The sequence below is a fragment of the Enhydra lutris genome, unplaced genomic scaffold, assembly GCF_002288905.1.
Source record: "Enhydra lutris kenyoni isolate GAN:26980312 unplaced genomic scaffold, ASM228890v2 scaffoldscaffold42, whole genome shotgun sequence".
Classification (NCBI taxonomy): Eukaryota; Metazoa; Chordata; class Mammalia; order Carnivora; family Mustelidae; genus Enhydra; species Enhydra lutris.
Window position 1 is genome coordinate 17,479,802 of NW_019154126.1, and position 283,853 is coordinate 17,763,654.

The following is a 283,853-nucleotide window of genomic DNA, read 5'->3' on the forward strand; positions in this document are numbered from 1 at the left end:
CTCATTTGTTGCTGGTGAGAACTGTAAAATACTGTAGCCATATTGGAAAACAGTGTTGCCATTCCTTGAAATGTTAAACACTGGAGATAATATATGACCCACCAGTTCCATCGCTAGGTATCTACCCCAGGAGAAATAAGAACATATGTCCATACTTGTGTGGACATATAATTCTCACAGCAGAATTATTCATATTAATCAAAAAGTGAAAACAACACAAATGTCTATCAATTAATGAATGGATAAACAAGGGTATGTCCACTCAGTGGAATATTATGTGGTGACCACAAGGAATGAAGTATTGATAAATAATACAACATTGATGAACCTCAATACATTATGCTAAATGAAAAAGTCAGTTGCAACAGACCACATATTCCATGATGATTTATATGGCATGTCTAGAATAGACAAATCCATAGTCACATAGATTAGTGGTTGCTTAGGCCTGGAAGGCGTTGGGGGATAGCAGGAATGGTGAATGATTGCTAATGCATGCAAGGGTTCCTTTGGGGATGTGTAAAGGTTCTAAAATTAGATTATGGTGATGGTTGCACAAGTCTGTAAATATATTAAAAACCATTGGATTGTACACTTTATTTATTTATTTTTTTAAAGATTTTATTTATTTATTTGGCAGAGATCTCAAATAGGCAGAGAGGCAGGCAGAGAGAGAGAGGAGGAAGCAGGCTCCCTGCGATCAGAGAGCCCGATGCGGGGCTCGATCCCAGGACCCTGGGATCATGACCTGAGCCGAGGGCAGAGGCTTTAACCCCCTGAGCCACCCAGGCACCCCCAGATTGTACACTTTAAATAGCTGAACTTTATGGTTTGAAAATGATATGTCAATAAGGTGGCTAAAAGGGGCGCCTGGGTGGCTCAGTGGGTTGAGCCTCTGCCTTCGGCTCAGGTCGTGATCCCAGGGTCCTGGGGTCGAGCCCTGCATCGGGCTCTCTGCTCAGTGGGGAGCCTGCTTCCTCCTCTCTCTGCCTGCCTCTCTGCCTACTTATGATCTCTGTCTGTTAAATAAATAAAATCTTAAAAAAAAAATAAGGTGGCTAAAAAAAGTGAACCAAGCTTCAGGGTCCTGTGGGATAGTATCAAGTGGTTTCATATATGTGAAATTCAGAAAGGGTGATAGAAGAAATAATGGCTAAAAAAAAAAAAGTCTCAAATTTAATGAACACAATAAACCACAGACCAGGAATCCCAAAGAATCCCAAGCAGAATAAGCACACATATTCACATCCCAAATGGAGGTATATCATAGTCAAATTGCTGAAAACAAGTGATTAAGAGATACATCTTAAAAGTTGTTAGAGGGGGAAAAAAAGGTTGCCAAAGCGGGAAACACATTATACACAGAGGAATGTAGATAGAAATTATAGCAAATTTCTCATCAGAAATATGCAAGAAAAAAATGAAATGACTATAAAATGCTGAAAGAGTAAAAAGTCAATTTAAAATTCTATATTAAATAAAACTGTTCTTCAAAACAAAAGCAAACTTTTAGGTAACCAAAAATGGAGAGACTTGGTCACTTGCAGATTTGTACTAAAAGAAATGTTAAAGGAAGTTCTGCAGGCAAAAGGAAAATGCTATCTGATGGAAAACTTGGACTTACACAAAGGAACGAAGAGCACTAGAAATGGTCAATATGTGGATAAGTATGAAATATTTTTTGTATTAATTTATTAATTTCTTTAAATGGTAACTGAGCAAAGAAAAAAAACAAAATAAAAAAAAACACAGTGTGTTGTGATGTTCACTAACATGTGTAGAAATAAAATGTATGATTGGGGCGCCTGGGTGGTTCAGTGGGTTAAGCCTCTGCCTTCGGCTCAGGTCATGATCTCAGGGTCCTGGGATCGAGCCCCGCATCGGGTTCTCTGCTTGGCAGGGAGCCTGCTTCCCTCCTCTCTCTGCCTGCCTCTCTGCCTCCTTGTGATCTCTCTCTCTCTGTCAGATAAATAAAATCTTAAAAAAAAAGAAATAAAATGTATGACAAGGGCTCAAAGGACAAGAGGGGAAAAAAGCAAGCATAATGTTGCAAGAGTCTTACATATCTTATATAAGATATGGTATAATATTACTTCGATGTAGACTGAATAAGTTAAACAACGATACTATAAATCTTAGAGGAACCATTAATAATTAGGATGAAGAGAAATAGCTTATAAACTAACAGTGGAAATAAAGTGGACTTCTAAACCACAACCCAAAAGAAGGTAGGAAAAGAAACGGGAACAACACAGATTTGGAAATTCATCAAACCTAACAATCTTAAAATTGAATGCACCCAAAACAGAGCTTCAAAATATATGAAGGAAAAACTGATAGAAGTGTAAATGGAAACAGACAAAGGCATACCTGGAGACTTCCTTTGCCCTGTCTTAGTATTTGATAGAAAAAAGAAAATCAATAACTATATAGATGATCTGAACCATCCTATTGAACAACGGATCTAATTTGTATTTACAGTATGCTTCACTCAGTAACAGTAAAACACAAGTGTACATGAAACATTTACTAAGATCCAAATGCTGAGTCAAACAACATGCTTCACCATATTTAAAAGGATTGAAATAATTATAGATTGCATTTTCTTTTAAATAGTTTTTTTTTGTTTTTTGTCTTTTTAAATATTTTATTTATTCATTTGACAGACAGAGATCACAAGCAGGCAGAGAGGCAGGCAGAGAGAGAGGAGGAAGCAGGCTCCCTGCTGAGCAGAGAGCCCGATGCAGGGCTCGATCCCAGGACCCTGAGATCATGACCTGAGCCGAAGGCAGAGGCTTTAACCCACAGAGCCACCCAGGCGCCCCCAGATTGCATTTTCTGAAAAAAATGGAATTATCTGAAATTATTTAGAAAACCTAAAATATTTTTAAAACTAAACAAATAAAACATTTAAATTAAATAGCCCAAGTGTAGAAGAAGTCACAAATTAGACAATATTTTCACCTGAATGAAAATGTAAAAATATGTCAAAATTTGTAGGATATGAAAAATACTTAGAAGAAAATGTATAGTTTTAAATGCTCAATTATAAAAGAAGAAAGTGCTAAAATCAATCTAAGCATTCATATCAAGAAGCCAGAAACAGAAGGGCAAAGTAAATCAAAGTAAAAGGAAGAAAATAATAAATAAATATAAGAGTTAAAAGTGATAATATAGGAAACAAAATAATAGTGACATAGAATAGGAAACGATATATTAGAAAATCATTGGGGCGTCTGGGTGGCTCAGTCAGTTAAGCATCTGCTTTGGCTCAGGTCATGATCCCAGGGTCCTGGGATGGAGCCGGCATCCATCTCCCTGCTCAGCAGGAATCCTGCTTGTGCCTCTCCCTCTGCTGTTCCCCCTGTGTGCTCAGGGGGAACAGTGTGCAATCTATCTCTCTCTGTTGTGCTCTGTCAAGTAAATAAATAAACAAAATCTTAAAAAAAAAATCACTAAAACCTAAATAAGATTTCTTTGGAAAATGGCAAAATTGATAAACCGGGGGGGGGGGGGGGAGAAAAGGAAAAATTACCATCAGCAGAATAAAAAAAAAGGACATTACCACAGATCTTGCAACCATTAAAAAAATAAAAATAGGGGTGCCTGGGTGGCTCAGTGGGTTAAAGCCTCTGCCTTCGGCTCAGGTCATGATCCCAGGGTCCTGGGATCGAGCCCCTCATCAGGCTCTCTGCTCAACGGGGAGCCTGCTTTCCTCTCTCTTTCTGCCTATCTCTCTGCCTACTTGTGATCTCTGTCAAATAAATAAATAAAATCTTAAAAAAAATAAAAAAATAAAAAAATTACATTAAAAATAAAAAATAAAAATAAAAAAGGAATATTAAAACCACGGAAATAAATATAACAACACAGAAGAGGAGGACAAATTCTTTGGAAGTCATAGATTAGCAATAGTGACTCAAGAAAAAAAACAGAAAATCTGAGTAGCCATCTATCTATATATACATATATATATATACACACCAAATATATACAGAGTATATATATATATATATATATTTGGTATATATATATATATATATATATTTATTATATATATATATATATATATATATATATATACACCAAAGAGATTTAATTATTAATTAAAAGCTTCCCACAAAGAAAACTCCAGGCCCAGATGGATTCGCTAGTAAATTCTACCAAACATTTAAGGAGAAATAATACCAATTGTATACAAACTCATTCCAAAAATAGAACATTTCTCCATTTCTTTTTTTGAGCCCAAACAATGATAGTACAAGAAAAGAAAACTAGTAACTGATACAGCTCATTGAAAGATACAGAAATTCTTAGTGAATTTTAGCAAATTGAATCTAGGAATATATAAAAAGGATAATGCATTATGATCAAGTGAGATATTTTTCCCCCAATAACGCAAGGTTGCTTTAATATTTTTCTTTTCCTTTTTTTTTTTTTTTTTAAGATTTTATTTATTTGACAGACAGAGGTCACAAGTAGAGAGGCAGGCAGAGAATGAGAGGGAAACGGACTCCCTGCTGAGCAGAGAGCCCGATGCAGGGCTCGATATCAGGACCCTGAGATCATGACCTGTGCCAAAGGCAGAGGCTTAACCCACTGAGCCACCCAGGAGCCCTTGCTTTAATATTTTTCTTAAAAGATTTATTTATTTATTTGAGAGAGCAAGAGCATGAGCAGGGCAAGGGCTGAGGGAGAGGAATAGAATCTTTTTTTTTTTTTAAATTTTTAATTTCTTTTCAGCATAACAGTATTCATTGTTTTTGCACCACACCCAGTGCTCCATGCAATCCGTGCCCTCTCTAATACCCACCACCTGGTTCCCCGAACCTCCCCCTCCTTCAAAACCCTCAGATTGTTTTTCAGAGTCCATAGTCTCTCATGATTCACCTCCCCTTCCAATTTCCCTCAACTCCCTTCTCCTCTCCATATCCCCTTGTCCTCCATGCTATTTGTTATGCTCCACAAATAAGTGAAACCATATGATAATTGACTCTCTCTGCTTGACTTATTTCACTCAGCATAATCTCCTCCAGCCCCGTCCATGTTGCCACAAAAGTTGGGTATTCATCCTTTCTGATGGAGGCATAATACTCCATAGTGTATATGGACCACATCTTCCTTATCCATTCATCCGTTGAAGGGCATCTTGGTTCTTTCCACAGTTTGGTGACCGTGGCCATTGCTGCTATAAACATTGGGGTACACTACATCTGTATCTTTGGGGTAAATACCCAGTAGTGCAATGGCAGGGTCATAGGGAAGCTCTATTTTTAATTTCTTGAGGAATCTCCACACTGTTTTCCAAAGTGTCTGCACCAACTTGCAGAGAGGAATAGAATCTTAAGCAGACTCCACGCCCAGTGTAGAGCCTGATGCAGAGCTCCATCTCATGACCCTGAGACCATGACCTGAAACAAAATCAAGCACCTGACACTTAACTGACTGAGCCACCCAGGTGCCCCAAGGTTGCTTTATTTTTTTATTTTTATTTTTTAAAAAAAGATTTTATTTATTTATTTGACAGATCACAAGTAGCCAGAGAGGCAGGCAGAGGGAGAGGAGGAAGCAGGCTCCCTGGTGAGCAAAGAGCCTGATGCAGGGCTCGATCCCAGGACCCCGAGATCATGACCTGAGCCAAAGGTAGAGGCTTAACCCACTGAGCCACTCAGGCACCCCGAGGTTGCCTTAATATTGAAAAAAAAAATTCAATGTAACTGCCACATTAACAGAATTAAGGAGAAAACCAGATGATCTTACTATGTGATACACAAAAATGTTTAATAAAATTCAATACCCATTCATAATACAAAAACCTCTTAAAAAGCAAACTAGAAATGGAAAGGACCTTCTTCAATTTGGCAAAGGGTATCTGAAAAACCTTTAGCTAACATCATCTGTTAGGGTAATGCTTTCACCAGGCCTGAAAATAAAGTAAGGATAATGCTGTCAAGGTCTCGATTCAGCATTGTACTGAAGGTCCTAGCTAGTACAATAGGTAAGAAAAAAATAAAAGGAATACAGACTGAAAGAAGTAAAACTGCCTTTTTTGCAGATGACATGATTGTATATGCAGAAAAATTTAAGTAATCTATAAAAAGTCAAATAGAAGAATTGAATTTAGCATATATAAGGTTATATATACAAAAATCTAGTCTTTCTAATATACCACCAAATAGCATTTGGAAGTTGAAATAAAATGCCACTTACTATAGTATCAAAAGATGAACTACTTAGGGATAAATTTAACACAGTATGTGCAAGGTCTTTACGACTAAAACAACAACAAACTACAAAAATTGCCAAACAAAAGTAAAGAAGAACTAAATAAATGGAGATGTACCAAGTTTCTAAACTGAAGACTAAATATTGTGATGTCAGTCCCCTCCCTCCATTGTTCCATAGCTCAGTGAAATCCCAATCAAAATCCCAGCAGGCAATTTTATAACTTATTCTAAAATTTTTATATAAAAACAAAAAAGATCTAGAATAGCCAAAATGATTCTGAACAGGAACACTTCAACTATCAGATTTCAAGATGGATCACAAAGCTACCTTACTATACTACAGGATAAACATATGGGTCAGGTAGATCCTGGAACGTACCTACCCATATATGGCTCAAATACCATATATGGTCAAATAATTTTTGACAAAGGGCCACAGTAATTCAAAGGGGAAAACATAGTCTTTCCAACAAATGGTATAGGAACAACTGGATAATCACATGGAAAAAAATGAACCTTGATCCTTAGCATATACCATATACAAAATTAATCTCTAATTGGATCCTATACCTAAGCTTAATGGGTAAAACTTACAATTTCTAAAATAAAACATAGAAGAAAATCTGTATGAACTGGAGGTAGTAGAAGATTTCTTAGGGCATAAACAATGAGAGATAAGCTACTGATATCAAGCTATCAATAAATCAGACTTCTACAGAGTTAGAACTTATGCCCTTCAAAGGACAATACTAAAAACAAAAAACAAAAAAAACCACACAAGCCACCCAGTGGAAGAAAATATTACCAAAACACATACCTGACAAAAGAACTGTATCAGAATATATAAAGAACTACTACAATTCAGTAAGATAAACAACCCAATTAAATTGGGAAAAAACTTGAAAAGACACTTTATAAGCTATATGGACATACAAAAATGTGTCAGCATCATTAACCAGGGAAATTCAAAGTAAAACCACAGCGAGGGGTGCTTGGGTGGCTCAGTCAGTTAACTGTCCAACTGTTGATCTCAGCTCAGGTCTTGACATCAGGGTCATGAGTTCAAGACCCATGTTGCGTTCCGTGCCCATACTTAACGGGAAAAAAAAAAAAGTAAAACCACAGTGGTTATATTAAGAATCTGGAGCAATTACAAATCTCATACATTGTTGACGGGAATGTAAAACAGTACCAGTACTTCAGAAAAGTGGTTCTTTCTTTTTTTTTTTTTTAAGAAAAGTGGTTATTTCTTATAAAGTTAAACATATACTTACTGTAAAACCCAGCAGTCTTATTTCTATATATTTACCCAAGAGAAAAGAAAAGAAATTTCCACACGACTTGTACATGAATGTCCATAATGACTTTATTTATAATAGATAAAAACTAGAAACAACCTAAATGTCCATCATTATTTGTGGTATATAAACAAATGTGGAATGTCCACACATGGCAGCACTAATTAGCAATAAACAGAACTAGTCATAAATTCGACTAGTCATACATGCAACAACACATTTGAATCTTAAAAAAAGCCTTACACCGGGGGTATTATATATCCTGTATGATTACAGTTTTATGAAACTTTAAAAAAGACAAATCTGATTCACAATGACAGAAAACTGATGAGGGGTGGTGAGTACTCACCTAGATTTTGGGAATTTGGCAGGTAACAAAAATGTTCTAGATCTTGTGGTGGTGGTTATCCTGGTATGCTAAAATTCTTAAAACTCATTGAAATGTTTTGGCAATTGAAATGGGAGTATTTGGTTTTATGTAAACTATACCTCATTAAACTTGATTTTTAAAAAATGGAAGGGAAATAGAAGGCATTATTAATATAATCAGGTTTGAATTTTCTTAGCTCAAATCGAATTCTATTTCTGCTTCTCTGAGACCGTTCTGATCATCTTGACTGAACTAGGATAGCAAAAAATGTCAACGCTGTATTTTGAGATACAACGTATGTAGATAATTTGTTATTTATATAGCTCGCTAATTCTTCATATTTTTATACTATGTTGACATTTAGATGTAAATCTCTCTTAGGGCTTCTGTGAGTGGAGCTGGCTGATTGCAGACATTTTCATGTAGCTTTAAGAATGTTGATTATATTCAAGTATGTCCAAGTAACTGTTATTCAGAGAATTAGAATTATAACAAGATATTCTTTATAAAGTCCGTTGTTAAATGTAGCCTAATATTCCATTAAAAAAATAATTCCTTACTGGACTTTTGGATTTTTGGTTCTGAATAAATATGTCTTCCATTGAGACCCTAAAGGCCACCAAAGCCTGAAGTGATGGTTCCCTCTTCCAGCTCTTAGGGCAATTACTCGGTGTATTGCTTATATGGCAGTTCAATTCTTCCATGTTTGCACTCTTTCCAACTGGTTCTTCAAGTACCTGTTGGTGTCATTTTGCTGTACTGATTAATTGAATTGGGATTTATTCAACTACTTTGTTGTATAGGGCTTTTGTTACAAATCAAAATAAAAATAAGCTCAATTCTTAGTAATTCCACAGAATTGTTCCAGATTAATGTTGGTTGATTAATCTGTTTAATTTACAGAGCCCAGCTGCTGTAATTTTCTTGAGGGAGGATGATGTAGAGAAGAAAGCATTAACAAAGGAGCAGGAGACCTGGATTTTGGAGTGGGCAGTCACAAGGCTGGGTCTGGTTTTACAAAGCAGGTACTGTGAGCCTCTCATCACCTCATTTAGGACACTTTCTAGGGTTCTCTTTCTAAATGGAGACTTCCTAAAGGGATTGAGCCTCATTTGCTGGGTTCGAGGGTTAGTATGTTTTCACTCTCCTTTGACATATCAAATATCTTAAATTTCTGTTATATTTGAAGTTTCGACCTTTGTCAAATACTTTTTAGTGGAGAAGACAGTGGTCTGCATTTTGGAGATTTGTCTTTTAAAATGTCTTTTTTTTTTTTTTTTAATTAAAGATTTTATTTCTTTGACAGAGAGAGAGAGAGAGGGAGGGCGGGCGAGAGAAAACAAGTAGGGGGAGTGGCAGGCAGAGGGAGAGGGAGAAGCAGGCTCCCCACCAAGCAGGGAGCCCGATATGGGGCTCGATCCCAGGACCCTGGGATCATGACCTGAGTCAAAGGTAGCTGCTTAACCGACTGAGCCATCCAGGTGCCCCTGACTTTTAAAACATCTTAATAATTAAAAGGTACTGATAGATTCAACGTACACAGTTCCCTCTACTCTGCCACTGAGTACATTCCTGGGGGGAGGGATGGGGTGGGGTAGCGATGGGGCATAGCCCTCAAAAGACAGAAACTAAGTGGACAGAAGATAGCTTAAGTAGCAGCATAGCTAATATCATTTGACAGTAAGTTAAATAAAATGGAGGATAACATATTCAGTGCCCAAAGGCAAGAAATCGTAACAACTGATGCCTGTTAGTTGAAGAGCTAGAATTCTATACAGAATGCCAAATATCCACGTTGCACTTTCCTGCATCAGAACCTCTACTTCCCTTGTCTCCTGATCTTATGGCCATGGATGAGATGTCCTCCAATGTGGACGCCACTCTATTCATTTGCATGGATTCTACTTCACAATCCTTGCTTGTCTTAGCAGCCAGTAGTTTTAGATGAAGGCTAGCAGGGGAAGAAAAGCATTTGAGGTAAAGGATTCAGCAAGGAAATGCATTATGGCTTTTGGAAAAGATACAGATTTAAAGTAAAAAAAAAAGAACAGAGGAAAACAAAATCAACTAGGTTTTGATTTTAATGGTTATCATCGTTAACACAGTCTATTTGTGAATATCTCTAAACACATCCCTTTGCATGTATATTTATAGGGAAATATCATTTTTCATGAATAGGATCACATGATACACTCACATTTTTCCCCTCAACAATATTTCATGGTTTTCTAGAATAATAAGTATAGATGTATATACATCTTTATTTTTATGACTTCATAGGTTCCATTGTATACAGTAGAATTTACTTAACTAGTCTTTGCTTCAAGGGCATTTAGGCTGCATTGAGTTTTTCAGTATTATAAATTAAATGGAAATAATTGGCATATTTTACCCAAATAATTTAATATCTATGAATGTTAATACTCCTCTCAAATATTTTTTTAATCAGTTCTACAGATTTGTGAGTGGAGAAAATTGTTAACAAGGTGGAAGTGTTTTTTATTTCCTGAGAAGGAAAGCCTTTTTCTACTCCATTCATAATATTACCATGTGCATCTTAAGAGTATGGGAGATGGGGAACCTAAATCTTGTTCCCATCTTCTGTTTAGCACTTATATACAGAAGTGTCCCAAAGCAAAGTTGTGACCTATACATTCTGGGAGCAGGTTAAGGCCATGGGGGTCCTATATTCCGAGTCTTCTCTGCACTGATTTTATTTTCACCTGATCCACTATCACCTGTGTATTCCCTCACCCCCATGTTTTCCTCTGAGTACTCCCAGACTCTCTCCACAGTGGCTCCTGGCTGAGCACCCCCTAAGAGTGGGTTTTGTTCTCTCTTGCCTTTTCTCTAGCCCCTCAGTTTTATGAATGAAGATACAGCCCTGTATTACCACTGCTTTTGTGCCTCGAGGAGCGATCCTTCTGGCTAATCAGATATACTAACTGGTTACAACTGGGCTATTAGAGAACAGTAACATTTTAATGTGTGAATACTCCGGATATCACTTACCAAAGGCAAAATGTGATTTTAAGGCCTTATTCCCAAAGGAGGCCAGTTGGGAATTTCAAGCATCCTGTTAGGCAGCGAGGGCATCATCACCAAACAAGGGGGGCCTGTGCATCTTCAGGCCACACTACTAAGGGAGTTGCCTGCTTTGAACAGCTTCTCTCCAGCCCAGTATGATAGCAAGAAGTCTTTGGAAGTTATGGAACTCAGCTCATTTTCAAACAGAAGACCCCAATTCTTGGGGCTGATGATAAAAGGTGCAGATGTGGAGCTGGGATAAAGGCAGAAAGTGCATATTTTCACTGCTTTCTTTGTATCACTCATTGTTTTTCTTGGCATTTACCCAAACAGTGACTGTTTGACATTCATTAAAACTCAGCATCATGCACTGTGCCAAGGTAAAGTCCCCAGGAAATGCAGAAGGATTATAACTAAGCAACAGGAAGAAGTTTCTATGAGGTTTCTAATAGTCATGTAGTCATTCTGTAGGCTCTTGAAGGTTTTGGGGTAAGGTGGACGGAAGGAAAAGTCTCATCTTGGAAAAACAACACGCTGAAGAATTGTCAGGGCTGGATTTAGAATACAGCTAATTGTATGCAGCTTCCTTCTATTAAGATATGCAAAACCATTGTGGTCCATCACTGGGAAACTAAGATTAAGACAATTACTGCTTCTTGGGATTTACCTGACAGTGCCTTGATGCCTGCCAGGTGTTGCTGTTCTTAGGAATGGAGTGTCTGTTAGACGTTACTGTTCACAGTACCGGGGCTCCAAAAAATAAGGCAAGTTTTGCTTTCCACTTCAGAATTTACTTGGAGAAATGTAGGTAAAAAATAACACATATTAATAAATCCTGTGATATAGGTGTGTATAAAATGTTAGAGGCAATGAAACTCATCCAATTACAGATCACAGAAAGGCCAGAAGTTCTCAAAGGCTGTTTTCGTTTTAAGCTCTTAAATTTTTTTCTCATTTAAGAAAAAAAAAATCTGTTACAGCCCTGCTTATCTGCAACTGGGCGGACTTCCAGGCTCACATATATATCTTCCTAGAGTGATGTGGGAAAACTGGAACCAGAATGACTGTTTAAAAGCCCTCCTATAAACATTAATCTTAAGAAGCATTTTGAAATTAACAATCTATCTTTGTCTTTTGAAAACAAGTGTCACTTCTCCCTTTTATTTTTTTAAAGATTTTATTTATTCGTCAGAGAGAGAGAGAGTACACACAAGCAGGCACAGAGGCAGGCAGAGGCAGCGAGAGAAGCAGGCTCCCCCCTGAGCAAGGAGCCCAATGCGGGACTCGATCCCAGGACCCTGGGATCATGACCTGAGCCAAAGGCAGCGGCCCAACCAACTGACCCACCCAGGCGTCCCTCACTTCTCCCTTCTAAACCGTTTTCGGTGGGAAGCTAAACTAGATAATGAACTGTTGCTTTCTTTCAGGTGCTATGAAAAAATGTAAGGATGTGTACCTCCTCATGGAAAGAATCAGTAACATTTGTGCAGTAAATAACTGGCCAATTTATTTATTTATTTATTAAAAAGATTTTACTTATTTATTTGTCAGAGAGAGAGAGAGAGCACGTGCAGGCACAAGCAGGTAGAGGCGGAGAGAAGCAGGCTTCCTGCTGAGCAGGGAGCGGGATGTGGGACTCAATCCCAGGACCCTGGGACCATGACCTGAGCCGAAGGCGGCGGCTTAACCGACTGAGCCACCCAGGTGACTTTTCAACCTCGGCACAGCTGCCATTTTGGGCTGTACATCTCTTGCTGTGGGAGCCATCCTGGTATAAGATGTTCAGCAGCATCTCTTGCTCCTACCCACTAGATAGAGGGGCCTTCCCTTCCCAGTGGTGGCATTAAAAAATGTCTCCTGATATGGGCAATCTGCCCCTCCACTGACTTGGACAAACTGGCAAAGTATGTCAGCCGGATGGATGTGGCTTTTGAGTGTGTACCCGCTGCTTGCAAGCACATGCACACATATACTGCATATTACCTTTTTTTTCTTCTGGAATTGGGTGCTTTCAGGTGTAAAAAAAACCATGAAGCGTGGCAACCTAAGCTCTGGGATTCCAACTTCTCCTTCTGAAGTAAACAAGTTAATGACGATATGTTTCTTTCTAATACAGTCAGAACTAGGCTCTGAAAGCACAACTCCATTTCACAAGGGCTGTTTTCCTGGTTAATTCATTCACGAGAAGGCAAAAAGGGTAATAAACACTTTATTGCCTATGTATCTCTGTCAGTCTCAAGAGCCTCACAATGCAAGACGTATTTCCTCGAATATTTCACCATATAATAAAAGGGAATTATCAGTGAAGACTTTGTACATTCATCACTAACAAACCCCTTCCCGGTTCGGTCTGCTCTTCTCCTGTTGAGAAGAAAGAACAGAGAGATACGGGGATTAAAAAGGGAGGGAGCGTGTTTAGGTACTTGCCGAGCCTGGTACTCAGGTAACAAACAGTCCTTAAGCACATCCTACATGCCAAGCACTGTGCAAAGGGTCACAAAGATCAAGCAGTGAAGTACAGAGGGTGCCCTTTCAGAGCGTAGAGTTTAGTAGGCAAGATAAAACAAATTAATGCATAAAAACAAGCAAAAAGAGATGAGTGGTTTTAGATAAAACCTATGAGTTTACGATTTCCAGCAGAGGGACTAAGAACAAAGTGTTTGTGCTGGGCCTTGAAGGCTGAGGATTAAAAACATGGAGGTGGGCAGCAGAGTAGGAAGGGTGTTTAGGTGATGGGAGTCACACAAGTAAAGCAAGACAGGAATGGCAGGCCTGATAGTGAGTTCTGAGCAGTTCTGATCAGCTGGAGAAAAGGTGGTGGCTTGAATGCCAGGCAGAGTGCAGTTTCTATTCTATAGGTAGTGAGAAGCTATTGACAAATCTTAAGAGAAGTGACAGGATTGCCCACTTCAGTAGGATTGACCTAGCTGCCCCTAGGGACCCCAGGGCTGTTTGAATGTTGAGTTATAACTGTAGAGTATTTAGAGTTCCTTGGAGATTAAAAATGTGAGGAAGAGGCAGTAACACGACTCATCAAATATCCTTATTTTACTTTTAAAATGCTGCTGGGTTTTGTCATGTCGGGAACAGGGTCTGAACTGAGGTCAGTTAACTAACATAAAGATATGTTTGTGAAAGCGTCTGGCTCATGGTAGACATTCAGTAAATCCCTACCAATGCCCCCAATACCAGCCATCTTAGACTAGAAAGACATCTTGCCTGTGTTTGGAAGAATACAAGGCAGCGGAAACCAACTTTCTACCCTTTTCCCAAGTAGTCAATGGAGGAGTCATGAAGAAAGGTCCTTTTTGACAGGAAAGAGTCAATTTCCTGGGTCAGGTGGATGGTTCAGCATATACACCACAGTGTGTTCCTAGAGTTTCCTGCTCACAGGAACCTTTGAATCCAGTTCTGGGAATGCTGAAGGAACGCTATATTAAAGTAATACATCAGACATTTATTTCTTTTAATTTCCATGGGGACTAATCTGTCTTTGGAGAAACAACTTCTTTTTGCCACAAAATCTAATCTTGACTCCAGAACCTGCCTACTGCATTTTCCCATTCCAACCTCAATTCTGCGATGGAGAGCCAAGGACATAAGATGACTGCACCGTTCTAGTCAGAGTCCCCATCATCTCAGGGCCAATCAGTGAAAACTGCTGACACAGACACACAGGACTGTATCAAAGGATAATACAAAATCCTTGCCAAATCAGGATCAGATTTGGCTGCATATTTCTTGGGAATTCAAAATAACCATGGCTTATACAACATAATTTATTTCTTTCATGTAAAACAAGCATACGGGGACATATCTTAGTTCATGTCTTTCATCTGCAAGGTCAGCTGGTATTCCAAAGTATGCACTAGAATTCCAGCCATCATGTCCACATTCCAAGAAGCAGAGAAGAGGAAACACCTTCGCAGAGTTTTCTTCTAAGATTCCACTCACAAATCATTGGCCACACTTAGTCACATGGCCAGCTATCATCTCCGAGGTCCTCACAAAATGGAGGGCTCCATAAAAAGGAAGATGGGGGACTGACACGGGTTGGAGAAGAGCCTCTCCCAGTCTGACGCTGTGAGATGCTGGGATTTGCCTTATCAAAAGTACAACCTAGTTCTTAGAGACTGCATATACCTTTACCATATCTCTTGTTGGTCAGCATGGAGGTATGATAAAGCAGGTAAGAGTTTGACAAGGGCAAGAGAGAGATTAGACTTCTTAAGGCTGGTTAGTCTGGGGACAGGAGGTGGATTCTCAGTTGCATGATAGATAAATCAGCTTCCAAGTGGGCCTCTGCCCAGAAACTCAGAGACCATGGCTGTCCCTAGCTTCAGTATTGGTTTCAAAAACTAAAGTTTTACTCATGGCACCAGTGCTATCTTCTCCTCATCCTCCTTTCCTTATGGCAGCATTCTTTCCTTTGGGCTGGAGTATGACCTTAAGAATCTTACTTAACACATTGTTCCTGGCAGTTACTCTATTCCAAGGGACTTAGCATCAGTGTTTAAATCTATTAGCCATCTTTAACTGATGGTGGGAATTTTCATTCTGACAACCTCTGGAACCTATTTCTTTACTTCAGGGGCGCCTGGGTGGGTCAGTGGGTTAAAGCCTCTGCCTTCGGCTCAGGTCATGATTCCAGGGTCCTGGGAATGAGTCCTGCATCAGGCTCTCTGCTCAGCGGGGAGGCTGCTCCCCACTCCCCCACTCCCCCGCCCCCCTGCCTCTCTCCCTACTTGTGATCTCCGTCAAACAAATAAATATCTTAAAAAAATTCTTTACTTCACAGGAGTAAATCTCCCATAGTGGAATTTTAGATCTAACTACAGGCAAGAGAGCTTTTTAATATAGGTAGCAGTCTTGGTAATCTTCAGACTTTACCACTAATTGACTACAATTATTCACATTGCTGGACATATTCTACACCTGATCTTTAACTGTTTACTTTACCAGATGATGAGTTTCTCAAGGGTAAGAACTAAATCTTATCCATTTTTGTATCCCTAAGGTGCCTGACTCAGTATACTTTTAAGAAATGTTTTTTCAATAAATAAATCACTTACATTGGTCAAGGTCAAGTGGCTATCAAAGGAAAGACTTCCCCAATAGCTGTTTATATTTTTTCATTGCCTAGCTTCAAGTACTAGATGGAGGCCTTATCTGGAGGGGAGGTCCCTGGAAAATAAGATGGTGACAGGAAGAACACTGGTGGTACAACAAAGGGTCTTGGTTTTTCCTTTACTGCCTTACAAATGTTGAGTAACTAACACAGGAAACTGGTTACCAGGTGATAAGGGCAGATATACTCTGGGAAGGTTTTTTTTTTTTCCTAAGACTCTATCCATTTTTCTTCCTTTTGACCAAAACTCCAGGCTCTGGGTTAACCTGGCTCAGTGTTTTCTGTATTCTAGGGGGTGATTCATATTTCATGGATATAAGTGTGACTGAGTAAGACCATAATTATGGTCTACCTGATTCAATTAAGGTAGCTTTTTCTTAATAGCCTGCCTTTTATAATTTTATAGGTTAATATTAATATCAATCATATGTTTGTGGTTCCACTGAAAATTTTGTTTAAAAAAAAAAAAAAACTCCTACTGCTAAAAAGAAAATTTGAAGAGCAATGACTTAGGTTGTTCACCTGAGTTTCCATACTCATCTCTTCACAATGACCAAAACTCTTTTTTAAGATTATTTATTTACATGCCAGAGATAGAGAGAGAGAGAGAGAGAGAGACAGACAGCGTACAAACAGGGGGAGCGGCAGGCAGAGGGAGAAGCAGGTTCTGTGCTGAGCAAGAGCCCAATGAGGGACTCAATCCCAGGACCTTGGGATCATGACCTGAGCAGACGTGTAACTAACTGAGCCACCCAGGTGTCCCACAACGACCAAAATCTTAAATAGTAATTACAGAGAAAGGTGAAGGGAAAAAATACCCAAATGATTCTTTCTACTTAAAGAGCAGGGTTGGTTATGAGTATATCCAGGTTGATGTTCTCTCGAGGATGAGGGCCTTGGGTTGCAGTGCTCACCTTCCCTCTCTCCCTCTGGTCCCAATCCTGGGCTAGATTTACTCTATTGACGAAGTGTCCTTGCATTTAGATTCCCAAGTGATGCAATGTCAAAGGCACTGGCTAAATGCACATTTCTGCATATGCTTCTCTTCAACCTTCTTGCCTATCTACTTACTCTTGTCAGAAGGGCGGGGCCCACAGAAATAAGATCCCCTCTCTTCAAGTCTAAAACTAGTCCTAAACAGTCAATGCAAGCTTCCTTCAAGAAGAGAATAAAGGAGAGAAGCAACACAAGAATCTCTTTTCCACTCAAAACTTTTGCAGATTTCTTCTCTCATTATTCTAATCTCCCTTTGTTCCCTTCCTGTTCAATGATACCTGAAGGGGGCAGGAGGTGTTTGGGTGATACAGCTGAGGGGGGGAGCTTATGGACTTAGCAGTCAGAACCAAGGTTAATATCTCCACTTAGGCCTTTTTTCAGTAGTCTGATTATCAGTATTAAAGTGTCTTTATGCATAAAATGTGGGAAACAGCATAGGCTTAGATGTAAAAACATACTTAGTACATAGCATGGCTTCTAGCAGGTATTTAATAAATAACACATTTCATTTTCATCTTGGCATCACTGCTTCTGCAAGCTCTCCTAAAGTGTCACTGTGTTTCAAAGAGGCGGTGTCTTTGCTCGGAGGAGTTTGAAGCGTGTGTGTGTGTGTGTGTGTGTGTGTGTGTGTGTGTGTTGGGGGTGTGTGTGGCACTCAGGAAAGTCACTGATGAGGCTTTAGCACTAGTCCTGGGCCTGGTGACCAAAAGTCCCACTTCCGTGTAAGTCCAACAGATGCATTCCTAAAGGCAACATGGCACGAGTGTCAAAGGGACAGAAAAGCCCCTGCAGACCGACAGCTGTCGATCTTTTGGCAAAAGTCTGTGTCTACCCTGACCCCCAGTCCTGTCTTTCCTCACCTCCAGATGCTCTTTTTAGTTAACACTGCCCGACGACCCGCCAGCACAGGAAGCTTGCAGACAGCTATTCTTCTGCCTCTCCTCTTAAACCCTTCAAAGCCCATCACTGATACAATATTATAAACTCTACAATCAAATGAGGATTATTTAATATGCCTAAGTGGATATGCCATACACCTATGATTCAGTATTTGGATGTTTATAGTGGCCCAATTACAAAACAGCAATCAGAACAGACAATATGATAACCCCTGTCCCAATTTTTATCCATCTTAACCATACACTATAGCCCTGAAAATGTGAATATACGCATTCACTGACTTGCAGTTATGTCCCATTCAAACTTTCCTGAGAAGCAATAAGGTCAAAACTGCCTTAACATAGAGTATTATTTTGTCTCGTTGATATTTACCCACCTTTTCAGGGCTGCAATTCTTTGAAATGGTCTTTTACATGTCCTTTCTCATCTTGTCAACATCAGCACTTTGCTGCCATTTATTTTCCAAGGACATCTGCCACTTATTGCAACAAATGGCATTAATCTAGCTCAGAGCATGAAGTTTTTTTGATTATTGACTAATAAATGTATAAACATGAGTGCAAGACAGAGACAGCACAGGTTGTAAAAAAAAAAAAAAGCCTAGATATCGAGAATTAAATGAAATTTAAGTATAACCCCTCAGGCAAGTTGTCCACACGTTGCTAATGCTATGTGAGTATTAAGTTTCCTTACTCCTTTTCTCCCTTTTCAGTATTTCCATCTGTCACTAACTTGTACTGGGACCTTGGGCCAACCAAGGCACTTTCAACTTTCTCGACTTCGGTTTCCTCAGATACAAAATTAAGAGCGTTGCACCATATCTTTTGTGTTCAAAGTCATTTTTCCCCCTGAATCTTCTCATGACTCCTTCATTGACTATTTGGAAAAAGAGTGGAAAGGTTATTTCTGCCACTTTAGGCAAGAAGGTCATTCTGGGATGCTGGGAGGGAATGGAGCCCCACGATTTACTGAACATCTCACGTAAGCCAGGCACTTTCACATACCTTTATCTTAGCTAACATGCTTCGGGTCAGGCTGGTCTCAGCAAGACAAAACCGCACAGCACTGAAAAGCAAAAGAGAGCTGTTAAGTTATCTATCTCTATTTCACATTAATTTCCTAGAAACTCAAAACACTGCAGCTAATTCGACATTAATGTAGCTCAGGGGTCCCCCAGCTTTATCTCACGGCTTAAAACAAGGTCACCATCAAGTCCTGGCAAAACTCAAAATAGAAGCGAGAAGTGCCAAATCAAGGTCCAGTCTCCTTTTAAATACTTTCAAAATAAAAGAACCCCTTCTCCACCCCCCGCCCCCCCCCACCCCGGTGTGAGAGAAACACAGCCCCCGCGCAAACCAGGGAGGCGGCCGCATCCCCACCCTCCGCGTGCTCCCAGCCCTCCCTCAGGCTTCTCGGCTGCGCCCCCGCCGCTCCCGCCCTTCTCCACGCCCCGGGGGACCCCGCCGGCCCCCGAGCGGCGCAGGCCGGCCGCACACATCTGTCGTCCCAGCGTTAGGCCGGGGAGAGGTGGAGGACGCGGAGAGCGGGAGAGGAAGGGCATCGAGACGCTGAGCTTCCAACCGCGCGGTCTGTGGCTCTCACGCCTGCCTGCGTGAAGCGCGACCCCCGGCCCCGACGCCCGGCCCCGACCCCACACTCTGCGCGGGGCCGCGCTGGCACGGGACCTCCCTTCTCGGCCGCCGATCTGCTTCCAGGGCAGAGGGAAGAGGCGGCGACGGGGCGGGGCGGGGGCTGCGGCGGGGGCGGGCGCCGGCGGCGGGGGAGGGCGCCCGAGCATCCTCGCGGGCAGCACCGGGCTTTGCCGCGCCGGGCGGAGAGCTGTGCCCACGCCCGCCCGCCGTTCCGCCCCGCACGGACACGCGGCTCCCCCGCTTGAACCGGAACCTCTTGCGGAGGCCGCCGCCGCCGCCGGGGACTCGGGCGCCGACCGGGAAGCGCTGCGGGGGGGCGGGAAGGCGGCCTGCGCGGCGCCGCCCGCCATGGCCGCGGCGGGGTGAGCTAGGCTCGGCGGCCGCAGTCGCGCGGACCCGAGCGCTCCTCCGCCGCGGACAGGCCCGCCGGATCAGGGCGGGCGAGTGCGGAGTCCGAAGGGGAACCGGGGGAGCCGGGGCCGCCGCCCGCTCGTCGCCGCCGCCGCCGCCCATGGCGAGGCCCCGCCGCCGCCGCCGCTGCTGACCCGGGGGCCGGCCGAGGCTTCCGCCCCCTCCCGCGGCGGCGGGCGGGCGGGTCTCCCCTCCACGCCCCCGCCGCCCGCGCCCCGCGCCCGCCCGCGCCCCGCTCCCGGGGACCGGGAGGAAGGCGAGAGCAGCAGGAGTCTGGGGGCCACCGAAGATGGGGAACACTACCTCGTGCTGCGTGTCGTCCAGCCCCAAGCTCCGGAGGAATACCCACTCCCGGCTGGAGTCCTACCGGCCCGACACGGACCTGAGCCGCGAGGACACAGGCTGCAACCTGCAGCACATCAGCGACCGGGAGAACATCGACGGTGAGCGCGGGCGAGTCCGGGTCGCGGGGCGGCGGCCTCGCGAGCCTCCTCCTGACGTCCCCACAACCCTCCCGCATCCGCCGTGCTCTGTCTGCACCCCGCGTTTGTGTGGCCGAGGCTGCTGTGGCTTTCTTACCCTGCTTCTGTAATCAGGGCAGGACCGGTTCTTGGTCCCCGTAACCCCGGGAGCTCCGGGGTCCCGGAGACCCCCAGCGGCGTCCTGGCTTGTACCCCCGAGCGAGCGGCGGGGAAACTTTGCCAGCGGGAGGCTCGGGAGTACCGCGGGGGCGGAGGGGTGCAGGTCGAGAGGCGACAAGAGCTGGCCCTTGTCCAGACTTGAGTGGCCAGTGCTGAGGTGCCCCCGCCCCGAGAGCCTGCGTCCCAGGCACTGTGTGAACGTAGCCATAAGCCAAGTTATTCCCGGGAATGGTGAGCTCGTTTGTCCTTTAGAAGGCGAAGAGAATGGATGATCCCTGGCGTAAAGGAAGAGTGAATCCCATTTTGGAATTAGTCTCTGCCTGGAGTTGGGAGAACAGGGTTGTTGTGTATCAGCTTCCCCACGGAAACTTACATATTGATCCCAATTGGCAGTTCCTTATTTCCGTTAAAAACTTAAAAAAGGATTTTTGTGTGTGTGCGGGATTGGAGTCAAATAGCTTCACCTGAAAACTGAAAAAAACAAAACGAAACTACAAACTCAATTATTATCAAAATGGTTTGGAGACATCTTTGGGTTGTCACCCAGTTTTTGCTTGGGGCAGAATTACAGTCCTGTGGATTTCTGACTGAACTGAGTGATGTTTGGTCTGGTGTTTATAAAGTTAAAGGACTGATCACTGCACCTAGTAATGTGTGTTTATTTATGTCCCACAGTAGATCCATTAGTACTAATTTGTCCTTAAGGTATGTGGCTTAATATGGATAGGTAGTTTCTGCATCATGCTTGAAACACAGTTTGCATAATTTCAACTTAAAAAAATGTGAAATTGGAAATGTATTCTTGTGATAACGTGGTTTTTCTTTTTTTAAACCCCAAGTCTTCTCCCAGTTGATATAGTTGAACTAAGATGAAAAAATTTCTTGTGTGAATGAATTGACACAACTTTGTGATAAGTCCCATTCTTGACAACTTTAGGATGGAGAATTCCCTCTAGTGTGGAAATTTAAACTCTGTTAAGGGAAAGAATTTTCTCATTGTTTGGTCTCTTAATTTCTTCTAAATAGTAATGTCATCTCTGCAGGACAGCAAGTTTATTAAATGAGTACCATATATTAAAGGGACTAATAGAACATTTGGTTTACAGTAGGCACTTAGTAAATTAGGGTTCTACATTATATTTCAAGTTTAGAAAATATCTTAATCTCTTTAGATGTCTTTGAACTACAGTTACACTTTAAATTCATGCATTTAAAGGCATCTGGAAGGATATTAAGGTCTGGTCTTTTTTTTTTTTTAAGATTTTATTTATTTATTTGTCAGAGAGAGAGGTCTGTCTTTTTTTTTTTAAGATTTTATTTATTTATTTATTTGTCAGAGAGAGAAGTCTGTCTTTTTTTTTTTTTAAGATTTTATTTATTTATTTGTCAGAGAGAGAGAGAGAGAGAGAGAGAGCGTGAGCGTGCGCGCACACACAAGCAGGAACAGCAGCAGGCTGAGGCTGAGAGAGAAGCAGGCTCCCTGCGGAGCAAGGACCTGGGATTGTGGCCTGAGCCAAAGGCAGTAGCTTAACTGACTGAGCCACCCAGGCATCCCAAGTTCTGGTGTCTTGATCACTGATATGGTCCAAGCATCTGGAGGATATGTCTAGCATACAGTAAATATTTAATAAGTGTTTTTTTTTTTAAAAGGAATAAATAAATGAATGAATGAGTTTATTATAGAAAGCCATTACCCCAGAGAATATTGTTTAAATAGTGAATTAACATTTCTGGGTTTAAACTAGCACCATCTTATGAATTGAGTTCTGGGGTAAAGAGACACTATGAACTTAGGTTAGAAATCTTTTTAACCTGCCCTAGAGTCTCTTACACTATCCTGACCTAACAAAGCAAGAGTTGGTGGTCTTCCAAATGTTTTCTGAAAGCTGACTTGATGACCAAAACTGAGATTTCTTTCAAATGAAGTAACACACAATACTAGTCTATTTTTCTCTGGCAAAATCCTTCTAAGACTTACTGCCAAATACCTGGTTATAATTACTCTTCCCCTCCCCAGCCCCACCCCGTTTCCTCTTTATAGTCAATAATAGTATGCAGCATGGCTCTAAGAAACATTAATCTTCCTTTTGTCTGTATTTTCCTAATTCATGATGTAAAAATAAAGCCTCTTCCCAATATTAGTGCATAACATGGAGAAATTATTTCCAAATGTTTTTGCCTATCAACGTTGTGTAAGACTGGCTGATTCACTATTTAAACAATATTCTTTCTGTCTCGCCAAATTCAATAGGTAATACTTCTAGGGTTTACCTATCTGTGGTTCTCAGCATTGGTTTCAGTTACACCAGAAATCTAGGACTGGGCCTTGGCATTAATATGTTTAAAGTTCTCCAGGTAATTCGGAGATGCAGGTAGGGTTGAGAATCCCTGGCTGGGTAAGTCTGTTCAGGGACATTTTCTGTAGAAATTGATTCAGTGTCAGAAGCTGGGAGAAGAGAACAGACTTGTTTAAGTTAAATAGCATATAGAAATAGGTATAGATTGTAACTTCTGAATTATATTGATAGATGATTAGTAAACATTTAAAAACTATAGCTGAAGCATTCTTGAATATATCACAAAAGCCAAAGTGCTCAAGTACCATCTTTATCCTTAGAGACATCTTAGACAACTAGAATTGAAAGGTTCAGAGAAGTTCATGGGGCTTCTGTGATAGGTCAGTTTCTTAAAATCACAGAGATATGAGGTTTGAATCCATGTTTTCCCTGCCCAAAACATACAGTGGGTACTATTTGTCCTGTAATATTTCAGGACTGAGTTAAGGCAGTTAGGCTTCCATGACACCTACCAGCAACTTGCCCTGTCTTTGAACTCAAGTGTACCTTAGTATTAGATTATTCATGTTTTTGGAAATGTGTATTAGACTCATCACCTCCCTAGCTATTATTTCTCGTAAAAATCTTCTGAGATTGAGAATTAACAAAAGGACTTAATGACAATGATAGTAATATTTGCAGCCATTATATAGTGTTTATTCTGTGCCAAATGCTGCTCTAACTGCTTGATATCTCTTTAGTCATTTAGTATTCACAATAACCCTATGGATAATATTATCCTTACTTTAACACAAAAAATGAGGCAGAGAGAGGAAAAACGAGTTGCCTACAGTCATACAGCCAGTAATGGACACATGGGTACTTTCCATTGTTGCTTGACTAGCAAGCCACCGCACATTTACTAGTCCTGGGGTTGCTTTCTGGGAGAGGGTATCTGTCTTTATAGTCATAGCCACAGTTTCTCTGAGAAGAAACATCACGTATCTTTAATAAACTGGCCTTTCCTGATTAGATTATTGCTGTGGGAGGAGAGAAAGAGGGGTGGACTTAAAGAGAATTTAAAATTTGATGAGACTAAGTAAATCAGGATAGAATGCCTGTAACATCTGTGCCAAAGTGTCACTTACGGTTTTGCCTCAAAATAATTGCTAGCAATTTCATCCTTTGTAGCTCAGCTGTCTTCTTTGACAATCCAATTTTTCCAACATCCTGTATTCAGTCTGCTAGAAAATGGCTCTCAACCTTCAAAATATATCCAGAATCCAAACACTCCTCAAAACCCCTCCTGCTGCTTGTCTCAGCTAAGATACCCAACTGATAGCCCTGCTTCTACCCTTGCCCACTACAGTCTGTTCTCAAACAAGCATGGCAACCATGGTGAGAGCCTTTTATGAACTTTAATGTGTGGGTCCTCTGCTCAAAAACTGCAGTGACTCCTTATTTCATATCCAGTAAAAGTTTTACAATGGACTTTTACCATGGATGGAGTTCAAGGCCATGTGTGATCTGCCTGCCTTCCTCACTCAACTTGCCAGCTCACTCTAGCCACACTGGCATCCTTCAGTGCTGTTCCTTGAATACACCTGACATGCTCTCACACCAGGGCCTTTGCTCTGTCCCTTTGCCTGGAATGTTTTTCCGTGTTTCCTCTTGGCTCTCTCAACTGCCTTCAGTCTTGGTTCATGCCTCATCTTTTCAGTGAGGCCTTCCTGATGGCCCCCTTTAACATCTCTCCTATTAGCCCATCAGCAATCCTAGTATACATTCTTTGAATTATTACTTCTTACATATTGCCTATAATATGTAAATATATACATAGATAATAATAACGCACCTACTGGTACGTAAATTTCAGTAGAACATTTTCGTTTTGTTTGCTGATTCATTTTGTTTCCCTAAGGGTCTTTTATCCTGAAGACACTTTATATTTGTTTGAATGAATGAGTGAAGTCAGCAACTTACGGACATTGGAGTTAGAGTACATCATGTATATTTATTGCATAAGAAGAACAGGAGGGAAGTAGAGAAAGACTGAGACTTGTAATAATGAAAGTAGAGTGGATATGAAACGTTTCGGTTTGTTTGTGTTTTAACCTGAGAGGTAGCAGGTAGAGTGAAACCCTGAAAATGAAACTTAAGGGTTTAAAGCATCACAAAAGGAAAAAAAAAAAAAACCTATACCAAAACAAATCATGGCTAATTGTAGTCTCTTTAACAGTGTGATATGTTTAGTCTTTTTCCTTATCTCTTAAGATGAATGGCTTTAGCTGTGGCCTTAAATCCTTAAAGATCAAAATGAGGCCAAAATAGTTAATAAACCAAAAAGTACAACATGAACATAGGTAATTATGAACTTAGCTACTCCTGGTGATTTTCTTTATTAATTGTGAAGTGTTCTAAGATATACAGCAAATGATGTTTTAACTTCTGTAGTCAGAGAAACTGGAAGCCGAAGGGGCTCATCCTAGGTCAGGGAAGGATAATGGGGAAAAAGTACACTCACTGTTACAAGGGGGGGAGACAAAGGAGCAATTTATGAGCTAAGCACCTGTTACAGAATTAGCTTAAATTACTGCCCTTGGTTTCTTTGGCTCTCTACAACCTCATCTCTTTGGGTTTCTTCTTGTGTGTCAGACCCACTTACCATTTCCAGCCTGCTGGACAAAACCCATACCTGTGGACTTTAATTCCAGACTAAGATTTATCAGCTGCACCGCCTGCAAGATTTGTGAAGACACCCTGACCAAGCATGGACTGGCGCACATTAGGCAGTATGGAGAGGTGCACTTAAAAGGTTTGTGGAGAGCGCCATTCTCCAAAGCACCAATGAAGATTTCATGACCTTTACTTATTTTCCTCTCTAGTTTAGAATCGTGGAGTTGTTTGCTCCCCATCTTCATTTTACAGATAAGGAAACTGTATCTTGAGAGGGGCAGTCTCTTGCCCAGGTCATGTAGGTCATGGACAAGGGTAGTAGGATTTACTGTGTGTTAACTTTGGGCCAAGTGCTATGCTAATTACTTGACTTGTATTGTCTTTTTAAAATCTATATCGTTCCTATTTTACAGTAAAGAAATTGAGACTGGAAAGTTAAGAAATTTGCTCAAGGTTTCATAGCTGGTTAGTGTCAGAGTTGGAATTCAATCTGTTATCACTTGCTAGAGCCCCATATCTCAACTACTCTGTGACAGCTACTTAGGGAGTGACCTGGGTCTAGAAACTGACCCCCTATCCTCATGCCTGGCCCATGCCCACTTTGTTTTAAGACATTCATTCATTGCCTATATGCTTTGAGCTAGCAATACTTTGTGATTAGGATTTTTACTTTACTGCTTACTTTTTGAGAGGAGTGAAGATTAAATAATCTTATAGAATGGTAGATATTTTCACTCTTTTCTACAAAGCTCATTGTCTTTATCATCTTGAGATGAATTACTCTCACATTTCTGGCTGGATGAAACTAACACAAAGATTAAATTCATTCCTATCTAGGAAAGGGTAGAACCAAAAGGAAAAAAAGAAACAAGATGCAAGACATGTAAGTGGCTTTGAAATTCTGTTTTAGTCACATAGGGTCAGAAATTTGGCTCCAGTTGTGTCCTATTGGGCTTTCTTGAAGGAAGCAGCATTTGCTATTTTCACAAGAGTGTTATTGACGGTATCATGCCTGTCATACTTCAAAGTACGAATCCTCTCGTGAGTCAACAAGAAGGCAGCCGGGGTGAGTCCACAGCGGTTGATCTCATGCATTCAGTATCATTTTCAGCTTGTTACCTGCAAGGAGGCAGAGAGTTCACTTTCCCTGCCACATTTCGTGTCAGCTTGAAACGTTGAGTAGTATGTTGCTGGGAATCTTGGTCAGGACACCGTTTGTTCTCTGTGCTCTGAGACTCAACATTATTCTATCTTTGCTGAAGAATGAGGTGGGACTCAAGAAGGATAAGTCCAGGATGAGCTCTTCCTGGGGGTTTACAGGATGTGCCTCTAGCTCTCTGAAGTGTGTTGGAGGGCAAAGAGCAGGAGCTCAGTAATCAGGAGACTCATGTTCCAGACATGGCTCTGCCTTTACTGTGGGCCCTCCATCTTGGTGAGCCTCACTTTTCTCTCTGCTTAAAAAGAATGTGCTTAAAAATGCTGCCTAGCCTTATTAAGCCCTGAGGTACCTAAAACGAGAATCGAAATTGGCCTAAAATGCTTCCAGAAAATACTTGATGAATATATGTTATTATGAACATGGTCCTTGTGTTGATTTTCTTGCATTAAATATTAAGTGTGTTCCAAGATCTACAACAAATTGTGTTTGAACTTTCCATAATCAGAGAAGCTGGGAGCCTAAGGGGCTTATCCTAACAAAGATATCACTGCAGTCAGTGTTCTTAAGGTGGTGCCAGAAGGATAGCTGGAATTTTGGAACTGGATAAGATGCGGTTATACAGAGCTGTATGACCTTTGAATGTGAAGCTTGCTGGTAGTTGAACTTGGAATAGGAATACTGCTCTAATACTAGTTTTCCGGGTTGCATCTCTCCCGAGTCACACGGTGATGTCCTGCAGTGAACAGAGGTACTCCTGAGATAATAGATCCCACCCAGACAGTCCCCTGACTGTGTCATGGAAAGTAAATTGCTAGGAATGTTAATATGGACCCTTAGATGGAGGCTGAAGCCACCAGGGTTTTGTCTTTTTTTTGTTTTTTGTTTTTTGTTTTGAATCAGAGCAGGTCTTAAGGCTTATTATGTATGCATACATTTATTATGTTAAAATACTTCTTTAAGTAAAGGGGAATTGATGGGCTGAGAAATGAGCTCAGGCAACCCGAAACAAGTTATTGGGGGCTGTTTGCGGCCATTTCTTTCCAGAGAGTCTACCTAGATCCACAACTGCAGAGAGCTCAGAAGATATCTAACGCACTTTTCCTTTCCCTTCCTCTGCCGTTCATGTTGTTTGTAGCTGTTTCCTCTGGCTCTCTTACTTTCCTTCTTCTAGGGGCTCCTCTTGCTGTCTGACTCTTGGAGGAAAGGGGTGTTTCAAAGCTCCAACTGAGTGTTGTCATCTGACAACACACAAATTGACAGATACCTCAAGTCAGCAAGATTTTGCCTGGAAATTCTTGGTGAAGCTGAGAAAAGAGGTCATCTCTGGGGCTGGTTAGCTATAAACTACAACACTCTGGGCATCTCTGTTGCCTGGCCAGGAAGATGGTTGCTTTTAAATACTGGATTGGGAAACCTTGAAATCTTTTTTTTTTTTTTTTCCTCACCTTTGTTAGAATATTGACATTTTATACATTAGTTTTGACTTTGTAAAGAAACTTTTATTTTTGATTTGTTTTTTAGTATGGCTGAAAAATTCCGTTCTAAAAAAGGAGTTCTAAAATGTTTGGGTGATTATAACATTTCTGGGCTAAGTGTTCCCTTATATGGTTATATGATTTTGATAAAAAATTATCATAACCTGGTTTTATTACTCTGTAGCCACATTCACTAGTACATGTTATTTTAATTCCTGGGTCATTATTTTCTGATCTTTGCTTCTTACTTGGGATGTATAGTGGGGCTTCATTGGGTATGATAGTATATATTAATATATTATTAATAATATATTAATTATATATTATATATTATATAATACTATATAATATATAATTATATTGCCTATAATATATAAATATATACATAGATAATAATAACACACCTACTGGTACGTAAATTTCAGTAGAACATAGAGCCTTGTACATATCTTAGTTGGACAGTGAAATGCAAGTCACTTCTATTTTGGACACATCCGGTTATAGACCTTCTGGCTTTAAGGAGGCAGAATCGGAAATACCCTCCATGGGAGTGCATATGTGATATAACTGAGTGTTGCAAAACCAGGAATGTAGTGTTTAAAGCATTTTCTAAACAGATTCCTTCCTGTATATGGTTACGTCTGCTCTTGGTGGGCAAAAAGGGAAAAGAGAAGTTATTAAACGTATTTTGATATATTTGGTAAACTCTTTGTCTTATTTTACCAAACTTTTTTCAAATTTACCATTAGTCAGAGAAATTAGTGCATGGATGGATGGGTTAAGACATCTGTTCTTTGCCTTTCAAGAAAAGGATTCACTCTAAATTTAGTATTCTGTCCATTAATGAATCTATATTCTTTTAGGGTATTAATTGATTACAGATATTCCATTAAGTGTAATCATAATTATCCTTTAAATTATCTCTGTTTTTTAGGTATGGATCCAGACTTTGTGTAGTTGCTTAAAAGTCTAGGTTTTAGGGCTTCTGTGTACCCTATTAGAGTCCGGGTTGAGAAATGAAGTCATGATGCTGTGTTTAATTCAGTTTCAAAAATTTCAGACTCACAAATTCATCAAGGATTACTTCATTTACAGTGAGCATTACTTTTGAAAATTTATATGGATAATTTTATTTTCCCACAGCCTCCAGCTGTGTGTAAGTGATGGGCTGTTATTTTAATGTGTAGTTTTATTTGAAAAGCATGGGTAAACAGGGTTTATATAGCATTAGAGATTGCCTTCTGTCTCTTGAAAGCTGAAGTTGGTGTTACTGAAGAGATACAAATTGTTTATTCACTTTAATTTTAGCATATCTTTTCTATAAAATAAATCTAATATCTGATTTTTCCATTTCTTATATTTTGTAGGAAGTGCAGAGAAAGCCTGGTAAAGCCAGTATTCAAAAGTGTGACTTTAATTATGAACCACTCAGGGATAAATTTAAGGGGTGGGGAGCATATTCTTGCTTTGCAAACCATTTGCTTCTGCGGAAGATGGCTTTTTCTGCCAGGCCATGTATCTGAAGCGCCGTGCAAGCTCTGTGAGCACACTTGGCTGTGTGTAGAGCTCTCTTCTGCAGTAGGAGGGTTACTTGGTAACTCATGTTATGAAGCTGTTGGCAGCCCCTGGGCGTTAGGAAGTGAAGTACATGAAGAGAGGAGGTGAGGAGGAGCTGTGACAGCATTGTTAAGGTGGGACAAGTCAGGGGGGACCCAGATACAAGACAACATGACATGCACTGCAACAGCCCAGCAAGGCCCTGAGTGGTAAAGAATAGGCCTCCGTAGTGGATTGGTTGCTTTTATATTGGGTGATGTCTGGGCACCTCTGCATCCCTGAGAACGATTTGGGGTGGATAGCAAGCATGGCAGTGACTTTCCGAGTTGATGGAGATGTTCTGCTGGGAGAGGCCCTGTGGAATTCTGACATGAAACCAGGAGACTGGCTATCCAGACAATATTTTCTTCTCTCATTTAAGTAGTGAATATTCTGGGACACCTGGGTGGCTCAGTCAGTTAAGCTGCTGCCTTCGGCTTTGGTCATGGTCCCAGGATCCTGGAATTGAGTCCTGCATTGGGCTCCTTGCTCCGCAGGGAGCCTGCTTCTCTCTCCACCTCTGCCTGCCACTCTGCCTGCTAGTGCCTGCGCTCGCTCGCTTGCTCTCTCTCTCTCTCTCTCTGTCTGACAAATAAATAAATAAAATCTTTAAGTAGTAAATATTCTGAGGACCATTTGTGGGTTTTTTTGACAATGAAATTTATTCTTGTGCCTGGATATTTCTAAGACAACACCGTGACAGGACTAGAAGGAAAGAATGAAGGGGATTGTGGGAAGGAGTGTTGGGCCGAAGTGAAAGTTTGAGAGCAGAGGGCTCATGTGGGTAGGTGAGTGTGGACATTAGTCTGCTAAATGGCAGCCGGCTACCTCCTCTTAGGCATGGCTTAATGCAGCCTCATCCTTAGTCCCCTAGTCTCCTGTGTCCTCAGACTAGATCTGTGCATTCACTTTGGGAATGAAAGGTTGATAGTTCAAGGCATCAAATGAGTGTTTTCCTCTTACTCTCTGTGTCTGACTTTGATTAACATGGTTTGAAAAATGTGATGTCAAACTACAATACTGATGTCCAGTCAAGAAGGACAGTCTGTAAATTGCCTGTATAGTTTTTGGTTTTTTATTCCTCAAAGTAGCATTCATAAATGGGTTTTTGTCTTGTTTAGCCACATTCACATGTCAAAGTATATTCACTTGAGCCTAGCTTCTTAGCATAAAATTCTGGAACCCTTTCAGTAAAGTAGAAGTTCTGAAGCTGTGCCAGGGTTTCGCAACCTTGGCATTATTGATACTTTGGGTGGGATAATTCTTTGTTGATGGTGGGGGCTGCCCTGTCCATTGTAGGATGTTTAGCAGTATCCCTGACTCTGCCCAGTAGATGCTGGTAGCGTCTTCCCATCCCCAGTCATGACACTACAAATGTAATTGCCAAGTATAATTTCCCCAAGGGGGCAACTCTCCTCCTACTTCTCTTGAGAACCACTGAGTGCAGGTTCCAGGATTCAGGGTGAAAAAGAAACAATAGAGCAACTTCCTAATGGTTCTACTATCTCTGTCACTTTGACACATTCAAGGCCTGGGTGTGGAACTTCATAGACTCTAGGCTGCACAGCTCCAGGGGCTGCCATTAACTTCAGACTTAATGTGAATGCCCTGTCCCTCCTCCACCAGTTTCGCAAAGGAATGCATTGTTCGTTTGGACTCCTTAGAACTAGCATCATGTTCTAAGATGGTGCTCCTAATGGTATTTTTGACAGAAAAGACATTGCTTGCAATTCTGACCATGGGTGGTAGGATAGCTTTCTGTGTGTACCGGGAGGGTGTGTAGTTTCTTTACTTAAATTCAAAAATCACTTAATTTTCTTCCTTTATAGCTTCCCCCTCCCTCCCTCCCTCCCTCCCTTCCTTCCTTTTTGGTGTAACGTACTGAAAGGTGTGGTAAGTTTTCTTTTAGCCAAGAGTTTTAATTTTATTTTTTACTCAATTTTAAAAATCAGCTAGTTCTGTGTGTGGGTTTTTCATATTTTATAGTACTGACAGTGGACCCTCCTTTTGAGAGTCTATTATGATGAGGAATATAAAAATGGAAGGCCTATTTGAATCTGTAATTCTCTGAACTGACTGTGTTTTCTGCAGTAGCTTTGGCTTGGTTTGACAAGTGTTCAGTGCAATTTAGTATTTTTGTGGACCTTTTGAAATCTCATCAGCCAGAGCTTGATGACCTGGCCCCCTGAGGCAGGCAGTGAACAGAATGAGTGTTTGATTCAGCCATCTGATACTCAAGAACATCTTAGTAGAAACCTTTGGGGGAAAAAAAAATCCCTCGGTTGCATCTGTCTTGCATTGTTATATTCTTAAGGAAAAAATATTTAGGGAAGTACCTATTTAAATTATTTGATTTCAAGAGTCAGTTTCTTTACTTGAGAACACTTCTGCTGGAATAAGGAAATGGTGGTGTTGGTTTCTTGAAATAGAGGTTAAAAATTCAAGTCTTGAATTGTAGCTTGTCTAGGTGAAGAATGCTCCAAAAAATGTGGTGATGTTGTATTCTTGACAAACATTTCCTCTAAAAATATTTGAACCAGAAATGTCAGTCCCTTAGTGTAAGTTAAAGATACAAGTGGAAGTGATTCTTTTTAAAAAATTTTTAAGAAAGATTTTATTTATTCATTTGAGAGAGAGACTACAGAAGCTTGAGGAGGGGGTAGGGGGGAGGAAGAAGCAGACTCCCCAGCATGGGGCTTCATCCCAGGACCCTGGGATCAGGACCTGAGCTGAAGGCAAACGTTTAACCGACAGAGCCACCCAAGCACCCTGGAAGTGATTCTTGAAGTTGAAGATATTTTCCCAAAGCCTGAGGTTTGAAAATGTATAGTCAACCCTTTCTATGCCATGACACATATTATTTGTCAGGAAACGTTATTATTATAAAAGTACAGCTATTCATTAGAGAGGTGGTTTTCAGCACTCTTGTTATAGGACACAGAGAAAAACTGGGTTGTTGGAGCCATTACTCAGAGATTGAGAAGGCTCCTGGTAGAGAGATGGGAAGACCAAGTCAGCGGGGCTGTGACTATTCCTGGGGCTGTCAGTGTCTGCAGAACCATGTAGTAGCATTATTTGGAGTCATAAGGAGGAGCCACTCCTTGTTCATGTGGCCCATCTGGAAGAGACATGAAAGTTAAACTCATCAGAGCAAGTTAAGTCATACAGAAACAGCTGGACCTCAGATATTTTCTCCCTCTTTTTGTATTCTCCAAAGTGAAATTAAATATTGTTTTAAGAGAGAATCTCAAGTTTAACCAACCCCAGTATATGCCTTTTTCCATGAAATAAGCTCTCTCAGGGAAGATCCAGCCTTACTAGACTCAAGTGTATTGAGTTCTTTGAGTTGGTTTTCAAATGCGAATGATACACAAAGCCTGTTTGCACAAAATGAAAATGTGACAAAACATATTTTGTACTACTTACATAAGGGTTCTTAGCAGTTTGTGGAGACCAGGGACATAATTCTGAAATAGAAAATTATGATAATAGAATATTTAAGATATTTTCATTTTTTTTTTTTAAGATTTTATTTATTCATTTGACAGAGAGATCACAAGTAGGCAGAGAGGCAGGCAGAGAGAGAGGAGGAAGCAGGCTCTCAGGGAGCCTGATGCGGGGCTCGATCCCAGGACCCCGAGATCATGACCTGAGCCGAAAGCAGAGGCTTTAACCCACTGAGCCACCCAGGCGCCCCAAGATATTTTCATTTTAAGCATAGAAAAACATTGGAACAAGATGAACGAAAGTGCTTCTTATGAGGTGCTCATAATTCTGAAACAGAAAATTATGATCATAGAATTTTGAGATATTTTCATTTTAAGCATACAAAAGCATTGGAACAAGATGAACGAAAGTGCTTCTTATGAGGTGCCCTTACGGGACCTCTTTTGGTGAGCAGGTAACTAGCTCATTATTAGGGTATTGTATACAAAGGGCTATTTATAACGAATGGAAATCATATGCTCTTAATAAAGACCAATGTTCCTTCTGAGTGTCTTTAGCCTAACAGGCTGTGGAGCCATTTCTCATTGAACAGCTTGGTGGTTCAGTTCAGCCAGCCTATGATGGGAGTGATCACCGAGATCGAATTTAGCTGTGTTGTTTGTTTCTGACGGTGTAGATAATTCATCTGATTTTCAGGCATTATTATAAGATGCTTGGTGTACGATGTTTTGGCCTTCATTTCACTTTTTTTTAGTCCCCTGAGGTTTATCTAATACATGTATGTCTCTCTTGTTTTTTATTTGAAAATAACTGTTAATGCTAATGGTGGGAATCAGTGTGGGAGGTGGCTGAAAGCTGATCACAAAATTATTATTTTTTTTTCCAGAGTTCAAACATGGTGACAGGTTTCCAGTTTGGAATTCTCGCTATAGATGAAGAGACAGTATTAAGCAGAATGCTTAATACTGTAAGGAATTAGGCAAGCAGAGAAGTTAGGGAGTTCCTTTCTTTTCTAAACTAGTATTTTAGCAAGTGGTAAATCCCCTATGTGGAAGTGATTCCAGAATGTGTTGTCTTCAACCACAGAGAAGTTGGAGAGGAAGTGGAATTCAGGAAGCAAGTGTTGCTGAGAGATGCTTATTCTCTCAGGGGCCTGCTCCTGATTGGTGCCTGCAATGTGGAGGCTCAAGTCATGACAACTGTCATCAGTCCATAGATATACTGGCCCTGAGGAGGGGGCATTTTTCTTTTTTTTTAAGATTAGATTTATTTATTTAATAGAGACAGAGGGAGAAGCAGACTCCCCACTGAGAAAGCAGGGCTTGATCCCAGGATCCTTAGATCATGTCCTGAGCTGAAGGCAGACACTTAAACGACTGAGCCACCCAGGGACTCCAGGAGGGACATTTTTAAGAAGTGTGAGAATTTGAGCCCCCCCCCCCCGCCCCCAACCAGGAGTTTAAGGTTCACTTTTTCAGTAGGTCAACAAACATTAATTCCTTCAAGTACCGAGTTCCGTGTTCCCAGCTAGATACCTGGAATGCAAGATCAATGTAACTTGAACCTTGCTCTTAAGGTCCTAATGATCTATTAAGGGAGACAGATATGCAAATGGATGATTGCAATATACAGAGGTAGAAGGGAGGCCAAAGGGATTAATTCTGCTCTGGTTGATGAGGGGATGTGGTCAGGGAGGGCTTTGCCAAGACAATCGTATGGCAAGGGCAAGAGGGATGGGAGTAGGGAAGAGGCTAGAAGTGTGCTACAGGCAGAAGGAAACTCTGTTTCTGAAAGATCCAGGGTGGACTGACACATAGGTTCATTCTGAAGTCAGTAAGTAATGTGGAACTTGTTGGTGGCTTAATCCCCAAACATCTTATGTAATGAATTATGCTCATTAGGAGGACATTTGTTCTAAAAGATTTCATAATGGATGGATGTGCATTGGAGACCAGTTTTGTGTATTTTGCATATATTCTGGATTTTGTAAAATGATTACTCAAAGTTGTAACGTGGGAGACAGAATAGATGTCTTCAGATCTGTGGAGGCAATATGCTGTTTTTGTTGAGTATGAGAAAATAGCCTTCATAGATAGAATCCTAGAACATTCATACTATCAAGTGCCATAGAGATCCTCACTTTACAGATATGGCAGCTGTGCTAAGAGGGATTAGTTTATAGTGGTTTGTGGTCTGAGAGCCAAATCTCCTGATAGGGGTAGGGGGGAAGGTCAGAGCATTTTCACTCAACACGATTCTCACAACAAGGTTAAGTATTCCCAAGAAGAAATTAATCTTGACCCATCTTAGTTTTTTTTTTTTTTAAGATTTTATTTATTTATTTGACAGACAGAGATCAGAAGTAGGCAGAGAGGCAGGCAGAGAGAGAGAGAGAGAGGGAAGCAGGCTCCCTGCTGACCAGAGAGCCCGATGTGGGGCTCAATCCCAGGACCCTGAGATCATGACTTGAGCCAAAGGCAGAGGCTTTAACCCACTGAGCCACCCAGGCGCCCCATCTTATTTATTTATTTTTTTTAAATCTGAGTTAGAATTATGTTAATCTGAGTGAGAATTATGTCTTAGAGAATTATGTTAGTTATTGAGCTGTGTAACAAATTATCCCCAAATGTAGTCGCTTAGAACAGCAGTATTATCTCTCAGTTTCTGTGTCAGCAGTTCAGGCAAGGCTTAGCTGGGAGTCCTTGGCTCAGGGTCTCTTACAAGATTGCGGTTGAGATGTCTGCTAGGACTGTAGTTCTCTCAAGGAGCGACTTGGAAACATTCTGCTTCCAAACTCACTCAAATGGCTTTTCATGGCATCAAGTGCTCATTGGTTGTCAGCTGTAGACATCAGTTCTTTGCTATATTGACCTTTCCTTAAGCTGACAACATGGTAGCTGCCTCCGCCCAGAGCACGTGATCTCAGAGACCCTGAGAGATCTGCAAGATGGAAGCCATTGCCTTGATATATGTCAGTTTGAAAGTAACATTCTGTCACTGCTGTTTGTTAGAATCAAGTCCCTAAAATCCACCCTGCATTCCAGGGGATGGTATTGTATGAGGGTGGGATACCTTGAGATACTTCAGGGGCTGTGTTGGAGGTTGCTCACCACAAGCATTAATTCAGACCCTTTAGTTTAATAGAAGTCCACTGAAACTGATTAGGGAGTGGGGGAGGGAAGAATTACTGGAAGTCTTGAGATTTTATGAAAGGCAATATAAGAGTCTTCCAAGGACTTGGAATAGGCAGTTGGATAGCTTGTAGGAACTGAGGCAGCTATTTAAGTATTTTACTTTTAAATTCTCTTGTCAGTTTTAGTTGATCTGATCTTTCTTTATGTCTCATTTATTTTTCTGTAGATCTTTATTATAAAATAGCTTTTTTTCTTTTTCTGTGGTAGCAAGTGGCTACCCCGATGTCTTCAATTCTAGGTCCACAAAAGACTGACCAGGATCTGTGCTCCTAATTCCCCAGGTGAAAGTATTGAGTTCATTTAGATAAGTTAATAGGATAGCTTCCCCTGGGAAAGGTATTCAGTTATCTCTGGCATGGTGAAGGTCAAGGCTGAGGGTATGGATGGAAGCGTTTCCTCTGTTTGTTGTGGGGAATGAACATAAGAGTGAAGATGGAGGGGATATTGAGTGATTGGGGAAGGCCAGAGAAGGGAAGTTAGAAATAATTTTCTCATATGTTTGTTTTTAAAATCCATGTTTTGGTTTTCCTATGGCATTTCCACTATACTCTCCAAATAGTAGACCTAAAATGAACTAATTTAGTAAAACTCAGGTTAGGGATAAATTAGCACCCATTTTGCAAAGACAAACCTTAGCAGAAAAGCATGATTATTTATATTAAGAAATTAACAAAAATGTCTTTGAGACTTTTGTTAACTTAAAAGCTAGAAAATCAGTAAGTTTTGGATAAAATTACCGATAAAATTACCAATAAAATTTAAATAAAATTACGATTTCTCTTTCTGAACTTGCCCCTCATAAATTCCAGTTTCATCCACTTTTTACAAAACATTCTAATGCTGTGAACATCTCTGTTTTCTCATCTTAGTTTTTTTTTTTTTAGCAGTTTATGTAACCTAAAATGAAATTAGCATTTCTTTTCTAAAACTGCCCCTTTAGTGTCTTCACATACACTATGCTTTTGGCTATAATTGATTTAAATAAATTATAAGGAGTCAAAGAAGGTTTTTTTTGACATTTTTGCATGTTTACTTCCATAGCATTTTAAAATAATGCACACTTTGACATAGCTGTAAAAATTTTTGTATTAAGAAGATAGGAATACAAAGCCTTTCCCGTAGTATTTTTCTTTTTGCTTTGTAGATTACTCAGGTGATTAGTTTTGAGTTTTGTCTTTAGAGTGTGATTTGAGCAGTCCAGTAGTAGCTTTAATTAAAGCAGATTAAGTATGTGGTAAATGGTTAACTTTATACATGGTAAGACATTGTTTTGATGGTTAAAAGTTGAGACTGGCAGAGGAGTCTCTGGGAACTGCTGTGTGGTAGATAGCTCTCTTAACAGCCCTTGGAAGTTTGTGGGGAAGCTGGTGGTGTGTACAGATGGGGGAAGCAAGGCAAGTGGCTATGGGGCAGGGAGGATGTGGAGACCGAAGAGTGATTCTAATATGGCAGGGTCCACTTGGTTTCAGTAAGGTTTGCTGGGTGGTGCTGCTTTGGAAAAAACTACTCCCATTATTTAACCTAATGTATTACTCACATAATACTCCGTTATTGCAGATTTAGATTTGGTAACAGTGCTGCTATTTCCTGTTAGAATCTGGTAGAGAAAAAAGGTTCTGTATTGTAGTTGCAGAGATCTCTGGGAAGATGGAGCAAATTTCTCTGGCTTCTTCTTGTTAAGTGCTTCTTACAATTTACTCTTTTCAGGCTGTTCTTTCTTATAATCCTGTCTCTCGCCCCTTAACAAATGTGGAGTTGACTATGTCACTGCCCTGCCTAAAATCCTGCTTGACTCCTGTTGTGATTTGAGTAAACACAGACTCTTCCCCGCAGCTCACAGTTGGCAGTGTTTGTCCCTGCCTGCTGCACAAACCTCCCTTCTCCTGCAGCGACATCAGGGGCTTCCTGGATGTTTGTCCTTGTCTAGGTCTGTGCATTTGCTGTTGCTTCTGCTTTGCCAGATCTTCCCGAAAATGTTTACCTGGTTGGCTCATGGGCCTGTGTCACCTTCACAGGGGGTCTATTCCTAGAAACACAATCCAGAGAAAGGAATCCTCCCACCATCGTGGCAGCTCCATCATTTTCTCACTTCACTTTGTTGGTCTATTTGTTGAATGTCTCCCCTTCCCCACCAGAATATAAACTCTGTGAGGATAGGGACTATGTCTGTCTTGCCCATCATGATATTCCCATTACCTGGGAATTTGGGTTTGTCTGATGCTTTCTCTTGGTTCGATTCAGGCTGTGTATACATTTGGCAGCAATATTGCAGAAGTGATGCGTCCTGTCAAGAGGCACGTGCTATCCAGTCTTCTCAGCATCGGCGATGTTAACTTTGTTGCTTGGTTCAGGGGTGGTACCATTCAGGTTTCTTCAGTGTAACGTAGCTTTAATGAATAACAATAAGTTATTTGTGGGGAGAATGAGACATGTAAGTATTCTGTTTCTTACCAAACTTTCATTCATTAGTTGTAATGTCCATTAATAATTTTTCAGCTGCTTCTCCATTTTTTGGTAGGCACTATAAGGAAGAGCTCTTCCTTCTCCCCATTTGTATAATTATCAGTAGGGAGTCATGGATTCTTTTTTTATTTGGTGAGTTGTAATCTCTTATTTTTTGTAGCTAAAATTGCCCCAGGTTTGGTTGGTGGGAGCCTCTTCAAACTGTTTCCTTTCCAAACTCTGTTCTTTAGATATATTCTTATCATTCCTGAGCACTTCCTTAGTTTCTGGCAGGATATTTGCTTTGTAGAAATAAGGTTTCTCTTGGTTTGCTAAAAAGGTTTCTTCCCCCTTAAAAAAGTATGGATGTAATGTTTTCCTTTATAGAACATTACAGTAACGTCAGTAGCAAATCATGATGCCTGAAAACATGGCCTTAAATAAGTCTCTCTCTCTTTTCTTCAACTGTTGTGATTTTGCTTGTTGTTTCTATTAAGTCTAAGAGCAGCACCTTATCTACTTGTGGCTCAGGGGCAAAATAACAGTGTGTAGATGGTCAGCAATACTTCTAGTACTGCCAGTGCATAAAACTATCTACCCGGAGCTGATCAAATTATATAGGTAAGTAGAAGAAAACATGTCTCTGCTATTAAGGATGGGTTTATTGGAGGAAGACAAGACTGTACTGCACATAAGAACAAGTGAAATTGAAAAGGTGACTTAGGCCACTGCTTTGTCCTGTGCACATGTAGAGTACCATTTGGTTTGTAGCAGTTGTCTCAAGAACTTGGTGTCCTTTGTGACTGCTCGTTGTGCTCACACACACGAGACAAGGCAAGGTGAAGGCCTGACCGATTTGATCAGTAAAGATATAACAAATCACTTTTAGATTTAGGTAGTTGATTACCTACACACAGAGAAAAGAAGAATACGCTCAAAGGTGTTAGCTTCCTGTAGTCTTTTCCCAGCACACCAAACAGGGTGCCGCTGAAGTACGAGAGGCCAGCGATTGCCTGTGTCATGCGATACGCTGCCACCAGGAAGCCAAGTCTAGATTGCAGTTAAGTGGGTTTATATTTTGGAACTCTATTTGGTTGCGGGGTGGACGAGTGTGTTGAGCGCCCTATACTTCACCAGAACCCAGGACGCAGTGAGAACCGGTCTCATGACAGCCACCAGAGGGGGAGGCTCATGGGAGATGGTCTCTGTTCTGGTCTGAATGTGGGCCCCCCACCGCATTCATGTGTTGCAATCCTAATGCACAATGTGATAGAATTGGAAGGTAGGACCTTTGGAAGGAGCTTAAGTTATGAGGGTGGTGCCCTCAGGAATGTGATTAGTACCTGATGAAAGAGACTTCAAAGAGATCCCTAGCCCCTGCTACCATGAGAGGACACAGTGAGAAGTCTGCAGCACAGAAGAGGATCCTCACCCAATCATGCTGGTACCCTGATCTTGGACCTCTAGCCTCCAGGACTGTGAGACATAAATTTCTGTTGTTTATAAGCTACCCAGCCTATGATATTGTGTTATAGCAGCCCAGTTGGCCTAAGACAGTCTCTTAGCGGCTCCGTAGACCAGCCCCCCTTCTTGTGGTATAGGAAGATCATAAGATATTCCTCCAAGTCATATTAGCTGTGGTTCAGACCTTGCCTACATGGGCTGTTTGGATAAATGCAGGGTGTCTGGGGCACCACGGCAGACCCATTCTTCTGCACCTCTTTCACTTCGTGGTGTAATTGATACCTCCATACGGAATAGTTATATCGCTTCTGATTGTCATTCACCAAGCTGTTTTCTTCATTGTCCTGTCCCACCTGTGTACTGGTCTGTTCTGTAAGAAGCTATTGTGTGAATGTGAATGAGGTTGCTCTCAGGGCCTTTTTTCTGTCTACTATAATCTTTATATCCAGTCTAAATTCGAGGATGCCGTTTGTTGGAGAATCCTAGGTGAAGCTCTCCTTGATATATCCAGAGCCACTGGACTTCGGCAGACATCATCCCATTGTAAATAACTATGTGTGTGTGTTTTTAATTGTGGCAAAATTAGAGGTGATATAAAACTTACATTTTTAAGGGTACAGTTCAGAACAACTTAGATACATTCCCACTGTGGTACAGCCATCAGCAGCATCCTTCCCCAGAACTTTCTCATTTTCCTAAACTGAAACTGTACTTACAGAATAATAACTCCCCATCTCCCCCTTCTCAGCCCCTGACAACTCCCTTTCTGCTTTCTGTCTCTCTGACTGGCTACCCCAGGTACCTCAGGTATGTATCCCATATGCCGAATTTGTCTTTGTGACTGGATTATTGGCCTTAGCAGCATGTCTTCAAGGTTCATCCATGGTGTAGCATCTGTCCGAATTTCATTCCTTTTTAAGGCCAAATAACATTCCACCATAATACATATATTACATTTTGTTTATCCATTCATCTACTGATGGATGTTTGGGCTCCTTCTGTCTTTGGACTATTGTGAATAATGCTTCTGCATTATTAATTCTTTTCTGTATATATCCAGAAATGGAGTTGCTGGAAGGACCTGTGTTTTGAAACTTAATTTTTGGTGAATTTGTATTGTCACTTAGTCTTAAATGTGATATGAATCAGATTGATCCAGAAGTTGGATTGCCATGTCATATTTACCTTTATGAGACCAAAATGAATGATTTTGTTTTAAAAGACAATATTTGTTATTTCCTCGATTATAGAAGCAGTATATTCACTGTAGAAAATTTAGAGAAGTCTATAGAAAAATATTACCTATAATCCCACTATGCAGAGCACTGCTTGTTTTAAGTATTTTATACTATTATTTTACAGTAATATGAAAAAAAATACCGATGATATGTTTAGATACATGTATCTTTTAAAAAATAAAAAAATATAGGTGTGTGGAATCAAAGGCAAGTTTATGTAGCGGGAGATTACCAGAACGCAGGTGTTTATTCATCTACTTGTTCAGTGGTTTGTATTCTCTCAAATACACATATCTTGGGGTGCCTGGATGGCTCAGTGGGTTAAAGCCTCTGCCTTTGGCCCGGGTCATGATCCCAAGGTCCTGGGATCGAGCCCAGCATCAGGCTCTCTGCTCGGTGGGGAGCCTGCTTCCTCCTCTCTCTCTCTCTCTCTCTCTCTCTGCCTGCCTCTTTGCCTACTTGTGATCTCTATCTGTCAAATAAATAAATAAAATCTTTTAAAAAAAAATACACATATCTTGTGTACATAGATGTAGATGTATATTTCTTTCAAATTGGGGTCGTGCTGTTACCATGACTCCCAATTTTCTTTTTCTCTTACTATAAAATTAATTCTAATAATAATTCTAATACTTGTAAGTAATCTTCTAACATGATATTACTGTAGGTTGTACTTTTACTTTTTTTAAAGATTTTTTTTTTATTTGAGAGAGAGGGAAAAGGAGGGAGAGAGAGAGTATGAGCAGGGGAGGGGCAGAGGAGAGGGAGAAGCAGACTGACTCCCTGTTGAATGGGGAGCCCCACACGGGTCTGGATTGCAGGACTCTGAGCTGAAGGCTGTCACTTAACTGACTGAGCCACCCAGGTACCCCAGGTGTATCAGTTTTGTATTTAATCATGACAGTACTAATTATGGTAGCATTGAATTTTTAGATTTAGATTTTGTCCTTTAGGTTTTTCTTTCTTTAAAAAAACTCTTATAAATAATAATATATTTTATTCTAATGTCTTTGGAGGCATTTCCTTAGGAGACATTTCTGAAAGTTCTTTGCCTCTTTTTAAAAAAGATTTAATTAATAAATTTATTTGAGAGAGAGCAAGAGTGAGAGAGCACAAAGTAGGGGTAGTGGCAGAGGGATCAGTAGAGGGAGAAGAGGGAGAAGGAGAAGCAGGCTCCTTGCTGAGCAAAGAGCCTGATGTTCGGGACTTCATCCCAGGACTCTGGTATCATGACTCGAGCTGAAGGCAGGTAATTAACTGACTGAGCCACCCAGGCGTCCCATCCTTTGCCTTTTTGAGGCAAAGGAACAAAACTTGACACATAGTAGGCAGGAATTAAAAAAACTACATGATATTTTTCAGGCATATGTGGGTAATTTGTATTATCGGTTTGAGAATTGTCAGTTTGCTCACTAAAATCTTCATTAATTCATTAAAAAATAATATTGAACATCTATTGAGGAACACAATATTATATTAAGTATGTAAGTATTGTAAAGATACACGAGGCATGATCTTTGATTTCTAGGTTACTAAATTCAGATAGGTCATGGAATTCCAATAGTGAAAGATGAGAAGTATACACATTATCACTTAAGGCACTGTGTCATAAGTACTGTGTTAGTTGTTACAAGAGTAGATGCTAAAATCAGATGAAAAAGCAATATGCTGTAAGATGTCAAAGGTGGAAGAGAGAACTTTTGCCTCCAGTAATTTGAGATGGCTTCATGGAATAATGGATTGGACTGGGTCTTTTGGGTGAGTGGTTCTTGTGAATAGAAGAACATAAGACATTTCAGGTAGAAGGGGAATGACAATAGGAAAGGCCTAGAGGTGGGAAACTACAGGGTTTATTTGGGTCATGGCAAATGGAGTCAGTTTATTCTTAGAAGAAGGTAGAATAGTCTGCACAAGTCTTGGTCTGTTGTAGCCTGATGAGCTCATGTGATGTAGGGCCCTGAATGCCGTGTTAAGGAGTGTCAGGTTTTTTGGGTAGTAGGCTCACTTGCTCAAAGTAGCCCTAGGAAGATTAATATGTTGGAGATATGAGAACTTGACGGGCATGAGAAAAGATCAGAACCAGTGAGATCGGTTGTGCTGGTTCACTGAGAAAGTCTGATTGTGGGATAGTTGGAATGAAAAGGAAGTTAGACAGAGAAGCTCTCTTGCTGCTGCTGTACTTCCCTCCCCCCACTCTGACGCTGCAAATGTGCTGAGAGTCAGAGCAAAGGCTTTTACAAAAGTCTTTGTATTCCCCACCCACCTGCCACTGAGTAGTTATGCAATCATTGTTGAAAGAAATGACTGAGGCAGCAATATAATTTTGTGCCTAAAGGTGTAAGAGAGAGGGAGGATTCAGAGTTGACCCTGAATCTTTGGAGATTGGATGAGTGCTATGTTAGGGAAGGGAGGTGAAGTAAGGAGGAAGACTTGGCTTTGAGAAGGGAGAGGGTAAAATTTTTGAGTTTAGGGAGGTTTATACACTCTTTTTCAATCGTAAGTGATAGTTTTTCCAAAATTCATTTTGTAGATTCCTGTTAAGAATATAATTTTCAAATGCAAGTAATGTGGAAAGATCTGAATGTTCCCATCCCCAGATTGGTGTCAAAGAAATGATGGAAGTTTACTTGACAGATGTGTGTTACAGCACTCTTGGTGGTTTGGGAACCCTGGATATCTCATATCTCATATGATATCTGGTCTTTTAACCCTTTCACCCATAATTCTCATCCTTTGGAACAAGAGAATGGACATGCAGGAGTGAAATTGAAGTATTCAGATTTAATAGAATTTTTTTTTTTTGTTCTTTAGGTTATTCAATCTAGTGTTGTTCTACATCAACACCAATAACAGAAAGTTGACTAAATTTTACACCCTATTTGTCCCTTGTGTAATTAGATATACCAAAAGGTTGCTTTTTGACCACCAGACAGGTTTTTAATTGGTTAAAAATAATGTTAAACATTTAACTAATTTAAATGTATGTTGTGGTGGGAGAGGCAGATCATTAGGATAATCTTTGCATTCATGTTCACAGTCGTGTAAAATATTAAAGAATACATTTCTAAAAAGTTTTGAATTCTTATGTGAAAGTCAGCTTTAGTATGAACATTACCTTCATTAGTATGTTTATTAGGCAATTCACCTCTGTGAATTTTGATTTTGTACTTCATTTTTTCTAGCTACTGGTTTTGTGTTTTTCCAAAAATATGGTTTCTATATACATTAGCCAATTAACTCTGTCTTGTAATTATTACCGTTTAAAAAAACTTCTTTGGGGCACCTGGGTGGCTCAGTTGGTTAAGCCTCTGCCTTCAGTTCAGGGATCCTGGGATGGAGCCCCATGTCTGGTTCCCTGTTCAGCAGGGAGTCTGCTTCTCTCTTTCTCTGCTCCTCCCCTCTGCTTCTGTGTGTGTGTGCTCTCTCTCAAATAAATAAAATCTTAAAAAAATTAACAAAAAAAAAATCTTCTTTTACAAATTGAGGTCTTTACCAAAGCAAAGGCTGCATTAATCTGGGGAATGGTTCTAAGAGACCTTAGAACCTTAGAGTTGAGCCCTTGTTGAAATGTGGATTTTTTTATTTATTTAATTTTTTTAATTTTAGAGAAAGAGCCCGCACACAGGGCCTGTGAGGGGAAGAGGGAGAGAGAAAATCTCAAGCAGGCTCCATGTCTAGTGTGGAGCCCTACACAGAGTTCAGTCTCATGACCCTGAGATCATAATCTGAGCTGAAATCAAGATGCTTAACTGGCTGAGCCATCCAGGAACTCCCAACGTGTGGAAATTTTTTGTGAGTTCTCCTAGTGCTGGTATAAATCCCAAGTATACCATGTATATGCTTGTGAGACTAGCCAGTTAGGACATGTTTAATAGTCACCTTAAATATATTTTGCATCATGTTGAAATTCAGGCATTAATGCTTTGGAAGGTGGAAAATTCCAAATATAGGTGAAAGATTTTTATCACTGGGCTTCATACTTGAGAGTCATTTCTGTCTCAAACTTACCTGGTAATGTTTATTGAGCTGGTGAGGTTTATGGAGTATAAATAAGATATGTTATCTTTCCTAGAGGACATGAATTACTTTTCTGGAGGGCATTTGAAATTGAAAGCAAAAGTAACATTAATTTGATACTCAACTAGAAAAGAAAAAATATATATATTTACACATATATGTTTAACTGTCTTCATGATGTAAAGCCTTGGGTAGGATCAATGGTTGACTCTTTTACCGCAGTGTTAGTATCTTAAGGTCAAAAGAAACCCTAGATTAATTTCTTCTGTGCTTAACAGATAAGGAGACATTTCTGTGCTTCCTACTACCAATTGAATAAATTATAAACTCCGCAGAGTAAAAGCCACAGAAAAATAAATAACCAGAGCTAAAATGGTCTCTGATTTGTATGCGTTTACTGTCAGGATTACCTGCCACCGGGTTACTGGTTGTAAATTGAGATCTTTTTCAACTTCCTTGGCTTCTGAGTTGTCAGTTCTCTTTTGCCCCCATTAATTTTTGTATGTTAGAAATTTCCAGGGGCACCTGGGTGGCTCAGTCATCAAGCTTCTGCCTTTGGCTCAGGTCACAATCCCAGGGTTTTAGAATCGAGTCCCACATCAGGCTCCTGGCTCAGCGGACCTCTCCCATTTCCCCTGCTTGTATTCCCTCTCTTGCTGTCTCTCTCTCTCTCTCTGTGTTAAATAAATAAATGAAATCTTTTTTTTTTTTTTAAGATTTTATTTGTTTGACACAGAGAGAGAGAGAGAGTACAAGTAGGCAGAGCGGCAGGCAGAAGGAGAGGGAGAAGCAGGCTCCCCGCTGAGCAGAGAGCCCAATGTGGGGCTCAAACCCAGGACCCTGGGATCATGACCTGAGCTGAAGGCAGATGCTTAACCGACTGAGTCACCCAGGTGCCCCAATAAATAAAATCTTAAAAAGAAAAGAAATTTCCAGTTAAGTATAATATTAGATAAAAAGAAAATAATTATTAATCTAAATAAAATATTTAGTAGTATTAATATTAGTTAGAAAATTATATTCTGCCTGTATAAGGTATTAACCTTTGGAGAAGCTGAGTGAAAAGTATAATATGGGAACTCTGAAATTTTATAGTTCTTCTGTAATCTGAAAATTCTCTCAAAATAAGTTAAAAGTGATATAGTTATATAATAAATTTATATAATAAACTTATTAAATAATAAGTTAAAAATGACTAGATTGATTTATCAGCTACAGAATTATTAGTGTATCACAAAACTGGATAGAAGACATTTGTTTGTCTGTTATAGGGAATGGGAAGAGATTGAGTTCCTTGTTCATGTTCATTGACCTGAAAAATTTAAGAGTTGATGTATCTCAGGAGGATGAAGATGCTGTGTTAGATAGAGTGTTTAGTAAATGCATACCTTATTCTTTCTCATTTTCTGTGTCTGTATGTGCAGATACATGCAAAGATACTAATTTGTGTACATATGTGTACAGAGTGCATCTCAGTGAGGTCACTGGCTTTCTAAAAATAGTAATTTCCTTTTAGCTTGTTACACACGTTTTCTTGATGGGATGGCAGCAATGGTATGGTTTTTTGAAAATAAATTAGATTCTTTTATTTTGCAAAAAGCAGGATGTGATTCATATACAAGTTGAGTGATCAAATACTTTAATACTGATTTGGATCTAAATTTAAGAAATGAGGGGTTTTTGTTTGTTTTTGAAATGAGCGGAATTCATTCCCAAGAACAGTGAGGAAGTCTTTTGTGCAGTAGATATACCATTGGACTAAGGTGAACATTTGTAGGTTTCAGTGTCAGAGGATTTCAGTCAGATGCATACTTTATGTTATTAGTTTATGTTTAAGTTATTGCTCACGTCTCTGTTAACAGATGAGAGTTTGTGGTTTTCCAGCAGTTGCTCTAGAGGCCGGGTGACAGCTTCGTGTGGACACCAGCCTTGAAGATTGGGCTGCATGCATTTCCATTCTCTATTAGTTAAGCCCTGTTTTATCTTCTTTGAGCCTACGCTTTCCTTCCGTTCTAGGGCAGTCCCCTCCAGGAGAGTTTCTGATGATGGAAGTGTTCCATATCTGCGCTGTCTAATATGGTAGCCACTGGCCACATGTGGCTATTGAGTACTTGAAATGTGGGTAGTTTAACCGAGGAATTGAATTTTGGTTTGGTTTTGTTTTGTTTTGTTTTAATTTTAAAGAATCTAAATGTAGATAGCCATACATGGCTCATGACTATTGTTGGATAGCACAGGTCTCGGGCTGTCATTGCTAGTTGCTTGCGAGATGTGCTTTGAATGCCAGTGTAAATGTGGTGGAAGGGAATGGACAGAGACATTCAGAGGGTAACTGAATTGTCCATTGCTCAATATAAAATCTCCACTAAAAGGGTTTCAGCTGACTTGCTCTGGAAACAGTGTTACTTGTTTCCTTGCCCTTGTTTCCTTACCTTGCCTGAGAGGTACCTTTTGGGGACCATTATAAAACTTAAGTTTTTTCCCTTTAATTTTTCCATGTAAATAAACATACTTCTGTCTCATCATTTTCAGTCAGTGTATGGTATTCTGTTTTATGATTCTGCCATCATTTATTTATCTAATTATCCTTTATATTATGGACAATTTTTATTTTTCATAAAATTCTTAGAAGACATTAGAAGACTTATGTTTTGGGTTTACATCTTTGTTCCTTAGGAAATTCTTAGGATTAGCATTTCTAAGTCAGAGGGTAGTAGGTATATATTTAGATTTTTGTTTTGTTTAATGTTCATTGCTAAAGTGCTGTCTGTTGCCACCTGCTCTCACCTTCCCCACAAGGTTGTGCAGTTTGCCCTCTAAACTGGCATTTGTGAAAGGTGGTTCATCCGGATGAGAAACATTTTAGGGATTTTATGTTTACACAAAGGTACCTTTAAGGTAGCATCCACATATTCATAAATCTTTTGTCTATTTTTTCTGCTTCATTCAGGGCAAAAATAAAGTGACCCTGAATTCTTGGGTTGACGTTGGGGTGATATCTTTAAAGGGGCCCCCGTGGAGTGAGGCTGAAGCTCATTTGGCTGGTCTCTTGGGAGCTGTTGCCAACATTCTCTCTGCCTGGGGTTCTGTACATGCCGTCTGTTGCGTCACTTAATAGAGAAACCTGGTTCTTGGGACAGCAAGTCTGGAGCCCTGCAACCCTCTCTTCATGGGCTGAGGTACACGGCTCTGTATTGTTGCCCTGGGCGCCAGTGCTGTTGCCTTCTTCCATACCAGGGGCCCACCTCAGCACAATGATGTGGTGTTTGTGAGGCTGGCACATCTTCTGCTGGAGTTAGCCAAATGGCTGGTCATTGCTTCCAGTCTGGCTTTGAAAACTGATGCTTATTTTACATTTGGGACAAAAGGGGGCCTTTTTTCTTTCACACTTTTGGTTAGGATGTGCTCTTACCTTTGTTTTGAGAAAGGTCTCAAGTTCAGAGCTTCTTGAAAGAAAGTGGCCTGTGTTATTTTTTTAATCTTTATTTTTAAAAACAGTTTTTTTCATGTGTCTGTTTTTTCACGTGTCTGTTTTAAGGTTTTTAAAACCTTGCAGTATCGATGCTGGTTTAAAATACTTGGTTAATACTCAGACAGAAGGGCATTAGTTACTTATTTTTGTATCAATATGAGGACATGGGTAAAATCATCCGAAGAGTGATTTAGGTGTACATGCTAAAGGAACTCATGCTAAAGGAAAGTACAAATGGATAGAACCTGCAATTGAACACAGATGAGGCTGCTGAATGAGTCCTTTTGCTAGAGGTCATTATGACAAAGATGCGCACTGCTTATTTGGGAATGCACCTCTGTAGTGGAAAAATACCTAACCAGAAACCAGGAGACCTGGTACAGTATTCATTCAGTCTTTAGATGCATGACCTTGGGTGAGTCTTGTCAGTGTTCTGGGGTTCAAACTTTCATCCTCATCTCTAGCCCTGATTTGTAGAAACTACTCTGCTGCAAAAATGGGATAATCATAGTCTTTTCCTATTTACAGAAAAGGGCTTTTAAAACTGAATGGCTATGCTATTATTCTGAGTTTTATATGAAATTTTCCAGAGGTTTTTTTTTTTTTCTTTTTTGCTTCCCTCCATCTCTATTAGGTGTTCATCTATATGTACTTGTTATTTTCATGGATGTGGTAGATTAGGGTCATCATTTTATACTCTGTTCAACTGTCATAGTTCTGCCATTCCCAGGTTTGTGGTAGAACGGTCTCAGGATATATCATCACTTTACGGTGTTTTCAGAGTGCTCCCCAGGGGTGGAGCTCAGTGATTCCTTGGAGCACTGACTGCTGCACAGACTGGCCCTGTGGGTGGGTGCAGGCTTGCTGCAGGCACCGGGAGTGCCCTTCTTGGTTGGCATTAAAGAAGATTTTTGATGGAGAGTCATAAGATTATAGATTTTAGATTCTCTGAGGGATCTCAGAGATCATCGTACTGGACTCTCCTTAATCAAGGCTCAGAATTATCTGAGGTCATAAGGCTGGCCTCAATGAGCAGATCTCTAGACTGCAAGCTGGTGTGCTTCCCATTACTGAATTCCGAGATCTTATCACTGTTTGTATTCAGAAATCATTCAGTGTTCTACTTTCTGAGTGTACAGGACAGAATGGTGGTAGCTTGACTGTTATCTTGAGGAATTTCCTGCTGATCTGACATCATGGAAATCTGTCCAGTTTGCTTTGTGGAAGTTGTCCAGTGCTAAACTTATAAAAAGCAATCTGGACTAAGAAATTATCAGGCAGGAATGGCCTTGCAGTGTATTGTGGACAAGATTAGTAAAGAGTATATTAGGTACTGGTGACTGTGTTGATGACTTCCATGTGGGTATCAGTGGGATAGAGGGACAAAGCAGGACTAATGAGCCTTGACTTGAAGAGAACCTTCCTGTGACCTTGGGCTCATCAGCTCTGAATTTCATCTCTCCAGAAGCACTGGCCAAATTATTAAGTGTATGAACATTGTTTGGTGTCAGGGGTAGGTTTGTTGTTAATTGTATTTGCAAAGCCAAGGGTAAAAGGCTCAACAGAGTTTAGGAAGGCTGTGGTCTCTGGCAAGACTAAACAGAACTGTATTAGTAGTCACTGGAAACTTGGGATTCTTGCTTTCAGAAAACACAAAAGAGATCAATTGTTTATGGGAAAGAATTATGAAAATATATATTAAGAGGATAACTTCTTGGCTTAACATATGCTTTTGAGAAAACTGTTCCATTGGGTTTTCCCTTGTTGAGTTCATTTTGCCTGAGATTTTCATCGGATTTTTATTATTGTGCTGAACTAACACTTAGGTAAGCTGAAGGTATATAAACATTTGCAACTGAAATGTGTTTCTGGGATTAAGTCTACTAATGTACAATCACATGTGTGAGTATTTCATAAATTGGACCTCAGAGAAATCAGTATTTTTTTGGGAAAGATTTTATTTATTTATTTGAGAGAATGAGAGAGAGAGAGAGCATGAGTTGGGAGAGGAGTAGAGGGAGATGGAGAAGCAGACTCCTCACTGAACAAGGAGCCGGATGTGGGGCTAGATCCTGGGACTCCGGTATCATGACCTGAGCTGAAGACAGATGCTTAACCGACTGAGCCACCCAGAGGCTCCCAAAATAAATATTTTGTTAGGTTAGAGGTGACCAAATACCATAGAGACTGCATTTGAATTCCTACCTGTGTAACTTTAAATTTTGCAGACCACCTTTAAGAATGTTTTTAAATGTGACTTATACACTTATATACATTAGACTTACCTAAAAATACAGATTTCTAAATCAGAATTTATAGGCATGGTGAATATGTTTTCAGTAAATTGCCCAGATGATTTATCCTTTACCTTATACTCATTCAGGCCTCACAAATCAATCCCAGGATTTCACAGGTGAGGGTATTAGAGGGGAAGTGAGTTTTGTTGCCCCATATATTCTTTGGAGATTTATATTTGCTGCGTACCTGGCAGTGGGCTAGGTATGAAGACTAAATTGAACCCTGTAATTATAAACTTAGCTAATTATAGACCTTGGATGATAATGATTCAGAGTTTTCTGGTCTGTTATTATTGCTGTGCAGTTATTCCAGAAACTTGGTCAGGTAATGGGAAGTACTTCATACTTTCCCCATTACTACTTTCCCATCTAATCTTGGATAGAAGCCTGTTCATTGTTGTCTCTTCATAGCTTATTTCACTTACTGTTTTATGTGGTTTTAAAAAATAGGCTGGATTTCTTTTCCTATCTTGCCAGCTTGGCCTGTGTGTTCCTTCAAAACAGGGGCTTGTATGTGGGTGGTGGTGGTAGTCCCATTGCACAGCCCTGTGCAAGGACATGGGAGGAAGGTGATACCTGTTAGGGACTGGCTGATTGATGAGAGGGGACCTGGACAGCTGATATCTCTTTGTTCATTCAGCTCAGACTCTCACAGTCCTCCCCTTCCTATTTCCACTATTGTCGCACTAGTTCCTATTTTTATTTCTCAAGGCTTAACTGGGTGGTCTTCCTTGCCTCTGCTTCTGCTTCTAAATCCATCCTTCACAGTCTTGCCTGGCTAACTTTCTGCAGACATTTCTTTGAACAAGTCACTTCCCTCCTCAGCAGCCTTCACTGACCCTCACTGGCACGTGATGCCTTCCACAGTCTTTCTTTCTAAAGTCTTTTCCTGCCCTATTCAAACTAAGTCTGTACCAGACTTGATAGGTGTTTTCATCCTCCTCACAGTATGAAGTTTGGGACTTGAGCTTAGGAGGATCAGGACAGGGCAGATATGTAATTATTCCTATGGCACTGGCCATAGGCCTTGGGAATTCAATACCCATGTTTGGAAGGCAGGTGGAAGAATGAGAAACAGGAAAGGATGACCAGTTAGGACAGGAACCATGAGAGGCAGCCACAAAAGTCAAAGGAAGAAAACTTCAAGATGAAGAGGGTGATAAACGGAATTGAACGTTCAGGCAAGTTGGTGAAGGCTGAGTAAATTCCATTGCATTCAGTGGGCTATTAATGGTACTCTGGTGTGTTTCTTAAAGATTTAAGTGGGAGCAGAAGCTTCTACATTAAAGGCAACAAAGGATGCAGCAGTGAGGACAGATCACTTATTGGTGCTATTTGAAAGTGAAAAGATATGTGTTGTTATTTTTTTTTTCCCAGATGGCAGATGCTTATTTTTTTTGAAGGCTCAGAGGAAGGAGCCAGCATAGAAGAAAAGATTCAGAGTAATTTCAAGAGCCAAGCCAGAGGAGGAGGCAAGGGATGGGATCCTCCCAGGGAGTCCCTTAACTCTGACAATGAGGAAGGAGGAGAGGATGGGAGGCAGAAGGGAGCGCTGCATTCAGATTGCTTCATTTTTATCTGTCATGTAGAAGAGGAATTTCACATGTTAACAGTGTGCATGGGGTAGTTTGAATTGATTCTATGAAGGTGAATTTTTGCAAAAGTCTGTCTTGTGTATCTTCTCTTCACAAGCCTTAGACAACTCACCGTGAGTCTCTGGGATATGCCTTCCAGGGCATGTGAGAGCCTTGAAGTGTGTCTCCAATCCATCTCTTAGGCCATTTCTCTCACTGTGTGCCTTCACAGACTCTGTTCCATTTGTCGTTCCCTGAACTATCCCTGGCTTGTTTGCCAATGTGCCTTTGCTCACATTGGCTCTTGCTTTTGCCAGGAATTGCCCTTTCCTGCTCTGCCTTCCTCCTTTGTGTTTCATTATATGTTAATTAGCTGTGTATCTCAGCTCATAGAGAATTGAAATACACTGCTTAAAATTAAGGTTGTTTTTATTTGTGCTTTTATTTTTTTTGCTGGGTTATATACTGGAAGGATTTTCAAACCCAGGAGTAATCTTAAATATACTAAAATGTAATAAGAAAATATAAGTCTCAGTGGACATGCCTGATTTGGGCCAACTTGAGTTTGAATTCTGGCTCTGTTTCTTACTGGATATGGACTGGAGTGGTTACATCCTATCACTTTGTGACTTTACAAAGTAAAGATAAGGAAACCGACTTTTTAGGGAGGTGGAGCCTAGGCACGGTATGTAATAAGTGCTCAGTAGACCTCATTATAGTTGTTAATAATGGATTCCTTGCTTCACAACATTGTTTGGTTGACTATCTGATAGATGATAAAGGGTAGAGCAGTGTGAATTAGTGTCCTCCCCCCATTATGTTGAATGAAAGTCTGGTGTATTCTACTTTGTACTTCCACTCCAGTGCTGATGTGTCTACTGAAATGTGTATAGTAAAGAGGAAGTGCATGCCTCTTTATGACTATATTGATCTGCTTTCTGAAGTGTCCCACGCAAATGACAGTTTCATTTTTTTTTTTCATGGTGACTGAGTAGAAGGAAATATTTATTCTAAGAAACTAGTACATATGATTGATAGTGTCATTTTGTACAGTTTTTTTGATTGACAACTAGTTTGGAATGGCATATGATTAGATGTTCATAATATTTATAACAAGCATAGCAGTATACAGCTTATACATTTAAAGTTTACCAATTACAGTCCTTCTGCTTACAGAACTCAACGAATGATTTATTTTTTGGCCCTTTCCTTTTCAGAACAAATGCTGAGGCTTTGAGGTTTTAGTAGGGCAGCTGTGTGAAGTGTATATGTCATAAAGCTTATGAAACCAGAGATGGAATATTACCATGGGGTTAATTTTTCTTCTTATTAATTTTTAAGGCACTTGGCATTGTTCCTGGATAGCTGATCCTTCAGTTTCTCAGTAGGAATACAGATGTTCCTAACAGAGAAACAGGAAAAGAAGCTTGCTCTGTGAGAACTTGACACAGCAATATAAACGTTTTAACAGAGCATTCACTCTGTTGATCTCCATAGCCAGTCACAGGGAGTTTTCTCTGTCATCTTTCTTTGTGATAAGTGTGTGCACATTAATTTTTAGTGCTATAAATATGTCTTGTGACATAGAGCCCAGTGATGAATGATGCTTTCAAACCCAGAGATGGGTGTTGAGAAGTTTTGTAGTTACAGGTGCTCTTTCATTATTGAGCCAATTGAAAGTGTACTGTGGATTGGTGATGCAGCTTTGATCTTGGCAAACTGTTCCGTGGTTTGTCATATATGCATTCTGACACAATTTATATTCATCTCATGGTAGAGGCCCTAATATATGTGTCTGGAAAATGGGTAAAATGCCAAAGATAATGCTGACAAAAAGGAGGGAAAAGTGGTCATTGCCAACACTTTGAAATTTCATTGCAGTTTCTTTGGAAGAAATTTGGATTGTTAAAAACAGGATGCAAAACAGACAAAAGCACATGTCACTTGTTAGGAAGTGGTACTAAGTAGGTACTCTGATGCTTGTCAGTTGACAGAAACAAGGGCTTAAGAATGAGCATTCAAACTGTAAGAAAGGAAGTTGAAAAACTCAAAGGGAAGGGTGTGGACAGATGAGTGCTTCTTATGGAATGGGGTGGGGAGTGGGGGATTGGAGTTGGGGAGGGTGGGGATCTTTATTTAATTACTGGGAAAAGGGATTTAAACTGCATTAGTTTTCTGTTACTGCCATAACAAATTACCACAAATTTAGTGACCTATACCAACACAAATTTGTTACTTCACAGTGCTGTAGCTTGGGAGGTTCCTCTGGGTCTCAGGGTACAAAAGTCATCCTGCAGGAGGGCTGTGTTTCTTTTTTAGAAGCTCTGGGGGAGAATCCGTATCCTTGCCTTTTCCTCCTTCTGGAAGTTGCTCACTTTCATTGGCTGTAATGCCCCTTTCCCCATCTCTAAATCCAGCCACAGTGGGTTGAATCCTTCTCACATCTCATCACTCTGATTTCCCCTTCTGCCTCCCTTTTCTCTTTCAGGGATCATGGCCATTACATTGGACCCATCTGTAATGTGTAGAATAATACTCTCCCTATTTTAAATTTTGCTGATTAGTGACTTTATTCCCTACGGCCATGAAAGGTAATATATTCCTAAATTCTGGGAATTAGGACGTGGACATCTTTGGGGGTCATTATGATGCAATTTTGTTTTGTACTTCTTTTCCAGTTAAAATTTATAAAAGGAAAATTTGCTTTGAGGTTGTGTTACTATAAAGTGCATTCATAATTCTGTGATTGTGCTCCTAAGGTCACTATTTTTCAGTAATCTAAATATTGAGACATACTACTTAAATTTTGGTGGGGTACTGAAATTCAGGGGAATCTAATGTCTCCAAAAATCATCTAAGGCTTGGTTTAAGTATAGTTAGCTCTTAGTTTTTGCTGCTTCACAAATGTAACAAATACTGTAGAACTTCAGTTAAGGAGAATATATCCTAGGAATTCTGGAGTACCCCTGAAAGTTATAAGCAGTTGAGAGAAATTTGTAGGTGAAGAAACAAGTTCTCAGACTATTACAGATGCATGGAAAAGAGTTTAATAAGGGCAGAAAGTTAAGTGCCCTGTTTGCCTGCTGTTATATATATAGAAGTGAGTCTTTTATGGAAAGCTAAGGAGCACAGCAGAAACACTAGGAGAAAAAGAAACACTAAAGACCAAAGTAAAAGAGATAGGAGAGAATAGAGAGAATTGAGTAGTGGGGCAGTTAATGGTGTTAGAACCACAGTCCACAATGGCAGAGAACTGCCCCATTTTTGGGTTTGGGCTGAGCGGCAGAAAAACTGTTACCTATACTATATCTCAGAAGCTCTAAGAGGTGATTTTTGGATCTGTCTGTCTGAGGCTGAGCTGTGGTACATAATGGCCTCATTGAGGAATGGAACTGTCTATTATCTCAGTATTCCCTCAGCCCAGTAGTCCTCAAACATTTATGTCTCAGGACCCCATTTACGATGTTAAGAATTATTGAAATCCTCATACGTTGTGGCAGGAATATAAAATGGTACAGTCACTTTGGAAAACAATTTGGTGGTTTCTCAAAAAGCTAAACATAGAGTTATCCAATGACCCAGCCATTCAATTCCTACGTATATGCTGAAGAGAACTGAAAACATGCGTTAAACATACGGTTTTCCATGGTGGTAGTGCCAGTTTCCAGCCCCACCAACAGTACACAGAGGTTCCTTTTCTTCCACATCCTTGCCTGCATTTGTTATCTCTCATCTTTTTGATGCTGGCCATTCTGACAGGCATGAGATGTTATCTCATGGTGGTTTTGACTTGCATTTTCCAGTGATTAGTGACACTGAGCATATTTTCATATGTTGGCCATTTGTATATCTTCTTTGGAAAAATGTCTATTTATGTCCTTTGCACATTTTTCAGTTGGATTGTTATTATTATTATTATTATTTTTAAAGATTTTATTTATTTATTTGACAGAGATCGCAAGTAGGCAGAGAGGCAGGTGGAGGGTGGGGTGGGGGGAGGAAGCAGGCTCCCTGCTGAGCAGAGATCCCGATGTGGGGCTCCATTCCAGGACCCTGGGATCATGACCGGAGCTGAAGGCAGAGGCTTAACCCACTGAGCCACCCAGGCACCCTGGATTGTTGTTATTATTGCTCTTGAGTTCTTTATATATTTTGGAAATTAGGCCTTTATCAGATATATGATATGCAAATATTTTATCCCATTCTGTAAGTTGTCTTTTCATTTTGTTGATTTTTTTTATTTGTTTTTGCTGTGCAGAAACTTTTTAGTTAAAAATAAATAGTCCCATTTATTTATTTTTGTTTGTCCTTTAGTATTATATAAAAAAAAATCATTGCCAAGACACATGTTGAAGAGCATTTTTCCGGTGTTTTCTGCTAGGAGTTTTATAGTTTCCGGTCTTATGTTTAAGTCTTTAATCCATTTAGAGTTAATTTTTATGAGTGGTGTAAGGTAGGGGTCTGGTTTTATTCTTTTACATGTAAATTTCAAGTTATTTGGGCCCCACATATTGAAGAGATTGTCTTTTCTCCATTGAGTATTCCTAGCTCCATTGTCAGGTATTTGTTGACTGTGTATACATGGGTTTATTTTCATGCTCTTGATTCTGTTCCACTGCCCTGTGTATGTTTTTGTCAGCTTATAGCTTTATAATACAGCTTGAAATCAGGATGTGTGATAACCTCCTGTTTTGTTCTTATTTCTGAGAATTGCTTTGACTTTTTGGGATCTTTTGTGCTTCCAAATTTTAGGATTGTTCTTTCAGTAAAATATGCCATTATACTCTTGATAGGCGTTGTGCTGAATCTATAGATGGCTTTGAATAGTGGAGATATTTCAACAATATTAATTCTTCCAATTCATGAACATGGGATATCTTTCCAATTATATGTGCTTCCTTTGATTTATTTCATCAGTGTTTTGTAATTTTCAGTGTAGAGATCTTTCACCTCCTTGGTTAAATTAATTCCTAAGTATTTTATTGTTTTTGATACCATTTAGATGGGATTGTCTTCTTTATTTCTTTTTCAGATAATTTATTGTTAGTGTTTAGAAACTGCTGATTTTTAAGTTTTTATCCTGTAACTTTACTGAATTCATTGATTATATCTAGCTTTTTTTTTTTTTTTTGTAGAGTCTTTAGGATTTTTTTGTATATAAAATCATGTCATTGGCATATAGAGCCAGTTTTACTTCTCCCTTTCTAATTCTTCTGCCTTTTATTTCTTGTTCTTGCCCAATTACTCTGGCTAGGACTTCCAGTATTATGTTGAATAGGAGTGGTGAGAATGGGTACCATTGTCTTTTTTCTGATCTTGGAGGAAACTCTTTCAACCTTTCACTATTGAATATGTTAGCTATGGAATTGGAGTATTTTTCTTTCTTTTTTTCTTTTTTTAAATTTTCCCTTCATGTTCCTTTTTTTTTTTTAATATAAATTTTAGGTAGTTAACATAGAGTATAATATTGGTTTCTGGAGTAGAATTCGGTGATTCATCACTTATGTATAGTACCCAGTGCTCATCATAAGTGCCCTACTTAATACCATCATCCCTCTAGCCCTTTCCCCACACATCCCTCCATCATCCCTCAGTTTGTTCTCTGTTGTTAAAAGTCTCTTATGGCTTGTTTCCCCTCCCCGCCCCCCACATCTGTTTTCTTTCTTAAATTCCACATATGACTGAGCTCATATGGTATTTATCTTTCTCTGACTGACTTAATTTAACTTAGCATAGTACCCTCTAGATCCATCCACATCATTGCAGAAGGCATGTTTTCATTTTTTTGATGGTTGAATACATTGTGTGTGTAATGTATATGTGTGTGTATATATATATACACACATCACATTTTCTTTACCTATTCATCAGTCAGTGGACATTTGGGCTCTCTCTACATCCTCACTAAGACCTGTTGTTTCTTGTTGATTTTAGCCATTCTGAGAGGTGTGAGGTGGTATCTCATCATGGTTTTGATTTGTATTTCCCTGATGATGAGTGATGTTTCACTCATCATGTTTCTATTAGCCATCTGGATGTCTTCTTTGGAAAAATGTCTCTTCATGTCTTCTACCCATTTCTTAACTGGGTTATTTATTTATTTATTTTTGGGTGGTGAGTTTGGTAAGTTTGTTGTAGATTTTGAATATTAACCCTTTATCGGATATGTCATTTGCAAATACCTTTTCCCATTCTGTTGGCTGCCTTTTAGTTTTGGTAATTGTTTCTTTTGCAATGCAGAAGCTTTTTGTGTTGATGAATTCCCAATAGTTTTTTTTGCTTTTGTTTTCTTTACCTGTGGTGATGTGTCTAGCAGGAAGTTGCTGCAGTGGGGGTCAAAGAGGTTGCTACCTGTGTTCTCTTTTAGGATTTTGATGGTTTCCTATCTCACATTAATGTCTTCCACCCATTTTGAATTTATTTTTGTGTGTGGTGTAAGAATGTGGTCTAATTTCATTCTTCTGCATGTTGCTGTCTAGATTTCCTAATACCATTTGTTGAAGAGCTTGTCTTTTTTCCATTGAACATTCTTTCCCACTTTGTCAAAGATTAGTTGACCATAGAGTTGTGGGTCCATTTCTGGGCTCTCTGTTCTGTTCTATTGATCTCTGTGTCTGTTTTTGTGTGAGTACCATACTGTCTTAATGACCACAGCTTTGTAATAGAGCTTGAGATCTGGAATTGTGATGCCTCCAGTTTTGTTTTTCTTTTTCAGAATTGCTTTGGATATTTGGTATCTTTTGTGGTTGTATATAAATTTTAGATTTGCTTGTTGTAGATCTGTGAAAAATGCTGGTGGTATTTTGATAGGGATTTCATTGAATGTGTAGATTGCTTTGGGTAGTATAGATATTTAAAAAAAATTTATTTGAGAGAGGGAGGGAGCGTGTGTACATGTGTGTGCCTATGTGGGGAGGGGCAACGGGAGAGAATCTCAAGCAGACTCCTTGCTGATTGTGGAGCCGGACATGGGGCTCGATCCCATGACCCCATGAGATAATGACCTGGGTAGAAACCAACAGCCAGACACTTAAACTGAGCCAACCCAGGTGCCCCAGTAGTATAGACATTTTAACAATGTTTGTTCTTCTGATCCATGAGCCTGGAATGCTTTTCCATTTCTTTGTGCCCTCTTTAATTCTCTCATAAGTGTTCTGTAGTTTTTGGAGTATAGATCTTTTACTTCTTTACCATTGTCTTTTCTCTGATCTTGGAGGAAACCCTTTCAACCTTTCACCATTGAATATAATGTTAGCTGTGGGATTGGGAGCATTTTTCTTTTCTTTCTTTCTTTCTTTTTTTTTTAAAGATTTTATTTGTTTATTTGACAGAGATTACAAGTAGGCAGAGAGGCAGGCAGTGGTGGGGTGGGAAGCAGGCTCTCCACTGAGCAGAGAGCTCATTGCGGGGCTTGATTCCAGGACCCTGAGATCATGACCTGAGTGAAGGCAGAGGCTCAACCCACTGAGCCACCCAGGAGTCCTGGGAGCATTTTTCTTATAGTCTTTTTTATATAATGTGGATATTCTTTGATACTATACCAAAACTTGACAGGTGGTAGTTTATTGAAGATTAGTTGTGGTGTGGAATCTGAAACCATTTGTTCTCTTACATTAAAATTTATTAATCAAGCTTGTACCTGAGGTGGATGTTTTACCCAAGCAAGATTTTGTAACACCATGCTTGTATCATTTGGAAAATATTGGTTTACTAAGTTATGCAGATCTTCCTAATGTTGACATATTTTATCTATTTATCTAAAATTACATTTGATTCAACACTGATCTAATCAGAAAAGTGTTTTAATTATTGGGAAGTTTTAAGATTGTTTGTGATGGCAGGAGTTTTCCAGAGTTCTGACTGGGGGAAAGCGTAGATTTTATTACTGGCCTTAAGTATTTGAAGTAATTCAAGGCTTCTTTTATGAAATATTTTCTCAGAAATGATATGCAAGCCTCAATAGCCATAGTTTATCATTTGTTCTTTGAGGTTAGAATGATATTCTGTGAAAAAAGTGACTAGGTTAGCTTACAACCCAAACAGTTACTTAGGTGCTTTTCCTCAAGATGACCATTGAAATACTTTCCATTTCATCACATAGAATATTAAAAAGATACTTACTCAAGGCTAGAACTTTAATAAACTTAATAATCTTTACTGCTTCATTTAAGGACATTCTTAAGTGAAACTGAGCTTGCTTTTTTTCCCCCCCCCTTCTCCTGTGAGTGGGAGATTTGAAGAATAGAGTATAGCGGCACAGTTTAGTGTCACTACCTGGCTCTGTGAAAGGTGCCAGCAAATTTGCTCCCCAATGTAATAGATGTTAAGTATATATATCCGACTATTGTCTTGTATTATTTTACATCTGTTGTCTTTGGTCCAGGCTCTTATCTTTCATCCTAAGTACTGGACAAAGTATCCCAGCTAGAACATGAGGAAGTTGAGTAGTACTTTGGCCCCAAACAACTCGTGCCAAAGCTGGGACCAGGTTTTACCTGGGACCATTTTAATATTAAGACCTGGCTTTTCAGCACTTTAAATAGTGTTTTTTGTTTGTTTCATTTGGTGACAAAATGTTCATGAGTATTGAAGCAATTACCTTAAAGAGTTGGAAGAGCTTTTTGCACACTTTATCCCAACCCTGCTATTTGGATAACTAACCTGGAGGTGACTCTTGTCATATTTAGATTTTTCAAAATGGATATCTGCTTGGCTTTTGAGTTTTTCCTTATTGCAGATCTTGTTTTAAGTGGGAGAAGTTGCTTTCCTCCTTTTGTAAGTGGATTCTCTGTGGTGTGACCAAAATAACTGTCTTCCTCCAAAGGGCTCAGGAGTTGGGAGGGGACTTCAGATGTTGGCCTCAGTGTGTGTGATAAGACATGTGATCTTCAGTGTTTTACTACATTAAAGAAGAGATTTTTGCCTGGTGTTAATCCATATCCTAACCTAGGAACCTAACTTCCTGGAAGGGCTTGCCTTGAGTCCTCTCTGGTTGCTTCTTATGCTAAGTACGGTGTGTCATGAGAAGAGTTATTAGGACGGTTTTTTGTTTTGTTTTTGTTTTAGTGGACTAGTAGCTCCCAAAAAGAGCCTTTAGAGGAGAGACAGAAGGGGACTTGAAGGAGACTGGAAGTGGGGTGTTGGAGGGGGGAGCTGCAATGCAGGATGTTTTGAGGGAGATAGGCTCCCACCTCAGGGATCTATGGTAAGTGTAGGAGTTACAATTGTCAGTGTGATGTCCTATATCCTGTCCCTTTCGATCCCCACCAGTTAGACAGGGAGTTTTATAGGTGTGGAAAATGAGACTCATAAATGTCAGTCTAAAGGCATATGGTTAGTCAGTTGTAGAATGGGCACCAGTCCTCAGGCCTCCCTCTTCCTAATGGATGCTTGCTTATTTTAATTAGAGGCTTCTCATGGCCAGAGTCAAGAGGACATTAAAAGAGTCAGTATGCTAAGTGGCTACCTTAGAGCAGATTTGAAGTCAGGAGTATTCAGGGTGATTTACTAGGGAATATGCTGTTGCCACTCTATAGAGGTGGGATGGACCCTACCCCAAATTTGGTTCATGTGTCAAAGATGAGGCCACATGCACCCCAGGAGAGTATGAGAAGGCTCCTACTCACATGATCAATCTTTGTCCGGGACATGAGGCAGGCTTGAAGTAGGTTGAGAGTGTTGTCAGAGGGTAGGGAAAAGACTGGAGTGGCTTAATTTTTTTTTTTTTTTAAGATTTTATTTATTTATTTGTCAGAGAGAGAGAGAGGGAGAGAGAGCAAGCACAGGCAGACAGAATGTCAGGCAGAGGCAGAGGGAGGAGAAGCAGGCTCCCTGATGAGCAAGGAGCCCGATGTGGGACTCGATCCCAGGACGCTGGGATCATGACCTGAGCCGAAGGCAGCTGCCCAACCAACTGAGCCACCCAGGCGTCCCTGAAGTGCCTTAATTTTGCAGAGAAAATGAACTTGGCTGAGGTCTTCCGTGCTTGGGTGTTTTGAAATTCCTGCTTGTGCCAAAGGAGGGGCCCCTGGGCTTTCTTACCAGCTTGCCCACATGTGGGGCAGAAAGGGAACCAGGGAGAGCTAGGGCTTGAAAGCTGTTAGCAGTCAAACATCAGAAATGGAGCCAGACTGTATTAGAGGCAAAGGCATCTTTCTCCAGGGACCTAGCAACTAGCAGTTTGATTCTAGGGGAGTGACTGAGTGAGCAGCTGGAAGGACTTTTGGCTTTAGCGATGATTATAACTCTGCATGATCTCAGCTTTGCGTATGCTATACCTGCACATTTCCTTTCCCATAATAAGTTAGGCATTTTAACTGATTTCGAGTGTTACGCTATTAGGAACAAAGTGTAGTGTGTGGGAAAGAAAAGAAAGTGGTATAGAAAGGCCACGAATGCATGAATATTGCTTTCTCCCCTCCCCATTTTCTTATTTTGTTTTTCTTTTTTTTTTAAATTAACATATATTATTTGTTCCAGGGGTATGGGTCTGAGATTTATCGGTCTTAAACAGTTCCCAGCACTCACCATAGAACATACCCTGCCCCGTGTCCATCACCTAGCCACCCCCATCCCTCCCACCCCCCTTCACTCCAGCAACCCTCAGTTTCTTTCCAGAGATTAAGAGTCTCTTATGGTTTGTCTCCTTCTCTAGTTTTGTCCCATTTCATTTCTGCTTTCTTTTACTGAGCGCTCTCTCTTGCTTATCTCTGTCCTCCATCCCAGCCCTATTTTACCCTGGGACTTGTTAGGAAAGTGAGTTAATCTGGGCCAACCGTTGGTGGAGCCATCTGTTGGAGGATTTGAAACCTCCTTTCATCACACGGGAGGGGGAATTATAGCTGTCTTCCAGAAATTTTAGCAGTCATCAGGCTGAAACTGTCTTAACAAAGCAGGTCGCACAGCTGAATGAAGAAATGCACAGGAATTAATAAATGGGTTGAGAAGGACTACTTTGTGATAGGACTTTTTGAACTTGGAAAACTGTCATTGGTAGGTTACACATGGGAAGGTGTGTTTTGGAAGCGAATAGGACATGCACTCTAACACAGTAGTTACATGTTTGTAATATTAGATGATTCAAAGTCAAAACATCTGTTCTAGCTCTTAAAACTTGCTTTTACTTTTGCATTGCTCTAGTGGCAAGGAAGATGATGCTTTGAGGGTCACTTGGAGCTTGGGAAGAGAGGTGTGGTTTGTCTTTTTTCAGAAGGTGATTTCATTGGGGTCATTATTGTCTTTCAGTAACATATCATGACTCTTATGATGTTTGCTCAAGTGAAATTATGTCATTTTTCAAGGTACTGGTATCCTCTCACCTCTGTTTTTGATCTGTCTGAACTACTTCTACAGTCTTTAAAATTTTATGTAACTGTGTATGTTGTGTACATTCAGACAGCCATTTCATTTCAGCTTGGTGGAAAGTGTATTTGTCTGGTCATAGGTGTTTTTCCTGGTTTATAATAGATCCTCTAAGTTTTGCTGATATTTTACTCAACTATTGGTACAGTCAGCAAATAGAATTAATTATGAATGCCTATTTTTCTGTCTTTTGAATGTAAATTTCCCTCAGAAAGCCTTGAAGTCATTTGTGGTATGAATTCATTCAATTTATGCAGCATTTTTTGGTTATGTCCTTCCCTCGGGATCAGTTCTCATCATTGTGACTTTTACTGTCCTCTCTCCACAAAGAATAGAAAGATTCAGGTTATTTCCTGGGACAGACAGCAGTTTCAGATCATTGAGGGCTTGGATCTGGACGTGCTGGTCCCACTTTGGTTTGTGCTTGGAATTATGCCTGAATGCCTGGAATTAGTCTGACATCCAGTCATTGAACATTTATGTATAAAGCATTGATTGTGCAGTGATTACTTTTAGAGATGACTGGTGGTCTGAGTTTACTTCTGGAATGTCTTGCCTCATTCCTGATATGCACCTAGGAATTGAGCCCTCTTTCTAGTCTAAGATATGTAATAGGGTTTTAAAGTCCAAAGAGACCTTAGAAATCCCTATTTCTCCTGTCTTTTATATGTAGGCATACCTGTTTTACTGCTTTTGTTATATAGCTCTTCACGGATAACGGTGTGTGTGTGTGTGTGTGTGTGTGTGTGTGTTTTCTGGTCTTACATGTGGAAGGCTTGTGGCAGCTGTGCGTTGAGCAAGTCATTTGGTGCCATTTTTCCAACAGCATTTGTTCACATTGTGTCTGTGTCCCATTTTGGTACTGCTTGCAGTCTTTGAGACATTTTCATTATTGTTACATTTGAATTGCTGTAATCTCATCATAAAATTTTAATGGATAAAGAGTTACTTCTTATGGATGAATAAAGAAAGTGGTTTCTTGGGATGGATCTACTCCTGGAGAAGATGCTGTGAAGATTGTTCAAATGACAGCAAAAGGATTTAGATATGACATAAACTTAGTTGACAAAGTAGCAGCAGGGTTTAAGAGGATTGACTCCCAATTTTTAAAGAATTTCTGCTCTGGGTAAAATGCTGTCAAACAGCTTTGCGTGTTTCAGAGAAATGATTTGTGAAAGGAAGAGTCAGTCAAGTGTGGCAAATTTCATTGTTGTCTTTTTTTTTTTTTAAGATTTTATTTTATTTATTAGAGAGAGAGAGATAGAAAGGAAACACAAGCAGGGGGAGTGGAAGAGGTAGAAGCAGGCTCCCCAGTGAGCAGGGAGCCCGATACGGGGCTCAGTCCTAGGACTCTGGGATCATGACCTTGAGCTAAAGGCAGACACAACCGACTGAGCCTCCCAGGTGCCCTCACTGTTGTCTTATTTTAAGAAATGATCACAGCCACCCCTGCCTTCAACAGTCACACCATCCTGATCAGTCAGCAGCCATCAATACTGAGGCAAGAGCCTCCACCAGCAAAGTGATTACAATTTGCTGAAACCTCTGATTGTGGTTAACACCTTTTAGTAATAAAGTATTTTAAAATTAAGGTATGTATATTGTTTTTAGACATAATGCTGTTGTACACTTAACACACTACAGTTTATCGTAAATATAACTTTGTTTTTTTAATTTTATATTTTAAAAATTTAAAAAAGATTTTATTTATTTAAAAAAAATTTTTTTTAATTTATTTATTTGAGAGAGAGAGAGAGAGAGATCACAAGTAGGCAGGGAGGCAGGCAGAGAGAGAAGGAAGCAGGCTCCCTGCTGAGCAGAGAGCCCGATGCGGGGCTCGATCCCAGGACCCTGAGATCATGACCGGGGCCGAAGGCAGAGGCTTAAGCCACTGAGCCACCCAGGTGCCCCTATTTATTTATTTTAGAGAGAAAGAGTATGTACATAAGAGAGCACCAACAGGGGAGGGGCAAAGGAAGAGACAATCTGAAGCAGACTCACCACGGAGCCCAACATGGGGTTCAGTCCAAAAACTGCGAGATCATGACCTGAGCCTAAACCAAGAGTTGGACACTTAACTGACTGAGCCACCTAGATGCCCTTTTTTTGTTTTGTTTTTTAATTTTAAATGTAACTTTTATGTATACTAGGAAACCAAAAAATTAATTTGATTTGCTTTATTGCAATGCTCTGGAATTGAACCCACGATATCTTCAAGGTTTGCTTCTGTAAAGAATGTTAGGATAACAACTAAGTTTAAACATTTATTTTGCAGTCAAATCCTCTACCACTGAGCTATACCCCCTAAACATTTATTTTGAAAAATTAAAAAAAAATACAAAATTAAGGAGACCAGTATAATGATCTCTGTATATTCATCACCCAGATATAGTAATTTCAATATTGCCCAGGTGCAGCTAGCTGTTTTATATAGAGCACTTAACTCTGCTCTCCTTTTATTACCTTCAGCAACCCCGTGCGGGCAGATAGTATTATATCTCCATCTTGAAGATGAGAAAATTGAAAGGTCCAGAGAGATTAAGTAATTTATCCAAGGGTTACACAGCAGCCAACATTCTAAGTCTGTCTCCTAACCCTGAATTGCCTGAAGAAGTTTCATGGCTTGTCTGACGTACATAGTAAGCTGGAATTGGACTTGAGATGGGACCAGGAGACCTGACCATTTCACCATTTCCTTTATGATGATTTTCTTATGACTTTTTTCTTTCCACTAGCCTTTTGTAGCCAACTGGTTTTGGACTTGAAACTTTTGAGTACCGTTTTAACCATGTTAGGCAGACTGTGTTATCCCAAGGCTTGGGTGGTGGGAGTAGTCTGCTCTGGTGCAGATGATAAGGGGTGCATTGTTTGCAGGGAATTTAATAACAATAATAAAAGCATCCAAAAAGTTTGTCTGCAAAATCTGAAATTCTAGAATTGTGTCTGCAGTTCTAAACAGTGTCAGTGATAACATATTCCTTTTTCAAAAATCTTTTGTTGGTGTGTGTTCTAAGTAATTGCTATGGTAACTTGAGTTTTAATAATATATATGTAAGTTTCAAATGAGCACTTTTTGATTATCCTCTGATAGATACTGTATTCTACTCGGAACTTGAATCAGAGACTCTTAATTATACAGTTGGCCCCCAACACTGGGTACTCAGTGACATGCATTCACTTCCAGAGATTTTTAAGAGTTTAAAATTGTTCAAGCTTGCCTCAAACATTTTTTGTGCATTTAATCCCTGTGGTACTACATATTTCTGCATTTAAATGGTATATTTGAAGTTAACAGTGATATTATTATTGAGGTTTATAATTCTGTCATTGTGTGTGATTCTTGAAGTTTTTGTTTCTGCTTAAAAATTAAAACATGAAACAGTGCAAACCTTGAGGTGTAATATTTTTGTTGGTAATTGCCAATTTTGGTTTATACAATAAATATTTTGCTGAGTTTGCATAATATGTGTTGAAATTTGTTATTATTATTATTTTTTAAAATTTTATTTGAGAGAGAGAACGAGAGAGCATAAGCAGGGGGAGCATCAGTACTGTAAGTGGATAATAATGCTTAGATTAGAATAGTGACCTTGAATCAAGGGATTGACTTAGAAACATTTTTAACAAAAAGTGTTTCTGACCAAGTGCTAGTTGTCAGTGTTTTATAGACTGCTCTGATTTAAGTTAACTGGGATATTTATTTTAAATGACACGACCCCTCCCTTGAAGATTTTTTTTTAAATAATTAAAAAATTTTTTTAAATAAACATATAAAGTATTATAAGTATTATTAGTCCCAGGGGTACAGGTCTGTGAATTGCCAGGTTTACACACTTCACAGTAGTCACCATAGCACATACCCTCCCCAGTGTCCATAGCCTTACCACCCTCTCCCTACCCCCTCCCCCCAGCCACCCTAAGTTTGTTTTGTGACATTAAGAGTCTCTTATGGTTTGTATCCCCCCCAATCCCATCTTGTTTCATTTATTCTTTTCCGACCCCCCCAAACCCCCCATGTTTCATCTCTACTTCCTCATATCAGAGAGATCATATGATAGTTGTCTTTCTCTGATTGACTTATTTCGCTAAGCATAATACCCTATAATTCCATCCACGTCGTCACAGATGGCAAGATTTCATTTCTTTTGATGGCTGCATAGTATTCCAGTGTGTGTGTATATATATATATACACACACACACACACACACACCACATCTTCTTTATCCATTCATCTGTTGATGGACATCTAGGTTCTTTCCATAGTATGGCTATTGTGGACATTGCTGCTAAAAACATTCGGGTGCACATGCCCCTTCAGATAACTACTTTGTATCTTTAGGGTAAATACCCAGTAGTGCAATTGCTGGGTCGTAAGGTAGGTTGTAAGCTAGTCGTAAGGTCATAAGGTATTTTCAACTTTTTGAGGAACCTCCATGCTGTTTTCCAAAGTGGTTGCACGAGCTTGCATTCCCACCAACAGTGTAGGAGGGTTCCCCTTTCTCCACATCCTTGCCAGCATCTGTCATTTCCTGACTTGTTAATTTTAGCCATTCTGACTGGTGTGAGGTGGTATATCATTGTGGTTTTGATTTGTATTTCCCTGATGCGGAGTGATGTGGAGCACTTTTTCATGTGTTTGTTGGCTATCTGGATGTCTTCTTTGCAGAAATGTCTGTTCATGTCCTCTGCCCATTTCTTGATTGGATTATTTGTTCTTTGGGTGTTGAGTTTGCTAAGCTCCTTATAGATTTTGGATACTAGCCCTTTATCTGATATGTCATTTGCAAATACCTTCTCCCATTCTGTCAGTTGTCTTTCGGTTTTGTTAACTGTTTCCTTTGCTGTGCAAAAGCTTCTGATCTTGATGAAGTCCCAGTAGTTCATTTTTGTCCCTTGAAGATTTTGATGAAGAGGTTTGAGTAGAGCCAGGGAATCTTCAATATTCACAGTAACTGTAGGAATTTTCTAGGATCAAGTATGGGAAAGAGCCTTTTTAGGTTGGAAAAAAGGCTCCTTTGTCAAATATGTTTGGGAAACCCTGGCTTAGAGTAAAGCAGATTTCTTTCATATAGCACTTTGCTGAGTGTTTAATGTGATAAATGGCATGCATTATGGGGAGTGGGAGTAAGAATGTATATAAGGCAACATTTCCCAGACTTATTTACCTTTACCTCTTTGTTTTAAGCACACGGCAGTATGATGTTCCACAGACAACACTTTCCAAAACAATGAATTACAACGACTTACTCTTAACAAATTCTAGTCAAAGGGGTTTTCCTATTAGTGTCTTAGCAGGATAGCTACGTGGCTATCCTAGAAAGTAAGCAGATGAAACTAGTGACCCTGCAGTGGGAGGAGTGATGATACAGATCACGACTCACTGAAGCAGACTTGAACACACATTGATTCCATCTGGGTCTGCACACTTAGCACTGACATGGCTCCGGGCCAGTCCCGTACATACGGTTGGCATAGGGCACTTTTAGGTTGGGTTGGTGGAGGAGCTTTCCTTAGAAAACACTTTTGTGGACTTAGGATGGCAGTCTGCCCTCCGAGAATTCTGTTGTTGCCTTTGGGAGGACTATCTAATTTCTCCCCTAGATGTACACCCATGTTTAACTCAGAAGTTTCTGCCAGTGCTTGGATGACTGATGAATTGCCTTTGGGCCACCACTTCAGCTAAGGGCAGTCATCTCTAGGAACTCACATTAATGCACAAAATCTGATCTGAAGACCTTTGTTCTCAGCATATGGATTGAGCTCCTCTCATGTTTTACAGTGCTTGTGGTGCCAAGATAGAGCAGAGACCCAGGACTATAACAGCTGTGGGCCTGCTGAGAATTAATGGTGGCTAATAATCTGGTTGTTTACATCTTTCATTATTGTAATTTGAAAGTATTAAATCTGTGTTATACAAATACATGAAATTAAGAATTAGAATATTATAGGTAAAACCTAGAGCTCTAGTTTATTCCTTTTAATTGCTATACAGTATTCAGTTATATCCTTATATCCTATTTGATTTACCTATTCTGTTTTTTTCTAACTCATTAATATAGTGTATTATCTCATAGTAAATGCAAATACTGATGGCCATGAACATTTTGCACAAGTCTCTTTGGGCACATGTTTGCATGTTTTCACAGGATAGATACCTAGAACTGGAGGTATTAGGTTTAAGAAATTGCACATATTTATAAAATGCATGTAAGTTTCAGATTAACATACTTTTTATTACTTGTCCTTTTTAACCCTAATTGGCACACAGTGATTAACCAAGAGTAGGGAGATGGGAGTGATTGGCTTCCCCCTCCATCTGCAGGCAACACAGGGGTCCATTGTAGAGGATTTAAAACCAAGGATAGAGCTGACTAAAAGACTGTTTATTTATTTATTTTTTCTTTTTAACTGCCATGTGCCTGCCTTTATAAACAATGTCCATGATAAGTCTTCCCGCACTACATCTTTTGTTGGCCAAGATTCCTGGTAATTGCTACAGTAACTATTGAGGCTCTTGTTTTGCTTTAATAAACATTCTGTTTCACATGGAAGTTAAATCTTGTATATTTAGCTCCATATATGTTGATGTAGCTCTACACATTAGTTGTGAAAGGAAGTTCATAAAGGTTTGTAATCTTGAACTCACTTTGTACGTAATGTGTGTCTCCAGTCCCTGTGAGCTAACCAGTGAATTGAAATAAACAGTGCTAGCACAGTGACTGTGATTGCCTCCTTCTGTGGGACCACTAGAGATTCTGTTTGTATTTAAAATCTAAAACAGTCGGGCACCTGGGTGGCTCAGTGGGTTAGGCTGCTGCCTTCGGCTCGGGTCATGATCTCAGGGTCCTGGGATCGAGTCCCGCATCGGGCTCTCTGCTCGGCGGGGAGCCTGCTTCCCTCTCTCTCTCTCTCTCTGCCTGCCTCTCTGTCTACTTGTGATCTCTCTCTGTCAAATAAATAAATAAAATCTTTAAAATCTAAAACAGTGAAACAACTTGAGGTGTAATATTGTTATTTACTACTTGCAAACTTTAATCCATGCATGAAATACTCTGTCACCAGTGTTCCAAAGTGGAATATATACTCCCAGCAGCAGAGTTTAAAATTTGCATTTGTTCCACACCCTCACGAATACCTGATAACTACTTTTTTAAAAAAAGATTTTATTTTTATTTTTAAATTTTTTTTAGATTTTTATTTATTCAACAGAGATCACAAGTAGGCAGAGAGGCAGGCAGAGAAAGAGGGGGAAGCAGGCTCCCCGCTGTGCAGAGAGCCTGACATGGGGCTCAATTCCAGGACCCTGAGATCATGACCTGAGCCAAAGGCGGAGGCTTAACCCACTGAGCCACCCAGGTGCCCCAAGATTTTATTTTTTATTTGGCAGAGAGAGAGCACAAGCAGGGAAGCAGCAGGTGGAGGGAGAATCAGGCTCCCTGCTGAGCAGAGGACCAGCTGTGGGACTTGATCCCAGGATCCTGGGATCATGACCCAAGCTGAGGGCGGATGCGTAACTGACAGCCACCCAGGTGTCCCCAGATACTACCTTTTAAACAAGTGAAATTTAGTTTCACTGTGTTCCTTCTAATAGTAGACAAAAAGGTTTTTAAAAAGATATATCTATTTTAGAGCAAGGGAGACAGTGTGAGACTGGGGGGAGGGTAGAGGGTGTGGGAGAGAGAGAATTCCAAGCAGACTCCCTGCTGAGCAGGGAGCCCCACGCAGGGCTCGATCTCATGACCCTGAGGTCCTGACCTGTAGAGCTGAAAGCAAGAGTTGGTTTCTTAAAGGACTGAGCCACCCAGGTGCCCTAGTTGACAAAGTTTTTAAAACTGAGTTGTATTTGTATTAGAATGATCCAGTGTAAGATACTGATGTGTGCTCCATCACACATCAATATCTCTCTTTCTAAGAATGAGGTGTTTAGGTATTTTAATTGAAAGTGACAATGGCTCTTTGTTGAGCCACTTGAAAGAAAAGAGGTTAGCACACTATACTGTCAATTTAAGTGAACATTAAGACAACTTATAAGTATGTGTGAGTTCTAAACATCAACTACACATTTCTACTAGTGTTTCTCTTGATTTAGGTATTTTGGTCCTTTATTTATATATTTGTTCCAACAATCTGATTAAAATGAGAAATAGAGGAATAGGAAATGGTTGTACTTTTGGACCTCCAGATAATTTCATTAGATTGAACTCAGAATTTGTGTCATGTGACCTGGGGCTGCTTAACTTGGTATTGGCTGGTTGAGAAATCATTTATCACATTCCCATTAACCACATAATTCTGTGATTTCTTTTGTTATCTTTGTATTATAGCAGAGTCTGTGGGGCCTTATGATCGTTAGTTTCTCTTAATGTTGGTGTTAGAGAAAAGGTAGGTCTCGGTTGGAAAGGGATCCTACTAAAGCACGTTAACTGTTAACATTCTTGCAGGCCTTTCCTAGGAGAGCTGTGTGCATCACGGTTATATATTTATTTTCCCCTTTAGTGTGTCTGGAGGTTGGAGGAGCTCCCATACCAAAGCAGAAGATTAGAATGACTAAGATTGTTCTGAGTGCCAGGGGAGGGTAGAAATGAAGAGGAGGCTGCACTACACTAAGTTAATAGTGTAACCCTAAGCTGCAACAAGACCGTTTGCTCAGTGTTCTCTTGGTGCCTATGTGGGACGAGGATGGTGGGAAGGGGGAATGGCTTAAATTTGATCTATCAATTAAATTAGTTAATCAGATATACAAAGTAGCTGTCAGGTGGTAATCCTGAGAGGAGATGAGCAGATAAAAGAAAGAAATCAAGGAAGGGAGGAGGGAAGTAAACACAAACACACATTCCTAAAAGTGATTGTATACATTCAGTTCATTACTTAAAAATTTATTGTGGGCAACTTTCTAAGTTCAGAAAAGGAGACAGAATTTTGGATTTAGTGTTGGAATAAATTTAGTAGTTAACGTATAGCATGTAGAATTAAGCATTTTCCTCCTGCGTGAACTCACTGTTGCACAATATGATATTTAAATTTATCGTTGATAAATTGGGAACACAGCTGTGGAATTCCATGCATAAGCAGGGCTTTCCTGAAAATAACCAAATTAGGTGTGGCCCTTCCCATCCGGCCTTAGTCCTGCTGAGATCGTGCTCCCGGGAGTCATCTCAAGTGAGCAGACAAATACTGGGCTGCTATCCAGAGGAAGCCTCCCTCTTGGCTTTTTCATGCTTCTTTAATGTTTCACAATGCGGCCTGGCAGGTAAGTGGGGCTATTTTTGACTCCTCTGGAGAGCAATTCCAGAGGAATAGACTCTCTCTGGCTCCAGGTCAGAGTTTAGAAAATGATTCTGCAGCTTTTCCTGGAGTCACATTTAAGTGTTGTGCTCCATAGTAGGCTCTATGTATAGTGTCCGTTGACTAAGGTAGAAGCAAACTAGACAGTCTGACAGCAGATGTTGGGAAGGTCTACAGGACTGTTTGCGCGGCTCCAAAGTGTTTACAGTGGTGGTGCTGGCACGATAGTTGTGGCCTTGTATTTGGTGAGTAGTTTGTCTCCCAGATCACCACTCTTTTGGCCGGTGGGTATATAACAGATGTTTTAGGGACAGCCACTGGAGATTTCTTATCACACAATGAATGTGTACCACCTGGCATTTGCATTTCTGGATTGAGCTTTAGGGTCTAGCGGCGTTGCTCTTCTTGGTGAGTGTGGCTGATGAGGTGTTGGTAAGAAGGAGTGTTCTCTTTCCACATATAAATGACTCTCTTTTCCAACCAAAGGGCTCTTTATTAATTTTCTATTGCTGCAGTAACAAATGAGTACACACTAGTGCTTTCAAACAGTACAGTTCTCTACCTCAGAAGTCTGACCTAGGTATCAGTAGGCTAAAGTCAAGGGGTTGGCACTTCTTCATGGAAGCTTTATGGGGAGTCCTGTTTCCTGGCTTCGTCTGGCTACATTCTTTGGCTCCCGGTCCTCTCCTGCATCTTCAGCACAAGCAGCTAGCATCTTTGAACTCTGCTTCTGCCATCACCTCTCTCTCTCTCCTCTTCTGCTGCCTCTTTCCACTTTTAAGTGGACTATATTGGGTCCACCAGATAACACAGGATGATTTCCTTGTTTTAAAGTCAGTGGATTAGTAACAATTCCATCTGCACTTTTAGTTCATTTTTGTCACGTGAGGTAACATCTTTGCAAGTTCTGGGGATTAGGATGTGGACATTTTGGGGCTATTATTCTGCCCACCACAGGTTTTTTTTTTCTGTGTTTATGTAGTACCCTGATCTATACCAAGTTACATAGAAGTTATCTGTTTACATATATTTCACTCCTACCACCTTTCACAAACTTCTAAAGGGCAGGCACTGTGTCTTTTTCATCTTTGAATTCCCCGCATCATCATAACACCTGGTACACATGTAGCGTGCTTACGAGGTGTATGTTCAGACAGAACTGTTTCAGCTCCCTGATTTTGTTTATGAACCAGCTTTTTTTTTTTTTTAAAGATTTTATTTAATTATTTGAGAGAGAGAGAGAGCATGAGAGGAGAGAGGTCAGTGGGAGAAGCAGACTCCCTGCTGAGCAGGGAGCCCGATGTGGGACTCAATCCTGGGACTCCAGAATCATGACCTGAGCTGAAGGCAGTTGCCTAACCAACTGAGCCACCCAGGCACCCCATATGAACCAACTTTTAAGAGCTAGAGAATTGTGACTTTTACAGCTAAGCAATGAGAATCATTTAAAAACCCTTTCATCTGTTGACCTCCATAAAGCCATTAAATGCCAGGCTCAGAGGGGCGCCTGGGTGGCTCAGTGGGTTAAGCCGCTGCCTTTGGCTCAGGTCATGATCTCAGGGTCCTGGGATTGAGTCCCGCATCAGGCTCTCTGCTCAGCAGGGAGCCTGCTTCCCTCTCTCTCTCTCTCTCTGCCTGCCTCTCTGTCTACTTGTGATCTCTCTCTCTGTCAAATAAATAAATAAAATCTTAAAAAAAAAAAAAAAAAAGCCAGGCTCAGAAACCTATGTGTGGAGTGAGAATGCATTAGTGTTACCATCTGATATTCGTCATGAGTGTGAAGCCAAATGAACAAAATGAATTAACGCTTGTGTATCCGAAGGCTGCTCTCCTCTAAACAGGGAATATCACTTAGTAATAAATCAGCTCAGCATTTAGTAAATGGAAAGTGAAGAAAATCTCATACCAAGCATTTGTTGACTTAGCCATAAGGATTATGCTTCCAAACTGTGAGAACTATCAGATTATGTTTGGATAAAATACAGTATATAAATTAAATCAGCATAAGAGCATAGTTTGATCCTACTTTATTTTGTGACCGAATATAGATAAACTCTTGTCAGCTAATTTTGAATTCCTCTAAATGCCTTTGTGCTGTCTTTCAATGAGTAATTAGTAGGAGGCAAGCCTGGGATGGAGAAACACTACAAAAACCTTGCCCAGGATGCCTCGTGAGCCAGCAGACAGTATCCCAGAGGCAGGAATGCTGAGAAAACATACATTATTTTGGAAGATTTGCACATATTCAAGTGGTTTTAAAATAGAGTCGCACATCTGTTGCATTTGTTTTGGTATTTGAAAATATTTATATCAAAGCTAGTCCTAATGAAAACAACAGGTTTTTTGAAAATTTTGTTTAAATGCTGGCTGCTTAGAGGTTGTGCCTGCACCTTTGGTTGTGGCATGAGCCAGAGGATCACAGGTGTCAACTAATAAAAGGGCTTCCTTCCCTTTGCCTTACTTCAGGGTCTTAGGAACTTTCTAGGCCCTAATGTTTCAGTCTTATTTCTCTCTGCTCCCTAACACACATCCAGATCAGGCTTCTTTCTCCTTTGGTGTTCCCCAGCCCAGCATATATCTCAGCCATCTCAGGGCCTTTGTAGTGGGGTGGTATGGTGTAGGGCAGTGGTTTTCAGACTATGGTTTATTTTTTGAAATGTTGGAACTCCTATTTTTTTTTTTAAATGATGTATTGATACTTGAAATGCATAATAAAATGGATTACAGTGGAACTGGTCAGGTTGATGCTGAATGGGAACCCGTGTTGAGGGCTGGGGCCTGAGGCTAAGTGTCTGCAGATCCTTCTGGTAAACACAGAACCCAGCTGAAAAATTCCTAGCAGAGTGGAAAGAGCATAGACTCCATCACTTACTAGTTGTGTGGCTTTGGGCTAGTCGTTCCCTAGTTTTCAGTTTTGTCATCTTTAAAATGGGAATAGTAATACCTACCTCACTGAGTGATTGCAAGGGTTAGATGAGATAGATCATGCTTATGGGATCTAGTAGGTTCTCAATAAACGATAGCCTCAGATAGATCATGCTTATGGGATCTAGTAGGTTCTCAATAACCGATAGCCTCAGAAGTTGATTTTCTCCCTGCCCCCTTTCTTCTTCTTCCTTTTGTCTTCCTCCTCCTCCCTTCATCTCTTCTCTCTCTCCTCCCTGTCCTCTTTTTATCTGCCAGCCCTTCATTGCCTATACTTTCTTCATGACCATATCATGGCCTGTTCCTACTCACATGAATCTCAGCCTTCTCTAAATTCCTATAATATTTATTGTACGTTCCTTTAAAGTGTTTTTAAGGTGCCATTATTTGTATTAATAAAAGTAATATATGTTTATTGCAGAAAATTTAGAAAATGTATATAAGCCTGGAAGAGAATAATAGTAAAATCTTTTAAGATAGGAGCTCTCTTATTAGCAGCTCAGGAAACAACAGGTTTTGGCAAGGTTGCAGAGAAAGGTGGACCTTCTTACACTGTTGGTGGGAATGCAAACTGTTGCAGTCTCTCTGGAAAATAGTATGGAGGTTCCTCAAAAAGTTAAAAATAGATTAAAAAAAAATACCCTACAACCCAGCAATTCTACCACTAGGGATTTATCAAAGGATACAAACATAGTGATTTGAAGGGGCACACACACCCCAGTGTTTACAGTAGCAATGTCCACAATCACCAAACTATGGAAAGAGCCCAGATGTTCATCGGCAGATGAGTGGATAAAGAAGATATAGATATACACAATGGACTGTTACTCACCCATCAAAAAGAACGAAATCTTGCCATTTGCAACGACATGGATGGAACTAGAGGCTAAATGAAATAAGGCCATCAGAGAAAGACAAATACCATGGTTTCACTCCTGGAATTTAAGAAACAAGACAGATGAATATGGAGGAAGGGAAGGAAAAATAAGAGGAAAACACAGAGGGGGCAAACCATAACTTTTAACTATAGGAGACTTTTAACTATAGGAAACAAATTGAGGGCTGCTGGAGGAGAGGTGGGTGGGGGGATGCGGTAACTGGGTGATGGGCATTAAGGAGGGCACTTGATGTAATGAGTACTGAGTGTTGTATGCAGCTGATGAGTTGCTGAATTCTACCTCTGAAACTAACGTATGTTAATTAAATTGAATTTAAATAAAAAATTAAAAGACAGGAGCTCTCTTTTCTCTTTTTCTCTTCCTGATTTGTAAATGTTAATCTTAATCTTAATCATACTTTCCGATGATGATTATTATTAGTTTTAAGTCTCTAGTGTTTTATTTGGCTAATTTGATTTTTATGGTAGAGGAGGAAGGAAAAGATCTTTCCCATGGACATAACAAGGGAAGGCACTCTCCTAGATGTGAAGGATGATGCAAAGTGGTCCAAGGCAGGATCCCTGCCTTCAAGGAACTTAGAACTCAGATGGGGCTAAATGCATTAAAAAATAATCTGTGGGCTCATCAAGGATGAGGAGGTCAGGGCCTGCTGGGAGGGTCTGGGAAGGCTTCAAAGGCGTTGGCATTAGAACCAAATCTTGAAATGAATTAGGATCTCATTAGCTGTCCAAGGGGCACATTCTGGTGGTGGGGAAACAGGGAGAGGCAAGGGGGCAGGAGAGTCCAAGGTGTGTTTAGATGGCCACTTTGGTGGAAGGGTGTGTTCTCGTAGAAGAGCAGAGGAGAAGGTGAAGGAGGAGCAGCCTCGAATCCCAGGCTAGTCCTGCAGAACCGTGGAGGCACTGTAGAGTTGTGAGGAGAAGTGAGATGCGCAGGTGACATGCATGATGTTGGGAGAGAATGGGACAGAGAGACCAGGAAGATTCATGTTGTGGGCACTATAGAACCTAACCCAGGTATTTCAAGTTGAGTGCCATCTTTCTCCCTTGTTGCAATAGTCTTGACATCTATCACAGTAGTCCTGAATAAAGTCTTCCTTGTTTTTAAGAAGTGTCAGAATTTTTTTTTTTTTTTTTTTTTTTAAATTTAGCACAGGCCCAGTAGGAAGCTCCTTTAATAGAAGACAAATTGAATTGACTTATGGTGGGAAGAGGGAATGATCAAACAGCAGTGTTTTCTCCCTTGCTGTCCTGGGATTTTTCTTGGCTTTGCCACGAGTGGTGTCCTGTGCCTCTTACCCATTCAGAGAGAAATCATGGCCTTGTTTTTTGGGGATAACATGTCTGTGAGTTGGTGTGAATTTACATTATTTGCTACCTTGGCCCCCTGCTTTTTCTTTTTCCTTAGTTCATGTACCTTCTACTTCACTGTACCTGTTTCATAGGGATACTTCCCTTGCTCACAGCTTGTTTTGGGGAGAATTTATGTAAAGGGTCGTATTGGCCTGAAGGCCTCATACAGCTAGTTTTTGCTTTCCTGATGCTTTTCTTAATACCTTTTCTCTTAAATGTTCTCAAGCCATTATTATTATTTTTTTAAATTAATTTATTTATTTGAGAGAGAGAGTGAGAGAGAGAGATCATGAGCAAGGGTTAGGGGTTGAGGGAGAAGCAGATTCCCCACTGAGCAGAGAGCCTGCTATGGGACTCCATCCCAGGACCCTGGGATTATGACCTTAGCCACCCAGGTGCCCATCAAGCCATAGTTTATGAAGAGGCAGCTGACTAGGTGAGCTTAGGCTTTAGAGCTTATTTGCATTTATTAAACTTCCAGGCCATTTTCTCCAGTCTCTGAGTGTGGTAAAGGCTTCATTAGGTAGGTAAAATCAGCAGAAAAAGGGTGTATGTTGACATACAAGAAAGCAGTCTTTACTGATGTATGACTGGGTAGGCAGAATGAATGTGTTCGATGAGCCTTTTTTTTTTGGACAAAACTTTGGATTAGTAAACCTGTTACTTGGCTCTCCAGCGCTCAGCACAACTTGAATATTAGGTCCTTTCACTGGGAAATAGGTCACTTATTGTATGTGTATGTATTAGGTCCTTTTGCTGGGAAATAGGTCACTTATTATATGTGTATCTCCTACCTTCTCCAAGAGGTGTGAAGTGTGACTAGAAATGCCCTTCAAGGCTGTGCTGGTCTTGGACTCTTCCTCTTAGAGACATGTCTGGGAGTTTTTTGGTTTCTGTTACAGATTTAAACATTTAGTTTATTTCTTGCACTCTGGGAAGCCTGGATGGGAGTGATTTAGGAGGATAGGTTAATGCTGAGAATGCTGAAAAATAAGGAGTTGCCCAAACTGCCTTGCTTAAGTTATCATTAGCATTTTTATGTGTCTTTGTAAAAGAATTTCACACTGAAAACCCTAGTAACTGTGATTTTAATTGTTTAACAAAAGCATTCATTTGATTGCAGATTTGAATAGTTCACATTTGCTAAAAAGAAAAAAATCATTGTGGGGGGCACCTTGAAAGGTTGATTGGTTGAAGAATCAGATCTTAAGATGAAGTATCTGGATCACTTTGCCACATGCTGCAATCATTGCAGGTGGTTTGTAGTGGGGCTCATGGTTTAGGGGTGCTCTTGAAATGTCAGGACTTCTTGTGCCTATTAGTCCACACTTTTTATTTTTGTTTTTAGGACAAGTTTCTCATTTCTGATTGTCCTCAATTTTGAAGGGCCTTCTGATCACAGTACTCCAATTTTTTGGTGTACAGTTGTTCATAGTACTCTTAAAAATTTTTTTTATGCCTGTAGAATTGGTAGTAAAGTCTCTACTTTTGTTTCTGATTTTAGTGATTTGAGTCTTCCCTCTTTTTTTTCCTTTGTCCATCTAGCTAAAGATTTACTTTTGTTGATCTTTCTAAAGAACAAACTTTTGGTTTCGTTGATTTTTCTCTCTTGTTTTTTCTATTCTCTATTTTGTTCATCTTTGCTCTAATCTTGATTGCTCAAATCTTTACCATTTCTTTCCTTCTGCTAGCTTTGGGTTAGTGTTTTTTTTTTTTTTTTCCTCTTTTCTCTTCTTTTTTCTTTTTAAGTAGGCTCCACACACAGCATGGAGCTCAATGCTGGGGTTGAACTCATGACCCTGAGATCAAGACCTGAGATGAGATCAAGAATTGGATGCTTAACTGACTGAGCTCCCCAGGTGCCCCAGTTAGTTTGTTTTTCTTTTCTAGTGCTTTAATTTGTAAGGTTAGGTTGTTGATTTGAGATCTTTTTTGTTCTTTAATGTAAGCATTTATAGTTATAAATTTCCTCTTTGGCACTTCTTTTGCTGTGTTTGCATAATTTTTGGTTTTGTATTTTTGTTTTATTCATCTTTAAGTATTTTCTAATTTCCCTTGTAATTTCTTCTATGATCCATTGGTTGTTTAAAAGTGTGTTGTTTATTTCCACTTTTTTTTTGTATTTTCCAGTTTTACATTTATTATTGATTACCAACTTCATCTTGTGATCAGAAAGAATTCTTTATATATCTACTTTTTAAAATCTATTGGGTCTTAATATGTGGCCTAACATATTTCCTATCCTGCAAAATATCTCATGTGCACGTGAGAAGAATGTGCATGATGTTGTATGCTGCTGTTGTTGGGCAGACTGTTCTGTGTATGTCTGTTAGACCTAGTTGTCTTGTGTTAGGTCCTCTCTTTCCTTACCTTCTGTATATTGTTTGTGTCCATTATTATGAGTCAAGTATTAAAGCTTCCAGCTATTATTGTGGAACCGTCTCTTTCTCCCTTTAATTCATCAGTTTTTGTTTTATGCATTTTGATGTTTGTTATTAGGTATGCAAATGTTAATTTTTTTTTGCTGTTTTGAGCCCTTAATTAATACATAATGTTCTTTTTTGTCTCATAGTCTTTTTTGATTTAAAATCTTTTTGTCTGATATTAATATCGCCACCTCTGCTCTCTTTTCGTTACTGTTTGCATGAAGTATCTTTTTTTGTCCTTTCATTTTCAGTCTCTTTGTGTCTTTGGATCTTGAGTGAGTCTCTTGTAGGTAGCATCTAGTTGGATCACATTTTTTTTATCTATTCTGCCAGTCTCTGTTTTTTTGATTGGAAAGTTTAATACATTTACATTTAAAGTAGTTGCTATTAAGAAGGGACTTATGTTGTGCTATCCTATAGTTTTTTGTGCCTCATTTCCTATATTACTTTCTTTGTGTTTAGTCAGTTTTTTGTAGTGAAATATTTAAATTTCTTCCTCATTTCCTTTTGTGTATATTCCATAGCTGTTTAAGATTACCATGGGGATAATGTTTAACATCCTAAAGTTACAACATTAATTTGAATTTATACCAGTTTAACTTCAGTAACATACAAAAACTATGCTTATTTACAGCTCTGTCCCCACCCCTTTCAGTTATTGATGTCAGAGAATTACATCTTTATCATTTTCTTGACTGTTTCCTTTAGTTCTTTGAGTATCTTTAAGACAGTTGTTTTAAAGTCTTTGTCTAATATATCTGTCATCAGCTCTTTTCAGGAATAATTTCTGTTGATTTTTTTTCCCCTCTGTGATCAGATCATATTTTCTTGTTTCTTTGTATGTCTTGTGATTTTTTTTTTTTTTGTTAAATACTGGACATTTGAATCTCATAAGGTAGTAACTTTAGAAATCAAATTCTTCTCCTTCCCCAGGGTTGCTTTTTGTTGTTGCTGTTGTTATTGTTTTTTACTTTTTTGTGTGTCTTGATTGTTGTAGGCTTTTTCTGTGCTGAGGATGAGCTTTAGGTCCTTTCTTTGGGCATATGCAATCACTTTCTAGTTTTCCCTGTGTATGTCATGGTTTTTTGAATGTTCTAGTCTTTTAGCATCTGGCTCTCCGAAGGGCAAAAAGTGAAAAATGAAGGGGTCAAAAGGCTGCCAGCTCTTTAGGTCCCTGGGGAAGTCAGTTCACCCAGAATGGGAAGGGTTTGCAACAACTGCCAGCCTCTTTGCCTCTGTGACCAGAAGCTACAGTCTGCAGCCAGAGCACAGATTGCCGATGTTTGGAGGACAGGATACTTTCTGCCCACTGTGGCTCCTGAAAGCAGTACACAAGCTGTTGCAGGAACATGTTCATGCTCTACTCTTGTGCTAAGAGGTGATAATTGGCCCAACTGCAGTTTACTGTCTGGGTCTTCTCTGGAAGTTGTAAGTCTTCAGCAGACTCCAGAGTTCTAAAATAGTTACGGCAGAACAACTCTGCCGCTGCAGGGAGGGGAGCCGGACTGCTGGTGTCTCCTACTCTGCTGTCCTCCTCAGTGACTTCTCTTCTGAAACTTATGCTCATCCCAGCTTGTTTCTTTTTCTCTCTGTCCCCTGCTTGTACTTGCTCTCTAAAATAGGAATTAAGAATTTGGGGGTGAAAAAAAAAAAAAAAAAAGAATAGTCTCACCAGAAAGTGATAGGTGTAGTGCTGGCCTTCTGAGCTCTGTGTTGTATGCCTGTGTGTCTGGCTATGTGACACTTTTAATCCCTATGGGTTCTTTTTTCTTTTCTTTTCTTTTTTTTTTTTTTAAATTAATTGAAAGGAAGAAAACCACTTACCTTCATATCCTATTGTTTCTGAAAGAAGGCTCCATTTAGGGCTTGGGGCTCTTTGGAGAGGCAGAGCTTGCATCCTTTGTGGAGTTTTCAAAGCTGCTCTCAGGTAGCCCAGTGTGTGGGTGTCATGGGGTTGGCACCTAAGAAAGGATTGTGGTCTTTTCCAGCACGTACACTGCTATATGACAGTACAGCTGGCTCTTTCTGCATCTGCCTTCTCTTGGAAGCCGTGGTATCCTGGAAGGGCTAGCATCTCTGTAAGCTTTGTCATATCCCTGTCCCCAGCACTGTGTTTTACATCCTGTTTATTTAGCAAGTGCTCAGTAACTAGTGCATGTGGCAATGAATGTTGCATTTTTATGAAACTTAGACCCATCTCTTTCTTATTTATGGTAACGGGACCAGGGGAATCATGGAATATGGAAACCAATTGAAAGAGCCTGGAATATAGAAAGCTGTAATTAGTCTGAAAGCTTCCTTTTGATTAGTAGTTTTATTCTCCTTCCCAAACCACTTATCAGACAAGCAGACTGGTGTTTCACCTCTCTTATTCACCTCACTCCTCCCTAGCTGAAGCATGAGGAAGGGCAGGCCGCCAAGAGGAGGAGTGGAGGGGGAAGTGAGGCCTGGATAATCCCTGAATTGGATAATTAGCCCTTCTTCTTGGTCCTGAGTAATTGAATGTTACATAGTCTCCTGTGGTACCGATAATGAGCCGTGGTGCCCTAATGTTTCCACGGACTCTATAAGGAACAGTTTCCACCTTTTGGGTTCTCTGTTCTTGGGTGGGTCGGGGCAGCACTCCAGCTTTGCTCTTTCCGGTTGATGGGGGAGCTCAAGATAGTTTGACATTGACCGCGGGGGGATACTTCCATGAGAAAAGAAGATTCCTGCTGGGCAAGGGTCACCCCCTACCTGTGCAACTATAAGGGTGGTTGCTGGGGTTTTCCAGCATCACTGGGTGGGGTGTTGAGTCACCTCTGGAGTCCTCTGCTGGCTCTTTCCCCACGAAGCTCACCGGGCAGGAATCTGTGCATCAGCTCTAGCCTCCTCATTGCAGCATTGCTTTTCTTGGGGGCAAATGGCCATTTGCAAGATTCTTTCAAAGCTCTGTGCTTCTAGGACTCTCAGCTTTAAAGGGTTGTAATCCTAGCTTCTATTTGGTACGGGAAATTTGGAAGCATTAGAGTCAGATCAGTTTTTCTGCCCATTACAGTTCCAGTGTTGGGCTTAATGGGCAGTTATTCAAAGTAATGCTTATTACAAAGGCACCCAAGGGAACTGTTTGACCCCCAAACTTCATAACACAGCCCTGTTCCTGCCCAGAGCTAGAACCCTCTGTCATTGCTGTGTGAACTCTTAAGGAAAATAAACAGGGCAGAACAAACTTGAAGCTAGTGGGAAACTTGTGTTCTGAAGAAAAGAAGCTGTGTCCAGGGGAGTTTTCCTGGTACCTGGCCTATGTGCGGGCAGCAGTGAAGTCTCAGACAGCTTCCTCCCTTCAGATCTCTTTACCTTATTGCCTGAAATTCTGCCTGTTGAGTTCAATAAGTTTCATTATTATTTAGATACAAATGCAGCTTTGGCATGCTAGGGGAGCTGTCACTTTTTTTCTCCCACCTTAGTTCAGGAGGTAGTTTTTGACTGGTCACACTTGCTGAGATCGCCACACGACAGAAGATTTTGATTGGTGGTGTTAGGTTGGGGGGCACTCAGATAATTAGGGCTAGGGATACTTTGGAGGCGAGGACAGGCATTTGATATGGGGCACTGTTTGACTTGATGGCGCTGGATTGAGGAGGCTGAGTTCTAGGAGGTGAGGGCGAGACACAGAACCGATGGTAGGAGGGACTCAGAATACACTTCTGGGGTCAGCCTTGGATGCAGGGCACCAAAAGAACCCTTTCCCCAGACTGAAGACTGAGAACTCTAGGTAGGTGTAGTAATGCTGGCAGTGCCCGAGTTAGGACTGAACAGTCCCAGGAGAGTCCTCATTTCGGAAGACATACCTAAAGCTACCTCAGTATGGTGTTGGCTGCCTCCTTTCCTGCCCACCTACTCTTGTGTTTCCTTCCCTTCTGCTTTCCTTTTAGTTTCTCATGTTGATCCACATGTGAGGCAGAGGGCACTCTGGACAGTGATGCTATTGTCAGATTTCAGGGATAAGGAAGGGGCTGGCTGGCTTTCTATGGAAATGCATTTTGAGTTCCAAACACTTGTTGTAGGCTGACTAGGTTTCTCCATTAAAAAAAAAAAAAAGATATTATTTTTTTTAGGTTTCTCCATTTTTCTCCATAGGTTTTGTAGGTTTCTCCATTAAAAAAAAAAGATATTATTGATTTGACAGAGAGAGATCACAAGTAGGCAGAGAGGCAGGCAGAGAGACATGGTGGGGGTGGGGGCGGGGGGGCGGGGAAGCAGGCTCCCTGCTGAGCAGAGAACCCGATGTGGGACTCCATCCCAGAACCCTGAGACCATGACCTGAACCAAAGTCATAGGCTTAACCCACTGATCCACCCAGGCACCCCTCCATTTTTTTTAATTTCACATCTTATTTGGGTGTATTGCTTCCTGTGCTTGATCATAAGGCAACTAAATGCATCTTGAAAGTGGGGATCATTTTGAACATCTCTCCCTAATGCAGTGTTCAGATCATAACTCCCTACCACGCTGTGGACCCAGTGTCTGGCTGCTGACGCTCTGCTTGACTGCAGGCCAGGGACTTCTTTTCCATGCTCAGGCAGGCTTCTCCGTGCTCAGGCATGCTTGTCCATGCTCAGGCGTGGTTGTCCATGCTCAGGCGTGCTTGTCCTTGCTCAAGTGTGCTTGTCCATGCTCAGGCGTGGTTGTCCTTCCTCAGCCATGGTTGTCCATGCTCAGGCATGCCTGCCCAATGTCAGGCTTGCTTGTGCATGCTCAGGCATGGCTGTCCGTGCTCAGGCGTGCTTGTCCATGCTCAGGCATACTTGTCCATGCTCAGGGGTGCTTGCCCATGCTCAGGCATGGTTGTCCATGCTCGGGCGTGCTTGCCCATGCTCAGGCGTGGTTGTCCGTGATCAGGCATGCTTGTCCATGCTCAGGTGTGGTTGTCCATGCTCAGGCGTGATTGTCCATGCTCAGGTGTGCTTGTCCATTCTTAGGGGTGCTTGCCCATGCTCAAACATGGTTGTCCATGCTCAGGCGTGATTGTCCATGCACAGGCGTGCTTGTCCATGCTCAGGCATGGTTGTCCATGCTCAGGGATGCTTGCCCATGCTCATGCATGCTTACTCATGCATGCTTGCCCATGCTCAGGTGTGATTGTCTATGCTCAGGCATGGTTGGCCATGCTCAGGGATGCTTGCCCATGCTCAGGCATGCTTGTCCATGCTCAGGCATGGTTGTCCGTGCTCAGGCGTGCTTGTCCGTGCTTAGGCGTGCTTGTCCATGCTCAGGCGTGGTTGTCTGTGCTCAGGCATGGTTGTCCGTGCTCAGGTGTGGTTGGTCATGCTCAGGCATGGTTGGCCATGTTCAGGCGTGCTTGCCCATCCTCAGGCACAGTTGTCCATGTTCAGAGTTGCTTCCTATGCTCAGGACTTTATTCCATGTTCTGGGATGCTTGGCCAGGGTTGGGGTTCCCTCAGGGGCTGGTGCCTTGTGCTTCTCTGCTCTCATCTCCTGGAAACTTCTAGCCGTACCACTGAATTTGGGTGCTAGAATTTGGAAGTGGTGAGAGATGGTGACATGACCTCGGGTCCCAGCCTCCTGCCATATGGATCAACACAGGAAGCGTGCTTTCTAGATTAAATTCAGTGGTGAACATCTTCTTGCAAAGGAAACACAGGCTATTTTTTGGTTTGCTTTCCTCAAATAAAAAGGGGTTGTGTCTTTTCTGCAATAGATTTTTATTTTTATATGCAGAGTTTCGATAGGGAAATATATAGTTGGATTTCCCCTTAGCAGATCCCAAGAATATGCTCCCTTTGATGCCACATTGGGGGAGAAAATTATATTGAGAACCCTTCTACAGAATGGGGACATTTGGGCTGTATACAGGATCAGCCTCTAAAGTGGTGTTTGAGGCCACATGCCCATAAAATTGAAGGCTGGGCTTATTGTTCTCCTATTTATAGAGGCACTCGGAAAACATGTGGAGCCGGAGTCTTACCGAAACCTTTTGGACATGCTAGTCTCTCTTTCCTGGTTTAAACCACGTGGCTAGCTTTTCTTTATATTTGGATTCCCTTCCAGCAACATATATTTGATGTGGGCAGTTTTATAGAGAAAGCCTGGTGAACTCTGTGAAATACTAAAAACTTCTCCTTGTAGTTTGGTGAATAGGCTTTTCATTCAGAATCTCGTGGTACAGGGCTGGGGGTCTTGTTCCCTTTCGAGGAGGGGAAGCTGCACGATTAAACTCCTTCTCATCCTCTCCCCCAACTTTGGAAATGAATGTTCAAGGCATTTCAGTTGGTCCCGTTGAATTAGCCAGTTCACAGAAGACACTTTGCATCATGGTTTAGTAGGAGTTTTTCCTGAACATCTCTCTTATCCCCCCCCAACCAAAAAAACTATCAGTAGATGTTTCCAGAATTATCTTATTAGATAATTGGGGTTAGGAATATTAATGGTGCAATATGTACTTGAACAGTATTTTCAGTGGGGAGAATTCAAGTACAAGGGAGTCTCTCTTCCCTCCCCCCAGTACTGTAACTTGGTCATCCCCCCACCTACTCCTTTCTCTTCTGGAGTCCTTTGAAACACTTTAGAATGGAATGGTTAATGTTGCAAGTTGGGCTGTGGAACAGTTGCTGTGGAAACCTTAGTGTGAATTTCCAGACTATTGTGTTTTTCTTTTTAATAGTAGGCATACGGTGGCATTGATCTATTATTTTAATGTGCACTTTATTTCTTTGGAGAAAAGATGGTAGAAAAGAAAAGAGACTTCTGAATGTGTGCTTTACGGAACACTGACTGCAATAAACCATGCCCTGAAGGACATGCAGAATTGTGCACAACAGAGGTGCGGCAGCTGACAGGCCCCAGCCCAAGTGTCGGCGGCATTGGGCTGTGTCCAGCACCAGAAGTTCCGATCTTGGTGGAGTTTTATACTGCATGGCCAGTGCAAAGAATCTTTGTACTGTTCTGTGATGATTCCTTCTCAGGTTTACTAAGAGTAAAACCTAAGGAGGGGCAGAGATGAGTGCAAAGTTCTGTGTCAAGAAATACTGGCTCACCAGAGCAGAGGAAGCTCTTTTGTGATCATGCTGTTCATCTGTCTAATTTAAAGTCCTCATTGCTGGGGAGGTAATACTGAAAGCCTAGTATCTATGACAGGACCACAACACACTTTTTCCTTTTAGCTCTGTTATTTCCAAATTACATGATTATCTACCAGTTTTTTCCTTCAACAGCTGTCCTCGAACAGAATCAATTCTAAGTTTTCCAAAGTATTTTGAGGGTGGGTAGGGAGCAGCTACTTTCAAGCAAAGGCGTCTTCCTTTCTCATTCAGAAGCCTTTTTTTTTTTTGCTTAAAATTAGTGATATAATGGATTGAGGGAAATTTACTTTCAGAGGAAAGAAAGGAACAAAAATCTCCAGCTCTACTGCAGGATGTTAGAGGTAGAATGAACAAAAACTTAGAGAAACTGACATGAGAAATTGATTAAAACCAACTAACAAACCATACTGTTTCATTATTAATGGCTCAATTTTCTTTTCTTCCATCATCCTGCTTTGTTATCGTTCTTGTCTTCTAGTTATGAAGAAAGACAAAAATAAAGAATTAGTCTTTTACTTTGATCCAGGCACAGACATAAAGGAGAAATCAGATTTACTGTATGTAATATCTTGTTATTAGGCCAACAACTACATTAAGAAGGCCGTGTTCCCCCCAACAAAGACTGTTAGACTGTGTAGTGCAACCAGGGGTTAACAGGCCTCTGACCCCTCTCCAAGTCCGGAGCTGTGATGCTGTGTAGCCAGCTGCCTTCACAGGGTAAGTGTGGCATCTGGCATCTGCCTCAACAATCCCACTTGAATACCAATGATCCTGCCTCGGAGCGCCCAGGTTGTAACAATGATAGCTTCAGTGCCTTTGCTGCCTCTTTTTCAGATGGTCTGCCGGAGAGCCCGCCGAATTCAGACGGGCGTGGGCGCTTGGCTGTGGTGCCTGCGCGCTTCATGGCAGCTGCTGTCTGAGTGTCTGTGCTGGGGCGGCTGTGCGCAGGGCGCCCGGGCCACACACTCTGAGAAGTTTGAGTCACTGTGCAGTGACTGCAGGCAGCTGGGAACCAACAGCTGTGAACAGAAAAGAGGCCGGTGTCCTGCTCTCTGGAGACTGGGCCAGAGTGGCAAGATGATGAGGGAGCAGAAAAATGTAATTCTAAAATTAAAGAAGAAATTGTCTTCAGTTAAACTGATGTACAGGTGGTTCCTAGGGAAGAAAGACATCGCACGGAATGCTTCAAAGAACTCCTGTTAAAATAAAATTTAAATATATACATAGAAATCTTCTGTCCCTATGTGAAAAAGTTGTCTGTGATTCTTACATCCAACTTAGATGGTACCGAAGAGCAAAGTAAGAAGAAAACAGTCAACCTTCTTCTGTCCCCCTAGACAGAGGAAACTATAGATTCACGGAAAGCTCTGACTTCTCCAAACAATGTCAAAGCCCACACTGAACTGAGGCTTTCACCACTGTTGAAGACGAAACAAAACAGTGGAACAGAATCTTCTCTCTTGAGTGGGACCAACAAAGAGACACACTCATGAGTGATATAGGTGGACATATAACAATCAACTCGGTTCTTTCCAACTTCCATCCCTGCTGTAGTTATATACCAACCTCACAGTTTGAAACCCCATCCAGGAGGACAATTATTAAGAGAGATTTTTTAAAAAGTTCTGTCTCAGAGGCTAAGGGAACTATCACATGTAATCACAGAAGCATTATGGGTAATTTTTGGAAAGTCATCAAGAGTGGGAAAGAAATGTTACAAAATAAGGCAAATAATGTCCTCATCTTCCTAAATGGGAGAAAAGACAGCTTCTGAGCACTCTGGACTCGGACCCTGGCTTTGCCTTGCTATTTATTTATTTATTTTTATAGTTTTGCTAGAAAGGCTGATTAAATAGTGGCTATTCAGAAATAAGAGCTAACTAAGAGCAGGCCACAGTTCAAAGAGGAGAAATCTTCACAAGGATATCATACATTTTTGGGAGAGCTGCTGGACAGGCCAGTCAAGGAAATGTGCTAGAGCTCTGATTCAACTTGAGCCGCCGCCGGCTCACCAGTGGGTGTGTTTCAGATACCTTAGGTCTGGGGTTGGGGCCAAAGACTGCGTTTCTAAAAAGTTCCAGGTGACACTGATGCTGCTGGAGAACAGCATCAGTCATGCATGCTGGAGAACAGCATGATGTCTGGAGAACACTGCCCATGTGTTTCCTGTTGCTGGGTTTGGGGCAAGTCTTAGAACTTTTGGAAAATATAGAAAAGCATATTGGTTGGAAGTATTAATGGTGGTGGGTGGAGGGTAAGGGGCTTCTGGCAGATTAAACAACATGTGTGACTTTGTTGGCACCATTTTACCTCGAACAGATTTCTTTAGTGTTTTGTTAGAGTGTCCAACCTTGACCCTTACCTGTTAAGTAATTTCATCAGATTAAAATGATCAAAAAAGTATGTCAGATATGAAGCACCAAAAAATGGGGTTGGGGGCGAAGACTAGTTAATAGTGTTGAATGGTAGAGTGTGGGTCTAAATGATCTTGGTATTTGGAATGTTGGACCAATAAAATAAGGTAGTGGTTAGCAGTGATACATGTAAAATGTCTCTAGTTAGCTATATAAATACAGGAGGCTTGAAAACGTCTCATAGGATCAAGGCTTAGGGATTTGGTTTGACGACAGTATTGTTTGAAATAAGATTATGGTGAACTGTATCTTTTCCATCTTGTAGCCTGTTTCTGCTGCTCTGCTGACCTGGGAAAGAAAAGAAAAAGCCAAGCTAAGTTTTGTGTTCTAGTAAGGGATTTCTTCTTCCATGGTCAGGTCATATCTAGCAGGCTATTTGTTACAATTCTAGCACCACATTTGAAGTTTTTGACAAATTTTTGTATATTTTGAGGAACAAGACCAAGATATTTAAAACGGGTATTGACAGAGATTACCTAGAATGGTTGGAGGAATGTGGCATACTTAGCCTTGAGTCTGCTTAAGACATCATATGATAGTTGTCCACAAATATGAGGCTGTTATATGTGTCTTATGAAATATCTATAGGTAAGAGTAGGTCCAAGCTTGGAAAATAGGAGGAAGTAAGTTTGGCATCAGTATTAAGAAATATTTTTAAAATGTTTTAAAAAAACAGCTCTCCCTAAACGTGTGTGTTTAAGCTGAGATTTGATGACTCTCTGGAATGTTCTAGAAAATCTGGGATGGCTTTGCTGGGGTGACAACACCAGGATCTTACTGGCTTACAGTCACAGCCTTTATTTCTTGTTCATAAGATGAGGGGTGCAGGTGAGCTGGGCCTCTGTGGGGCTCTGCTTGGCTCAAGTGTCTATTAATCAGGATCCAGACTGAAAAAGCAGCTTGTTTGGGACATGCAGTTCTCATGGGGAGGGCAGGAGTATAGGAGAATCTGAGCCAAACCACGCAGTTGTGTTCGTAGCTTCTGTGGGGATGGGGAAAACATGATCGGCTCCATCCCACTGGCCAAAGGTGCCACATGGCCAAAGTCAGTGAGGTGGAGAAGTAAACTTCCACTGGATGCAGGTGTATGGCCTATGACAGGCTAGTGGGAGCAAGAGGGGTGGGAGTTATAACCCTGTTACATGGAGGGAACATATATTTGAAAACAATAATCCAATTTACTGCACACGGAGATTCAGTTACCTTAACATTTATCGATTGCCTATAACAAAATCAGCCATGGTGCTAACACATGGAGGATTCAGAGATGAATAGAAACAGTCCCTTGGGTAGCTCAGTCTAGAAGGGCAGAAGGGGTTATAATCAAAGAAATTACTATGCGACTTATATACAAAAATAGCCATATGTTCCCAAAGTACAGAAGCAGCAGAGAAGAGGGAATGACTGTGGGGGGCAGGGGATAAAAGAGAAGCATTCCCAGAGGAAGGCTTTGAAAACGGAATTAAGAATTTGCTAGGTGGGCAAGAGGATGGGGGTCAGGCTAGGGACAGCAGCATAAGTGAAATCAGAGGCATACACAGTGAGCTGCTTCATGGAAGTGAATAGACCTTTGTTCACTGCTCTATCTTCTGTATCTAGAACAGTGCCTATTGAATGATTGATTCGTTAAGTCTTTTGGTATTGTTAGAGGGGGTTTGGAGGGAGTCATAAGAGAGGTAGACACTAGGGGGTGATTTTTATGTTGTTTTTTCATGTGGTTCTTGGGGGGTTAGATTAGAAGAGGCCAAGACGGCAGTCAAGGAGATGAGTTTGCCTGAGAGAAGTGGTGAAGGTCTGCAGGGTGGTAGGAAAGGATGAGATAGATTCAAGGGCTACTTAGAGGATGGAATTAGTAGGACTCAGTGGATGGTTAAGAGGAAGGGAGAGTAAAGACAAAAGGGCCTAGTGAATTCAGTGGTGACTCAGTGGATGTTGGTGCTGAAATCACCAAAGTTAGGAATGCAGGAGAAGAAAGAACATTTCTATCTTAATAGAAATAGAATAAGATTAATTTTTGGATTATGTTTACAGTTTGAGTCTCATGGCATCCAGATGAAGATGTCTGGCAGGCCACTGGATATATGTGGTTCTGCCCTGAAAGGGTATATTTAAGCTTATTAGCAAATAAGTGGTATTTATACCATGAAAATGAATGAGACTGCTCAGGGAAATGGTGTAAAGTTTGAAGGACAGAAGCTTGAGGGCATATATGCGTATGATATGGGCAAGGGAGGAAGCTGTTTGAAGGTGATTTAGGGGAAGTGTTCTCACTGGTGGGAGGAGAACCTGTGAAGGTGATGTCTTATTTGGAGGAGTATGTTAAGCAGGCAGAGGTTGGCCAACTGTCAGATGCCACCACAGGGTAAGGCTGAGCACACGGGGCCATTGGAGCTCCAGGAGTTTAGGAAGGAAAAACAAAAACACAAACACAAAAACCCTCCAGTGGCATTTAAATGGGAGAGGAGGTCAAAATTTTTCAGAACTTGACTGAGAAGTGACAGATGGAGAGGGCGAGTTACACTATTCAGCAGGCACGTTGCTCTCTCTCCCTCTTCCATAAAGGGGGGATGCAGAGCCAGTGGAAGTTGGACTTCTCAAGTTCCCTTCTGCTTCTGAGTGACTGTCAAAGAGGGAGCTGCAGATACTGGTCTTTTAGCTCAAGGATTTCTAGTCTTTTTAACCTATCCCTTAAGTTTTCTGTTGCTGTTTAATGAATTATCACAAATTTAAGAGCTTAAAACCACACACATTTTTAAAAACAATAAACTTACTATAACAGTTTCTGTGTGTCACGAGTCTGGGCATGGCTGGGTCCTGTGCTTCGTGGTCTCTCACAAGATACAATCCAGGTGACTGCCGTGGCTGGGGTCTCATCTGGACGTGTGACTGGGGAAACATCTGTTTCCAAGGTACTCCCAGAACTTGGGTATTGGAAGGGTTCTCTTCACCCACATTCGGGAAAGGGGATTATACAAGGGAGTGAATGCTAGGAGGTGGGAATGATTGGGTAGAGGAGAAGCCTACAGACTGCCTGCCACAGAATAGCTCCATGGTACATCTCTTAATCTTAAGACTTTTGCAGCATGTCCTGAAGTAAGTTGAGGTCCATGGTTGAAGGGAGGGATTCATTTCATGCCAGCAGACATTTTCATAGTGAAGATGAAATGTGATCTGAACTTTGACATGGTAGCTGCAGAATTTCCATGTGTACGAGGGGCTTAGGAATAAAGTGGTGGTCTGATCAGAAGGGGTTACACAGCAAGCACGGTATTTATTTGGGGGTAGTTTGGGAGGTAGAGATAGAGCCTTCTCAAGCCACACCTTGAGACTGACACTGCTCTGAAGGATACAGAGATTTCTCTCCAGTCAAGAAGGAATGAGGAGCCAGGATTAAATGGTCATTCCAGGCAGAGAGACCAGCGGGAGCAGGGCCATTGGGACTTGACAGGCAATGGTGTGTTTTGGGGAGAAGATAAGCAGTTTCATGAGGATGGATCTTAAAGTATATAGAAGGTCATGAGGGAGAGTGCAGATGGAAGGGAAGGTTGGGGGAAGTTGTATGCCTTCAGAGGAGAGAGAGCTTGGTCCTGGAGGCAGAAAGGAGGAATGGCATAGTTTAGAACAGTGTTTCAGAACAGCTTCTCTCAGGCTGCAGTAGGATGGTGACTGAGACATGGAAAGGTATTTTTGCCATTCAGGTCTGTTTCATTGGGTGTTGGAAGGAGACAGGAAAGGGTGGTAGCAGTTCCAGGAACCCAGGCCTGCTGCTATCTCTGTCTCCTCCTGAGAAGCCAGGGCAAGGGCTCAGATTTGGGGAATGAGAGAAATGTGATAGTCTACACAGGAATTATTGAGACTGCCCACTTTCAAATAACTGCAGGCCAGCTTCCTCCTGTCACACCTCTCAAATGTGGGAATTCAAGGGGCTAGGCAAACAACGTTGCCAACTCTGACTAAATAGCTGATGAGAAATAGTTTTTCATATATATATAAAAACCAGTGATTTTTAAAAAGACAATCTTTCATGATGTAGTGTTGGCAATATTGGATATCAAGAAGAAATGGTTGCTTTTTTTCCTCCAAGGAGGAAGGAGCCTAATGCAGGGCTTGATTCCAGACCCTAGGATCATGACCTGAGCCAGAGGCAGATGTTTAACTAACTGAGTCACCCAGGCGTCTGCCTCCCATACTTACTTAAAGAACAGCTTTACACATCAAAAGGAAGGGAAATTGGCATCTGTGGCAGGTGACACTCATGGGACACTCATGAAGGTTGTATGTCCAATCAGCAACCTGTGACATGACTTGGAAACTTATGATAGTTGGGTGTATGTTTGTGTTATTGTGTTAGGCTTTGTGTGAGTGTTACCTCTGTCCTAGATCACCCACCATTTATTTTGATGAAGCAGACATTTTTGGGTTTCTGGAAATGTATTTATTTAGGTACATAGCACTCTTTATTTGGTTCCTATCCCTTTCATTATTGACTAACAACATTACTTCTGGTGGTATTGAGAATTACCATGGAGGTCCCCTGGATCTCTTCAGGCCACTCATTATCAATAAGAATGCCTGGGGATGCTTTTGATTGAGAAGAAATTGGAATTCCATTTTTGAGAAGAATCATAAAATAAGTCATAAGTTTGGAAAAGCATGATGCCAAGTACCTACCGAATTATCTCCTGAATTTCCAAGTTAGACCGTACTAAATTTACCTGAGAAAACGGTCATGAAGATACCACAGAGCAAGAGCAAGATTCCTTACTGGTTCCTGGGCTTTTTTATTATACGAAAGTACATGTCAGAGATTTATTTGACTGTTGTCCAAACAGAGTGTTTAGATGGTTAGAATGGGGCCCAGTTGGAAGGACAGATCTGAACTACCTGCTTACATGGCCTGCTGCCCTAGAGATCATTCTAGCTGTGACTGCTTTGGCCTCTGGAAGCAAAATAATCTTCAGACAGGTGTCAGTGGGATCAAACTGTAGCCTAGAGGAAACCAGGGAAGGAAGAGTCCAGCTTAAGTACAGTAGGAAGGAAATTCAAGTCTGGGAACATGTTCTTAAGCCTCTTGTATTAGTCATAATCATTATTGCTAATTTTTAAAATTATCAACCCTCAAGTCTCAGGGTTTAATAACAGCAGAAGTTTATTTCTTGCTTACACAAAATCATATGCTGGCGAGGTGACCCTTTTCCATCTTCTCCACGGTCACTTCAGCAGAAGGAGAGAGATGGAAGAGGTATATTTAACTGCCTTACTTTGGAAGTGAGAAACATCACTTCTCCTTATAGTTTATTAGCTTGAACCTGTCACTTGGCCCCAGCTCATTGCAGGGGTGACTGGGAAATGAGGGAGGCTTGTGAAACACTAGTCTTTACTAGATTTCCTGCATTGCTTTGACCTCTCCTAACAGCTTTTCTGTCAAGGAGGTATGTTAGACTCAGTCACCTTTACGGATTCTAATAGAGGTGTTTTCCCGTGGCGGTGCCTTTCAGGGAGTAGTGGAAAAGGCTGATCCCATAGGCAGTGGAGCATAGTGGTTCAGAGTGAGCTCTGGGTTCAGAGTCTGAATTCTTGATCCACCACTTACTGCATGACTGTGAGCAAATTATTAAACTACTCTGCCTCAATCTCTTTGTTGGTAAAATAGGGTCACTAGTAGGACAGTGGTAAATATAAAATGATTCTTAATGCCCAAAATGTAGAAAACTGCCTGTACTTGTCATCATCGTCACTGTTATCCCTAACAGTGATTCAGTTTTAATCCTGTGCCAGCAAGATCATTGCCCTTCGCATGTGTGTATGTCAGGAGCTAGTAAGTTATCCTCAGGTCTGTTTATGGTTTTATCTGTAGAGGAAAGAAATGTTAATGGTGGTCAGTTTCAATTAAAGTGTTTGAACATGTTTCTTTGTCTTAATGAAGGGAAAGTTTAAAACCCAATTCCTCAGGATGCATTTGTAAATACTGGATGCTTTCTAGAGATTTTGGTTGTGCACAGTTTTAGTCCTCTGGTGTTTGCCTTCTGTGGCTCTTAGGTTTTTGAGGGAATTAAATCTGCATCTTTTAATTGTGTTAATTTGTTTTAACTTACATGCTCCAATAATAATGAACAAGGCAGTTATCGGAACTGATTTCACCAGAGAATTATAAGAGATTTCGCTACAGGGGTGCCTGGGTGGTTCAGTTGTTAAGCGACTGCCTTTGACTCAGCTTATGATCCCAGGGTCTTGGGATGGAGTCCTGTATCAGGCTCCCTGCTCCCCGGGAGGCCTGCTACTCCCTCTCCTACTCCCCCTGCTTGTGTTCCCTCTTTCTCGCTGTGTCTCTCTCTGTCAAATAAATAAATAAAATCTTAAAAAAGAAAAAGAGGGGCGCCTGGGTGGCCCAGTGGATTAAGCCTCTGCCTTTGGCTCAGGTCATTGTCTCGGGATCCTGGGATCAAGCCCTGCATTGGGCTCTCTGCTCAGCAGGGAGCCTGCTCCCCCCGCCCGCCACCGCCTGCCTCTCTGCCTACTTGTGATCTCTGGCTGTCAAATAAATAAATAAAATCTTAAAAAAAAAAAAAAAAAGATTTCACTACATGCATTAAGGATCTCTCAACATATCTGTGGACTAACAGAGCTCGGAGAGTGAAGAGCAAGCCATTAGGACTAGTTGACCTCTCTGGCAATCTGTTCTCTTTTCTCATCAGCTGTTTCCAAAGAGGCCTTCAGCACGATGCTGAGTGACATTCAGCAGATACCATTTGCAGTCAGTCTAAAAAAGCTCTAAACCCATGGCCTTTTGGAGTGTGTCTCCTTTAGGAAAAATCATCAGTAAAGCTTGAGGCTGAGGCTGTTAAGTTATAAAATGGATTTTGTGCCGTAAGGTAGAAACTGAATCATTTAGATTCAATTTGAGTGAAGGGCGGAGAATTATGTACCAGGAAGCTAAGTGCTCTCTTTTATATCAGGGCTTGCAAACATTAATGGCCGGGAGCAGGGACAGGTGGGAAACATTCTTCTATGGCCTGGATGGAGTGTTTACTGAGCTGTCTCACAACCAACACATACCTGTATCTGCCCGCAGTTGGGATGGAGGAACGGAAGGGCTTGGAAACTCTCCTGGCTAGATCACTGCATCTTTTCAAGAAAAGCTACTGTTCCACAAAACGTGCTCTGTCCTGGAGGGAGAATCTGCAGAGAACAAGGCAGAAGCAAGCTGGTCAACCGGTTTCCATATATCAAGCTCTGAGAGCCGTGTACTATGGACAGAAATCATATAAGGGTAGCTCTTTTGTCTGCAAGATGTTGTATACTCAGGTGTGATGTGGTCATAGTTCTACCTAAAATGATAACGAATGGGATAAGTTAGAATTGAGCATATTTGGAACTCAGAGTAGAGAGAGTTGCAAGCATGAGAGGCATGTAGGGTGGGGGGGGGGTGGACAGTGGAAGGTAGAGACCAACATAGCATAGTGGTTCTGAGTATGGCTCTGCAGTCTGACCAGCTGATAGGAATCCTGGCCCCCATTGCTTACTCACAGGAGACCCGACATAGGCAGTTGATTTGCTCGTGCTCAGTTTTCTCTGACACAGAATGGGAATAATAATAGTATTTATAGCACACAGTAGTTGTGAGTTAATGCATATGAAGTACTTAGGTTGTAAGTACTTGATATATTGTGAGTGCTCAGTCATATTAATACTATTATTTAGGAATTCTTGAAGAAAAATTAGTAAAACAGGTTGGGGTTTATTGTGAAGCATCTCTAATGCGATATGCTAAGGAATTCGGATTTTATCCCTTTGACCTTAAAAATTTTATGTAAAGAAACGGCATGAAGAAACCATTTTAGCCATAGTGGAATGGCACAGAGGGCAGAGGTAGGTAGAGATTTGCGGCAGGAAGACTGACGGACGACCTCTGGGAATGACTAATACAGGTGTGTCCCAGGGTGCTGGCAATGGGAACATAAAAGAAGAGCGGGATCACATTGGGCCTTTCTCTTTCTTTGCCTGGTGGAGAGGTGCTAAATTACAGGTTGAGAGAATGAGTGGAGAGAGAATTGGGAGACTATCCCAGACTAGACCTCCATAGACATGCGTTTCATTTTAGTTTCATCCCTGCTCATTCTTTGAATTGATCTTGAATGCTTTATTTCATAAAACACTTAAAAAGTATGTATGATAAAAAGAAATGTGGCCATCGTATTTTACTAAGCACAGTTCAGATTTGGTCCCACAAATGATTTCTTCCTTATCCAATTTTACTTTTCTCTACTTGGGAAGTCTTGATGACTCCTGTTCTTAATTTACTATTGTTCTTAACTGGGGTCCTATGTCTGTGCTTGCTTGATTTTTCCTGTGCTCTTTTTTACAGATAAAATAGTGGAAATATCATCATGTATATAAATTCTAGAAATTTTCACTTAAACCACTTTGCTACCTAGAGAAATCTGCATCATACTTCAATTTTCATTTATAAGTAGGAGTGTATATAGCAATGCATGAGTGATTCACGTCCTTCTCTGTGCAAGAAGAGTGCTTGATAAAGTTCTGGAATTGTTAACCTTGTAGCAGGGAAGCCAGGTTGTGGAATGGTCCTAATGGGCAGGCTAGAGCTAGTTTGAGAAACTAGGTCTTCCTGGATATTCTCAGTCTTTCTCACTGATCTCTTCTTGTTTCTTGAGAAGGTGTGAAGCTGCTGTGATGATATTTTTATGCCTCTGACTTGGCACAGGTAGTTTTTTGGTGATTGGATTTGAGGTCCAAAAAAGGGTGAAAATGGCTGGAGTGTGATTTGAATGATGTAAAACCCATGTGCCTGTGTGGGGATTCTGGAGAGTGAATGTGGGATCTGGGGTCACCTTATCCAGTCCCTGATAATTGAATCATGAAGAAAATCACCATCTTACCTCAAAATCTTATTTGAAAATGAAGACAGTCTCACCTAAAAAATAAGAACTGAATGCTAAGTAAACTTAAAAAAGAAAATTAGCTCTCAAGCTGCAAATGCAGATGCTTTCTTCTGTCACTTTTGCTTGTCAAACCTAAGCTGAATGTGAATGGAGGATAATTCTTAACTATTAGTTTGGAGTCTAGATGGAAATGAGTCTGAATTTTCATTTCAAAATCTTATGTGAACTCTAGCTTTGGTTGACTGAGGTGAAAAATGTGTCATTGTTTACTAATTCAGAATCATACCCTGTAGCATTTTAGGCCAAATGTGAGCCTGTCATGGCCAAATGTAAATTTGCATATTTTCATTTATTTCTTAATAACACAGCCAGTCGGCTTGATAGGCCTGTCATCCAACTGAGATCAGGCTGGGTGCTCTCATGCAGATGCCTGCTCTGCTTTGGGGCTGGAGCTGGGATGCAGGACTCAGCTGAGGCCATGGGATGCAGCCACACAGGTGTCCGTAGGCCTCCTCTGCTTTTCTGGGGGTACCTTTCTGAGGCCAATTATCAAAGGAGAAGATACTTGTTATGATGGCATTCCTGCTTTGTGAACTTTTGGTGAAGTTACTGTCTGTAGGGTAGCTCGTCGTTAACACAGCATGGTGTTTCATGCTGCTGTCTCTCTTTAGCTGCAGTAAATCCCAGCTCCCATCTTCCACTGCTCAGCATATGCAGGTTTACCAGACCCGTGACCTTCTGTGATATCCAGCCATCCCTTTTCTGTGTTATTCTAGACCCCCTCGCCATGAACAGCCTGGAGCTTGGCTAACCAACCTTCATTTTTTTATGTCCAGTCTAAGGCCAAGTCATTTTCTTTTGATTCCCTTTGGTATTTAGAAGAGTCAGGTGATTTCTGTCAGGGACTCAGTTTCATACCCCATTGGCTTATTTCAAAACTGCAAGTTCCAAGTGAGTTTGCCTACCTGGATTCCATTAACCTCGAGCCTGAGGTGAACTTTTACTCTAGTTATGACAGTTCCCTCCCTGATTAACTGAGCGTAGTCACTCATTTTTCATTCAGCATGCCATTTCTTACAGCTCACCCTGTTTGTTTTTTAAATAACTTCTCTTCTGATTTCTTTCCTGACTCATAGTAGCCTGTTAGGTTTGCACCGAATCATTCTGCATTCTCTTCTATTTTTGCTATTGATATTTGCTATTAAAACTTACCTCATGATTTCTTCCTGGCTTATACAGTAGCCTGTTAGATTTGGATCAAGTCATTCTGCATTCTCTCTTTGCTGTTAATATTTGCTATTATTAAGAGCAGTACAGGAATTAGTATAGGCCAGAAATTGTTCTCAATCTTGGGTGAATTTTAATTCTTTCTTCACAAAATTCTTGTGAGGGCAGGTACTCCTATTATCCCTGTGTGGCAGGTGGGGAAACAGTTACCCAAAGGGTAAGTCCCTGCCCCAGGTCATCAGGTTGCTAAGTAGGGGAACCAGGATTTGCACTTGGACAACCTGGCTCTGGAGCCTTTTATCTTGAACACTGCTCTCTATCAATTGCTAGTTCTTGGTACATCTGCTCTCTGGAATCTTTTTTTAATTTTTATTTTTTCATCTGGCCTGGTGGCTGCCAGGATGAGTTAGTGCATTCATCTTGTTTTCAGCCACAATTTTATACAGGGAGTTCTGGTATTTCGGAAAAAGCATTGGACTTAGATCTAGGACACTAGCTTCAACATTTGCCTAACTGTGTGACTTTGGGCAAGCTTCTTTAACCTCTCTTACCTCAGTTTCCTTGTCTTATAGCATTGGTATTTGAGGGAACTAAATATGAGTAAGTACCAAGGTGCTTTTCACATATTAGATATTCAGAAAATGGTAGTTATTATGCTTACTACTAAAAATGTTGAGAACTTATGAACCTTAGAAATATCTATTTTTTAAAAAGATTTTATCTGAGAGAGAGAGAAACATGAGCAGGGGGAGGGGCAGATGGAGAGGGAGAAGTGGACTTCCTGCTGAGTGGGGAGCTGCCCACCCACCCATGGGGCTCCATCTCAGGACCCTGAGATCATGACCAGAGCTGAAGTCAGATGCTCAACTGACTGAGCCACCCATGTGCCCTTAGAAATATCTGTTTTATGTTCACGTTTAATCAGTGGATGGGACCAAAAAGAGAGGTTTCTCTTAATTTTTGTTTAGTTTGGGAGGAAAGGAAGACTGATTTATTGTCACTTAAGAGCCGAAGGATTGGAGAAAGTTTTGCCATCTAGTTTTAACATCTAGTTAAATATGAAGATATCTACCTTTGGCACATTTCCCCCATTTATCTTTAAAAAATATCGACCCATTTAATTGCCTAGCTAGAGTAAAGGCCCTAATAAAGGTTTTCTCTAAAAACACAATAAAATAGTATTTGCTTTCAGCAAATTGCAGTCTTTGATACTGATTTTGAATTTTGTTAGGTGGTACTAAATCAGCCACAGTTACTGCCTTCATTAACAGGGCTGAAAAACCACTTGATCTGTGAATGCTGTTCAGAGTGTGTCTTGTATGTTGCACTTTCCACCTCCTGCAGTCTCCAAAAATAAGATGACTGGCCTTCATGGGTTAGCATTTTGTCTGTGTGATGTTTGCCTTTAATTTGGTTTTATTCTCTATACATCATTTTTTCCCATTTGTTTAATAGTTTTCTACTGAAAAAGCCTTTCTTTGGTGGGGCGGGGGCATGTGCATTGAGGGTGTTTGTTATAAGCAGTAGGTAATTTTGGTGCCCTGCAAATTAACACTTTATTAAAGATTTTTTTCCCCTGAGTTTGTTGAATGGTAGCAGATGTCTGAGTTTTGTTTCAATGACTGAGTCCTTTGGAGAACTGTGCAAGAAAAGCTTTTGTGCAAGGAGAACTTTGGCCTGCCTTAATTCCCGGGGTTACTGGACATGCCAGATGAGGTAAATGATTAAAAGCTCTTTTAAAGTAGAGCTCTTTCATAGACACGGGCCTTTTAAAATTCGCAAATTTGCTCTTTCTGAATTCCAGTAATGCTGCGCTTATCCGAAGGTCACTTTCTCAGTTACCTAATAGAAATCACCAAGTAGAATATCAGGGCTAGAGATGAGCCATTCAGGTGACATCTGAGCCCACCCTTCAGTGTGGCAATGAGGAAACGAGTCCAGGGGAGGTAATCCCCGTGCCCAGTGATATGGTGGCAGAGCCAGAGAGGGTAAGAGCCTGGCTCTGTAGTCAGATGACCTGGGCTGTCTGCACATCCTGGCTCAGCTCCTTAAAGGGTCTGAGGACTTGGGAAAGTTGCCTAGGCTCAGGCCCTTGTTATTTCATTGACCCAGAGTGGGTAGTAATTCTATCTGTGCTGTGCCTTGTGGCTTCTGGAGTATTTTCTTATTCAGTATCTCGTCTGATGCTCACAGAATCACCTCAGGGAGGTATGTCTGTTATTATTGAGTGCTGGCCCAGAGTCACCCAGCTCTGAAGTGGCAAGACCAGCACCTTGTCTTGCATCATAGGAGTACAGCTGAGAACCAAGGTGTTTGTGTCCCAAAATGTTCCCTCCCAAGTAGGCACATAAGGATTACAAAATTTGTGCTTTAAAACTCGTGCATTGTGTGATTTTAGATAGTCCCTTTGCTGAGATTGGATTTACTTTTAGGTACAAGCCCAGAGAAATGCCTAATCTACATTGTCCTTCAGCTGCACCAGCTTGGGAAGTGAAAGTCAAAATGTCAGATACAGCATTGGTTATAAAAACAAACAAGAACCTCAGAGGGGGCACCCCCCCCAACCAAAAACAAAAACAAAAAAATCCCCAAAAAACCAGAACTGTGATTTCTGCCACTAATACCCTCTTCCTGCCCCAGTAAACTGGCTGGGACCTCAGCCTCTGGATTTTTTTTTTTTTTTCCTGGTTCTGAAGAGGTCCTGTGTGTTGTGTTCCCAGGTGTAGCTCTGAAAATCCCTTTCCGCTGTGCACATGTGTAGTCATGTCTCCTGGGTGCATAGGGAGGTAGGCTCCATTCTTCTGCTGCAGAGATTGCCAGGCTGATGAGAAAGGGTCTCCTTCCCAATAGAATTGGTTTTGGGAATGCAGTTCCCATAGCAACGAGTGATAACCCATTTATTTGACTTGTTCTTATTTTCTCCCTTGCTTTGGCTAGGAACCTCGAACAAGCCTGAAGATTGCATTGGCATTGTATTAGATTAGAAATTGTTCTGTAAATTGGTATAACCTGATTGGAAGGCAACTGGAAGACATCTGTTTAAATTTATTCGTGCTTTTTGACCTAGGAATTTCCATGTACATGAATATATCCTAGAAGTAGTTGTATATGTTTGCAAAGATCTAGGGAGTTCATCACAGCATAGTTTATAAAGTTCTTTATTGGAGCTTGTTTGACTATGTTATGGTACATTCCTAGAATGGGTTATTATACAAGGCTTAAAGTGAGCTTTGTAAGTACTACTCTGAAAAGGTACCTCAAGTAAGTAAGTAAGGGCTCACCGAAGAACAGTAAGAAAGATCCAGTGATGGTTTGTAACGTCATAGAGTAAGAGGGGAGTGAGAGACCCTTGAGGAAGAAAGGAATGAGGAAGAAAAGTGTGTGTAGTATACCTGCATAGAGGGAGTGTAACATTATTGAAGAGGACTTTCCACTTCATAAACTTATATTTCTGTATTGTATAAATGTTTAAATAGTTCTTTGTGTTGCTTTTGCATTCAGAAGAACTAAAAACCAACAGATTATCCCTCGCCAGTAACTCAGCCAGTGCCCATGACCAACCTTGAACCTGGTTCTCCTTTAGGCGGTCATTTTCTCTTTTATGCTGCTGAGAGATTCCAGGAGGGGACTTCAATTTCCAGTTGTCTCCTTGGGAGACTCTTAACCCTGCCGTCAGCCAATAGTGCCAAGAAGTCTGATCAGCAGTCTCACATTAGAGCCTTCATTCAGTGAAAACCCTGGCTCCTCTTTGCTCTGGACTGCACCAACACACACACACACACACCATGCACAGCAACACCCATTCTCATATTGTCCCCTGCCCCCCCCCCCACCCCAGTCCCACACAGGATGAGTAGTAGCAATTAGGCCTTTCCTCTTAGGCCTTTTCTACAAGCATGCCATGTTGCCTGATTGCCCAGCTGGCAACAGGTTATTGGGAAGGCCTGAGAGTGAGGAAGGAGACAGAAAAACTACAGAAATATAACCAAGTTCTCAAAAAACCCACCACAATTCAAACTCCATTTTAGTGTTGGTGCAAATAGCCCAGGGCGCCTCACTGTATTAATACATAGTCACTGAGGTTTATGATGACGTTGGACAGGCATCAAGAACAGGTAAAATACTGTTTAAAACACTCTCTTTAGGAAAATAGAATTGTGTGCAATACAGTTTTTAAAATTCTCTTAGAATTTCTTTAATAGTGTGATAGATTAAAGCATTGGTTATCTGGAAATTTGCTGAGGCTGAACAAATGGTTTCACTGAGTTTAAAGCCAAAATCCATCTTCTCGAAACTCTCTGTCTCAAAAATAAAATGCTAACTTGAGGCCAAACTCTTTCTGGAAACTCCTCTACCCTGGAGCAATATCCTGAATTGTCATTTCTGCGTAAGCCAGCACTTTTGACAGAAAAGCCTTCAGAAAAGACTTCACAGTTTTCTTCTGAGGAAGGAGCCAAATTTCCACCCACCTGTGTATCACAATAGGGTTTGTGCTCCCTTCATTATTATTAGATTGACTTATGAAGAGGAGAAGCCACTGTGCCTCTGGGACTTCCTGTCTTGGCCTAGACATATAGAACCACAATCATAGAAACGTTGATGCTCTCTTTAGAATTATATTGGTATCCTGTGCAGAGCAGAAACAAGATTTTTAAAAAAATATTTGGGAGCTTTAAATTAGTGATCAAGTGCAACAGACCCTATCACAAGTTTATTAAGCGTCAGTGGAAAATCCATGTTTAAGCTGGAACAGTGGACATGCTACATGGAATGGATTTTATTGTCGAACTTAACTGGTCCCTGACTGGACTGAGGTATTAAAATACTGGAATGAAGAACTGTGGCAGGTGTCAGAGATTATGGCTTCTGTTAGGTCTTTCACAGTAGTATGGCTAGGTAAGCTACCCTGCCTAGAGGCTGACCTCAGGGCAGGGCATCTTGACTCTGGCTGCCCAGTGGAATCCCCCGATCGGCGAACAGTCTGCCTGGCCCAGGCCCTATCCTAGACCCATTGACTGACGTTTTTTGGTGTGTCGTGGGGGACCCAGGCATCATCATTTTTTAAACTTGCCAGGTGAGTCTGTTGTGCAGCCAGGGTTGAATGTTGCTGCAGTCAAGATGGATTGATGACTATTTTATCTTGTGTGGAGAAGAGCTCTTTGGTGGATGAGGCAGGACACGCATAAGTCCCATTCCTGCCTTCCTGCCCTTATATCCCTGGGAAGAAATGAGCTCACGTTCTTCTGTTTGACAGATCACATAAGTGAGATATCACAAATTAAGAATGGAAGGAAAGATGACAGAAAGCTGACATTGAAAATGTAAAATGAGATGCAAATGAGGCTTTAATATAATTTCAGAGAGGCCAAAGGTCTGTCCTGACTGGCTCTCAATTTTGTAGTAGCCAGTGTCAGAGGGCGCTCTGCAGTGGTTCACAGGCTTTGTTCACTGTAGCCTTCCCCCGGGGTGTCTGCTCTGACTGCAACGTGCGCTCGGTAGAGTGCTGTGCTATGCTAGGGCTTTTGTGTTTTCACACTGTGTGTGTGTGTGTGTGTGTGTGTACACACACATATGCACATGCATGCGGTTTGAACCACCTCAATACCTGTTGGGATTCACTGGAATAGAGCATTCCTGCATGAAGTACAGCTGCTGGAGTACGTTAAACATCAGCACTTACAAAACGGTGCAGCTGGATAAAGATTCATAAATAGAGTGGACAAGAGTAGATACTCTATATATCCATTTATGTGAAATGGACAAAGCCAGTTTATACTGACAATTCCAGTTTATAGTGACAGAAGTAGATCAGGGTTTGCCCAGAGGTGGGAGTGAGGGCAGGTGCATTGACTAAGAAAGGGGCACAAGGGCATTTGGTGAGATTATAAAAATAATTCTGTGTCTTGATGTGGGTACGTTTAATTATATATAAATAACTACCTCAATAAGGCTTTTTTCAAGTTTTTATTTAAATTACAACTAGTTGGGGCGCCTGGGTGGCTCAGTGGGTTAAGCCTTTGCCTTCGGCTTGGGTCGTGATCTCAGTGTCCTGGGATCGAGCCCCATGTCGGGCTCTCTGCTCAACAAGGAGCCTGCTCCCCCCCGCCCCGCCTCTCTCTCTCTGCCTGCTGTGATCTCTATCTGTCAAATAAATAAATAAATAAAATCTTTAAAAAAAAAAATTCCAACTAGTTAACATAATGTGTAATATTGGTTTCAAGTGTGGAATTTACTGATTCATCTCTCACATACAAGACCCTGTGCTTGTCAGAACAAGTGTCCTCCTTAATTGCTTTCACCTCTTCCCTCCCAAGCCTCAGTTTGTTCTCTGTAGTTGAGTTTGTTTCCTTGTTTGCCTCTCATTCCCTCCCTACCACGTTCATTTGTTTTGTATTTTAAATTCCGCAGATGAGTGAAATCATATGGTATTTGTCTGTCTCTGACTTATTTCGAATAAATCTTGTTTTTGAAGAGTAAACAAAAGCGGACAAGGAGTAACTGTAAGCAGAGGGTGCTGGTGTTGCTGTGTACGTGGTGTTTGCATGTTGTGAGCATTTCTCTAGGGAGGGACATGGTTATTTTCTCAGTGCTGAAACAATTTGCTTCATAATAAGCACGTCTTGTATTTTCCCAACTATACCGGCAAGGGTGCAATCAAAAAAGTTAATTTCAAAAAACTTAGAAAATAAATTGTGTTACTCATTGTAGCTTCCCTGCCGCTTCTCTTTGGTGCGTATGATTGAATGTGGTTATGTCTGGCCCCAAAATTCACTCCATGATGGGACTGAATCTCAGAATAAACCCATTGTGCTAGCTCTTTGTATGGCCAGGGCCTGAGTTTAGCGTGGAAAGATTACACTAAAGATGGTATGTTTTTTTCCTCTTAAAAAAAAAAAAAAGGTCAAAACAACATTGTTCTTTCCAGCATCCTGATGAGCTCTTGAATGTTGGTGGTAGTTCGGCAGAAGCATAGTGAAGTTATCTAAAGGATCTCTTGGGGAGGAGAGTTGACAGAGGCAGTGTGATTGAGAGCATGGGTGTAGAGCCAGACAGAATGGCTTTGAGTGCCATCCCTACCACTTACCAGCTGGTAACCTTGGGCAAGTTACATGTCCTTTCTAACCCTCGGCTTCCTCATTAAAATGAGTATGATAATAGACTAAAAGCCTTGTGGTAAGAATTAACTGAAATAATGCATTTAAAACCTTTTGTGTTAGGCCTGGTCATAATAAGTGCCCCGTAAGTTTTAATATGTGTTTGTAAAATATAATATTTATTGGTATACACACACATACTCTCTATATAAATTGTTGTGACCCACAGAGACACATACATAAATAAATAATATAGAGCACAAGGAAGTTGGAACTAGCTTCTAAGATTTGCCAACAATAAGTTATAATGTCAGCTGGAACCTGTTACAGGTCTTGGTAAGAGAGGCTGAAATTAAGTCTCAAATTATATCCCTCACTGGGATTTAAGGAAAAGCAAAGCGAGTGCTAATAGTTGCCAACTGTTGAGAGGAACCTAGCACCACATGCTGGGCTCTGGACCATGGCCGCCACTGCGCCTGGCAGCGGTTCCTGGCAGGAACCACTTAGCTAAGACATCTAAACTCACCTTCCTTTCAGTAAACTACCTGTTATGACCTAGCGATGAAGGTGGGGGAAGGTCACTTTTACAGTTTGTGGGCACATAAATTGGACTACTTCTCTTGATGGATTCATTTTGTCCGATTATATCTTATTTTATTCATTTAATAGCTACTTCTTATGTACTTATTGTAAACCAAGCACTGGGTTAAAATGTTGAACAAAAACAGATGTTGTCACTGCTCTTCTGTTGTTTATAATCAGGTGAGATAGAAGGGCGTTTGTCAGATAAAACCACTGTGATGAGTGCTGGGTGCATTCCAGGAGAGCCTAGAACAAAGAGAACCTGACCTCACCTGGAGCTGGGAAGATTTTACAGGAGACGTGATGGCTGAGTTAAGATCTGAAAGATGGGTTAGGGTAATGGTGGTGTGGGGTGTGTTGAGTAGAGGGGAGAGAAAGTGACTTGTCATCCAGGAACTGCAGGAAACCAGTCTGGCTAGAAAAACACAGTGAGAAGTAGAGTGATATAGAGTAAGCCCTGAAGAGACAGGCAGGGGCTAGGTTATGCAAGTCCTTGTAGGATATATGGATACTTTTGGAATTTATACTAAGAGCAGTGAGAAGCCATTGAAGGGGTTCAAGCAAGAGAGGGAAGGATAGATAGGTAGAGGGCTGGAGGGAGATACCCACAAGACTGACAGACATAGTCAGAATTGGCTGACTGCTCTGGAGAATAGATTAGAAAGATCTAGATTGAATGTGTGAAGATAACTTGTATATAGGTAAGAGATTATGAAAATGAATAGAGAATTTTGTTTCAGAGAGAGTTAGGTGGTAACATTGATAGTATGTGTTGGATACATATGTGAAGGAACTATGTTCTGGTTTGTGCAATTGCATTGTGGTTCCATGAACTTCAGGAAACAGTGCAGGAGAGATCATGGTGGGAGTACAAGGATATATTGAGTATGAATTACCTCTGAAAAATCCAAATGGACAAGTGCAGTATGCAGTTAGACAGCTTGGTCTTGAGCCTAGAGGAGAGGTCTAGGACCAAGGTATGATTCTGAGCCATCTTGTACAAGTGAGCCTACCAAAGGAGAGGGTATAGGGACTGACCCAGGAAGTGGCCTTCAGGGATGGACCTTGAGCGCCTTTAACATTTAATGGCTGGGAAAAGGAGGCTAAGTATAAGAGAGCCTGAAAAGGAGTGGCTAGGTGGGCTGGGAGAAAACCTGGAGAGAAGAGTGGAATGGTGAGCACACAAATGCAGCCTCAGTCCAGAGGATTCTAAAAGCTTGTGCACTTAACCACATGTTAGTCAGCAGCAGCCAAGGGGAGGCAGGTTTTAGCAGCGAGATGAGAGAGCTAGAGTCGAGTCTGTTAAGGAAGGAGGAGTGAGGAGGAGGTTAGAGAATGGAGATAGCATCTCTAGCGACTATGTCAGGAGGTTTGGTTGGTAGCTGTAGGTAGGGTTGGGGTAGAGATACTGGTTGAAAGGAAAGTTTATCTTCCTCCCCTTAGACTTGATCGTGTTTAAATATGGATGAGGAGATTAAATGTCAACACAGGAGAGAGACGGGATAATTTATACTGTTAAGGTTTCTAAGAATATAAAAAGGGCTAGATCTGGTTGTAAGGGGAGGGATTAGGTTCATCTGCGATGTTGAAACAATCAAGGCAATCTTGGTATATTGGTGACTTTTTATAGCTAAATTCTGATCCAATTTATAGCTGAGTTCTGATCCAGTTTATAGATTTGATTGTGTTTCAGGACACAGTGCTAATGTTCTTCATTTCCAGTTCCTTGAGAGCAGAGGCTTTTATCTCCCTCAGTACTTAAGGACCCTATGGTAACATGAAACTACTACTTGCATGATTGAGATAATGTGCCAAGAGAATTACATGGTATTTTTTTGCCCCTTCGGCTAAGATAGAATTTTGTAAAAACTAATGTAGTGGTGATTTTATTACCACGAAAGTTAAGTCACTGTGTTATGTACCTTTAGATTTATATGGAATGAGTTGAATAAGTATTTTACAATTTATACAACAAAACAAAATAACCCATAAGTAAATTTTCTTTTAGGAAGTGCTTCTTTGTATTATCTTCCAGTTAGCCTCTAGGAATGTTCCAGCACTATGTGTGCTTAAATTAAAGTATTTTTTATATGGACACAGAACTCAGTTTTATATAAATAAAAGAAAAAGAATGAAAGGGAATACTGTGAAAAGAGGGATTTTGGATTTTTATTTTTCCTACATTTTCTAAACAGTCTGCAATTAGCATATGATACTTTTAAAAATGAAAATACGCAATAAGAGCTAGCATACAACATTTTATATATTCCATACACTGTTATAATTATTTTTAAATGCATAATAAACGTACTGGAATCGTACTAGAATAAAGTTTACCAAAATAGTTACAGGATTTTTTCCTGAGTTGTACTATGGATGATGGTGGTGTTGACTTTAATTTTTGCTTTCCATTTTTTGCTTAATATTTATTTTTATAATGGATGATATGTTTGATAAAAGTGAAAATATAGAAGAACATTTCAGAGAGATGGACATCTTCTAAGACTCATTCAGTTATAAACCTATGCCTTTTACTGCACTAGGTAGTGAGGATGTCGTGGTTGTCAATTTAATTTTTAAGGGTTCTTTTTTTTTTTTTAAGACTTTATTTATTTATTTGGCAGACAGAGATCACAAGTAGGCAAAGAGGCAGGCAGAGGGAGACGAGGAGGAAGGCTCCCCGCTGAGCAGAGAGCCTGATGTGGGGCTCTATCCCAGGACCCTGAGAACTTGACCTGAGCCAAAGGCAGAGGCTTTAACCCACTGAGCCACCCAGGCGCTCCTTAAGGGTTCTTTAGTACTGTGGTTGTGTATGTTTAGTTTATAATAGAACTTTAGAGAAATCTAAACAAATTTTTGAAATCCTGTATCATGGCCATTTAGAAGGTATTCAGTGTCTTATGTGGGTGTGTTCTAGATTCCAGAGAAATAATTTTTAGATACTCTGGCAGTGTGTTTAATTTCTTTTCTGAGTCTGGCCAGTAATGATTTCTGAAAGGAAATATTTTGTGTGGTAGAACATGTGTCTTATTCCTAAGACATATTGAATTATGGTTTAGCTTTTATATGGTTTATCTTCTATTTTCTTTTAAAGTACAGTTTTGGGGCCAAGTTAAGCTGGCTCTTCATCTTAGCAAAGCATGATTTCATTTCATAGCGATCATTTGGTACCATTGACTTTGGCAATAAATTATAAAAACAATTTGTATATAATGGTTGCCTTGAAGAGAGTTTGACAGTCAAACAGTAGATAGACACAAATATAAAGGGAGTTTCATTCCCAAGAGTACAGTAAAATTGATAAAACCTTTTGCTGTGGCCTTAAGATCCTTAAAATTTGGATCCTTATAGTTGAGTGACAGCTGAAATATCATATTGGTCATTTTCTAGCACTTTATTTACCTGGTAATATCTGACATCAGTTTCCTTATTTCAGAGATCACTAAGTGTTAACTAGTGACATGTAATACTGAAAATCATTCACTGAAAATAGCATATCCACATGTAGTGTAAGTAAGATGTCAGCTGTTTTGGAGCATTAATTGGATTAATTTTGTCATCATTGCATATGTGGTCTTTCTGACCATGGTAATGTGTCTGTCAGAGCACATTAACCATTCAAGTGTGTCTGGAGGCATAATGGTGTTCATCGTTTGCATTTAAAAAACTATCATCTGATGAACTTTAATTGTTAGAAAGGTAACGTAAGTCTGCATTTTTCTTCAAATACTAGTGCATGAGATGTTTAAATCATACATAAAAGAGATTGCATGTTTGTGAATTGAATTTTCCTACAATATGTGTGTATTTTATCAGTTCTTACTTTTGGTGTCTGTGAGTGGTAATGTGAATGGGAAAAACCAGGCACCTAGAGTTAATCTGTCCTACAGGACCGATTCCCCATGGCTCACTCACTTGTAGGACAGATTCCTGACATGTGGAAAGAATTGACTACACATTATTAACAAAATCCTTTTTAAAACTAACTGAAGTCTTTATTGTGGCTGTTTCTCAATTTCCATATTTACATTGACAGTTAAGTTCACATGGAATGAGTTATTTAGGATCCTGTTTACTGAGAAAGCTTTAGGGAGTGTTTTACCCACCCTAGGGCAGCAAAGTCCTTGCTTGGCCCCTTCTCAGAGCAAGGCACAAGTACTTTTTTTTTTTTTTTTTAAAGATTTTATTTATTTATTTGACAGATCACAGGTAGGCAGAGAGGCAGGCAGAGAGAGAGGAGGAAGCAGGCTCCCTGCTCAGCGGAGAGCCCGATGCGGGGCTCGATCCCAGGACCCTGGGATCATGACCTGAGCCGAAGGCAGGAGCTTTAACTCACTGAGCCACCCAGGCGCCCCAAGTACTTTGTTTATAATTTAAACATTTAAGGAGCAGCCACACTGTTTGTTGTAATAATTTTTCCTTGATTGTTTATTTAGATGAGATTTTTCCATATATGTTAAGTTAATAACAAGTGTATTTCTAGTCACCTTCTACTGGAATCTCAACACCAAGTGCTAGTGGTCTAACCAGTCTGGGTAGTAAGGCATAGTCTTTGATTTAGTGATAGCCTCTTATAAGTAACATGATGAATTCACTAGATTGTCTTTTTATCTGACAAACTGACAAGGGAATACCTTGAGGTATTCTTGTTTGGAAAGTAATTTGAAGGAAGGTATCACTCAACCAAAGAGCAGTTGGTCCTTCTTACTCCTGTACACCTCTCAAAGGTGTGCTTGGCCAAGGGAAATCTGTTCAAAAGTAGAGGACTGGGGGCGCCTGGGTGGCTCAGTGGGTTAAAGCCTCTGCCTTCAGCTCGGGTCATGGTCCCAGGGTCGAGCCCCACATAAGCTCTCTGCTCCGCAGGGAGCCTGCTTCCTCCTCTCTCTCTGCCTGCCTCTCTGCCTACTTGTGATCTCTGTCAAATAAATACATAAAATCTTTAAAAAAAAAAAAAAGTAGAGGACTGTAGAAATAATTGTGTTAAAGAACTTGATCTTGATAGTGGAAGTTGCACAGGGTTGAGGGGTGTGTGTATGTCAGCCTGTCTGCATCTTAAGCTGACCTGTACTGTTGCATGAACCCTTTGAGAGCAGGATTGGTACTTGGTAGTATGTCCCCAGAGCCAGTCTGTTGTCATGCACATAGTAAGCACTCCGAAAATGCTGGGCGAACCCAAACTGGAACCATTAAATGCAGTCCAGTCCTGGCTCCACCATGGGTTTTCATCCAGTACTGAGATGAAAGAAATAGCATAAAGGAAGTGAGACTGGTGAGAAGTGTAGTACAATGGGAGTTAAAGGCAGAAGCTGTTAACTGTGTTTTATTTTTCTTTCTAATCTTCCTAGGGGTGACACCACAGGTTAGTAGTTCACAGTAAAAATCAGTCTGAATATTGTGAAACACAGAACTTGAAATGACAAAAGAGATGAAATGTCCAGCTCTAGCTTCTCTTTTAAAGTTTTTTAGATTCCCTAAACAAGGGTTACTTGGTGAGGAAGAGCCATATGTTTGTTTTAATTTTGATTTGGAAACAGCAGGGTCATCTTGGGTTGGGAAATTTGGGTTCTTGCTCCCATCCTGAGCTCAGAGTTGACTGAAGTAGTTTCAGGACCTAAACCACATCTAGCCCTCCTCTCCCTTGTTTCAATCAAATCGTGATAGTTAACTGTTGTAATGAACATGTACGACTGTCCTGGAGGGGGATATGATTTACCCCAAGGGCCTTGGGTTAGTAGATTTGGGGATTGGTTAAATGTACCAAGGAATTGTCAGTTCCTCTCCTAGCTACTGCATTCCTGGATCTTGACTTTTCTTAGGCTACAAAGAGAAATAATCATAGGCAATTTTTTTACCATATTTTTTTATTCATTATTTACCATATTTACCACAAATTTTTTACCATACCCTAGAGGTGGCACATCATGGAAGTACCTTTATATTTTTCTAACATGTTGAGTTCACTTTTGATTTAGATCTTCAGATTAAAATGGTTAATAAATTGTGGGGTCAGGTGACAGAGGTTTGAATATTTGGTCTGTCAGTTTCTAGCTTTGAGATATTAAATCTGTCCATGCCTCAGTTTTTTCATCTTAAAATAGTATCATCTCACTGTGCTGTCTGAAGATTAAATGAAATCACGCACTTAAAAAAAAAATTAGCTCAGTGCCAAATATGTGGTAAGTGCTCGATGCTATACAACTTCTTCATTACTCTTATCCTGGGTATGTTATATTCTAGTTTTTTTCAGATATGTAGGTCAGCAGCTCTCAAAATCTGGTCTTAGGTCCTTTCAGAGGTAGATCATGAGATCAGAAACACTTTCAAAATAATATCAATAGTTATTTGCATTTTTCACTGTATGGACCTAGCACTAATGGTACAGGGGCAATGGTGGGTAAAACCGTTGGCTCATTAGCAAGCATTAAAGCAGTGGCAGCACCTATGTGATTCTTGAGTTGCAAGCTAAACTAGCCCCCCCCCTTCATGGAACACCACTTTTAGGTGAAAGAACAGTTATTCATTTATTCAGGTGGATATTTTCTTGAAAATATGTAAAATGACTTGGTCCCTTCAAGGAAAACGGCTGGCAATACTTGTTGCCAATAATAAAGTTCATGTTTTCATGCAAAAATTAGAATTTTGGAAAACTTGTATCTCTTACCTGAGTTTTAACAGTTTCTTGTTACTTAAAGATATTTCTGGGGGCTCTTGGGTGGCTCAGTGGGTTAAGCCTCTGCCTTCACAGGTCATGATCTCAGGGTCCTGGGATCGAGCCCTGCATTGGGCTCTCTGCTCAGCAGGGAGCCTGCTTCCCCCCTCTCTCTCTGCCTGCCTCTCTGCCTCCTTGTGATCTCTCTGTCAAATAAATAAATAAAAATCTTGAAAAAAATAAAGACATTTCCAATGAGATGGGGTTAATAATGTGATCTTTTCCTCTTTTAAAAAAAGATTTTATTTATTTTATTTTAGAGAGTGAGTGAGTGGGGGTGGGGGCAGAGGGAGAGGTAGAGAATCTCAAAGAGACTCCACCCTGAGCATGGAGCCTGATGCTGAGTTTGATCTCACAACCCTGAGATCATGTCCTGAGCCGAAACCGAGAGTCGGATGCTTAACCGACTAGCCATCCAGGTGCCCCAGTGTGATTTAAAAAAATATTAATAATGAAATATGTCAACATTTAGAAGATCCGTGAATAAGTATTTTTCAGATGACCAATGAAATGTTAGAGAATCTCGCTTGAATAAAATATCAATTCAAAGTACAAGATAGACCAGTGGATTTTAACTAACAGAGTACAAAAGGTTCATTGGTATGGTTTCAGATTCTGTATTTGCAGCTAACCTTTAATACCCTTTTTTTGACACGGTATCAGAGAAGAATATAAATATCTGAAAAGGCTATTAAAATACTCTTCCCTTTACCAACCTCATGTATGTGTGAGGCCAGATTTTGTACATATACTTCAGCCAAAGCAGCATATTGCCACAGCCTGAAGGATGAAGCAAATAGGAAAAGCTGTCCTCCCTTAAGCCAGACATGAAAGCGATTTGCATAAATGTAAAATAACGTCACTCTTATCAACTTCTGCTTTGAGAAGTATAGTTATTTTTTGTAGAAATAGTTTTTTTATCGTAATTTAACACTCGTATTTCTGATTTAAGATGAATAAAGAAATAGTGTTAAAATTTCTCAGTTTTAATTTCCAGTATGATAAATATCAAGAGATGTAACTCACATAAACCATAGCTCTTTGAGGTCTTCAGTACTTTTTAAGAGTCATAGAGCGGTCCTAAAACCAAAGAGCTTGAAAATGACTGATGTAGGTTCTCCCTGACTGTTTCACATTAGATAAATTATTTAAACTCTAATTTCCATGTACATTCAAAATAGGAAGAAAATGGGGTTGCTCTGAATTTGGACATAATCTCTTTTAAGATACCTAACTCAGTTCGAAGTATTTAGTAACTGTTTAGTAAATGGATAGTTCTACTCTTACTTATTCTTACTCTTAAACTTATTGGAGTCATTTCCAACCACATTATAAGCTCTCTTTATGTGTCTCTGTATTAGAGACAAATACACAGAATCTCTGTTATTGTTGGAACAGGTGCTTAAAAATGCCTGTTAGGGGGCACCTGAGTGGTTCAGTGGGTTAAAGCCTCTGCCTTCAGCTTGGGTCATGATCTCAAGGTCCTGGGATTGAGCCCCGCATCGGGCTCTCTGCTCAGCGGGGGAGCCTGCTTCCGCCTCTCTCTATCTGCTTCCCTCTCTGCCTGCTTGTGATCTCTGTCTGTCAAATAAATTAAAATAAAATAAAAAAAAATGCCTTTTAAACAAGTGATTGGAAAATTCTTACTACCTTTGAAATAATCCTTGATTATTCAAGAACTAACCTTGAGTATTTGACTTACAGCTTAATAGTGATGGGCTCCATCAGTAACAGTTTTAGCATAAAATTAAAGAACATAAACTTAAAGGACTTTGTACGCTGCCTTCTCTAGTTCCTGGCTCTGCCACCCATGAACTCTGTGACCTTAGTGAAGTCCCTGCTTCTCAGTCTGATCATTTAAAAAAAAAAATGATGAGGTGCTGAAATCTTACCATAGAATTTCAAGTTCAAGTCATAGTGGATTTCATAGTAGTATTTTTTTTTTTTTTTTTTTTTAAGGCACAGGTGAAGGGAAGGAGTGGGAAAAGAAAAAGGAGATGTGGATGATCTTGTGACTGAAAATCAGAAGTTATCCTATAAATGAATTAGGAGATAACCATTTGAACTGTATGGGAATTTTTCACTTTAGGAGTAGATTGGCCACATAATAGCAAATGTCAGTGCAGATTATTAACTGCTCAGGAGAGAAGCAGATTAAGAGGTGGAAATTAGAGTTTAAAGATTAACTGTTGTCTAACTGCCTGTCAGAATTGAAGGTAACAATTGACTTTTTAACCCAGTTTACGAAGAAAAAGAATTTTTTGTTCATGCCTCTATCACTGGCTTAGCTCTGTAAATGAGCGTAATTTTATGCAGTAGATGTATTTCCAAAAAAGTTATGTGTGTATATATGTATATATTTTTTTTTTTTTTAAATTCAGCATTTAAATTTTTCTTTGGTCATTTGGATAAACCTTTCTTTTTTTTTTTTTTTTTTTTAAAGATTTTATTTATTTATTTGTCAGAGAGAGAGAGGGAGAGAGAGCAAGCACAGGCAGACAGAATGGCAGGCAGAGGCAGAGGGAGAAACAGGCTCCCTGATGAGCAAGGAGCCCGATGTGGGACTCGATCCCAGGATGCTGGGATCATGACCTGAGCCGAAGGCAGCCGCTTAACCAACTGAGCCACTCAGGCGTCCCTGGATAAACCTTTCTAAAGAATAAATTTTTATACTAATTCTGTTAATTGCAGAGAAGCATGATTATATAATTTGTTACAGTTTTTCTCCTGTCCTGTCTTTGATCTTGTAAGTAAAATTGCTCACATTTAGGAGTTCTCTCTCTCCCTCCGCCCTTCTGTAAGCATGCAAGGAGAGAGAAATAGTCTTTGAGGTTATAGCTTCAACCTGTCACGTATCTAACCTCTGAATTCTCTCTGATCTAGCTGACAAATGCTTTAGAAACCAGTGCTGTATTTAAAAAAAAAATGGCTAAGCTGTCATTCTTAAGAGTTTTGACATGTGTTTGTAGTGCAAAATCTGATAAAGCCATGTTCATTTTGTTGGGAAAGGAAAAGCATCCTAAGCATGTAGTCCAAACTCAGGCTTAGGAGCTCCACAGGCTAGGTCAGCTCCTTGGTTCCACCACTTACAGGCTGTTGGTCTTATGGTCAGTTACTGAACTTCATATTATGATCCTCTGTTTTCACGTCCGCAAAGTGGAGAAATTAAGATCTACACCTTGACTGGCATCGAGGTGTGTAAGGTATTTAAGGCAGAGGCTGGGAAAAACTGTGGTGCATTTTCTTCTGTTGAGGAACGGCACAAGCATAGATAGATCATATTGTGGACAGAATGGCAGTGTGGGCAAACCTTGTTGGTAGATCAGTGATTTAAATACTTGAGTCATGTGGCATAGTTTTATTGGTATAAGTTAATGCTGATTGTCTGACAGTAGGGAAAGGAGGATTAGATTTGACTCTTGAAGAGCTGGGTGGGAATTCTGGCTCCATTACTTGCTGTTTTACTTTGGGTGGATATTTTTATTTTGCTCAGCTTTGGTGTTCTTATCCTGAATGAGACTAATAGCTGCCTCGGAAGACTGCTGGAGTGACAAAATGAGAACGAACCCAAGAGTGCCTGTCGTACAGTAGCCTTAATAAAGAGGAATTGTCTAAGTTTTCTAAATAAATAGTTAACATTTCTAACTGCTTACCTTTGCAACTTTGAATTTTGGGCAGTCCTTTGTGTAATTTTCATATCACTTAAGAATAACTGAACAGGGGGCACCTGGGTGGCTCAGTTGGTTAAGCGACTGCCTTCGGCTCAGGTCACGATCCTGGAGTCCTGGGATCGAGTCCCGCATTGGGCTCCTTGCTCGGTGGAGAGTCTGCTTCTCCCTCTGACCCTCTCCCCTCTCATGCTCTCTCACTCTCTCTCCTCTCTCAAATAAATAAATAAAATCTTAAAAAAAAAAAAAAAAGAATAACTGAACAGGCTACCTTGTACAATGGGCATAAGATGACGGTACATATTTTTGTTTGAGTGTTTTTATAATATGTATTTTTTAAAAGATTTTATTTATCTTAGCGTACACACATGCTAGTTCGTTTGCATGGGGTGGGGCGAGAGGGTGGGAGAGAAGCAGACTCCCTGCTGATTGTGGAGCCCCACAGAGGCTCGATCCTAGGACCCTGAGATAATGACCTGAGCCAAAATCAGGAGTCAGATGCTGAACCCAGAATGAGCCACCCAGGTGTCCCTATTTTTATAATATTTTAAGTTCTTTTTCCTTACCTGTTTATCTTAGTAAGATATCTGGTAGAAAATATATATTGATCAGTCATCTCATGAAGAGAAATAATCTGTTCCTTCCACTGGAATCTTTGGATCACAAAATGACAATTTCTTTAACATGGAAGCAAACACATTCACATTTTGGGTTTTATAAGTTTAATTATACTTAAGTTTAGAAATTCAAATGTTTTCTGGAGAGGAATTTTCAGTTCTTCTTGTTGGATAAGAAAAATCCAATAATAGAAGATGAAAAACAAAACAAGTATTTTAATTACATAGTGTAAGAAAGGACAAGAACCCCAATAAAATTTTCTGGTATCTCAGGTTTTTCTTGCAGTTTCTTCACCATGTAGAATTTTAGAACTGGAAGGTAACCCTAAGAGAACATCTAGTTTAGTCCTCTAATTTCAGAGTTGAGAAAACTAGTACTCAGAAGGGGTCACAGCTAGTTACTGGCAAAACTGAGAGATGTGACCTCAGCCTCTTAAGTCTCTCTTGAATGGCTTCTGTTAGGCAAAGGACATTCTGAGGACTCATTGTCATTTTTGTCAGTGCCTTTTTATTTGATCCTTAAATATCTGGAATGTGGTAAAACATTATTAAATCTTTTTAATTGTACTGATGTGCTAGTACCATGTGTACCTTGGTCTTACCATCTGAATGAGGATTCACTTTGGCATAGGGACATGAAGATGGCTTTCTTTTCAAATAATATGTCACTAAAGTGCCCTCCATCATACTCCTCTCCCTTCTATTGTAAGACCTTTTAAATGAAGTAAAGTATTATTCCCATCACTCTTTTCTCAGCTTAAAAATTTTTTTTTGCCTTTTTATTTATTTAGTTAATAAAAACACTTTTTTGGTTTCTTCTTAACCTTTAATACCATAAGGAAATCTCATATCAACATAGTCATCTGACAGGTTTTTGTCAAATAGTAAAACGTATCATTGTCAAAGAAAAGAAGTGAAGGATAATGTTCTCTGTCCCAAAGTAGAATAATTAAGCAGATATGTTAACTGTTAGGCATAAAAAGAAAAAAACACAGATTTTCCGGTATATATATATATCATACACTTCTCTCAGCTCTGCTGCCTTCAGAAATAGTTTTTGAAAGCGATGCCTTTTAGTGTACAAATTTGACTGGTATTGGCAGTGTTTCCTTGACAGTAAGTTTCAGTGCTGCAAAGTGTCGTCAATCATATTCACACTCTCATGAGTGACAGAGAGGGATGGGGGAAGGCTGCTTGTGAATTTTTTTAGCTGGAGAATAAACTTCTGTTAATTCATTCCCTTTAGAGTATTTTAAGTGACATGAAGCATGAAGGAGGAAGGGGCAGCCCAAGTTGATAATGTGATTCTGACGTGGGGCTCTCATTATGAGTTTGGGTTTTTCCCCTACAAAGGCAAGTCTAGAAAAGGCTGGCGCAGTGCCATGTGTTATTATGTTGTTTCCCTCTGTCTGAATAGGGGATTTGGGTATAACAGGTTCAAGGAAAAGCAATGGCTGTGTAATTTTTCTACCCTCATGAATTAGTTATGACTCCCACGACCCTTGGTGAAGGCCCAGCTGGGCAGACTATTGAGTAGCGTGTCCACAGTGTGGAAGGAGTCTGGCAACTTGCACTATTTGACAAATAGTATTTTAAAAAGTCATCAAAGACAAGTTGATTAATTTTGAACTTTATTTTCCTATATTTATACTTTGTCCTGACGTAACCCTTTGTCAAATGTGTTTTTTTTTTTCCCCCTCTTCAAATTGAAGAACAAAATTCCCTTTTCTGCTTATGAGGTATTATTTTCTAATCCTATGCTTTGAATGAAGACAATACATAGCTATTTTTGGAAAGATTCTGCCTGGTTCCTTCTTTATATCACAGTTCTGAGAATGTACTTTTTATCCAAATCTAGGAAAATTTACTGTTCTCAACTACGGCTGCTACTTGGGGATAAACAGTTACCTGTTACCTCATGTAGTGGTTCTCTTTTTTCCCCCTTTTCTTCACTTTGGGCCCCTTATTCTTCCTTTTTGCCTTTTTATGTGTCATCTCCTGTGTTCTCTCTGCCTAAACTTAAATTTAGAATGTAAGTGAACAGAATTCCCTACCTGAAATGCTAGGGGTGGTTGAAGGAGTGGGTGCTGGGGGGAGAGAAGTTGAAGGAGGAAATCCAAATCCCCTGCTTCACAGGCTCTGACTGCTTGGGGGAAAGCAGACTTCAGTATGTGGATGATCGTGTTTAAGAGATGGAGCAGACACTGTTGAAGGCATGTAAATGAATGATGGTTAGAAACAAATATTACAAGTGTAGGAAGGAATCAGAAGTGTGACCCTGTCCCTGCCAGGGCAGTTAGCGGTTGCCAGACCCTTGGATAAAATGCTTATCTCCCTGGTAATTTGTTTCCTCAGTTGTGAAATAATGGGAATAACTATCCATTCTACCTCTTCACAGGCTTATTGTGAAGGTGGAATAAGATAGAATGTGACAAAGGCCCCTTGTAAAGGGCTAAGCCCAGTGTGCAGAATAAGCCTGCCATACCCTTGGGAAGCAGTGTAGCCTAGTGGGTCTCAGAGTGGGCTCTGCTGTAGGCCATATGGTCCACGTGCATGGAGGACTTGTTCTGCCTGAGGGTAAGTAATGTGAAAGATTATTTTTATACTAAAATAATCACATGCACATTGTATTTATAGAATGCAACATTTGCCTTTATTTTAAAGATAATATGACATGGTCACGCTGCCATTACATCTCTGTGCCCTCCCCAAGTTTCTTACTTACTTACTATATTGTACATTAGAATATTTCAGTGTCAAACTGAGAACTGTTGGTATAGCCAAAAGCTTTTGATTTAGGAGTATATGGACTTGTACTCAGATGCCCTTCCCAACCTTCCTGGGCCTCATCTTCCTCCATAGTGCACTATGTAGGTATCAAATAGTAGGCTTGGGTGAGGACGAAGAGAGATAGTATCCGGCACACCCTGGCCATTAAGATGTTTAAGTTCCTTTCCCTATTACTGTGGTAATGATGATGTGTAGTTCCTCTCGGAGTTCTGAAGCAGCAAGCTCATTATAGGTGGAGGTGGTCAGCAGGAGTTTTAAAAAGTGAGGGAGATGTAAACTGAGTTGTAAAAGCAGGATGCATTCTGGATAGTGGATGAGAAGCCATTTCAGGTGGACAGAGAAATGCAGAAAGGTGGGCAGGAGCAGGGTCAGCACGTCAGCCCACCATGAGAGTGGGCTTGAAGGACTGGAGAGAGCAGCAGTGGGATGGCACCTTGGGGGGTTTTGTTAGGAGGGTCCAGAGAGGAGGGCCTTGAATGCCAGCCCAGGAATTTGGACATTGTCTTTTTTTTTATTTTTTTTTTTTTTTAGATTTTTTTTTTTATTTATTTATTTGACAGACAGAGATCACAAGTAGGCAGAGAGGCAGGCAGAGAGAGAGGAGGAAACAGGCTCCCCGCCAAGCAGAGAGCCCGATGCGGGGCTCGATCCCAGGACTCCGGGATCACGACCTGAGCCGAAGGCAGAGGCTTTAACCCACTGAGCCACCCAGGCGCCCCTGGACATTGTCTTTTGGAGAAGACAGGGTTTTTGAGAAAAGTTTGGTGGTGGGATACAGTGCTTGGAAAGTAACTCTAAGTTAAGGTGATTCTCAACATGTCTCCCTCTTCTTCAACATGTATCGAAGGAGGTTGTCTGAGGGGCATAGTATCTGAAGAGTCTGGTATAATCCCCTGCCTCCCTTTTGTCAGAACCCAGCTCAGGCATCACTCAGCTCTTGCTTCTGCCTCTCAGTTCCCCGTGGCCTTGTCAGTGCTGGGTTTTCCACTGCTGCCATTTCTCACTTTACCTCCCAGCTTGGCTGAAGAGTTTCCAGTTGGTCTGCAGTGGGGAGACTGTGAGGGAATCCGCTTCACCTGAACCTGAGGCATGTTAGCCCACGTCCCATCTCACCTGAGCCTTGCTCCGAGGAGAGATGTATTGTCACGATTGTGATGTTTCTGAGGTTTTAAAACTTGCACCAGTTTTGATGTTTGTTCATTTGATGAAAGTGGAGTTTTCAGAAAGCTTTAAATAGGGTTTTTTTTTTTCATTTCTTATCAATGACCAGGTTTACAGGTTCATAATTTAAAATGCCGATTTTAAAAGCTTTATATTTGGTGTGACTTGTTGGAACTGGGTTTGAACTGCCAAAATACTCAAAATACTCCTATTTGCCCTGTGTTTTTAGGTGACGACTTGATTATTTGAAATTACATTTTTTCATAGCTGTGGCCTCAGACTCAACATATATAGCATGCTTTTCAATTAAATTATAATTTGACTCTTAAAAATATTCTGTTAAATGAGACTAAGTATGAAGGTAGCAAGGATTTGCTTGGCAGTTCAAGGATTTATAAAATGTTAGCTGTGTTTAAATAAATACACATATCTCACTATACTTACTACTCCCTCTGAGCTTTTGATGCATCCTTCTAGGTCTTGTGTTCAGGGTGAGAAGTTTTTACTTTCTCTTAAGAAGTTTTAAACTTAGATAATAAAAAAATGGAAAGGAATGAAAATAGTAAATGGAGAAAATTGTCCCCTTTCCACCACAGTCTCCTCTGCTCCTCAGATGCCAGTTCTCTGCCTGGAAGCAAGCACTCTTACTAGCTTCTGTGTGGCTCTCCACAGGCCAGCTCTGCATTCATACACTTACTGATAGAAATGTACATTTATCTTCACACAGGTGATAGCATAATACACAATAGCTGTGGTCCATGACAGCCTACTTTGAGGTTCTTTTTGGATCCAGTATGTAAATTTCTAACTTACTCTTTTTAATAGCTATGTAATGTTGTATTGTACAAGTATATCATTGTTTATTTAGCCAGTCCTCTATTAACGGACATTAAAGTTTCCAATATTTTATTATTTTTTAGTGAATTTCCTTGTAATTAACAGGTCATTCGTTAGATGTTGAAGCTATATAATTGTCTGAAATATTTCTTCTACATACGTTCATAACCACATCAGACTGTGTTACTAAACTTTTGGCTTCTACTGGTACAATATAGAAAACTTAAAAGGGGAAGGAAAGCCTTTTGTATGTACCATATTTTTGCATGCACTATTCTTTTTTCATTCCTGATGTTCCAAAGTAGGTTTTTTCTTTTGTCATTTCCTCTGTGTTTCCTTTGTGTTATCTCTTCTTTCAGGGTAGGTCTGATGGCAGCAAATTCCTTTAGTTTTCATGAAAATATCTTGATTTCCTCTTCATTCCTGAAGGGTGTTTTTTGGCGTGTGTAGTATTTGGGGTTGACAATTCTTTCAACACGTGAAAATAGTTTCCTCTGATGAGAAATCTGCAATTTGTGTTTTCTTTATAGGTGGTGTCATTTTTCTCCAGCTGTTTTCAAGAATTTTTCTTTGTCTTTAGTTTTTAGAAGTTAAATTATCGATGTGAATTTCTTTGGTTTTATTCAGTTTGAGATTCGCTCAGCTTGAGTCTGTAGGTTTATGTTGGGAACTTCTCAGGCATTACTTTTTCAAGGACTTTTCAAGTTCTGTCCTCTATCTCTTCTTCTAGGATTTCAATGATGTTAGACCTTTGTAACACATTCCTGATGGCTTGACTTGTTTTATTATTATTTATTTGTTTTTTTATAATTCCAGTCTGTCCATTCTCTGTTGTTGAGGTTGGATAATATATTTTCTTCCTTTCTTCTTCCCTCCCTCCTTTCCTTTCCTTTCCTTCCCAATCCCCCTTCCCCTTTTCCCCTTTTCTCTTTCCTTCTCCTCCTTTCCCCTTCCCTTCCCTTTTTTCTGTTCCCTGATTCTCACCTGTTTCATCCATTCTGCTTTTGAGCTCTACTGAGCTTTTTATTTTGGTGGTTGTATTTTTCAGCTCTAAATTTTCCATTTGGTTGTTCTTTATATTGTCTTTGTCTTTGCTGAGACTCCCATTTTTCTGTGCTGCGACTTACTATTTTTGGATTTGTTTCAAGTATTTTGATAACTGCTCATTGAATTTGATCATGGCTGCTTTAAAATTTTGTCAGATAATTCTTTTTTTTTTTTTTAAAAGACTTATTTATTTATTTATTTGACAGACAGAGATCACAAGTAGGCAGAGAGAGAGAGAGAGAGGGAGAAGCAGGCTCCTTATTGAGCAGAGAGCCTGATGCAGGACTCTATCCTAGGACCCTGAGATCATGACCTGAGCTGAAGGCAGAGGCATAACCCACTGAACCACCCAGGTGCCCCTTGTCAGATAATTCTAATACTAATTTAATTCAGAGACAGTGTCATCTTAGTGTTGCCATATATTAGTTTTCTTTTCTTCCTTTTTTTTTTTTTTTTCCATTCAGTTTGAGATCTTTCAGCTCCTCGGTATGATAAGTGATTTTTTTCTTTTTCTTTTTCTTTTTTTCTTTTTTCTTTCTTTTTTTTTTTTTTAGTGAGACCTGGTTTTCTTATTATTAACTGAGACCCTGGCTCTTTTCTAAACATTTTACTTTAGCTGTCTTATGACATCGCACTGATAGGTGATAGGAGGGGCACTAACTGCCTTGCTACTGTCTGATAGAGGTAGAAGTTTAAGTTCTGTTGACAACTAATAGATGTTTGGGGTGAGGGATTCTTTATTACTGCTGTTGGGGGGTATTACTACTGGCCAGTGGGGAATGAAGTCCCAGCTAGCTCCCTACTTGGCCTTCTCTGACCCTACTCTGGTGGGGATATTGGGGTACCTTATTAGCTACCTCTCGAGGGTAGACATTTAGGCTTCCCACTTAGCCTTTGTTGGTAGGAGTAGAGCTGGGGCCACAGTCTTTTCTGTGGTGTTTGTCTGGAGTAGTGTGCTTACTGTCTAAAAGTTTCCTGTCTTTTTAGATGGGTCCCTTTGTGTGCTTTTAGCTAGGGAGAGCAGGCTTTTTTTTGGTCTGCATTTGTTCATTTTGCCAGTTGCCCGCTTCTTCAGCTCCAGGTCTGAGCTATATGAGGTCAAAAAAATAAAAAATAAATCATAGTTCCTCTGGTCCTGATATTCCTAGCCAGTCTGCTTTGTTCTCTCCACCTTTCAGAGTCTTCTTATATTTGTTTTATATATAATGTCCAGGGATTTAGTTTTATTTAGCAGAAGAAATAGGGGAAAATAGATCCATTTCATCTTCCTGGAAGTGCATTTTGATTTTGATCTTTCCAAATTGCCCACCAAAGAACTTTACATTTCCCGCCAGCAGTATACTACAGGGCCTGGATCTATTTGGGAATTTTTAAAAGTAGAAAGTTCTGATGTGTCCAGATCCCATGGCTTATCTAATTTGGTTGAAATGCCCCCGTGGTAGAATTAGAGAGGCTCTCCAAATGGTCTTTTGTGACCAGGAAAGACCTGCATCACCTTCTGGGTGTCCTTATTTGACTTTCCATGGGCCTGAGTTCCTACATTCCCATCCTTCTCTCCCCAGTCAGAAGCAGAAGGAAGAGGAAACCCACCAGGGACAGATATAAGGTGCTTTTGCTGAGTGCACCTGTGTGAGTAGCATGCCACTCCCTCTTTCCCCAGGGCTCTTGGGTAGCTCAGTCGGTTAAGAGTCTTGGCTCAGGTCATGATCTCATGGTCCTGGGGTCATGCCCTGTGATAGGCTCCCCACTCAGCGGGGAGTCTGCCTCTCCGTCTGCCCCTTCCCTTGCTTGTGCTTGTGCATTTGTGTGTGTGTGCAAGCATGCTGTCTCTGAAATAAATACATAAAATCTTAAAAAAAAAATTGTCTTCCCTATTGTGGTCTATGTTATACCTTTGCCTTTGGAAGTTGGATTTCTGGAACCTCCAGGCTGCATATGTGGAGGAAAAAGTGCAAGTTTTGGTATACAGGTATACAGGTGTCTTGGTCCCTGCTCCCGCTCTGTCACTGGCTTTATGGCCAGGGCTGCTGTCCCGTGCCTTCTGGCCATCTACAAATGGAAGGAATTAAACTGGATGATCTTAAAAGAGCCATTCCTGCTGAAGTTAGTTTAGTGATTCCAATTTTTCTTTAGGTTCTTATGGGTATTCATGAAATGTTCTTTGTATATTACCTTGGTTAGGGCAAATTTCTAGCTCGTTTTCAAGCTTCTGAAGAATGGTTCAGGAATTCCTACTGTTCCCTGTGAAAGAATGTTGTCCAGTGGTGCCTGAGTGGCTCAGTTGGTTGACTGTCAGACTTGTGAATTTTGGCTTGGGTTATGATCTTTAGTTGTGGGATCAAATCCTGTGTCGGGCTCTGTGCTTGGTGGAGGGTCTGCTTGAGATTCTCTTTCTCTTCCCCTTCTCCCTCTGCTCTTCTCCCCAACTCATGTGGCGTGAGCTCACTGTGAAATAAATAAATCTTTTAAAAAAAAGAGAATATTGTCTGAATTTCTTGAGAGAATTGTTCAAAATAATCTTGTGGAATTTCTTTATTCTCTCTCGATAGAAGCTTAGGATTTAGAGGTTTGACAGTGCCAAGGGCTACGCTCACATCTCTGCAGAGATAATACTATAATGATTATCTTTGGAAAGCATGTCCACCTATAACTGAACTATAAACTCAGATCATTTTGTGGCAGCATATTAATTACATACATGCATTAGCAATAGGAAAAGTGCGTGTTGGGGGAGGAGGAGGCAAAGGGTAGAAAACAAATGATAACTCCTTTACCTTTCCATTAAAAGGTGGTTGTAGAACAGAATTATGAAATCCAGATCTCTGTGTTAATAACCACAGGTCCAGTTTTGCCAAGAAAGGAAGAGAAAGAGTGAGCTAGCATTGAAACAAATGATTATCTGTCTTTAGCTTAGAAAATGGCACAGATGCTATTCTAAGCTGTAGCAACAAATATAGAAATTAACCATGGAGGATGGCAGTCTGGCAGTAGAGGCTGAATAAGATGTGAAATTTTTATAAAGACAGTAATGTTATCATTGCTGTTTATTTTCATAACTCCTTAGAAATAATGAGAAATGTTTTATTTATTGGCATAATTGGGGAATGACATGAAGTACGTACATGTGACTTTTCCTAAGAATTGAAGCTTACCACTTTGGATGCTTGAAACTTTTAATTTTACCTATACTTAGTGGAAATCTTTTTAATATGATATGTCAAAAGGACACTAATTTTTTAGTAAGTCCTTGGGAAAACACTTAAATTTTTGGCCTCAGTTTGCCTATCTATAAAGTGAGTTGGACCCTATGATCTCTAAGATCCATTCTGGTTCTGAAAGTAAGCACATATGGCACATATGCTGGGCTTTCTTGTTTTCTAAGGCAGAGTCTTTTCTTTTACAAGATTCAACTTCTCCTTAATGATTCATCAGTCTTTTAATTGTGCAGAAATACAGACTGACCTTGATTGAAATGTATGAAAATATTTGCTCGGATCCTCAACTGGCCTGAATGGTTATACTTCTAAAAATGTTGTTTTAAAAAAATTATACTTGTTTCTGTTTATAGTAATAATGCCCACCATAAATTGAATACAAATATGAAGAGGAAAATACTCATTCTGAATTTGTGAATCCCTTATAATATCATTTTTAACATTTTGTTTATTTCCTTCCAGTTTATTTTTTCTAATATATTTCTTTACATCATTGAAGTGACATTGTATATATGGGATTTTCCTTTCTTTTCTTCACTTCATACTTTCTTATATGCATTAAATCACATTAAAATGTTTTTCTCCTTTAGAACCCAATAGATTTGGTTCAAACCCGTTTCCCCATCATTATGGTTGGTGACTGCCTATTTCACCTCTGTAAGCCTCAGTTTCCATATGTAAAATGGGGATAAAAATACCTATTTCTATAGGATTTCTTTAACTAGCTGCATTAGAACTTTATTAACTTCCACAGTATGCAAAACACATCAACACACACCCTATCTGTGTTGTTTTAATTGTGTGCAAAGAAAGGCAAATGGTAGGGAATGAGGACAAAAATATGTTCTCTTGTGAGCAAAGTTCATGAATTATTTTTAAAGTATATGTTTGGGTTATGTAAATGTTTTCCAAACAGTTTCAAGTATTTGGAGTTTTTTGAGGTAATTAACATTATAGGGTAAGAGACTCTTGAATAAAATTATTTATCCCTATATTTCTTCCATGCGTGGATAAAAAGGATGGAATAGTAGTGCCTTTTTTTGTTTTTAATGTTTTCAGAGAGCTAAACAGTTATTTTCCGTTTCTTGTGGTTTTTCTTATAAGGACTGATCTTGCTTTCTACTTAGAAGAGAGTGGCTGTGGAAGGACATTACTGGGATGCAGGAGGAAGAGAGCATGGGACCATTTCTAAAGTTTCTGGGTTGGTTTCTGCTTATCTTTGCCTGTACACCTCTTGGAAATTAATTTGCCATGACATTCTTCTTTTCCTATATTCCCTGTATCCAGATGCTTCCCGGTGTTCAGCATCAACCTTTTTCCTTAGCTCTAGACCAGTGGTCAGCAGACTCTTCCTCGAAAGGCCCACATGATCCCTGTCTCAGCTGCTCAGCTCTGCCACAGTCCTGCAGAAGTCACCATGACAAGATGTGCATGAAGGGGCCTGGCTGAGTTCCAGTAACACTTTACTTATAAAAATAGCCTGGGGCAGGATTTGCTTACTCCTGCCCTGGACCCTTACTTCCTGTGCCTCCTCCAGGACATTCTTTCCTAGATGTCCTTTAATAAACTTTTATTATACCAGTGTTCTAGTGTTAGCTAGACCAGTGTTCTAGACCCCTGTTTCTGGCATCTGGTTTTTGAACAATTGTACGTTCATCTATAGGAAGGAAAAAAAAGACCTCAAGAAAAAAAGGACTTCCAACTTGTAGAAAAACAGAGACCCTAGCAGAAATGATGAAGCTTGAAGCAGATTCCAAAGTAGAATGACCCATAATGGAGCACAGTTGAACACTCCAGTTCCTTGTTATTTTGCATTCTGATAAATACTGCATACATATGTTAATAACTCGTTAATTATACTATTAGGGAGATTGTCTAAGTTATAAATTAAGCTGAAGTATGACTAGATTTTCATGTAGCATCACTATTTTCAGACCTCTTTTTTTACATATCACACTGATTTGTTTTGTGTTTCCGTGAAGTTGTTTAAGGATGGCTGCTCTTACTTCTGTTAAATGGCCATGGGATTGAGGCATTGAGGCATTGAGAAATGATGTGATTTTTCTCCAGCCAAGAGCGTTATGATTGCCAATCCAGAGTTCATTCTATATTGTTAAAGCAGCACCTCCCCAATGAGACCCCATTTGCTGGAAAATGAAGGTGGAGTCTCTTAGGGAGCTAGAATGAAATGAATTGTATGCATATAGATTATTTACTTGAGACCAGGCCTGTAATAGAAAAATCAAAGATGATAAATGTTTGTGATAGAAGGGGAATTTTCCTCTCTTTTTACTCCCTCGTCTTTATTAAAGAAGGGGGTAAAATAAAAAAGATAGGGTTAAAATTATACTCACTTAAATTGCTTGGGGGTAAAATAAATAAGAAAGGGTTAAAAATATACTGACTTAAATTGCTTGAAATATAAAATTTTTGAAAATGTCAGTTTCGTAGAAGTTTACCTCACACTAAAGGGACATAAGTCTAGTAGTAGAAGTTTAATATAGAAACTTAGTTCTGATTTCCAAGTGCTACAATTATAAAATAGCCTGAGCAAAAAATATACTCCATAAAAATTTCGTTCTTTGGAAGATGGGCTTTTATTCTTCTAGGTCCTCTCCTTGCATGACGTTTCCCTGTAGGGAATGTTGTGGTCTGAGGGTAAGGTAGGGTGGTGGGGGTGGGGAGATTCTGCAGCACTGACAGGTGTTTTGGCCTCTTCCTTCTGAATACAGCCTGTTTTACCATGTTGCAGAATGGAGCCGTTGTAAGTGGAGAACAAGTTGGCTTTTAAACTATTGTTAGCAAAGAAGCAGAGACAGTCTTTTTTGAAATTACTTTTACTCTGGCAGGGACATTGACAGGAAGAATAAGAGCATTTCCAGATGTTATGTGCTTGTGGCCTTAGAAAGTGACACAGGGTTTCTTTTCTGTGTATCTGCATTGTGTACACTTGTTTTCTTAATTTTAGTGCTCTGTTAATATGGTTTCAGCTCAGAAATTAGATATGAAAAGCAGTAGGTTATTAGCATAAACTTGATAACAGTTAATACTGGTGTACCCATTTTAACGTGTAGATGCCTTTAATAAAGTTAATTCAGTTAATGAAGCTTTTTACCTTTGACTCCTTATAAAATAAAAGAGAATGTGTTTCTCTGGAAAGTAAACTTGGGATTAGGACATAAGATGATTATAGATGATCATACTTAAAAAAAAAAACCCAGCCTATTAAAAGAGAAAGTTTTCATTTATAGTTTTAGATAGAAAATGTATAAAATGGTAAAAAAATATATAAAGTATATAAAATGGTAAAAAAAGGAATGAGATTTTGAGTAATAGTTTAAAAGTCTGAGTAAAGCAATAGTAAAAGTGTACCTGGGCATAACACATGGGATAGAAATATTAGCTTACCTGATTAGTGGAGAGTGTTGATATGCTCCTTATGTGTAGGGTCATGAGCTAAGCTTGGGCCTTTGCAGACCTTGAAGTCAGGGCTTGTTGCCCTTCAAGGCTTATGGTGATGGTAAGTCAGCGAAATGGCTCATGTGCACTGGATGGCAGAGGCTAAATATCAAATGAGCTGTTATTTTAAGTACCGATAAAATGTGGAGAAAGGAGCATCGTCTAAGGTCTCTGAGTAAGGGCACTAAATCAGAGTTAGGTTTAAGCAGAAGAGAACCCAGGCGGACAGAAGAGAGAAAAGAAGGCTTTCCAGGCTAGAGGAATAGTGTGAGCAAGTCTGAGCTGAAAATTAGTCTGGGATATGCTGCTTGAAGCCATGACCATCATTAACGTCTGGTCTTTGGCTGCTTTTACCTGAAGTGCATAGGTGAGTAGTTGCTTGGAGATTGTATGGCCCACAAAGTCTAAAATATTTATTATCTAGATCTTCATGGAGAAAGTTTGCTGACCACGTGGGGTTGGTTCATGAACAAGTACATCAGTGTGGTGGTAGAAGTGGAAGATGTAGATACATACACAGGAGAAATAAAAAAGTGACAAACTGTTAATAACCTTGCATTAGAACTTTGAATTTGAGCTAGTGTGAGTCATTAAAGGGATATAAAATTAATTCAGTTTATTAACCACTGATTATGCATCATGCTCATAGTGTATGGGTAGAGAGAGAGAGCTTTATAATGAAAAGATTTTGAAATAACTTGACCAGAGACATCTGTAAATTGCTTGGATGGGAGGTTCTTTGGTGGGAGTTAGGAAGGTCGGTCTACTTATAGGACTTGACTTTTGAACATAGTGCAATTATTTATTTATTTATGAGAGAGACAGTATGTGCAGGGCAGGGGGTGGGGCAGAGGGAGAGGGTGAGAGAGAATCTTAATCAGTTTCCATGTGGGGCTTAATCTCACAACCCTGAGATCAGACACTCAACTGATTGAGCCACCCAGGTGCCCCTTGAACATAGTTTTAAAAGACAAAAAGGAGTTTGCCTGTAGCACAAGGACTTTCTAGCTAAGGGAAAATCAGTTGAAGTACAGAGGTGTGAAACAACATGATGCTTTGGGGAACCGAAGACATTGTCATGTTTGGAACATATGGGATATGAGTAGCGAACCTGGGAAGGACCACAGGGAGGAATGTCAGCCCCACTGATGATGGGTGGTGAGAAACTAGGAGAACTAGTTGGGGCCATGATCTAGCATTGTGTTACTTACCTCCTTCATTTCATATGCTTTTGGTTTACAGGTTTTTTTGCAAATTAAGTTAGATTTGTATTTTTAAAAGATAATCTTGATAAAGCAGTGTGGAGAATGGATTTGGGGATGTAGGAGACAAAAGATAGAGAGAGGAGTTAGGAGTATTTTGCAGTGGTCCTGGTGATAGATGATGAGGATGGATTTGAATATGTGAGGGATAAGGGAATGGAAGAAGTCTGGGGAATGTTTAGGTTTGTGCTTTGGACAAAAAGGGGACCAGCAGTGCCATTTAACTCAGTTTGCGCTTTTGGAATAGAGAATACATTTTGGTGCTGAATGAGTTCATGCCTGTCGGATAGTAAATGCCCCTGTGCATGGGTGGTTGGCAGCATAGGTCTGGAAATCAGAGAAGTATGCCTTAAAGGATAAAATTTGGCAGGTATTGTAAATAAGTAGGTACAGTTGTAGGAGGAACTAACTACCCAAGGAGAGCATTTAGAGCAAGAAATCAAACTCAGGTTGAGCAGGGAGGGATGTCGGATTCCAGGAGACAAGCTGCTCCACCTCCACTCCTACTTCCCACTGTCCACCCACTGCAGACATTGCTTAAATGATCACCACTCATTCCCGCTGAGCCTGTGGGATCTTCAGTAACCTTCTCAATGCAGTGCATGAGGAGTTGACATGAGTTGGGGCAAAATGTGGGTCTTCTATGAAACAGCAAAATATAGGGGTCAGAGGAGGAAAATTGCATGGAGATACTGAGCTTACAATCAGGAGTTAAATCCATGTCCCTGTCAGAAAAGATGGGGTACAGTTAGGGCTGAAATTTGTTGGCAGATTTGAGTACTAGGAAGTTATTGATGACTCTGGTGTGAACAGTTTCATTTGAGAGGAGACAGAAGCCATGTTTTAAAGCTCCTTGGAGCAGGGAGTAGGAGGTGACAGACTACTTTTCATAGAAGCTTGATTAGGAAAGGGGTAGTCAGGGTGGAATGAGAGGGAAGAAAAGATGGAGAGTGTGGGGGAGATAGTTTATCTCAAATAACTTTTCTTCTGTGTAGTAAACCTGCTAACACATGCCCTTTAATGTTTTATTTCTAAGCTATTTCAAACATAAAGATGGAATGGAAGGACTAACTTCACCTATAGTCACTAGCTGGTAACATTTTGCCACATTTATTTTATTTATTGTTTTTCTTCATACATACTGTTATTTTTTTCCCTAAACCATTTGAGAAGCAGTTGCAGACCATAGATGCTTTTACTTCTAAATTTTCTTGTTTTATAGGTTGTATTTAGCACTCTTTACTCTTATAAGAAAAGGTCTTTTGGAAGTTCTATTAAAAAATAATCAGAAAGTCCCCTTGACTTCTTAAAATATTTTGTGGTTATTTGTCTCATGGGAGAAAATTTGGTATTAAGACTATACTATAGACTCTAAAATGCAAATTGTTGGGGAGCCTGGGTGGCTCTGTGGGTTAAAGCCTCTGCCTTCAGCTCAGGTCATGATCCCAGGGTCCTGGGATCAAGCTCCACATTGGGCTCTCTACTCAGCAGGGAGCCTGCTTCCTCCTCTCTCTCTGCCTGCCTCTCTGCCTACTTGTGATTTCTCTCTGTCAAATAAATAAAATATTAAAAAAAAATAAAATGCAAATTGTTTTTTTAGATATCAGACTTTGTTGATTGGTAGCTGATCAGCAGAAAAGATGGAGGGAAATGATGGCTATTTGGACCTTTTCAAAAATGTAGCTGTAATTGTATAGTCTGGTAAGGAAATAACAGGCAAGAAAGATACAATATGCTTCTAACCAATGTTTGATTCCACAGTGTAAAACTCTGTTATTAATTAATTGCCTGAGAAATGAGATAATAGATCAGCGAGGTTCAAAAGTTCTCTTCAAAATACTTAACATGATAAATAAATCCCTAAAGAATAATCTCTGATTTAGGCACTGGACAAACATGTTCAAGGGAAAAATGTAGAGTTTCCCCCCTAAATACAGAACATTTTAGTTAATTGAAATTGTACTTAATTGTCCTAAGTTAACTGACTTTCAGAACACAGTTGTGTGCAGGAAGTTATTCTTGTCCTTTGCCTACTATTAGTAAAGGCATGGCAGTGTACAATTGCCATGTATAGTGCATATTTTGAACATAAAACTCATGAACAGGAATTGTTATCACATCTAGTTGTCTTTCATGAGTGGCTTGCTTTCTTTGCCACGGTCTTCGTTGGTGGAGAGCAGGGGTCCATTTGTGTCCAACCTCCTTCCTGCCAGCTTGCTGGACCTAGGAGAGCCCGAGACTGACTGTTTTTTACTGGTGAAAACATAAACCAGAGAGATACTTTTTATTTATATTTAAAAGCAGGTGAGGGGCACCTGGGTGGCTCAGTGGGTTAAAGGCTCTGCCTTTGGCTCAGGTCATGATCCCAGGGTCCTGGGGTTGAGCCCCATATTGCACTCTCTGCACAGCGGGGAGCCTGCTCCCCCCACCCCCGTCCACTTCCCTCTCTGCCCACTTGTGATCTGTCTGTCAAATAAATAAAATCTTAAAAAAAAAAAAAGCAGGTGATAGGAGACATCACTCTGGTCCTTAAGATGCTCATGATTATCATCATCATCTCAGTCACTTAAGGATTTTTAGCTACACAATCCTGTGTCCTAAGAAACATATGGCAATATTGAAAATAATGTAAATAAAACCTTAATTTCTAAGGTTTCAAGAGCTTTGAAGTGTTATTTAGTAGCTGTGTCATTTCAGTAGCTTGAAAGATTTATAGATCATAACCCAAGTATAGCGTTTCTGCCATGTAATGCCAGAAGTAATGAGCACGTGTGACACTTTGGGGAGTTTTTGGGCTTCATGTGATTTCTTTTCACTGGTTTGCCCAACGTGTTTTACAAAGTTTGGCTATTTGTGCTTGGTCTGTAATTTGATTGGAAGATGTGGCTATAATCACAGATCGTTTGATAAGGAAGTAATAGACAAGAAACAAATGATACGCTTTTAATCAAAATGTGTAGGATTATCCCGGCATTTCCTTTGATAAAGGTGTCTGTGTTCGGCACTTCGCCACTGATGGGGTACCTACTTGCTCATGTTCTGTTCCCAGAACTACTTGTTCCAAGCCTTTGCCCCTTTGCTCAGCTTGCCTCCAGCCCATTGTCCCCTTCCTCCAGCTGGTGAAGGAGAGCACCTTTGCCACCAGGGGAAACCAGTGTACCACCTGAGTTGAGATGCATCCTTTATCACTTACTAGCTGTGTGACTTGGGCAAGCTCTTTAATTTCTCTGTTTGTTTCCTTATTGGTTAAATAAGGATAATAATATTATTAAATGATTTGTAGTAAATAATAAGTTAATATACATAAAGTTCTTAGAATAGTGATAACTGCTATGTCTTAGGTATTACTCTGGTAATGTTTATATGAAGTGACATTATGTTATTCTCATGTAAAATGACATTTGAGCAGAGACCTGAGGGCTGTGAGGGAAGGAGCCATGTGGCTGTCTGGGGGAGAAGACTTCTGCACATACTGGGTATGTGCCTCGTGGGTTTGAGGGCAGGGAGATGGCCGTGGGATGAGAGCAGAGGGAGCAATCAGCAGTGGCACAGCGTGTCTCGCCTTGGAGCCAGTGGGACTACTTTCTCAGTGGTACTCTGAGTTGGGTACCATTTCAGGATTTGAGTAGACATGGATTCCTGTGGAATCCTTGACAGGATTCCTCTGGCTGCTGTGGAGGAGTCAAGAGGCATGAGACCAGGGAGAGAAGATGAGTCACAGCAGCGAGAGCAGTGAGGAGTGGTTACGCCCTGGGTATAGCTGACAGGGTTTGCTAATGTTTCGGATGTATGGGTGTGGGAAACGTGGAGGAGTAGAACATGAGTCCAGGTCTGAGTCTCTTGAGTGGAGCTGCTGTCTCATGAGCTGGGAAAAACTGGAAGGGGAGTAGATACAGAACATGTTGATTTTGATTGCTTTAGTAAGTTGTCAGGGAGGCTGTAGAACGGTCAATGTGGGAGTGCAGGGGAGAAGTCAATGCAGGGGACAAAATGTGAAAGTCATTGCATGCTGAGGCTCTCTAGAGTCTTGTGGCTGAGGTCTCCAAGGAGGCCTCATATAGGTGGAGAGGGAGAGGCCTAAGGTGTGAGGATGAAGTCCTGAGTCCTAGGGAGGGGAGATTAAGACTGGAGGGAGAATGAAAAGGAGCCGACAATGTGGCAGTAGAGCTGAGAGAGAGGAGAAGAGAGTGACGCGGTCAGCCTTGGGAAGGAGCGTAGCATGTGTCTAGTAGGAACCAGAGGTAAAAGTGTTTGAGGGACAGAGGCGGGTGGTTGGGCAGAGTGGAGGCGGGAGTGGGTGCAGTGCTTCTCCTGGCTCTGTCTTCTCAGCTGGACAGGCAGCAAGAGTAAGATGGATGGTGGGGGTTGGAGGGACCATGTGAATAGAGAGGAGCTGCTTAGCAACACCAAGGGCCTACTGGAGGATTGTCAAGAATTGAAAGTGGGACCAGTCACATGACCATGCATGTTTCTCCAGCTGGGTACAGCTGCTGGGGCAGATATGGAGGGGTGAAGAGTTGGATTTAACCCAGTCTAGGTTTACCAAGAGAGTTCTAGAGAGGGATGGAAGAGTGTGGTGACAAGCAAGTATACCAGGGAGCCACTATATTGATGACTCACTAACTCTGAATTGGATAAAGAGGGAAGTGAGGTCATAGAAAGGATTAGGTAGCAAAAAAGGTAGCAGAATCAGTGTGTATGTACTCGATGGGTTGAAGAATTGATTGGAATTAGGGTTGGGATACCAGAGGGAGTGAGCTGGAATGATGATAGGAGATGATGTTTGGAGGGGACTGCTTGACATTGTCAGGGAGTGTCGTTAATGGTGATTACAGATGTGTGACTGTGGGGATGGGGCTAGGGTAGGGTCAGGATGTGGTCCTGGTAGACAGGAGTCATGAGCAGTGTAGGATCCCTTACCTTGATTTTTGGCATGGGAAAGACAGGGATGAAGAGCAGGGCCTGGAGGGAAAAGGAGTTGTGGTGTGAACATGGCAGTGATCAGGTTTGGGAGAGAATATCAGAGCGTGTAGGGAAGTGGTGTCGTCAGAGCGGGGACCACTGTCTGTGGACAATATAGAGTACGGTGCTGAGGATGACTGTGAGTTCAGAAGGAAAGGGTTTTAGGAGTTGGAGGATGTCTTTAGAGGTTGTGTAGAAAATTGGGATGATAAGGGACACCCTGGCGAGTGTAGGTTTCTTGAGTTGACCAAGATAAATAGGGATAAAGGGATTATTCTGTGAAAGATCTCTGTGGTATATTAGGAAGGATATCTTGTCAGGATTACATAGTTCTAGAGCTGCATCTTCCTATTCTTGAGTGTTGGGGATGAGGTACTGAAGGATGGAAGTGATAATACTGGTAGGTATTTGTTTTTTTACATTTTGTAAGTCAGTATTTCTTATTAAGATATGGTAGATTAAAAATTTTTTTTTTAACTTATTTTTAAAATTTTCTCTCTGTCCTCTGGTTTGGAGAATGACACCATTAAATTCAAGGGGTCAAATTTCTTTCTTTCTTTCTTCTTTTTTTTTAAAGATTTTATTTATTTATTTGACAGACAGAGATTACAAGTAGGCAGAGAGGCAGGCAGAGAGAGAGGGAGAAGCAGACTCCCTGCTGAGCAGAGAGCCCGATGCGGGACTTGATCCCAGGATCCTGGAATCATGACCCCAGCCGAAGGCAGAGGCTTTAACCCACTGAGCCACCCAGGCGCCCCCAGATTTCTTGTCTAAAGCAGATTGTGTTGCTAAAGGAAGCCTAATATGATAGAGCAGTGGGCTGGAACTAGGGGATCTGTGATCTAGTCACCACTTCTCTGGGACCTTGGAGAGATTACCTCCTGTGGGACTCTATTCCTTTGTTTAAAAGAGGTGAGTGGGGGAGGGTAGGAGGATTCTACTATAAAATCTTGTGTGTGTTTATTTATTTATTGGAGAGGGAGGGTGTGGAGAGAGAATCTTAAAAGCAGGCTCTACGCCCAGCAAAAACCCCAATGCAGGCCTCCATCTCACAACCCTGAGGTCATGACCTGGGCTGAAATCAAGAGTCAGATGCTAAAGTGACTGAGCCAGCCAGGTGCCCCTACTATAAAACCTTTCAGTTTTAGAATTGAACCCTTCCATTCATTTATTAAATTTAATAAAAATGATTCCTGCAATTATAACTTCCAATTTTGTTGTTTTTTTAAGGTTTAGTCATTGCATGTTTACGAACCAAATAACAAATTTTATGTGTAACACAAATTAGTTTTTTTTTTTTAAAGAGTTTATGCAGAATAAACATTTATTCCCCAGCACAGGAGGTTGTATTGATAAGGATAAGGACTTAAAGAAGACCATGGTGTGAATGTATTAGCATGTGTGTTTTATAAGTTGTGAAATAATCTTCCTCTGTTTTTCCTTTGCTGTATTCCAAAGTGAATTCGAAGTCGAGAGAGCAGAGAAGAAACATGGTTTGTTCCATCACAGACTGATCAGCTGCTTGGGTGTAGTTGTTTTGCTTGGTTGGCTCAGAGCTGGCTATATTCTTAGCTTTTTGTGTGTGTGCTTGGTAAACTGTAAATGTTACCAAGTGCCTCAGACTCAGAATGAGTTGGTGGTTTTCCATTTCTTCTTAAAATAACTGGAAAATCAGTGATTAACACAGATTCTTTTGATGTCAGAGTACAGCCAGGCTAAAGGCTGTGCTGAGCAAATGAAACCAGAGTAATTTTCCAAGCAAGTTTTGTTTGATTTGGTTCCTCCTTTTTTTGGCCTTTTGTGAGGAATAATTCTATATGACACTCAGCTTGGGGTGGTTAGCTTTGAGAAGTGAAATTTAATCATATAGATTGAGAATGGATACAAACGCCCGAAGTTTTCCTGATGCTGTTCGTCCTAGTTCTTGGGTCAGCCTGGGCTTGTTTGACCTGTCACCTGGGGACAAGCTTGGAGCTCTTGTCTTCTACCCCCAGAACAGTGCAGCTCCATGTGAGATTGCTGACTGCCTGGGTAGTTACTGACTCCCCCTGGGGAAAGGCCTGGGCAGTGCACACCTCCTCCTTCCCACTGTCTTCCCAAGCCAGCAGCAGCATTGCCCTGTTGTAGAACACTTGGAATGTCAGCAGCATTGGGCCTAGCAGTGCCAATCTCTTTCATAATTTTATTTCAACTTGGTATTATAGTGCAGTATTTAATAAAACATTGTCTTCCCCCTTGCCTTTAATAGTTCAGATGGTAATGTATGCCAGGATCTGGCTAATACTTTATTAGTTTAATAATTTTCTCTGTGTTCCTACATGAATTGATGAAGATGGGGGCAAGTGAACTTGTAGAACTTGTCCTGTTGAGCATTAGAGAAAAGATGGTAAACAGCAATGATACATATTGGAGATGTCACTGTTTGCAGTGATGTTGAAAACATCCTCCTCTAACAGTTTATACTTCATTCTCCACTTGGGGCTCAGAGTGATTATTGGTTTTTCCTGTTATTTTTGTTCATCTCTGAGTATACCTTTAGGCTAGGTGCTGCAGAAATGAGAAATATGAATTTCTTCTCTTTTATTCAGACATAAAAGTAACTCTTTAGTTCATATCAGATCAGTAATAATATTGGTCTGCCTTAAACCAGGCATAACCCTGCTTATCTTAGATTGAAACAATATTCCTATTCAGAGGTGAATAAATTTTAACCTTTACTTGTTTGATTTTTAATGTTTGTCTTCCCCTTTCATGGTGTGAAGTTCTTATTGACCCTTTCCTTTTCCATCTAAGCGGCTGCTAACATTTCCGCTGTTTTAGAATAAATTTCTTTGTTCCTTGAGGTTGGAAATTTAATGGTAAAATTCAAAAACTCTGTGGCATTGGTATGCTTAAAAAGGAAAGTTTGTTTTATCATCCTCTCCATTTTGAATGTGCAATATGCCCATTAGAGAAAAATCGGAAAATACAGGAAAGTTAGAAGAAAGAAAAAGTTCCTATAGCTTGCATTATACAGAGAGAACTGTGAATATTTATGTGTAATTTCTTCTTTAAAAAGCTGGATTTGTTTAAAATAAAACCACTACCACCAAACAACCAAACCATCCCCCACCCCTCTGCCCCCGATATATATAACATGTAAATGTGGTGATACTGCTATACAGTAGGGTAGAAACCCAGGAGTGGAATTAATGATTTAAAATTTCAAAGGCAATTTACAAAATTACTATTTGAGAAGGTGCATGATACTAATATTTGAATTAGCAAAAACTACTTATTGGATGTCTAAGTTGAGCAGCATTTGGTAGCTTATTTTGGATTCTTTTTAATTACTTTTTTCTCTCAAGCGACTAGACCCTTTAAAAGATTTTAATCAGTAGGTGAAAGAAAAATCTGCTATATTTAAGGCTCTTTGCAATTGGGCTTGCTGTCTTTCTAGTAATAACCATATTGGTGTTTTACCGATACACTTGTGGTTTTCCAGGTTTTTGACTGTGACCCATAGTAAGAAAATACATTTTATCATCTGAACCCAAATCTATGTTTTATATCATAAACACACATGAAACAATATTTACCTTTATGCATTTTATATTTATTATGTTCTGATCTTTTCTGTTCTATTTCATTTTTTCAAAGTATGATTCATGATCCTCTAAATTAATATCATATCCTCTCAAAGGGCCTAACTTGAGAGTTTGAAAAACAGTGTATTATACTGTAGAACAGATATAAATTCAGTGAAGCACGTGTTTTTTTTTTTTTTTTTTTTTTTTTCTTTCTGACTGCTTTGACTTTTTCTGTGTGTGTGGCTAGGAATCCTGGCGATTTCTGAGACATAAGGATGTTAAAGATCTTGCCCAAGGGCACATAGTTAGTAGCCAGCATGGGATATGAGCCAGCTCTGGGTGACTCCCAGGTCCAGGGTCTTAGCATCATGCTTTATGGTCCAGCAACCTGGCGCCTTTACACCTTCCAGCACAGAAGCCATTCTAGCTTGTGTCCTATAACCAAGGGAGGACCACAGGATGGCCGTAGGAAAGACTCAGCCAAGCTGGTTAAGTGCAGGTTTACTGAAAAGCTGTTTATATCTTGAATGGACTGTGAACCCCACCCAAGAACCATGGCACAACAAGCAGAAGTAGACCAGGGCAGAGCACAGCTTTTCATTCTGAAGTTTCTCCTTGAAAAACTAGGCAAACTTGATCATGACTGTGGAGAGTTAGAATCAGAAAGCAAGGTTTTGGTCCTTCGGTGGAGGAAGATCTTGATAGCGGCCTGAAGCAAGGATCTGCTGAAAATGCAAGTCTGATCGCTTCTCTTGGTCCTTTAGAACCGCAGTGGCTTCCCTTTGCCCCTTGCCTTTAACTGTCCAGCAGGTGCCGAGCGAAGTGTATTGGAGGAGATGGTGTGTGCACAGTGCCCCGTCTTGTGTCTGGAGTGTCTTTATGTCTGGGGATGGAGTGCTCTCCCCGGCCATAGCCTTTGTTCTGGCTTTATTGTTGAATAGTCCCCACCAAAATAATTCTGCTGGGATAGGAGTAAGGCCAGTTAACACTTTGTAGAGGAGGCTGGCAGTAACTTACAATAGAACCCTGAGTGCTTTAACGTCTCAGGAGGATGATGGGGCTGACCAGCTGCGAATGGCATGGGGAAGGGGACATTTTACCTAGAGGGTTTTCCAAAGGGCCCGAGGTTACTGAAAGTTTTGTTTGAATGAAATGTACTCTTCCATTGGATACAGTAACCATGGAAAGGTTAGATTTTAATGAACTCTCTTGGATGTTATAATTATGGAAGAAAATACCTTTCACCAAGTTAAAGCCATCACTGAAATCAACACTAATCACTGTTAACATTTTTTCTAACATTTCCGCTATTTTTAAAATTAAATAAAAAAAATTAAACTAAATCAAACTTTGAAAATTGCAGTAGGAAAAAAATTGAATAAATATGGATCTTTCCCCTTCTTTTCTCTTGACACAGGGAATCGATCAGAGGCTCCACTTAAACTTCCATCAAAAATTTGGAAGAAAATGGTCTCTGTAGGGTTGCTGTTAATTGAACCCAGTGAGGATTGGCATGCCTGGGGTACCTCTGAATCTCAGCTCCTCCGCTTACTGGCCTTTGGACCTGGGGCAGGTGCAAAATGGGTCTTTGACATTTCATGACCACCTCCCTAGCATGCCTAGGGCTCTGGAGGCATGGGTTGGCTTGGCTGCCCATCCCCTCACTGAGTCATGAGAAGGAGCCAGGACTAGTCCTGAGCCCCCAGCCTTCAGCATATTTTATTGAGCACTGTTTACTAGATTAACAAACCAGGAAATATGAATGACCCTTTGAAGGCCCTGGAAAAATCTGGCTTTTTCTTTTATAGTCATGCTGACTTAAAATAGCAGACTGTAGGTACTTTGCTGTAACATTATAGCCCTGTGTTTTTCCTCTTATCTTTACCCCATGGCTCAGGTTTTGCAGAAGAGTCACGATTTTTGCGTGCACTGGTGTGTGTATAATTGTACTCACATGTGTCCAAGTTATAAAGTTGACTTCACCATTCACCAGGTAGTTACAGAGAGAGAATTCATGTGTTCTCATCCTCTCTGTGTCTGTTTCTCTCAGTGCAACCTGGATCAGAGCCTGATGTGGCAGCAACGCTTGAGCACTCAGATGGAACAAAAAGAGAATTAAGACTGAGCCTCTATTGTGCTGGGCTTAATTGCCTTATTATTGATTCAGCTTTAGAAATGAAATGGATTGTTTAAACATTTTTTGTTTTTGTGATTGTTTTAATTCAGGTTTTATTAAACTGGGCAGCAGATCTTTGGTGCCGGGATTCTGAGGCACATTTATTTGGATCTTCTTAGTGTAGCTTTTCTGAATGCAAATCTTGTCCATCTGGCTGCCTATTATCCATCCCTCTGAAGCTCAGCAGACTTGATTAAATTCAGAACAGCTCTGCCTTGGTAGTTGCATCTCAGATTTTATCATTAGTTATGCATCACATTTCCCTGTGTCTGAGGTGACCCCCCCAAAAGCACGGTTTTCCTTTTCTCTTTTCCTTAGAATTGGAATGTTTGAAAGCAGGTTATAGTTACAGATTGAGGTAGGAAGTAAATTCTTTTTCTTCTTAAAATAGAAGTTATGTATTAGATCTAAAAGTGAGTGAAATACTGATAGGTGATTTTTTTTTTTTTTTTTTTTTAATTTGCAGATGTGATGAATTTGACTGCCAGGAATCCTAGAAGTGCTGTAGAGTGACATATAGGGACTAAAACAATAATCTTCAGATTCTGTGGGATATAAATGGCTGTAAAAGGGGTTGATTGTTCTGCTTTCTCTGTCATCTGTTTTATATATATGCCATCTGAATCAAGCAGTGAGCCAGTTCTTTACTCTCCCCCTCTGAAAATTCTCCCGGGGGAAGCACCTTAAGTTTTCACATTTTAGTGTAGCTGTCCGACCAGGTTTTCTAATGTGTTGGCTCCACTGTATTTGTCCTGAACTGTGTATTCTGTTTTTCCATTTTTGAAGTGGCACTCTTTTATAATCTTACTTGCCTATATACTTGGCTTATCTAGTTTCTTTATTACTTTCAGATAATTACTGATTATATAGGCATGGTTTTAGTTTTAAGAGTTTTCTCCATTTGGTTTAGATGTTACTTGGAATTAAAATCTCTGGTTGTGACCACCCTGCTTCAGTCTGGTGTGTAATCAGTGTTCTCTTTCTCAACTCTTGGTGTCCAAGAGCTCTTGGTTGTTTTGTCCACAGGTCTCCCTACCCATTCCTTCTTGATGGACAGACAGGACTCAGCACAGGGAGACTGTACCCCTTAGTGCCTTTAGTTTCTTCTGATAGATGGTGTACCTTGCTAGAAATAAGTAGCAATTGGATCATAAAACAGATCTGTACTCATTTTTTAAAAAGATTTTATTTATTTGACAGACAGAGATCACAAGTAGGCAAAGAGGATGGCAGAAAGAAAGGGGGAAGCAGGCTGAGCAGAGAGCCCGATGTGGGGTTCGATCCCAGGACTCTGAGATCATGACCTTAAGCAGAGGCTTAACCCACCGAGCCACCCAGGCGCCCCTGTACTCATTTTTATAATGGATCCTGCACATTTATTTTCCTGTAGTCCAAATTCAGGCTTTATTTTTTAACTCTCTTCTAGGGAAATTCATAAATGTAAAAATAAAGTTGTATTCTCTCTAAAGTTTTTCCACCTGTTGTTTTTGCTGTTTTATTTTTTTCGCCCCCCACCCCCTTTGGGGTGTGTGTGTGTTCTTTGTTTAAAAAACAGAAGTGGTACCTTCTCTACAAGGTCAAAGAGGTGTTTTGTGTTTTCCTATAGGGTAGTTTCTCTATGTTTGCCTTTGGCCTTTTCGAAGTGGGCTTTTTGGGGGATGCCATGTCAGTGTGCTGAAGGACTCCAGCCAGCAGATCTCAGAGTTGTTGATCCTGGTGGCTGCGTACCTATAACTGGTTACTTTGATGAAATTGCACTCTTTTCTCTCATTTAAGGTTGAAAAGAATCAATTTTCTCCTGCTGTCACAGTTCATTGGAGTTTTCTTTCCTGAATTTATTTGTTCCAACTCATAAGGAGTCTATAAAAGATTTTTGCATTGTGGGTGTTAATTATGGAAGAGAAATTTTCATTAGATTACTCATTCATTCCTCCCTCATTCAGCAAATTTGTGGAATGCTTAACTCTGTGTTGGATGCTTGAGGCATCAGTGATTGTGATTGCACAATAAACAGGACAGAGGGTCCCTTCCCTCAGATCCCTTCTCTCAGAGTTTCCATTGTAGTGAGCAGGGAGGGGTGAAAGCAAAGTACTGTAATCTTACTTATCTTCCCTGTCTCTTGCCTCAGCTGTCTAGAATGCGGGAGACACGTAGGCAGTGGGGCTGAAGCCCATGCTAAAGTCTGTGTGCTGAAATTGTAAACTAGTGCTCCCCAAGCCTGGCTGCATGTCTTATTCATAAGGAGTTTCCACTCTCAGGGAATCATTGCCCTAGGTGTGAGGGGGTACCCCTGCTCTAGGCTCTCTCCCTGGTGGACTCCTCATGCTCCTTCTTTGCTTTCAGCCCTTAACAAACAAAATAGCTTGCTTTCTCAGTCCTTAGTCAGTTAAAAGCAGAAAACAGAAAAAGAGTGCTAACCTACACACAGGGAGGGAGGAGACAGAAAAATCAAATGGGAGAAGCAGAAACTCCTTCAAACTCCTCATGACCTCCAGGCTACGCCACACAGAAGAGAACAAACTCTAGCACTCATAGGCAAGTCCATCATATTTTGTAAAGAAATTTTATTCTGTTAAAGATTTTAGATTTAGAAGAAGTTAGAATTAAATGCAATTTACTCAGATGGGATTCCTCAGTTGACTCTAGAGGGATGCAAACACATTGAGAGGGAGAGCTGAGAGAAGGCTCCTAGGGCTAGAGCTCTTAGCAGAGAGGACCATGGAATCTTCTCCAAAGGTGTGAAGGAATAAAGTGGATGGTGTCTTCTGAGGCATCATGACATAGAGCAAGGCAGGTCCCCATTGTCTAGAGTTTGTAGGAAGGCCTATGGTAGAAGATTCAATGTTTTGTTGGAGTGACTCCCCGTCTAATAGAGGGGCTGGGAGAATGGCTTTCTGGCTCCTACCTTTCTGGCTCCTACCAAGCTCAACCCATCATGCCCCTATGACTTGCCTAGAGGCTGAGTTTGGGGAGGGAGTTACTATACTTAATTAGACATGTACTGGGTGAGCACCTACTTGGGGCTCACATTGTTTTGCAAATTGTGGGTGGGATATTTCACAGCAGGTCTATTAAGTGTGGTTAATTTATCTCCCCTTACTGGCTGATTAAAAGAAAGAAAGGAAAAAAAAAAAAAGGGAGGTGTTACTGGCTGAGATAAATACATTGGTACAGCGTAAAACAACATCTGACAGCCTGGAAATGAAGACAAAAAGCTCTAAAGATCTGCCCCTGGTGGCTTTTGGTCCAGTGTTGCATGCTTGTGGAACAATAGGGGACATTAATATAGAATCTTTGAATGTCAGAGGTGGTTTCATGGGTCCAAGATAGCATTGTGTTATTGAAAAGAATGACCTTTGTCTTTTTGGTCAGATCTCCCTACTCTCCTAGGCCTAGAATCTGCTCACTCCTTATAGCTGTGTGAGCTTGGGGGATTTTCTTTAACTTCTCTACACCTCATTAGAAAAAAATTATTGTGAGGATAATTTTAACAAGTTCCAGGGTTATGGTGAGGAATTGGATTTCCTGTAGGTGAAATGCCTTGGTACAGTGCCTGGAACATAGCATACACTAAGTATTAAGCTGTTATTATAACTATGACTTGAGCAAATGGAGGAGAGGAAGGAGAATAATACCTCTAACAGAAGCTCAGAGGAAACAATCAGCATGAAATGTTTATGGAACATATTTATTTTATCTGCTCCATTACATAAAGTTTTCTGAAGCTTCATGAATATGACATCGAAGCAATATGACATAGTGCAGTTGAAAGACTCCTTACTCAGTTACCTCCTCGTTTTAGCAGGTGAGGTTCAGTTGTTTTATTATTTAATAATTTATTGAGCATACATTGATAGAGAAGGCTCTGTGCTAACCCTGTATGGTGTATGAAGGTGAACAGGATATAGTACTTGTTACCATAGGAGCTTGTGTGTGGAGGTTGGGCTCAGACATCCAGGTGTCGTAAACTGCAGAAGGAATAGGAGGGATGGGAAGCAGGATAGGGCTGTCTGTGGACTGAACCAGACTGAAACACTGACCCAGGACAGGGATGTCTGCCAGGGCCCTGTGGTAGCCTTGCTGATGACTTCCTAGATATGGAAACAAAGGGAAAAGATCTGAAGGATGACACTTTCTACACCCTGTGCTTGAGGTTTGGTTGAGGGTTGACATTCAAGGTGTACTTTCTTTAGGACTATTCCCCAGCATCTTGGAAATCTTTTGGGGGTGCCTTGGAGTATCTGATGAAAATTTGATCCAAAGATCTCTTGCTCATGTTGTATATTCTTTGTGGCAAGTATGGGCTTTCAGTGGTTTTGTATTTGAATGTAGAAAAAAATGTCTGATTTATTACTTGGCTATCTCAACATTAGTAACTTTATTTGCCCCTCATGTTATTCAGTGTAGCGTACTTCAAAATGCATAAATAAATTTTGTTGTGGACTGAATTTTCTTATGCTTTTATGTGTTTATCTGCAGCACACCCGACTCCCCTACACATTCTCACGTTATGTACAATGTAAGTTGCTTCCCAGTGTTCCCCCCAGGCTTAAGGCATTTGCTTGAATGTTGGCCAGACTCTGGGGAATAGAAAACAGAAGTTTGATTCTAACTCTAAAAATCAAGTCTTTACAGCTTAGCCATAAGCCTCCAAAAGTAGATTGGATAGGAACTTTTATGATGGTTTCTTAGTATTACCGTAAAGTAAAACTGCTATTTTTATTAAAATAACAATCTTACACTTTTATATCTAAAGAAACAGTGTTTTTCCAAATGGTCATGTTAAGTGGAGCTTTTTTTGGCCTCTTTTGGAATGGTATTCGTGCCATTCTACCAGCCACAGAAGGATCTTGGTCTCATGACTGGATAGTTTTCTTCTCTGTTCCTCTCCAATATTTCTACTTCTTAGGATTTCCATTTACCTTCTCTTCATCCCTGCCCTTGCTCCTTTGCTTGTTGTTTTCCCATTTCAATCCGAGAGGCTCCTCAAGAAGGGGCTTTGTAGAAATCCCCCCAAACACTGAGATGCTGAAACTGGGAACCAAGGTGAGCCTCATTCTGAACCTCGCAGGAAACAGATTAACGCTCAGAAGTAAAGAGGGGAAGGCCTCTGTCTGCTGTAACTTTTGTATTGCGTGCTGCATTTGGCGCGCTCTCATGGGCTGCTCTCTGTGGCAGGTCCTCAGGCTGTGTCAGTGGGACTTCTTTTTGGAATAGAGGGGTGGATTGAAAAGTTGCCCCCCAGCCCAGATCAGAAGCACCAGCCATTCCCCTGCATCAGCAGCTTGCGAGGCAGGAGACACCTGGGTCCCAGATGACGTTGTGAGCTTTCCTCAGGACGGGGGGCTTTTTACCACCGTGTGTTGTTCACAGCTTTGTCATGGGAGAGGCAGAGGAAGAGAAGAAGTGGTATTTTTGGCATTCCTTAGGATTGTCTTGTGTATCCAGCAATATTATGCCTTGATTTAGGGATATTTGGGGAAATGGATACAAAAAAGCCAACCCTATTGGTGAGGTGTGGGGATCTCTGTACCTTGAATGCACAGTTTGTTTTTCAGCAGATGGAGGTTCCTGATCTTCATGGCTTCTGAGTGACTTCTTTCACTGGAGGAGTGCAAGCCAGGGTTTTGCATTATGGAATCTTACAGAAGGAAGAACCAGTGATGATTTGATGGTAGGATTCTAAAGAGACATGAGCTAGTAGAGGGTAATGAATAATGAAACTCTGGCATCATCACCAAGTTTAGAAAGGAAGCAGAATCAATGAAACTAAGACATTACAATTTGAAACAAATGACATCATTTACAACATCTTGGGAAGTATGTATGTCGAACAGAACTTTTAAAAAGATTTATTAAGACAGTTAAAAAGATTAAATTTGGCAGTACATCCTTGGAGAGAAAAGCAAAAGCAAAAAAAAAAAAATTCTCCTTCAGGACTTTATGCATATAAGCAAATGATAAACATTTTCACAGCTTAAAATTTCTACCACCATTTGCTCTAAAATAAGCCGTTGTAAGCCTGGTTTGGGAAGTAAATTCATGCTATTGACCTCTTCTGCAGTCATTGACAAAGAAACAGATCATAGAAGGTCAGGGGTTACACACTGGTCATCATTTAAGACTTCAGAATAAATAGTAGGCAGAGAAGGTTCAGGAAACTACTGCTTAGGCTGGATTTGCCACCGTTGTCCTGGATGGTAACAGGTTATCTTGTTTAGACTTGAGGAAATGGTGTTGTGAAATGGGAAAAATAAGCAATTAAAGGCACTTAGCATGGCTGTTAGTGTTTGGGGTTTAACTGGGTTAATAGACTGTTGCTTTCCCACAGGTTAGATAAACCCAGCAGCACATCCACCCTGTGGGTCTTCCCTGCTCCCTCCCTCCGCTGTGCCTAATCTCTGTGCTGGGCCCCGTTACCAAATGTATTGGGTCCCTCTGTAATATCTTCAAGTCCATCCACTTCTCTTAACCACCTTCCTTCCCCCCTGAATTATGGCCACAGCCTCCTTCCTAATATCCTGTCCTCTGGTCTCATCTTCCTTTGTTTCATTTTTTACCCCCACTGTGCAGCCATGGTGATTTTTCTTAGGTGTGTGTTTGATTATGTTACATCATCCTTCAGTAGCTTCTTGGTGCCCTTGCAGTAAAATCCTAACTCTTCCAAGAACTCTTTCTCACCACTTCTCCTTACACTCTTACATATTTTAAGTGTGTCCTAAAGGCTCAGTATGTGCTTTAAAAACAAAACAAAACAACTTTGTGCCTTTGGTACGCTAGTTCTGCATTTAGTACCCCTACTCTTAACGCGTTGAGGCTAACTAACCCGGTTTTGGAAGCCTCAGCTCTCTCCTTGCTTCTCCCATAGCACTTGCCCCTAGCAGAACACTTAACTACTGTTGGCTGTTTTATCTGGTTCACTCCTCCCCTAGCCTTTACCCTCTAGTAGGCCACAGACTCATTCACCAATGTATTCCTTGCACACAGTGCCGACATCAAATTGATTCTCAATGAACAGTTGTTGATTGGTGAATTAAATAATGATAAGGGAGTTAAATATCTCTTCCCTGGCATTCCGGGTGTCATTTTGGACACTTTTTAGTTGCCTACAGTAGCACATTTTGTCAGTATTGCCCATATGTAAAAGACTAGGTATTTGCCTGGTATTAAAATATCAGTGATCCAAGTGGTGTTTTTCCTGTTTCTGTGATAGTGTTAATTCATGCCTCTCAGGAGAGGCTGGTTGCTAGGAGATTCCTTCTCTTTGCATTAATCTACATTTGAGTTAATGGTTGGGCCTTGCAAATTTTTCTTTTCCTTTCCTTCGAAGAGCTACTTCACTTGATCATGATTTTATGTTATTTACAATATTCAGTTAATTATTGTTGAGCCTTTGGACTTTGTACACATGGTCCTTATCCTAAGATGGTACTGATTCCATATGGTCCCCACGTGGGCCCATGAATCCATCTGGCTTTAACCTGCATTGCCACTGATCGCAAAGAAGGTGTGAGAATTACCATCATCTGTATTTTATTGAGACTTGGAGAAGTAGCATGGCTAAGTGGCTAAGCAGAAACCAGAATTTAGTCTTTTAGCTTTCAATTGCATTTTTTTTAAAATACCTTGTTGTCTGCTGGATTTCAAACACTGCAGTATATGCTTAATAATTTGATGCCAGGACAAAGTAAGCATTTTTCAGTTAATTTATCTGAGGTAAAATAAGAAAAAAAAATCAGATGCATGATTTTTCTCTTCTCCTTTTTTTGAATTTAAACTTGTCCCTTCACCTTCAATTTTTTTTTCCAGAGGATATCTTTCTAAACACAGACACCAGCAGCCAGATTTGTATTTTGGAACACCATGAGTGGCTTGTCCCTCGTTGTTCACAGGAGCAATGCAGCTTCTTGTTCTGGCATTCGTGGTCTTCTGCAGTTCGGGCCTGAATCCACTGTTCTTGCTTTGCTTTCCTTTGGCTTTTCTTTCTGAACGCTCTAGGCTTGCCATGTATGTCTCCTGGCTGTCCCCTAAAATGTTTTTTTCTGTCTACCATGTGCCTTGGCCCATCCTCTTCCTTCTGGCTGAAATGTACCCCCCTTTGAGCAGCCTTCTCCAAATAAGAATCTATCAGGTCCACTGAAATCTCATCTGTTCTAGGAAGTCATCTCTGTTCTACCAGTAATCCTTGGAGCACTTCCCATCAGTGTCAAGATATTGGAATATCTTGTGTTAATATATGTGTCTGCTTCAGTATCTTGGTGGCATATAGAAGATACTTGAATTTATTCACTGACCTTTATACAGTCAGTACACATTTGGGGGATCTTGCATTCAAACCAACAGTTACGGAGATAGAAGAAAATTGCTAGAACACAGACATGTAACAAGATTGGTTGGAGTGGAGAAGGACAAGTGAGTAAGCCTAGATGAGTCAGAAGGTCTTTCAGGGACCACCAAGCCTTGGCCAGATTTGAGGTGGGAGCAGGAATGGATAGTGGGCTGACCTAGAAGGGGCTGTTCCTGGCAGAAGGGATGCTCTGGTCAAGCCCATGAGAAACAGAGGATATTAGGTGTGTGTGTGTGTGGAAAACGAAGTGTAAGGGTATAAGGCAAAGAGAAGTGGGAAACCAGGCCAGCCAGTTGTATAGGGCTGGCCAGTTGTATAGAGGAGTGATGACTGAACATGTAAGCCAGTGAGAGCTTATTCTTACTTTCTAAGTGGATGATTATATGCAAATAACAACAGTACTGTGGGTATAACAAAATATTCTTGGATGTGTTAGCTTGTACTTACACTTCCACTAAAGCTAATATGGAAGTGAGCATGTAGTAGCACTGTTCTTACTGCTCTTCCAACCCCTCACTCCCTCTGTGATGACTTTATAACCTTCTGTATGTTCTTCCTTGCCTGACCTCTAGTGGATGTAGGAGTATCATCCTTTCAGCAAAATGCTCAAAGGAGAGTAATGTTGGGATGAAGCAAGTATCCTGGAAAAGCCCCTGCCTCAATTTTAGTTTCAAAGTGGAAGAGATTAGTTTGTAATACGAACTGTCACCAGACAGAGTGATCATCTTTAAACTTTCAAACACTTGGATTGATAATTCTGTGAGCAAGAACCTTGTCTGCTGTTTAGTGTTATATCCCAGCCCAGCATGTAGCAAGGGGTCTGACACAGGGTGGGTGTGATGCCAAGTAAGGATGTATATGCACGTGAGTAGTTGTATGTATTTATGAGTGTGTGTGTGTGCGTGCACGCACGCAGAATATTCATATACATATGTTTTTATTTTAGCTTTTTTATAAAATGTTGTAATTTTCTGTATAAGATCTTAAAATTTTTTGTTAAATTTAATGATAGTTTTTTGTAACAGTAAATTGAGCCTTTTTTTTTTTTCAGCAGGCTCCATGCGAACCTGCACAGTCAAATTAAGCCTTTTTAATATTACCATTATTACATTTGCTAATTGTTTCTTGCTCTAGGCCACAGTGTTTCTCAGTGAATGCCCTATTGACATTTTGTGGCACAGTTCCTCATTGTGTGGGACTGTGGTAACAGACAAGTAGCAGCTGCTTGTCATTGTGACAGCCAAAATTGTCCCCATACATGTCCCCATACATTTCTAAACACCGTAGGGTAAGGGTAAGGGTGATGGTGCTGCTCCTTCAGTGGAGCACGATTACTAAGGTAATTGAATGAAAATAATTTCTGTATCTTAATTTGTATTTAATGCCAATAGATTTGCAAAGCCCCTTGTATTTTCTAAGTAGAGGATTATATGCAGATAACGACAGTTATGTTTCTTTCCAGTCCAGTAAATTCTCTTTGTGTTGTTTTTTTTTGTTGGCCCGTCCCGTGTAATGTTGAATTGAAGGTAGCTGGGTCGCTGCCTCCTTTCTGACCTGAGGAGAACGCGCCTGATGTTTGACCATTAAGTATGAGGATTGCTGTTGGTTTGGGGCAGATAGCCTTTATGAAGATACCTTTTATCAGATGAAAGGGATTTGCTAAGGGTCTTTTTTATTCTGACTGGTTATGGAGTGCAGAGCCACTGTTAGTTGGACTTTTTCATCCTATACATTGTTAGTTCTTGATCTCTCTGTGCTTCATTCTAAGTGATTTCCTCAGGTGTTTTTTCAGGGCACCAATCCTGTGTCCAGATGAGTCTAATGTGACATTTAACCCATCTATTTAGTTTCAGATTTCAATGACTGTGTTTTAAATTTCTGGAATATACATGTGTTTACATGTATATGCATACATACATGTATATGTATATATGGATATACATATGGACATGGGCTTTTCCCAAAATGCTCTTTTTCCCTTACATTTTTATTTCTTTATGTGTTTAGTTAGCAGATACAGTTGTGCACATATTTATCTTACAGTCTCTATCCAATTGTTCTCTTTTTTTTCTTTTTTTTTTTTTTTTTAAGATTTTATTTATTTATTTGACAGAGATCACAAGTAGTCAGAGAGGCAGGCAGAGAGAGAGAGGGGGAACCAGGCTCCCTGCTGAGCAGAGAACCCGATGCGGGGCTCGATCCCAGGATCCTGAGATCATGACCTGAGCTGAAGGCAGAGGCTTTAACCCACTGAGCCACCCAGGCGTCCCTCCAATTGTTCTCTTATCCCAAGTTCTTAAAAGCCTAATCTTGCTATTTGTTGTGTCTTTTGACTCTTGCTTACAATGGATTGTTTCTTCCTGTGTCTTGCCTGTTGTGTCTTGAATGATGAGCCTGTCTTTAGAGGACATAATCTGGTGGAGCTCTGGGAGGCAGGATCCTCCTGCCAGAGCAGTTTACAGTTAATTCTGTCAGGTACCCGGGGATATCACTGACATGTGACCAATTTGGTATAAATGTGTCTAGGGATTTCCTGAACTACATGTGTACAGTAGAACTCCAAAACCACATTAGAGATACAGACACATGAGTGGTTACCAGTTACTGAGGGACTGGGAGCCTTTTCCTCTCTTGGCCCAACCTCCTTCTTCATCTAGGTTCATGACTTTTTTTTTTCTTCCAGTTTAGTTTTTGTTGAGATCATAGCCCATATATGTAAAAGCATGAGTTCCAACTTTTGTCAACTCTGTGGGCTTATATCCTACCCTGTAGGGCATTAAACTAAGGTGACTTACAAACCAAAATACTTTTAAATCAATAAGAGGAGATTAGATTAGTAATTAGGCCAGGATGAGAGGTAAGACCTACGACCCAGCTTACAGGACTGGATAGCCCATCCCTGCTGGAAGACCTCAGTTCTCTCTGAGGCCTCAGGTCCTCTCCCTTACTTTCTTGACATACACTCTTGTAGGCATTTAAAAGAATGTCTTATATTTTATCTCACATTCCTAAGTGCTTATAGTGTGAGACCTTTTAGTTTATCTGGTCTGCCATACTGACAGGATAATCTGTCTTTAATCTTAACATTAGGATCTTTCTCTGTCTCCTTTGGTTCATCTTAAGACAGAATAACAGTGGAGAGAGACTGGAGAAGGGAGGTGGGGAAGAGGGTAGGAGTGGGGGAAAGAGGAAAAGTGTGGAAGAAAGACTGAGAGATGGGAAAGAGGTAGATAGAGACAGGTGGATAGATAGGTTGATGGAGAGAGAGAGAACACACGAATGAGAGTCAGACATGTTTGAGCAGAGAGATGCACACAGAGACACATACATGCAGGCACAGACTTGGACCTGGAGACCTGGCACACCTTGGTGTGTGGACCCAGACATAACGTGCTCACAAAGCCACACGCGTGCACCGCCCTTGGGGATGCAGGAAGCTGAAAGTAGAGGGTGAAAACAGAAAATAACCAAATCTAAGTGCATTAGAATAATTGTAAGAGTAAACTCAGAATCAGTGGGAGTAGAAAAGATGGCTTTAAAATGAACTGGAATTTTGCTACCGGCAGTTTGATGCCACAGCAACAGTGGTTATTGTGAGTAGGGATGTAGGCTGCTGGGAGGGGACTTGCCTGGTAGCAACTGATAGAGCAAACCAGTGCGGGGGTAGGGGGAGGTGGGTGGGGGAGTCAAGCTCTTGATTTTGGTCTCCTTGGCACTGATGAATAGAGATAATCACTGACTTTTAGTGGGACAGTAGTAATTAAAAAAAAAAAGTAGATCAATCTGATTTTAAACTGACTTTGTCGATTTCATCATTGCCTTGAAGATCATAACCAGATTTAGAAACGTGTCATCCTAAAGTTGAAATTAAAAGTTTGAGATCTTGATCATGTCAAATATTTAAAGATAGGAAACTGAGGCTGCCAGTGCAGAGAAAAGAGGTAGAGGGTGGGAAGATAGGAGTCTTTTGTGGCTCCTATCTGTATTAGACCCAGTACATTTTAGGCCTTGATGTACTTTTCTGTTTTCCTGTTTTTCCTAGCTTTCCAGACCATCAGTGATAGATAATGACTCCTGGATGTTATTTTATTGCATGAATCTTTTATAACACTGGTTATAATACTGGTGCTGGTTTAAAAGCCAAGATGAGCCATTTTGGATCTCTGATACTGTGACATCTGTGGAAAGAACAGAAGAAGATTAGGTTACCTGGCGTAGGAGAAGACTTCTGAATTAAGCTGGTTGGCAAGCACACTGTTTGACTTTTTTCAGTTTTGAATAAAGGATCCATCCCTTCATAACCTGTACTCAGCTGAAATGGACTCAAAGCAGCGTGACTGAATATCTCTATTAGCACCTGAAAGTGTGGCAGTGGACTCTTAGAAAGTCCGTTCTGTTAATATTTTAATTGGACTGTGTGTCTTAATAAATGTCATGATGGTAAAGAAGCAGTTAGTAGTTCAAAATCCTGGTTCCCAAGGTTTGAAGTCAACTCTAGAGATTCCATAATATTTCTTAAAACTGCCCTTTCTCTCTAAAGAATCCCTCCCTTAGGGGCTGGTTCATCATGTCCTCATGGATCATCTTGTCCTGTTTTATGAGAGGTAGGAAAATCTGTATCAGGAGTGTGAAACACTGAAATCATTATTTTTTTTAAGATTTTATTTATTTACTAGTCAGAGAAAGAGAGAGAGAGAGAGCGAGAGCGAGCGCACAAGCAAAGGAAGCTGCAAGCAGAGGGAGAAGCAGGCTCCCTGCTGAGCAAGGAGCCCAATGTGGGCTCCATCCCAGGACCCTGGGATCATGACCTGAGCCAAAGGTAGCAGCTTAACTGACTGAGCTATGCAGGCATCCCTGAAACACTGAAGTTTTAAACATCAGTCTCCAATCAGGACTCCCTAGAGAAAAGATACTGTATAATGATGGTTTAGCATCATTTTTAGTGTCTTTAACATACATATTTGGAGAGTTTTGTGTGTCTTGCACTGAGCTAGATGCTATGTAATAATGTTTTTTAACACCTTAAAATTTTAATAGCCATTCTTTATGGGGTACCGGTTGTGTGACAAATATCATGCTTATTGCTTTATGTGAATATCTTCTAATCATCATGGCAATCCTCTAAATTGGGAGTTATTTGCCCACTTTTTAGATGAGGAAAATGAAACCCAGTATGGCATAGTATGACAATTTGCCCAAGGCCATAGAATTAGCAGAGATGTATTCAAATCTAGATCTTTTATATTTTAAAAGGTGTTTTTTCTACTCCACCTTTTGTGCCTCTCTTTGGGGAATGAATGATTCCTAGAACTCTAGGATAGTTGATTTTCAGCTTTCTAAATGTGGATTATAGGATTTAAAATATACCTTTTTTTTTTAATTTTTAAGATTTTAGTTATTTGTCAGAGGGAGAGAGATCACAAGCAGGGGGAGCAGTAGGCAGAGGGAGAAGCAGGCTCCCCACTGAGCAAGGAGCCTGATGTGGGACTTGATCCCAGGACTCTGGGATCATGACCTGAGCTGAAGGCACCGACTGAACCACCCAGATATCCTGAATTTATTGTGTTCTTGATGGTTTTTTTATTATTCTTTTTGTATTTTCCACTGGTACTTCACACCTTAAAATTAGAAGGAGACGTTATTAGAACAGGAACTTGATCAGTTTTGTTCCCTTCTGTATCTTGTATCCTGAATATGTGGAACTAGAGATGCTCATCGATTGTTTGTTGAGTGAATGAATGAAAACCATGGCAGTTTGGACTGACCTTGACAAATACCCATTGTATTCATACTCATGGTATCTAATAAAATGCTAATTTACCCTGTCACAGTGTAATTATTAAGGCAAATATGTGATAGAAATAACATGATTTGTTTTTAAGTCATCTAAATACAAGTTTTGTCTCACTATTAATGTACTACAGCCCTTTGAAAGTCGAGAATGCATTCTCATGCCCAGGAAATAGCTGATGGAGGTAACTGGAAGGGGAAAGACACAGACATGGTTACCACCCCAAAGTAGTCTTTGTTATCAACAGGACTGAACATATATAGTATAGACTCAGTGCCTGTTTGTTCACCTCATTGAATTAAATGGCCTTGCTGGGGTTGGGGGGTGGGCAGGAAGGGGAAGCAGTATAAATTTTTGACTCTTAGAAAGAGTCCAGTACTTTAAGTTCTTTCATTTTAAGCACACTATTCTCTATCTCGTAGCATTTGGTTAGATATTCTGTTCTTCATTATTCACTGGCTGGTCCTCTTTTATGATGGGATCAGGTATTTCATCTTGTTTTGCTGACTAAATTGTAAGGTCCTGTAGGAAAAACTGCATCTCATCCTTCTCTGTACCCCTTCCAGAGATTGCCCAAGTGCTGACCTCACTGCAGAGCTGTTGGCCCCTGTGTGGTGTCACTAGCCAGCTCCTCTCTGTGGGTCTTTTCTTGGGGATAGCAATATTGCAGTGGGGTTTTATTCTTTCAGTAAGGATGGTGGTGTCGCCACTAAAATTATACTTAATGACACGCAGCCTAGTGAGTATTTAATTTTGTAAGTTATCTAAGTTATCACTTCTTCTTGATAAGTTGGCACATCAGGTACTTCAAGAGCTTGATGGGGCTGTGTGTGCTCTGGGAAGGCGGGTGGGTCTGATGGCAAAGCTAGGGCTTGTGAGTTTCTAAGAGGGGGTAAGGGAGGGTGAGGAGTGTTTGTCATGGTGGTGAATTGGAGGAGGATTATGGGAACAATTAGTGTTTATGACTTTAAAATAGGTAGTATCCTGTCAGAACTGACTTCGCAATGGTTAGCATTCCTTAGCAGTGAGGTTTATTTCATCTGTAATCTCTGATCTTAACCTTGTTATTTCATGACTTTCTTCCTTTAATTCTTGCCACTCAGAAATATCACTGAGAGGCGCCTGGGTGGCTCATTCAGTAAAGCTTCTGACTCTTGATTTTGGCTCAAGTTATGATCTTGGTGTTGTGAGATGAAGCCCTTGTGGGGCTCTGCTTTCCACAGGGAGTCTGCTTGAGATTCTTTCTCTCCTTCACCTTCTGCCCCTCCCGTTGTTCGAGAGCTCTCTCTCTCTCTCTCTCAAAATAAATAAATAAATCTTTTAAAAGGAAAAAAAAAAAAAAGAAACATTACTGAGCTGAACTGAAATCATTATACTCTTCCATATGTGTTCCAACTCATTCACATCTGGGATATCATTTTTCCTGACTCTCTACAGTGTGGGGATTTTTTTCTTTATGGCTAAAGTAGCAGTTTTGTCATGCTTGACTTCAGAGTGTAAGTATGAGTGATATGGCAGGTTTATTCTGCTTGGCTTGTGAGAATGCTGCCTTTTCTCATTTTTTGTTTCCTGAAAAGTTGGTATTCCCTTGCCAAAGCACATACTGTAATTGCCATATTTCTCTTCAAGATCTGGGGCTCCTCTATGTAGGAAACACCTGGCAGTTCCTTATACCTTTGTATTCTGCTCTTGTGCATAAGTAAATCAGTGCTAGGTAAACCGGGTGCGCTGTGGTTGGCCCACTTTCACATGAATAGTTAAGAGAAGTGGTGGGGCTTTCACACTTGCCCTATGCAAAGTGAGCGCATTGACCTACACTTGGCAAGAGTTTTATTACTTTCCATTCTGTGGTTATGGAATATGGATCTGGGTTAGGATTGCAGAAAATGCAAACCAGCATGTTGTTAGATGCTTTTTTTCTGAGTAATGCCCTGGCAACTCATGAAAGTGTTGAGCTCTAATGTGTTAACATCTGGGCATGCTTGCCGATAAAAATTAGTCTGTATTTCTCAGCAGTGTTACATGTACTCTTTAGTCTAGAAGCAGAGATAGCCTCAATTTTTCTTTGTATAAACTTCCTGGTTATCTCCTTTAGGATCTAGATCCCAAACTTTAAATTCCAGGGAGAACTTAAGAAAGATTATGTGAACCCAGCTTTAGGGGCTTCTGGATTTTCCTCTGTGTCGGCTTTTGCCTCCTTTCTCTTTTGAGCTCCTGTCCTTCTAGGGCAGTCAGGATGTGAGGCAAGGTCTGGGCCTAGTAGGGGTAATGGGAAAAACTTTGGAGTCTAGATTTCAGATGGAGACCAGAATTCTGGTTCATGTTCTATTATCACGCAGCTAGACCCTTGACCTCTGCACAGGAGAGCAAGTGGTTGTCCTCCCCCGTGGCCCTGCTCTGCTTAGACTAGGAAGTGTGCAGTGTACTAACAGGGCGGCTGTGGGCAGGACAGAGGCTCCTCCACGTGGGGGTCCCTCATCCCTCACAGCACATTGTCTTTTATCACGAGTTCCTACAGCATGTGGCCAGTTCTGGTGCGGTGACTCAGCTTGGTGGCTTTGCGCAGGTCTCCCCTGACTTGTGGGAAGGGGAATGCGACCGCCACAGCCCAGATTGCTCAGGGCATCTCCTGGGAAAATCCGCGTGTGCTGGAGAAATAATGTCCAGGCACCTAGAGGATAACGAAGTCTTACATCATTTATCACAAGTTGTTTTAAAACATTAATGTTTGAAATTATGAAAGTTAAACAGATGAAAATATGCTCAATGCAGAAACTTAGAAAACATTGAAAAGAAAAAGTATCTCCCTTGCATTATTCAAAGATAACCAAATATTAGTGTATATTCTTTTAATATGTATACTGTGCCTGTGCATATCCCCCCCTACCCAAATGATACCATGCTGCTTTCTTCACCTAATGACATATGGTACTACCATTTCCATGTGAATAAAATATTCTTCACATTTTTTAAATTATGAAGTATTTTTATTGAAGTAGAGTTGACATGCAAAGTTAGACTAGTTTCAGGTGGAAACATAGTGATTCGATAATTCCTTACGTGAGGCTGTGCTCACGGTGAGTAGTGTGGTTCGCATAAGTGTTTTATGGTGGCATAGCATTCTCCCATCTAGGCACACTATGAGTTACCATAACAAATGCCCTATTATCGGCAGCCTTCTCTCAGAATCTGTGAATGTCTCCATTCTTAGCCATTTCTAGGGTTTGTGACCATTATAGTATAGAATCCCTATCTCTAGGGATTGTCCTCCAGGACATTTCTTAAATTTAAAGCAGCAGGATCTCAATTCCCTAAGAAGTGGCAGTCTTGTGTAATTTTGGCTCCACTTTTGGCTTGAAACAGAAAAACTACGCTTTTTGTTTGTGGTGTTTTACAACCCCCTAGTGATCTTTTTAATGATAAAGTGAGTCTGCATAGGGTGGCCTGCCTGTGTATTTTTCAAACGTCTAGATTAAAATCTGTCACTTGACAGTCTTCTGCCCACCCCAGCCCTGCAAAGAAATCCCTCAAAACTGGTCTGGTGGATGAGTTCGAAATAGATGCAGTGCTGACACTGTCCAAGGCTAGGGCATTGAGTTTCTGTTACTCTACCAACAGCATGGGACACTGCAGCACCTTGTTTTTCAGTCAATACTTCTATGGGGACCGTAAGTTAAGATTTTGGAAGTTAACAGCATCCATCGTGGTTGGGATTACATATATGCCCTCAGTTTTCATATGCTGGAGTTCTCAAAAAAATAATTGAGTAACATATTTGTTATTTGACCTTTTAAAAAAATTTTATTAATTTTTTAATAAAGATTTTATTTATTTGAAAGAGAGAGAGGGAGAGAGCATGAGCAGGGGGAGAGGCAGAGGAGAAAGCAGACTCCCCACTAAGTAGGGAGCCCACTGTAGAACTCTATCCCTGGGGTCATGACCTGAGCCAAAGGCAGCTGCTTAACCAACTGAGCCACCCAAGCGCCTCTGACTTTTTCATAACAAAATCCTATTTGAGCAGGAAACCCCGTAATAAAGACTCATTTTCACCAGATTTCTGGCCAAATTTTATCTAGTTCAAATTGAAGCAAGTGTGAAAAATTGTCTTTTTTGGCTTTCTCCTTCCATAGCTTTTAGCTGTGAAATCATACTGTAGATATGATTTTAATAGTTGTCACAGAAGAAGGACCAGATAGTTGAAATAGCATTTAAGATTCAAGAATGCATTGTTTAAATCAGGCACCCAGGGTGAGGTCAGGATCTGTAGTCCAATAAGCCGTTGGCTGATGTAGGGAAGATTGCTTTACTTCAAAGGTTTGTTGAGGTGAGTCTCTGTAAATAAGTGGTTAGGTGTTGCTTCCCATGTGTATATGACCATCCTTTTTTCTTTTATTTTTGACTTAATTAGCTATCAAAGCTAAGGATAGATATCATCTATTTTTATTGGCCTTGAGTAGGTTTCTTTGCAAATTTATTGAAATAAACTCAAAATAGTCTTCGTTCTGATGCTGGAAGCTGATTTGAAGACCATTCTGGCTTTCTAGTAATTTTGGTTTTCTCTTCCCTCCCCTAATTTAAATCTTTTGTTTTGCTTAACTATTTTGTCCCTCCCCTTGAAATCATTTTTTTTTTTTTTTTAGCTGGAAAAACTTCTATGATGGGATTCTAAATTGTTTATACTTTACTGACAAGCCTCTAGCTCTTGGAGATTGTTTGGAGGCAGGGATTACAAAACCAAATGCCCATGGGGTGGGAAGGTCTGAGAGTGAGGAGCAGTACCTGATGGGTGTCATGGAGGCGAGAGGGTTGACCGCTGAGGACTGGAATCTTAGGTCTCACCTGGAGGGGCCAGCAGCTGCTGCATTCAGTCCATTGTGACCATTGGGATGGGAACCCAGTGTTGCCAAATGATCTATTTTTCAAGAGAAGCTGGAAATAGATTTTTGTCTCTGTGTTATATGTTTGAAATATAAAAATCATTATGTGTTTGTCTGTGGCTCAAACAAAACATATCCATGGCCCGAGATTATGCCCACCGTTGGCCAATCTGTGGCCTTTGCTCTGAAGGATAAGTCGTGCCTTTTTAGAAAATAACAGTTTTAAATCAAGCAGTTTGTGAATGCTGATTTGGCTGAGATACTCTATTCTAAACACCTTTCACAAGGAAATACTGCTTAAATAATGGTAGATTTTAGATGAGTCGGTTGTAGCACCTAATTCCCTTTAATTGAGTGTTATAGCTCTGTCTTGCTATTTTGTAGTATCCTGGGTGCAGAGCAGAATTTTAAAAAGAAAATGGAATTTGAGGCCAACAGATCTTCCACCAAGTGTCTAATTTTTATGGGTGACTCTCTCAAGTTTCTAAATAGCAGTGTTCTCAATTGAACCTAGAAGAATGTATTAACATAATAACTTAGGTTTTTGCCAGAATCCTTGAATGTATTATCAGTTTAAGGTTAAAAAACGTGAAAATTAATCTTGACTCCCCTGAGTTATCAAATGGATATTTATGTGTTTTCTTTTTCTTTCTTTAAAGATTTGAACATGGAATTCAATCCTTCAGACCATCCTCGGGCCAGCACAATATTCCTCAGTAAATCTCAGACGGACGGTAGGTTACTAATTTATTTGTGTTCTTAAAACAAAACAAAAGGCTCATGTTGGTAACCTAAATCTTGACTTTCCACTAGTTGTGATTCTTGAGGTAAAAGTAGAATCCCCTTTAGTAGCCCCTCAAGTGTATTGTTGGATGGTGTTCTCTGGGGGTTTCTTCCTTTTGTACGTAGTAAGTTATGTTTTTAGAACTTCCTTCTTTCCTTTCTTTCTTTCTCTCCCTTCCTTCCTCCCTCTCCCTCCTCTCCGCCCCTCCACCTTCTTTCTTTCAGATTTTATTTATTTATCTGAGAGAGTGTGAGAGCACAAGGAGGGGAGCAGCAGGCTTCCCTCCCACCCCTGCAAGCTGAGCAGGGAGCTGGCTGTGGGTTTCGATCCCAGGACCATGATCCCAGCTCATGACCTGAGCTGAAAGCTGACGCTTAATGGACTGAGCCACCCAGGTGCCCCTAGAATTTTCTTTCTTTTTTTAAAGATTTTATTTATTTATTTATTTGATAGAGAGAGAGCACAAGCAGGCAGAGAGGCAGGCAGAGGCAGAGAGAGAAGCAGGCTCCCCACTGAGCAAGGAGCCCGATGCGGGGCTTGATCCCAGGACCCTGAGATCGTGACCCGAGCCGAAGGCAGCAGCTTAACCCACGAGCCACCCAGGCATCCCTAGAATTTTCTTTCTTAAAGCAGCTATTGTTCTCATTTTGCTTGTCAGCTGGATTATTTCTGTATGTATTCTATACTACCAGTTTTTACAGTAGTCAGACATTTTCTCTTAAGAATTGATACTTGCATAAATCTCTAAAGATCGGAAGTGTTTGTTTTTTTTAGACAGTTTGTAAAAGAAAGCAAAATGTAATCCTTGAATAAAATAAAATAAAATAAAATCCCTGTTATGTCTGTTGTGCCATTTGAGAGCTGAATTAAACCTGTACACTAAGGGTAGATGTTTTCTTTTTGCCAAACTTCTACTAGCCAGCTTATTCTGCAGTCTTTGTGTTTGTCCCAGGAGTGTGTGGAACTTCTGTTAAACGTTTTTCTCTCTTTTCAGCCCCTAGCTTATCTCACTGTTCCCTGGCCCTTGGCTACAAAGAACAGATAAAAGTTATACAGCATAGTGAACATGAATCTTCTCAGTTGGTTTCCTGTAAAACGGTAGCCAGAGAAATTTGTTAAATGACCATGAAGTGACCAAGATATTATATTACAGTGCTGGAGTCCTGTGTAATTCAATCCCTGACAGGTCTGGCAAATCACTAAGCTCTCCTTTAGAGAAGATCCTAAATTGATTAGAAAATAATCAAACATTTATAAGACAGACTTCATTTATAAGAACTGATAACTTTCCAGTAATGGTTAGGTGACAGTTTTGACATGTTAAAGTGATATCGATGATCATTACTTAAGCAGCCACTGACTTGATCTGAAAGAATCTGGTGCATTTATAAAAGTCAGTCAGTGTTTCCAAGCATAAAAATAAATCATTCTAGGCATCAAATACTTTTAAAATAAGTTTTAAATATATCAGGTAAAAACAAAACAGGATATGTATTTCTTGGCCTTATAAAGTGGGAAGTCACTGGGAGAGGTAGGATATTGTAAGGGAAGGGCAGTGATAGAAGGCAGGAGGGTTTGGAACAAGGAGAATCTAAAATAATTAAATTTTTCACTTAATGATGCAAGGTTGGCATACTTTCAGGTTTGGTTCCTGTTTCCTATGACTTCAGGGTATAGACCAATATCATTCAGGGAATTTTCTTTTCTTTTCTTTTCTTTTTTTTTTTTTAATGCTTGGAAACAGATAGTCCGATGTGGGGCACGATCCCAAGACCCTGAGATCATGACCTGAGCCGAAGGCAGAGGCTTAACCCACTGAGCCACCCAGGCGCCCCTCATTCAGGAAGTTTTCTAACTGGAATCAAATGGAATTGCAGAAGGGCCTCTAAGTAGATGACACGTACCTTGATTGTCTTGGTAAAATGAAACTCAGCCATTTTCTGACCTAACAGAAGGATTGCTCCACAAATGAGTTAGGGAAGTATATCTTTCCCCTTTACCTTTACTACAAATTTTATTTCCTGCTTCCTCTTCTGGAACATTAGAGTATTGATTTTTCTCACCCTTCTGTTTAATTCTTCAGTTTTTCCCCAAATGCTGGATCTTTCCATTCAACATGTAAACCTTTTTGAGTTACACAAGAAATATAAAAAAAGGAAAGATAATCAATAGCTTCTCCCTGAGGTTTTCTTCTCTACTCTGTTCAGTGGGAGTTGCTATACCATCTCAACTACTCTTTCCATTCACTTGTCCACTAGCATCTTCCCACCATCACCTTTCTCTGGAGCATGAGGGACATCTTTGCTTCTCTTCGCTCTTGACCTGTCATATGGCATTTGCTGCCACTGACTGTTTCCTTGCTCCTTAAAACTCCTCTTCTGGCTTTTTATATTCAGACAGGCCAATTTGAGGAAAGCAAGTCCCTCTAATGAACAATTGCTATATAAATAATTTAAAAAATAGGTTTTAAAGATAGGTACATTTGGCAACTTTACTAAGTTAATTCTTTGGTGAATTGATTATCAGTCAGGGAAATATTTAGGGAATTGGTCCTGGGAAACCCTCCCTTTTTTAGAGGTCCTACTCAGGCATCTTTGATCAAGTTCTCCATTCATCCCCGTAATGTTGGTGTTTTATAGGGTTTTGTGCTTTATCCTCTTATCTTCTGGGTTTGCACACAGTTTCTTACAATGTCCATTTCAACAATGATCTCTAGCCAGGTTTTTCTCTGCAGTGTTCAGATCCCTTATGTCCATCTGCCTGCTGGACATCTTGATATCTTCTTCTAACTCAGTATGTCCCAGTCAGGACTTAGTAACTACAGGTAGTGCCCTGCGTTTCCTGCTCTACCCAGGTCCCCAGAGCAGGGGAGGCTTGACTTTTCCTAGACTCATCTCTCGTCCCAAGTCTCCTGTGCCGGCGGTAGTGCTGGAGCTCACTCACACCAACTCACAGCAGCTGATGGTGCACATTTCTGCCCAGTTCCAAGTTCAGTGACACCACTTTGGGAGTTTGAGAACAGCCACAAAGGGAATTTTACCCTGTAGAAATTGACAAATGCTACAAATCAGGGCTTTTTTTTTTTTTTTCTTCTTCTCTATAAAAGGCAGCTGTGGAGCACTTCCTGGCACATCACTACAGCCAAATGATCAAAGGTGTGCTAGTTTCTGCCTCATAACTGTCCCCTGAATCTGCCTGCTCTTAACTATTCCCATTGCTGCCGCCTTAGCTGAGACTCCTGATTTCCCCGTTGGATTACGGCAGCAGCCTGTGGACCCACCTGTGACCATATCCCTTTCCGGTCCTATGGCTCTGCTGTTGCTAGGTAAAAAGACTTTCTGTAAATCAGATCTGACTATGTCACTTGCTTGCTTCAACTTTTTTAAGGGCTCTCCAGTTGCCTTAGAATTAAATTTCAGCTGCCAGTTGGAAATGTCATATGATTTCTTTTTCGAAAACTATGAACTCCTTCGAACATTTTTATGTGATAATAGACAAGGCCCTTGTGATCCATCCTCTGCCTGCTTTCTCAGCCCACTTTCTTCTTTTGCATCTCCGGGCTTCTGCTGTATGGAATCCCTTGCAGTTCCCCTGATGTGTCACGTGGCCTCCTGTGCCTTTGCACTGACCTGCATTTCCCCTTCTGTCTTCGACACAGCTCATTCCTCCAGTCTCTAAGCCTCATTTCAGCTATCACCTCTCCTCATCCCTCAGGCTGGATTAACTGGGCCTTTGGTGGGTTTCCGCTCTATCTACGAACGCTTTCTTCATGGTCTGAACCGTATTGTGGTATTTAGAACTATTTTCTTGTCTGTGTTGACAACTAGCTCCTAGAGAGCAAGTGGTCATGGATCTCAGTATCTCCTGTGCCTTGCTCTGCCTGGTACCGAGGATATTTAACTTAGGTGATTGAAAGAAGGAAAAAAATGACAAAGCCACAAGATATTTTTGATTTACTTGTGATCATTTGTTGCTTCCACAGACTTATATTTTCTTTACAAGACCATATGTCTAAGAGCGTTAGAGCAGTCCAAAATTGTGGGTCCCACCCACACCAATTTATTTTATTTTATTTAATTTCAATTTTTGGAAGAAATGTTACAATCCCAGATTATAAGGCACACAGCACCTTTTAGATTCCTTTCTTTCAAATTTGGTGATCTCCCCTCTCTTCTCAGGGTGATGGACTCCTTCAGTAGTTTGCACTAGGTTTTGGGTAGGAGGCTGTTGGTGGGGTGATGGCAGTTCTCTATGGGGGCAGCTCCTGCCCGGGGCCACAGCCAGGTGCTCTTCGGCCTTTGCCCCTCTCCACTCTGCAGACCCGTCATCCTCATTCCTTCTCCAGCACTCGATGGTCTGATAAACACACACTATCTGCCATGCTTCCCATGGGCCAACTGTTCATTATTCTGCTCTAGCTGATACCTGTATTAAGTCACTAGGAGTTAAATTAGAACCTACTAAGTTCCTTTTCCCTCTGATGTCAGAGATTTAGGATGTCCTTGGATCCTTTTTCTCAGTGTTCAGGAGACTGGAAACTTTACCATAACAGAATGATAATAGAGTGCTTGCCTAATTAGAACCGTGCCAGCTGGCTGAAGTTAGGGATATTCTGTCCAAAGCCAGACTGACTGCTCTCTCAGTCTTTTCTTCACACAAGTGGGATGTCATTGCAGAATCTTTGTTTGAGAGCCACTCAACAAAGAAGGGACCAAATGTTCCTTTCAGGACTGGGTGGGGTTGCCAGGTGAGAGAGAAATTAGTTTGCTTAGCCTGCCTTGGCTTTTCATGCTATCATTTTGGCTTGTGGAGAAGAATTATAGTTCCTAGTGCTTTTTCCTTTTCTATACTATTTTAATTCATTGTTTTCGAAGACATGAGAGCCTACTCTTAAGTACTAGGAGAAAGCAGCCAAACCACATCTTTTTTAACTGGTATGGTTTTTAGACGTTCTTTATCTTAAAAAAGAATTTGGACAAAAATAAGAACTTAAGTGTCTGTGTTTGTGTGTGTGTGTATGTGTAATCTGTGTGTTCAAGAATTTCTTGAAATAATTAAAGGAATGAAAACCAATGTCTCTTGAGTGACTTAAAGCCAAAGCAGAAGTGTTGAAATTCAGAAATAAAAATATGATCCCTGGTTTTCTTTGCACATTCTTTCAGAAATACTGAAATTGAAAAAAATGTTTTGTGGCCTTCCTTTGTTCAGGGTCATGTTTTTGTTCCTGGGCAGTGTTGAACTTCTCTATCACGAGGGGACCAACCTTTTTGTACTCTTTTTATCTGGCATTTAGAAGCAGCTGACCCCTGTGCCCTGCCAGGAATCTCTTCCATCTGAGTGTTCCCATGACCTTTCTGTCATCCCCTTTCCTACATGTCCTGGCTCTTTTTATCAACATCGTATGCACTGTGCTCTGTCGTGCCCTTTTCTCCATGTCCCTATCACTCTCTGCATCTCCCTTAGAGTCTATCAGGTTCCATAGAGAATATTTTTGCTGTTAGATATGGAAGAATCCATAGAACCCCAAAGCTCTTACACCAGTGGTTTTCATTCTTTTTTTCCTTTACTTACATACCATGGAAAATAATTTCGAAAACTATGAACTCTTTTGAACATTTTTATGTTGACTATAAAAATTTTTCACTTATCAAAGGATGTAGTTTTTGATGTATTTTAAATATGGACATTTAAAGATGAAACTATCCATCTTTAAAAAGATGTTTCAAATATTATCTCAATATCTTAGTGATTTAGTAATCCACCATGAATCATTTAAAAATGTATGAACAACTCGTTTTTAACAGTTGGAAATTTCATATGATTTCTTTTTCATCTTGAACTTGTATTTCCATGTCATTTTCTCTATAGAATTTTATCCTAATGTAATATATTTCTAAGTCATTTGTCATACCATCATACTTCCATTTTATGAAAATATGGATCTAAGTTTAATTTAATTTTTATTTCTTACAATTATAAATCTCTAAATGTTAAAAGTAAATTCTGGATTGATAAATCATTATTATTATCATTAACCCTCAGTTGATCAAAACAACACAAACATATTAAGATTTTAATGGATAATTAGTCAACAGAGAAGTGGAGTAATTTTTAGAAAAACGTTTCTTACTGAGATGCTTCTATGGCTGAATTTTTTTTTTTCAGATTTTTATTTATTTGACAGACAGATCACAAGTAGGCAGAAAGAGAGAGGAGGAGGAGGCAGGCTCCCTGCTGAGCAGAGAGCCCCATGTGAGGCTCGATCCCAGGACCCTGAGATCATGACCTGAGCCAAAGGCAGAGACTTTAACCACTGAGCTACCCAGGCGCCCCTCTATGGCTGAATATTACATGTTACTGGAATGAGGTACTAGTCAACATCAAATTCCTTGTTTTTATAGATGTAAATGCTGAGGAACTTTGTTCATATAGTTACCTGCATGGGAATAGGAGATTTATTATAGTAATATCACTAAATTCTATTTCATCTGATTCATATGTCAAAAAATCTCCAATGGATTTATCATCCAAAACCATTCCCTAATGATGAGCTACAAGTCATTCTTTTTTTAAAAATTTTTTATTTTTTCAGCGTAACAGTATTCATTATTTTTGCACCACACCCAGTACTCCATGCAATCCGTGCCCTCTCCAATAACCACCACCTGGATCCCCCAACCTCCCACCCCCCGCCGCTTCAAAACCCTCAGATTGTTTTTCAGAGTCCATAGTCTCTCATGGTTCACCTCCCCTTCCAATTTCCCTCAACTCCCTTCTCCTCTCCATCTCCCCTTGTCCTCCATGCTACTTGTTATGCTCCACAAATAAGTGAAACCATATGATAATTGACTTTCTCTGCTTGACTTATTTCACTGAGCATAATCTCTTCTGGTCCTGTCCATGTTACTGCAAAAGTTGGGTATTCATCCTTTCTGATTGAGGCATAATACTCCATAGTGTATATGGACCACATCTTCCTTATCCATTCGTCCGTTGAAGGGCATCTTGGTTCTTTCCACAGTTTGGTGACCGTAGCCATTGCTGCTATAAACATTGGGGTACAGATGGCCCTTCTTTTCACTACATCTGTATCTTTGGGGTAAATACCCAGTAGTGCAATGGCAGGGTCATAGGGAAGATCTATTTTTAATTTCTTGAGGAATCTCCACACTGTTCTCCAAAGTGGCTGCACCAACTTGCATTCCCACCAACAGTGTAAGAGGGTTCCCCTTTCTCCACATCCTCTCCAACACATGTTGTTTCCTGTCTTGCTAATTTTGGCCATTCTAGCTGGTGTAAGGTGGTATCTCAACGTGGTTTTAATTTGAATCTTCCTGATGGCTAGTGATGATGAACATTTTTTCATGTGTCTGATAGTCATTTGTATGTCTTCATTGGAGAAGTGTCTGTTCATATCTTCTGCCCATTTTTTGATATGATTGTCTGTTTTGTGTGTGTTGAGTTTCAGGAGTTCTTTATAGATCCTGGATATCAACCTTTTGTCTGTACTGTCATTTGCAAATATCTTCTCCCATTCCGTAGGTTGCCTCTTTGTTTTGTTGACTGTTTCCTTTGCTGTGCAGAAGCTTGATCTTGATGAAGTCCCAAAAGTTCATCTTCGCTTTTGTTTCCTTTGCCTTTGGAGACATATCTTGAAAGAAGTTGCTGTGGCTGATATCGAAGAGGTTACTGCCTATGTTCTCCTCTAGGATTCTGATGGATTCCTGTCTCACGTTGAGATCTTTTATCCATTTTGAGTTTATCTTTGTGTACGGTGTAAGAGAATGGTCGAGTTTCATTCTTCTGCATATAGCTGTCCAGTTTTCCCAGCACCATTTATTGAAGAGACTGTCTTTTTTCCACTGTATATTTTTTCCTGTTTTGTCGAAGATTATTTGCCCATAGAGTTGAGGGTCCATATCTGGGCTCTCTACTCTGTTCCACTGGTCTATGTGTCTGTTTTTATGCCAGTACCATGTTGTCTTGGTGATCACGGCTTTGTAGTAAAGCTTGAAATCAGGTAATGTGATGCCCCCAGTTTTATTTTTGTTTTTCAACATTTCCTTAGTGATTCGGGGTCTCTTCTGATTCCATACAAATTTTAGGATTATTTGCTCCAGCTCTTTGAAAAACACCGGTGGAATTTTGATCGGAATGGCATTCTTGTTCTACTTCTGCTTTGTTGACAGAAAGGAATTGAAATCCTTTGATTTGCAAAAGAGCTTCTCACCCTGAGAGAAGCTTCTCACTTCTATAGTTTCTGGGAAGTATACCAAAAAGACTTTGCCAGACATACAAATGACTTTTAATTATATCTGCTGTTAAAGAACAGCATTTCCATTTGGTGGCACCGGATTGAACCTGGTGCATTCAGGAGCCTTGGGAAAATAAATCTGTGATTCATTTCAGAACACCTTGCCTGATTCCTTTGACCTCATTGCATTCTGTATACCCCTCGAAAGAAGGAGTGATCTTCACTTTATGGTTTTAATTTATTGCATGCCTTTCTCACATTTACATCTCTATGCATGGAACTCTAATATATGTGGAATGAAAGATTCCCCAGCTGTCCTTTTCCCTCTGAACTATTGTTTTTTTAGCTTCTCTTTTGATTTAAATATATTTTTGTCAAAATGTTGTATGTCCTTCATGTGACCTTGATGGCAAAGCTAGGCATCATTGTCAAGCCAGTCAGTCAAATCAGACTCACTTTCTATCAGAAGTGGTCTGATTTCATTTCTTTTCAGTTCATGTCACGTGTCAGTACACATGCGCGTGACCACCTTCACTCTCTATGATCAGGACAGATGGCCAGCCAGGTAGGACGAAGTATGTGCCTTGCCAGCTGTCTGCTGTACCTTTATGCTCATCCCTGTGCTCCCCTGGGTCTCTCCCTCAGAGCCTGTCTTTTTGACGGAGTCTAAGCACTGAGGAGGCATGGTACTAGTAGAAACTGTCAACTGTGTGTGATAGCTGTAGAGTGAGAGCCAGAAGTCCTCACTGTGCCCCTAGTAGAAATGGCCACAGGACAGGGCAGATTCCAGGCTGTGCTGCAGGTTATGAAACCTGGAATAAAGGCAGCAGCCTCACCCCCGGGGTCTGTTTTGCCCCTATGGTGCCCTGGGATAGGTCTTTCATGTCAGCCTCATGCATGTCCAGGGTGGGTTGGCATGCCTTTTTCTGAGAAGTGGGAGAAAGGTAACTGTGAAGGAAAAGGGGGGGCATGGAGCCACTGCCTCACACCTCAGCCATGTTCAGCAGTTCTTTGAAACCTACTTTCAAGACTGCTGCTCTAATCCAGCCCTGAATTATCTGTTGACAAGATCATTTTGAGGGAAAGAATGATGAAAACTAGGATTGCCTTACCTTATCTTTTCCTTCTGGTCTGAGGGGGTAGATGCCCAAGAAATATCAGAAGTCCAGAGTAGTGGAAGGTCATTTCATAAGTAGGCTGACTGTGATTATCTTTAGCCTGTGGTGAACCCCTTCTTGCAAGGGAATCATTCTTTGGTCTCTAGTTTGGTAACCAGGGCTCTGGGACTGACCTGAGGCTCTTGAGTGCCATTAGTTAGCTTTATAGTTATGTGATCTCCTGGGTCATAATTTCCTGTAAATGGACAGCGATCATAACTGTCATATTAGTAGATAGTTGTCATGAGGCAATAGGGAGATGTCTTGACCTTACGCACAGTAAGCAGTCAGTCCGTGCCCACAATCTCTGCTTTTGTACCGGTTAGCAGGTACTTGAGTCCCTTAGCGCTGACACCTGGGACTCCCCTGAGCCATTCCGCCCCAGGACCTCAGGCAAGGAGAAGCCATCCCCTGCCTTGGCACTGTGGTTAGGTATTGCAGATGCGTATCTCCCACTGCCTGAGAGACATTCCATCTGGCAGTCCCACTAATCCCTCAGGACTGTTATGTCTAAATTGGAAGCCGCCATCTTTCCTCTCCTGTCTACTTCCTCATTCCGTATTTTAAGGATTTCTGGGTCCCTGGCCAGCAGCCCAGGAGTCCTGTGATTAATGTCTTAGGTCCCATCTCTCCCCTATATGCTTGGTATCTTCCTCCGGTGTCATGACTCTCAGCTCATATTCCCTCACTTGGTCTGTAACCATGGGCCCTTTCCTACCTTCCTGCTTCCAACTCTGTTCTTACTTTTTCTCCACTTTGCTACCAGAAGGAACATTGTGAAACACAAGTCAACTAGCACCCCTCCTGCTCAAACTGTCCTTCTCCAGTGGTTTCCGCTCACCCACAAGGGACAGTGAACCCTAGGCGTGGCGTGAAGCCATTCCCTTGGATCCTTTCTAAGCCTTCCCTGCCAGTCCTCCCCTGCCTCCTGCTGTGTGCTCCCACAGTCCTCAGTTGCTCCCGGTCCTGAAAGGCCAGGCCTCTGCTCTGTCACACTGCAGCTGATGCACCATTCTTATCCTCAGTGCTCTTCCTTGTTGCCCGTGCCAGCCCAAAGTCTGCCTCTTAGGTGGTACTTCCCCAGATTCCCCACATTTCATCCATTCTGATAGACTGTTCCCCACCTATAATATCTCTGAAATCAAGACAGGCAATGGCTTCTCAACATTTAATTGGCAGCTTTTTTTTCTTTCCTAAGTGGGCAAATAGAATAAAATCAGTGGCATTTAATTCAACGCAGTTTGTGTATACCTCCTCTCTTGTGGAGTTCATTTTTTTATGGTTTGTAAATAAAGAAATAGTGGGTGAATGTAGCCACTAAATTCCATGTTGCTTTATATAGGGACTGTTTTCCTCATTTTGCATTCTCTGTACCAAGCACAGAGGCTAGCACATCTTAGAAACTTAAGAAGAAAATGGATTGAATGAATGAAGTAATAAAAGGGTGAAGGCATGGAGTCACTCCTGGGCAGACATGCTAGGGCATCGTGACAGTCTATCTGACAAGGTGGCTTTCTAGTTTATGCTGCAACGTAGGGATATAGGTTTTTGAGGCCCGGGTAGTGTATTTGGACTTCCCTCTCCCAGGTCTGAACTTGACGTGGCCATCCCACCCTCAGGACAGCTCTCCTGTCTCTGCAGTCATCTATTGAGCTGCACAAGGCGGGGTGTTGGAGGGTCTCTTGGCCATGCTAAGCCCTGTAAATTAAATGGTCCAGGGAGGTCTTTTTTGGGCTCTGTGGCCCACTTTTCTTGGAAGCATTGCCTTGCCCTAGTGTCTGATCTCTTGAGCCTTCTATTCTGGAGGAAGCTGCTTGCACAGTACAGACTCTACTGAAATCAAATGAGACCCAGGATATCAGTTTTTCCTCAATGTGTCTTGCATTCTGTTGTCTCTCTTGACCTATGCTTTCTCAGTTTAAGTTGTCAGAAAACTGCTCAGTGAGCAGAAACCCAGAGGCAAGGCTTGGGGTAGTCATTCATCCCACCCCCACCCCGCCGCTGGGAGTGGGGGGCAGGTGAGGGCAGGGCTTTTTGTCCTCTCCACCACAGCTGTGTTCTGCTGTTCGCTAGCACCCTCTGGTTTGGTACTTGGAGTGATAAACTCTTACTTTTCTGCAGCTTCTTTCAAGTCCCCTTTTTAAACTGTGAGGACTTTCAGTCTCCCTTCTACTTTTCACAGTGTCTCATGTCTATAGCCTACCTTACATGGTTGATGTCTGTGGTCAGCTCCTCTGCGAAATCAGGGAAGCAACTGAATTTCATTGAGAAGTCTGAGTCAGTCACCATGTAAGAACAACTAATGCCTTGGAAAGATTTCCTGAAGATAGTCATGTATTTTTCTTTTTAATCTTATTTATTTATTTGACAGAGAGAGAGATCACAAGCAGGCAGAGAGGCAGGCAGAGAGAGGGGGGGAAGCAGGCTCCCCGCTGACTAGAGAGCCTGATTCGGGGCTCGATCCTAGGACCCTGCCGAAGGGAGAGGCTTTAACCCACTGAGCCACCGAGGTGCCCCAGGATAGTCATGTATTAAAGCACACCCTTCCGAATCAACCTGTTGGAGCTTTGAGCCTGCATCCCTCACAGTCTGTATGATTCCACCTGATCCGCGTGGTGTTCCTGAACCACAGTAGACTAGAGTTAGTGCCTCCTCATGACATTATCAGGAAGACCAGCTATGTAATCTGTCAGAGCTCTGGGCGCAGAATCTAAGACAGCAAAGGCTCTCAGTAAGTGCAGTCCTTATTCTGGGGTGGAAGTACTCATTTGCTTTCTTGGACTGAGGCTCTTCCCTGACCTTGGTCTCTGAGGTATGGGTCTTTCTTTATGCCGACTGCAGCACTTCACACTGAACCCTGGGTCTGACTGGGGGGAGATGTGATGCCTACCAGTGGAAGAGGAAAGAATGGCCTCTGGGCTCTGCTGTGCCCAGACCCATGTCTATTGTCCATGTTTCTTGATAGAGAAACCCTCTCATTTAAGAGTTGCTTCCACACGCCTTGGAAGCAAACCAGAAATAGGTCAGATCTGAAATGGTAGCAACCAACATTTGATAGCAGTTCTTTATAAAAGTATAGAGAGCATTCTGAATGTCACCTTAAAAAAAAAAATCAAGTGATAACTTTTCACCATGTGCCAAAGTGGATTTCTGATGGGTTGGCTAGTTGTAGGTTAACTGTGGTGAATATAATTATAAATATCTAGAAACAGTATGAGTGAATATTATTCTCAGAATGGGGAAGGGGGCATGTATGCTTATAGGACCAATAGGAAAAATTGCCTAAAAATGAAAACTTATGTCAAAATGCATCCTAAAAATTAATCTATTAAATGGGAATAATACTGTAGTACATATGACAAAGGATTAATACCCTTATGTGTTAAAGAATCGTTGTACAACCAATGACACTGCTAACATAACAATAGAAGAGTGGGTAGCATTTCTCTTTATGTACTTGTATATGTGCACATGTGTATTTGCATGTTTATATCTTAATATATTAAAATGCAAAAGGGCATATAACACATCTGTGTACATATGCGTAGGGAAAAGACTTCCTTTGAGAGGATATACACTAAAATACTCAGTTATCTCTGGGTTGTTGAATTATATATTTTTTCTTTATGTTTCTCTGTATTTTCCTAATTTAAATTTTATTTGTATCTTTTTCCTTATACTGCCCAGTATTTTCCAGTATTTTTTATAGTAAGCATGCGTTTCTCTTATAATCAGCGAAGTTCTCAAAGAATCTACTTGATTTAGGTTTCTGTGCTTCTGAGTAAATACTTTGACTCTTGGTGTTCTCCAAGGTGAACGGAAAACATCTAAAGTTAGTTGGCAATTTATTAGATGGACACTTGATCTTTGAATGGTTTTCTCCATATGCCTGTACCTACTTCTACCACCTGTTCTGTTCTCTGGAATCTGCTGCTCTCCACGACTGATCTGCCCTAAATGTCTTTGCAACTTTTCTTATCTTTTCATTTTTGTTTCATCTGCTTTGCTTAGTTAGATTTCACTTTGAATGTTCAGAATAGCCCCTTCCTCTGTGCCCAGATTTAGAAATGAATGCAGGTCCAGGATAATTCAGAGTGGGCTGGAGTTCTTGGGAGAAGCTGCCCTCCTGCAGTGCAGGAGAGGTGCCTCGTGGGGTAGTGATGTCATCAGGACACCTCGTACGGGGCCCATCGGTGTGGGGTGAATGTGTTCCTACACTGTACAAACCTGTGTCCGGTCACTGGTGTTCATGACTTACAGCCCTGTGAAGCTGTGAGCTTAGACAGGCTGGGACCTCAGAGTATTTTTGCATTTGCCTCTGAGCTGTGTTCCCTAATGGGACTCAATGGTTGTATTTTGAATTAACTGAATAATTGAATTCACTGAATTATTGAAAACTGTGGAAATTGTGTGGTAATCTCAAACATATTATAAGAAAAATTAATATAATCCTTTCATTGCCTAAAGCTGTATGGTGTTCACACACCGGAAAAAAGAAAGGGAAAGAACACCTCTTCTTTTGAACCAGACTTTAGTGGTCCCGGTTGACTCTGCTATCCCAGCAATCACCTTTACATCTCAAAACCAATTCTAGAATTCTTTATATTGCTGTCAAGGCCTCCCACTTTAATAAGCTAAGTAGGTTTTCTTTGTGGAGCAGCTTAGCTCTGTTCATACAGGATCCCAATTATCTGTTGTCAGATGGAATTCATTTCATGCAGGTTCCAGGCAGCGGCCACACTGCTCTTGGAGGGAGGCTAGAGCAGAGGATGGAGTCTGGGAAACCCGGCAAGCCATCCCTAGTCTTCCCCATTTTGGTCACTCCTTGCCTGGGACTGCATGGGCTACTTCCTCATTTTAACTTTTTTTTTTTTTTTTTTAAAGATTTTATTTATTTATTTGACAGACAGAGATCACAAGTATGCAGAGAGGCAGGCAGAAAGAGGAGGAAGCAGGCTCCCTGCTGATGCGGAGCTGGATCCCGGGACCCTGGGATCATGACCTGAGCTGAAGGCAGAGGTTTTAACCCACTGAACCACCCAGGCACCCCTGCTTCCTCATTTTCAAAGGAAGGATGTTGGATTGCCTGTTTTAGTCCCCTCATTTTGTGTCAGATAGTGGCTGATGCCAGTCATTGGAAGGTCTATTTTAGAGATGGAACAGGGGAAACCAAGATAATTTTTTAAATGCCTGTCTGTAAAAGAGGTTAGCTGTAATTGCATTTAGATTGTTAACAAATCCTCAGTAATTAGGCAGGTTGCTTGGTTTTGTTGTTGTTGTTTTTTTAGAAAGTTGTATTTTTTAAAAGTAAAGAAATTTTGCTTCTATGACATTGTGATAAGAGGATGTCATGTGGCAACCTAAGTGAAATTTTGGTTTCCTCAGATGGCAAACACTGCCATTTTCTCATTTTATCTGGAGAAGACTTAATGTTAACAGTAGTGTTTTTTTGTTCATTTTAGATGGCTTATTTTTTTTTTTAAAGATTTTATTCATCCACTTGACAGACAGAGATCACAAGTAGGCAGAGAGGCAGAGAGAGAGGAGGAAGCAGGCTCCCCGCTGAGCAGAGAGCCCGATGCGGGGCTCGATCCCAGGACCCTGGGATCATGACCTGAGCCGAAGGCAGAGGCTTTAACCCACTGAGCCACCCAGGTGCCCCTAGATGGCTTATTTTTAAAGCCTTAAATACATTCTCTGTTTCAGTCATTATGGAGTTATTTCAATAGCTAATTAAAAATTCTCCTACCAAACCATCATGAATGGGATCCTAAGGAGAGAGAGCTGTTACTCCTTTTCCAGGAGAGGGAGATGTATGATCCACATCAGTTTATTGTCTGTTTTCCCAACAAAGCAAAATGTATTAGTCACTCAATTATATAGAAGCTCTGAAAACTCCAGAGAAATTTGATTGATACGTTATTAGAACTCAAAATATCCAGGTTTAAAAATGATTAAAGCTAATATCAGAAATGAATTGGTATATTGCTTACTCTATTACATATAACAAAACGGGTAAAAGCCATTTGAATTTCAGAGCTGACTAAATGGCCTCAGTAGTTTCAAATTTATTTTAAAGACAGATTTAGATATAAGCAATATAATTCATCTTTTTTGGTATTAGCAGTGTAAGAGATTCCACCTACTTTTTTTCTCCTCTGGAAGTGTCTTAGTCCTGGTTCCTACTAGCTTAGGGGAAAAGGAACAATTAGTTGTAAGGGCACCAGGGTATCTGAGAAACCTTATTAAGTTATTGGAAGTAAGGACTAAAAAGCCATTAGGAATAAGGAAGCACCTGCCTTCTCCTCCTCACCCTCCTGCCCTCCATTCTTCTCTGCATGGCAGCTGCGTTGGAGATCCTCAAGACAGCCTCCCTCACCTGCCCAGGGGTGATGCCTCAGCAGGAGGAGCGATAGCCCTCAAAATATAGTCGTATTGATGGCTGTGGCTTATTACGAAGAATACATACAAAGCAAAATCAGTACAAGAAAAAGGTGCATGGGCGAAGTCCAGAGGAAACCAAGCACAGGCTTCCAAGAGTCCTCTCCAGCTAGAATCGTGCAGGATGCACTAAGTTTCCCCAGCGACAGTCCGTGATATGCGCCAGCCAGGGAAGCTCCTTAGAGACCCAGAGCCCAGGATTTTCACTGAGGACTGGTTAAATAGGCAAAGTCTGCCAATATGTACCAAAATTAGATTCCCAGGAGGGAAGCAGGTGTTTAGCATAAACTGTATTGTTTGCACAATGTAAGTAGAGTGAGCCACTTTTATCAGTTAGGGAATGGTAGGAACCCTCCCCAAATCCATATTCCCGGACATCAGCCTAGGGCCTCCCTTGCAGACAGGCCATTTCAGGGATGGCAGTCAGACCTTCTGTGTTAACTGTTTTCTGCGTAGAAGGAGATGCACTTCATCCCACCCACCCCATATCTTCAGATGAGGTGCTAGCAGTGAAGAACTAGCATCTCCAGATTCCTAAGAGAGAGAATTCACCCTGTTAGGAATGGGTATCTACTTGGATCCAGGCAGTTACGGTCAGGGTCACCTAGTATAAGCATGGATGTTGGAATTGTTTTTGTTTGTGTCGGGACTGGCAGTTGGTTTGGGGATTCAGGAGACACTCCACAAGGAAGTCAGTCATAGGGATGCATGTGTGGAAGAGCCTTTCAGATACCATGTAGACAAAGGCCTGCTTAGGAGTGTCATTACACAATAATAAAGAATACAAAATAATCCCATGAACACAGACTTCAGATTAGAATCAGCAGACTCAGTTGATCTAAGTGAAATAGGATAAGGTAGAGGTATTTACTGTATAAAAACAGTGAGTGCCTAAGATACTCTGTAATAGATTTGGATACCTTATCCTTAGGTATTTTATAATGTCTTAGGGAATTTTGTTTTTTACTCTTTAATTGGAACCAGTGGGCTTCATGGAAATGGCCTGATTTTTCCCTGAGACTTAGTTTTGTAGGAGAGGTACAAGAATAGTATACTTGTTTTGGGTGGTTTGTCTTTATTTTTTTTGTTATAAACTTTCTTATTAAAACTTTCAGTCCGTACTATTGAAGATTCTGATTTTCAACCCTCTCCTTCTATTTCTGAATAATGCTTATTTTTTCAGTAGTGCCCATATATAAGAACTTTTAATATTCTTTGAGGCATGGATATATTTTATCTGTTGGAGGTTGGGTGATATGGGGCATTAAGGTGACCTTGGAGGCAGTTCCCATAATTGGGAGACACAAAGCCTCTGCACAAACCTATTTCTGGGATGTTCTAGGAAGGACTGTCACCTACAGAATTCGCTAGAAATCCTGTGAGGTCTCCTGCCTGTGTAGAAAGTGTTTCCAGATCCCTTCAGGCAATGGGAAACCAGCATGGAAATGTCATTGTACCCCCATGTGGTAGAGCAGCCTTGAATAGATGCATGATAATTCAGTATTGAATTAATTTAAGGAAAAGATGCACGTGTGCACACACACATGCACAGAATACGTGCATGCACGCTAACTACGTATGCCAGGAAGTTAAAACCCAGTGCTTCTGCCAGACTCTCATTTTTCTTTTGTTATGGTTCACATGTGGATGATGCTTATTTGGAATTAGGTCAGAAGAAATCTTGCATCCTCCACAGTGTGAATAGCAGACACAGTCTGCTGCTGTTTTATGTGCCTTTGGTCTGGGTGCTGGGTGCTGGTCTGGCCTTCAGTGTGGCTAGGCGGCCCCCAGTCTGTGTGCAGTGCATATGGCCTACAGCTGAATCCATCTGATGACCAGGTTGAGACACCTTCTCTCAGCAGTATCCTCAGGCTAGTTTTTGCTTTGTACCTCAACCATCTCTGAGATAGCAAGAGGGGCAGCCTTCATTCCAGAGATGGTAAGACTTCTAAGGAAAAGCAAAATGTTTCCTTGTGAATTGAAGAACAGAACGTAAACTTAGGAAAACGTTTCCCTAGCCCCTCAGTCAGATCAGCTGGAGGGCTTTTGAAAACTGTTGAATCCGCCTTGGGTCATGGACTGCCGAGAAAAGAAGTCCTCCTCAGAGGAGCTCGATTTTTATGCTGTTTGTATGTTTAGGATACCCTGAGGTAGCATTAGTGATTCCTGGGGACCGAGGATGTCATCTCTTTGAAACCTATCCTTCATATCTTCTACAGTGACCTACTTGATAAACGTGTCAGCTGACTAGTATGTACCCTCAAAAATGAGTGTTCAGGAAAAAAGAGGCAAAACTCAATGATATTAGGGTATTTCAATAATGCTCTGGGTTCCCTGTCACTCTTCTACATCTTTGGGGCTAAGGACACCTGTTTTGGGAAACACGAAGGTCTGGTGTGGGAAAGGCTGAGCCATGATGCAGACAGTAATAGGAGAAGTCGTAGACAGGGCAGTATTTTTTATTATGAGTCCTACCAGCCTTCATGAGCGGGAGAAGGTACAGCAGATGCCCCCCTGGAAGGGCTCGTGGACAGCAGAAGCCTGGTTTTATTCATTAGCCCCCAGCCTGGAACATAATCGGTTTCTGCAGTGAATAACACTTCTGATGTACATTACCTGTCTTGTGTCTTCATGTGGTTGCAGGTGTTATTGTTTTTTTTTTTTTTATATTTCAATGTCAGTATATTAACAATACGTTGTTATATTTTTATATTTCACCCATCCCTTTGTGGGGCAGGTGGGGTTAGAAATAAATAGTCTTATTATTGGTTAATCATTCTAAATTAATGGATGCATACAAGTTCTATGAAATCACTATGTAATGTACTTTTTAGTTATTGGAAAGCTGTTACGCTCCGTTAATTGCGGGGGCAGTTGTTTTGTTAGGGTGCCGTAACTTAAGTGGGTGTGTATTTTGCTTTGTTAGCCAAGTTTGGATCCTCACTTGTGCAGCTCATGTAGTCTTAAATATGGTAATGGAGCATCTGGGGGCATTGGTTGGTGGAAGGATGGGGCCGTGACACCAGAGGCCCAGTCCTCAGCAACCTGCAGGGGGTTGGCGTGCAGGCGTGTAACATTTCTGTTGCATCTTTTGTTTTCACAGTGAGAGAAAAACGCAAGAGTCTCTTCATTAACCATGTAAGTGAAGCTGTCTCCTTGTGTTCTTCATAATGATGATACTGTGTAATCACCATGTCTGGAGTAGGTACAGTTGGTTCACGTATTTTGTCAAGACGTGGAAGAATGTGAAGAATGCTCTGATGTACTTACGCTCAGTTTGGTTTGTAATTGGACAAGCGTGGCTTGGTATTTCCACTGTCCGAAGTGTTTTTCCCAGAAAACCCACACTGCTCCTGTTCATGGGAAGGCGTGTGTGAACAGTACCACAGCACACACTACAGGTCCAAATGAAAGCCACTTTTAAATTTCGTATTCTTTCCTTCTCCTACCCCACCCCCAAATTACTATTTTTCTCCTTGTAGCTCACTTCTATTTGAATAAACCCATACTTGTTTCTGTGAGGTTATCTGCCTTCACACACTCTTGCTTCTTTCTCTTTAATTGGTATTTATAGGTCCAGTAGAGTCTCTTTGTTCTTTGGGTGCTCATGAAAAGAATAAACTTGATAACACTTTAGTTTTAAAAGGATTTGAAAAATTCAGCTCTAGGCTTTTGGCCAGTTCTAAGCAGTGTCTCTATCCCCTGCCGGCTGGGCATAAAGTGTCTCTTGGAGATACTTTGTTGTTCTTCCTTGAGCAACAGGGACAGCTGGCTGGCTCCATCTCTGCTCTGTCCGCCCTCCCACCAACACCTCCCCACCCCATGGCACCCCAACTTGCACGCCTCAGGAGTGTGGAGACCTGCCACTTTGCTCTCCCTCTCAATATATGCCTCTTCATTTAGGAAAGAAAACTGTCTCCGTGAGGTATGGAAGGATGAAGTAGGTGAATTGCCAAAATAAGTATGCTATAAATTCTCATATTGAAAAGAAGAATGATGTATTTGACCTTACAGGGGTTTTTCTGAGAATTTCTAGACTGTCTGCCTTTAAGTATTTGTGGATTTTGAAATATTTGGCACTGAAGCTGTGTTGAAGAGACTTAAATCTATAATATTGCCTTCCCTGCCCTTTGGAAATCTGGACAAAATGCAATTGAAAAGAAATTCAGAAGCTGGATCCACACTCTCAAAGGGGCTCCATGCTTGGCCCTTAGGAGATCGGTAGTATCTTCTTAGGCAGAGTCAGTATATACATGCCTGTACGGTGTGTGAAGGGCCAGAGAGAGGGGTCTTTAGTTTTTATTGTATTCTTAAACCATTTGTGACCTCTTCCCTGGTCGTCTCAAATTTTGAAGCATCACTGTATAAAGCATCTGTGAAATTAAAATTTATGTCGCAAGGGAAGCATACACCTTATTTTAAAAGGCAGTATATACCTAGACACAAAAATTTGAGTGATTTGAGCTAATTTTATAAATCCTTACTTTTCATTTCTTTGCCTGCGGGATGCTCTCGCGTACTTTCTGACTCATTAGTGCATCTGACGAGGAACTTGCAAGGAAGAGAGAAGAGCTGAAACTGCAGACAGATTACCTTTCCTGGCATTGCAGCTCTAGTAAAGGCATTTTGAAGAAAGAGGAGGCTAGGAGTTCGTCTGTGTCAGCTGTTGTGATTGTGCCTAATGAGATAGAGATGTACTCTCCTCGTGCTAACCTGCAGATGTGTTTGTATATTTTCTCCCACCTAACCTCACACTTTATGTTGTGTACAGTCCTGGCACACACTGAGTACATATCTCTTGGACTGAGAATATGGATTAGACAGTTGTTGAAATCTGCTCTTTGTACTTGTTCCTACATAGAGAACATCTTCGTGCTGTCTTCCATAACAGATGACTGTGTAACAGCGTGACCCTCCAGTTCGTGAACAGACCTTGTTGCCAAATAGCATATTGGTTCTGGCTCTGCTGGGAAGAGCCATTGGAATGTGCCATTCCAACCAACTGGAATATAATTTGAGCGAAATTACTGCAGATTCAATTAGGCTAATAAACCAACTGTGCTTTTCAGGTTTTGAGACACTGGGGAGTTACAAGTTAGAGCACTAGACAGATCAGGAGCAGCAACTGAGTACTTTACCATGTCTCTTGAGTACTTTACCATGTTTCTGCCAGGGTCTGTTCTAATTGATTGAACCTACTTAGTAACCATTCTGGGCAGGCATAATTTATACTTTCCATTTTATGGTTGAGGAAAGCGAGGCACAAATAAGTTAGCCAAATAAATAGTGGACCCAGGATTGGGAACCAGGTGGTCTGGCCCCAGAACTCCCTCTTAGCTCTCATCCTGTATGTTTCTCAGAGGATGATGCCAGTTGCCATTTAGATGGAAGTTGTTAAGCTTAGTTATCTAAAGTTAGAGATGACATTTATAATTAAATTTTTATAGGCTCTTTTGTAGGACTCATTTCTGAATAGGGGCCCTAACTAAAGGTTGTTGAACTGTGGAATGATGGTTATTCTTTGCCCTTGCTTATAAAACCTCTTTATTTTTTGTTTTACTGTGAGGGATGTTGTTTCTTTAATTTCTCTTTCATGTTTCTGAAGAACCTACTTAGTACATGTTGCTAGGATAATCTACGAAGAGGCTACTGCTGAACAACAAGGAAAGCAGTGGCTGTAGATAAGCCATTTTTAGAACAGCAGGGGTGGTCAGCTCTACTCCGGGCAATGATGACTGTGGGGAAATAGCTTCCACTAGTTGGAGGGAAATTAGGCTTTTCTGGCTTCCAGGTAGCAACACCTTAGCAAGTAACAGGAGTAGACTTTGGGAATATTATGCAGGGAAGAGATCAGTTGAGAATGGACCACCACCCAGGCCACCCAGGCTGGAAAAGAGATTGGCCTTTAACTGACTCAGAAGAGCCAAGACAGACATAAAAGATTAAGTAAAAGGAGGCTGTTTCTGAAAGAATTATTATAGGCTTTAAAGCTTGAAACCATTTGAAGATAAACCTCTCTACGTATTTTGATAGTTAAGTCAGGGTGAATTTTAAAGATTAATATTCTACTCAGCATCTATCTGTGTTTTAGATGTAATTAGTATTAGCAGTTGTAGGAAAATATAGTACATTATGAAAGACACTTAGGTTTTTAAAAGAGGGTTGCGTTAAGAGCTTTGTTTAAAGTGTGTTCTTTATTCAACATTTGCTAAAGTTTTGGCTTTGCTTTTCTTTAAGGTTAGTTATTTTAATGAATCTTTTAATTAAAATGTTAAGATCTCTCTCATAATTGTGAGTGGCCTTGCAGGTGTCTGGAGTCTAGACTCACTCTGGAAACTGAGGGAAAACTTAACACCTTTTACTTCGGCCTAATTTTTCTGTGACATCCTCTTGCCACTTGGTGACAGCATACCTTAAGTGAATTGATCATTCTAAGAAGTTAAAAAGAAGAGAAATTAAAAAAAAAAATGTATCAGAAGTTGAATGGCTGGAAAAACAATTACAATATTTATCTTAATAATGAGATAGGTGATAGTTCCAGAAACTGTGAAAGAATAAAGTAACTATAGGGTATTACATATCAGTTGAGCAATAGTCACACTGTTAGCTGGACTTAGAGCCAAAAGGATTTCCTCAAGCACCTGATGATTTGGGGACCTTGAAAAACTCTGGAAGTCACAGTTCTCATGTCTTATAGAATATAGGGCATAATTCCTTGCCTACCTGACTCAAATGTTATAATGGAAAAGAAGGTGATTTGCAAACTAACTGTAACACCATATAAATATGTCAATGTTATTACTATTACTGCCTCTTGGGATATAGACAAATTCTGTTTAATTTTCCAAGTTTAGTACCAAAACCGATGAAAGCCTTTCTGGTATTTTAATTTTGGATACAGTGTTTTCATAATTGTAAAGACCAGGGTGGAATACATTCTCTTCAGCTTTGTTTGGGGATACTGCTGTGTAGAGAGTTGATGGTCTTCTTAAATAGTTAAATTCTGAATTGATTTCTGCCATCTAGTGTTGAGTGGGATAGGAGTAGATTCCTTCTCAAACGGTGTCTATTCTATTATTGTCTCCATCTGTTAAGCCCTCAAAGTCCAAGAATGAGGAGTGAGTTTGATCCAGGAACTGAAATTTCTAAAACTAAAACTTGCTTTGCCTCTTTGGGAAATTTGCTCGTAATAGGACACAAATTTATTGAGTAAATGCTATGTTAACATCAATACAATATGTTTGGACAGTGTGAAGAAAGCTTCACTAAGATTTTAATCTCAGTAAGATTTTAAAAGTTCAGGAAGATTAAAAGATCCAACCTATATTTTGAAATAATTTCAAATTTATAGGAAAGTTGTAGTAATACAAGCGTATAGGATTTTCACAGCTCACTAAGGGCACCTTAGTTAACTCTGGTTCTCAAACGCTCACTCCGCTTGACACAGGATATTGAAAGAGGGGGCACACTTTGTTATTTTATCTTAGTTTTTTTTTAAGAGTATCAAGAAATGATAATGGTGTACACACTAATAATGTTGATACAGATGAGAAGTTGGTATAAGGTGTCAGGTCCTCAAGTGTCTTGGTTATGTCTATGAAACACTTGTTTCTTTCCTATTTCCTCCTCACCCACCCTTCACTTTCTTCATTCGGTCACTCATTACGTGCACAAATAAAGGGTGGCTGGTAAAATGTGATGGGGTCTGCAAATACAGGATAACTAACAGGTGAAACTGCTTCTCTGGTGCCTTCACAGGTCATTTTGAGAACTACATTGTCCTTGTTAAGACACACAAGTGAAGGAGTCACTGAACCAGTGTTAGGATTTGTCCTAGAAAATTCAGGGCAATAATGTTGGTTGGGAGTTGCCCTGTTTGAAACCCTGGTCTTTGTATATGCTGTTAAGATCTCATCTGTGAATAAGCCAGCACAAATTCTTGACCATGGCTGCCTGTTTTTCACATTGTTTAGACACTCCTGTAGGGGTGGAAGGAGCTGTTCTTACATGATTTCAGTCTGTGACTTCCCAGTTCCTTTGTTGTCATTTACTAAGGGTAGATGGGGCATAGCTGTTCCTTACGTAAGCGGGACAGGCACCCTCTTTACTACTACCATTTTATTTTTCACGTTTTGCTCTTAACCTCAGTTTCAATTTCATCACCTCACTTAGGGATTTCTAGAGTAGAGAAAGCAAAGAAAAAATAGAAGGCTGAAAAAGAGTATAGAGTTGGCCAGAAAAGCCCTTTAAGAAGCAGACTGTCTTGCCCCTTACCCTTTAAGCCGAGGCTCCCACCCCAGCATCTCTGCGTTACAGTCTGTTCTTTTACTTTATATAAACATTGTTATATATATGTATGTTACATAAAGTTATATGTGTAGTCATATAAACATGGAACTTTTTACACATGTATATATTTAACTTTTTCTGGAAAAATTTCAAACTTAAAGAAGTTGTAATAATAATAGTACAACAAATTCCTATATACCCTTTACCTAGATTTACCACTTTTAAGCCAGTGTTTTTTCACTTTCTGCCCATCCTGTGATCATTAGCCTATGTATTTTCTTCTGAAATGTTAGGGAGTACATCATTCCCTTTACATCCTACTACTCCACTGTGTATTTCCTAAGAACAAGGCTATTCTCTGTATAACTACAATATTGTTATCAAAGTCAAGAATTTAACATTGGTAGAATTCTATTTAATTAACTGTCCATAATCCAACTGTGTTAAGTGGCCTCATAATGTCCTGTGTAGCATGTTTTTCTCTGGTACTGCTTTCAATCCGGGATCACGCATGGCATTTAGTGGGTATGCCCTCTCAGTGTCCTTTAATGTGGAGAGATCCTTAGCCTTTCTTTGTCTTCCATGACACTGACATTGTTGAAGAATACAGGGCCAGGTGTTTTTTTGTTTGGTTGTTTTTTAAAAGATAGATTTCTTTCTTTCTTTCTTTCTTTCTTTCTTTCTTTCTTTCTTTCTTTCTTTCTTTCTTTTCTTTCTTTCTTTTCTTTCTTTCTTTTCTTTCTTTCTTCCTTCCTTCCTTCCTTCCTTCCTTCCTTTCTTTCTTTCTTTCTTTCTTTCTTTCTTTCTTTCTTTCTTTCTTTCTTTCTTTCAGGAGGGGGTAGAGGGAGGGAAGCTTCCAGCAGACTCTCCACTCAGTATGGAGCCCAACACAGGGCTCAGTCTCACGACCCGACCCATGAGCTCATGACCTGAGCTGAAACCAGGAGTCAGACGCTTAACTGATTAGGCCACCTAGGTGCCCCAGTTTTTTTTTTTTTTTTTTAAACAAAATGCTTCTCATTTTGGATTTGAGTGAAGGATTTAGGAAAGCATTTGCAGCCAGAATTCTTCATGGAATGCTCCCTTGCTCTTCTTAGTGCCTCAAATCTGGAGACATGGTATCTTTCTGACTTCATTGGTGATGTTGATTTTGATCACCCTGCCAGGTGCTATCCAGATTCTCTACCCAGTACTTAATGCCTTCCCCCTGCCAACCAATAAGCAGTCTTTTGGCCATGCAGATATCCTGCTGCCTATCTCCAACCCCAGATTTAGCCTCTGTTGATCATTCTTGCTTGAACCAGTCTTTATATTTTGGTTGCAGAATGCTGATTTTCTAGCTCCATTGCTTCCTTCCCATGTGGCAGTCATCATTCTGCTCTCAGGGGAACCCTTTCTTCCCATCCACCCATTCTACCATCCATCCATCCATCTTTAGAGTTCTGGATTTCTGTTTTTTCAATGATTTATGGCCATTCCTGTCCTTAATTATTTTGATGCTCACATTTCCCTTGATTTGTCTAGTGGCAGTCTTTTCAAACTGGCTCTGTGTTCTTGTGGCATGCCCCAGCTTTTTTTTTTTTTTTTGAGCACTCTCTTGCTTTTTGGCACACTAAGATATTTCAGGCTCACCTTGTACCTCCCTGGGTCAGCCCTGAAATCAGCCATTTCTCTAGGGAGCCCTGATTTTTTTTTTTTTTCCCCCGCTGTAGTGACAAGACTATTAGAAACCCAGATCTAGACTTCATATGTACTTCTTGCTGCTGGACATCAGTGCTTCTCAGTGGCCCATTCAGCAAACAGCAAAGAGACGTTTAGAAATCATTCCTGCTGATATTTTAATTTCCAGTTCTAGTCCATTCCATCAGGTGTTTTCTTGCTTTTGGTTTTTAACTATTTTTTCCTTCTATGAAAAATATATTTAAAAAAAACTTTATTGAAATATAATTTATATACCACAAAATTCACCCTTTTAAAGTATACAATTTAATGGTTTTTAATATATTCATAAAGTTGTGCAACCATCACCACAGTCAGTTTTTAGAATGTACTCATTACCCCAAAAAGAAACCTTGTATTCATTAGCAGTCATTCTCTGTTCTTCATCTCCCCCCAGCTCCTGGCAACCACTACTCTGCTTCCTGCCTCTACAGATTTGTCTTTTCTGGAAATTTCATATAAATCTCATCATACATTATGTAGCCTTTTGTGACAGACTTGTTCTTTAGCATGTTTTCAGGGTGAATCCATATTGACTTAGTTTATGTTAGAAATCTGTTCCTTTTTATGGCAAATACTGTTCCATCATGTGGCTCGGCCATATTTTATCTATCTGTTCATCAGTTGATGGACATTTGAGTGGTTTCCACCTTTTTGCTATTAGGAATAATGCTGCTGTGGACATTCTTGTACAGGTTTTTGTGTGGACATGTATTTTCATTTCTCCTGGGCATATACCTCGGAGTAGAACTGCTGGGATATATGACCATTCTATATTTAACATTTTGAGGAATTGCCAAACTGTTTTTCAGAGTAGTTAGTCTTTGGCTTTTCATATCGTAGCTGCAGTCCTATGAATTCAGTTTTAAACTCTGATCAACAATTTTCTTGCTTTTGGTTTTTAACTATTTTTTCCTTCTATAAAAAATATATCTCAACTCTTATTTTTTTCTTCAAATCACAACTCTTATTTTTTTTCTTTACTTCCTTCTTTTATTTTTTAAACTTTTCCCAAGAGAAGAAATGACCTTCTGGAACCAGAAACATTTTTACCAATATACTATAACTGCATTCATTAGGAATTTTGAACGGATGATGCTTCAGAACAGGTTGGTGTAGCAAGAACACTTTATTAGGAGTTAGGTGGCCTGAAGTCTAATTGTTCTACACAGTGCCACTTCGTGATGCCCGGTTCCTATATGACTTGGTACAGCGCTTTGATTCTGTCACCCAAAAAGAGGAGTGCTATTGCTTACCTCCCAGAATTGTCTTGCAGGATAGTTATGAATGGCAGTGGAGATAGGATATGTGTGGGCCCTTAAACATTTGCATTGTGCATATTTGAGCTTCTGCAGCAGTTTCCTAATTATATAGAAGAGTGAGCTCAAATGAAGTGGGAAAGAAACTTGAATTTCTTATATTCTGAGACAAGTCTAACCTTTTTTATTTTTTTAAAGATTTGTATTTATTTGACATAGAGAGCAAGCGAGAAAAGGAACACAGCAGGGTGAGCAGGAGAGGGAGAAGCAGGCTTCCCCCTGAGCAGGGAGCCCAACATGGGGCTAGATCCCAGGACCCTGGGATCATGATCTGAGCCGAAGGCAGACAGTTAACAACTGAACCACTCAGGTGCCCCAAGTCTAACCTATTTTTGAGTCTTTCTGTGAATAAAAAATGTTAAGACCTACATTGGATAAACATCCACCCTACTTTACGCCTAGCATTTTGGGATATGCTCATTTCCCACCCCACCCTACCCCAGAAAATGTAGTGTGGACTGTATATACCATTGCATTTAAGAAATGAAGTAATAGAAAAATCTTATTTCAGAAATGAACCTCTGGGCGCCTGGGTGGCTCAGTGGGTTAAGCCGCTGCCTTCGGCTCAGGTCATGATCTCAGGGTCCTGGGATCGAGTCCCGCGTCGGGCTCTCTGCTCAGCAGGGAGCCTGTTTCCCTTCCTCTCTCTCTGCCTGCCTCTCTGCCTACTTGTGATCTCTGTCTGTCAAATAAATAAATAAAATCTTAAAAAAAAAAAAAAAAAGAAATGAACCTCTGTTTCTTTTGTAGCTGCAGAAGGAACTCAGGCGGCAAAAAATACACCCTATGCTGGTTGCCTGGTGCAAAAGCCTCCTGAGGGACTGGGAGGCCCGGGGCAGCACCACATGCCCTCAGTGCTATCAGGGAAATCTCTCCACCTCAGGTGGTGTCAGGCCTAAAAGATTATATTTCTGGATTTTGCTCACAGCCAGAAATTTAATGATAAAAGGTACTTCTCATTGTAGAGTTGGTACACTGAGCCATAATAAAACCAAGCTTTGACCTGGGATTGAAGTACAATGTGAATGTAATTATTTTGTAGCGACAGCATGCATGACCCACAGTAGAGCAAGATTTGACCTCAGTGCTGGCATTTGCCCAGTTTTTGTTCTTGAAATCCAATGTTGGTTTATTTTCTTCCTTCATGAATTAATGATTTTGTCTGCTTCTGTTCTTAATTCCATGGATGTTTGCTTTTCCTTTTAGTCTTTTAGTCTTTCAGAACTTGTAGTCTTTCCCTGCTATAAAAAATTGATCCTGCTAAAAGCTGTTCAGTCTCCTTTTTCTTTCCACGAATATTAGTTTAATACCTTGAGATCAAAGATGAGGGGTCTTCCTTTTGTTTGTTCTGTTCTTTTGTCAGTGTGTCTCTGAGGCCTGTGGTTGTATTGGAAGGATGCTAGTAGAGCTCTCCTTTCTCGTGGCCCTCCTCTCAGCTGTGAGTGCTTCTGCCCACTTGGATAAGTGGGTTTGTATGGACTTGGGTGTTGCAAGAATGTCCTTGTGTCCACTCCATATTGGCTGTGTGACTTGGACAAAAATACTTTCTTAATCTAATGAGGGAACTACCACACCCTGCCTTCATGGTCTTGGGAGACTATCTACACATCGTGAGTGTTCAGGTGGTGGCAGTGCCCTTTTCCCACCTGCTCTGTGCTCTTCCCACATGTATTTTGCACACATCAGACTTTTAGTTAATTGTTAATAAAGGAATACTAGTGCAAATTTCATTTCTCTGTGCTCTGGGAAACTAGCCTTCTCAATGAAGGTCATGGTTTTAAAAAAATGAGGGAATGTTCATTTTTGGAGATTTGATTTGGTTTCCAAACTTTTACAACTTTTTTCCTCTAATGATATTACCTCATATTTTCTAATGCTTTATTTTTATTAGGTCCTAACAATCCCTAAGAAATAGTAGGTCAATTTTGTCCAACCATTGAAAATGGGAAGTTAAAACACAGAGACCAAGTGTTATTAAGTGACTTAATAATACTCATTGAGCATGTCCATGTGCTCAGCACCCACGTGTTACCCTGGGATAGCCCTCACAGCACCACAATGAGGGGTGGGTCAGCTCTGCTTAATTTACAGAGGAAGGCATTGAAGCTAGGGGAAGTAAAGCATATGGTGACCTTATAATTTATTGCCCAAACTGGGACTCTATTGAATGTGAAAAGGGATGCTGTTATTGGTTACTCAAGACAACAGGGGCAAACTCGGACTGCCCCCAGGAAGCCGGGACGTGTCATCATCATCCTACTTAACTACCTTGCCCAAGTTTACATAACTAATCAGTGACAGAGCTATATCCTGAACTCAAGGCTTTCAGACTCCAGCCATACTCTCGCTTCACCTGTACTGGAGTGTCTCATACACATTAGCTCCCAGCAGGACCACAAGAGAGCTAGGACTTTGGCCCCTTTGTTTTGCCAGTCACTGTCTCACAGCAGTTTGTCCTGAGCGTGTCATTATTATTTCTCTGTCCAATGGCAAGAGCTCTTGGCTGTTTGCCAAGTTTGTTTGCCTGTTTGCCAGCTTCTTAATACATGGCACTCTCCTTTCTGCTGTTGGTAGGAAAGCATTGACTTTGGAGTCAGGCAGATGTGTTCACAAATGTGAATTCTGGTGTCTTACATTTGACCTTGGAAACATTGCTTAATTTCTCTGACCTCCTTTGACTTATCTATAAAATGAGAATCCTGCCTGCCTTGCTAGGGGTTTGTGAGCTGTAAATGAACACATGTAAAGTATCCAGAATACTACTGGCTTTTATTTAATGGCTATTAAATAAAAGTTGTTATTGTCATCATGTCACCATTTAATTATATCTAAGTGTAGTGTATGTGGAAGGAAGAAGTGAGTGGTGACCTGGGGACATGAAGAGACAACAAATGTCCCCTCCCTGCAATGGAGAATCTCCGAATCATTTAAGCAGGGAGGGGACATAATATGATTTGCTTTGTAGAAAGATCACAGTAACATCAGAGGAAGACTGGTTTGGAGAGGAATGAGCCTAGAGACAGGATGGCTTCTATGGTAATGTGGGTGAGAAGTGATGGAGGCCATTCATATATACCAGTTAGTGGCTGGAGGGATGTAGAGGAAAATGCTTTTGAAATGTATTTAGGAGGTGGAATCAATGCAAGGAGACCAAAGGAAAGATAAAATATTTAAGAATATTTGTGGATTTCTGGTTTTAAGTCATTATAATTGAATGGAAGAAGAGATTCGTTTGTCATTTGAGGTGCCTATGAGGAACATTTAGGTGGAGAGTTCAGAAGAGAGGTTGGGCCAAAGAAGAGAGATTTGGGACTCAAAGGAGAGCAGAAGGAAGTTGAACTAATGGGGCTACAGGAGGACCCCCTGGGGAAGAGAGTGTACAGGGAGAGGAAAAGACTGTCACCTTCCAGGGAGTTGAGAGAATTGGAGTCTACAAAAAGGGACTAGGTAACCAGAAAGATAGAAGGACACTAGGAGAGAGCTCAGGCTGGAAAGCCCTCATTGCAATAGTGGCTGGGGGCGGGGGGTGGGGGGTCTTTGTGAATGGGTGTTGCATGTGGAGTGTGAGCCAACTTCTAGAAAATTTGAAGAGGGGGAGTCATTTACTAGCCCTGGCCTGGAGAATGGTAGGTCTTCCACTGGGGTTGAGGAGGGCAGTACGTGTAGGTGTTTGGCAGGGAGGAAGAAGCAGTAAAGTGAGCGGATGCTGCCTGATGGCCTCTCAGTTCTCTGCAGCGCATGCTGCCTGCGGGTGCTCAGAGTGAGGCGCTGACAGAGGACCTGGGAGGGTGGGGGGTTGGGATAGTTGGGGTCCAGTCGTGGTCTTATCCCTCTACCCCATTTCTCTTTGTCTTGCACTTGGATTTTGTGTGCCTATGTGCGTATGTGAGTGTGTATTTACATATTTTTGTATCTGACAGACATCTAACTGGAACCACAGAAAGGGATGATCTCATTATTTGGGACACATGATAGCTCTTCAATAAAATCTTCTTAAATACCTGGTCCAACAATTATGTGTTAGTGGGTCTGGCTGTAAATAATAGGTTATTTTATATTGTGGACGTTATGTGAATAGGTGGACTAGATGATCTTCATTCCAGTTCTAAGGTTTTATGCCACGTATTTATTACTTAATTTGTAAAATATACACTATTACAAAGATAAAAATTTTTTTCTTAAAATATTTTGAATAATAGTTTAGAGCATTTATTTCCTTACAGTCCGTAATTGGGCTTCTTGCTAATTGGACTGTTCTCTGTTCCCCCTCCACGCAGTTTATGGTTGACATTACAGTATCTACTGTAATGTCACTGTAATTTCACCAAGACTGGCCTTCTTGGTACCATCTGTCTGAGCCAGCCAATGAAACTGTTGTGCCCTTCCTTTTCCAGTAAAACATTGTCTTAGGTATTTTGTTCTGTGTATTTCTAGCATGTTACAGACATTAGCACAAAAAAGCATTCCCATCACTTTTCTGGACATGTTTAATGTTCTTATTTAACAGGGACTGGTAATGCTTCTCACTCACTGGCCATGTTCTGAGGGCATTATAAATATGACCTCATTTCCTCCTCATTATGACCCTGGGAGGTAGGGTCTGCGTCTTCATCTCCGTCTCACAGACAGGGAAGTGGAGGTGCAGAGAGGGAGGCTGAGTGACGCACCAGCTCACGGCGTGAGTTGTGGCTGAGTCCGATTCACCTGTCTTCTTGACTGCTCTTCCCCAGGGCATCATATGGCTGTGTAACTTATGAGCAAAGTAATTGGGAGATTTCAGATGTGCCAAACATACACATGTCCAAGCATATGGACTTTTCAGAATCATGGGACGACTAAATTAGTGTGGTATTATGTTAGATAATACTGAAACCGAGAACCATATATCTGGTGCACCATGCGCTCATTCAAAATACTGAACACATGAGAACACACGTTTCGGTGAAGTACGTGTGTCTGTTGCTTCAGAGGCATCGCCGACGTTTCCCGCTGTCTGTGTTGCCGGACACACATTGGTGCCACGCGTCGGCATGTGCTGGTGCCTGGGCTGGCTCGGCCTTGCCGCTGCTACACAGAACAGTTCAAAACGGAACCCAGAGCAGGAGAGCAACCCCGGAGTCCAGAGCTTTTCTGCTGCAGGATTCTTTGAGTTTTTTAGTGACATGGGTTTATTTGAACTTTTTTAATTTGAGCTTTTTAGTGACACGGGTTTCGGATCCAGAGAAGTACACGTTCTCTGAATCTTGTGGTCCTGACATTTAACAAGTGACTTCACACCCAAATGGTATTTCAGAGTGATGAGGCATCCCGCAACTGAAAATCTCTTTGTAACTCAATACCGAGGCTTTGTCTTCAAGTTAGACATTGTTACAGAGTTTGAAAGCTTAGTTGGTGTTCCCCTGGCAAACTGTAGGCTTCTGCACACCAGCCCTGAGTGCCGGGAGGCTGCCGCACTCTGTGGGACTCCTGTCCAGTGAACCCTCTGACCCTTAGGGACTGTGTGTGCCAGGGGTGTGCCTGCCCACAGGCTCACAGAAGGAGTTTCTAGATTGAAGGGGGGTAGATTATGTTCACCTGCAGGTGTCTCTCATCTCCTCTCATTGACACCCGTGCTCATGTTTTCTTAGAGTAACTACTTACTCTTTGCAGTTCCCATCACATTTTAATCCTGAGAAATGTGTGTCAGAAGGAATAGTTGAAACCACACGAAATACAAGTGAATTCTCATTGTACTTTTGCTTCATTGTTGGGGTTATATCTAAAGTTACCCTGTGTGTCTAAAAATTCATTAACATATCAGTTCATTACAGAATTTTTGTGTTAAATGGAATACCTGTTGAGATTTTGTTTTGCAGTAGATTTTGCACCAGTGGGGAAAATTTCCTAAGACCTTTAAAAGCTTGCCGCCTGTATTAATAGCTGTCTTATGTTCTGAGTTTTTGATGTGTTTTATGTGACTTAAATATGATTGCTATAAGAAGTTAAGAAGAGAAAAAAATCATTTTTAGTGCCTTTGGATTATCATAATGAGAATATTGTAATTTGATAGATGTGAAAATGCCATCATAAAATTGACATTCAAACTGTAACTTCAACTTTGCGAGTTTTCTTTGTGCCCTTTTCTTACACAGGCACAAAGGGTGTAAGCTTAAGAAGGAAAGCCTGAGAACTGAATTTCCTTCCTGATTTGGGTTATTTCCTTCTGACCCACATGCTATTTATAAACCAGTGCTAGGGAGGGCTATAATGTTTCAGTGGTGCACTGCCCTCTAGCTGTGATCTGAGGAACTGGATCCTTGAAATAGTGACTTGCCTGCCATTTATTTAGTTTTGAGGGGAGATTCTGTTTATACATTGGTTTTACATTTCTCAGGCTGTTACATATTTTCATAATTTTATTACAGAGGAAACTTTATTAAAAATGAAGTAAATTTTCATTTGGTCTGTGATTAGCTTTGAGGCTTCCTTTACATTTGTAAAGTGTGGACACGGGAATTTGTTGTAGGTGGGCACTTGAGGCAGGCAGTTTTATTAGCACTAAAGGAATTATTTGCATCAGTTGCTGAAAATGCCTCTTATGCTGTCAGCATAGCACCAGGCAAATGGAAACTTGTTTGGGTGATTTGATTTTTTTCCCCTAACTTGCTTTTGAATAAGAACTATCTGGAGTAATGTCTACTAATCATATCGCCCACATATTGGCAAAAATCTACTTAGTATTCAATTAGAATATCATCAGTGTATAATTTAAATTCTTTTTTCTTTACCAGTACCTTTCAGAAGTAGTTCTCAGTGCTGAGGTGCTTCAAAGAGCTCAAAGTTTATACATTTGTGAAAGAACCAGTCATAAGTTGGAACAGACACTACCGGAAGGCCATCCATTGGTTGTATTTTCAAAAGTGTCCAATAATCTTCCTCTTTAAAATATGTTTCACCCCTAACAAGCAATACTTTTTTCTTTCTAACTTCACCTCCTGAAGTCAAGCTGATAAACCAGGAGATCTAAATTTACATTGGTTGCATTTTCCATGACCTCCAAATCAGCTGCACCCCAGGAATAAAGAAAATGGGTACAGTTGTCTCTTGCCTTGATCTCGATGCATAAAACCAGGATGCTGCCTTAATTAGGCGCTTTCACTGGTGTAATGAGCAGTGTACTGTTTGTTTCACACAGGCCTCAGGGCCGGTGATTTTTGTGGATTTTGCAACACACTCATTGGTGCTTGCTTGTAAGAGAGTACTGTTCTCCTAGTGAAGGAGGTTTAGGGACTAGCAATGGTGGTGGTGACTTTTACATGTAGAAGAACAAGGGATTTCACTGTACAAAGAAAGTGTTTTTATACTGTTCTTGATGGTGGTATTAATATTTCTTGCTAAAACATTTTCCTTCTGTGGTCTGATATCAAGTTTAAGGGGATGATGTTTCTTGGAAGAATTGTGAGTTCCATTTAATTGTCCTGTCTTGTTGCCATTGTTTTCTAGCATCCTCCAGGACAAATAGCGAGGAAATACAGCTCCTGCTCCACTATTTTCCTAGATGATAGCACAGTCAGTCAACCAAACCTCAAGTATACAATTAAATGGTGGGTATACACATTTTTGCTTGACTAAATGCTTTTTTCTGTTCCTTAACCTGACAGCTAACTGGTTGGTTGTGGGGTCTGGAAGTGGTAAGACTGGGCTGGAGGACAGGCCTTTAACTATTGAGGATATCTGTTTAAAAAGTGATTTTGGTAGTTAAAATGTGGGGTGTTCAAAATATTTGTGTACATTTACATAAAAGACCAGATTTTTAAATTATTTTAAATGTATATGAGAACATGTATTTGATTTCTACCTCCCCACTTTTTATTAAAGCCATCCTGGAATAACTCTACTAACATTTTATTTACCTTTGAAATAAAGAGGGGCTTTTGTGGTCCCATTTAAGACTCAGGGCTACAGTGTATTTGCCCAGAGTTGAGAGATCTGAGTCCTGATCTTGGCTCTTTAGCAACAGGGAGGGTTTGGGTAAGACCCTTCTCTTTGAAACCTTGTTTTAAAGAGGGTCTTAAGGGGAAAGGGGAGTCTTTGGATAAAATCCTTTCCCCTTTGGGCTTCAGTTTCCTTATTTTAAAATGGAAGGTAAGAGGGAAGGAACACTTTTTTCTTGTAATGTTCCCCCATTAGCATTGTGATAATAATGGCCTTTGACAGAGATCGCAGAAAACCTGATGTGCTGGGGTCTGTGGTCATCATTTCAACTGCAGAAAACCTAGGGTATTTTATTTTTATATGTGTTTAAGAAATTACACATTTAACAACAGGCCAAGTTAGTGTATGATGTAAGTGTTTAAATTTCTAAATAAGAAGTATTCTTTCATTTCAGTGGGCCATGTTTTCAGGCTTAGAAGCCCTATTCTGAGTGTGGCCATATGTAACAATAAATCACAACCTCAGTCAGGCAGCAGGGACTGTGTCAGTCTTCTGCGGACAGCAGCCACTCCAGGTGCTGGGGGGAGGTGGAAGATGGGGCCACTTGGAGGGAGGCTGCCTTCTGTCCTCAAGGGTTGCATGTTTTCTAAGATCTAAATAGAAATGCAACTTCTTCCCTTATTACCTTGACATTTAAGGGCATGATAAATGGTGAATGGGCATAAACCCAAACAGTCCACGTTTGTGGCTGGGAAGTGGTTTGCATGTCATAGCCTTTGGGGCACGGTTTACTGCCAGGATATAGGAAGTGCAGTACTTCTTGGGAGTATTTTCTAGAGTAAATCATTAGTGATTGTGGAGAGGAGCGGAAAGCCCTGAGGATTTGTGTACCATGTAGCTGTTGGCGTCCGCACAAGTTCCAGAGAGCCTGGAATGAAAGCTGCTAATCTCTCTAATCCTGGGATCCTCTTCAATGGGAGGGGAGGCCAGGTGGAGTGGGGGGCACCTTCACTTTCACGGCCAGCGGGAGCTCTTGGGATTTACAAATGGATCCGACTCAGTTGTTCAGTACTTCCCCCTGGATAACTGAAAATGACCACTGGTTGTGACATAGACACTTAGGAGCCTGGTGGGAAAACTGGTTAACACTTGGATATTTCAGTGTCACCTAAATTATAAATGTGCTGCTGTGCAAATTAGTGGTTCGAAGCTCTGGCTACACCTTGGAGTCCTCTGGGAGCTGGGAAGTATGCTGGTGTTTGATGTCTTGCCCTGCAGATCTGGTGTCTGGATTTTTAACACCCTCCTTAGGAGATTCTAGTAGGCAGCCAAGTTTGAGAACTCCTGATGTAAGTGGACAGTTGCTCTCCCCTCCCCCACCAAAGTTCACTCGAAACTTTTAAATTATAGGTTAAGATGTGGAGAAAGAAGAGCTAAAAGCTGGCCCAGTTAAAGAGTAGACTGTTGAAACAAAACATTTAGTGTAGATACTGTGACTTCCCTGATCCAGAAGACATGTTCTTTGCACCACCTGAAATCCCTTCAGTCAGTAGTTCATTTATTTGTATCTTGGACCTGGGACTACGGTGGACCCTAGCCGAGGTAGTACCATCAAAATCCTTCCCTGTAAATGCCTGCATCCCACTTGGCTGTGTTGTAGTCAAGGAGCGGAAGAGTAGAAGACATGGGTGTTAACAGGCCTGTCTGAGCGTTAGCCAGGTCTTTGATGGTGTAAGGGGAGAGGGATACTCGGAAGGAGTCGTGTCAAAAAGCGGGGTAGGAAGAAGCTAAGCCCGAATGCCCTCCTATTCTGGAACTCTGCCTGGAACTTAACCCAACACCTAACAAAAGGAAACTCCTGTTTTCCTTTTTCTGCTTTCCCTAAATCTAGGCCCTTTTCTCGGTCCCCTTTCCTGGGACATTAAAAATACCAAAACCATTAAAACTCTTGAGCTCCATTATGGGCATGGTGAGTATCTGTGGGCTGAACTTACTTCCTGAAAACCAAGTATGACCTTGTTTCTTTGAGAAAATCCTCTGATTTCTAAACATCAATTTCTAACTTAATTTTTTAAAAGAAAACCCTTCTGCAAAATGTGGGCTGCCAAAGGAACAAACATATTTACAAATTCTAGTTGAGGAATGCATGGGGGTCAAGTGCTGTTCTAACAGTGAACGAAAAGTTTTAAATGTAACAAGTTTGGGTATTCTGTGCTTATTCTTCTCAGAGGCATAATTTCTTTTTTGAGAACTTGATTTTCCCATCTTTCCCCTAAATGCCAACAGCTGTGTGGTATGAATTTAGCATTTGCTAACCAACCCCCATGCCTCTGCAGCCGACCTCCATCTTCCCTTCCAAAATCCTATAACAGGCATAGGAATGATGATGAGTGAAAAGGGTCTAGGGCTAGTGGAGCCCCATGCACACTAGTGGCCAAATCACCCATGGACCTTGGCCTCCGAGGGTTGGAGAGCAGCTGCTTGCCTGCATGCCTTCACCCCCTGCACCTCCTCTTTGCTGCTGGAACCCACCATCTCTTGGACTTCAAAGGTTTCAGGATTGTCATGTGCTTTGCTGATTTAGCTCTAGGTCAGAGGATAAGTACAAGGCCAACAGCCACAAATCTGTTTTGTTTTCTTCATCAGGAAAATAGCATTTCTTTATTCCCAGCCGTGTGGCAAACACAGTTGAGCAAACCCTTTGGTCCAAATATACCTCTGGTTTGACCCCAGCCCAATTTTCGTGAGATCTCACCATTTTCTGAGGATGTAGCAGAACTGACCAGGCCTCCGAAGCCCAAAGTGTGGGATTGATTTTCAGCTGACTGCCCCGTGCTCCCACAATTACTCCTTTCAAGATGACCAACTAAACTGGCCCATGGAGCTGTGCTGTATGTGAATTCTGAGCTTGGTTTTCCTATTTTGGGGGATATCATCTTGAGTGGAAACTGTCCTACATTGTGGCTCTCTTTTTCCTGAAGATCTAAGGCCATGATGATACCCAGTTTTGCTTTTGGCTTAGGAGATTCAGAAGATAGTGACCTTGGGGCCCTGAAGATTACACTCAATTTGCAGAAGCAGAAGCACGCCTTAAGTTGAAATTATGCTAGGGTAACAACTATAATGATAATGAATTTTGTTTTAGAACTTTGTTTGAAATAACACTTTTATATATTTTGTTTGGTTATAATAACAGCTCTGTAATATAGGTTGAATTGTCCTAATTTTGTAGGTAAGGAAATATAGGCTCTGGGAGGTAAATGAACTCCAATAAATGAAGCAGCCAGGTTTTAAACCCAGTTTGTTCTCCCTATCCAGAAATACTTTTCCTGTGTCATGCTCCCTTACAGAGGAGGCAAGAACCATTTTCTTCCTCAATAAATCGAAGTGATTAAACTAGTCACTACACCACATCCAGTCATATGAAACATCAGTTTAAATCTGACATTAGATTAGAAAACAGTTTTCATCACAGCATGACTATTAAATGAATTAAACAGCAATTTCTTCCCTTTTCCCAGAGGCAACATGGTAGCACAAAAGGGCCCCAAACCACTGTACCAGTCAGAAATCCTGGTGTCCAGTGTCTGAACCTGAATTTTTCTCACTTATGAAATAGAGTTGATAACATCTACTGTTTTTCATTACAGAGCTGTTAATGTATGCTTGAAAACTGTATAATTTTTATTTTTTAATTCTGAAGCCCTCTCACCCCAGTTATAATTCCTTTGTCAGCTTGGACACTCTTGAAGATGTTAGGAGAAAGAGAATATATTGCCATTTGCTCAAGAGGACTTCTAACACTTAGCTGAAATCCTATGAATGAATATGTCCAGAGAGAGAGAGTGCCTTGGAAGATGAGAGGTTTCTTGTCATTGTCATAGGAAGTCATAGGGAGCCTTTGAGCTGTTTGGAATCCAACGCTGAGTAAGGGGATGTGTTTCGGACTGAGCCTTCCACCTGCATCCTGTGCCCTGGATGGCGGTTTCTGTGCTCTGAGTACCCAGAGCACAGTCTGATGCAGCCAGCTAGTGGAATTCTTAGAAGCCTAAGCATAAATTCTGTTCTCCTCAGTAAATTTTGAAGTAAAACAAAAGTAGTGGAATGATTTAGACAACTTACAGAAGAGGAAATTAAAAAAATATATTGGCCAGTTAACATGAATAACCCTGCTAACTTCATAGGTGGTCATAGGAACTCACACTGAAAACAAGTACACTTCTTTACCTCTCCGGTTGGAGAACCGTTTTTCAGAATAGTCAAGGTAAGTGTCAGCAAGGATGAGGTTGCAGCAGACACTGGTAGGGAAGTAAACCAGCATCCTTTTTCTGCAGAAATTGGTGGCAGTGTATGTGGGGAGCCTTACAATTGTTAATGACTTCAGATTGGATAATTTCAATTACAGAATGTTTCCTTACAGAAATAATATGGTCCCAGGTAGCACAAGTACTTATCTATGAAGGTATCAATATGGTGTTAATTATAATTGCAAATTACCAGACACAAGTGTTGAGTAGCAGGGCAGTAGTTATTCAGCAGCTATACAGTGGACTGTAAGCAGCCATTTAATGTCATGTTTTTAAAGCATATTTTAATGGCAAGAAAAATATTAATGAGGAAAAAATAGTATGCAAACCTGTTTATACATATCATTTATAGATAAGAATAGATATCTTTTTTTCCTTTTAAGGATTTTATTTATTTGACACAGAGAGAGAGAGCACAAGTAAGCAGACTGGCAGGGAGAGGGAGAAGCAGGCTCTCTGCTGAGCAGGGAACCCCATTTGGGACTTGATCCCAGGACCCTGGAATCATGACCCAAGCTGAACGCAGACGCTTTACCGACTGAGCCACCCAGGTGCCCCAAATAGGAATAGATACCTATGTATCTCAAGCTAACAGTAGTCATCTTTAGGCAGACGATTTACTTTTTTTTTTTTTTTTTTAAATATACTTTCTGTATTTTCCTGAAGTTCTACAATATGAATGTAACACATTTTTTAAATCAGAAAAACATTATTTGGAAAAATATATTCAGGGGAGGGGAGTATCTTCATTAAATTCACATCTTTTAAAATGTAAAATAAAATTTTAAGGTAGTGTTAAAATAAGAGTTATAGGGATTCCTGGGTGGCTCAGTTGGTTAAGCATCTGCCTTTGGCTCAGGTCATGATCCCAGGGTCCTGGGTTTGAGCCCCACATCGGACTCCCTACTCAGCGGGGAGCCTGCTTCTCCCTCTGCCTGCTCTGCCTGTTCTGCCTGCAGCTCTCTGTGCTGCTGCCGTCTCTCTGACAAATAGATAAATAAATAAAATCTAAAAAAAAAAAAATCTGGGGGAAAAGAAAAGTTATAGTACTATTTCAGTAAGTGAATGAATAAGTTAGGTGGATTGCCAAGAGATTATTGATTTAAAAGAAGAAAAACCCAGCAAACCACTGTGGGTGATACTCAAATTTTTAGGTAGTTATATAGAAACTACAGTTTTTCTAAATTAGGAGGTACTAAGTTGGAAATTTCCAATGGTATTTGCTTTTCAGTACCTGATTTTACAAAAGTGCCAACATTTTACAAGTGAAGAAAGCTTAAAATTTCAAGTAGAAAGAGAATTTGTTTCTAAATACCTCTTGAAGTTTTTGTATTCCTGGAAAAGATTTAATAGTTGCAGGGAATGAGTACAAGATTGACTTCCTTTGGAGAGTGTGATTTCTTGATCAGTGTCTGAATTAAATGGGACTATTCAGTTGAATTGTTTGACTTTTACTTCAATTTATATATTTATGGTCAGAAAGATAATATATAACATTTTGAATATGCTTACAAAACATTGAACCCTGCATTTTATTTTACAGCGTAGCTCTCGCAATATATTACCACATCAAAAACAGGTATGTGGATGATTAATTTTGTGCTAAAAACATTACACATTATCTCCTATATTATTTCTCCTATTTTTTTCCTCTTATGTTCTAGTTGCTTCAGCCTTTGTATTCTTTACTCATGTTGTCATGGAATTTCTAGAGTTAGTTTAATTTACCAAAACTTCCCAGGTAAGTGCTGAACTGCTAGCAGCTCAGTCAGAGGGAACCAAATGGGTGTTCGTGTTTGAAGCCAGCAGAACACAGCAAACCTTCTTGAGAATGCCCAGCTTCCTTTTTACTCTTGAGTTTCTGTATAATTTGCTTAAACAGTCTTTCTTTTATAAACTACTATTTTAAAAATTTACTATGTGCTACTTCAACACGAGAAAAAATGTTTATAGTTTTAAATGAGAAGAAACTTTGGTGTAAATTTAGATGTAAACTATTTTAATGTAGTAGAAGCCTTCTCTCTGGTAGAAGTCAGATGACAAAACAGATGAAGGAGGAGCCGGCGCGGTGAGGTGCGGTGGTCTCTGTGGTGCCCAGGTCAAGGCACTGTACGTCCAGTGCAAGTGCCCTTTTGATGGCATTTACTGGCCTTGTAACAACCAGCCGTTCTTTTAGAGATGTATGGATTACTGAGTTAAGGTTTTCTACACATTACCTCTTGTTTTTCAGTATAAAATCGTGAAACTCTTAATGAAGTATTTAAGTTGAATGTTGTGAAAATTTCAAATTAATTTCCAGGACACACTGAATGTTCATTTTTACCCTTGAACTTCTTTCCTTTCAGCTACCATATAGTGATGGTTTAAGCATATCCATTAGCCTTTTGCTGAGAAGCAAGATGTTTAAAGAAGTTTGTCACTTGCATAGATTTGGTTTATTTGAAAACTCAGAAAATGAAAATCTAGATTTTTTTTTTTTTTTTTTTGCTTAGGTTAATTCAGCTAAATGTGGTTTATAACCTTCATTTCATAGACTTTAAACAGAAATGATTAAATATTGTACACAAGAGAGATTATTCGTGGATAACCAGTAGCATCTCTGACATCTAACATTGACTTTAGTTTTTTGAAATATGTTAAATCAAATGTATTTTTATTTTATTTTGAGTGACATTCTTGCAGAAAGTAAACTCCATTTTCTCTTATTTTCCCACCAGGGACCCAGATGGAAGGATGCTCTTAGATATTTTTGATGAAAACCTTCACCCTCTTTCGGTAATCTCTTCCTTCTGATGGTGTTTAATTATTTCTCTTTTGTTTTAATTGGGTGGCCAGTCATCTGAAAACATTTCCTTCCCCAGAAATCCGAAGTGCCACCAGATTATGATAAACACAACCCAGAGCAGAAGCAGATTTACCGGTTTGTTCGGACACTGTTCAGTGCTGCTCAGCTGACGGCCGAATGTGCCATTGTCACCCTGGTGAGTGCCTTCCCAATGACCACAGCCGTTTTCTAGATCACCGGAGTGGGTACAAGCAGGGAGTCTCACCAGGTACCCTCGGGAAACTACATCTTCGCCTTCAAGGTTGTCTCCCCGTGCCGCCCCAGGGAGAGTACAGAATGGATCTCCCAAAAGGGGGGTGTGAAGTCTGTTCCACCGTCCCCACCTAAAGTCAGTTGTAAAATCACATTCAAAACCAATGAATGTTGAAACATTAAATGCACATAAGTAAAACCTTGGGCTAAAGGGGAGTAAGAAGGACCAAGGCCACTTACTCCCTACTAATGTCCCGGTTTCCTGTTAAACCCTGCAAAGGTTTTAATGACCTTAAGAAGATGTGATGAACACATACATCCTCTATGACTCCTGTTATAGGAAGAGGTACTATATGTTGCTGCCTTCTTTTTTGTGATTTTTGTGTCAATAATGTGTTTGTAAGATAGAGACAACATGGACGTGTACTTTAAGACTCACAGAGATAAAAATCTATAATCTTACTTAGATTCTTAAAACTTTAGGGGCTATTTAGGTCAAATCTCATTTGGGAAATAGATGGACAGTAGAACCCATTCTTGCTGACCTTTTATTTTACATTGCATGCAACTCAGATAAGCAGTTAGCTGTGCCTGTGAGTGAGCCCTCCCAGAGGGAGAGCAGAAAGCCATTCCCTGTTGCTTCTGAGAAGAGATTGTTGTCCACTAGAAAGTTTACAGGCCACCCAAGGACCCTTTGTATCTCTGCGACACTAAGAGCTTTATGCCCTTCAGCTAATTCAACAGTAAACCTGTTTGTTTATTCATTCAGTGGCTTGTCGTTTGTGTGTTCAGGCTTTCTCTCACTGAACTTGCCACCTAATGGGTAAAACAGACATTGAGCAAGTAATCATTGGGTATTTGGAATGATAATAGCTCTTCGGTCCTATGTGAGAAGTATATTTATGGCTTAGTTGTTCACCCAGTGGATTTCAAGTTCTTACAAAAACATGCAGCAGGGAAACAGGGTTGAAATTGTTGTAAAGGGAAATGGTGATAAAGAGAAAAGGAGGGTAAGAAAACCAGATGAAACCACAGATGAGATTCATACTAAATTTTCATGCCATGATGATTTATTTTGAAGCTGCTGTGGATGGAACATGGTGGGGATTTTTTTTTTTTAACCTTTAATTCTTAAGAAAATTATGACCTGACTGTGACCTGATTGTTTAGACTTATTAGCATGAAGAGGTTAGTGTCCTGTGGAGGACAGAGAGCTGAGATTTTAATCCCTGCCACTCCCAGCTTTGGCAGAGATGTTGAGAGAACATCTAAAGTGCATTCCATTTCCAAGGGTGACAGGGAGGATTGGTTAATTCATGTCTTTGGAGTGCTGTAGGAGTGGTGCATTTTTGTCAGTAATTATAACTACTGAAATCTTCACTTGTCCTCTTAGATAAACTGGTGCTTAGCAGGAGGTTAGCTTGTTTTGAGGTCTTGGTAGTAGTTACTGCAAAGCAAGTATTTCACAGCTTAATTAACTTTATTCTAAAAGAGTCACAGTAACTTTACATCACCAAATGTATGTTTTTAGCCTAGCAGAATATTGGGAAAGCTCTGCCATTGATATTGACACATGAGGAAATTAAAGGGGATAGGTAACTGAAATCGCTCTTTGCTGATTTCTGATAAGTTTTCACTTAGGGGCATTGTGTAATATTCCCACCCACAGCTGTGGGTAGCCGGGGTTGGGTGGAAGACCATGGTGCCCAGCTGCCCCTCTATAGAGCCCGTCCTTTCCCGCAGGGGTTATTAGAGCTGGGTTAAACTTAGAGCTATGAACAGACAGCCATTTCAGTCCCATGTGTGATGCTTGGATAACAAAATACAGCTCCCTGTCTAAGCCAGGGATTTTGACTATAAGGATGAGAAACCCACACAAAGAGGCCAAGGCAGGAGATTTATTGGAAGGTTCAGGAATCCCATATATCTGTGTACTCACCCTACAACAGGTTCCTCTACCCGTCTCCTTTCTGGGGCTGCCTCTTCTTGTCTCTGCTCCTCCCTTTGGGTTTGTAATATTGAATTTCAGGTTGGCTTCTGGCTGGTTGGACGTGGCAGGGAAGTAACTGCCCTAACCTTGACTGTCCATCACTTTTGCACTGAAGGCCCAACACTGGCTAATTCAACCTTTTGGGTTTAGTTCATATTTTGGAGAGGTGATGAATTTTGATTGGCTTTATCAGTGACTAACCCAGTTCCTTCAGGTCAGATGTTTACCCTTAGAGCAGTCATGACCCAGAGGTGATAGGACAGAGGGGCCCAGGGCTCTGTCCTGAACCATTGTTTTTCTTACTCTGTTCAAAACCTTCAGTGGTTCCTCATCTTCCTCAAGAAAGACACAGAGAAGGCCCTTATGTAACCTATAGCAGGGTTAGGCCACCTTTCATTTCAGCTCAGCTGCCTCTCTTCATACCAGTACCTGCCTTGGGACTTTGGCACGTGACACCGCTGCCTGGAATCCTCTTTCCCGATAAGCATGTGGCGCCACCCTGCCTTCCTTCAAGTCTTTGCTCAAAGGGCACGTCCTCGAGGCCATCATACTTTGAATTGTAATCTCCCTCCTCCCCCACATTCCTTTCTCATCATTTCCTGCTTTGTTTTTCTTCATAGCACTTGTCACCAATTAACATTTTTTTATGTTTTACTCGTTTATCTTATTTTGTTTATACGTTCCATGATTAAGAGGTTTTTAAAAAATCTTTTTGTCTTTCTTGTTCACTGCACTGTGACCAACATCTGGAACAAGGCTGGGTGCCTAATAAATATTGAATATCAAAGTAAGTGTAGAATAACTGCCTACTCCTGAGGTAATTGAAAGTGGTATTGATATGCCTTGCACTTTGCCTGAAACATAGGGGGAACATTCAGGAGCTACTTGTGGTAGTCTTCTCCTACGCTGGGAGTTTTATAACTTTAAACTCCTATTCTGCTATTTTGCTTAAGGTATTAAGGTAAGCCTTCTGAAGGGAGGGTGGTGAAGTCATTGGCCTGGGGACATTGCTCAGCCGATCCCCTGAGTGTTGCCTATAAGGTTGGTTCTATCTGGAGGGCCGCAGTGATGGGTGATGGGAGAGAGAGAGGAAGTTAGTTAGTAGCTGATAGAGAGGAGTCGGGCATAAAAAGAAAGGGGGAGTGGAGAAGAAATGGGGATGGCAACAAATGGGACTAACCAGACAGAAGATGTATTACCTTTTTATTAATTTCTTCTTTTTTGTAGCTTTATTGAGATATAGTTTAACTTACCATAAAATCCCCTTATTTAAAGTAAGCGCTTCAGTGGTTTTTTGGTATCTTGTGCAACCATCACCACAGCCTAATTTCAGAATATTTTCATCATCCCATAAAGAAACCCTTTAGTAGCCACTCCCCATCCCCAGACCCTATTCTAGACCCAGATAACCCCACCATTCTATTTTCTTTCTCAAGGGATTTGCCTATTTTAGGCATTTCATAGAACAAATTGATACAATATAGCCTTTTGTGACTGGCTTTTCACTTACTGTAATGTTTTTAAACATAATCCATTTTGTAACATGTAGAGTATTTCATTCTTTTTTATTGCTAAATAATCTTCCATTTTGTTTATTCATTCATCAGTTAATGGACATATGAGTTTCTGTTTTTTAGCTATTATGAATAATGCTACTGTGAACATTTGTGCACATTTTTTTTTTTTTGAGTAGGCATATATTTTCATTTCTCTTGCTATATACCTAAGAGTGGAATTGCTGGGTCATATGGTAAGTCTTTAATTTTTTTGAGGAACAGTCTGTTTTTCTGTGTGGTGGTACCATTTTACATTCTACTTGGCAGTTCTGTAATAGGAGGGTTCCAGTTTCCCCACATAATATCCTTGCCAACACTTGTTGTTGTCTTTTTTGATGTTAGCCATTCTAGTAGGTGTGAAGTGTTGAGCATCTTTCCATGTGTTTATTGGGCATTTGTTTATCTTCTTTGGAGAAATGTCTATTCAAATTCTTTGCCCATTTTTAAATTGGGTTGTCTTTTTATTATTGAATTGTAAGAGTTCTTTATATGTTCTGCCTTAAAAGTCCCTTGTCAGGTAATGATTCACAAGTATCTTCTCCTATTCTCTCTGTTGTCATTCACTTTCTTAATAGTATCATTTACAATATAGGTTTTTCATTTTCATAAAGCCCAATCTGTATGTATTTTTTCTTTTGTGTTTTTGGTGTTGTATCTAAGAAACCATTAAATAACACAGGGTGATGTGATTTACTCTGATGTCTTCTTTTAGGAGTTATGTAATTTTAGGTCTTATATTTAGGTATATACATTTAGGTATGATCCATTTTGAACTCATTTTTGTGAGGTAGGGATCCAGATTTATTCCTTTGCATGTGGATATCCAGTTGTTGCAGTGCCATTTGTTGAAGAGACTGTCCTTTCCTCATTGCATTGTTTTATAACTCTTGTCAAAAATCAGTTGACCATAAATGGGCAAGTTTATTTCTGGACTTTCAGTTTTATTTCATTGGTCTGTTTGTATTTCCTAATGTCCACACCACACTGTCTTGATTACCATAGCTTTGTAGTCGAAGTTAGAAAGTGTAACTCTCAGGGCACCTGGGTGGCTCAGTCAGTTAAGCGTCCGACTCTTGATTTTGCCTTAGATCTTGTGATTGGGCTCCGTGCTGGGCATGGAGCCTGCTTAAGGTTCTCTCTCTCTGTCTGCCCCTCCCCTCACTCTCCCAATCTCTCTCAAAAAGAAAAAAAGAAAGTATTTCTCTGAATCTTCCAACTGTGTTCTTCTTCAAGATTTTTTAGCTATTCTGTGACCCTTACATTTTCAATTTTAAAATCAGCTTGCTAGTTTCTGCAAACAAACAAACAAACAAACAGAAACAAAACCAGCTAGGATTTTGTCAGGGACCGCATTGAATATGTAGATCAATTTGGGGACTATTTTAGTCTTAACACTAGTAAGTCTTCTAGTCTGGGAACATGGGATGTCTTTCCTTTTAGATTTTCTTCATTTTCTTTAAGCAGTTTTATAGTTTTCAGTGCACAAGTCTAGCACTTCTTCATAAAATTTATTCCTAGGTATTCTGTTTCATGTAATAGTAAGTGGAATTGTTTTCTTAATTTTCATTTTCAGATTGTTTATTGCTAATGTATAGGAATATAATTTATTTTTGTAGATTCATCTTGTATCCTTCCACATTGCTGAACTCATTTTAGTCCTAATAGTATTTTACTAGATTCCTTAGAATTTTTGATATGGAAGGTCATGCCATCAGCAAATAGATACAGTTTCACTTCTTCCTTTCTAAGCTGGATGGTTTTTCCTGGTTTTTCTGGCATATTTGTCTTAGCTAGACCTCTAGCACAGTGTTGAATAGAAGTAGTGAGAGTGCGCATCCTTGTTTGGTTCAAAATCTTGTAGGGAAAGCTTTCCGTCCTTTTCTGTTGGGTAAGTTAGCTGTGGGTTTTTCATAGATGCCTTCTGTCAAGTTGAGGAAGTTCCCTTGTGTTCCTAATTTGTGGAGTTTTGTTTTGTTTTTCTTAAAAGAGTATTAGATTCTGTCAGATGCTTCTCCTGCATGTATTGAGATTGATCATGTGGTTTTTCCTTTACTTTATTGATATGTTAAAACCAACCTTGCATTCCTGGGATAAATTACCCACATGGTTGTGGTATATAATTATTTTTATGTGTTGCTGGATTTGGTTTGCTAATTTTTGTTGAGAATTGTTGCATTTATATTTGTAGGGGATATTGCCCTTTGAGTGTATTGTGATCTCTTCGGTTTTGGAATCAGCATAATGCTGACCTCATGATTAGGAAGCATTCCTTCCCTTGCTGTTTTTCTTTTTCTTTCTTTTTTTTAAATTTTAATTTTCATTTTTTATTGTGTTATGTTAGTCATCATACCATACATCATTAGTTTTTGATGTAGTGTTCCAAGATTCATTGTTTACATATAACACACAGTGCCCCAGTGCTCCATGCAATATGTGCCCTCCTTAATGCACACCACCGGGCCTTTCTGTTTTTCTGAAGAGTTTGAGGATTGGTGTTAATTCTGATTTTAAATGTTTGGTAGAATTCACTACTGAAGCCGTTTTGGTTAGGATTTTTCTTTGTTGGAAGTTTTTATATTATAAATTCAGTCTCTTTCCTTATTATTAGTCTATTCCAATTCTCTATTTCTTCTTCATTTAGTTTGTGTCATTTAGGAATTTGTCCATTTCATCTAAGTTATCCAGTTTGTTGGATAATAGTTGTTTATAGTATTCCCTTATAATTTTTATTTCTGTTAAGTCTATTGTAATGTCTGCTTTTACTAATTTTAGTCTTCTTTCTTTTTTTCTTGATTGGTCTGGCTAAAGGTTTATAAATTTTAGTGATCTTTCTAAAGAACCAACATTTAGTTATATTGATTTTCTATTTTTCTGTTATCTATTTCATTTATTTCCACTCTAATCTTTATTAATTCCTTCCTCCTGCTTACCTTAGGTCTAGTTTGCTCTTCTTTTTCTTCTGGTTACTTACAAATACTGTTTAGAAAAATCAATTGTATATTATTTTACTTGGTAGAAAATTAAAATACCCAAGCAGGAATTAAACTAAAGAAATTACAGCTTAAGGTGGAAGGCTAGGTTATTAATTTGAGATTTCTCCTTTTTTAATATGGGGATTTAATAAATATCCCTCTAAGCTTCAGGTATTTTACATAAATTTTCATATATTGCATTTTCATTTTTATTGATGCATTTTCTTGAGTTAGTTCTTAATTTTAGATATATAGGAATTGCGAAGATAGTACAGAGTTCCCATATACCTCAAACCTAGTTTATTTCTAACATCTGTAATATTATATAACATCTATAACATTATTTTTGGCCTCTTATATGTGTGTATTTGTTACAATTAAAGAACTGATAGTGATTAACTACAGTTCATGCTTTATTCACATTTCCTTAGTTTTACCCATTGTCCCTTCTCTTTCCCAGGATCTCATCCAGGATACCATATTATATTTAGTTGTCATATCTCCTTAGGCTCCTCTTGTCTGTAATTGTTTCTCAGACTTTTTTGTTCTTTTAGGTTTTTATTTTAATTACATTTAGTTAATTTACAGTGTTATATTAGTTCCAGGTGTACAATATAGTGATTCAGCAATTCCATACATCTTTGCTTATTACAAGTGCACACCTTAATCCCTATCACTTATTTAACTCATCCCCCTGCCACCCTCCCCTCTGATAACCATTAGTTTGTTCTTCCCCTCTGATAACCAAGAGTTTGTCTCTTGGTTTGTCTTTTTCTTTTTTTTCCCTTTGCTTGTTTGTTTTGTTTCTTAAATTGCACATATGAGTGAAGTCATATGGTATTTATTTTCTCTGACTGACTTATTTTGCTTAGCATTATATTCAGGCTCCACCCATGTTGTCGCAAATGGCAAGATTTCATTCTCTTTTTTTATGGCTGAATAATACTCCATTGTGTATGTGTGTGTCTTTGTTTGTGTATGTATATACCACATCTTTATCCATTCATCAATCAGTGGACACTTCGGCTGCTTCGGTAATTTGGTTATTGTAAATAATGCCACAGTAAACATTGGGGTGCATGTATCCATTTGAATTAGTGTTTTTGTGTTCTTTGGCTAAATACTCAGTAGTGTGATTGCAGGATCATATAGAGTATTTCCATTTTTAACTTTTTGAGGAACCTCCATGCTGTTTTCCACATAAGCTGTACCAGTTTGCATTTCCACCAACAGTGCATGAGCGTTCTTTGTTTCTTCACATCCTCGCTAACACCTGTTATGTCTTGTATTGTTGATTTTTGCCTTTCTGACAAGTTTAAGGTGGTGCCTCATTGTGGTTTCGATTTGCATTTCTCTGATGGTAGGTGATGATGAACATCTTTTCATGTGTCTGTTGGCCATCTGTATGTCTCCTTTGGGGAAATGTCTGTTCATGTCTTCTGCCCATTTTTTTAATTGGAATATTTGTTTTTTGGGTATTGAGTTGTCTAAATTCTTTATATATTTTGGATGCTAACCCTTTATTGGATATGCCATTTGCAATTATTTCCTCCCGTTGTGTAGGTTGGCTTTTAGTTTTGTTGATTGTTTCTTCTGCTGTGCAGAAGCTTTTTATTTTGATGTAGTCCCAAGAGTTTATTTTTGCTTTTGTTTTCCTTGATTCAGGAGGCATATCTAAAACAAAAACTTGCTATGCCTGACATCAAAGAAGTTACTGTCTGTGTTGTCTTATATGGTTTTTATGGTTTCAGGTTTCACATTTTGTTGTTTAGTCCATTTTGGATTTATTTTTGTGTATGGTATAAGAAAATGGTCCAGTTTCATTCTTTTGCATCTGGCTGTCCAGTTTTCCCAGCACCGTTTATTGAAGAGACTTTTTTTCATTGGATATTCTTTCCTGCTTTGTTGACAATTAATTGACCACGTAATTGTGGGTTTATTTTTGGGTCTTCTGTTCTGTTCTGTTGATCTATGTGTCTATTCTTTGCCAGTACCATACTGTTTTGATTATTTCACTTTGTAATAGAACTTGAAGTCTGGGATTGGGATGCTTCCAGGTTTGCTTTTCTGTTTCAAGATAACTTTGGTGTCTTGTGGTTCCATACAAATTTTAGGATTATTTGTTCTAGTTGTGTGAAAAATGCTGTTGCTGTTTTGTTAGGGATTGCATTAAATGTGTAAATTGCTTTGGATAGTATAGGCATTTTAACAATATTTGTTCTTTCAATCCATGAGCATGGAATGTCTTTCCATTTCTTGGTTTCACCTTCAGTTTCTTTATCAGTATTTTATAGTTTTCAGAGTACAGATCTTTCACCTTTTTGGGTAGATTTATATCTAGGTATCTTATTGTTTTTGGTACACTTCTAAATGGGGTTGTATTCTTTCTGTTGCTTCCTAATTGGTGTGTAGAAATGCAAGATTTCTGTACATTGATTTTTGTACCCTTGACTTTGCTGAATTTGTCAATTCTAGCAGTTTTTGGGTGGGGGTTTTCAGGTTTTCTGTATGTATTGTCCTGGTATGTCATCTACAAATAGTTAAAGTTTTACTTCTTCCTTAGTGACTTGGATGCCTTTTATTTCTTTTTGTTGTCTGATTGCTGTGTCTAGGTTTTCCAGTACTATGTAGAATAAAAGTGAGAATGTACATCCTTGTCTTATTCTTCACCTTAGGGGAAAAGCTGAGGATATTATTAGTTGTGGGTTTTTCTTATAAGGCTTTTATTGTGTTGAGGCATTTTTCCTCTAAACGTACTTTGTTGAGGATTTTTATCATGAATGGATATTGTACTTTGTCAAATGCCTTCTCTTTGTCTTTTGAAATGATCATATGATTTTTATTCTTTCTTTGTTAATGTGATGTATCACATTGATTGATTTGCAAATACTGAACTACCCTTGCATCCCAAATTGCACTTGATGGTGTTAAATGATTTTTTACTGTATCGTTGGATTTAGTTTGCTAACATTTTGTTGAGGGTTCGCTATTTTCCTCTATGTTCATCAGAGGTATTGGCCTGTAGTTCTCCTTTTCTATGTTGTCTTTATCTGGTTTTGGTAATCAGGACAATGTTGGTCTCATAACCTTTCCTTCCTCTTCTCTTTTTTTGGAATATTTTGAGAGAAATAGGTGTTGACTCTTCTTCTTCTTCTTCTTCTTTTTTTTTTTTTTAAAGGTATTAACTCTTCTTTAAATGTTGGATAGAATTTACTTATGAAGCCATCAGGTCCTGGACTTTTATTTCTTAGGAGTGTTTTGATTACTGAATCAGTTTCATTGCTGGTAATTAGTCTGTTCAAATTTTTTATTCCTGATTCAGTTTTGGGAGGTTATAAGTTTCTAGAAATTTATTCATTTCTTCTACATTGTTCAATTTGTTGGCTTATAATATTTCATAATATTCTTTTATAATTCTTTATTTTTTGTGGTGCTGGTTATTGTTTCTCTGATTTCTGAATTTGTTTGATTCCTCTCTCTCTCTCTCTTTCTCTCTTTTTTTTTTTTTTTGTGAGGCTGGCTAAAGGTATATCAATTTTGTTGATCTTTCCAATGAACCAGCTCCTGAGTTCATTGATCTTTTCTATTGCTAGTAGTATCTATTTTGTTTATTTCTGCCTTAATCTTTATTTGGTTCTTCTTCATATTTTGGCGGGGGGAGGAGGCTTGTTTGGACTTGTTTTTCTAGTTCCTTCAGATGTAAGGTTAGGTTGGTTATTTGAGAGTTTTCTTGCTTTTTGAGGTAGGCCTGTATTGCTATGAACTTCCCTCTTTCCTCTTTTGCTGCATCCCAAATATTTTGGACTATTGTATTTTCAAATTCATTTGTCGTTATTATTTTTTTATTTCCTTTTTGATTCCTTGGTTGATCTATTCATTGTTTAGTAGAATGTTATTTAATCTCCATGTATTTGTGTTGTTTCCAGATTTTTTGTTGTTGTTGATTTCTAGTTTCATAGCAGATGTAAGAAAAGATGCATGTATGACTTCAGTCTTTTTGAATTTGTTGAGATTTGTTTTGTAGCCTAATATATGACCTATTCAGGAGAATAATTCATGTGCACTTACAAAGAATGTTTATTCTGCTGTTTAAGGGTGGAATATTCTGAATATAACAGATTCATCTTGTCCAGTGTGTCATTCTAAGCCAGTATTTCCTTATTGACTTTTTGTTTGGATTAAGATTTACCAATTGCTGTGAATGGGGTATTAAAGTGCCCTACTATTAATACTATTGATTACTTTATGTTTGTTATTAGCTGCTTTAGATATTTGGGTGTTCCCATGTAAGGTGCATAAATATGTACAATTGTTATATTTTCTTGTTGGATTTTTCCCTTTATAAGTATATAGTGCCCTTCTTTTTCTGTTGTTAAAGTCTTTGTTTTAAAGTTCATTTTGTCATATATGACTACTGCTACCCCAGCTTTCTTTTCACTTCCATTTGCATGATAAATACTTTTCTATCCCTTCACTTTCAATCTTCATGTGTCTTTAGGTCTGAAATGAGTTTTTGTCGGCAGCATATAGGTGGGTCTTACTTTTTTATCCATTCTGTCACCCTGTATCTTTTTTTGGAGTGTTTAGGCCATTTACATTCGAAGTAATTATTGACAGTGACTTAATGCCACTTTCTTACTTGTTTTATGGTTATTTTTGTAGTCTTCTCTGTCCCTTCTCTTGCTCTTTTTGTTCACATTTTGGTGGCTTTCTTTAGTGATTTATTTTTTACATGTTTACATGTTTACATTTTTATTATTGGTATATTAACATCTATTACTGGTTTTTGATTTGTGGTTACCATTAGAGTTGAGTATAACATCTTCTGCATATAGCAGTCTATATGAAATTGATCATCACTTAAGTTTGAACCCATTCTTTACTCTTCTCTCTGTTACATTTTAGGTATGTGGTGTCATACTTTACTTCCTTTTAATTCTGTGAACCCCTTGACTGATTTTTATAGATATACTTAATTTTACTCCTTTTGTGCTTCCTACTTTTTTTTTTTTTTTTTTTTTACCTCTGCTTATGGTCTTTCTTTTCCACTCAATGAATCCCCTTTGAACATTTCCTGTAGGGCTGTTAGTGGTCGTGAGTTCCTTTAACTTTTGTTTGTCTAGGAAACTCTTTATCTCTCCTGTTCTGAAGGACTGGCTGCAGGTTGTTTCCTTTCAGCTCTTTGAATATATCATACCACTGTTTTCTGGCCTGCAAAGTTTCTGCTGAAAATCTGCCGATAACCAGATTATAGGGTTTCCCACATATGTAAATGTCTTCTTTTCTGTTGCTACTTTTCACATTCTCTGTCATCACTTTCTGCCATTTTAATTACTCTGTGTCTTAATGTGGATCTCTTTGGGTTGATTTTGCTGGGGGCTCCCTGTGCTTCCTGGATCTGGATTTCTGTTTCCTTCCCTAGATTCAGGAAGTTTTCAACTGAAAACTAAATTTTCTGCCTTATTTTCCTTCTGTCACTCCTTGTGGGATCTCTGTAATGTGAATGTCATTGCACATTTTTTATTATTTTTTTTCTCTCCTATTCAGCTCAATTACTTTCTGTTACTCTGTCCTTCAGATGATGGTCAGTTCTGCTTCCTCTAGTCTGCTATTCATCTAGTGTATTTTTAATTTCAGATGTTGAGTTTTTCATCTCAGGTTCTTTTTTTTATGTTTTCTGTCTCTTTATTGAGGGTCTCACTGAAGTCTTGCACCCTTTTCTCAAGTTCAGTGAGTATCTTTATGACCATTACTTTGAATTCTCTGTCATGCATATTATCTCTGTTTTATTTAACTCTCTTGCTGTGTTTTTTTTTTTTTTTTCCTTGATTTGGGGCATATTCCCCTGTCTCCTCATTTTGTGTCTGTGTCTGTTTCTATGTTTTTGGAAAGTCACCCATGTCTCCTGCTGTTGAAAGTCGTGATCTTGTAAAGAAGTAGTGCCCTGCAGTACGGTGTCCCCTATTCCCCAGAACCTGGTGCTTCGCTGGAGGGTCTCCTGGGTGTGTTGTGTGTGTCCTGCTATTGTGGCTAAGCCACTTTTGCTTTTAGTCCAGTAGCCTGCAGTGTCTCATTTTGCTTGTTTTGGGAAGGTTTGGTTCCTACATAGGCCAGTCTGGGACTGCCTTGGGCTTGAGTTGAGTCAGCCCAGGCATTTGCCAGAGATGTAGTAGCACCCAGTGACAGATGCTTTCCCTGTTTTGTCCCTTGAGAAGTGTTGGTTGTGTGGGGGGCGGGGAGGAGGGGAAGGAGGTGTTGCAGTCATACCAGATATCTGTCCTTAGGCCACTGCTGGGGTCACAGTCGGACTGGTATATGAGGTTATCTTCCTCTGTCCCTGGGGTGGAAGTCACTTTGGGGTTGTGCTAGTCCCTGTTGGGGCTCTTTGCACACTGCCAGGGTTGTAGCACCACACTGGAGGGGCTCTGGCCAAAAACATGCTGGAGGAAACAGGACTGCAGGAGAACGTGGGTGCAGGTGGACATTGTTAGCAAGGTTTGTGCTGGTCCACTAAGGTAGGGGACCTTAGCTTTGGGGACTTAGGCCTGCTGGTTGGAGGAGGCAGATCTGCAGAAGCAGCTGGGACACACAGTGTTAGCAAGGTTTGCTTGGGCCTCCTGTGGGAGCAGATGCCTGGCTGGAGGGGGCATGTCCACAGGAGAATGTGGGGGTGTGGGGGATGCTGTTAAGCAAGTTAGGTGGGAACATGTTTGCACTGTGCTGGTTCCAGCACATGCCCTTGTGTTTTGGCTAGGGGGCAGGGGAGGGAAATGGCCCCTGCCAGCTCCTTTGTTCCTGGGGAAGTCTCCCAAGGGTTTCTGCCCCTCTAGACATGCTTGAATTAGTAAGCAAATCTTCCTCCCCTAATGGTTTTTTCAAACTGCTCTTTGTTGCTGTATTTCTGCGGGGCTGTTTATTGTGCTAAGGGCAGAGACTCAGTTTCCTTTTACCCTGCCTACTCTCCCAGAGCTGAGACCACTGATGTTTAAAGTTCCAGGTGTTAAGCCCCACTGGTTGTAAGAAATTGCAAAATTTGGCCCCTCTGGTTTCCAAAGCCTATTGTTGCTAGGATGTGTCTTCCCCTTGTGGGTTTCCCCTGCAGGCTCCCTGGTGTGAGGGTCTGTTTCTCTCCCCGTCTCCATGCCCATACGTCCCTCCCTCCTGGGGACAGCCCCTGTGAGTCCATTTGGCTCCCAGCATTTCTCTGCCCTTGCTACCCTCTTCATTGTGTCCTCTTCTCTACATTTAGCTGTGGAGAGTTTGTTCTGCCAGTCTTCAGGTTGTTTTCTGGGTTATTCACACTGATGTGGGTGTTACTTAATTGTACCCATGGGAGGAGGTGAGCTTTGGGTCCTCCTACATCACTGTGTTCTCTGGTAGTCCTAGATTAATGCTCTCAAATCGGTTTGGAATAATTTCATTATCATCAAGGTTTTAGTATATATCCTTGATTCCAAGAGTTTGCATTTTATTCCCCCCCCCCATGCTTTTGAACAGTTTTGTTACATGCAGTCAGCTGAATGCTTTTCATTACTCTATAATTGCTTACTAACCTGTATTTTCTAGAGACTCCTAGGATAGTCCTTCTCATGAATTTAAATCTGAAAATTTAATTGAACAAGCTTGTCCTATTAGCAATGAATGGTCTAAGAATATTGTTTAGGCAAAATCAATTATTATTTTACTTGGCAGAGAACTAAAATATCCAACTGGGAGTTTACTAAAGAAATTGAAGCTGACCCTTGAATATGGCCTTACTGACAAGTTCTGCTAAATTACATGCTATTAAGTGGAGCTTATTATGAATGCCTCATCTCCCAGCATAACAGCTGCCTTCCCTTGGTAATGGAGTGTATTGTAATACCTAATTCCTTTAGTTAGCCCTAGTGGAATATCAGACATGGAATTCTTTTTGTTCTTTTTTAGTATTAAATGTTACTGTAAATATCATTAACATACTTATTAATAAGTCTACTAACTGTGGTATAAAGTAGGTAAGAAGAAAATTGAGTAACGGCCCACTTGCACTGAGCCAGTGAGAATCTGTTTCAGTGGGAAGCTTGGCAAGATTTGCATACCTTGTCTGTGTAAAGGAATAGAGTCTTAGGGTGAACATTGTTTCCACAGACGCCTTTGTCTCATGCTTTAAAAAGCTGAAGACTTACTTAGGTCCAGTCTTAGTTTTCTGCTCTTAATTCGTATTATTATGTATTATTATATATTTTGTGATTCTTTTTTAATTTTTAATTTTTTAATTATTTTGAGTGTAGTTGACACACAGTGTTGGATTTGTTGCACATGTACAGCATAGTGATTTGATAAGTCTATTCTTTATGCTGTGCTCACCATAAGTGTAGCTCTTTTTTTTTTTTAAGATTTTTTTTTTTTTTTTTTTTTTGGTATTCATTTGAGAAGGAGAAAGAGTGAGAGAGTGCAAGCACAAGCAGCAGGGAGGGTCTGAGGGAGCAGCAGACTGCCCCGTGGAACAGGGAGTGGGATGCCGAACTCGATCCCAGGACTCCAGGATCATGACCTGAGCCGAAGGCAGTCACTTAAGCAGCTGAGCCACCCAGGCGCCCCAAGTGTAGCTCTTCTTGATGGAGAATGAAGAGTTCGTTGTCCACCTTTGTAAAAGATGCAGTCTGGGGTCCCAAGATCAGAGTCTGGCTGCAGTTTGCTTGACCTGGCCCGGATCTTTACCTGAAGAACGACAATTTTCACACAAACGAAAGTCATGATCTAAAACATTAGCCCACTCTTTTTGCTCATTTAATATAATAAATGCCATTAAAAAGTAAAATCTTCAAAAATTGAAAATATCGTTGAGCTCTAGTCAGTGACCACTTTTTCTCACCAGTAAGTGTCACAACCAAATGCTGTTCCGTTGCTGTTCACCAAGAGAGGTTTGGAAACTCCCACAAAGGTGCTATAATGTTGTTAAGAATGCCATGCTGTGGGACTTCCTGGGGCTTCTTGGAAGGTCTTCTTGCCTTTCTGTGCTTGGCACAGCAGAGTGGACTCAGTCCTCCTCTGAACTACTACACCTGGCTCACAAACCATGGGCTCAGTGTCACCTTTAAATCTACTCTGCCTTTGTCAATGCAGTTCCCTTTCTGGGATGCCATTCTTTGTGGCCTCATTCTTAACTCAGTCCCTCATATGAAAATGTACCCTCTTGTTGCCAGATTCCAGAGCCAGAGCTCTAACGTGGGTGATGTGTCCATGAATCAAGCACTCTGAGGTTACACCCTTTCCTAGCATTGGGCTAGATGCTGGGCACACAAGTGGGAATGAGATGCGGTCATTGTCCTCAGGGAACTTAGGGTTTACTAGGTGGAGAGACTGAGAAGGCAACTACCTACACTATACTCAGAAAAACACAGCCAGGGGGGTGTGGGGTAAGTGGAAGGGTCACCCAAACTAATTTGCTGGTACATCAATGTAGACCTGCCCTATAATGGTTTCCTGTTTCATTACTTTCCAGTATATTTAAGAATGGACTTCTTAGCAGTTTATTGGCTATCTGGAATTTGAAATATGTTAGTAATTTCTTCTCATGATTTTGGCTTTTAGTATAGTACCCCCTTGATCCATTCTTGGGAACACCTGGTATCTGAGGTTAGCTTTAAGAGTCTAGGTTTTTAAGATTTAAAAAATTGTTTATTCATTAATAAAGGACTAAAAGTGGAATAATAACCCTTCTTAAGCAAAAGAACTGTTATTCATCTATTTGCTCATTCAGCAAACATTTGAGTGCCAGCCATCCCCCTCTCCCTATCTTGGAAGAACCCCTGTTTCAGTGGGAGCGGCAGACAGACTCCCTGGGTGTTGACCGTGCACCTGTTTCACAGACAGTTGGCTGGTACGAGCTGGCCACAGAAGCCAAAAGGGAGCCCCTGCTGCTTTGGAGGCAGTGTAGGACTCTTCTCTGCCTATGGTTTAGGGATCAGGAGAACCATGGGAAGCTCTGTGGAGGAGCTGCTAGCTGATGGTTTGACTTTTCTTTTCTTTTTAAAAATTATTTAATTAATTATTAGAGATGAGGGAGAGGCAGAGGGAAAGACAGAGCAAACTCTGTGCTGAGCGTGAAGCAGGACTCAGGCCTTGATCTCATAAACCCTGAGATCATGACCTGAACCAGAATCAAGAGTCAGATTCTTAACTGACTGAGCCACGCAGGAGCCCCTGATCTGACTTTTCTTTATTGGCCTAGAGTTTCGCTTCCATTAAGGTTCGTTTCTTCCATCTTTCCTCCCTTCCTCTCTTTCTCCTCCTCTCTCCCCTTTTCCCTCTCTCTCCCTACCCTCCCTTCTTAGTACCCCACCCCCATGGCCTCCTCACCCCTCTCTACCCACACAGTCACTACCTGAAGTGTTTTTACATCTTTTATTTTTCACTATGAAAGAGATCAATTTCCTTTTTATAAGCCCTGTATAATATTGTAAGCCTAATGCAGCTACTTAGAAACACCTCTGTCTGCCTTGTAGCTTTTTCTCCAAAGTATTACACATCTTAAGAGCAAAACATACCAGATTTTATTCCTCCCTCTCCTTTGCTGCCTCTTTACTCTCTCTCCAGATGTTAAAACAGGAGGGGCTCTTAAGGCTCTGGTCTGGCCCCTCCTTTTCTCTCTCCCTAAGCTGTCTCCCCAGGCCTTGGGATCCATGCTTAATTCTGTTCATGTGCCGCAGATACTCACATTTCTGAGTGCTGTTTTCTTCGAGCTTCACAAGGTGTGTGTGCACCGCCTAAATGGGGAACGTCCTCTGGGCTGTCCACCTGTAACTGTCTTCCCCCAACAGGGCTCCCTGTCTCAGAAGGCATTGCCCATCCAGCTGCACGAGCTGGAAGCCTCAGGTCTCCTGCAGCAGCTCACCTTCTTCGTTGTCGGGGGTCGCTGGACTCTAGGTTGGTCTGATAGGACTGTCAGTCTCTCCTGTCATGTCCCCGGTTCAAACCCTGATCTTCCTATCCCGACTTCGGCGGAGTCTCTCATGCCTATCAGCTGTGCTCCTTTCCAGCCCATTTTCCACTGTGCAGCCAGAGCCATTGGTACCTCCCTCCTGTGTCTCCAGTGATGGGCCCCGCGCCTGGCACATAGTCGCTTCTCTGTTACACAGGGAGCCATGGGTTAAGTTCAGGGATTTAACACCACCTCTGATGTATCTATTCTCATCTTGTGGGCCCTGTGTTATATAATTCTTAGTCTGCTTCTGGCATTATCCTGTGCTTCTATTGACAGATTAATGTCATTTAGTGAACTTCTCTCAGTCATTTGGTTAGTTGCCCTGTTTCTTCAGAATTTCCCAAAGTGCATCTCCTCTCCAGACCGTGGTGACGTAACAGGTATGGACTTTACCATCTCATTTATGAGTATTGATATTTAACTGATAATTATCTTTATTTGTGTATTTGTGTTAACATTTTTTCCCTTTTTAAGATTTTTTTTTAGAGGCACCTGGGTGTCTCAGTGGGTTAAAACCTCTGTCTTCAGCTCAGGTCATGATCCCAGGGTTCTGGGATCGAGCCCCGCATCCAGCTCTCTGCTCAGCAGGGAGCCTGCTTCCTCCTCTCTCTGTCTGCCTCTCTGCCTGCTTGTGATCTCTGTCTGTCAGATAAATAAATAAAATCTTAAAAAATATATATATATATTTTTTAAATTTTAGAGAGAGACTGAGCAAGCAAGTGCAAGCTGGGGACGGGATGGGGAGAGGGAGAGGGACAAGTGTGGAGCCTGACATGGGGCTTGATGCCATGACCTCAAGGTCACAACCTGAACCAAAACCAGAGTTGGACACTCAACAGATGGAGCCAACCAGGAACATCCTCTGCCCCCGCCCCCCACCAGATGCCTTTTAAAAAATTACATGATATTTAAGACTTTATGGACATTATAAACTATGAAAAATTTAACACTCTCTAGATTTATCTGTTTTAGAAAGCAGGTTCTTAAAAGTTTATATATGATTCATTTTGTTTCTTTAGTTTTATTTTTTCAGTGTTCCAAGATTCATTGTTTATGCACCACACCCAGTGCTCCATGCAATACATGCCCTCCTTAATACCCATCACCAGGCTCACCCCATCCCTCTCCTCTAAAACCCTCAGTTTTTTTCTCAGAGTCCACAGTCTCTCATGGTTTGTCTCCCCCCTCTGATTTCCCCCAATTCACTTTTCCTTTCCTTCTCTGAATATTCTCCATGTTATTCCTTATGTTCCATAAGTAAGTGAAACTATATGATAATTGACCCTCTCTGCTTGACTTATTTCACTCAGCATAATCTCTTCTAGTCCTGTCCATGTTGATACAGAAGTTGGGTATTGATCCTTTCTGATGGAGACATAATACTTCATTGTATATATGGACCATATTTTCTTTATCCATTTGTCTGTTGAAGGGCATCTTGGCTCCTTCCACGGTTTGGTAATTGTGGCCATTGCTGCTGTGAACATTGGGGTACAGATGGCCCTTCTTTTCACTACATCTGTATCTTTGAGGTAAATACTCAGTAGTGCAAGTGCAGGGTCATAGGGTAGCTTTATTTTTTAATTTTTTGAGGAATCGCCACACAGTTTTCCAAAGTGGGTGCACCAACTTGCATTCCCACCAACGGTGTGAGAAGGTTCTGATACAGTAGTTCCAGACATTCCTTTACCTTCATCACATTTATAAAATGTGTTTGATAAACTATAGAAATAATAATTCCATGGCTCAGAGAAGTATAAAACATGCTGATAAATAGAAGGAAAACTTCAAGAGAAATTCTTACCTTGTGACCCAAAGTAAGCAAAGCACTTTGTGGGTATTTCTGATATCTGTCTTCAAGCTAAATTTTGCCAGTTTATAAATCTTATGTTACTGGGTTTCATTTTCCAACTTCAGCTAAAATTATTTCATTTAGAAATCAAATCAAAACCACAGTGAAATACCTAAATCACACACATTAGGATGACAATTATTAAAAAAAAAAAAAAAAAACAGAAAACAAAATAACTGGTATTGGCAAGGATATCACGAAATTTGAACCCCTGTGTATTGCTGGTGGGAATGTTAAGTGGCCTAGGTACTATGGAAAAATAGTATGGTAGTTCCTTAAAAAATTAAACATAGAATTATATGATCCAGCAGTTCTCCTTCTCTGTCTGTACCCAAAAGAATCAAAAGCAGATACTCAAACAGGTACTTGTACACCAGTTTCTCAATAACCGAAAGGTGGAAACAACTCAAATGTCCATTGATGGAAAAATGGATAAACAAAATGTGATATATACAGGCAGTTGATTATTATTCAGCTTCGAAAGGGAAAGAAATTTTAATATATGCTACATACTTTGATGAACCTTGAGGACATGCTAAATGAGAAAAGCCAGAACAAAAAGACAAATATTGAATGATTCCTAGAGTAGTCAAATTCATGGAGACAAAGTAGAATGGTTGTTGCCAAAGGTTGGGGGAAGGGGATCAGGGAGTTGTTCAGGATGATGAGAAAGCTCTGGGGACAGAGATGGGCAGTGACTTTACAACAATGTGCATGTACTTACTGCTGCAGAACTATACATTTAAAAATGGCTAAATGGTAAATGTTATGTATATTTTACCACAATAATAAAAAATAGGTTTATCGATGGCTGTGTGTAAATTAATAATTACCTCAAAATAAGAACTTTACGAGATAGAGAAGAATCTCTTTGTTCCTTTGACACTGTTTGTTGAAATTTGTACTATTGTGTGTTGAATCTGTATTGATATTGTGGTTGATGTGATATGAGTGAGAAATTAACCTGTGGTATCTGGAGTTTGTGCTTGCCTCAGTCTTTTGTGATCCAGCTACATCCACACTATTCAGTTATGGACGGTGTCCCTTTCCCATCACACTAGCTGAGCCCTCTGACTTTTTAAAAATAGGTATGATCAGGGGATAAATCCCTGCTTAAAGTAGCTGTTAAAATGGAGTCAGGCGGTTTTGTCCTACATATATGCTAGCATGTAGGACAAAAACAAGTCAAGTCCTTTAGCTCTGGCATTTTCATGTCTTCCCAGGTATACCTTGAAAGACTTTTAACGTATGCAGAGATAGACATCTGTCCGGCCAACTGGAAGCGGATTGTTCTAGGGGCGATCCTGCTGGCCTCCAAGGTTTGGGATGACCAGGCTGTGTGGAATGTGGACTACTGTCAGATCCTGAAAGACATCACGGTGGAGGACATGTGAGTGTGTGTGCTGGCGTGGGGACGAAGGGAGGCACTGTTTGGGAAGGAACCGTGTCCCTCTGAATGGTCTGTGTGGTAGAGAGGGAATGAATTTGACTGAAGGTCTCTCGTGAGTGGGTACAACAAGGACACAGCTGTGGAACATTACATGCAAACACCTGTACTACTCTGCGTTAGGATCATGAACAGGTACTGGTTACACTTTTTGATTTTGTGAAACTAGTTACTGAGACTATATTGTGGACAGACATTCCTTTACCTTCATCAGAAAGGTATAGACTAATGCTGTCACCAGACTATGATGGCTTCTATTCTGGCTCTGTACCTCACTGCAGACTCATAACAATGTCCCACACCAGTCTTTTGTGGGCAGCAGCCTCCCCAAAAAGCAGAAGAGCTAACATAGTATGTTTCTGTTTCATTTCGGAGAGAACTCGCAAGTTCAGTTGCTCATTCTGTCTGTGGGTCCTCTCATGCTCAGGGCTGCATGTTCTCCCCCAGCTGGTCTCAGAGCCTCAGCTCAGTGGAGGCGCCATAAGCTTGAGGGGCGAAGGGGGTCCATCCCCATAGCTCTCAGGGCAGTCTTGGGATTTCTCAGATGGTTCAGTCCTTAGATTTAGGTGAGGATTGTTAACTGGAGACCTGCAGGCCTATTGTCTGTGATGTCTAGGGTCTGGGAATATAGGAAATAGGTTTAGAGCCTCTTAGGACAAAGGAGCTGTTTTAGAAAATAATCAGGATAAACTATCTACAGTGCCATATGGTTTTTAGTACTTCTGACACTTCTTGCTAAAATTTTTCTAATATTGTTTGTTACAGCTTCCTTGAGGAAGCTTTAGTCTGGAGGAGCTTCCCAGCCGTGTCTCAGTCCACCTCCTGTGTTCCTGGACCCAGTAATGCTGGGAATGTGGGAACCTCACAGTGCCTGTGCAGGCTGCTGGTGGGGGTGTCATGTGGGCACCCTGGGTTCTTCACTAACCTAAGGCCCTCCTTGCCTCTGGTTACTGATTAGATGGGACCCCATGTTGGGGGTACCCTGTGAGGCACTCTAGTTTGTGTTCTTGGGTCTTTTGTTACAGAGCCTATTTCTGCTGTAGACCTATAAAACTCCTTCCTGTGTCTCTAATTCTTTATTATAAAAAAAGTAGGACAAATGTAAAGAAGTTTTTGATAGTAAGAAAAATTAAAGTCTTGATTATATTTCAAAGTGAAAACAACTACTGAAATAATTGTCATCAGGACCACAGAAGAGCAAGGTGGTAAGAAGTTCTGACTCATTTCCTTTATTGGGGGGTTACTCCGTCAACTCCGTGATACCGTTTGACACTGAGTTGTATGCTGTAGGAATGACATCATGGTTGCCTTTTCCTGTTTGTGTTGGTGATGTATGTATGTAAGGAACAAAAATTTTCCCTTTTTCCCCCTTTTAGGTTCTTTTAGGTCTAATAATTAAATTGACATAAGACCAACAGGAGAAAAACAAATTTAATTTTGTACATATGGGAGCCCCATAAAAATATGAGACTGAAAGCCATTCAGGCGAGTGAGGCTTAAATGCCATCTAAGCTCAGGAATTGGGATAGAGGCCTAGGGCTTCAAAGGGGACAGGGGCAATTCAGAGGAAGATAAAAAGAGCAGATGCTTGGTAATCCGATGTGTGCCCCACCATGCAGGTCTTTCACATGGGGGGGGGCAACCTCAGTAAGGGAGGGTGAGCAGCCTGCCTTTCTCTCCCAGAGCAAAAGAATGGGAAGGGAGGAGCCAGAAGGAGCACCTACATACTTGATGTGTTCTTGGGTAAGTCAGTTCCAATAGTGAGAAATGAAAGTTACAGATCTAGAAATCTGTTCCCTGATGCTGTTGTGTTTTTAGGCACACTTGGAGAAAGCATTTGTGTATTGTAAGGGTTAGACCAGCACGAAGCCCAGTGCCCCGCTGAGCGCTGCAGCAGATAGCCAGTGTTATGGGCCGAATTGTGTTCTCTGAGAATTCCTGTGTTGAAGCCTAAGACCCACTGCCTCAGAATGTATCTGTATATGGAGCTAAGGTCGTAAAGAGGTAATTGATTTAAAACAGGGTCAGGAGGGCAGGCCCTAATATAATAGACTGAGACACCACACAGGCAGAGGGATAGCCATGCGAGGACACAGAGAGAAGATGGCCATCTGCAGGCCAAGAGAGAGGCTTCAGAAGAATGCATTGCTGCTGGCACCCCCATCTTGGACTTCCAGCCTCCAGAATTGTGAGAAAATCAGTTAATGCTGTTTAAACCCCCAGTCTGTGGTATTGTATTATGGCAGCCCCTGCTGGCTGACACAGACTTGATACTGGCAAATGGGGTGCTGCTCTGACAGTTACCTAGAGATGTGGAGGTGGCATTGCAGCTAGCTAATGGGTAGAAGATTCCAGAATTTTGAGGCACATGTTAAAAAAATCCTAGATTACCTTGAAGAGCTGGTTGGTAGAGACATGATTGAGAAAGGTGATTCTGACGAGGACTCAGGAAGCAGAGAGCTTTAGAGGAAGCTTCTCTCAATCTTAGAGATATACATTTACTGCAAACAGAATATTGCTAGAAATAGGACTGTTAAAGGTGCTCCTGGAGTGAGGTGTCAGAAATGAGAAACATGCTGCTGGGCACTGTACCAAGGGCAATAACTGTTACACAGTGACAAAGAACTTGGCCAAGTTGTGTTCTAGTGTTTGTGTAAGGTGGAATATTCGAGAATGAACTTGAATATTTAGCTGAGGAGATTTCTAAGCAGAATGTTTAGAAACCGTGCCTGGTTTCTCCTTGCTGCCTCTAATAAAATCTGAGGAGAGAGAAATTGAAGAAGGAGTTGTTAAGCAAGAAGGGACCAGATGTTGGAGATTTGGAAGAACTCAAATTTTCCAACCTCTGCTTATCCCTATTGCAAAAAATGAGAAAGCGTGCTCTGGAGAGAACAGTGATGGTGTGGCTGTACAGTATTTGCTCAAGAGATTACGAGTGTGGCTTGGTGTTCCAGTCAGTCATCCCAGCGGAAGTGCTGCCAGTTTAAACTGAAGGGGACAAGACAGGACAAAATGAAGGAAGGCTGTCAAACTTTAGGATTCTCCAGAAGACCTGTCTACTCTGACGTGTTATCCTTAAAAAGGGAAAATGACCATGGAGGCAGTTTGCAAGTGGGCAGGGCTGAGGCTGCTTCCCCCTCGGCTAGGATGTGGGCTGCTGCCCTTGGCTAAGAGAGCCCAGTGGCAGGGCTCCCCTCTCACTGGGCTGGATGCTAGAGCATCAGCCAAAGATTATTCTCAAGCCTGAAAATCAAATGCATTTGCCTTGCTAGATTTCAGACTGGCTTGAGACCTGAGAACCCTTTCTACTTTTTGATTTCTCCCTTTTGTAGCGGGAACGTCTGTCTATGCCTGTGTGACCATTGTACTTCAGAAGCAGATAACTTCCACAGTGAGGAAGCTTCACAGGTTCACACCTGGAGAGGAATTTTGCCTCAGGACGAATCAGACCTCTAGTCTCAGCCATACCTGATTTAGTTGAGATTTTTGAACTTGGAGTTGATGCTGGAATGGGTTGAGACTTTTGGGCTGTTGGGAGGGGGTGAATGTTTTCTGCATGTGAGGTGGATGTGAATTTTGAGGGGCTAGAAGATAGAGTGTCAAGGGCTGAGTAGCATCTCCCTCAAATGCACATGTGAAGTCCTAACCCCTAGTACCTCAACATGTAACCATATTTGGAGATCAGGTGTTTCAAGAAGTAATTAAGTAAAAATGAGGTCATTAGAATAGACCTTAGTCAAATATGATGTGTCCTAAACAAGAGATTAGGTTATAGGGAGCAGACAGAAGGACAGTCTTGGGATATTTTGCTACAATAGCAAACTAACACATCCAGTAAACTTTATTGAGAAGGAATGAGATTTGATGTGTTCAAGAAGCCATTCAGGGGGTCATGTGGCTGAACCACCCTTGTGGAGGGGCTTTAAGTTACTTTGTAGCATCTGTACAGAATCCTAGATTTCCTGTTCGAATATTAAAAAATGAGTGCTTGATTTCAGTCTTTTTCAGTCAAACCATATGAACTTGGGGGCAGCAATGGGGAGAGGGAGCAGCGTGGGACATCGCTGGAAACTAGGGGCTCTGGCACTTGGCACTGTGTTAGTCTCAAGTCAGTAGCAAGTGTTCATTTCCTGGCAGAGGCACCCTAAGCTTTCCCCTGGGGCTCCTTAGTGGGGAGACGACTCCCAAGTTTCAGATGGGAAGCTTTATAAAAATGTGCATGTTGGTGCTCTTTCCAGGCGTCTGTACTTCTGTCTCCTTCTGCACCCTTCTTTGTGGCCTTGCCTGTGTCCTAGCGTCCTGATGTAACCTTCCTGATGTTTCCGAGCCCAGTTTCATTTCCAGCTAAAGAATCATCCAACAGTGAAGGACTTGGACTTGGAGTCCTTTCCACCTTCAGACAGTGGGGTTTTGGCTTGGAAGGCAGCTGATCATGTGTGCAAATGGCTGGGAACGCAGGTTGAAGAACATTTTAAGACAAGTGTCACTGAAACTTGCAGGTAGACCGTTGGGGCCACCAGCGTCAGTCAGTCAGACTTCAGATTCAGGCTGACGTTGTGCGGCAAGATAGGGCCATGGGCCAGTCTTTGTTTCTTTCTATCTTGCCAACAGTAAGTGGTCACACCACCACGTGTCAGCTTTTGTGTAAGGTGGAATATTCGAGAATGAACAGTTGCTATGCATGGGAAAGGGAGGATGAACATTGACAGGCAAAAATGCTGTTAAAAGAAATTAAACTTTGGGGTTGGTTTGTTTTTGTTTTGCAGTAACCTTGGAAGAGTCATTTTCAAATATAAACAAGGAATCTGAAATAAGGAGAAATCAGGCAACGTGATGCCCCCAGCTTTGTTTTTCTTTTTCAACATTTCCTTGGTGATTCGGAGTCTTTCCTGGTTCCAGACAAATTTTAGATTGTTTGTTCCAGCACTTTGAAAAATGCCAAATGATACTTTGATCGGAATGGCATTGAAAGTATAGATTGCTCTGGGCAGCATAGACATTTTAACAATGTTTATTCTTCCGATCCAAGAGCATGGATTGTTTTTCCATCTTTTTGTGTCTTCTTTAGTTTCTTTCATGAGTGTTCTGTAGTTCCTCGAGTATAGATCTTTTACCTCATTGGTTAGGTTTATTCCAAGGTATCTTACGGTTTTTGGAGCTATTATAAAAACGGAATCAATTCTCTAATTTTCCCTTTCTACAGTTTCATTGTTAGTGTATAATAAAGCAGCTGATTTCTTTGCATCAGTTTTGTATCCTGCCACGTTACTGAATTGCTCTATGAGTTCTAGGAGTTTGGAGGTGGAGTCTTTTGGGTTTTCCATATAAAGTATCACATCATCTGTGAAGAGAGAGAGTTTGACTTCTTCTTTGCCAATCTGAATACCTTTTATTTCTTTTTGTTGTCTGATTGCTGTTGCTAGGACTTCTAGTACTATGTTGGACAACAGTGGATAGAGTGGGCATCCTTTTTGTGTTCCCGATCTCAATGGGAAGGCTCCAAGAGACTGGTTTCAGTGCTGCATAGCAGAAAGATGCAGCAAAAACCTCCCACCCTCCATGGTGTAGGGTGCCTGGTCTTTGGTTTTCAGTTTTAATTGTGGTAAAATATGCATGGCATAAATTAGACTATTTTAGCCATTTTTAAGTGTACAGTTATGTGGCATTAAGTGCATTCACATTGTTGTGCAACGATCACCAACCAGAAACTGTGTGTCCAGTAAATAATAGGTCCCCACATTCCCCTCCCCCTGGCCATCGTTCTGCTTTGTCTCTGAATGTCACTACCCTGGATGCCTCACAGAAGCGAACTTGCCCAGTATTGTCTCTTTGTGACTGGCTTATTTCACTTAGCATGGTGTCCTCAGGGGTCATCTGTGTAGCAGCACATACTGGAATTTTCTTCCTTTTTAAGGTAAAGAATATTACAGTCCTTGTACATACTCTGTTTTGTTTATCCATTCACCCATTGCTGGACACCTGGACACTTGCACTGCTTCTGCCCTTGGCTGCTGTGAATAGCGCTGCCAGGAGCACGGGTGCACGGATCTCTCCTGGAGTCCCTGCTTCCAGTTCTTTGTGTCTGTGCCCAGAAGTGGGATTGCTAGGCTGTTAGTGGCTGGTTTTGTAAAGTGAACCCATTTTTCCAGAAAAGCAGATAGATGGTAAATGTTTCGATGATAAAAACAACAGAGAGAACAGGCTTGATGGAATTACTGCCCTCAACAGCATAGTCATGAGAAAATCGTTCTGATTAAAATTTATAAGAACTAAACTCAAATCTGTAAACAAATATATTCAGAAATACATGTTATATTAAATCAAAACTGTAAAGAAACCCAGCTGAATTAGCACAATTCACAACTTGTGAAGGGGCCTCTAAAATGGAGTAAGGAGAGTTTCTTGTGATTTGTCATGTAGCAAGCTGTCACATGTCCCTGGAAGCTGTTCCACTGCGGTTTGGGAATTCAGACTTCGGGAATTACTTTTGTTTGCTAAATCTTGCCTTAGTTAGAAAGCACAGCAGCTCTAAGGCCCATATTTCCCTCAGAGCTTAAAAAAGAAACCCCCGAAGAAAGACTATTTTTTCCCAAGGAACCTTGAGGAAAATGCCCCCTTGTGCAGAAAGAGATTTCTCTTGACTTTAGTCAGAGAGTATCCCCTCAACAAGAGTCACTGCTACCTTGCCACCCTCTGGGCCAGGAGTAACAGACTAGCTGTCGGAAAAAGGCGAGTTTTTCTTAGCCTCCAGAGAGTAAGAGCTGCAGTGGCGCCTTTGGCCACCAGTCGGCAGTCTGTCCCCGGGCCGTCCCACAGTCCCCCAGGGAGAGTGCCTTCTAGCCCATTTGTTTTGGCACCTCTGGCCTTAGCAGTATTTTTAACTCTTGTTTCATTAAAATCTTAGCTGAGTTCTAGTATTTTGCAGGATGATCTCTTGTTAAATTTCATTTAAAGGAAGCATAAATAAAACTTATTTAAAGCAAAAATTATCCTAAATAAGTCAAAGTAATTTAGACTCTTTAAAAGACTAAAATTTAGCACGATATGCCCATTTGGAGGTCACCTCCATTCACTAGACTGTATAGAAACGACAAATCATGGTGTTTCTCTGATGAAAAGACCTGAATGTAACTTCTCAGTCCTCCCATCTGAGGACCACGAACCTTCTGTACCAACTCCCATTCGCCCAGTACCTTCTCTGTCTGACCAGTCTTGCTCAGATCCCAGCCTGCCTTCCCCACCACCTCGGTGCTCCTGTCCCTTGCTGTCACAGCAGCACAAGACTGGGACAGAGTCCTTTCTGTCTCTGATGGCTTAGTGAGGTGACTCACCGGGGGTGGACAGACGAGTTCTCAGGTACACCATGGGGACAGGATGGTGCTGAGTTAGTCTGAGGCTACAAAACATCAGGTGCCTGCATCTGGGATCTGGAACTTGGGGCTCGGTGTTCAGTGGAGCCCATGGAGAGGGGTCTGGGATAGTTGGGGTGAGGCCTAGCACTTGGGCAGGGTTTGTCAGCCTTCAGATTCACTTATAGGAGATGGTGATCAGGTCTCCTGCCAGAAATCCCCTGCCCCAACCCTTGTTCCTCTCCACTAGAGCTCTGTGTTTCCACACTCAGTTCATCTCTTAATTCTCTGGGAAGCCTTCCTCCGTCCCTCCACCGAAGCCGCTCCATTCAGTAAGGGTAATTATCAAACACTAGCTGTATATCAGGTACTGTGATGGGGCCAGGTGGCCCGGTTTCTGGCTAGGAGGATACAGGCAGGAACACTGAGTTAAGGTGACACTTGTGGTGGAGTCTGATAAAGGACAGAAATTGAGGGCTGTGTAGTGTGCTTGGGAGCACAGGGTGCTTCGAGGGGGAGACGATGCTGAAAGTGCGTGCCCGACCTGGGACTAGTGCTCAACAAACTGAGCCATCGCTGAGGACTTTTCTCCCTCCAGGTACTGTCAAGAAATGAACCTGATCTAAAAGATAATCGACATGGGGAAGGTCTCCAAATAGAAGTTTTAAAATTTATTCTGGCTACCCATCATTCATTTCCATCAAACTATAAATGGGTTGGCCAGTTGGATCTTAATACCTGTGTTGGCTCCTTTACTGACCAGTGTCTGGGGGTGAGTGGTTCTAGAAGTTTGGGCTGAGACCAGCCATGTCATCATCCCAAGGGAGCTTGTTAGAAAGACATGTTCTTAGGCCCACCCCAGCCCTGCTGAACCAGGCCCTGGGGTGGGCTCCTCTGTCCATGTTGACAGGCCCTCCGCAGGACTAGACACGTGCTCAGGTGTGGGCCTTACTGCTCTCATTCTTCAGAGTTGGTGGGTTCCCTTTCTGTGAGTCCAGGGCTATGATTCATTCTCCCACACCCCGCTTTGCCTGGGAGGCCCCTACCGCACTTCCTCCACTCTTCTCCCACTCTTCTCCCAGGGAAGGGCCACTGAGGAAAGACGGGCCTCTAGGGGTAACAGAGGCTTTTCCCCTGGGCCCCTGTCTTGGCCCCTTGCCAGACTCCACTTGGCTGCTCTCAACTGCTTCATCTGCCCCGTGTTCAGTGGATCGTGCTGGGGTTTGCAGCTGGAGCTGCTGTGCGTGTGGTCGGGTCTTCGGGAATCGTATCACCCTCCAGCACTTGCTGGTGGTCCCCCCGGCTAATCAGGCCTCATCCTTCTGGGCACTTGATCATTTGGCTTTTAATACCTACTTGGTGGCTAAACTGCAGCTCTGGTGTCCAGCCAGGCAGTTACTTGAATGGCTTTCCTCTCTGGAGGTCGCAGTTTCCTCGAGTCTGGTCTCTGGCACCTTGCCGTGGTGGGCCACACAGCCCGGTAGCTCAGCTAAACGTGGGCTCTTGCTGTCTTTGCTTGCAGGAATGAGCTGGAGCGACAGTTTCTGGAATTGCTGCAGTTCAACATCAACGTTCCTTCCAGTGTTTATGCCAAGTATTATTTTGATCTTCGTTCTCTGGCAGAAGCAAACAACCTGAGCTTTCCCTTGGAGCCCCTGAGCAGGGAGAGGGCTCACAAGCTCGAGGTAAGAGGCTTTCACATACTGGTTTTTGAAGCCCTATTGCAGAAGCCTCATCTGGGTCTCCCGGAAGTGGGAGGTCACCATGCTAATTTCTCCCACTGCGTGTTGTTAGGAAATACAGACAGGTTACCCTGGATTTAGAGTTGGTGAGGTCATTTAGTTGGTTATAATTCATCCAATCATAGTTTTAATAACCTTCTAAATATCAGTTTTTATTTAATGTGCATCATTTCTATTCTTCAAATGTTTAAAAAAAAAAAAGGACCTGGTTTTTAAAAAGATATGCTCAGAAAAAAGTATTTCTCGACATGCACTATTATAAGGAAAAAGATACCAGACGACCCTAATGATTGGGAATCCCAAAAAGTTATATTCTGCTTTTTTATTTTTTTTTTATTAACATATAAGTGTTATTTGCTTCAGGGGTACGGGTCTGTGAATCGTCAGGCTTACACAGTTCGCAGCACTCACCATAGCACATACCCTCCCCAGTGTCCATAATCCAGCCACCCTGTCCCTCCTCCCCCACCACCCAGCAACCCTCAGTTTGTATATTCTGCTTTTTATTTTTTCTTCTCCACAGCCCAGTTAGAGCTGGGGCTAGCCCCTTGGGTCTTGGTCTGGATTTGGGGTCATCAGTGTTAAGCTGTGTACCTTCTGTGCTCATGACTTGTGTACATAGCTCAGCTTCATATTTGCACCTAGCACTTCCCGTCTGACTTGGTGACTGGATGAAAAGTGGTGGGGTGACCAGGAGGATCACTGGTGGAACCCCTTCCTCCAGAGAAGGTGTGCCCAGGCTCTCTGTACCTTCATCCCCAGGCACTGTTGTGGTCGCATCCCATAGACCCTTTGATCAAAGCAGTAGATGGTATAGTCATGTCCCAAGCTTGGTGAGACCCAGGAGGTCTGTGCTGCCTGCCCTATTGTCCGATCTGAGTGACACGTTATCCCCTGATTCGGTACAGGGTCAGGGTGGCTAGCATGCTGGTCTAACAGAGTTAATAGCTGTGAACGAAACAAAGTCTAGAGATACAGGGGAAGAGGTTATTATGGTTCGCAAGCTTAAACAAGCCAAGATTTTAAATAAAATTGTAAAAAAGTACATAGTATGCCAATCCCAAGAAGAAACTCAGTAAAACTGTGGAACAGACTGGATATGGCACACAGTGTTTAAAATAAAAGCCCAGGGAGGTTTTCCGAACTCAGCCACTTTACTATAATTGTGTGCTGGCTGTTAGGAAGCAGCTGCTCAGTTAAATCTCCCATTTCTCTTGAGCAAGAAATGGAAAACCAGACAAGTGTTGTCAGACTCTCACGGGTACACACGTGAAATAGGATTCAATTTCACAGTGAGCAGGCGCTGTGTTTGAGCCCGAGTGGCAGGCCCCGGAAGCCCTCATGCCCAGTGGCTGTTGTCCTGCCGAGGGGACGGGCGTGGAGCTCCTGGAAGCAGCCCCTTCATCTGCGGCTCTGTGGCTCCCCGAGGGAGAGCGTCCGGTGTTGCGGGTCAGCTGCACTGCGGGTACACAGGCTGGCTGACACAGGGCTGTTAACTCTGGTGGGTTATCTGAGTGGGAAGAGGGGGTGCTCGCCTACTACTGGGGCTGTCACACCAGTGCTCCATGGACTCACTGGGCTGACGAAGGCCCATAGTCCTGACAAGAATGTTCTCCCTCCTCCCGAGAATCGGAGCTTCCTGAGACGCTCTTCTGTGGGAGGATAGTGCTTCTATCTGGAAAAGCACTTGGCATCCCTTTGAAATAATTTTTAAGGAATGGGATTTCATTATTCTCCAGACCCCAGCATCCCTCTTAGTCCATTTGGTTAGCAAACTTGAACCCCATTGTGGAAAGCAAGGGGGAGTGAGACGTACTCGAAGTGGCCTTTACCTGAAGCTCTGTACTGCTTGGGCACAGTACACATGGCTGATTTGATAAGTGCAAGGTAGAGTGTGGAGGCTGGCGTGCACCAGGAACCAAGGCAAAGTGGTCTTTTCATTAGCCTGGTCATTTTTCTTTGACATAAGTTAGTATCTCTGTATGCATATGGGAGATGGGGTGAAAGCTCAGAGTTTACATCGTGAAATCTAGAATAAGATTGTACATTGCTCATTCATCATTATGATATTCCATTCAGACCTGTGTACTGTTCATAAGCTGAGAAACCACACACAGTAATCTCAGAGAGTTTAAATAAACGAAAATAATTTACTTTCAAAAATCGTTGCTCTCATGTCTGTGAGGGATCTGATTTTCTCTTAAGTGTGTCACCTGCATTATGTGTGTGAAATGTGTTTCACATGGGGAATTCCCAGTGTTCTAGGTCATCTCCTGCCCTCATTCATCTGTCATTTGGAGGAAGACGTCCTCAACTCCTATTTCTCTCTTCTAATCCCTGCTCCCAGCTGCCACCGAAGTTGCAGTTCCAAGTGCAGTTATGGGTTTCAGAAAATAAATGAGAATCAGTTGTCAGCACCCTGTTCCCAGTCCTTTGACCATAGCCTGATAGGCACATGCCCCTGTCGCACGCTCATCTTGGTCGGCGCTTACACATCCATTCGGCACCTGTTTACTTAGGGTCCCCTGATCCCAGGCACTGGTTACCAGACACCATCGTGAACAAAGCTGGCTTTTTGGAGTTTGCGTTCTGCTGGGAGGACACAGACAGTAAACAGTAAACGTAATACTAGTTTATTAAACATAACAATAAACTAGTGTGTTAGGAGATGAGCGCAAAAGCAGCAGTGGGGCGGGGGTTGCCGTTGCCAGGAGCCTCACTGAGTCAGCCATGGTTCCTTGAGGACTCTAGCGTGGGATGTCTTAGCTTTGCAGAAACCTCCAGCCTGAGGGAAGAGCTGCTTCGGAACCTACAGTGGGAGCCAGCTCAGGCTCAGGTGATGGGGATTGGAGTGGCCGCCACAGAGCGGGGTGGGTGAGGTGGGAGGAAAATGTGGGGGAGGAGATCACAGAGTTAGCTGAAGGGGAAGCAGGGAGGATTATTAGCTGAAGGGAGCCGCTGGAAGGATTATTGTTGTCACTTCAGTGAGAGCCATGATGATGTGATCAGGGTCTGTTGCTTTTGTGCCTTTGTCCCTTGATGGTGACTTCTTGCCAGGTGTTTTCCTAGCCCCTGCCTCGTCCCTGGCCTATTGCTTGAACTGTATACAAGTTAAAAGATCTCATGTTTGCATCATCACAAGTGAAGTCAGCCCCAGTCCTGGGTTATTTTGACAGAAAGAAAGGTGAATGTGACCAGGACAAGACATCTGGGGTGATGTGAGCTGGCTCCCACTTTGTCATTGATGTGCTCTCAACCTGCACCCAGGAGTAACCCTGAAAGAGCTGTGACTGGGCTCTGACCCCCAGGAAAGGCTGAGCCTTGCTCTTGGCTGAGGGTCTCCCCCCAGAGTCTCACTGTCTTCATCAAGAAAATGAGGGCAGTGTGGATTGTCCTTGCTACATTGGCCCCTCCCGGTTCCTTTCTTCATTGGTTGGCTAGAATTGACTCAGACACTGGGTCAGTGGCTCTGACTCCCAATGTGGCCCAGCACGAAACTGTGGTGCGTTACTACCGCTGCACAAGGTGGGTGGGTGCTCCTTGCCCCTTTTGCAGATGAGGATGCGGCACTTAGGCACAGGCCCGGGTTCCACTCCTGCCGAGTGGTTAGCCAGCATCGAACCTGCGTCTAGCTGAGCCCCAGGCTACACCGTCCTGTAACTGTTGTACATTTTGTGATGATTTTCTCAGACCGTAAGCACTTTGGAGACAGGGCCTGCATTTATACTTCCTTTGTGGCCTCCACTGTGAGCGGCACAGCTCTGGGCCACAGCGTGAAAACTGCACGGGGTAGGAACTCTCGTCAGTATTGTCACCACGTGTCCTTAGCACCTGGAACCATGCTGGTACCCGGCAGTGGCTGGTGTCCGATGAGTGAGGGCGTGGAGGGCACTTAGAGGCTGGCCCTGACCTGAATTGTCTCTCTTTTGCCCCTCAGGCCATCTCTCGCCTCTGCGAGGACAAGTACAAGGACCTGCGTCGACCCACGAGGAAGCGGTCAGCGAGTGCTGACAATCTGACTCTGCCCAGGTGGTCCCCGGCCATCATCTCCTAACCGTGGGGGCCCCGCTGGAGGCCGCACCATCCCTCCGTTTCTCCTTTAGTTTGAGAAAAGACAGACTTGGGGTGGTTTTGTTTTTGTTTTCCTTTCCTTTTCTTTTTAAATTCATAGCTCTGTCAGGCTGCCTTGATGACCGCCTCCAAGCTGTGTGGCCCACATGCAGCAAGGCCTCCAGGGAAGCGAATCAGTATTCTGGAAATCCCGTTTCATGCCCTTCCCCATCGTCATTAACAGCACTTCCCTCAAGGAGGAAAAAGACTCTAATCCTGGAGAAGGAAACAAAGGGAAAGGGAAGTCGTGTAGAGGCAGGGAAAAGGTGAAATGGCTCGGCCATTTCTTAAGTCCCCGTCTGGTCAGTAGATGAATATGATGGAAAAACCCAGCAGTAGGTAACAAAGTCGGATGTGCATTAAAGACAAGAGTGCGCGCTTATCCACCTCCATCTGGATCAGTATGTTCTGTAAGACTTCTTGCATTCCTTCTAGCTGCTTTTTTGGGATTTGGGGGAATTTTTGTTTTGGTTTTGTTTCTGTTTTGGTTTTGGTCCCACAGAGCAGAGAATATAGTTTGTACCCACCATGGCACAGACATCCAAATAAATAGTACTGGTTGTTTCTCTCTGCACTATTCCTGTGAGCTGTCTTCTGAGCTTTCTTCCTCACAAGTGGGATGCGCTTGTTATATTTCTGTATGCCTTTATTTTATACAGTTTTTCTTCAACGGTGGCAAAATTAACTTGACTGTAGTGCTGAACCAAAAGTATCCCTTTCCCTCCTATTCCTCACCCCGAGAAAATTCTAGATCACATGGGTGCTTGTGCCTTCCAATTTATTCACAGTTTTTTTTTTTGTTGTTTTTTTTTTTTTTTTACTCTGACCTGAAGTTGTAGTTACAAATCAGTCAGATTTTGTGGGCTGAAGGAAACCATGTGCAGTGGAGGGTGTCCTCTGGGTGAAGTTTTTTCTAGAGTGCTAGGTGTCTGCCTGCAGTTACTGAGTAGGAGCCATTTCTCTGTACCCCCTGCCCAGCTCATTCCTCTACTTCCATGTCCATTGTTGCAAGCAATATTCTTCTCAACTTTTATATGTTTACTTTAAATCAAAGTTAGTCTATTTGTATAAAAATTTTTTAAAAATCTAAAATTAAAAAAAGGGGGGGTGGGTTATTCCAGTGGGAAGATCATTGAAGGGCAAAATGTTACTATTTACTGAGGTATTTTTCACAGGATAATTGAATAAAAAACTCAACTTGCATATTCATTGTGGGTGCTTAGCGAAGTTACACAAAATTCAAACTGTGAAGGTTTATGCTTCATTAATTATGACCGTACTTTTTCATTTTCTGATTATCCCTAATTTCCTTGTGGGCTAGATGAGAATCTTTTGTATCAAGTAAAATAAAAGGGTTAATGATAGAATATCAGAGTAAATTTGATACTAAGTCTAAAAATCTGAGTCAATGAAGCATATAATGCTTTGGGTTTTTGCGTATTTTCTTGGGTCACAATGACAGGCTTCTAAGTTTTCTCCCTTTTCAAGTCTCTGCGAGGCGAATGGCAGCAGATGCTCTGTGTTTCACCTTCTTCCTCTGTGAATGTGGAGAACTTTGGGGTATTAGTCTTGGGTACCCTAACGTCCTACACCTGATCCTCAAACATGCCTGCTTCTGATGAAACATACTTTGGAAACGGAAGAGACTCAGAAAGTTGAAATCCCAGGATCCCCAGGCCAAAAGTACTAGTCAGGTTTCAGTGAGATTTGTATCATGTGTAAACAACTGGTTGGACCAGAAATATTGTCAAGGTCTTTCTGGCCTAAACTTTCAAAAGCCGACAACAGAATCTGAAAAGTTAATTATCTTTCCATTATTATGGTGTTGATCTACTCTGTATGGGTACCAAAATCAGCTTCTCTCTTCAAGTAAGAGTTGGATTTAGAACTTTAAATAGAGATCTAAAAATGTAGAAAATATCATTTTATATTCCCTAATCTATATAGCTTAAAAAGGGACATATTTTCTTAGCTGAATATGAATACCTCTCAAGCATAAATTAGTTCCTCTCATGTAAAGTATCTTATTTTACCGATCCATTTCAGGAAAGAGGTTCTGCTGCCTTTAAAGCAGAAAGCTTATTTTTATCCCTTTTATTTGAATGAGAGAGATTTGAAAATTGAATTATGTAAATATTTCAATGCATCTGCTATTATTTTGTGGAGTTTATTAAACTACTTTAAAAAATTGTATAGTCTATTTATTGTATGTATGTACATACAGTCTGATAACTTAAAATTTGAAGTGGATTCCGTAAAACCTGACTCAGTCTTGTTTAGACTATTGAATATTGTTTTAGCCTTGTGCACTGGACTCTACCTCTGTATAGGGAAATTTCCCATATTCATTAATAAGTATTGATCTGTATTAATTGGTTATGTTTCTTGCACTGAGGATTTTTAAAACTCTGCTGTAAGTGTAGATTTTAGTTTTGCAGTATGAATCACTTGACACATAGGTAGATACTTTAGGTTTGTTTATTTTTCTACATGATGATGAAGACTTAAATTTTGTTCTCTGGTTTGTTCTAAGTTTGCCAAAAAGAAACCCCAAGAACACCCAGTACAGTACCATTGGTAAATCACAGTGACTGTAATTTGTTTGCAAGGTGATTCAATGCCCTACAGTTAAAGCTGGATTGCTATTTGGGATGACATTGTCTTAGTGTAGTTTTTGAATGGACAGTTCTCATTAATGGAGGATGAAGAAAACAATGCATTTTGTTGACTTTAATTTTAGATTAGACTTAAACAACGAATAAAGTCATTGGGACAATAAGTATATATCCCAGTGAAATTTTTTGATTTGTTTTACTCCCCCCCCCCAACTGAGAAAAGGGAAAGAAGTCAGGGATTTAGAACCAAATTAGAGGGCAAGGTGGGAGATCCTGCCAAGATCCGAGATGTGCTCTGATGCCTTAACGCACTAGGTGAGGCCAGTGTCAGAGCCTCATGCCCGTCGTCGGGCTCTTCTCCTGGGCTGGCTCTCCCGACTTCCTTCTCTTGGTCTTTGGCAGGGGCAACTCCATCTTGGGGTTTCCCTTGGTTCTGGGGATTTTGATCCTCAGCAGAACTGCAAAGCAGAATTTTGGAAGTGAGCAATTTTGATCCTATCCGGCTGCTTTTGGTAATCTCTCACCTGGGGCCATATTTTACAGCTTTGAATTTTTTAAACAATAAAATATAATTCCTGGTTCGTTGTAGGTACTTAATAAGTGTTAAATAAATAAATACATAGAACAAATAGTGCCTTCCTGCTGCATTTTTTTGAATACCGTATTGAGATAAAATTCCACAGGTTTTATGGCTGTTTGAGTGCGAACCACTTCTTTGCAAGAGCAATGTAAGGTGTTCTTAGTCCATTTGAATCTTGAGCAATTCACAGGAATACTCAACACCTCTTATTAAGATGTTGCATGAGAGAGACCTCTCAGAGCATTTTATGCGGATACTTTTATATTGTCACTTTATATTGATACCTTATTTTATTTCAATAACTTGATCTCCTTTGACTTCATTGGAGTCAACATCTCAAGACTTTGTTGGGTGGATCTTAGAAGCATGGATCGTCGTTTGAGAGGCCAGCCAGAGAGAGCCCATAACCTTGTGGAAAAAGAGAAGAGATCAGAAACATGCCCTCAAGCTGAAACGGGAAAAGGAGGCTTGAGATTTATTTTTTAAACTATATGGATTGCAAGGAAAACGCTACACGCAACTTCATTAAGGTCATGATTTGCTGTTAATGCAGAGCCTTACTAGAGCTATTCCATCTAAAAACAAATGCTCCCCCCAGCCCCCCGCCTCAGTACGAAGGAGGGAGTTGTAGAAGTGTGCTTGCAGTCACAAAATGGGTGATGGGTTGTGGACCTGACCAATTCAGGGGACTTCGTTTCCAGTGTTCCTGTTTGATTTTCTTATCAAGTTTCTATTTGTGAAGCTGCTAAAGGAATACAGAGTCTCTTTCCGTTAGAAGCTTCAAGAGTTCCGTGACCAGCACTGACATGGTCTGCTCTTGGTTGTCTCTCAATTGAAAGTCTTTGGAGGACACTGTGTGTCTGCGTTGTGCCGCTCTGGGCCACAAGCACTCAGGTGCGGATTTGTCCTGGCCACTGGGCTGTCCATTGTAGGCTTTGCCGAAGGCCTCTGGAAGAACCTATGACAGTAAGAAATGAGCTCAGAAGTTATCTGACGGGATGGCGTTCAGATTTTACAGGTCTCTGTAAGCTTTCCTATGTATTTTAGTGGCTTAATTTAGGTAGAGGTCTTTGAGAACTTTGTTCATATAACTAAGTTATTTTAAATGCAGGCTGAAAGAGTGGCATTCCAGAATAATTCTGGGCCCTTCATTGATTAGATCTGGAAAAAGAACAACTAGCAAAGTCATGAGATAGGGTTCTCCCCGAGCAGCGCCTGCCCTCCTTCCCTGTGTCAGGCGTTTTGAATGCAGAGGAGCTGCTTACAAGGTTAGGAGTACAAGCCCTGTACTGTCTACCAGGCATTGTACATGGTGGGAGTCCATCGGGACTGAAAACTGACTCCGTCCACTGGATCAAATGACATGACAATAAAGAAAATACACACATTTCATCCTGTCGTGAGCATGAGGCAGAACGTCTAAACCCATCTCTGGTCGTGGACATGTATATGAGGGGCTTCTGAAACATTTCTCCCTGCAGACATGCATGGAGTTCCACTGTCCTTTAGTGTCACGTGCCGGTTTGGGGCCGGAGGGGACTTTAAAGCTGATGTGATGGCTACCAAGGAAATGGAGGAGAAACCACTGGAAAAGAATCATAATTTAGTAGGATGGCAGTTAGGAGATCACTGTACAGAAGCGATAGTTTCCCTAATCACCAGCAGTAACCAATTAGAGAACACAGTGGAGAGGAGGTGCCATTCGAAGCGGTGTCCAGTTACAACCTACCTGAGAACAGAAACAGGAAGCGTTTGCAGTGCATCTAGCATATCTGAATTCATTTACTCCTCACTGGGTTTCAGGGTAGCTGCCATTATCATTCCAGATGAGGCAGCGTCGCCTTGCAGAGGTTAGAACCTTGCTTTGGGCCCACGGTCAGAGAGTTGTAGAGCCAGAAAGCCTGACTCCAGAGCTTATTTTTAACCCCCCTGCCATATGGCCTTTCGCGGCCCTCATCAGGGAAGAAAACCTATCAAGAAATGTGCTAGAGCCTCCCACCCCCACCCCTGAAGTCATGCCAATCCTGAACCTGCAAATGTGACCTTGCTGGGATATGGGGCCTTTGCAGATGTAATTAGTTAAGATGAGGTCATACTGGGTTACGATGGGCCATTGCCCTATGACCTGTGTCCTTATAAAGAGAGGGAGGTTTAGAGACCGAGACCTAGGGAGACCTAGGGACAATGACAACATAGAGGATGGAGCAAAACAGCCATAAGCTGAGGGGTGGCAAGGCCAGCTGATAGGCTGGAAGTGGCAAGGAAGGGGTCTTCAGAGACATCACGACCCCGCTGACGCCTCGTTTGAGACTTCGAGCCTCCAGAACTGTGAGAGCCTCCGTGCCTGCTGGAAGCCCCCCAGCGTGTGGCAGTGTTGGGGCAGCTCCGGGAAACCAACACGTGCGATTCCTAAATAAAGAGAACACTGAGCTTCACAGGCAGGCAACAAAAAAGACATGAGACACACTGTGTCTTGAGTGGGAAGTCACGGTACTGGAAAAATGTCCCTTCTTCCTCATTCTTCCCTGTGACTCTCCCCTTTGGCCAGTGGACGCTGAGCACACCCGGTTCTGTTCCAGTTTAGGACCTTTCTCTGAGCTGGAATTTCTGTCTGGCATGTTCCCCCAGAAACTGGCACCACTCATTTAAGACTTCTGCTTATAGTCACAGGTCCAAGAGGCCTGCTGTGACTTTGACGCCCTCAAAGGTCGCCCTCCCGGTGACTCCTGCAGCACCCCACTTTCAGCCTTGTGTGGCTGCCACTCCTCCGTGCGCTCTTCTATTTCCGTCTCCACGGGCCTCCTGCCCCCGTCCTGTCTGTGTCCACACCCAACCGAGACCTCCTCCTTTAGAGGGAGGGAGGGGAGTTCCCCCAGGTAGAAGGCAGGACAGCCTTGAGGCAGGCTTAAGGAGAGAAGCAGAACTTGGACTGTGTGTGTGTGGGATCTGGATGAATAGAAAGGAAAGGAATTCCACTCCAGAATGTTCTTTCAGTGCTCCGAGGGACGGTGTTGGGGAGGCATGGCTCTCGGGAGAGATGTACATGTGTGTATGACAGGCTTTGGAAATCAACCTGGGAAGTGGGAACAGTGTCATTCCATCTTGAACATCACGTTTTTTTCCCCCCAGAAACATCCTTCCCGCTTACATTTTGGGTGTTTTCAGTTTACTAAGCTTTCTCCTCATCTCAGCAGCTCCCTGGTGGCAGTGGGGCAGGTGCTGTTCCCGTGTTTTCCAGCTGGAGCTGAAGTTGGAAAGGCTTGCACAGTCAGCAACCCGCGGGCCGTCCAGGTCGGCTCCACCGGCCCGAAACACTGCCAAGGAAGCAAGCTTCACCTGTCGCATGCATCTGCATGCGCGGCATCCTGGGAGAAGAGACAGCTGCAATATTTAGCTTTTTAAATGAAGCTTCGCCATACCTAAAGCATGAATGTAAGGGTTGTTATTTTTATGGCTCTAAGTATAGCTACCGTGCAGATGGTGGGTCTGGCGTGTTAACAGGCATTTCACAGAAATCTAGGAGTTGCTATTTCAGAGTTCCTGCTTGGCCCTCCAGTGATACCCTCTACCCCTCAGGTCTCAGTTTAAGTGCTTTAGACAATTGGATCCCTGGGGCTTTGTCCCAGAGCCACCCCTGTCTCCTCCCTTGAGGAACGGCTCCTCCCCTGGCGTGTATGGGTCTTGCTGGGCTGTGGTTTTATCCTTCTGTGCTTGTGATTTCTCATGTTTAAGTTTGAGGTGCATTTTCTAGCTCAAAATGATGCCCAGCCTCAGACTTTCACTGGGTGTCCTAGTGTGGCCTGTTCTTCCTCACTGTGCATGTCTCAGTCATCCCGTCGGCCCTTGCTGGCCCCTCATTGAAGTAGAACTTCTCCCCACCTCCCACGCAACCACTCACCTTAGCCTCCTTGTCTTCTTTCATGGCACGGCGTTGTGCGAGAGCCCCTGCTTGTTCACGTAGGGGGTCAGCCGTCCTCTCTCCAGCAAAGGCGGAGCCTCCCACTTGCCTCAGTCACAGGAAGCTGAATTTACTGCTTGCTGAGGGACAGACAGCTGTGAGGCGCTGTCTCGGAGCCCAGGGGACAGCTGATCTCCTGGAGGCTGCTGGAGGGGGTGGGGCTCAGGGGCTTCAGTGCCCAGGGCACCCAGGTTGGTTGACCTTGACCTGTAGAGGCGTGGCTACTGCGGTGACACTGGTGCTCCAGGCCTGGCCTGGCTGCTGCTGGGAAGCTCTCATCACCCGTGAGAGTGGGTTTTAAACCAGTTCTATGGTTACTCGTGTGACCAGTCCTTCCTGAGTGGGTAGAAACTTTTTGCTTCCGCACACCGCCCCCATAAGCTCTCTGAAGCCAAGAATATTCTGTCTTGTTCACTGCAGTGTTCCCAGAGCTTAGAAAAATGCCCCTTCTAGGTTCTGTAAATATTGTTGGTTGGATGAGGGAATAAAATATCGTCCCAGGAACTGGTCTCAGCCTCTCCCTGTGCCCGGAGGGCCTGTGAGATCAGCACTTGGGAGGACTGAGTGACGAAGCTGAAAGATGGAGCAGGTGTTGGTCTGGCCCTAAAGGGGAGAACTGGACCCAGAGGTCCGGCCGAGTCACAGAGACGCGGCTGTCTGCTCTGTGTAGAAAGGACCCTGGAAGAGCGGCAGCCGTGCTGAGGTGGAGAGCCCAGCCTGGTCCTGGTGTCACCTGAGAACCGCTGCGGCACAGGCTGGGCCACGGAGAGCCTCTGGGGCCTGATGCCTCCCCAAGTGGCCAGGGCCTGACGATTGCAGAAATCTGTGCGTTGGACATGCGATCAAAGGCAGTATTCGGTTTCTCTTCCAAGTCGGGTGCTTCTGCACTAGGCACCTCTTTCCCACTCCAGTTATCAGAGGGGTAGAATCAAGGTGTTTGGCACCAGGCCCTAGACACTGTCTGCAAAGAGGTGGATCGGAAACTTTCTCCCGTCCTGGCAGAAAACCTCGTTTCCAGCCCTAAAAGATCTGGGGACAATTGATCAAATGTGTAGACAGAGCCATTCAGAAAGGAGGGCCAAGTAGGTTCCCTGCTATCCATCTACAAATGACCGATTTGTGTGGCTCTGTAGATTCTCCCCTGGAGTTTCAGAAAACACCCCCTGCCCAAACGTGTCTGTAGTTCGGTTCTACCTAGAGCAGAAGGTGCCCGGCTCGACACACGTGTTCTGGGTGAGGTGGAGAATCTGTGCTCACCATGATCATGCTGAGTCCCCAGATCCAAGGGAGGGGAGGAAGAATCGGTGAGTGGACTCCAAGTACGGAGTTGGATCTGCACCGAGAGGCAGAGCGTCAGTGTTTGGGGCTGCCTGGTGCCTGAGCGAGGCCTGGCCAGGGCGGCCCTTGCAGTGCTGCCAGCCCTCCGGAGCCCGGAGCCCTCTTGTTAACGATTATAAAACAGGACTCCCCAGAAGATCATCAAGTCCTACCTATTCACTTGATGGGCAAGAAAACCGGGCTCCCAAGCCGAGCCTCTCCGTAAGAACAGTTCGGAAGGTTTCTGACGTGCCCTCCATCCCACACAGCGCCCTTCCCCTTCTCCCAGAATCTTGTTCAGCTTGCACCCATGGTTGTGAGAAAGGAGAGGGTGTGCCCTGGAGGCCCCTGGCCCTGGCGGCTGAGGCGCCTCTTCCTGTCGGACGCCGGGGTGTCCCTGTTGTGTCACCCCTGTCGGACGCAACAGGGTGGGGACCACCGGTGTAAGCCACGGTTCCATGCTAGCAGCTACGGTTCCCGGAGCGCCCCCGCCAGCCGTGTACACACCGGTAGCTCCCATTGTGTGTGTCGCCAGAGCAGCCCTTTCCCAGCGCGAAGTCCTCTCTAGAACCCCAGTGTATTTAGGGCACAGGCACCCGGATCTGCTCCAGTGCAAGAAATCATGCAGGGCCGCTTTCCACCCACTTAGCCATTCCTGCAGTACCAGGAGCAGACCTCGGCGTTCTAAGAAACAAGTTTAAGAATCCATTAATTTTTAAATTCCCCCAATTACTCTATGCAGTGGTATTATTTCCCTCATTTTCTAGCTGAGAAAACTTAGGTGAAGAGAAGTTAATTAACTCGAGGAGGGCTGAGCGGCGATTTGAACTCACGCCAACCTGATTCTTAACCAGTCCGTTGTTAGAAAGTCTGCCAGGAGGAAGAACAAGCTTCCTGTGGTTTCTTGGATTTTCAGATTCTGTTCCTTTTGCTTCCCTAGACATCCTGGTGACATTAACAACAGAGATGCTTCAAGAAAATATTGCTTAAAAAAGTCTTGCGAGTGCAAATCCACTGCTTGAAAAGAATTGAGCAAATAGAAAAGAGTTCTCCCAGTCGTCAATGGTCTATTTATTAAAGAGCCTAGTACTGAATACCAATGAAAATACTTTCCCACCCATTGCCCCCTTAGGTGTCCAGCTCATTAATCCACAGCACTGCCTTCCCTTGCTACCTTCACGCTCTAATAAATGGGGGCTTTGAAAAACCCACTGGCTAGTCCTAGACACGGCATTTTGAACTTGAAATTGGACACTTGTGGGTGCTGGAGGTTTTTAGCTCCAATTACATATTTTCTCTTTTCACTCACTGGTCAGTAGCAGAAATTGCTGACAGCAAAGCATACTATACTTTGTTGTTTCCACTAGAGGACCTTTGCTTTTGCAGATTGCTTGACCTACCGCTTTCCAAAACTTTTTAAAAGCTATAATTATGTTACAAACATAAGATTAGGGACACTGCAACGATAGAAAACCTTAATACTAACAAGGCAAGATAGTCTCTACATCCTCCTGATGACTATTTTCATCTTCCCAGTCCTGTTCTTTTGAGTTTCCGTAGAATACAGATCTGCCCTGAAGCAAGTCTATGTCCACCGTACACAGTTAGCCTAACTTGGTACAACATCAAACTCATTCTGCTACTTTCCCTGATGAGGGTCTACGGTTTTTTGTTTTTTGTTTTGTTTTTTGTTTTTTTTTTGGCAACTTCCCCTGAATCTCACTGATCAAATCTCTTGGAACCAAATACTGGAGGAATCTGAATGTCCCTAGCTATTGAAATATCTTTGATTTTGTGACTAGATATTTTCAGGTACTTGTGCATCTTGTTGTGTATGTTACCTATGATAAAGAGGAATTGGGGTATTAAATTATGTGAAGACATTTTCCCCATCCAGATTCTGACTGCATATGATACTTGTTAGAGTAAACAAGTTCTACTCTTAAGCCCTCAGATCAAAGAGTTGTCAGCTTCGCATGAATAAGGTTGAAGACTCGCGATGCTCCTGGGGAAATGTGTGGCAATCAGGGATAACCTGTTAGCAGGAAAATGTCCCGAAATAACTGGAACAACTAGGCATCACACAGGATTTTCCAGCATTGCAGTTCATTTTTGTGGAGTCCCAGCCCAAAGCCAGGGTTGGATGCTCATGGCCTTGAGGGTTGTGGGAGCTTCCAGAAAGGCATAGATAAGGGCTAGATGCAGATGTGCCAGCTTTAGGAGAGCTGACTCATTTCTGAAAATCTACTCCCTGTTGATTAAGATCAAGAGGTCTTAATGATCACATCCCTCTGCTTGGCTTGGAGGAAATCATCCAAGCCACGCCTCTTGTCACTCACTGGGCATTATATCTCGGCAAGCCCAGAAGGCCGGCCCGGTGGACAGGATTGCTCCAGCTTCCCACTGATGATCGTGGCAGAGAAAGTGTTTGCAAAAGGGCTGATGCGAGGCACACAACCTCACTCCCTTTGGCAAAGGAGGCTTGAACAGGTAGTGCATGGGTGCAAGTGGGTAGCTGCATTTGGAGAGGGAGAAGGAAGGAGGAATTTGAGAAGCAGGTGGCAGCCAGAGTCCAAGTTAGGGAAAGGGCATTTCACTGGGGGCTGGGTTGGTGCTATTTCCTATCCCTGCTTCTGTAGAGAGGCCAATTTCTTATGTATCAAAACAGAGGTCTCACTGTACCATGTACAAAAAGGGAAGTTGCCTTTGGTGGGGACCTGTGATGCAGCTGATAAAGGCAGAAACGTGTTGAGAAATCAAGGAAATGCCTTCGATGAGCAGGTCGTTCACCAGTCAGCCTTCTGCTTGAGACTTTCTGAGTCTTGCCTCCAGCCCAGGACAGAGTCACATCCCACTGTCACAGACGTCTCTGCTTTCTCTCCCTCCCCCACCCATGATCTTTCTCTGAGGTGCTCATCTCAGTGAATGGCAGCCCTGTCTGCCCAGTTGCCCAGGCTGGAGACTGCTTCCCTTGGAGACTCCCCCAGCCCAGCACATATGTCAGCTGGGAGTGGAAACAGCCTGCGGAGAGCAAAACACTGTGTTGACATAAGGTACAGCGAGGGGTATGGGAAAGCCGGAGGAGGCATTTCACGGAGATAGTTACTGCATGAAAACACATTAACCAACCTGACTTCAAGGGAAATGACTCAGTTCCATGAACAAGGCTAAAAACAGGCAAACCGTGCTAGTGGGAAGCCTGAAGAAAAGGTGAGGTGTGCAGAACTCTGACCAAATGGACAGGAGAAAGAGAGTGCCCTGGGGACATTTAACATTGGAAGAGGACCCGAAGACTTAGGGACTTGGCCTTGAAGCAGCTTGCAGTTAAACCGGAGTTATTTATTTGTTCTTTGTGCACAGCCATTCAAAAATAGCCCTGATCTAAGCTCTCAGGCACCATAGGAGCCCGGGAGGCATTTACCCATAAGCTGGGAGTGTTTGGTGGCGGTAGCCAGCGCACTCACCGCCCAGAACAGGCTAGAACCAGCTGGGAAGGGGCCAGAGGTCCTGCAGCTTACCTCAGCCCATTGCCACCCCACCCCTGCCTTCATGACACTCTCGGGCTCTGTTACACATGCGCCCCCATCCCCAGCACCTGTGCCCCAAGACATCAGATTCAGAGTGCTTGCTGTGCCACCAGCACTGCTTCTCACGTGAGCTCCCAGAGGTAGGCTTCTCACGATCACTGTAAGTAGCATTGGAATTGCACACATTCTCCCATCATGGGCCTCTATGGCTTCATAGAACTACAGAGAAAAAAACCCTCCAAAAGTTTGAGTGACTCCTCTGTTATGTACGTGTGTGCTCTGTGGTCAAAAGTTGCAGTTCTGGAAGACTCGAGCTCTGACTCCAAATTCTTCTGCGAACTTGGACAAATTCCTTTACCTTTTGTATCAGTTTGCAAGGGCTACCTTGAACAAACGTAGGCTAGAGCAAGGGCTACCAGGCTACCAGAACGAAGTACTGCAGGCTGGGTGGCTTACAAAACAGAAATAAATTTCATCACAGTACTGGAGGCTAGAAATCCAAGATCAAAGTGTAGGTAGAGTTGGTTTCTTCTAAGGCCTGTCTCCTTGGCCTGTGGATGGCTGCCTTCGGCCTGTGTCATCTTGTGGTCTCTGTGCTCCTGCATCCCAGGTATGTATCCTAATCTCTTTTTAAGTGCACCAGTTGGATGGATTAAGGCCCATCCCAATAGCCTCATTAACTTAATTGCCTCTTTAAAGGTTCTGTCTCCAAATTCAATCACATCCTGAGGCATTGGGGGTTAGGACTTCAACATATGAATTTTGGGGAAAAGGCAATTCAGCCCTTAACAATTTTCTTAACTTCATTTTTACTCTTTAATGTCTGAAGAATTCCTTGAGATGAGCCAATGATGTCTGAGGTCTTTTACCTGCTCTACCAATGCTGCCTGGGAATGTGTGCTGCTCTCTCTCATGAGATTTTAAATACTTAAATGGCACTAGTCATGTTGTCTTCCCCATCTGAAAATAACACCCGTCCCCTTTTATCCATTGTCAGTTGCTGGTGCTGCCATTACCAAGGTCATCTGAACTGGCCCCCTATCTAGCTAAGACTTTAGAATGGCAGTCAACAAACAGCACTCCTAAGAGGACTGAGGCCAGCCACACTGCAGCTGCTGTGTGGTCTGGTTCCCTGACATCACAAATACCATTTTTAATTAGGGTTCTACTTGTCACAGACACATTAAGAGCACCATTGAAGGGATGCACAAGCATCCCCCTGCTCTCTTTAAATACTTGTTTTGAGAGTGTGGATCAGGAAATGCATTCCTGTCCCACATCTGCTAATTGTCCCTTCCTTAGTTAGAATCAATGAGTGTCACCTCCTTCTGATCTACCCTCACTTGTAGTAGAGAGAGTGGTGGACGAGGCAGAAAAACTCAGCAAACTCTCATGCCGATGGCCAAAATAAATTTTTGCTTGAAATCATCCTTTAAGCTTTTCTCCTCTTAGCTCCAAGTAGAGGAAGCGTCCACATAGCTGATGTTAGAAGTTCATGCACATACTATCCACAGACACTTAAATTGCTCCTGATGGCCATTTTAAAAAAGCTGTACTTTGAGACATTTTTTTCGCATCTTCAGTTTCTGGTCTGTCTCAGTGTTCCAAGTTAGCAAAAGAGGGAGAAACAAAAAACAACTACTCTTAAATTTTGGTTGTCCATGAGAAATAGCTAAAAACACTTCTAGGAAATCCCCTGCAATTCCCAGCCTGTTCAGTCCATTTAGTCCACCTGAGGACTTTTGTTGAATCGTAGAATTTTTTCCCACAGAGACCAAAAAAAAAAAAAACAAAACAAACAAAAAAAACCAATGCAACATCAATGCAATGCAATGTAAACAATGCAACAAATCAATCATTTGTCTTTTGTCACAAAAAAATACCCTTAGCTTCAATAACTCTGGCAACCATGGCAACAGTATGGGCTTTGTTTCTAAAGAGCTAAGTCTAGAATAAGAGTAATAAATTAGAAATACAAGTAAGAAGTAAGAACTCAACACCTGTTGCCTTCCAGGTTGGATTATTTATTGATGTCATAGACTGCACATAGTAAGCCATTTTGCTGTGGAAGCTGAAAGGAATGAAAGTGTGTTAGCTGTGTTATCTGGCACAGGTAGAACACTTATTCATTGACATCTCCAGCACTCAATACCCACCTTCACTCCATTGCCAAAATCCATTGTCTTAATTTAATAATGGAAAAAAATTCTTAAAATATTCCAGTATCATTACACTTTTCATTGTCTTATTATAAGGATTTCTTATCATCAATATGTACTTCCTTGCAAAAGGAAGGAAATGCAATGACTGAAACAGAAATATTTTGTCCCCTTTTTCTCATCTGTGCCTCCATGCTCACAGCACCCCGGCTGTAGGCAGAGCTGTTATTCTTCTGAAAAACTTAATTCCTGAAGATTTACAATTCTTGTTCTTTTCCTTATCCATTCTTCTTATGTGATCTTCTCTCTTTCCCACCTCTTTCCTTTGCCCTTTCTCTTCTTCCATTTTCTTGCTTTTCATTTTTCTTTCTTTCAGGTACTCAGTCTGCTCCATATGTGATGATAGCCAGGTTTACCTATCATTTTCACGGCCTGGTTAGGATACTTCAGATCAAGTTACTTGCAGAATCCTGGCAGCAAATACATATCTCCATATAGCAAGGATAAATTAAAGATTGATGGGAGAAAAATCCTGCCCCCAGAGTAAAGGGATATTGGGTCAAGGTTGATACAGATCATTCAGCAGGTTTCTGCCCATAGTCATGACAGAATAAATGATATTGGAGTAGACTTCCCACTGTAAATAACTAAAAAGGCTGGATGAAATATGTGAAGCAACAGTTTTCAGTTATTGAAAATAGCCAGCAAAGGATGACAATTCCTGACTTTAGGGGGAGAAATGAAGTAAACCCTATAATTGTTTTAGCTTTTTATCTGAAGGCAGCTTTTAGACTGGACCCAGGGAAAACCCAAGCAGAGCGTGGAGGTCTCATTGGGTTGAGAAGATAGGGATTAGAGTTTGGGAAGACTGACACCGTCAGAGAGTGTAGGCTAAGATACCAGAGAAAAGGGAGCTATATAGAACTCCAGAAATGTGCAGAGAAGTTCCCTTGAGTCTCTGGCTGAATACTAAGCTGCAAATGCAAAGAGCAAAACTCCAGATGGTCAGGAAATGGAAGCTTTAAGCTGAACAATTCCTAGGCCTCATCTAGAGTAGGGAGACATTTAGGTTCTGGCCAGCCGAAGTGAAGATAGCTTGTTAAATAACTGGAAGGGTCAATAAAGAGTTTAGAAATGAAATATCCTTAAAAGGGCCAAACGGGGTCCACTTTAACAAAGCTTAAACCAAGCCTCAGGAAGATCAAGCTAATAATCAAACAACTTAACTGCTTATCAAATCAATTCAACACTTTTTGAAGGAAAATAAAACCCAGCATTCAACAATGTAATACACACAATGTCCTGCATTCAGTAAAAATAACTAGACATGTGAAGAAACAGGAAAATGTGACCCACAATGAGGAGAAAAATCAGTGAATATTAATATACTCAGAAATAATAGATCCAGATGATGGAATTAGCAGACAAGGACTATAAGACCAATTAAATAAACTCAAGAATTTAAAAAAGAACAAAAATAATGAAGAAAATGACTATATAAACATCAGAAAGATATACATCAGGACTAGGAACGTTACTAGAGATCAAGAGGGACATTTCATAATGATAAAAGGGTCAATTCATCAATAAGATGTAAAAATATTAATGGGTATGCATCCAGTAACAAAACTTCAATTTACATAAACTAGTCAATCAAGAAACGACATCTATAGCTGCTGTTTTAAAGATTTGTTTATTTATTTGAGAGAGTGAGAGAGATGATGAGAGGGAGAGAGTATGAGAAAGGGGAGGGTCAGAGGGAGAAGCAGACTCCCTGCTGAGCAGAGAGCCTGATGTGGGACTTGATCCCAGGACACCAGGATCATGATCTGAGCCAAAGGCAGTCGGTTAACCAACTGAGCCACCCAGGTGCCCTATAGCTGCTGTTTTAAATTGAAAAGTGAAAAGTGAAATACTACATGGCTACTCAAGGTTGTCTTTACCACCATGGATTTACTGAGTAAACTATCCTAGGGCATTATTAGGGGGACAGAAAAACAGTTTAACAGATTTGGCTTTGACCTCAAGGAGCTCACAATAAGGCAGAAATACAGAACACACACACACAGCAATTAAAAGATTAAGAGATATGTCTCATGTATTTTTTCCTTAAGCTTCTGTCTTTCAATTTTTGAATCAAATACATTAGCTCTTGTTGGCTATTTTCCATCTTTAGGTATTAGTTCCCTGTCTTAAAAACATTGTAGTAGGGGCACCCTGGGTGGCTCAGTGGGTTACGCCTCTGCCTTCGGCTCAGGTCATGTTCTCAAGGTCCTGGGATCGATCCCCACATCGGGCTCTCTGCTCAGCGGGGAGCCTGCTTGCTTCTCTCTCTCTCTCTCTTTCTCTCTCTCTCTGCCTGCCTCTCTGCCTACTTATGATCTCTGTTAAATGAATAAATAAAATCTTAAAAAAAAAAACATTGTAGTAACTACTTAGTCATCCCTGCTATGCCCAAGTTACTACTTGACCCTTACTTCTAGGTTCAGCTAGAATCCTCAGAATTGGGAACCTGATAGAGGATCATTGTTAGTATTACTTAAGATGGAGATCTACTTTAGGGTCCAAATAAGTCTTGCAATGAGCTGGTGCAGGCCCTTTACCCTGCTTTCTACCCATTAGAAGCAAGTCGTGAGCCCTCAGTGCACTCGCATTAGGAGTATTCTTTTGAAAAAAAAGAAAAAAAGATTGGTTTTCAGGGTGATTCACACTCATTATAGTTAATTAAACCAGTGCCACTTAAGAAGAGAAAGGAGCCACTCCTTGGGAAAAATCATTCTTAAAAATCCACTTTATATACACAATTTAATCTTTTAAAATTCAGTCATATTTCCCAAGAAAACTGCCTGGGGGTAGTGTTGGGATTAGAATGGATTATCCCTAAAAGAGCTTATCCATAAATCCAAACTCAGCTAACAGGAAGAGCTCTTTGTTGCCTCTTAATGAATGATTGAACTTATTTATGCCACTTCTTTCCAAAAAAAGATCAAAGTAGCTTACCAACAAACCTGCTATAGATATTAGCTGGTTCCAGGAAGGAGCTGCCCAAAAGATAAGCTTCATCTAGTGTTGCCTGGAAATGTGAGCTTCTCTAGGAAGCTTTCCCCAGGTTTCCTGGTTGCTCCTGTCTCTTTGTAACATGGAAAGACTATGGACTTTGGAGTCAAATAAGTTGGCAAAGAATCCCAGCTTTGTCACTATAACCTGTGTGGTCATAGGCTGTCAGGAAACATCATGGAGACTTATTTTCTTCATCTATAACATGGCTGTGTACACACACGCGCACACACACACACACACACACACACACAAAGACTACAAATACTAGTTCTCTCCTCAATTCTCACCTTATACCTCTATTATAGGCCTTATCATTTATTACTTTAACATGACCATGTCTTAGATCTTCTGGAATCTGGAAAGCTGGTTACTATTCTTACTGTTAGAATTGTACTTGTCTGCCTCACACTCCTTGATGCAAAGGGCTGTGTCTTATTCACCTATGTCCTTATCTGGACACAGTGTCTGACACAGAGTAGATGGTATTATTATTGTTGAGTGAAACCCTTGCTCTTCTTTAGAAGCACTGAATAAGCTCTCCATCCTTCTTCAGAGAAGAAAACAACAATACAAAACAAAAATTTTAAAACTCCTCAAGGTTTCTCTTGTAGCTCCCTTATAGCTGAGGCCATACTTCTCTTACAGGGGTACTGGGTGAAAAGCTTTGATGTCAGGCCCTGGGTTCAAGTTCCTGTTCTTCTACCTAAACTTGAGCCATCAAATAAAGGAATGTGTGAGTCAAACCTACAATGAGATATCACCTCATACCTTCCAAAATGGCTGAACTCAACAACACAAGAAACAACAGCTGTTGGCGATGATATGGAGAAAGGGGAACCCTCTTGCACTGTTGGTGGGAATGCAAACTGGTGCAGCCATTCCGGAGAACAGTATGGAGGTTCCTCAAAAAGATAAAAGTCAAAAACAGAGCTACCCTGTAAAACAGCAGTTGCACTACTGGTTATTTACCTGAAGGAAATAAAAATACTAATTCAAAAGGATACATGCACCCCAATGTATCCTTTACATTGGATTTAGAATATTATAACAGCCAAATTATGGAAAGAACCCAGATGTCCATCAACTGATGAATGGATAAAGAAATTGTGGTATACACACACACACACACACACACACACAGGAATATCACTCAGCCACAAAAAAGAATGAAACTTGTAATTTGCAACAACGTGGATGGAGCTAGAGAGTATTAAGCTAAGTGAAATAAGTCAGAGAAAGACAAACACCCTGTGATTTCATTCATGCATGGAATTTAAGAAACAAAACAATGAGCAAAGGGGGAAAAAGAGAGAGGGGCAAACCAAGAAACAGACTCTTAACTATAGAGAACAAACTGAGGGTTATCAGAGGAGAGGTGGGGGGGGTTAAACAGGTGTTGGGGATTAAGGAGGGCACTTATTGTCATGAGCACTAGGTGTTGCATGGAATGCTGACTTAGTATTTTTGTACACCTGAAACTAATATTTCACTTTTAACTAATTGGAATTTAAATCTTAAAAAAAATGAAGAACTGTGTGTACACTGGCCTGGTCAGTCCTGGCTCATGGGAAGGACACAGTGTTGTTGTTGTTGTTGTTGTTTTTCTCTGAGCTGTCCCCTACTCTTAAACAAATCACAGTCTTAGATATAAAAGTGATATTCTTGACGGTTGACGCTGCCTGATCCAACTCTGCATTATCACCCAGTCACTCTATTTTAAACCCTTGTCCATTTTCCTCACACTTAATTTTTCTGCTTTGTTGTTTGTCTTTGCTTTCATATGGAAATGGAGCTTCGTAATTGCATGGCTAGTTTCTGTGGAGGTCCTGGCTGTACCAACTGCCTCGAAGCAAATGAAATGGGTACTCCCTACCTTCTTTTCATTTTGTTCCTTAAGAGAAAACTTGAGTTAAAAAGACTGCCTGAGGAGATCCCCTGTCTCTCAAATTGCTGGTGTGCAGGGTAGGATATTGGGTCAGAGACAAATTGTCGCCTGCTCTTTGAGACACCACTGTCTAGGGCTTCTGAATATATCCTTCATTTGTAACAAACAGGCTAATCACTCGTTGCAAATCAAAGAGGTTGTGAATATTTGGAGGGTTAGCATTTAACAGTTGTGAGTTTTAAAATAGATCAAATTCCTTCATTCCCCCTTCTAGTATTTCATGGTAGAGAATAGGCAGAGAGAAACACAGAGTGGGGGGTGGGAGACATGGACTGCCTTATTCTTTATTCATCGAACACTGAGCTCACATAACATCACAGTCACCCAGTGTCTTCCTCCCTTCCTTCTGCACAGAAAAGTTGGGGGAAAATCTTTGATGACAAACGTCCAATCCCAAGGAAAATCGAGTCAGGAAGTGTTCAAAGTGCTGCTGGTGTGCTGTGACTGTCCCGTTCATTGAGCAAAGAGAAAGAACCCCTCTAGCTGGTTCACCATAAAAAGTCCAGCCCTTTATTAAGAAAAAAAAGAAAAAAAGAAAAAAAGAAAAAGAAAAATGAATGAGGTTAAAGACATAGGAGGTACAAAACAAAGTGACCTTAATTCTAGCTACTATTTATTCAAGGTTTCCACTGTGCCGGGCGCATATATGTTGTATCTTGTTTAATTCTCTTAATAACCTAAGAGGTAGGTGCCATTATGATCCCTGTTTTACAACGGAGGAAATAAGACCCAGAGTAAGTGATGCGTCTAAGATTCAAATCCGTATTTGTCTATTGTAATCTTTCTACCCTTGATTGCTAAGTTGAACTGATGCTCAGGTGAGAAGCAATGAGGGTAAAGGAAGATTGTGGAACAGTGAGGAGAACTGGAGTCTAGTTGTGATCTTGAGGGGGCTGAGGTGGTGAGGCAGAGAGGCTAGTCAAGGGCCATACACAATCGATACTGCCCAGGGTTGCACAACACGGGAAAAAGCAGAGGATGCTATGTGAGAACGAGTAAGGACACCTAACCTGGTCTTGGGTGGAGGAGAAGGAAGTCTCTGGAAGCCAGCTACAGGGAAGGTAAGGTGCCCTATAATTAGGAAACAGCTGTGGCAGGTCTCTGAGGTCACACAGGTCAGGGGAGCTGCAAGAAATTCAGGTCTTTGGGTGGGGAGAATGCTGGGCTGGGGAGATGGGAGGCCAGGTCTCGCAGGAGTTGGTGAGCTCTGATTAACACCATCCTGGAGGCAATGGGGAGATCTTAAAGCACATTAAGCAATGAAAATTTTAAAGAAGTGTTTAAAGCAAGTTGAATGCTGCGATTTTGCCTTGGGTGTGGTGCATCTTGGTGTCATTCACCTAGAGAGAGAACATAGGAAAAAGAGCAGCATGTTTGGTTAGACATGTGAGTTTGAGGTGAAACTCTCTAGGTGATGTCCAGAATGGAGCTGAACTGACAGTCTCCTATTTTCCTACATAATGCAGTTCTAAAAATTCTCACTGAATGAAATATGTGGGATACTAATATCATCTTACTATTTCTGAAGAATTTGTCCTGAGACATTTTGTTTATGATGCAATTGTAATTTTTTTCTTTCCTTTCTAGACTGAACACAGAGTTGACTAGCGTAAGTCTAATTAGTTCTTTGTTGAGGCCAAAGATTTGCCCCTTTGGGTCTGATCAGTGACTCCTCAGATCTGTGAAGTTGATGAGATCTTTACTTAGGGTTGCTAATAGTATCACTTTTATTTTTCAACTTTCCACTTCCTTTTCCAAAATAATAAAGGCAAATCTTAAAATCGGGAAGGAATTTAGTGCCTGCCTCATAACTTGCCTTCAGATGCTATGAGACTAGATTCTTTCGGAAAGAATCCTCTCTAATGGTCCTGTGAGCAGGTGCTCCTTCACATGTTCCCACAAAGCAGGACCCCGTACTTTCCTTATGCTCTATCCCTCACACTTTACTGTAAGTGCTCAGTTATTGAATTTTATTTTTTAAAGAGTTTATTTATTTGACAGAGAGAGAGAGAGAGGGCACAAGCAGGGGGAACTGGATAGAGAGAGGGATAAACACCCTTCCCGCTGAGCAGGGAGCCCAATGCAGGTCTTGATCCCAGGACCCCAGGATCATGACCTGAGCCGAAGGCAGATGCTTAACTGACTGAGCCTCCTGAGAACTCCTCATTTATTGTATCTTAAAATTATCTTTCTGCCACAGGCAAGAGCCCATTAGCTTTTGCTTGACTGCATTCCCAAAACTTGGCTGAGTTCTTAGTGGGTGCTCAATACATTTGAAATGAATGAATCAATTCCATGAAATAGGTATCATCATCTCCCTTTTGAAGATAACAAAACAACCTCAGGTAAGTTGATATTTGTTCAAGGCCAAACACTGGTAAGTGCATGGGACCAGGACTGCATCCAGCCATACTAATCTCAAAGTCTGCCATCTCTCCTTTGTCTACTAGCAACTGCTTTGATGAATAATTTTTTTTAAAGATTTTATTTATTTGACAGAGAGAGAGATCACCAGTAGGCAGAGAGGCAGGCAGAGAGAGAGAGGGAAGCAGGCTCCCAGCTGAGCAGAGAGCCGGATGCGGGGCTCGATTCCAGGACCCTGAGATCATAACCTGAGCCGAAGGCAGAGGCTTAACCCACTGAACCACCCAGGTGCCCTTGATGAATAATTTTTAACTGATTTGACTCTACCTGAAAACAAACACACAACGCCACCAGTGAAAGGAATAGGCCTATTTGCCATGAGTACAGACCCTGCTGGACACCTGTGGTGGCCATATGAGGAAACGGTGTGGACAACGGGAAACAGTTCAACTCTGTGCCTGGTCCCTGCTTTGTAGGGTGACTCTAGTGCTTCAACCTGTGACTGAGCTCGTAAATGATGTTCCTGGGAGGTTGCACTAGGTAATATGGTCCATATGCATGCCCTATAAAGGGTTTTTTTGACATTTAGAAACTCTCAAAATGTGCTCTATAGTGTAAGCCCATGAAAAGTAGAAAGAATAGGAATCAATCCAGAAGTCTTGTGGATCAATATATCCATGTGTTCCTCCTTTACCTGCTTCAGTGTCTGTTCAGATGGGCTCTTCTTAAGGAAGCTGTCACGTCTCTAAACCTTGACATCCTCTACTTCCTTCTCTGCATTATTCTTCTCCTTAGCATTAATCACCATCTAATTAATAATTCATTTTGCCAAAGATATTGATTTTGTTTTTTTGTTTTTTCTTTCCACTTGAATGTAAGTTCAACAAGGTCAGAGGGCAGAAATGTCTGTTTCATTCTCTGCCATTTCCTCAATGCCTAGGATAGGGCCTGAGACAAAGTCGGTACTCAGTAAATAGTTATTGACTTACCTGTGTTCATCACACTATCAACAATGTTTTGAAAGCCATCACTAAGTTCAAAGGGCAGTGATAGTACCAGTAATGAGGACAGGATGACTCCTTCCTGCCTGGAGGGGGAGAAAATCTATGGGATTTGATTTCAGCTGACATCACAATGTGTTGGTCCATTTGGGCAGCTATAACAAATAATACCATAGACTAGGTAGCTTATAACAATAGAAATTTTTTTCTCACAGTTGTGGAGGCTGAAGTCCAAGATCAGGGTGCTGGCAAATTTAGTGTCTAGTTAGGGAAAGCTTCCGGCTCAGAGAAGGCCATTCTTTTTGCTGTGTCTGCTCCTAATACTATCATCTTGGGGATTAGGATTTCAACATATGAATTTTGGGGGGACACAAATATTTAAACCACAGCACTCAGCCCTCAAAGGGCTAACATAAAGACCTGTGAACATAAAGCAAGCTTATGATGGAGACTTCTACTTTCTTCACAAATAAAATCTGACCTGAAATATTTTTCCTCCTTTGCCAGACAAGTCATACCTCTCTGCTTATAATAACCAGTCTAAGTGCAACAAAAACAAATTCCACGGGACACTGTCAATGTCAGCTTGGTAGAGAGAAGACATCTGCCTTGGTTTCTAAAAGCCATGAAGTTGAGTTGAACTGGAGTTCAAAATACAGTCTTAGACCACAGCTCTTAGACCACAGGGAAAGAAAATTCCTCGGCGGAAGAAAATTCCCATCTTGTACCTGTTCTTTGGGATCTTTTGTTGCCTAGATTGTTAATTTTTAGCTTTAAGTCTGGTGTGGGAGAGTGTGTGGGTTTGGGTGGTAGAAGGTCTGCATAGAGCTGGTTCACCCTAGATTACCTAGGCTTATATTGCCAGAAGAGTAAGTGGTTATCATAAATTGTTACTGGATTTACATGTGCACATGAAATGTGACTCCTGGCATGATTTGTCTGTTGTGCTGGTGCTGAACCTTTGCTTTCTAACCAGTCCTGAAAAAGTCATCTAAATCCTGAAATGATGAAAACCTTCATTTCCCAAATTAGACAATCTATTCCTTAAACACACACACACACACATACACACACACACACAGCAAAACAAAACAGATGCCATCATTTCCAAGCCTTCCGGAAGACCAAGTCTATTTCCCTAGTAACCATATGCCAGTTTGAGCCTCCTCCTGCCATGCCAGGGTTCTGGGCTGGCTGCTTAGGGTCCTGGGGCACCCATCGTCAGGAGAAGAAGCCACCTTCACTTGCACCTCATTCTTGGGGTGATAAGACGAAGGACGAATAGTTTAAGTACACATCATTGGCTAGACGCTGTTTTCTGTGCTTCACGTATTCTCTCATCAGTTCTTCACGATCATTCCAGGGTAGGGATTAGATAATGTGCTTTTACAGTGAGGAAACTGAGGAAAGTAACTTCCCAAGGTCACATGGTCAAGCAACTAGAATATTCATCTAGCTCATCAGGCTCCAGAACTTGTGTTCTAAATGTTGATATTAGGCTGCCTTCCATCCTTATTTTCACATAATCCACATTCCTAACATCTCTTTTTAGAGGCACATTCCTTTATTAAAGGGGGATCTTGGCCAAAACATAAATATAATGAAGGGAGACGTGGAGGTGTTCTGACTGAAGTAGGACTGGGAGTGGGTGGGGTCTGTCTTGACTCCTCCCTCCACTATCATAACTCCGCCCTCCCCGAATCCACGCTTCATCGGTTTCCGTTTCTCTTCCCTCTAATAAGTCCCTATTATTAGTCAATCCTCATTATTCATGGACTCTCTATTTGCAAATTTGCCTAACTGCTAGCTGTTTTTGTAAACCCAGAATCTCTACCTGTGGGCGGTCATGGTATTTGTGGACACGCACAGAGTACTGCAGACTTCTTCAATCAGCCTGGGCGTTCCCAGCTGAGGTGGAACATGTTGATGAGCTGCCTTCTTGTTTCAGGAACTGTAAACAAGCCTTTGGTGGGGGCGTGGGGTAGGTCTACTTAGTGCTGTTTTTTTCCAATTTTTGTGCCTTAAAGGGCACAAAACATATATTTTAAAAAATATACATATTATATAAGAAGTATATATATTTTATGTATATGTTATATAAAATATATATATACTTGTTTATTTATTTGACAGCCAGAGAGCGCAGGCAGGGGGAGCAGCAGACAGAGGGAGAGGGAGAAGCAGGCTTCCAGCTGAGCAGGGAGCCTGGCAAGCAGCTGGATCCTAGGACCCAGAGATCATGACCTGACCCAAAGGCAGATGCTCAACTAACGGAGCCACCCAGGTGCCCCTCAGACTTTTGTGTTTTTTGTTGATGATTGTGCTGTTTAAAATACCCCCAAAACAATGCTGACATGCTAATGTTCCCGAGAGCAAGAAGCCTGTGATGTGCCTCACAGAGAAAACACATGTTGAGTTTCATTCAGGCATGAGTTACAGCACTATAGGCTGTGAGGTCAGTGTTAATGAGCCCACTATATTAAATATATATAAAAAACATATATGTTAAATAAGGTATGTTTAACAGAAGCACACATAAAACAAGGTTATGTATTGATTGACTGACTAAAATGTTGTGACCAGACCAATTCCCTGTTTCCCCTAGGAGTCCCCAGCAATCTCTAATTCAGTGTTTGTGGCAACTTTATGCAATGCAAATACCATGAATAATGAGAAATGACTGTAGTTATTTACTGAGAGCCTCCTATAGGCCAAATAATGTGCTAGAACCTCATTTAAACTAACTACTTCTCAACAACTCTAAAAACCAAGTATCATCTCTAATTTATAGATAGTAAAACTCAGGCCTAAATAATTGGCAATGTCATTAATCAGGAGGGAGGTAAGCCAAGGTTGGATAGCATATGGTTCTGTTGTTCTCTTTCCTTTTTCCTCACTTCATTTGTGGACAAATCCCAGGAGCCATCTTGTGCAGTTCAGTCATATTCATGTCCCTGACTCCCACTGGATTTCTTTTCCATTGAATTGAACACAGTACTCCCCAAAGCTTCTCTTCACTCTACAGCCACACAAATAGAAACCTTCCTATTGATTCTGGGATTTTTTTTTTTTTTTTTTTTGAGCCAAAGTGTTTTATTAAAAAGGTTCCTGAGTGAGTTTCCCACCATGTTTCCTTGCCAGCCATCTTGTGAGGTTCCAGGTGGCTGGCTTGTGAGAATGGAGGTTACTATGTCTCCCTGCTCCACAGTGCTGGGGGCTACCACCATGACACTGCCCTGTCATTCAGCTCTGCTGGGGTTGCCTGTCAACCTTCCTTTCTTTCCTTCAGCTACCATCCACTGTCCCCTTGCTTGCTGTCTATGGTCTGCCTCCAACTGTTACTCCAGGAGAGCAACTGTCTCCTTGTGGGGGGTGGGGGGCAGGGCCAGATCCTGGTATGGCAGCAGGTGAACAAGATGTGCTCCCAGATTGGAGTCTCCTCTTGGCTTTGAATGGTGTCTTTGTTACCAATGATCAGGTCCCCCAAGACCACACTCTTGTCCCTCATCAGGATATCTCACTCTCAGACTGAGGCCCCAGCTGATTCTCCACCCAGTGGTACTTCTCACCCAATTCATACTTCATCAGAGGGCTGTTGCAGATGAAGACTTCAGTGTCCAGCATGTTGTTCATCTCCTGCATGGTTTCCAAGCCTCCAGGGATTGGCTCCAAGTCTAGGAAAAAGCCTTGGGCTTCAGACACTTGCCACTTTGCTGGCTCCAGCCAAAGCTCTCAGTACTGCTCATGGTTGAGGGAATCCAAGTTGCATTTCCAGTGCCACCTGTGGCTCCCCTAGGAGGCTTCAGGAGAAGCCCCGCAGGAGGCTGGCCTTGAAGTTGGCCAGCACACCATCCATGTCCATCAGCACCCACACAGGCCATGGGTGCCAGGTCTGGGAGGCCATGGAGGCTGGGATGGGGGGCTGGGCTAATTGTATAGAGAGCCATATGTTTGATGCTCCAGCCACATCCTCCTTCTCTTTTGTCCACATCTTCTTGCAGCTACTGGAATTTAAATCTCCAGGCAGAGCAAAAATATCCTTTAGTAGGAAAAAAGGCAAGGAATGGAGATGGTATGGACTTAGAGAAGCAAGAGCAAAATAGATTAAGGTGAAGAGAGAACAGGCAGCATTACTGGGTCAGAAGATGCTGTGGGAGCAAAGGGATAGACCAAGAATGGGAGCCCAGAGGAGTAGACCCTGAGATGCACATGTAATTCATTATATTTTAAAATCATTTTCATGTCTAAATCTTATTTTCATATCACAGCCACTCTGTGTATGCAGAAGACACATTTTTTCTACTTTACTGATGAGAAAACTGAGGCATGAAAAGCTGTAGCAATTTACTCTAGGTTGCAAAATTCCCTTTTATTCTATGTTCAGAATGGACTATTTATAATCACACAGCAAAATTCAGAAATCGCTTTCCTGATATTTCAAATTTTAAGCCAGTATCATGAACAGTCTATTAATAAGGAAAGATATTTTCCCTTATTTTATACTTGAACCATATGGCTATTTCAATATTTTTTTTACTTAACCACAATTTCTCTAAATTTCATTGTTCATGTTGAAGCATTTGACTAAAATATAGCAAAACTACTGTGCCTTTCAAGGGGGTCAAAATGTTTTCTGTGGATGGAAACGTGTCATGTGAATAAAGATGAAAGGACCTTTGTTGTACTCCTCTTCTGGGAATCTTTTTAGGGATATTACTAAAGTCAAGAATAGATCAGAAATGAAGAAAAGATGGGAATAAAAGAATAGCTTTCATGGAAAATTGAAATCATTCCTTTTAAAGTTCACAATTTCCACCCTGATGATAGATCCCCAGCCTTGCAGGATGGGTTCTTCCTAGATATAAAGGTGACAGCCACGAGAGGATTTTGATGCAACTGTGATTGATGTCAGCAGGGCCAGGCAGTGATACTTTATTACAAATTTAATGGACATTTATTAAGCTGATTCAATGGGAGCAGCCCAGGGCTAGATGGGGCTGAGAGATACAAAAGGAAGATGCAATCTATGAAGGTCTGGGGGACCAGTTAGGGATCGAAATTCCACTGATTTGAGTTGTTATACACTCATTCCATGCCAGGAGCTCTCAACATCATCATTTTGTGTCTGCCTCTCACAAGCCCGGACTGGAACAGCATGATTCTCCCTCATGCAAGGTGAGAATATGTGGAGAGATTCGGTAACTTCCCCAGGGAAGCTCTTGTCACTCACCTAGACAGGAAATAGCTAGAGAATAATGGAGGCACAGCCTAAAGTTGGGACACGTGTCTAAGATGCAGATTTATGCTTTCGTCCATGATACAGGAAGTCTATGCTTCATAGAGAAGACAAAAGATGAACATTTCAGTGCTTTTTTAATAAGTGAAGTGGTTGTGGAAATATTTGCAAGGAGGAAACATCTTTTTAGTATAGAAGAGTCCTTGGCTAGTTGACAGAACTTTTTCTTTCTTGGGTTAAATGTAGTCACTTCTATTATATCCTGAAGCATCTGGCTCTCCCGGTAAAGACATGTGAGCACTGCCACAGGCCTGGAATGTCTCAAGAGGGTAAGAATAGCCTACAATGAGAGATGACTCCTGCTGTCTTCTGGTCACTGCAGTTGTCAAGAATGCTTTGCCTCAAAGGCAAACAGCTCAGGGCTGTCTCAGCTCGGAGACAGAAAACTGACCTCCCATTCCTGAGCTCGAAGCTTTCCATTTATATCTGCAGCTCTCACCTTTAAGTCTTTTGTAGAGAAGATACATTTATTCCTGCAAAGATTTGCCACCTTCTTGGAGAATAATACAGCCTTCTGACGACTCCAGCAGCCTTGGGTCTGCAACACTTGGGAAAGATGGAACGTCTGGATCTGCTGGGATTCCTTCTTATCACCGTCAACTGCAACATGACTATTGTGGGTAAGTGTAAGGAAATAGCTCCAAAGCTCTTGTATTTTTGTTTTCATCACTTTGCCTGGCCTGTTTGTTGTTGGAAGAAAGGGAGCTGTGTACTCAAGCTTTCTTTTATGACTCCCCAGTCCCGCCATCATTTAAGGAAGTCTTGGATGTGTGTGTTCTCTCCTGGGGGCTTTCTCAATGATACTTGGGTGCTGAGCCCAAAGACTGAAGCAAGTGGAAGGAGTATCTTTGAGTAACTTTTCTCTGACTACCTGATCAGGAGGAGGAACAATGTAGTAAAAATTAAAGAGAAATCAATGCCTTGATTACACTTCCTTCTTGTGCATCTTTTTCATTGAAGCTTAACTTGCAAGGATTAGTCGTTTCTCTTGTGCAGTTTCAGCCAAATCCAAATTTTAGTTTATTTTTTAAAAAGAAAGTAATAAATATTTCTGAGTTTGAGGCAGATGTGTCAAATTTTTAGAGAAGTATGGATATCTTAGAAAAAAGACTTGAGAAGGAGCACCTGTGTGGCTCAGTCAGTTGAGCTCTGGTCACAATCCCCGGGTCCTAGGATCGGGCTCCACATCAGGCTCCCTGCCCAATGGAGAGTGTGCTTCTCTTTCTGCCTGCCGCTCCTCCTGCTTGTGCTTACTATCTTGGTCTATCAAAATAATACAATAAAACATTAAAAAAAAACTTGAGAAAAGGATTACAATATGCCTATGATGTGGCTGAAATTTTCTTACTCATTACTTTGTAGAATTGAAACAAAATCAACTTGGTCTTACCAATTTGAGTCAATGACTTGATCACATAATTCTATTCTTTGAGCTTAACTGCCTTTATTTATGATAGAGTTTTTTCTGCTGTCAGGTGATGTTTTCTGTATCGTGTCACAAAATATTTACAGATTATTTTAACTGAGCCTTGGCTGTGTTCCAAAAGAGTTAACCTGTAACATGAAAATAGGACTTAGATGTTATTTTGACTTCCCAGGTTAATCTAATTTATTCATGATAAATTGAAGAAAGAGGAACATCATTATTTCATAATAACTGTAATAGAGGAAAATAAATTCTGAATCATTGAAAAATCTGAAAATTTGAATGTCGTTAAGGAAATCTGATTTCAAGGACCATAAAGCAACAATTAAATAAAGATCTTCTGGACCAAAATAAAGATGTCTGAACTATAATTAGTAGCTTGTATTTGCTACACACGGTTACACAAATGTGCTAACATTCTTTAGAAAGCTTATTATCTGCAGAGAGTAAGATCTTATTTACATCATTAATTTGCTTAGCTCAACTTTCTTTCTAGAACTTTCAGTCCAGGAGACATTACCAAAAGTCTGAACTAGTGGACTCAGATCAAACATCTTTGACTCTAATGCTTCTTTAAAAGCTGTCAGTCCCAAAGCATTTTACAAACAACTAGTTCTGCACAGTGTCTGACCCATTGCACGGCCTCTGGAAATACTTGGCAGATGAGCTAACTAGCCCCCATTTCGGGGATTAAAATACATGCTTATTGACTTCTCAGTTCTCCAGTCTCACCCCTGTAAAACTGTTGTTGGAAGGGAATATGTTTGTATGCTGGTGATGGTGCCTTCCTGCTTCCTCCTTTCTAGGGAAGATCTGGCTTATCTTCATGGTACTGCTGAGGATGGTGGTGATCATCTTGGCAGGCTCCCCTGTCTACCAGGATGAGCAGGAGAGGTTTGTGTGTAACACTCTGCAGCCGGGATGCGCCAACGTTTGCTACGACATCTTCTCCCCGGTGTCCCACCTGCGGTTCTGGCTGATCCAGAGCGTGTCTGTCCTCCTCCCTTCTGCCATTTTCAGTGTCTACGTGCTCCACAGAGGGGCTGTGCTCGCCGCCCGTGGACTCTGTGGGCCAGATGGCGGTCCCACCCGCCCTGAGCCCTGTGACCAGAGCCCTGGGGACAGGCAGCATCCTCCGCCCTGCAGGGAGCCCTACCACCTGACAGTGCCGGATTTCTCCTCCAGCTACATCGTCCACCTCTTCCTTAGGGTGCTGACCGAGGCAGCTTTTGGTGCCTCGCATTACCTCCTCTTTGGATTCTTGGTCCCCAAGAGATTCTCTTGCACCCACGCTCCCTGCACCAGCGTGGTGGACTGTTACGTCTCCCGGCCCACGGAGAAGTCCATTATGATGCTTTTCATGTGGGCGGTCAGTGCGCTCTCCCTGCTGCTCAGTGTGGCTGACCTCCTCTGCAGCGTTCGTGGGAGGACGAGCAGGGGCGGGGCCCCCGCCAAGGATCCCCTGGGCCACACCGCCGGCCGCCCGCTGTCCCGGAGCCTGGGTGCTAGGTCAGGTCCGATGGCCGGCAACCGTGCGTGGGTGGAGGAGGGGGCGCCCATCCACCGCGGCCTGTGGACTGGAGCGGAGGGTGCCGACAGCCCCAGTGGGAAGTCCGCTGTGTCGGGGCGGATGGGGCTTCCGGATGAAGATGAGAGCGAGGTGCTGTCCTCTGCCAGCGAGAAGCTGGCCACGGCTTGCAAAGAGCCCGGGAGTAGGGCACAAGCGGAGGCCTCCCAGGACCCCAGGGTCGAGGGTCCCACAAGGTCCGAGGAGCATCTCTTAGTGTCTCGGAGCCGGCTGGGCCGGCGCTATCCATCCGGTCAGCTACCGCCCCCCGACGGGCTCGCCAACTCCAGATCCAGAAAGTCTGAGTGGGTCTGAAGAGGGAGTGCCAGGCAGCCCTGGGGTGCCCTGTCCTGTCCAAACAGACACGTGGCCCACGAGGATGCAGACTCGCTTTGGCCTGTGTGAAGCTAATCCTCTAGGTTGCGGGAGAACATCCGCAGGCAGAAAGGCGAGCGGGCATGGGACACATGGACGTCGTGGGAGACTAACCTCCTCAAGACACAGATTGATTTAGATGACAATTTCTCTTGACAAAAGCACTTCACATTGTGCTTTTGACAATGTGACTGGAAGCTAAAATGATTAATTGGAGAGTGTTGGGGGATGGATGATGTTACGCTCTGGGTTTTTTTTTTTTTTTTAAATCATAGTATGTGCTTAATTTAAGTGTGCTGTCTTCCATTAATAGAGCTCATTAATGTTTTCATGTTTTCCCGTGAGTTAATATGAAGTATTATTTTTGTTTTTCTGTTTGGATAAAAGAGGCATCTGATATGCATGTTATCAATAAAGAGATACTAGTTTAACTTCTCCCCACGCCTTTAATAAAATTAATTGTGACGGAATTGTAGTTTCATACCTCCCATTGTTATAGGAGAAATGAGAAATATGGAAAATACGGCTCCTAAACAATTGGGGATTTGGGAGGAGGCCCCTTGGATGGTTTTTGCTTGTGAGTATAAGGTGCCCAGGACCGCTGGATTCCTGGGGTGCTTGCTGTTCCTGTGTGTTTGCTAAGTGGCTGGTCCTCACTGACGTGAGGGAGCACATTTTTGTTTGCTTTACTTTTAATTTTTAATTGAACTGTAGTTGACCTAGAGGAGGCATTTGCGCCTTTGGTGAGGGGAGGTAGAGTTGTTACATGTATTCCAGTCTGGGCTTTGTCTGTGTCCTTTAGACAGCCGTACAGCTAAGTTTGTCCGAGAGGCTTCGTGTTCCAGTGGAGCAGGTGAGAAACGCTGTTAGTGTTGTGGCCTCGCAGTCTGTGTTCCTGTTTTTTGGGAAACAGAAAACTGCCTCATTTCTGGAGATGAGCTTCACAGAAGCACTTCCCTACATTTCTCAGTTATTCTGGTTTGGGTCTAGGAGCTGCTCAAGTTAGAGGTGACTTTTGTGAGGGACTTAGGGTCGCCTTTAACTGTGACATAGATGGACACAGTGTAGCCAAAAGAACTACTGTGGGGCAGGATAAACCTGCTTACCTTATCAAGAGAGGAGGAAGAGCCATCCGGGTACACTTAACACAAAATGGCTAAGGACAAGGAATTGCCATTCACTCCAGCAAATAATAAAAAAGGTGAACCCATGCACTCATGAACCCAATGGCCCCTTGTAGGAGTTCTGAAGAACTTCGACAATGAAACGTCTGCCAGAATGGAGAATAACATCTTTTTTGATAAATCCACAGGATGTCAAAGCAATCGGTTAAGACCTAAATCATCCCAAATCCGTTTTGGCATAAAACTATTTGAATGAATGTGCCTGTTTTTAATATATGCGGTAAATCTCTCCTGTGACTCCGTTCACTGGAAGCAGTGAGCCATGATTCAGCCATGATTCAGACTCCTTTCTTCAATACTTAGTTCAATGTCAGGTACATAGCAAGTGCTCAATAAACGTGATTTTTTTTTTTTTTAATAAATGTGATTTTTTTGAGTCTAATATTCCTAAAGCATTCAGGGGAAAATTTGGTTCTTGTCCCTTGCCACATGCAATTCTGGTGGACCTCCCAAGTTTGGGTACAGTCTTAGAGATATAAGAACTCTCTAGCTCTTCATTATTATTTAAAAACAAGTTTCACAGGTCTCTCAAGTCCCCAGTATTAGCCTTGATAATACTGAGTGACGAAATCCACTCAATACATGGGGGTGGTGTGTGTCCATGCAGGGTACCTGGACAGCAGCTGGGAAAGCAAGGTGGTAAGGGCTGAGCTGAGGTTGCCTCTTGGCCGTGTCCCCAGAGACAACGCGGCAGAGCACATCTGTGTTCTTTCTCTTGCTGGAGTCTATGCTCATGTTTGGGTTTGCAAGATAGTGTGATTTTATTTGGGTGGCACTGGGAAAGGCTGCTTTTGCCTGTCTGCTGATGTCCAAAATCCCACTATCAGAGAAATGACATCATGGAAATGCTTTCATGGAAAACTGTAAATACTATTCAGAGCAATAGGTACCAAGAGAGAAGGGGAGAGGTGAGGAGACGAGGGGAGGACATCTGGGTTCTCATCCCATATCCACACTACCTGGCAGGTCACTTCATAGCTCTGGGTCTCAGTTTCCTTCTCTGCATGAAGAGGACCATAGACCGGATGATTCCTTAGTGGTTCACACATTTAGAAATTTGCCAATGCCGTGTGCTGTGTAGAGCTGTCATTTTAACAATAAGCGTTCATTCACTAGACCCTTCCATTCTGCTAAATGCCTCAGCACGGGTTTCTAGAAGTTGAAAATGATGGTAAGAACAGGACAGGATGAGTCTCAGAGGAGGGGAAGCTAAGCAAGAGCATTAGCTCAGTTTCTTGGATGTACTAGGGCTGCAGAGAAGAAAAAGGAGGTGCTAAGTCTGAAGAGAACTGACTGAATTGGGCCTAGAACCCAAGTCCCTTGAACTTTGGGACTTAATTTTGGGCCTAGAACCCAAGTCCCTTGAACTTTGGGACTCCTCTTAATTTTAGATAAGATTTAAATTATTAATTTTATTTTAAATAAATAAATAAATAAATTTAAAAAATTAAATTAATATAATTTTAATCTTAAATAATTTTAAATAAGTCCTTTTAAATAAGATGGGATCTTAGTTGGTTTAAGTGTCTGCCCGTGTGCCTGGTTGTAGTGGAGTTCTTTTGTGTTTGCTCAGTAAGAAAGGCTCATTAGATATTGTCTAACTTTCCAGGAACTTTAATTCAGAAATCTTGTCAGCTAGCATCCAGGTGATTCTCAGGTGGTCCGGCAGTGATGCGAGCCCACTGGTGGAATCCAAACTCCGAATCCACACATATTGCAGCTGGCTGGCTGCAGAGACAAACACAAAAGCAAGCTCATGAAGATCAATGAGATTATGCTCGTGTTTACTCAAGAAAAGTATTATTTACAGAATTAATAAATGTGACTCCCTTTTTCTAGGATGTTGCAATCTACTGTGAGACCCTATTATGAATTTTCTGAGTGTAAATTTGGTTTCGGGCAAGAAACGAGGAGAGTGGTGTTTTGCTGATGAGGACAGGGGGCATCTAGGATTCTCAGACACAGACTTGCCGAATGTTTCTTGCGAAGGAGATGCTGCCCCCCTGCTCCCGCCCCCCCAACCGGAGCGTTTCAGGGGCAGGGTCAGCTGTGGAGCCTGTAAATCCTGCCAGCTGCATTTCGGTTGTGCTGTAGGATAAATGTTCCCTAGAAACCAAAGAGATGTCTTCCCCCAACCCCCACCTGACCATTGAACATGTATGTATATATATTTTTCCTTTCTCCTGTCAATCATAGAACAAATCTCTTCCTTGGGGAACTTTCTCTCTGTGTTGTAACCTCAGAGAGTGAGTGGCAGACAATAGAAATGAAAGAAGTGACTTAATTTTCTCATAAGCCGAACTTGGATGAAATGAGTTTCATGGAGAATTCAGGAAATTAAAAGTCAAATGCAAGAACTAGATTTATTAAGAAGAGTTTCCTCCCTCTCCAGACAGGCAGGGTGGAGGCATGACATGTTTAAAATACTGAGTGATTATAAAGAGTGTTCCTGCCTGACTATGACATTGATTGGCCATTCATTTCCTTGGCCATATTAAAGCTGAAAGACTCCTCAGGCTGTCATCTGTGTGTCACTGGTCCTGTTTCTCTCCCTCCAAACCTCCACCCCTCCTCTAGTGGTGGTTCCTGTTCCTCACACAGCCCCTGACTGTTTTATCAATAGACTGAGACATCAGATTTCACATCAATAATCTACGTTGATAAACTAGTATTTACTGAGTATCGCCTCTGTACCTAGCAATTAAATCTCTTGCTTCTGTTTCTTTCTATGAAGCTAAAAAAACCTTATCATGTCACAGGTCAGCAAATTGGTGGGAAGGAATTCTAGCAAAATGTCATTGTTTCAGTACCACTGTTCAAACAACTCCTCCAATTCCTGTCAACTTTCATTTTCTCAGTGCTGAACTGGGCACTTAGAAGGACAACCTGATGTTGTGGGCTTTGTTGGGAAGCTCAGATGAGAGAGTGGGTGTGGAAGCCCCCTGAGACAGACTCGTAGGTCACAGGAAGGTGTTCCCTGGGCTGTGAACCGGTCCATGTTTGACAGAGCACACCAAACAGGACTCTCCAGGAATTTGTGATCGTATAATATTTGCATGAGGAGAAAGATGTTCACAGACCTAGGAATGCTCCCAACCTTCTCCCCACAGCCTTTCTAACCCACACAGGCCTCTCTTGGACCATATTTAGGATGCAATATTTATGGACGCAAAAATGTTAATTTATTTCTTGTGGTACCTCTTGACTATTTCCATACTTCTCTATGTTTGTTTGCTTCTAGCTGCCCAGAAAAAGCAGGATTTGGGAAGTCTAAGCAGCAGGTCTGGGAATTGTATGAGTTTACTTTGGGTAACAGAGGAGGTGATAAATTAAGGATAATGAAGAAATTGTGGACAATCTGGCCTCATGGGAAGGAGATAATTTAAAAAGACAACAAGTCATCCCCTTGGGTTAAGATGCAGTCCCTTATTTCTAATTAAATTTCTTTATTTTGCCCACAAGTGTCAGATTGTCCTTCACCCTGACTTTTCACGTGATCGGGCCGCTAACTGCAAAGGTTTAGGTTGAGATGTAGATTCATAATAAAAGATGACAGCCGAGGCAGACAATGGTGGAATTCGGTAAATATTGCAAACCCTATGGTGTGACCACTCAGGAAGGTGTGTGGTGGGTGCCAACAGTACACAAATATTCTTTCGTCCATTAAGATTCCTCAGCTGTGTACTGAACAGCTACAAAAAATTTCTTCTGGTTTTAAGTTGTCAAATAAGGAATCTGCAAAAGTGCGTGAGGTTTTCCCCTTTGGTTTATGAAATGATGTGTTATTTTATGTTTAAGAATTTATTTTTCTCCTTTTCTTGTGCTTTAGAAAGTTGAAGTGCTTTTGATCTCAGAAGTGGTATTTGAGAGGCAATTTAAATGTCCATAAATTGGTCTTCCTTACCTGGGATATGTGATCTGAATAAAGCCTAAAGCATTATTAAAGTTTACACCAGGCGTACCCAGTGCCATTTCCTCCGGAAATGAAAATTCAGTAATTTTATAGGAGTGGTGTGTGCGATTCGCCATTTGAAGGAAATAAAGTCTCATGTTAAAGCGAGCTCATAAAATTTTGTGGTGTGCCCACAGTGTTTCTTCAGGGAGAAGTAAAGAGGATGGTAAGACCTGTACTCCAGGGACAAGGAAAGTTTTCCATTCTCTCACTACCTCTGAGAGCATTACTTTTCTCTGTGTCTTCATTTCCTCACTATAAAAAGAAGTGCCACTTTTCTACCTAGACACATGATATTTATCAAAGTGTGATTAAAGAGTTTTTACCTTTTTTTTTTGAAGTAAGATAAATGTAAATACTGAAGATAACTCGTTGTGTCCGTGTATTTATTGAGCATCTCTTGTATGTCTGGTACTTGTGTAAGGCATGGGATGAGTCGCGAGAGAAAGATAAGGGATGATCATCCTTGTGTTTGAGAATCTCTTCCAGTGAGACAACTGGGCAATACATGAGGGCAACATATACTAAAAACTTAAATTTCATGGTTCCAGGTTTTACCATAAAATATCTATTTTTTTGTAAGTAAACTATCATTTTGCCAAATAACAAAACATCTTGCATCAAGTTAAGAATTGGGCCCCTTCCATTACTCAGCTGGGGAACGGAAGAAGGCTGAACCTTTGGTGTTATCTTTCTTCAACCTTCCTGCAGCCCTCAGCTCCCTCTGGGTGCCACAGCTTTGGGCACCTGCTTCTTCTCTGCCCTATCTGACTTGACTTCTAGTTCTAGATAACCCACATTTCACATCCCACTCCACCCTCAGGAGGCCTCCCGAGCCCCTTCCCCTTAGCACCAACCTCAGCATCATGGAATCTTCCATTTGTTAGGAACCTTAGTAACTCCAATCAGTGACTCATTTTACACCTGAGGAGTTGAAGGTCCAGGAAGGGGAGGTAACTCGTTTAAGACAATCTGGTCAGTTAGTGGCCAACCCTTCTCTCTCCCAGCTGGTTTTGCCTCCTTTTATTGCTTCAGGATGCCTTCTTGAAGGTAGTCAGATAGAAAGTGTTATTGCTCATAAAGCTTAATGTTCACAACAGTGTAAGATTTCTAGGAGTATTAACAAATGAACAGAGGGTTCAGGGGCACTTTAGTAGTATTTAGTGGAATTTGAGGCAAAATGAGGGTCCTACAGTGGATCTATAGAATAGAATGACACTGGTGTTTGGTTGCAAGTTAGATTAAACATTTCTTGAAGTTAAAGAATTATAATGGAAATACTAGAACACAGAAGTTTTGAAATAATGCCCTTATTCTTTTCCCACAATGAAATATCATAATCTGCTTGTGTTCTTAGCTTCTTAGGTTTTAAAATTTAAGTTCAATTACAATCTTAACTATTAAGCTAGTTTCAACCACATTCTGACTAGTATTTGGGGTGCTGCCATAATTTCATGGGTTAAATTTAAAATGCTAATCTTGAAAATGCCATTTCCCTCTGGTGCTTTGTCTAGAACTTAGGGGACGTCCCTCCAGGTAGATGGGCTATCTGAGCTCTCCTCACTAAGTTTTCCAGTGAAATTTCTCAGTGGACATGTAACTGAATCACAGTGAAGCACGTTGATTACATTTTAGTGACTAATCTGTCATTAAAACAGTTATATAGGGCGCCTAGGTGGCTCAGTGGGTTAAGCCACTGTCTTCGGCTCAGGTCATGGGATCGAGTCCCGCATCGGGCTCTCTGCTCAGCGGGGAGCCTGCTTCCCTTCCTCTCTCTCTGCCTGCCTCTCTGTCTACTTTTGATCTCTCTCTGTCAAATAAATAAATAAAATCTAAAAAAAACCAGTTATATAAAATATTTTAAATTCAAAAAGATTTATAAATTGGGCCAACTTTTAAAGGAAATTGGTCAGCTTGTGTTAAATGCCTTCCAGGTTGTAATTACTTAAATCATGATTTTTTTTTTTTCCTTCCATGCATGAGAAAATGACCTCTCTGGAATAAATTTCAGTCCAGAATGAACTAAAAGAGCTCAATTTTATCTTTTCCAGCCTATGGCTCCCAACTGTCCTGATTAAGAGTTGGTCTTGGCATGTTCCCTGGCTTCTCTGCCTGATCTACTTTATTTCAACTTGGGAGCCCCCAGACTTTATCCACACACTGGAAATTGGGATGCTGAGAAGGTGTTTGGGAGGCAGCACCTATGTGACTCTGTTACTAGTTTGACTGGGGGAATAAGGAAGAGGAGGAGATCCTGTTTTGGTTTACTGGGTTCCATCTCCTAAGAGAAATTCCTGGTGGAGGAGATAGATGCTAACAGTTTCTGGTTTGGAAGTGCCAAAGTTGAGTTGTCTGTGGAGCATTTAGGAGGAGATGCCTGGAGGGAAGGTGGACTTACTGGATCACAGCTCAGAAAGTGGTATGACAGAGATAGATTTGGGAATAATCAATGTAGATCTGCTCTTAAGTCCTTGGGCATTCTTGCCTCTGCTTCAGGTGACCCCACACCTCCTTGGTGACCCTAGCGGACAGGAAAAGTGAATGGTGTCAGTAAGACTATCAGGATCCTTACAATCACTACTAAGGGAATGAATCTCTTGCTTTCCAGTTTAGGAATCAGACCCTCTGTCAAAGCAGCCCTGATTTATTTGCCCTGAGCAGGGACTGGGCCAGAACCCCAGAAGTTCTCAAGTATCCATGTTTGAGTTTAAAACTCTCAACTCTTTCCTTCTGTGTTTCCTCTTCCACCCCAAACCTGAAAGGATGAATGGTATTTACCACACCCCATGTGGGCTCACAGTCCTGCCTCCTCCCCTGGCCAAAGAGGCCCTGACTCTACCATTTTGTATTGCTATGTCATTGCCAGAGGGTGTCCTACACTACCTTATTTGGTAGACAGAACAGAGAGTTACTTATTAATTGTATAGGCATGAGTTAGTGTTAAACTCAATCATGTTTTGAAACGGTCCTAAAACTCTTTTTTCCATTTTTTTGTCTTGTTGCCAAATAGTCTTTTTCTCAGATTACATTTACCTTTTTCTTTGAAATACTAAATTTCAACATGCTAATATATTTTATTGCCAATTTTACTTCCAGACACAAATGGACAAGATGCCCCAGGGACAGTGTGTAAGTTGCTGGGAAGAGAAAATGGCCAGAGTAGTGGCTTGAAGGGGCTGCCTGGTAGCTGATCTTTCTGGAGAAAACGGTCCTAGCTCCCAAACCGGTACCATTATAAATTCAGGGTCTCCAGGAGGACCTTTAAGACTGTTTCCCCAACTCCATGTTTTCCTGATTATCTCACTTTCCTGTGCTTCCCAGAAACCATTTTAAACTTTTCTTCTCTCCTCATATTTTTGCTTCTTGCTGTATGGAGAAGTCATCCCATGGGAACTTATCCACTACCCACAACTATTTACCCTGTTCCCTGACTTCCTGTTTACTTGACTGTTTCTCTCACTAGATTCTTACACTGCATAAAGATTTACTGTGTGCCAGGCAGGGTTTTGTGCCCTCTTTGGATTTTCTAATTTATTACATCATTACCCTCCATGACATAGGCAGAATACAATAGTGGTATTCAATGTCCAGATGAAGAAGCTGTAGTTAGAGAAGGTTCTATAAGCTCCATGTTCCCCACTGTAGCCCTAATATATGGTATAGTGTCTGGGACTGGGTAGGTGTTCAATGAACTATTTAAAAAATTGGTTTTAACGTAAAGCCTATAGGGCAAAGGCAGCACATAGGGAAGGTTCGAAGATATTAGAGAGGGAATCAATAACAGATCAGCTATTTGACTTGAAAGATGATCTGACAAAGAACACAGGTGAGAGGATTGGCTTTGAGCAGAAAGGAGATGGCTTTAGAGACTAGAGGTAAAGGACAAGAGTGGGAGCAAATAAGGATGTTCACTGGAGAGTTAGGGAGTATCTATAGGCCACATGTGTTTGGAGAGAGAATTGAGGCACTAAGGATGGTGGCTCGAGAAGAGGATTTAAGTCTGGAATAGCCACTGTAAGAAATCGGGGTGGAAGCTGACCAAGGACTCACAAAAGAAGTCAGATGGTGTTCCTATGCCTGGAGAAAAAGGCATTTATTGTCTACTGCATGTCAAGGGCACAGGCCATGTCATTTGATCTTTTCAGTAGCTCTGTGAATACTATTTTATAGATAAGGAAACTGAGGCTCACTGGTAACTTTCTCAAGGTCACACAGCAGTGGAAGCAACTGGGATTGGAATTTAAACCTGACTCTAAAAACCTGTGTTCTTTTCCCACACCCTACTGCTTCTTGTGAACTTTTGGCTCATTATGGAGAAAAGCTCTCCCCACACTGTAATCAACTCTTGGCCAGCTCAAGGCTTTTTAATCACTCCCTTTCTAGGCCAGGCACAGAAAGGACGCTTACGGTTGCGGAAGTACTACCTTGCCAACTCCTGATTTTTTAATCAAAAGAGGATTTCTCAGCTGCTTGATTAACTGATTCTATGTATCTCTCTCCAATTGGGTATGCAGAAGTTCGTTTGCACTTGTTTTATTATTATTTTTTTTTAATCAGATTCCCAACATGAACAGAATCAGTCTGTATGGAGTATAAGTAACTTTAACCATGTCTTTTTCCACAACTTAAATTCAAAAGTTATATAAAACTTTCAAAACTCATTTTTCATAAAGTGACTCCAACCAATCTTTAAGACAGAGGTGTGAAATGCTATTTCTATAAGTCTTACATTTTTTTTTTTTCTAGTTGAGTGGGGCCCACCTATGGCTGATTTTTGAAATTACCCATCAAAGACTCAACACTTTATCTAAATATTCAAGCTTGGATACCTTGTAAAATCCAAATGTCTTGGGAGGAATGGCTCCCTGTATCATTGTGTGTGGGTCGATTGCACTGGTGAGCATAACAGAACAGAGATATGACTAAGATAGGAGGAGGAAGGGGAGGAAGATAAGATGGGGGAGGGTCCAGATTTCTTGGGGATAGAGAGGAGAAGTTGTTGGCACCAAAGAGGGAAGAGGGAGAAAAGTAGGAGAGACTGGAATCACAGAGACCAACTTTGTATAAGAGATGCCAAGAGATATAAAAGGGAGCTTAGCAGGGAGTACTAGGACCCGCAGCTTTTTGTGCTTGAGGAGATCAAAGGCAAACACCAGGACTAGAGGGAAAGAGGCAGAATTTAAGGCTCTGAGTTTGAGTTTGGAACCGGAGTGAGGCTGGGATAGGATGAAGAGGGAACATGGTAGCTTTGAATGGGGAAGTGGAGAAATAGTGGCTTGCCTTTGTGTGTATGTAGATCAAAGAGGTCTAAAGGGCCTGATATGTTAATAACTCCATATCCCTAAATGGGACCATCAAAAGTCCAGAAAATGTTCCTTTGAGTCACTCGAAAGTAAAGGAGTGCATATATAGGAGTGCATATATCTCCTTTATGGATGGAGATAGAAGATAGAGGGGTGTTAGAAAACTCTGCCCAGGTATAACTCCCCAGTGGAACTTGTCAGTAACCCTGGATGTATTCCTTTTTTTTTTTTTTTTTTTTTATTTGACAGAGAGAGAGATCACAAGTAGGCAGAGAGGCAGGCAGAGAGAGAGGAAGGGAAGCAGGCTCCCTGCTGAGCAGATAGCCCGATGTGGGGCTCGATCCCAGGACTCCGGGATCATGACCTGAGCTGAAGGCAGAGGCTTTAACCCACTGAGCCACCCAGGCGCCCCCCCTGGATGTATTCCTAACACCAATTGTTTCTAACAAATTGTTGCTCATTTAGGTACTATTGAGACAGAAAGCATACTTTCTATATTTTTTTATGTTTCACAGAAATTCTGGTATGGACAGGGTGTGTAATCTGTTCTGTATTTCTTTCCTTGGAGTTTTATTGGGTTTGGTTAGTGAAGAGAATAATAATAAAATTCATTGTAAATAAGAGGATGCAGGATAGAACTTGGTCCTGAGAAGGAAACATGGAAGTCAACAAAGAGGAGGATGCAGTACAAGAGCTCATGGGAGCCCAAAGATACAACTTACCTACTTCTCAAATTAATTGGTTCTTGCCCCAAGCCTAGCAGGGTGCCTCCAGATAGGTTCTGCCCCATTGGGGGATATTATGGGAGATTTAGAGGCAAAATATAGGTCTGGAGCATCACATAAAATAGGGGTTAGAATGGCAACCAAATTGTTTTAGTAAGTCTTGATTATGCTAGGGAAATTACACTGCTGATAATCCTAATGGAATTAACACCTTTTGTTGTTAATTTGACACTTCTCACACAAGTTAACGAACAGCTTACAATGAAACTAAATCAGTAACTTTAAGGCCTAGAAAAGAGTTATCAACTCACATCAGGCCCACCCTTACTTTATTGAACTTGGAAACATCTGTGTTAGTCTTGCACTAATCCTTCTTGAGTTGGGCAATATGACTGTGTTGGAAACTCATGGAATTCACCACATTCATCCTTTAATTACACTAAACTTGGATTTAAAAGCTTCTGTGTGATTTGGAAAAATTCAATCTTTGGTCTCAGACTGCTAAATCCTTTGAGAATTTTGAAGTACAAATATACAAATCATAATACAGTGTTAGGTTCTGTTAATCTTAAGAGTATGTGAGTCATTTTAAACTTAGAGTATTTTGGACTTAGTCATTTCCTTCATATGAAATCCAACTTTCCAGCATAAAAAAATATGAAGTGTAAAGTTTTCCAGCGTATGGAATTACAAGTCTAAAACATGGGAACTGTGCCTCAATGTAATACTGTTGCGACTGCAGCATTTTGTTGCAACTCTGATTTAAGTGTTTTCTTTTATTTTGCTTCATTTGAACTTTACTTTTCATAAAATTCTTCTTTCTTCCTTCTTTATTATTCTTGCTATTTAGCTTTACTGTAAGTTCATTTTCTCCATGGTCATTCAGTTTCACAAGAAGAAAGTGTCTACAACTGAAAATGGTACAAAGACTTCTCCTCCCATATCATGGCAGTTAGTGGAGACAGTGTAATTCTCAGTTCTCAAAAACTATGTGCTGATTGAATGAATTTTTAGAACAGCATAAGTTTTAAAAATAAAATAAATTGATTTTCTGCTTCAATGATCTTTCTATTTCTGAGAGAGGCGTGTGAAGATCTCCTACTATTAATGTATTCATATCAATATGACTCTTTATCTTGATTAACAGTTTTCTTATGTAATTGGCTGCTCCCATATTGGGGGCATAGATATTTACAATTGTTAGATCATCTTGGTGGATAAGAATGATGTAGTGTCCTTCTGTATCTCTGACTACAGTCTTTAGTTTAAAATCTAATTT

At 41.2% G+C, this 283,853-nt stretch overlaps 2 protein-coding genes across 3 annotated transcripts; both read left to right on the forward strand.

Annotated features, from left to right (window-relative positions):
- Window positions 1-20,229: 20,229 nt before the first annotated feature.
- LOC111155590 (cyclin Y) lies at window positions 20,230-243,458 on the forward strand. Of its 2 annotated transcripts, XM_022515841.1 has the most exons (10): window positions 20,230-20,452; window positions 163,675-163,749; window positions 182,755-182,789; window positions 198,461-198,561; window positions 204,743-204,778; window positions 205,917-205,974; window positions 206,061-206,180; window positions 226,796-226,962; window positions 235,891-236,053; window positions 240,048-243,458. In XM_022515841.1, the coding sequence occupies exons 1-10, from the start codon at window positions 20,299-20,301 to the stop codon at window positions 240,162-240,164; spliced, it is 1,026 nt and encodes a 341-aa protein (XP_022371549.1). In that variant the 5' UTR covers window positions 20,230-20,298; the 3' UTR covers window positions 240,165-243,458. The 2 variants fall into 2 exon arrangements, with proteins under 2 accessions (XP_022371549.1, XP_022371548.1); XM_022515840.1 differs by lacking the exon at window positions 163,675-163,749 and having other exon boundaries at window positions 20,238-20,452.
- Window positions 243,459-268,598: 25,140 nt separating this feature from the next.
- Window positions 268,599-271,350, forward strand: LOC111155492 (gap junction protein delta 4). The gene is made up of 2 exons (XM_022515650.1): window positions 268,599-268,662; window positions 270,275-271,350. Exons 1-2 carry the CDS (start codon window positions 268,599-268,601, stop codon window positions 271,348-271,350), a joined length of 1,140 nt encoding a protein of 379 aa, XP_022371358.1.
- The last annotated feature ends 12,503 nt before the right edge of the window (window positions 271,351-283,853 follow it).

What these genes read in the sequence shown, in the direction of transcription:
- LOC111155590 (XM_022515841.1), top strand. Translation starts at nt 20,299, where the DNA reads ATGGGGAACACTACCTCGTGCTGCGTGTCGTCCAGCCCCAAGCTCCGG. An exon ending in CAGTAAATCTCAGACGGACG is followed by an intron (nt 163,750 to 182,754) that starts GTAGGTTACTAA and finishes TTGTTTTCACAG; the next exon opens with TGAGAGAAAAACGCAAGAGT. An exon ending in CTCAAGTATACAATTAAATG is followed by an intron (nt 198,562 to 204,742) that starts GTGGGTATACAC and finishes TTTATTTTACAG; the next exon opens with CGTAGCTCTCGCAATATATT.
- LOC111155492 (XM_022515650.1), top strand. Translation starts at nt 268,599, where the DNA reads ATGGAACGTCTGGATCTGCTGGGATTCCTTCTTATCACCGTCAACTGC. An exon ending in CTGCAACATGACTATTGTGG is followed by an intron (nt 268,663 to 270,274) that starts GTAAGTGTAAGG and finishes CCTCCTTTCTAG; the next exon opens with GGAAGATCTGGCTTATCTTC.